Raw genomic sequence first — 262,440 nt, 5'->3', positions numbered from 1 at the left:
ACTTAGCCACTTCAATGCTTACTCTCAACTCCAAATCATTAAAACCCACCGGACCTAGCACCAAGCCCTACAGTACCCCACTGCTTACCGCTTTTCTATTGGGAAAACGTCCTTTTATTTATTTTTAAAAAGGTAAAGATAGTCCCCTGTGCAAGCACCAGTCGTTTCCAACTCTGGGGTGATGTTGCATCAGGACGTTTTCACAGCGGACTTTTTATGGAGTGGTTTGCCACTGCCTTCCCCGGTCATATAGACTTCCCCCCCAGCAAGCTGGGTCCTTCTATGACCAACCTCAGAAGGATGGAAGGCTGAGTCAACCTTGAGCCAGCTGCCTGAACCCGGCTTCCGCAGGGATCGAACTCAGATCGTGAGCAGAGAGCTTGGACTGCAGTACTGCAGCTTTACCACTGTGCCACGGGGCTCTGCCCATTTATACTCATTCTGTCTCCTGAAGAAGAAGATGATATTGGATTTATATCCTGCCCTCCACTCCGAAGAGTCTCAGAGCGGCTCACAATCTCCTTTTCCTTCCTCCCTCACAACAGACACCCTGTGAGGTGGGTGGGACTGGAGAGGGCTCTCACAGCAGCGGCCCTTTCAAGGACAACCTCTGCCAGACCTATGGCTGACCCAAGGCCATGCCAGCAGGTGCAAGTGGAGGAGTGGGGAATCAAACCCGGTTCTCCCAGATAAGAGAGCTATGGCTGACCCAAGGTCATGCTAGCAGGTGCAAGTGGAGGAGTGGAGAATCAAACCCGGTTCTCCCAGAGATGAGAGCTCTGGCTGACGCAAGGCCATTCCAGCAGCTGCAAGTGGAGGAGTGGGGAATCAAACCCGGTTCTCCCAGTTAAGAGAGCTCTGGCTGACCCAAGGCCATGCCAGCAGGTGCAAGTGGAGGAGTGGAGAATCAAACCCGGTTCTCCCAGATAAGAGTCCGCACACTTAACCACTACACCAAACTAGGTTTTAATCCGCAAGAGGACCTGTCCTCTTATCCCATGATTGCTGAGTTTACTTAGCAGCCTTTGAGCTATGACTTTGTTCATTAACTATGCCGGCCTTTTAAGATACCTATTCATACCTTTCCTAACCTGCAGTATACACTGCATCTGAGCTTCCAGTATTGTAGTATTAAATGGCCTCCAAGCTTCCTGAAAGTGTCTGACCCTCTTTCCTTCCCTTCCAGCTTCTTCTTCACACACATACTCCATTCAAGAGAGTGTGGTTGGGTTGGTCTTTGGGGGCAACTCCCTACTCACACAAATGCTAAACTTAGAATCATAGAGTTGGAAGGGACCTCCAGGGTCATCTAGTCCAACCCCCTGCACAATAAAGGAAACTCACAAATACCTCCCCCTAAATTCACAGGACCCTCATTGCTGTCAGACGTCTATCTAGCCTCTGCATAAAAACCTCCAAGGAAAGAGAGCCCACCACTTCCCGAGGAAGTTCTTCCTAATATTGAGTCGGAAACACTTCTGATTTAATTTCAACCTTTTGGTTCTGGTCCAACCTTCCGGGGCCACAGAAAACAATTCCACACCCTCCTCTATAGGAAAACCCTTCAAGTACTTGAAGATGGTGATCCTATCACCTCTCAGCAGCCTCCTCTCCAGGCTAAACATCCTCAGCTCCTTTCCTCATAGGACTTGGTCTCCAGACCCCTCACCATTTTCGTCGCCCTCCTCTGGACCCCATCCAGCTTGTCTATATCCTTCTTAAAATGTGGTGCCCAAAACTGAACACAATACTCCAGGTGAGGTCTTACCAGAGCAGAGTAAAGCGATACCAGCACTTCTTGTATTTATTTATTTATATTATAATTTATATCCCACCCTTCCCAACAAGTGGCTCAGAGCGGCTCACAACACAAAGTTTCACATAAATAGAACTGAAGCATAAAAACAGTTAAATTAATTAATACATTTAAAATTTTAAAACATTTAAAACATTAGGGACAGCAAACCTCTAGTATAACTACACTTAGTTTCTTGTACCAGCTAGTCATAAGCCAGCCGGAACAGGGTTGTCTTACAGGCCCTGCGGAACTGGGCATGTGATCTGGACACTAGACTTCTGTGATACAGCCCAAAATTGCATTTGCCTTTTTAGCCACCACATCACACTATTGACTCATGTTCAGCGTATGATCCACTAAGACCCCTAGATCCTTTTCACACATACTGTTGCTAAGACAAGTCTCCCCAATCCTATAACCATGCATTTGATTTTTCCTACCTAAATGCAGAACTTTACATTTATCCCCGTTAAAATTCATTTTATTGATTTTAGCCCAGTTTTCCAGTCTGTCAAGGTCATCCTGTGTCCTGTTTCTGTCTTCTTCTGTGTTTGCAACCCCTCCCAATTTAGTATCATCTGCAAATTTAATAAGCATTCCCTCTATTCCCTCATCCAAATGACTGATAAAGATGTTGAACAAAACAGGTCCCAGGGACAGATCCTTGAGGCACTCCACTTGTCACTCCTCTCCAAGAGGATGAGGAAACATTCACAAACACTCTTTGGGTGAGATCTGTCAACCAGTTACAGATCCACCTAACGATAACAGGATCCAAACCACATTTTACCAACTTGTCAACAAGGATAGCATGGGGAACTTATCAAAAGCCTTACTGAAATCAAATAAACGATGTCTAGAGCATTCCCCTGATCCAGCAAGGTGGTCACTTTCTCAAAAAAAGAGATCAGGTTAGTCTGACATGAATTGTTCTTGAGAAAACCATACTGGCTCTTAGTAATCACATCCATTCTTTCTAAATGTTCCAGGACCATTTGATGATTTGTTCTAAAACTTTTCCAGGTATTAGACGTCAAGCTGATGGGTCGGTAGTTACCCGGATCGTTTTTTTCCCCCCTTCTTGAAGATGGGGAACAACATTTGCCCACCTCCAATCTTCCGGCACCTCTCCTGTTCTCCAAGAATTCTCAAAAATAATAGCCAGAGGCTTAGAAATTACATCCGCAAGCTCTTTTACAACACTTGGATGGAATTCATCTGGCCCTGAGGACTTTGTTTCATTTAAAGAAACTAGGTGTTTATGCACTACTCCTATGCTGATCCTAGGTTGGAACTTCATACCCTCCTTATATGTTTTGTTTTTGCCATGTTGAGCACCGTTTCCCTCAGAAGAGAAGACTGAGGAAAAGTAGGAATTGAGCAGTTCCGTCCTCTCTTCATTACCATTCTTGCCCTCACAATGGGCCTACCATGTCCTTGCTATTTTTCTTACTCTAAACATAAGAAAAGAATCCTTTTTTTTTTGTAAGGCCGGGCCATGTGTGTCATAAAATGTAATGGCAGGTAACAAAAATATAAACACAATTAAATATTTAAAAAAAAAAAAAAACTTAAACCATGCTTCAAACATTAGCACTGATTGGTCTTAAAGATGCTTTCTTTGTATCTCTCCCAGGAAACTGGGCGAAGGAAGCTCTGGTTCTTTCCTTCCTTCCCCAGGGGAACAGGAGGAGAAGGAGCCTAAGCCAACAGAAGGAAGAGACGCTTGGTTCAGTAGCTCTGTTATGTGACTGAGAGAGTACGGCAAAGCAAGCTCTCCTCCTCCTGCCTTTATTCCCAAGGGAGGAGCCTCAGCCAATGGAGAAAACAGAGGCTTTGCTCTGTAGCTCCTGTGCAATTGAGCAAGTCAAAACAAGCTGTGAAGCAAGAGAAAGGGAGAAGGAAGCAGACAAAAGCCAGTTGCTCAGGGGCCTGATAGGAGCCCTCTGGGGGGCCTGATTCGGCCCCTGGGCTGCATGTTTGACACCCCTGCCCTAAGTGCAGGCAAGTACTGAAAGACTCCTTTCACAGCTCTGCAAATATGTTCAGTTCTTTCAATGAAAGGGTTGGTGCACATAAGTAAAAAGGAGACTAGAAACAGTCCCATTCTTCCACAATGGGGCAGGAATCAGATTTCAAAGGCACACAAGAGACTGAGACACAAAATTAAAACGACGCCCTGCTTTTCTCACTACTGACTGTGCCAGCTTTCTCACTGTCTCCCTTTCCGACACACAAAGCCTCCCTTTCTCGCGTGCCAAAATGCACAATTCTCCCGTAGCCGCTCTCCCTTTCGCTTCTGTTCACATGCTCGTTCCTCTCTGCTGCTCCAGCAGTGGGAAGCTTCAGCAGCTGGGACTGGGGGGGGGGGGGGGCGCGGAGGAAGAGAGAAATCAGTGCTGTAATTGCAAGTCACTGGCGCAACTGCTCTGAGCGGCAACTTCAGGCATCTGATAGGTGGGGGGAAGGAGAGAAGCCAAAGAGAGCAGAGTTGGACAGGGGCAGTAGAAATTTCCCTGCACCGGCAAGCTTTGCCATTTCAGCTCATTAGCTGGCACTTCACACAACTCTGCATTAAGGTTCCAAAAACCGACCCCTTAATCGCTTTTCAGCAAATTAGTCCTGCTACGAGATACCGCTTTGCCTGAGAACATATAAACCAGCAGTTCCAGTTGCATCAAGCCAGAAATGGTGGTCGCTCTGACTTCAAGCTGGATCTCTACAAATAATTATCAGTGTTCTAATTCCTTTATTTTTTTAGTCAACTTCTCTGGCTTTCCATATGAAATTGCTGAGCAGACAGGTTAAAACGGATAAAAGGAAGTCCTTCTTCCCCCAAAGGGTGATTAACATGTGGAATTCACTGCCACAGGAGGTGGTGGCGGCCACAAGTATAGCCAGCTTCAAGAGGGGTTTAGATAAAAATATGGAGCAGAGGTCCATCAGTGGCTATTAGCCACAGTTTATGTGTGTATATAACATTTTTTGCCACTATGTGACACAGAGGGTTGGACTTGATGGGCCGTTGGCCTGATCCAACATGGCTTCTCTTATGTTCTTATATTGCCTGGCCCTGCGTGGAAGGCTGGCTGAGCAACCAATAATGAAAACGCCCGTTTCAAGGAAACAACGTGAGCTGCAGCTAGAATCCCAACGTCCAACTTTTCTGGGTTTTTAAAATCACAGCGCTTTTATTTATTTACAAGATCTGTATCCCTTCCAAGCTCAACCGAGGCAGCTAACAATTTGAAACATACATGATACAATACCATACCATACCAAACCTTTCATGGCATAATAGATTCAGCTAAAAATACGCAGAATATAAAAATTTAAACATTGGAGATAAAATCAAAATAAAACTGAGCTTACAGATGCATTCAAACATGGTCAGAATTAAATTTAAGGATGTCAGCCAGAAATTTTGCCACAGCCTCACTAACCACACACCCCCCCCCCCCAGTATCACTCAATAAATAATAACAGGGTGGCAGAATAGACAAATCTGGAGAAAAAGAAAGCTTGCCAAATAAATCTTTACGGAGGTTATGGTAAAAAGAACAATCAAGCAATATATGCTGGATTTACATGATACAATACATTATAAAAACCAATAAAAAGCAAACTCCCGACACGCATCATTACAACCATTAAAAAAAAAACCAGACTTAAAATAGTAACAATGCATTTTTTAGAAACAGCAATTAAAACACTGGGTAGGAAAGAAGGATCGTCAAGGGAATGCCAAATGTAGAGTCCTCACCGGGTGGCAGAAGATGGCACCAGAAAGGGACAGGTGACGCTCCCTGGGGACGGTGGCTCAGTGGTAGAGAATCTGCTTGGTAAGCAGAAGGTCCCAGGTTCAATCCCCGGCATCTCCAACTATAACGGCCCAGGCAAATAGGCGTGAAAAACCTCAGCTTGAGACACTGGAGAGCCATGAATGGGGCTGTGGGTCAGTGGTAGAGCATCTGCTTGGTAAGCAGAAGGTCTCAGGTTCAATCCCCAGCATCTCCAACTAAAAAGGGTCCAGGAAAGTAGGCGTGAAGAACCTCAGCGTTAGACCCTGGAGAGTCATGAATGGGGCTGTGGCTCAGTGGCAGAGCACCTGCTTGGGAAGCAGAAGGTCCCAGGTTCAATCCCTGTCATATCCAACAAAAAAGGCTCCAGGCAAGTAGGTGTGAAGAACCTCAGCTTGAGACCCTGGAGAGCCATGAATGGGGCTGTGGCTCAGTGGTAGAGCATCAGCTTGGTAAGCAGAAGGTCCCAGGTTCAGTCCCCAGCATCTCCAACTAAAAAGGGTCCAGGCAAATAGGTGTGAAAAACCTCAGCTTGAGACCCTGGAGAGCCACTGCCAGTCTGAGCAGACAAGACTGACTTTGATGGACCCAGGGTCTGATTCAGTAGAAGGCAGCTTCATATGTTCATATGAGAGAGTTCTAGAGTTTGGGAGCCATGGCCAAGAAGGCCCTGCTCCCAGACTGATACCTGCCTAACCTCAGAAGGCAGAGACCCTCCAAGCCCCTCAAGATTGTGGAGTATGCCATGTAAACACATGCACCGCAGAGAGCGCCTTTGGAAACCACCCACTGAATTAGTTGCCTGGATGTTTGCATTTTGGAATCATTTCCCTCACCCTGGATTCTTTTCAAAGGCTGGGGTTTTCTTGCTATCAGATTCCAAGACTGAGGAGCAGCCAGGTTCCATGAAGCCGCAAACAGCCCAATTAGTCCCAACATCCAGCCCACAGCCCTTGCTTCCTAGGCAACTGCAACGTTTCCAAGTTACCTCTAGACTTTTGGCAGCTGCAGTGCTGTCTGGGTCAGGTAATCCTGGAGCACAGCCGCTCACATGCCTGGGGGAGGGGGAGAGGAGGGAAGAGGGAGAGAGAGGGGGGGGAGACAGAGAGCGCGTGTCCAGGTTGGGGAAAGAATCCAAGCGTTATAGTAGGACACTCAACTGGATGTTAATTCATGTATACACCTGATCTGGATATATCTAGGGGTCATTTTGTAGAAAGAGTTGACAAAGCGCATTAGCACAATTCATTTGCATAACTCATTTGCATATGACACACACACACACCCTATCACCGAAAGGTGGACTAAATTCTATCAGCTCAGCATCTACCTTAAAATGCTTCCAGACTTATAACTGTCATAATAAAAACCTCGCTCCCATCACACTTTTCAAATTCCTTTCTCCTATGTGGTCACAGTGGCATGAGGAAGACTTCCATCTGCCTGCTTTCTACGTTTGGGTTATTTCCCCATTTTTTGTGTGTGTGGGGGGAAAATATTAGAAAATTTGTCAAAATTTGTCAAATGCTCACAGGGGGGATGAACAATGGAGTCCAGACGCAAGGGGGAGGTTTGGGGGGCGGGGGGTTAGAAAAAGCACAATAAAACTTAGAATATAAGAGAAGCCATGTTGGATCAGGCCAATGGCCCATCCAGTCCAACACTCTGTGTCACATAAGAACATAAGAGAAGCCATGTTGGATCAGGCCCATGGCCCATCCAGTCCAACACTCTGTGTCACATAAGAACATAAGAGAAGCCATGTTGGATCAGGCCCATGGCCCATCCAGTCCAACACTCTGTGTCACATAAGAACATAAGAGAAGCCATGTTGGATCAGGCCAGTGGCCCATCCAGTCCAACACTCTGTGTCACACAGGGGCCAAAAAACCTAGTGCCATCAGGAGGTCCATCAGTGGGGAGAGGACACTAGAAGCCCTTCCAAGGTTGCCCCCCCCCAAGCATCAAGAATACAGAGCATCACTGCCCCAGATGTAAGAACATAAGAGAAGCCATATTGGATCAGGCCAATGGCCCATCCAGTCCAACACTCTGGGTCACACAGTGGCTAAAAAACCCAAGTGCCATCAGGAGGTCCACCAGTGGAGCCAGGACACTCTAAGCCCTCCCATTGTACCCCTCCACAGGCACCAAGAATACAGAGCATCACTGCCCTAGATATAAGAACAAAAGAGAAGCCATGTGGGATCAGGCCAATGGCCGATTCAGTCCAACACTCTGTATCACACAGTGGCCAAAAAACCCAAGTGCCATCAGGTGGTCTACCAGTGGGGCTAGAAGCCCTCCCACTGTGCCTCCCCCCCAAGCACCAAGAATACAGAGCATCACCTGCCCCAGACAGCAAGTTCCAACAATACGCTTTGGCTAATAGCCACTGATGGACCTCTGCTCCATGTGCTTATCCAATCCCCTCTTGAAGCTGTCTATGCTGGGAATCATTAGGAAGGGAATTGAAAACAAATCAGCCAGTATCATAATGCCCCTGTATAAATCGATGGTGCGGTCTCATTTGGAGTACTGTGTGCAGTTCTGGTCGCCGCACCTCAAAAAGGATATTATAGCATTGGAGAAAGTCCAGAGAAGGGCAACTAGAATGATTAAAGGGCTGGAGCACTTTCCCTATGAAGAAAGGTTGAAACGCTTGGGACTCTTTAGCTTGGAGAAACGTCGACTGCGGGGTGACATGATAGAGGTTTACAAGATAATGCATGGAATGGAGAAAGTAGAGAAAGAAGTACTTTTCTCCCTTTCTCACAATACAAGAACTCATGGGCATTCGATGAAATTGCTGAGCAGACAGGTTAAAACGGATAAAAGGAAGTACTTCTTCACCCAAAGGGTGATTAACATGTGGAATTCACTGCCACAGGAGGTGATGGCGGCCACAAGTATAACCACCTTCAAGAAGGGTTTAGATAAAAATATGGAGCACAGGTCCATCAGTGGCTATTAGCCACAGTGTATGTGTGTATATAAAAATTTTTGCCACTGTGTGACACAGAGTGTTGGACTTGATGGGCCGTTGGCCTGATCCAACATGGCTTCTCTTATGTTCTTATGCTTGCAGCCACCACCATCTCCTGTGGCAGTGAATTCCATGTGTTAATCACCCTTTGGGTGAAGGACTTCCTTTTATCAATTCTAACCTGACTTTCAGCAATTTCATTGAATGCCCACGAGTTCTCGTATTGTGAGAAAGGGAGTAAAGTCCTTCTTTCTCTATTTTCTCCATCCCATGCATAATATTGTAAACCTCGATCATGTCACCCCTCAGTCAACGTTTCTCCAAGCTAAAGAGCCCCAAGCGTTTTAACCTTTCTTCATAGGGAAGGTGTTCCAACCCATCATTCTAGTTGCCCTTTCCTGCACTTTTTCCAATGCTACAATATCTTTCTGGAGGTGCGGTGACCAGAGGTTCCAGACCTCTGCTCCTGTGAGCCCCTACTCAAAATGAGACCTGGATATATCCCTTCCGCCCCACTCATGGACACTTCAGCACGTACCAAGGCTATGCTGCCTTGAGGTCAGGTCCTATATTTGAACTTGCCTAACCGCTCTTTTATACGACACAGCTTCATCTTAAGCACAGAAAAGCATTTTGAAGGATCAGAGGGCTTTCCTTCCATATATCCTTTTATGCTTGCCCCCGCCAGAGTTTGCTAAAGCAGCCCGAGATGCCCATGTGAAAACTGGCAGGTGCTTCCCATGTGTCTCCATACTGGTACATGTGCCCATGTGTCATAAGAACAGAAGAGAAGCCTTGTTGGATCAGGCCCATGGCCCATCCAGTCCAACACTCTGTGTCACATAAGAACATAAGAGAAGTCATGTTGGATCAGGCCCATGGCCCATCCAGTCCAACACTCTGTGTCACATAAGAACATAAGAGAAGCCATGTTGGATCAGGCCCATGGCCCATCCAGTCCAACACTCTGTGTCACATAAGAACATAAGAGAAGTCATGTTGGATCAGGCCAATGGCCCATCCAGTCCAACACTCTGTGTCACAAAGTGGCCAAATATATATATGCACACACACACACACTGTGGCTAATAGCCACTGATTGACCTCTGCTCCATAGTTTTATCCAATCCCCTCTTGAAGCTGGCTATGCATGTAGCCGCCACCACTTCCTGTGGCAGTGAATTCCACATGTTAATCACCCTTTGGGGGAAGAAGGACTTCCTTTTATCCATTCTAACCTGACTTTCAGCAATTTCATTGCATGCCCACGAGTTCTTGTATTGTGAGAAAGGGAGAAAAGGACTTCTTTCTCTACCTTCTCCATCCCATGCATAATCTTGTAAACCTCTATCATGTCACCCCGCAGTCGACGTTCCTCCAAGCTAAAGAGCCCCAAGCGTTTTAACCTTTCTTCATAGGGAAAGTGTTCCAAACCTTTAATCGTTCTAGTTGCCCTTTTCTGCACTTTTTCCAATGCTATAATATCCTTTTTGAGGTGCAGTGACCAGAATTGCGCACAGTATTCCAAATGAGACCGCACCACCGATTTATACAGAGGCATTATGATACTGGCTGATTTGTTTTCAATTCCCTTCCTAATAATTCCCATTAGGAATTATTAGCCACAGTACATATATATGCGTGTGTATGTATATCTGTGTGTGTGTGTGTTTGTGTGTATATACACACACACACATATATTGGCCACTGTGTGACACAGAGTGTTGGACTGGATGGGCCACTGGCCTGATCCAGCATGACTTCTCTTATGTGACACAGAGTGTTGGACTGGAGGGGCCACTGGCCTGATCCAACATGGCTTCTCTTATGTTCTTATGTGACACAGAGTGTTGGACTGGATGGGCCATTGGCCTGATCCAACATGGCTTCTCTTATGTTCTTCTGTGACACGGAGTGTTGGACTGGATGGGTCATTGGCCTGATCCAACATGGCTTCTCTTATGTTCTTATATGACACAGAGTGTTGGACTGGATGGGCCACTGGCCTGATCCAACATGGCTTCTCTTATGATCTTATGTACAGTTTGGCCACCCCTGTCCTAAAGCATTCCTGACAACTATTCGTCTGAAGACTGTCTGTGAGGGTGAGCTCACCGCCTCCAAAGACAGCCATTCTGCTGCTGAACTGCTCTTACTATTTTTTTTTTTAAAAAAACCCTCTAATATCTAGTCGGTACCTTTCTCCCCATCATTTAAACCAACTATTCCAAGCCTCTGCCGCCAGTTGGAGTTAGCTCCCCGCCTTCCTCTAACTGGCTTGCTACATCCTCACCAAAATCTTTGTTCTGTGAGCCCCCGTCTCCCTTCTGACACGTTTTCAAAGTCTAACCCAGACTCCTGAAACAAAGGCAGAGCGTGCCCTCCGCAGAAGCCGTGGCGACGTGCGTCACAGCGGCCCTTAAGTGGAAAGGTTGGGACATGACAAGTCGCAGTCCAGGCGAAACATGAATATTTAAGAGTTCTGGTAGTCCTGTGACTTGCATGTTAAGAAGGGGGTGTGGGAGCTGGGAAGCTCGCGGTATAATTGAATGAGGTGCAACAGAAAAAAAATAAGTCTTTGAAACTCTCTGAAATAATTATTCAGATGCAACAAACGGGTTAATTTTGGGAGTGTCTGGATGACCGCTGGATTTTGAACATATGAACATATGAAGCTGCCTTATACGGAACCAGACCCTTGGCCAGTTTGGTGTAGTGGTTAAGTGTGAGGACTCTTATCTGGGAGAACCGGGTTTGATTCCCCACTCCTCCACTTGTACCTGCTGGAATGGCCTTGGGTTAGCCATAGCTCTGGCAGAGGTTGTCCTTGAAAGGGCAGCTGCTGTGAGAGCCTTCTCCAGCCCCACCCACCTCACAGGGTGTCTGTTGTGGGGGAGGAAGGGAAAGGAGATTGTGAGCCGCTCTGAGACTCTTCGGAGTGGAGGGCGGGATATAAATCCAATATCTTCTTCTTCTTCTTCCATCAAAGTCAGTATTGTCTTCTCAGACTGGCAGCAGCTCTCCAGGGTCTCAAGCTGAGGTTTTTCACACCTATTTGCCTGGCCCCCTTTTTTTTTTGGAGATGCCAGGGATTGAACCTGGGACCTTCTGCTTCCCAAGCAGATGCTCTACCACTGAGCCACTGTCCCTCCCCAAATGCTCATGGAAATTTAGCGGTTCTCTTAAATATGAATTTAGAAAAAAACAAACTGTCTACTGAAACACAAAAGAGTCTTGGAACAAAGAACTGCTTTAAAGATCAGAGAGAAGGAAGCAGAAATGTTGCTGGGAATCTTTCTATTAGAAACTGATCAGATAAATGTTCTCACAAGAGCAAACATATATTTGAGATGTGCTGTTTACATAGTTAGCATGAGTATTTGAGTGACTCGGTTCACACACAGATCCGAATCCTGTAGGAGTCTGATAAATATGCCTTCCTAAAAATGGGACATTTTTCCTGCCATCTATAAAAGTTACTTAAGTGGTTATTCTCTTATTCCTTCATGTGTTTGGGGATTTTGCACTTACTTTAGTGCAATTTTATTTTAGCTCTCAATGGCCCCTGGTGTTTGCAACCATAAAGACAGAGGCTGAAGCGTTAGCTCACTTGGGCAAACTCTGGCCACTGCTACGCTAAGACAATGCCCTCTTTGAAAGGGGGGGGGGCAAAACAGGCTATCGACTGAGCATGCAAGACAGAAAAGATGAAGGAAGCCTGCATGAATATTTATGACTGTCTGGCACAGAAAAGACAGGAAAGGAAGCTACAGAGGAGAGTGAAATGGGAGGACGAAACGGGGAATGACACGCACCAGCCTTCAAAGAGAGAAAATACAAAATAGTTTCCTGTATATGTGTGTGTAGAGGGGTCAACCCCAGCCTGGGCTAAAAAAAGTGCACCAATACCAGAAGAGGTTAAGAACATAAGAGAAGCGATGTTGGATCAGGCCAGTGGCCCATCCAGTCCAACACTCTGTGTCACATAAGAACATAAGAGAGGCCCTGTTGGATCAGGCCAATGGCCCCTCCAGTCCAACACTCTGTATCACATAAGAACATCAGAGAAGCCCTGTTGGATCAGGCCAATGGCCCATCCAGTCCAACACTCTGTGTCACATAAGAACATAAGAGAGGCCCTGTTGGATCAGGCCAATGGCCCCTCCAGTCCAACACTCTGTATCACATAAGAACATCAGAGAAGCCCTGTTGGATCAGGCCAATGGCCCATCCAGTCCAACACTCTGTGTCACATAAGAACACAAGAGAAGCCCTGTTGGATCAGGCCAATGTCCCCTCCAGTCCAACACTGTGGGTCACAAAAGAACATAAGAGAAGCCCTGTTGGATCAGGCCAAGGGCCCCTCCAGTCCAACACTCTGTGTCACACAGTGGCAAAAAATTTTATATATACACACACTCTCTGGCTAATAGCCACTGATGGACCTCTGCTCCATATTTTTATCTAAACCCCTCTTGAAGGTGGCTATGCTTGTGGCCGCCACCACCTCCTGTGGCAGTGAATTCCACATGTTAATCACCCTTTGGGTGAAGAAGGACTTCCTTTTATCCGTTCTAACCTGTCTGCTCAGCAATTTCATCGAATGCCCACGAGTTCTTGTATTGTGAGAAAGGGAGAAAAGTACTTCTTTCTCTACTTTCTCCATCCCATGCATCATCTTGTCAACCTCTATTGGTCCTCATTTTGCAAGCTTTTAAGATGAAGTTACAGCTACGTTGTTCCATGTGAAAAAATTTGGTTAAACCATCAGGGTTTCCAACGCAGAAGTTCCCCCACGGTTTGCCGTTGCCTGCCTCTGCCCAGCAGCAACTGGGGATTTCCACAGCGGTCTCCCTTCCAAGTACCAACCCCAGCTAACCTCCTTAGCTTTGGAGATCTAACAACACTGCATAGACTTGGGTTTCCAGGTCATAGCAGACTCCCAAACGATTTTAGAAAACAGCAAGCGTTTTCTGGGGAAGGCAGCGGCAAACCACCCCGTAAAAAGTCTGCCGTGAAAAAGTCACGTTGCGATGTCACCCCAGAGTCAGAAACGACTGGTGCTTGCACAGGGGACTACCTTGACCTTTTTGTGAGCCCCGTGGTGCAGAGTGGTAAAGCTGCAGTACTGCATCCGGAGCTCTTTGCTCATGACCTGAGTTCGATCCCGGCAAAAGCTGGGTTCAGGTAGCCGGCTCGAGGTAAAGGTAGTCCCCTGTGCAAGCACCAGTCTTTTCCGACTCTGGGGTGACGTCGCATCACGACGTTTTCACGGCAGACTTTTTAATGGGGTGGTTTGCCATTGCCTTCCCCAGTTATCTACACTTTCCCCCCAGCAGAGTCAGTTTGGTGTTGTGGTTAAGTGTACGGACTCTTATCTGGGAGAGCCGGGTTTGATTTCCCACTCCACTTGCACCTGCTAGCATGGCCTTGGGTCAGGCTATAGCTATAGAGGTTGTCCTTGAAAGGGCAGCTGCTGTGAGAGCCCTCTCAGCCCCACCCACCTCACAGGGTGTCTGTTGTGGGGGAGGAAGGGAAAGGAGATCGTGAGCCGCTCTGAGACTCTTCGGAGTGGAGGGCGGGATATAAATCCAATATCTTCATCTACCTCACAGGGTGTCTGTTGTGGGGGAGGAAGGTAAAGGAGATTGTGAGCCGCTCTGAGACTCTTTGGAGTGGAGGGCGGGATATAAATCCAATATCATCGTCTTCTACTGGGAGGGACTGAGTCAACTCTGAGCCAACTACCTGAACCCAGCTTCCACCGGGATCGAGTTCAGGTTGTGAGCAGAGCTTGGACTGCAGTACTGCAGCCTACCACTCTGTGCCGTGGGGCTCTTTTCATCTATCATCTAGTATCCAGAGGCAAAATGAAGGTCCTACCCGCTTTTAAATGCGTTTTGGGATCATAATCCATTTACTTAGCAACACAGCCCTCGATGGAGCAAAAAAAAAAAAACCCTCTGCAATTTTTATTTCTAGTCCCATTGACTGTGATGAACCAAAGTCCTAATCTTAATATGCAGGAATTTTTAGTTCAGTACCTTATTCAAAGTTTTTAAAACCCCTTGACCGATGCTATGAGAATTCCCTTCGTATTTGGAATGGCTGCACACATTTCCAATTCAAATGTGTACAGATGCACCTCGCAGCGGAAGCGAAAGGCTTTGACCCCTGACTTCACATGCGCCAGCAAACTACGTAGTCTCCCATGCAGCTGGGCTTGCTACAAAGCAAACCTGGGATGCCGATAAGCGCACGAAAGCGGCAGATTCGCATTCTCCCATTGCGATCTGCCAGCCATCAGGAACAAGCTGAAGAGGGTTTAGTTCCAGTCGAACATCCGACCGAAAGCCCACCTAAACAACTCAAGAGAGTTCCGCTAGCTTAAAAAGCGCCACAAGGTTATTGCCTTTACATGAGCCGGAAGCCGAACAATTAGTAGTCGGCGCACACTTTATGGAAACGACGACTGGGAGAAAAGATGCTGTGTGAATCTGAAAGATGCTGGCAACTGTGGTGTGGCCCCTGGGAAACTGCATATGTGGCCTCAAGTCAGGGAAACACATTCTATAGCTTTCCTGGGTACTTGCTGGCTAAGCAGGCAGTGGACAAACCAATTAAATAAAATTCTGATTTCCAGACCTTGGATTCAGCGGGAGCTCACAGGAGCAAAGCTCCTGAACTTTTCTGAGAGTTCCACCTTCTCCTTCCCACCTTGCCCAATGAATAATAGGGGCAGCTGCATAACAATCCCTGGATGAGCTCCACCACCTATTTTTCTACAAAATTACCCCTGCTGGTTTCAAAACTAGATACTTAAACATTTTAGAGAGCCAGTTTGGTGTAGTGGTTAAGTGTGCGGACTCATTTGGGAGAACTGGGTTTGATTCTTCACTCACAGAATCATAGAATCATAAAGTTGGAAGGGACCTCCAGGGTCATCTAGTCCAACCCGCTGCACAATGCAGGAAACTCACAAACACCTCCCCCCTAAATTCACAGGATCTTCACTGCTGTCAGATGGCCATCTAGCTTTTGTTTAAGAACCTCCAAGGAAGGAGAGCCCACCACCTCCCGAGGAAGCCTGTTCCACTGAGGAATCGCTCTAACTCCTCCACTTGCAGCTGCTGGAATGGCCTTGGGTCAGCCATAGCTCTCACAGGAGTCCTTGAAAGCTCTCTCAGCCCCACCTACCTCACAGGGTGTCTGTTGTGGGGGAGAACAGTAAAGGAAATTGTAAGCCCCTCTGAGATTCTGAGATTTGGAGTTGAGGGCGGAATATAAATCCAATGTATTATCATCATTATTATTATTATTAGTTGCTCTGTAGAAAAATAGGAGGCTGGACTAGATGGACCACCGATCTGATCCAGCAGGACTCTTCTTATGTTCTGAAAATATGGCTAAGAAAGATTTGACAAGCCTTCTTTCACGCTGCATGAACCTATATGGCCATTTGTTAAAATATATTCCCTCTGTTTTGGTATAATATATCTCACAGCAGCTTACAACACAAAACATGGTTAAAGAAACACAGAAAGAATCAGAAATAGGACATAGCAACCGCGTATCTTTTCCGGAGATTCGTCGCTCTCTTAGGATTATTCTAATAAATTTAGTTAAGTTCCAAAAGTCAGAGGATGAGGAAGGTTAACAGGTATGACAAAGAGACTGATACCAGTTAGGGGCCTGCACTACAACCATTTTTAGTAGCAAAGTGAAAACATTTGATTCAGCATCATGCAATGAAACCACATTCTGTTCATCACGCTCTTTGGTCTAAGGAGCACAGTGACACACAGCAGACAGTCGCAAGGGGAGTGGAAAAAATTCAGAAAAAAAAAACTTTTTAACGTCATGGATAATTTCAAGAAGTATCTCCCCCCACCCCACCCCCTCCACTACCAAGAGCCTAAAGACTGCATATATTAGAGTGTCCCTAAAGACAGGAGGAAGAACTAATCAGCAATAATGGGAAACAAATGCCAGACATGAGGACTCCAAAACACCATGGAGCCGCACCTGCTATTGTATGCTTAAGAAGCCCTCTACTAGCACTTCACACGCCATATGCCGTTCAGAATACCTTTTGTCAATGAAGAGTTTTGAGATGATTCTAATGATTCTAAGACAGCCAGGAAGTGGGGGATGTACCCAGAAAATTAGTCTAGTGTTAACTTCATAAGAATGTAAGAGAACATAAGAGAAGCCATGTTGGATCAGGCCAATGGCCCCTCCAGTCCAACACTCTGTGTCACATAAGGACATAAGAGAAGCCCTGTTGGATCAGGCCAGTGGCCCATCCAGTCCAACACTCTGTGTCACATAAGAGCATAAGAGAAGCCATGTTGAATCAGGCCAATGGCCCATCCAGTCCAACACTCTGTGTCACATAAGAACATAAGAGAAGCCATGTTGGATCAGGCCAATGGCCCATCCAGTCCAATACTTGGTGTCACACAGGGGCCAAAACCCAAGGGCCATCAGGAGGTCCACCAGTGGGGCCCGAACTCCAGAAGCCCTCCCACTCTTGCCCCGCAAGCTCCAAGAAGACAAAGCATCACTGTCCAAGACAGTAAAAGAAGCCATGTCGGATCAGGCCAGCAGCCCATCCAGTCCAACACACTGTGTCAAACAGTGGCCAAACCCCAGGTGCCATCAGCAGGTCCACCAGCAGGGGCAGAACTCCAGAAGCCCTCCCACTGGTGCCCCCTATGCACCAACAATACAGAACATCACTTCTACAGATATAAGAACATAAGAGAAGCCATGTCGGAGCAGGCTAATGGTGCATCCACACCAACACTCTGTGTCGTACAGTGGACAAAATTCAGGTGCCATCAGGAGGTCCACCAGCAGAAACATGACCAAGTATTTACAAAAGCCTTTCAAAAGCAATTCTGTGAATCGAGCAGCAGCCAACCTTCACCTCCTTAAGACCACATAATGTTCAGAAGAATTAGCAGCCAACTGGTTTTCCTTTTAACAAATAAAAAGAGGGTCAAACAAATGGTCATGCCAAGTACGTACTCTCTCAGGAGTTTCCCTCTTTGAAGGCCTCTTAAGGCCGTCACAAGTTTTGGCCACGTCTGCCAACTTGGAAGGCTTTAAGAGCGGAGTGAACAAATTCATGGAGAAGAAGACAACGACGACTGCAGGTTTATACCCCGCCCTTCTCTCTGAATCAGAGACTCAGAGCGGCTTACAATCTCCTATATCTCCCCCCCCCCCCCACAGCAGACAACCTGTGAGGTGGTTGGGGCTGAGAGGGCCCTCCCAGCAGCTGCCCTTTCAAGGACAACTCCTGCTAGAGCTATGGCTGACCCAAGGCCATTCCAGCAGCTGCAAGTGGAGGAGTGGGAGGGGTTGCAAACACAGAAGAAGACAGAAACAGGACACAGGATGACCTTGACAGGCTGGGAAACTGGGCTAAAATCAATAAAATGAATGTTAACAGGGATAAACGTAAAGTTCTGCATTTAGGTAGGAAAAATCCAATGCATAGTTATAGAATGGGAGAGACTTGTCTTAGCAGTCGTTTGTGCAAAAAGGATCTAGGGGTCTTAGCGGATCATATGCTGAATATGAGTCAACAGTGTGATGCGGTGGCTAAAAATGCAAACGCAATTTTGGGCCGTATCAACAGAAGTATAGTGTCCAGATCACGTGACGTGATGGTATCGCCTTACTCTGCTCTGGTAAGACCTCATCTGGAGTACTGTGCTCAGTTTTGGGCACCACATTTTAAGAAGGATATAGACAAGCTGGAACTGGTCCAGAGGAGGGCGACGAAGATGGTAAGGGGTCTGGAGACCAAGTCCTATGAGGAAAGGTTGAAGAAGCTGGGGATGGAGAGGAGGTGGCTGAGAGGTGATATGATCACCATCTTCAAGTACTTGAAGGGTTGTCATCTAGAAGATGGTGTGGAATTGTTTTCTGTGGCCCCGGAAGGTAGGACCAGAACCAATGGGTCGAAATTAAATCAAATGAGTTTCTGGCTCAACATTAGGAAGAACTTCCTGACCGTTAGAGTGATTCCTCAGTGGAACAGGCTTCCTCGGGAGGTGGTGGGCTCTCCTTCCTTGGGAGGTTTTTCAACAGAGGCTAGATGGCCATCTGACAGCAATGAAGATCCTGTGAAATTAGGGGGAGGTGTTTGTGAGTTTCCTGCATTGTGCAGGGGGTTGGACTAGATGACCCTGGAGGTCCCTTCCAACTCTATGATTCTATGAGTGGAGAATCAAATCCGGTTCTCCCAGATAAGAGTCCATGCACTTAACCACTACACCAAACTGATGGGGCTATCAGTGGCTACTAGTCATGATGGATATGCTCTCTCTTGATACCAGAAGTCAGTATGCCTCTTCATATCAGCTGCTGGGGAGGATGGAGGAAAGATGCTGTTGTAGCCATCTTGCTTGTGAACAGCTCGTCGGCCACTGTGTGAATAGGATACTGGACTTGATGAACCTTTGATCCAATCCAGCGGGGCTCGTCTTATGCCTTGCGTTCCTAAATGCTACACTTCCAAGCAAGTATACGTTTACAGTTAAGCTACGTATCTTAATAATGGTTGAGGCTTGCTGTAGGGTAGAACTCCGGGCACAATGGAATCACTTAGACATGGGAATTCACAAGTATTCTGTTCTTCTGCGACGTGACATCCAAATTTAAGAACATAAGAACATAAGAGAAGCCATGTTAGATCAGGCCAATGGCCCATCCAGTCCAACATTCTGTGTCACACAGACACACACACACACACACACTGTGGCTAATAGCCACTGATGGACCTCTGCTCCATATTTTTATCTAACCCCTTCTTGAAGGTGGCTATGCTTGTGGACGCCACCACCTCCTGTGGCAGTGAATTCCACATGTTAATTTCATCTGCAAGGATGCCAGAAACTGGTGTCCCATCTAACAGCTTCCAAAAAATTGACTAATTGCAAACACGTTCTTTTATGCGCACTTCAAAGTGACTGCTTCATCTCTACTGGATGGTTGGCTCATCCATAACAGGACCTACAGCATGCTCGAAAAACCTTAGACTTTAGGGGTGAAAAGAACAGAAATAATTGAACTGAAGTAGAACACTGGAAGCTTGCACTTCAAAAGCCTGAATCCTGCAGATACAACCGAGCATTTCCTACTGTCTGCTACTGAGGGCTATATTAAGGATTTTGCCCCAGATGCTTCAATGTCATCGGCTTCACTGAACAGTTCTGTTCTTGAACTGCTGCAGCATCTTTCCACTGCAGGGTTTCTACCAGTTCCCCAGCAGCCTTTCTTTTTTTAAAAAAAAAAACCCGTTAGCCGTTTTTGATTGACAGGGTCATCCAAATACTTTTTAAAAAGAACACTTCACGCCGCTTCTACTTAGCAAAAGCGCTGCGAGCAGCAGCGTGGCGTTCTGGAAGCCGTCCAACGGGGAAGTGGTGAGAGTAGGATTTTCTCAAAGTGAACCGTCTCCTCGGAGAACCGTCAGAACAGACCCGATCCCGGTCCAAGCTTCCTATCTGCAGTTAAGGTTATGTCCTAAAACAAAAAAGCACATGCAGACGGGTGGACAAGCGCTGGAATGCTAATGCAAGGGGGCATGAAGGGGCTGCGCTTCCCTCTTCTTGCTTCTCACCTCCCAGCGCTAGAGAGCGGGCTGCTATTGTCTGCATTACTGAACGGAACTTTAACACTTGGATAGTCGAATCTGGCAATCCGAATTTCACGCATTTCTGAGAGTTTCTTTTTTTAAACACTGCCTAGAGAGCTGCCGGCGGCCTAGAAAGCCAGATATAAATGCAAACGCTAACGGAGAGGTTTTGTGTTTTTTTTAAACCAATTAAGCCAACCACAATGCAGTAGTTGGGAGTGGAATCATTACACCGCAGGGTGCTGTACTGCACACCCGAGATGCAGCAGAATATTTCACAGGTTTTGAATCACCCTCGCCAGGAACGGCACCCACCTAAGCATTAAAACAATGGAAGGAGGAGGAGGAGAAGACCGCAGATTTATACTCCGCCCTTCTCTCTGAATCAAAGACTCAGAGCGGCTCACAATCTCCTTTATATTCTCCCCCTACAACAGACACCCTGTGAGGTGGGTGGGGCTGAGAGAACTCTCACAGCAGCTGCCCTTTCAAGGACATGATAGAGGTTTACAAGATTATGCATGGGATGGAGAAAGTAGAGAAAGAAGTCCTTTTCTCCCTTTCTCACAATACAAGAACTCGTGGGCATTCAACGAAATTGCTGAGCAGTCAGGTTAAAACAGATAAAAGGAAGTACTTTTTCACCCAAAGGGTGATTAACCAGTTTGGTGTAGTGGTTAAGTGTGCGGACTCTTATCTGGGAGAACCAGGTTTGATTCCCCACTCCTCCACTTGCACCTGCTGGTGTGGCCTTGGGTCAGCCATAGCTCTGGCAGAGGTTGTCCTTGAAAGGGCAGCTGCTGTGAGACTCCTCTCAGCCCCACCCACCTCACAGGGTGTCTGTTGTGGGGGAGGGAGATAAAGGAGATTGTGAGCCGCTCTGAGACTCTTGAGTGGAGGGCGGAATATAAATCCAATGTCTTCTGTCTTCTTCTCTTCTTAACGTGGAATTCACTGCCACAGGAGGTGGTGGCGGCTACAAGCATAGCCAGCTTCAAGAGGGAATTGGATAAAAATATGGAGCAAAATATATACCATATATATCGGCCACTGTGTGACACAGAGTGTTGGACTGGATGGGCCATTGGCCTGATCCAACATAGCTTCTCTTATGTTCTTATGTGACACAGAGTGTTGGACTGGATGGGCCATTGGCCTGATCCAACAGGGCTTCGCTTATGTTCTTATGTGACACAGAGTGTTGGACTGGAGGGGCCATTGGCCTGATCCAACATGGCTTCTCTTATGTTCTTATGTGACACAGAGTGTTGGACTGGATGGGCCATTGGCCTGATCCAACATGGCTTCTCTTATGTTCTTATGTCACACAGAGTGTTGGACTGGATGGGCCATTGGCCTGATCCAACATGGCTTCTCTTATGTTCTTATGTGACCTAGAGTGTTGGACTGGAGGGGCCATTGGCCTGATCCAACAGGTCTTCTCTTATGTTCTTATGTGACACAGAGTGTTGGACTGGAGGGGCCATTGGCCTGATCCAACATGGCTTCTCTTATGTTCCTATGTGACACAGAGTGTTGGACTGGATGGGCCATTGGCCTGATCCAACAGGGCTTCTCTTATGTTCCTATGTGACACAGAGTGTTGGACTGGATGGGCCATTGGCCTGATCCAACAGGGCTTCTCTTATGTTCTTATGTGACACAGAGTGTTGGACTGGAGGGGCCATTGGCCTGATCCAACATGGCTTCTCTTATGTTCTTATGTGACACAGAGTGTTGGACTGGAGGGGCCACTGGCCTGATCCAACAGGGCTTCTCTTATGTTCTTATGTGACACAGAGTGTTGGACTGGAGGGGCCACTGGCCTGATCCAACACGGCTTCTCTGATGTTCTTATGTGACACAGAGTGTTGGACTTGAGGGGCCACTGGCCTGATCCAACAGGGCTTCTCTTATGTTCTTATGTGACACAGAGTGTTGGACTGGAGGGGCCACTGGCCTGATCCAACAGGGCTCCTCTTATGTTCTTATGTGACACAGAGTGCTGGACTGGATGGGCCATTGGCCTGATCCAACATGGCTTCTCTTATGTTCTTATGTGACCTAGAGTGTTGGACTGGAGGGGCCACTGGCCTGATCCAACAGGGCTTCTCTTATGTTCTTATGTGACACAGAGTGTTGGACTGGATGGGCAACTGGCCTGATCCAACAGGGCTTCTCTTATGTTCTTATGTGACACAGAGTGTTGGACTGGAGGGGCCACTGGCCTGATCCAACAGGGCTCCTCTTATGTTCTTATGTGACAGAGTGTTGGACTGGATGGGCCACTGGCCTGATCCAACAGGGCTTCTCTTATGTTCTTATGTCACACAGAGTGCTGGACTGGATGGGCCATTGGCCTGATCCAACATGGCTTCTCTGATGTTCTTATGTGACACAGAGTGTTGGACTGGAGGGGCCACTGGCCTGATCCAACAGGGCTCCTCTTATGTTCTTATGTGACACAGAGTGTTGGACTGGAGGGGCCCTTGGCCTGATCCAACAGGGCTTCTCTTATGTGACGCAGAGTGTTGGACTGGATGGGCCACTGGCCTGATCCAACAGGGCTTCTCTTATGTTCTTATGTGACACAGAGTGTTGGACTGGAGGGGCCACTGGCCTGATCCAACAGGGCTTCTCTTATGTTCTTATGTGACACAGAGTGTTGGACTGGAGGGGCCACTGGCCTGATCCAACAGGGCTTCTCTTTTGTTCTTATGTGACACAGAGTGTTGGACTGGAGGGGCCACTGGCCTGATCCAACAGGGCTCTTCTTATGTTCTTATGTGACAAAGAGTGTTGGACTGTATGGGCCACTGGCCTGATCCAACATGGCTTCTCTGATGTTCTTATGTGACACAGAGTGTTGGACTGGAGGGGCCACTGGCCTGATCCAACATGGCTTCTCTGATGTTCTTATGTAGTACAGAGTGTTGGACTGGAGGGGCCACTGGCCTGATCCAACAGGGCTTCTCTTCTGTTCTTATGTCTTATGTACACAAAGAGGGATGAAAATGCGGAATTCACTGCCAGAAAATGTAGTGATGGCCACAGGAATAAAGAGGTTTATAAGGGGATTAGCTAGATTCATGGAGGATAAGTCTATCAAAAGCAGCTAGTCTTGGTGGCTGAGGGGAACCTCTACATTCAAGGGCACTAATCCTTTGAATCCAAGAGCAAGGGAAGGCCTCGGTCTCTACACCCCACTGGTTGGCCACTTTGGGAGAGAGGATGCGGGACCAGATGGACCACTGGTCTGATCCAGCAGGGCTCTTTGGAAGTTCTTATGGACTAGATGGACTATGGATACTGATCCAGCAGGGCTTTTTGGATGTTCCTAAAGCTTATACTTCAAACCCTTCCGCTGTTATAGCATTTCATTAGGAACTGGCATTATTCCAAAGTAACCACCCTCTGGAAACCAAATGTGGAAAAACTCCATACCAAGTGTAAGAAACACCAAGAGGTGGACGTTCCTACCATACTTGAACACTCAAGAACTTGTCTACCAATTCGCTGAATCACGTAAAATCCCAGGGATACCAAGTAGGAGTCCACTAGAAAATAATGTATAACAGGGGTGGCCAACGGTAGCTCTCCAGATGTTTTTGTGCCTACAACTCCCATCAGCCCCAGCCAGCATGGCCAATGGCTGGGGCTGATGGGAGTTGTAGGCAAAAAACATCTGGAGAGCTACCGTTGGCCACCCCCTGCTGTGTAATCAAGGTTAAAGCCAAGGGGCCAAAGGTAGACCACACTCTGGTTTTACTGAAGGATCATTTATTAGAGATATGAGGACCTAAGAGGGAAAAATTCGGGGGGGGGGGGGGGTTGTCCACAGGCCTCTTCTTCCCTGCCAACTTCTCCTTTGGAGGAGCACCTAAAAAGAACCTCCTATGAAATAGTTTTGTTGTTGTTGTTATTCAGTCCCACAGTCGACTCCAATTCTTTGAGACCTCATGGATCAAGTCACGCCAGGCCCTCCTGCCTTCCACCATCCTCCGAAGTCTGCTCAAATTCGTGTTTGTTACATCAGTGACTCTGCCCAGCCATCTCATCTTTTGCCGTCCCCTTCTTCTTTTGCCTTCTGTCTTTCCCAGCATCAGGGTCTTCTCCAGAGAGCGCTCCCTTCTCATTGCACTTGCACCTGCTGGAATGGCCTTGGGTGGCCAAAGTATTTGAGCTTCACCATCAGCATCTGACCTTCCAGGGAACAGTCTGGGTTGATTTCCCTCAGGACTGACTCATTTGATCTTCTTGCAGTCCAAGGGACTCTCAAGAGTCTTCTCCAGGGAGTGTTCCCTTCTCATTGGGTGGCCAAAGTATTTGAGCTTCAGCTTCAGCATCTGATCTTCCAGGGAACAGTCCGGGTTGATTTCCCTCAGGACTGACTCATTTGATCTTCTTGCAGTCCAAGGGACTCTCAAGAGTCTTCTCCAGGGAGTGCTCCCTTCTCATTGGGTGGCCAAAGTCTTTGAGCTTCAGCTTCAGCCTCTGACCTTCCAGGGAACAGTCCAGGTTGATTTCCCTTAGGACTGACTGATTTGATCTTCTTGCAGTCCAAGGGACTCTCAAGAGTCTTCTCCCGCGCCATAAAAGAGAGTTTCTCTTTTAGAATGAGTGAAATGCTTCTTAAGGCAAAATTCATAAGTGAGTGCGAAAAATGGGTGAATTTTGGAGAGCGCGGAAAAAAACTCACATGGAACGCTTCACGAATCTGACTTTTAAATAAACTTCATTCAGACCACGCAAACATGAAAGCAGAAGTGTTCAGAGGATAATGCAAAACAACGAGTTGCAAAATTGGCTTTGTGTCATACCCGTGTTCTGATATCTGTTAGGTAAACCATTTCACAGTGAAGCAAAGCAAACCAAACACACCTGAAAATCTAAGAGGAGCCTTGTGGCACCTTCAATGCAAACAAAATCTTCAGTTGTAGGCAGAAAAACATCTGGAGAGCTACCGTTGGCCACCCCTGCCCTATTCATTTTTAAACGCTCTTCTTCCTGTTGAAATTGTGTTTATGTTTGTGGATTTCAATGGCTTCCCAGTGTAATCTGACACTGTGTTGTCCAGCATTACAGTTTCTTGAAATGACTGCTGAAGAAGAAGAAGAAGAAGAAGAAGAAGAAGAAGAAGAAGAAGAAGAAGAAGAAGAAGAAGAAGAAGAAGAAGAAGAAGAAGAAGAAGAAGAAGAAGAAGAAGAAGAAGAAGAAGAAGAAGAAGAAGAAGAAGAAGAAGAAGAAGAAGAAGAAGAAGAAGAAGAAGAAGAAGAAGAAGAAGAAGAAGAAGAAGAAGAAGAAGAAGAAGAAGAAGAAGATGATGATGATGATGATGATGATGATGATGATGGATTTATATCCCACCCTATACTCTGAATCTCAGAGCGGCTCACAATCTCCTTTACCTTCCCCCCCTCCTCATAACAGACACCCTGTGAAGAAGGTGGGGCTGAGAGAGCTCTCCCAGAAACTGCCCTTTCAAGGACAACTCCACGACTGCTATGGCTGACCCAAGGCCATTCCAGCAGGTGCAAGTGGAGGAGGGGGGAATCAAACCCGGTTCTCCCAGATAAGAGAGCTCCGGCTGACCCAAGGCCATTCCAGCAGGTGCAAGTGGAGGAGCGGGGAATCAAACCTGGTTCTCCCAGATGAGAGAGCTATGGCTGACCCAAGGCCATTCCAGCAGGTGCAAGTGGAGGAGTGGGGAATCAGACCCGGTTCTCCCAGATGAGAGAGCTATGGCTGACCCAAGGCCATTCCAGCAGGTGCAAGTGGAGGAGTGGGGAATCAGACCCGGTTCTCCCAGATAAGAGAGCTATGGCTGACCCAAGGCCATTACAGCAGCTGCCAGAGGAGGAGTGGGGAATCAAACCCGGTTCTCCCAGATAAGAGAGCTATGGCTGACCCAAGGCCATTCCAGCGGGTGCAAGTGGAGGAGGGGGGAATCAAACCCGGTTCTCCCAGATAAGAGTCCATGCACTTAATCACTACACCAAACTGGCTCTCATCAACATAGCACAAGGCAACCAACACTGTTACATTCACTGTATTGCTTCCCCTTGACGGGAAAGAATACGCATTGTCATACAATTCTAATCTGGCTCCCAGTATTATATGGAGAGAGTTTAGTTTATTTGATTTGTAGTGGTTAAGAGTATTAGACTATTAGAGTATTTAGGGGAGGGACGGTGGCTCACTGGAAAAGCATCTGCTTGGGAAGCAGAAGGTCCCAGGTTCAATCCCCGGCATCTCCAAAAAAGGGTCCAGGCAAATAAGTGTGACTAGTATCGCCAAGACCAGGTTCGAATCCTCGCTCATGCCGTGAATACTGGCTGGGTGATCTTGGGCCAGTCGCACTCTTAGCCTAATCAAATCTTACAGGGTGTTGTCAGGTTAAAACAGAGGAGAGTAGAACAAGAGTTGGACTTGGAGCAATGAGATGTTTTATGGAAACATCCCAGTATTCATTGGGCTTTCTGTGTGTCAGAACTCACTGCTCCCCCTCACCGCTTCAAAGTACCATCTACAATGCAGGCTGGATTCTGCCCCTCTGGTCACAAAACATCAGCCTGATTTCAATGCAACACTGTCTAGCAAGAAGAACATTGTGCTACACAGCTGGAATCTCCAATAACTGGGGTGTCAAACATGCGGCCCAGGGACTGAATCAGACTGTGAGCGACTCAGTCGTCTGCTTCCTTGTCTCTCTCTTGCTTCCTTCTGCATGACAGCTTGCTTTGCTAAGCTTGCTCAATCGCACAGGAGCTACAGAGCAAAGCTCCCCCCTCGAGGAAGAAGTGGGGAAAGGAGAGCTCGCTTTGCCAGGCTTTCTCAATTGCACAGCAGAGCTACTGAACTGAGCCAAGCCTCTTTTCCTTCTGTTGGCTGAGGCTCAACAAGCCAGTGAGGTGGATTAGGCTGAGTGTGTGTTTGTCTGTGTCCTTTATAAAGTTTATATCTCTGCTACCTGGCATTATATTTTATGACACACATGACGTGGCCTGACAAGGTCACTTTTATGTCAGATCAGGCCCTCATAAGAAATGATCTCCGTAATAAATACCTCATAATAAATACCCTTGTCCTAACCATGGTACTCTGCACACTATGCATGTCCCATTTCCCAGAGCCCGGGCTAACATGTGCTCTGAAACTCCAATTTATAGGGAGGCTGCTCTTCCCCTCCGGCATCGTGTTTAAACCAACCTAAAGAACAGAAACTCCCAGTTAAAGCAAGATGCGTAATTACAGATGGTTGGCTTGTCCAATTCTTAAAGCATCATTAGCAGAACGGAGCTGGAAAGCCAGCGTTCCTGACCGCTTTTCTCTCTTTGAAAGCGCTTACAAGAATTCAAACTTTTCAGTCTGCTTCCTGATGTTTAATTAGCTGTGGCATTACGGGAGCAAAACTGCAGACAGCCAACCGTCTCACAAAAGCCAAAAGATTTCCTTCTTTCACGAAAAGTTCCTTTTTGCTGATCTCAAAAGAAGCTTCACAATGCTGGTCTTTCAAGACAGCTGTTATCAAGCCTAGGCAACGCTTTTGCAACACAGCAAAGATTCCGTGTGGTAGCTAGGGAATGCATGCATTAACCGAGGCACGTCATTTCTACGGACGACGAACCACAGCTCTCTGCAAATCACCCAGTGTGACTCTCTATAGTGCAGGTGCAACACGTTCCACCCAATAAGAAGAAGATGAAGATATTGGATTTATATCCCGCCCTCCACTCCGAAAAGTCTCACAGCGGCTCACAATCTCCTTTACCTTCCTCCCCCACAACAGACACCCTGTGAGGTAGATGAAGATATTGGATTTATATCCCGCCCTCCACTCCAAAGAGTCTCAGAGCGGCTCACAATCTCCTTTCCCTTCCTCTCCCACAACAGACACCCTGTGAGGTAGATGAAGATATTGGATTTATATCCCACCCTCCACTCCGAAGAGTCTCAGAGCGGCTCACAATCTCCTTTCCCTTCCTCCCCCACAACAGACACCCTGTGAGGTAGATGAAGGTATTGGATTTATATCCCACCCTCCACTCCGAAGAGTCTCAGAGAGGCTCACAATCTCCTTTACCTTCCTCCCCCACAACAGGCACCCTGTGAGGTAGATGAAGATATTGGATTTATATCCCGCCCTCCACTCCGAAGAGTCTCACAGCGGCTCACAATCTCCTTTCCCTTCCTCCCCCACAACAGACACCCTGTGAGGTGGGTGGGGCTGGAGAGGGCTCTCACAGCAGCTGCCCTTTCAAGGACAACTCCTGCCAGAGCTATGGCTGACCCAAGGCCATGCTAGCAGGTGCAAGTGGAGGAATGGGGAATCAAACCTGGTTCTCCCAGATAAGAGTCTGCACACTTAACCACTACACCAAACTGGCTCTCCAATGTCCAAGAGTCACAAGAGCCCTAGCCATGCTGGGAATTATTAGGAAGGGAATTGAAAACACATCAGCCAGTGTCATAATGCGCCTGTATAAATCGATGGTGCGGTCTCATTTGAAATACTGTGTGCAGTTCTGATCGCCGCACCTCAAAAAAGATATTATAGCATTGGAAGAAGTGCAGAAAAGGGCAACTAGAATGATTCAAGAGTTGGAACACTTTCCCTACGAAGAAAGGTTAAAACGCTTGGGTCTCTTTAGCCTGGAGAAACATCGACTGAGGGGGGGACATGATAGAGGTTTACAACATTATGCATGGGATAGAAAAGGTAGAGAAAGAAGGACTTTTCTCCCTTTCTCACAATACAAGAACTCATGGGCATTCAATGAAGTTGCAGAGCAGTCGGGTTGGAACTAATAAAAGGAAGTACTTCTTCACCCAAACGTGGAATTCACTGCCACAGGAGGTGGTGGCGGCTACAAGCATAGCCAGCTTCAAGAGGGAATTGGATAAACATATGGAACAGAAGTCCATCAGTGGCTATTAGCCACAGCGTATTGTTGGAAATCTCTGTCTAGGGCAGTGATGCTCTCTATTCTTGGTGTTTGTGGGGGCACAGTGGGAGGGCTTCTAGAATCCTGGCCGCACTGGCGGGCCTCCTGATGGCACTTGGTTCTTATGGCTACTGTGCGACCCAAAGTGTAGGACTGGATGGGCCACTGGCCTGATCCAACAGGGCTTCTCTTATGTTCTTATGTAACACAGAGTGTTGGACTGGATGGGCCCTTGGCCTGATCCAACATGGCTTCTCTTATGTAACACAGAGTGTTGGACTGGATGGGCCACTAGCCTGATCCAACATGGCTTCTCTTATGTTCTTATGTGACACAGAGTGTTGGACTGGATGGGCCACTGGCCTGATCCAACAGGGCTTCTCTACGGTTCTTATGTGACACAGAGTGTTGGACTGGATGGGCCATTGGCCTGATCCAACAGGGCTTCTCTAAGGTTCTTATGTGACATAGAGTGTTGGACTGGATGGGCTATTGACCTGATCCAACATGGCTTCTCTTATGTTCTTATATGACACAGAGTGTTGGACTGGAGGGGCCACTGGCCTGATCCAACATGGCTTCTCTTATGTTCTTATGTGACACAGAGTGTTGGACTGGATGGGCCATTGGCCTAATCCAACATGGCTTCTCTTATGTTCTTATGTGACACAGAGTGTTGGACTGGATGGGCCATTGGCCTGATCCAACATGGCTTCTCTTATGTTCTTATGTGACACAGAGTGTTGGACTGGATGGGCCACTGGCCTGATCCAACAGGGCTTCTCTACGGTTCTTATGTGACACAGAGTGTTGGACTGGATGGGCCATTGGCCTGATCCAACAGGGCTTCTCTAAGGTTCTTACGTGACATAGAGTGTTGGACTGGATGGGCTATTGACCTGATCCAACATGGCTTCTCTTATGTTCTTATATGACACAGAGTGTTGGACTGGAGGGGCCACTGGCCTGATCCAACATGGCTTCTCTTATGTTCTTATGTGACACAGAGTGTTGGACTGGAGGGGCCACTGGCCTGATCCAACAGGGCTTCTCTAATGTTCTTATGTGACACAGAGTGTGGGACTGGAGGGGCCACTGGCCTGATCCAACAGGGCTTCTCTAATGTTCTTATGTGACACAGAGTGTGGGACTGGAGGGGCCACTGGCCTGATCCAACATGGCTTCTCTTATGTTCTTATGTGACACAGAGTGTTGGACTGGAGGGGCCATTGGCCTGATCCAACATGGCTACTCTTATGTTCTTATGTGATACAGAGTGTTGGACTGGATGGGCCACTGGCCTGATCCAACAGGGCTTCTCTAATGTTCTTATGTGACACAGAGTGTTGGACTGGAGGGGCCACTGGCCTTATCCAACAGGGCTTCTCTTTTGTTCTTATGTGACACAGAGTGTTGGACTGGAGGGGCCATTGGCCTGATCCAACAGGGCTTCTCTAATGTTCTTATGTGACACAGAGTGTGGGACTGGAGGGGCCACTGGCCTGATCCAACAGGGCTTCTCTAATGTTCTTATGTGACACAGAGTGTGGGACTGGAGGGGCCACTGGCCTGATCCAACATGGCTTCTCTTATGTTCTTATGTGACACAGAGTGTTGGACTGGAGGGGCCACTGGCCTGATCCAACATGGCTTCTCTTATGTTCTTATGTGACACAGAGTGTTGGACTGGATGGGCCATTGGCCTGATCCAACATGGCTTCTCTTATGTTCTTATGTGACACAGAGTGTTGGACTGGATGGGCCACTGGCCTGATCCAACATGGCTTCTCTTATGTTCTTATGTGACACAGAGTGTGGGACTGGAGGGGCCACTGGCCTGATCCAACAGGGCTTCTCTAATGTTCTTATGTGACACAGAGTGTGGGACTGGAGGGGCCACTGGCCTGATCCAACATGGCTTCTCTTATGTTCTTATGTGACACAGAGTGTTGGACTGGATGGGCCACTGGCCTGATCCAACATGGCTTCTCTTATGTTCTTATGTGACACAGAGTGTGGGACTGGAGGGGCCACTGGCCTGATCCAACATGGCTTCTCTTATGTTCTTATGTGACACAGAGTGTTGGACTGGAGGGGCCACTGGCCTGATCCAACATGGCTTCTCTTATGTTCTTATGTGACACAGAGTGTTGGACTGGATGGGCCATTGGCCTGATCCAACATGGCTTCTCTTATGTTCTTATGTGACACAGAGTGTTGGACTGGATGGGCCACTGGCCTGATCCAACATGGCTTCTCTTATGTTCTTATGTGACACAGAGTGTTGGACTGGAGGGGCCACTGGCCTGATCCAACATGGCTTCTCTTATGTTCTTATGTGACACAGAGTGTTGGACTGGAGGGGCCACTGACCTGATCCAACAGGGCTTCTCTTATGTTCTTATGTGACACAGAGTGCTGGACTGGAGGGGCCATTGGCCTGATCCAACATGGCTTCTCTTATGTTCTTATGTGACACAGAGTGTTGGACTGGAGGGGCCACTGGCCTGATCCAACATGGCTTCTCTTATGTTCTTATGTGACACAGAGTGTTGGACTGGATGGGCCACTGGCCTGATCCAACATGGCTTCTCTTATGTTCTTATGTGACACAGAGTGTTGGACTGGAGGGGCCATTGGCCTGATCCAACATGGCTTCTCTTATGTTCTTATGTGACACAGAGTGTTGGACTGGATGGGCCACTGGCCTGATCCAACATGGCTTCTCTTATGTTCTTATGTGACACAGAGTGTTGGACTGGAGGGGCCATTGGCCTGATACAACATGGCTTCTCTTATGTGACACAGAGTGTTGGACTGGAGGGGCCATTGGCCTGATCCAACATGGCTTCTCTTATGTGACACAGAGTGTTGGACTGGAGGGGCCATTGGCCTGATCCAACAGGGCTTCTCTTATGTTCTTATGTGACACAGAGTGTTGGACTGGAGGGGCCATTGGCCTGATCCAACAGGGCTTCTCTTATGTGACACAGAGTGTTGGACTGGACGGGCCATTGGCCTGATCCAACAGGGCTTCTCTTATGTGACACAGAGTGTTGGACTGGAGGGGCCATTGGCCTGATCCAACAGGGCTTCTCTTATGTGACACAGAGTGTTGGACTGGAGGGGCCATTGGCCTGATCCAACAGGGCTTCTCTTATGTGACACAGAGTGTTGGACTGGAGGGGCCACAGGCCTGATTCAACATGGCTTCTCTTATGTTCTTATGTGACACAGAGTGTTGGACTGGAGGGGCCATTGGCCTGATCCAACAGGGCTTCTCTTATGTGACACAGAGTGTTGGACTGGAGGGGCCATTGGCCTGATGCAACAGGGCTTCTCTGATGTTCTTATGTGACACAGAGTGTTGGACTGGAGGGGCCACTGGCCTGATCCAACAGGGCTTCTCTGATGTTCTTATGTGACACAGAGTGTTGGACTGGAGGGGCCACTGGCCTGATCCAACAGGGCTTCTCTTATGTTCTTATGAGACACAGAATGTTGGACTGGATGGGCCACTGGCCTGATCCAACAAGGCTTCTCTTATGTTCTTATGTGACACAGAGTGTTGGACTGGATGGGCCACTGGCCTGATCCAACAGGGCTTCTCTTATGTTCTTATGTTTCTTCTGCAATGACCAGAGCATGTGCCTGAAAATGCAATGCTGCAGGCATCGGGGGTTCCAACTTTTTTAAAGCCCCTCTGCAGTTCTGACACGAATGGTGAGTGCAACCACAAAATGGCCACAGAAGGAAGTCAAGCCCCTCACGCACGTGAGAGAGAAAGAAGAGACACAAGGCGCAGGTGACGAGAGGAGTAATTTCTAAAAATACACTGGGAAAGAAGAATGAGAGAATACATTCATAAATAATAAAACAGTTAAGAACAAGAGCAGCATGAAAAGGTGCCAACGGTCAGGGCTCATGCATATTTATTCGAATACGCTGTGAGCTAGAAATTTCAGGATCGATTTTCTTTCTACCGTACAAACTTGAGCAAGCCGCCACGAGTCAGCCAGAGCCCTCTGCAATCTCAGAATCTTCCAACGGATCTGATGAATTGAGCAGTGGCTCACAAAAGCTCCTACCGGGCCACAAATTTTGTTAAGTCTTTAAGGGGCTCCTGGAATCTTGCTTTCCCCCCCTACTGGAAAGCCAGTTTGATGCAGTGGTAAAGTGCGCTGACTCTTATCTGGAAGAACCAGGTTTGATTCCCCACTCCTCCGCTTGCAGCTGCTGGAATGGCCTTGGGTCAGCCATAGTTTTCACAGAGTTGTCCTCGAAAGGGCAGCTTCTGTCAGAGTTCTCTCAGCCCCACCTGCCTCATAGGGTGTCTGTTGGGGGGGGGGGGGGTAAGGTAGATAGCCACCACTCTGAGACTCTGAAATTCAGATTATAGGGCGAGATATAAATCCAATATCATCATCTTCTACTACTACTTCGACCAGGGGTAGCCAAACTGTGGCTAAGGAGCCACATGTGACTTTTTCATGTATTTTATGTGGCTCTCAAAGCCCTCACTGCCTCATCAGTCAGCTTGGAGAAGGCATTTGTCTCTTGAGAGCCAGTTTGGTGTAGTGGGTAAGTGTGCGGACTCTTATCTGGGAGAACCAGGTTTGATTCCCCACTCCTCCACTTGCACCTGCTGGAATGGCCTTGGGTCAGCCAGAGCTCTCTCATCTGGGAGAACCGGGTTTGATTCCCCCACTCCTCCACTTGCACCTGCTGAGATGACCTTGGGTCAGCCAGAGCTTTCATAGAAGCGCTCTCAGCCCCACCTACCTCACAGGGTGTTTGTTGTGGGGGAGGAAGGGAAAGATCTTAGAGCGACCCATTTGGCACTTATCAGTCATAGAATCATAGAATTGGAAGGGACCTCCAAGGTCATCTAGTCCATCCTCCTGCACAATGCAGGAAATTAACAAACACTTCCCCCTAAATTCACAGGATCTTCATCACTGCCAGATGGCCCTCTAGCCACTGTTGAAAAACCTCCAAGGAAGGAGAGCCCACCACCTCCTGAGGAAGCCTGTTCCACTGAGGAACCGCTCTAAGTTCTTCCCAATGTTGAGCAGGAAACTCTGGATTTAATTTCAACCTGTTGGTTCTGGTCCTACCTTCCGGGGCCACAGAAAACAATTCCACACCATCCTCTATAGGACAGCCCTTCAAGTACTTGAAGATGGTGATCATATCACCTCTCAGCCACCTTCTCTCCAGGTTAAACATCCCCAGCTCCTTCAACCTTTCTTCACAGGACTTGGTCTCCCGACCCCCATCATTTTAATCATCTTCCTCTGGACCCATTCCAGCTTGTCTATATTCTTCTTAAAATGTGGTGCCCAAAACGGAACACAATACTCCAGGTGAGGTCTTACCAAAGCAGAGAAAAGCGATACCATCACTTCATGTGATCTGGACACTATACCTCTGTTGATACAGCCCAAAATTGCATTTGCCTTTTTAGACACCGCATCACACTGTTGACTCATGTTCAGCGTGTGATCCACTAAGACCCCTAGATCCTTTTCACACATACGACTGCTAAGACAAGTCTCCCACATCCTATAGCCATGCATTGGATTTTTCTTACCTAAACGCAGAACTTTACATGTATCCCCGTTAAAATTCATTTTATTGATATTAGCCCAGTTTTCCAGTCTGTCAAGGTCATCCAGTATCCTGTTTCTGTCTCTTTCTGTGTTTGCAACCCCTCCCAATTTAGTATCATCTGCAAATTTAATGAGCATTCCCTCTATTCCCTCATCCAAATCATTGATAAAGATGTTGAACAAAACAGGTCCCAGGTCAGATCCCTGAGGCACTCCACTTGTCACTCCTCTCCAAGGGGATGAGGAACCATTCACAAGCACTCTTTGGGTGCGATCTGTCAACCAGTTGCAGATCCACCTAACAGTAACAGGATCCAAACCACATTTTAGCAACTCGTCAACAACAAGTGCCAGGGCACTTTCTGCCACGGGTCTGCTTCTGTGGGATGGGCCCCTTGAAGAGGTGAGACGGGGCCCCTACTTTGAGATTTTCAGCAGGCACTGAGAGTCCTACCTGTCTGTCAGAGTTTTTAAGCGGGTTTGAACAGCAGGCTTTTTGGGGGGGGGAGGGGAGATGTTAGGCATGGTTTTAAACAACTATTAGCGTAAACTGCCTTGAATCACAAGGAAAGGTGGAGCATAAATATCTTAAATAAACTGGAGCCAGCCTTTAAAGAGAAAAACTTTTTGCCTGGGTGGGAGGGAGGCTGAAGATCCATCCGCTGACATGACAAAAGGAAGCCAGAAAAACATTTGGGGCTTGTAATGTATGGCTGTGAGAGCTGGACCATAAGGAAGGCCGAGCGCAGAAGTATAGATGCTTTTGAGCTGTGGTGCTGGAGAAGACTCTTGAGAGTCCCTTGGACTGCAAGAAGATCCAGTCAGTCTGTCCTAAGGGAAATCAACCCAGACTGTTCCCTGGAAGGTCAGATGCTGATGTTGAAGCTCAAATACTTTGGCCACCCAATGAGAAGAGAACACTCCCTGGAGAAGACTCTTGAGAGTCCCTTGGACTGCAAGAAGATCAAATCAGTCAGTCCTAAGGGAAATCAACCCGGACTGTTCCCTGGAAGGTCAGATGCTGAAGCTGAAACTCAAATACTTTGGCCACCCAAAGAGAAGGGAGCACTACCTGGGGAAGACTCTTGAGAGTCCCTTGGACTGCAAGAAGATCCAGTCAGTCAGTCCTAAGGGAAATCAACCCAGACTGTTCCCTGGAAGGTCAGATGCTGATGTTGAAGCTCAAATACTTTGGCCACCAATGAGAAGGGACCACTCACTGGAGAAGACTCTTGAGGGTCCCTTGGACTGCAAGAAGATCAAATCAGTCACTCCTAAGGGAAATCAACCCTGACTGTTCCCTGGAAGATCAGATGCTGAAGCTGAAGCTCAAATACTTTGGCCACCCAATGAGAAGGGAGCACTCCCTGGAGAAGACCCTGATGCTGGGAAAGACAGAAGGCCAAAGAAGAAGGGGACGGCAAAAGAGGAGATTACCTGGACAGCGTTACTGATGTAACTAACACGAATCTGAGCAGACTTCGGAGGATGGTGGGAGACAGGAGGACCTGGCGTAACTTTGTCCACGGGGTCGCAAAGAGTCAGACTCGACTGTGTGACTGAACAACAAGAACGAAGGGGACTTATGGAGATTGCAACCGGTGCAGGATTTATTAGAGATACGCAGATAAGCAGAGCCCTAGGAAAGGATTGGGAAATGGAAATTATGGAGTAACCGTGCTGAAAGTCAAGGTGTCTAGGAAAGAAACCTTTTCTCATCTCTGTGCAGGCCAACGGGGGAGGGAAGAAAACCAGCCCCCGCAACCCTGGAAAGCATTTGCACACAGAGACAGCCCACACTGCAAATGCAGTCTGCCACATAGGGATGCTTGTTCAACAAGGCCTGATTATGTCTAATCTGAAACAGCCAAACCCAGAGCCCCACAAGCAATAAAATAATCCTTTTCTGATACATATAAGAGCCAGTTTGGTGTAGTGGTTAAGTGTGTGGACTCTTATCTGGGAGAACCGGGTTTGATTCCCCACTCCTCCACTTGCACCTGCTGGAATGGCCTTGGGTCAGCCGTAGCTCTGGTAGAGGTTGTCCTTGAAAGGGCAGCTGCTGTGAGAGCCCTCTCCAGCCCCACCCACCTCACAGGGTGTCTGTTGTGGGGGAGGAAGGTAAAGGAGATTGTGAGCCGCTCTGAGACTCTTCGGAGTGGAGGGCGGGATATAAATCCAATATCTTCTATCTTCTTCTTCTTCTTCATCAGTTTAGCGCTGCAGGATACAACTGAAGATCCCTGGATTATAACGAGCATTACTGGACTATCGCAAGATGCCCCGAGAGTTGCCTGAACAAAGACCTCAAATTGAAAGGACGCAAAAAGAATAGCAATGAAGCGGCTCTTTCGTTGACCTTCCTTTCGAGAGGAGTCATGGATTACAGAAAATAGTCCCTAAGGCTGGAAAGGCAGTGATTCCAGTTCCAAGAGACAGAGCTGTGTGGAGTCAGCTAAAAAAAAAAAAAAAGCTTTTGCGCCAAGGTGACACAAATTTGGTCACCTGGAAGTTACGCAGATACATTCCAGTTTTGCCTAGCTGCAAAGACTATAAATATAAAAGGGAAGCGTTTTGTTCCCCCCATCACCTGCAGCTTCTGCTGCTTCAGCACAGGGTGCTCACATATTTTTCAGGCTCCGTAAACCAAGGATCTCCGAATACCAATCTGCTCCCAGTATCGAATGCCACACTTAAGAACATAAGAGAAGTCATGTTGGATCAGGCCAACGGCCCATCCAGTCCAACACTCTGTGTCACACAGTGGCAAAAAATTTTATATATACACACACACTGTGGCTAATAGCCACTGATGGACCTGTGCTCCATATTTTTATATAAACCCCTCTTGAAGGTGGCTATACTTGTGGCTGCCACCACCTCCTGTGGCAGTGAATTCCACATGTTAATCACCCTTTGGGTGAAGAAGTACTTCCTTTTATCCGTTTTAACCTGTCTGCTCAGCAATTTCATCGAATGCCCACGAGTTCTTGTATTGTGAGAAAGGGAGAAAAGTACTTCTTTCTCTACTTTCTCCATCCCATGCATTATCTTGTAAACCTCTATCATGTCACCCCGCAGTCGACGTTTCTCCAAGCTAAAGAGCCCCAAGCGTTTTAACCTTTCTTCATAGGGAAAGTGCTCCAGCCCTTTAATCATTCTAGTTGCCCTTTTCTGGACTTTCACCAATGTTATAATATCCTTTTTGAGGTGCGGCGACCAGAACTGCACACAGTACTCCAAATGAGACCGCACCATCGATTTATACAGGGGCATTATGATACTGGCTGATTTGTTTTCAATTCCCTTCCTAATAATTCCCAGCATGGCGTTGACCTTTTTTATTGCAAACACACACTGTCTTGACATTTTCAGTGAGTTATCTACCACGACCCCAAGATCTCTCTCTTGGTCAGTCTCTGCCAGTTCATACCCCATCAACTTGTATTTGTAGCTGGGATTCTTGGCCCCAATGTGCATTACTTTGCACTTGGCCACATTGAACCGCATCTGCCACGTTGACGCCCACTCACCCAGCCTCAACGGATCCCTTTGGAGTTCCTCACAATCCTCTCTGGTTCTCACCACCCTGAACAATTTAGTGTCATCCGCAAACTTGGCCACTTCACTGCTCACTCCCAACTCTATATCATTTATGAACAAGTTAAAGAGCATGGGACCCAGTACCGAGCCCTGTGGCACCCCACTGCTTACCGTCCTCCACTGAGAAGACTGCCCATTTATACTCACTCTCTGCTTCCTATTACTTAGCCAGTTTTTGATCCACAAGAGGACCTGTCCTTTTACTCCAAGACTCTCAAGCTTTCTAAGGAGCCTTTGATGAGGAACTTTATCAAAAGCTTTCTGGAAGTCAAGGTAAACAACATCTATCGGGTCTCCTTTGTCCACATGTTTGTTCACCCCCTCAAAGAAATGTAACAGGTTAGTGAGGCAAGATCTTCCCTTGTAGAACCCATGCTGAGTCTTCCTCAATAACCCGTGCTCATCAATGTGCCTACTCATTCTGTCTTTGATAATGGTTTCTACCAACTTTCCCGGTATTGAAGTCAGACTGCACAGTGTTATCGCACAGGTGGGAGCATACAAACCTGAATACCAAAGAGACCTCAATCTTTGCACTTTTAGCAGAATTCAGCTACCTAACACAAACCTTACAAACTAGAGATCCCAAAAGGTCTCTCCTGGTTCCTAGTCCATGACATGTGGGCAGGGGAAACTAACAAACAAATCAGCCAATATCATAATACCCCTGTATAAATCGATGGGGCGGCCTCATTTGGAGTACCGTGTACAATTCTGGTAACGGCAGCTCAAAAAAGATATTATAGCATTGGAAAAAGTCCAGAAAAAAGCAACCAGAATGATTCAAGGGTTGGAACACTTTCCCAATGAAGAGAGGTTAAAACACTTGGGGGTCTTTAGCTTGGAGAAACGTTGACTGCAGTGTGACATGATAGAGGTTTACAAGATTATGCCTGGGATAGAGAAGGCAAAGAAAGAAGTTCTTTTCTCCCTTTCTTACAATACGAGAACTCGTGGGCATTCAAAGAAATTGCTGAGCAGTCGGGTTAGAACGGATAAAAGGAAGGACTTCTTCACTCGAAGAGTGATTAACACATGGAATTTACTGCCATGGGAGATGGTGGCAGCTACAAGCATAGCCAGCTTCAAGAGGGGATTGGATAAACATATGGAGCAGAGGTCCATCAGTGGCTATTAGCCACAAGTATAGATGGAACTCTCTGTCTGGGGCAGTGATGCTCTGCATTCTTGGTGCTTGGGAGGGCAACTGTGTGAGGACTTCTACTGTCCTGGCCCCATTGATGGACCTCCTGATGGCACCTTGGGGTTTTTTGGCCACTGTGTGACACAGAGTGTTGGACTGGATGGGCCACTGGCCTGATCCAACATGGCTTCTCTTATGTGACACAGAGAGTTGGACTGGATGGGCCATTGGCCTGCTCCAACATGGCTTCTCTTATATTCTTATGTGACACAGAGTGCTGGGAATCAAACCCGGTTCTCCCAGATAAGAGAGCTATGGCTGACCCAAGGCCATTCCAGCAGCTGCAAGCGGAGGAATGGGGAAGCAAACCTGGTTCTCCCAGATACGAGAGCTCTGGCTGACCCAAGGCCATTCCAGTAGATGCAAGCGGAGGAGTGGGGAAGCAAACCCGGTTCTCCCAGATAAAAGAGCTCTGGCTGACCCGAGGCCATTCCAGCAGGTGCAAGTGGAGGAGTGGGGAATCAACCCCGGTTCTCCCAGATAAGAAAGCTATGGCTGACCCAAGGCCATTCCAGCAGCTGCAAGTGGAGAGTGGGGAATCAAACCCGGTTCTCCCAGATAAGAGAGCTCTGGCTGACATAAGGCATTCCAGCAGCTGCAAGTGGAGGAGTGGGGAATCAAACCCGGTTCTCCCAGGTAAGTTCTTTTCTCCCTCGTCACACTTAACCACTACACCAAACTGCCTCTACACTACACCAAACACGCGTGACAACCAATTTCTGCAAATTATTTGTTCATTAGCACACCATACTTTGTGTCCATTTTTTATTGCGCAGAACTGGATTTAGGGAGGACTCCAGGAGCACCTGTTTACATGCAGAAGGTCCCAGGCATCTCTCCAAGGAGAAAGACCTCAGGCAGCTGGACGAAAGAAAGAGCCAAACTCAAGAGCTTCAAAAGTCACTGCCAATTACAGGACACAGTGCTGGACATCTAAACAGACAACTCAATAGTCTGACAGAATACAATACAGCCTCATGTGATGTTGGCGGCAATGCCAAGCATACATCACCATGGTCACGGCTGCCTAAATCAGAAATTATTTGCAATTATACAAAAAACAACATTCCTCATTCATCTCTGGCCATGTGTGCTGAATGGGTGAATGGCCAGAAGAGTACATGATCTACACACCCAGACACACACACACCCCAAAAATATCAAAACCTAAAACTGACTGCTCAAAAATCACGCTATAAAAGCTTTCACCGAAACAGAAAGAGAATCATAACTCATACTCGGACGCAGGCACTACCAACTGGAATGACGTCTTCCCGTAGAGCCTCTGAATTGTGTCGAAAACGGAAGCCTTCTGACCTTGACGAGCAAAGTAAGTCTGAAAATGAAGCGGTTCCGTCGCAGCTAAGTCAATATAAAGCAACCAGCCTTCAGAGAGGTTGAAAAAAACCCCATGTGTCAGTGAGATTCTTCTCTTTTCTTCTATATAAAAGAAGGGAACATTGTGTTCCCGTAGCCTAACTGTGGGGACTTTGTGAGTGGCGAGACAAGCTTACAGTTTCTGCAATTATTCCAAAATTCTGGAACTGCCTAAACGGCTTATATTAGACAAGTGAGAAAACAGACTGAGGCTTATAGAGAGGCGGGTGGGGAAGGGAAGAATTCAGCCGCTCTGAATTTTCCCAAAGCATCCAGAGACGAGACCATAAGGAGTCCCTTTACTGAGTACACAGCGATGCACAGAGTTCTTTTATATCGAACCACACTGCTGCTCCATCAAGGGCTGCATTGCCCACTCTGCGAGGCAGCAGGTGGAGGTCTTCACACCACATTCGGGAGGGGTTGCAATTCAGGGAGAGAGCAACTTCCGGGCATGCAGAAGGTCCCGGGTTCAATCCCTGGTATCTGCAGTTAAAGGATGAGGCAGCAAGAGCTGTGAAAGATCTCCCCTTGATACTCTGGACCAGCCACAGCAGACAATACTGACCTCGAAGGACCAAGGGTCTAATTCAGCTTCATGTGTTCATCACCTATCACCTAGGCATTTTTTTTTTAATTGGAGGTACTGGAGGGCTGACCCTGGGTCCTTCTGCATGCCTAGCAGACTTTCTACTATGGCCCCTCCTCACCCACGAAGAGCATGTTTAACAACCAGCCGGTTTCATGATTCTTCTGAAGCTGCTGAGATGCAACTGAGCAAAAGTTTCTAGGTGGACAAGAACATAAGAACCTCAGAAGTGCTGTGTTGGATCAGACCAATGGTCCGTCTAGTCCAGCATCCTGTCTCACACGCAGGCCAATCAGTTCCTCTGAAGGGCCAATCACAGGGCATAGAGGCTGAGGCCCTCATAAGAACATCGGAAGAGCCCTGCTGGATCAGACCAATAATCCATCTAGTCCAGCCTCCTGTCTCACACAGAGGCCAGCCAGTTCCGCTGGAGGGCCAACAACAGGGCAAAGAGGCTGAGGCCTTCCCCAAGTAGAACATCAGAAGAGCCCTACTGGGTCGGACCAGTGAGGGTCCATTTAGTCCAGCCTCCTGACTCACAAAGTGGCCAGCCAGTTCCTCTGGAGCAGGTATGTCCAACAGGTAGATCACGATCTACCAGTAGATCGCGGAGAGGTCAGAGGTAGATCACCAGCCCCACTTGGTCTCATAGTTTGCTGAATGAAATAAGGAGGTTTTTGAAGGAGAGGGGAGATGACAAAGCAGAGTTGGAAGATGAGGAGTGGTTATGTGATCTGGCATTTCTTGCTGACTTTACAGGTGAACTAAGTGATATGAACATTGAACTACAAGGTAAAAACAAATGCACTGGCGAGATGATGAGTACGGTTTCATTCTACAAGAGCAAATTTGAGCTAATGATGACTGACTTTGCAAACAACACTTTTGATCGTTTTTCTAATATGCAGGACCATCTGGGACAATATCCAAATTTTTTCAGAATGAGAAGTATGTGACAAAAATCCGCTCTGTTATCCAGGAATTTGATAAAAGATTCTGTGACTTCCAAAGAATGGAAAAAGTTGCGGCGTACGGTACTTGTCATACCCATTCAAAGCAAATATGGACATTAAGGAAACTGCAGCTGCTATCAATAAACATTACTCACTGAACAAGGCATCCCTTGAAAACAAAATAGTAACCCTTAAAAATGATATTTTTCTCAAGATCCGTGCTGAGCAAGAATCGTTCTGGAAGCTAGCGCCTAGAGACAAATTTCTCAACTTGAGAAGATGCAGCGAAGCTGTACACTTCTGTTTTGGTTCAACTTATTTGTGTGAATCTGCGTTTGCCCATCTGAAAATGACAAAGAGTACACAGCGTTCCAACATGACAGATGAACATCTCCAGGATTCCCTGAGACTGTACCTCATGCAATATTCACCCAACTTCAAAAAGCTGGTGGATGAAATGCAGGCTCAGACGTCTCACTAATTAGCAAGTGCAAAGTTTTAAGGATTGCGCAAGATCAGCCTGGATCAATACTTGACCTACATTTAACACAAATTACTCAATAAAAGTTAAAGAAAGTTATTAAGACAGTTAAGGAAAGTTATAACAATAAAAATTTAAGAAAAACTGTTCGCAGTTCTTTCTGGATCTTCGTCTCTCTGTTTTGTTTTTGCTTATTTTGCTTACCAGTAAATGACAGAAGGTGCGTTGTAAATGGGGGGGGGGGGGCAGTGGAACCCAACTTTGGTGGGTTAAAATCTCATTCGAAACTAATTTGAAACTTAATTTTCATGGTAGTAGATCGCTAGCACTTTTGTCCGGAAAAAAAAAAATCACGACCTCTTTGAAGTTGGACATGCCTGCTCCAGAGGGCCGACAACAGGGCAGAGAGGCTTAGGCCTTCCCCTGAGAAGAACATCAGACGAGCCCTGCTGGATCAGACCAGGGAGGGTCCATCTAGTCCAGCCTCCTGTCTCTTCTCCAGCTAGAGAAGAGCACCAGCCAGGGTGATGCTGCGTGGTTCTTTGACAGGACAAGGGATGGAGAGATACAACACTTGCTGCTACGCTTGGGGTCTTTTCAGCCAGTTCCATTAAGGCGATCCCAAGAGAAGAGGGGGTGTGTGTTTGCTTTGCTTTAAAAGTTACAACTGAGCCGCTTCAAGTTGTGAGAAACCCCTGGATGCGCTGCTTTGGTCTCATCTGTTACAGTTCATTCTCAGGGGGTATGTTTGACAGTAGCTGGCAAGCAGCTTTCCAATTTCACACAGTAGGTATTTCACAAGCTGACATTTCGTCAGCCTCGTGTTGCTCTGCCAACACTTCCACTCCACGAATTCAGCTGACATCTCTCTACAGGACACGCCCGTCGTCAGCTTAGGGTCCAGTCCCTTACTGGACCGTTTCAGAGGGCAATTTGCAAAAGATTTAAAGGCAGCCCTGTTGTCCTTCGGCTACCTTTGGCAGGGGTGGCCAAACTGTGGCTCTTTCACACGTATTGTGTGGCTCTTGAAGCCCCCACCGCCCCATCAGCCAGCTTGGAAAAGGCGCTTCTCTCTTTAAACCGTTTCTCCAAGCCAGCTGGAGGGTTGGAGAATGCATTTAAAGTTAAAGTTGCTTTTCTTTTCCACCTCTCCCTCCCTCCCTCCCCACCTCCCTTCCCTCAGACATCTGACGTTCGTGCCTTGCGGCTCTCAGACATCTGACGTTCGTGCCTTGCGGCTCTCAGACATCTGACATTCGTGCCTTGCGGCTCTCAGACATCTGACGTTCGTGCCTTGCGGCTCTCAGACATCGGACGTTCGTGCCTTGCGGCTCTCAGACATCGGACGTTCGTGCCTTGCGGCTCTCAGACATCTGACGTTCGTGCCTTGGGGCTCTCAGACATCTGACGTTCATAAGAACATAAGAGAAGCCATGTTAGATCAGGCCAATGGCCCATCCAGTCCAACATTCTGTGTCATATATATGTTAATCACCTTTTGGGTGAAGAAGTACTTCCTTTTATTAGTTCTAAACTGACTGCTCAGCAATTTCATTGTGTGTCCGCGAGTTCTTGTATTGTGAGAAAGGGAGAAAAGTACTTCTTTCTCTACTTTCTCCATCCCATGCACAATCTTGTAAACCTCTATCATGTCACCCCGCAGTCGACGTTTCTCCAAGCTAAAGAGCCCCAAGCGTTTCAACCTTTCTTCATAGGGAAAGTGTTCCAAACCGTTAATCATTCTAGTTGCCCTTTTCTGCACTTTTTCCAATGCTATAATATCTTTTTTGAGGTGCGGCAACCAGAACTGCACACAGTACTCCAAATGAGACCGCACCATCGTGCCTTGGGGCTCTCAGACATCTGACGTTCGTGCCTTGGGGCTCTCAGACATCTGACGTTCGTGCCTTGCGGCTCTCAGACATCTGACGTTCGTGCCTTGGGGCTCTCAGACATCTGACGTTCGTGCCTTGCGGCTCTCAGACATCTGACGTTCGTGCCTTGGGGCTCTCAGACATCTGACGTTCGTGTCTTGCGGCTCTCAGACATCTGACTTTCATGTCTTGCGGCTCTCAGACATCTGACGTTCGTGCCTTGCGGCTCTCAGACATCTGACTTTCATGTCTTGCGGCTCTCAGACATCTGACGTTCGTGCTTTGTGGCTCTCAGACATCGGACGTTCGTGCCTCGTCTTGTTCTGCAGTCGATATTGTTTTAGAATAGATCAGGGGTGGCCAAACTGTGGCTCAGAAGCCACACGTGGCTCTTTTGCACATATCGTGTGCCTCTTGAGGCCTCCGTTGCCTTGTCAGCCAGCCTGGAGAAAGCATTTCTCTCTTTAGATCACTTCTCCAAGCCAAGTCAACTGGCAGCTTGGAGAATGTATTTAAAGTTAAAAGTTGCTTTCTTTTCACCTTTCCTCTTTCCGCCCTCTATTTGCCTTCCTTCCTTCCTTTGCAGCTCTGAAATGTCTGACGTTCCTGTCTCGCAACTCTCAAACGTCTCTCATTTATTTCTACGTGGCTCTTAAGTTAAGCAAGTTTGGTCACCCCTGGAATAGATGATCTATGGATGGGAAACAAGTCTACTCCTACTCACAAACTCACCAGTCTGGCCGTTAGGTTACCTGTGAACTCGTGACTCCTTCTTCAACCACGGCTGTACACAAGCCACGCAACCGCAACTTTCTAATCCCGGAAGTCATGTTGGGCAAGAATTATTAGCTGGTAAAAAGCAATTCTGACTACAATTCTAAGAAACAAAGACCCACCCAATGTTGATTAATAGTTCTTACAAGAGACACGCGGTCCTGTTCCAATTCATCCATTAGCTGCTGATGGCAAGACTTGAAGTTCATGGCCCCGGGCATGCCGCACTTTGTGAAATCTAGCTTCCTGGAAAAAACCCCACACTGCTTCTTCAGAAGTCCAACAATGAAAATATTTTGCATTTCCAGCTTGCAAGGTGACTGGACAAAGCCCGAAATCACGGAAGCGGTTTCTGACCCAGGTTCAGAAAGGCCAAGACTTCCAACCATCAGTGAGATGATGTTCACTTAATCAGCTCTGGATAGTGGAGGTCATTCTATGCGGACGGAGCAATAGGTGTCTAGTAGGCATGTGCTAGTGTGAACGTTGCCTCTCTTTCCAATTCAGCCCATTAAAGCAGCCTGAAGAGAAGAAAGAAACCCCGCATGGCTAGCCCAAAGTCATCAGATCATGGCAGCTAAGCAGGATCAGTTTGAATGAGTACCTGAATGGGAGACCACCAGAGAAGTCCAAGGTTGCTACCCAGAGACAGGCAATGGCAAACCCAAACTGTGATTAACATGTGGAATTCACTGCCACAGGAGGTGGTGGCGGCCACAAGCATAGCCAGCTTCAAGAGGGGATTGGATAAAAATATGGAGCAGAGCTCCATCAGTGGCTATTAGCCACTGTGTGTGGGTATGTATAAAATTTTTTGGCCACTGTGTGACATAGAGTGTTGGACTGGCCAATGGCCTGATCCAACAAGGCTCCTCTGATGTTCTTACGTGACACAGAGTGTTGGACTGGATGGACCACTGGCCTGACCCAACATGGCTTCTCTTATGTTCTTATGTGACACAGAGTGTTGGACTGGAGGGGCCACTGGCCTGATCCAACATGGCTTCTCTTATCTTCTTATGTGACACAGAGTGTTGGACTGGAGGGGCCATTGGCCTGATCCAACAGGGCTTCTCTTATGTTCTTATGTGACACAGAGTGTTGGACTGGAGGGGCCATTGGCCTGATCCAACAGGGCTTCTCTTATGTTCTTATGTGACACAGAGTGTTGGACTGGAGGGGCCATTGGCCTGATCCAACATGGCTTCTCTTATGTTCTTATGTGACACAGAGTGTTGGACTGGAGGGGCCATTGGCCTGATCCAACATGGCTTCTCTTATGTTCTTATGTGACACAGAGTGTTGGACTGGAGGGGCCATTGGCCTGATCCAACATGGCTTCTCTTATGTTCTTATGTGACACAGAGTGTTGGACTGGAGGGGCCATTGGCCTGATCCAACAGGGTTTCTCTTATGTTCTTATGTGACACAGAGTGTTGGACTGGAGGGGCCATTGGCCTGATCCAACAGGGCTTCTCTTACGTTCTTATGTGACACAGAGTGTTGGACTGGAGGGGCCATTGGCCTGATCCAACAGGGCTTCTCTTATGTTCTTATGTGACACAGAGTGTTGGACTGGAGGGGCCACTGGCCTGATCCAACAGGGCTTCTCTTACGTTCTTATGTGACACAGAGTGTTGGACTGGAGGGGCCACTGGCCTGATCCAACAGGGCTTCTCTTATGTTCTTATGTGACACAGAGTGTTGGACTGGAGGGGCCATTGGCCTGATCCAACAGGGCTTCTCTTACGTTCTTATGTGACACAGAGTGTTGGACTGGAGGGGCCATTGGCCTGATCCAACAGGGCTTCTCTTACGTTCTTATGTGACACAGAGTGTTGGACTGGAGGGGCCATTGGCCTGATCCAACATGGCTTCTCTTATGTTCTTATGTGAAACAGAGTGTTGGACTGGAGGGGCCATTGGCCTGATCCAACATGGCTTCTCTTATGTTCTTATGTTCTTATCTCTGAACATCTCTTGCCTTGAAAGCCCTCCGGGGTCACCTTAAGGCAGTTCAACTTGATGGCACTTTGCACAACTGCCACCGGTGTCTCTCAGTCAATGCTAAAATGAGATACTAGCTTAATGAGATACTCTACATCTGACTGAAAGAAGAGCACACAATAAGGGACTCGCTGGCAAAGTGAAAAGGCTGCTCTGCAACTTCAAAAGAAACACTTCAGAATCTGAGAAGAGCGCATAAAAATTATGGGGAATAATACAATGATCCAGGCTGGAGAACTGGTAATCAAAATGCGCATTCAGGCAGCAAGTAACTGAGAAATAACCAAGCAAATATAAAAAAATAACCAAGACAAAAGCCAAGACCCATGTGGGGGTTGAGGCTTTAAGCAGCTGCGCTAAGACAGATTGGATGGAGACAGTCAAAAACACATTTGTTTTGGGAAGGGGGGGGGCAGATTCCAGCCCCAATTATGGGACCAAAATGAGGAGATTGAATTTATACCCCACCCTTCGCTCGGCGTCTCAGAAAGGCATACAATCTTCTTTTCAAACCCACTTCTCCCAGATTCCAGCAGCTGCAAGTGGCGGAGTGGGGGAATCAAGCCCGGTTCTCCCAGATAAGAGAGCTCTGGCTCACCCAAGGCCATTCCAGCAGCTGCAAGTGGAGGAGTGGGGAATCAAACCTGCTTCTCCCAGATAAGAGAGCTCTGGCTCACCCAAGGCCATTCCAGCAGCTGCAAGTGGAGGAGTGGGGAATCAAACCTGCTTCTCCCAGATAAGAGAGCTCTGGCTCACCCAAGGCCATTCCAGCAGCTGCAAGTGGAGGAGTGGGGAATCAAACCCTGTTCTCCCAGATAAGAGAGCTCTGGCTGACCCAAGCCCACTCCAGCAGCTGCAAGTGGAGGAGTGGGGAATCAAACCCTGTTCTCCCAGATAAGAGAGCTCTGGCTGACCCAAGGCCTTTCCAGCAGCTGCAAGTGGAGGAGTGGGGAATCAAACCCTGTTCTCCCAGATAAGAGAGCTCTGGCTGACCCAAGGCCATTCCAGCAGGTGCAAGTGGAGGAGTGGGGAATCAAGCCCGGTTCTCCCAGATAAGAGAGCTATGGCTGACCCAAGGCCACTCCAGCAGCTGCAAGTGGAGGAGTGGGGAATCAAACCCTGTTCTCCCAGATAAGAGAGCTCTGGCTGACCCAAGGCCTTTCCAGCAGGTGCAAGTGGAGGAGTGGGGAATCAAACCCTGTTCTCCCAGATAAGAGAGCTCTGGCTGACCGAAGGCCATTCCAGCAGCTGCTAGTGGAGGAGTGGGAGAATCAAACCCGGTTCTCCCAGATAAGAGAGCTCTGGCTGACCCACGGCCATTCCAGCAGCTGCTAGTGGAGGAGTGGGGAATCAAACCCGGTTCTCCCAGATAAGAGAGCTCTGGCTCACCCAAGGCCATTCCAGCAGCTGCAAGTGGCGGAGTGGGGGAATCAAACCCTGTTCTCCCAGATAAGAGAGCTATGGCTGACCTAAGGCCATTCCAGCAGCTGCTAGTGGAGGAGTGGGGAATCAAACCCGGTTCTCCCAGATAAGAGCACTCTGGCTGACCCAAGGTCATTCCAGCAGCTGCAAGTGGAGGAGTGGGGAATCAAACCCTGTTCTCCCAGATAAGAGAGCTCTGGCTGACCCAAGGCCATTCCAGCAGGTGCAAGTGGAGGAGTGGGGAATCAAGCCCGGTTCTCCCAGATAAGAGAGCTATGGCTGACCCAAGGCCACTCCAGCAGCTGCAAGTGAAGGAGTGGGGAATCAAACCCTGTTCTCCCAGAGAAGAGAGCTCTGGCTGACCCAAGGCCTTTCCAGCAGGTGCAAGTGGAGGAGTGGGGAATCAAACCCTGTTCTCCCAGATAAGAGAGCTCTGGCTGACCGAAGGCCATTCCAGCAGCTGCTAGTGGAGGAGTGGGAGAATCAAACCCGGTTCTCCCAGATAAGAGAGCTCTGGCTGACCCACGGCCATTCCAGCAGCTGCTAGTGGAGGAGTGGGGAATCAAACCCGGTTCTCCCAGATAAGAGAGCTCTGGCTCACCCAAGGCCATTCCAGCAGCTGCAAGTGGCGGAGTGGGGAATCAAACCCTGTTCTCCCAGATAAGAGAGCTATGGCTGACCTAAGGCCATTCCAGCAGCTGCTAGTGGAGGAGTGGGAGAATCAAACCCGGTTCTCCCAGATAAGAGCACTCTGGCTGACCCAAGGCCATTCCAGCAGCTGCAAGTGGAGGAGTGGGGAATCAAACCCGGTTCTCCCAGATAAGAGAGCTCTGGCTGACCAAAGGCCATTCCAGCAGCTGCAAGTGGAGGACTGGGGAATCAAACCCGGTTCTCCCAGATAAGAGAGCTCTGGCTGACCCAAGGCCGTTCCAGCAGTTGTAAGTGGAGGAGTGGGGAATCAAACCCGGTTCTCCCAGATAAGAGAGCTCTGGCTGACCCAAGGCCATTCCAGCAGGTGCAAGTGGAGGAGTGGGGAATCAAACCCGGTTGTCCCAGATAAGAGAGCTATGGCTGACCCAAGGCCATTCCAGCAGGTGCAAGTGGAGGAGTGGGGAATCAAACCCGGTTGTCCCAGATAAGAGAGCTCTGGCTGACCCAAGGCCATTCCAGCAGGTGCAAGTGGAGGAGTGGGGAATCAAACCCGGTTCTCCCAGATAAGAGAGCTCTGGCTGACCCAAGGCCATTCCAGCAGCTGCAAGTGGAGGAGTGGGGAATCAAACCCGGTTCTCCCAGATAAGAGAGCTCTGGCTGACCCAAGGCCGTTCCAGCAGTTGTAAGTGGAGGAGTGGGGAATCAAACCCGGTTCTCCCAGATAAGAGAGCTCTGGCTGACCCAAGGCCATTCCAGCAGGTGCAAGTGGAGGAGTGGGGAATCAAACCCGGTTCTCCCAGATAAGAGAGCTCTGGCTGACCCAAGGCCATTCCAGCAGGTGCAAGTGGAGGAGTGGGGAATCAAACCCGGTTCTCCCAGATAAGAGAGCTCTGGCTGACCCAAGGCCGTTCCAGCAGTTGTAAGTGGAGGAGTGGGGAATCAAACCCGGTTCTCCCAGATAAGAGAGCTCTGGCTGACCCAAGGCCATTCCAGCAGGTGCAAGTGGAGGAGTGGAGAATCAAACCCGGTTGTCCCAGATAAGAGAGCTCTGGCTGACCCAAGGCCATTCCAGCAGGTGCAAGTGGTGGAGTGGGGAATCAAACCCGGTTCTCCCAGATAAGAGAGCTCTGGCTGACCCAAGGCCATTCCAGCAGGTGCAAGTGGAGGAGTGGGGAATCAAACCCGGTTGTCCCAGATAAGAGAGCTCTGGCTGAATCAAGGCCATTCCAGCAGGTGCAAGTGGAGGAGTGGGGAATCAAACCCGGTTGTCCCAGATAAGAGAGCTCTGGCTGACCCAAGGCCATTCCAGCAGGTGCAAGTGGAGGAGTGGGGAATCAAACCTAGTTCTCCCAGATAAGAGTCTGCAAACTTAATCACTAAACCAAACTGGCTCTCTAAGCAAATAAAAAAGGAAGAAACTGAAGCATAATAGGAAGAGCACAGAAAACTGCTATTTCTAGTGCAGATGCAGTGAACGCATTTGTTATGAGGGCCAGATCTGACCATAGATGTCATGTCGCGCTGGGCCATGTATGTCATAAAATGTAACGCCAGGTACAGAGATAAAAACCTTATAAAGGACACAGGCAAACCCAATTAATGATATTTTTACTCAAAATGCAAACATGCTTAAAACTAATTCCAGGGGCCTGATTTGGCCCACAGCCTAATAGTCAATTTGGTGTAGTAGCTAAGTGCGCGGACTCTTATCTGGTAGAACCAGGTTTGATTCCCCACTCCTCCATTTGCAGCTGCTGGAGTGGCCTTGGGTCAGTCATAGCTCTTGCAGAGTTGTCCTTGAAAGGGCAGCTGTTGTAAGAGCTCTCTCCAGCCCCACCCACCTCACAGGGTGTCTGTTGTGGGGGAGGAAGGTAAAGGAGATTGTGAGCCGCTCTGAGACTCTTTGGAGTGGAGGGCGGGATATAAATCCAATAGCTGTTGTAAGAGCTCTTTCAGCCCCACCCACCTCACAGGGGATCTGTTGTGGGGGAGGAAGGTAGAGGAGATTGTGAGCCGCTCTGAGACTCTGAAATTCGGAGTGGAGGGCAGGGTATAAATCCAATATCATCATCAACAACTATTTATTTCATAACATCCAGCCTGAAGAAGAGTTCTAGAGAAATGGAGAGCTCACACTACAATGTGGAATGTGGCTGGTCCTGATAAAAAATTATGTGCATTGCATTCTGGTTTTTTGGATTTCAATACGGTAATTCGCTCAATGAAGTCTACGTAGCACATGAGCTTTTAAACAAAACAGTATAACAATAACAGAAATACATGAGAAAAAAGGAACACCCAGCCCTTTAGGAGAAAGTAAATATTGAGTTCAAAATTTAAAATATCAAATTAAAATTGGATTTAAATTTTGACTCAGCGATGGCCATGATATGACTGTAGACTTAGCATTACTTTCATATATCTTAAAGGGACATGGAAATGGCTTTTTGAATTGATTGTTTTGTTGCAATTATCCACCCTGTGATAATGGAATATCTGTTATCTGGAATTAGTCTTATAAACCTTTCACTGAAGGAAAAACTCTGCAAATCACCTTTAATAGCAATAATTTAGACCTGCAATTCAAGGGGGTGTTTTTTCCCCCCTCTCTCTTGCCTTGTGCAAAGTTACTCCCACAGCCAATCCACATGTGGCAATATATATTTGTACTGCATCCAGGGAATGCTGTAAAGGTAACTACAACAGCACACAGTCCCGTTTATATAACCAGACACAGAGAAATTCTTAACTAAGATGATGCAATTGCTCAGCAAGGGGGGGAAAAATTAATTAGGACTGTGCATCAAACCGAAGACAGCACACCTCTAATACCAAGAGCAGTGTGATGAAGGTAACCAAATCTCCAAGATGCACAAATCCCTTAATACCTCAAGAAGCCCAGCACTTGCAGACACCTACAAGCACTGTATCCACAGCTGTACCTCAGGTTCATATGGCTGTCACATTTGGGGATAAACATCTACAGGAAGTAAGTCTCTGGAATAACGTTTTCCTATAAGGGAAGAACCCAGCCCCTGAGGATTGTGCTGTCGGTCTCTCAATTTAACGCACATCGCAGGGTCACTGTGATGAAAAGAAGAAAAAGGAGGAGAAGGAGAATGCAGAATCAGAGTCTCTCGGAATCAGAGACTCAGAGTGGCTTACAATCTCCTATATCTTCTCCCCCCACAACAGACACCCTGTGAAGTGGGTGGGGCTGAGAGGGTTCTCACAGCAGCTGCCCTTTCAAGGAAAACTCCTCTGATAGTTATGGCTGACCCAAGGCCATTCCAGCAGCTGCAAGTGGAGGAGTGGGGGAATCAAACCCGGTTCTCCCAGATAAGAGAGCTCTGGCTGACCCAAGGCCATTCCAGCAGCTGCAACTGGAAGAGTGGGGAATCAAACCCGGTTCTCCCAGATAAGAGAGCTATGGCTGACCCGAGGCCATTCAGCAGCTTCAAGTGGAGGAGTGGGGAATAAAACCCACTTCTCCCAGATAAGAGAGCTATGGCTGACCCAAGGCCATTCCAGCAGGTACAAGTGGAGGAGTGGGGAATCAAACTGGTTCTCTCAGATAAGAGAGCTATGGCTGACCCAAGACCATTCCAGGAGCTGCAAGTGGAGGAGTGGGGAATCAAACCCGGTTCTCCAGATAAGAGAGCTCTGGCTGACCCAAGGCCATTCCAGCAGGTGCAAGTGGAGGAGTGGGGAATCAAACCCTGTTCTCCCAGATAAGAGAGCTCTGGCTGATCCAAGGCCATTCCAGCAGCTGCAAGTGGAGGAGTGGGGAATCAAACCTGGTTCTCCCAGATAAGAGAGCTATGGCTGACCCAAGGCCATTCCAGCAGGTGCAAGTGGAGGAGTGGGGAATCGAACCCGGTTCTCCCAGATAAGAGTCCGCACACAACCACTACACCAAACTGACCCTTTCAAGAACAACTCCTATGAGAGCTCTGGCTGACCCAAGGCCATTCCAGCAGGTACAAGTGGAGGAGTGGGGAATCAAACCCGGTTCTCCCAGATAAGAGAGCTCTGGCTGACCCAAGGCCATTCCAGCAGCTGCAAGTGGAGGAGTGAGGAATCAAGCCCGGTTCTCCCAGATAAGAGAGCTCTGGCTGATCCAAGGCCATTCCAGCAGCTGCAAGTGGAGGCGTGGGGAATCAAACCTGGTTCTCCCAGATAAGAGAGCTCTGGCTGACCCAAGGCCATTCCAGCAGCTGCAAGTAGAAGAGTGGGGAATCAAACCCGGTTCTCCCAGATAAGAGTCCGCACACAACCACTACACCAAACTGGCTCTCACGCAGCCTTCTTTTGCAAAGAGCAATTTCTGCAGATAAGCACTCTTAACTTTCTGATATCCCATTCCAACACAGAAGTTAAAGTCCTCATCTCAGGCTCCGTCCTTCTCCGCTGAGTAGCTTTGCTTAACCCGAGAACAGCTCCTCCGGAGCAAAGCTGCTTACAAAACCTTAGCTCACTCAAGAGCACAGAGGACTTTTTTGCTCACGTTCGAAGAACCTGTAGACAGGCCTAAAACAAGCTTCGCTTGGCCTGCAGCAACGAAGAGTCCATGCATGGCAAGACATCGAGGGTGTCTGACTGCTGCAGTCGCATTCTCAGCTCAATCCAGACCCACCCAACGTCTGACCTCGTCTGCCTTTTGTACCTACTTATTGTAAGGGGTGGGAGAGAAAGAGCTTGCTTCTGACAGCCTCAGCCAAGGGTTGATCGGAGCTCCTGCTACCGAAACTACCAATTACGTTCCACTGACTTCAACTTTTTTCCCCCGAGCATCTATTTTCAAGCATTATGAAATTCTTCAGGTTTCTTTCGCTGCTGCCAGGGCTCACTGCACAGCCATTAGGAAATTACATCCCGCTGTGCTTCTCCCTTTAGTCAAAAAAGCAGGTTACTAATGACAGCAGTGAAGCAGCGAGGTCACCTGATAATGGACTTCCTCCGTCACCCTGAGCCGTTGCAAACGTTGACAGTTCTTGTTTCTTTTGGGCCAAGGAAATCACTGCTAAAGCATTATTCCCTGAAACACTGAAGCAACTGGGCAGTAGCATCAATCTCTCTATATTGGTGTAGTGGTTAAGTCTGCAGACTCTTATCTGGGAGAACCGGGTTTGATTCCCCACTCTTCCACTTGCAGCTGCTGGAATGCCCTTGGGTCAGCCATAGCGCTCTTATCTGGGAGAACCGGGTTTGATTCCCCACTCCTCCACTTGCAGCTGCTGGAATGGCCTTGGGTCAGCCAGAGCTCTCTTATCTGGGAGAACCGGGTTTGATTCCCCACTCCTCCACCTGCAGCTGCTGGAATGGCCTTGGGTCAGCCAGAGCTCTTGCAGAGGTTGTCTTTGAAAGAGCAGCTTCTGGGAGAGCGCTCTCAGTCCCACTTGTGGAGGAGGAAGATAAAAGAGATTGTGAGGCACTCTGAGACTCTGAGCTTCGGAATGTAGGTGGGATATAGATCCAATTTATTTATTATTACTATTATTATTATTATTTCTTCTCCTTCATATACCTTCTATCGGAAAATACCTATGAAAGTTTGCCTAGCTACTCCATGGTTAAGGTTTGCTATTTTTCTTATTTTTTTTTTATATTGTTCCACCACAAATTGCATACCTAAGGTTGATTTCGCACTTCTATTCTATGCTGCTATATGACTTGTAATTTTTTGGCAACGTATGTTTTTGTTTGCATCCGGTGGCCCCTTTTAAGACTAACAAGGTTTTATTCTGGGTATAAGCAGGGCCTGTTTGTTTGTAGCAGGAACTCCTTTCCATATTAGGCCACACCCCGAGATGTAGCCAATCCCCCTGGAGCTTACAGTAGGCCCTGTAAGCTCTTGAGAGGATTAGCCACATCAGTGGGGTGTGGCCTAATATGCAAAGGAGTTCCTGCTACAAACAAAAGCCCTGGGTATAAGCTTCCGTGTGTATGCACGCTTCATCTGAATCTGCACACAAACGTTTACACCCAGAATTAGATTTGGTTGGTCTTCAGGGTGTCCCTGGACTTCTGCCCACGTGGAACCACAAGAGTACCAGGGAGAGTTACCATTCATGCCCCAGGGCCAGGACGCGATCTACCTGTTTTTTGAGAGGGGGCAAAATTAAAAAATGGCGCCCCCTTATGGGCCATTCTATCCTATGGTCCCATAGAATACAATGGACTCCATACCCAATTTGGTGCCCCCCCCTCCATTGGTGCCCGAGATCCGGCCCTGCCCAGGGCTGAGACATCGGCCTGGAACTCCTTAGCTGATTCAGGGCCGGAGTCAGACTGAATCAGGGGTGGCCAAACTTGCTTAATGTAAGAGCCACAAAGACGATATGTCAGATGTTGGAGGGAGGGAGGGAGGGAGGGAGGGAGGGAGGGAAGGAAGGGAAGGAAGGGAAGGGAAGGAAGGAAGGGAGGAAGGGAGGAAGGGAGGAAGGGAGGAAGGGAGGAAGGGAGGAAGGAAGGAAGGAAGGAAGGAAGGAAGGAAGGAAGGAAGGAAGGAAGGAAGGAAGGAAGGAAGGAAGGAAGGAAGGAAGGAAGGAAGATAAGAACATAAGAGAAGCCATGTTAGATCAGGCCAATGGCCCATCCAGTCCAACATTCTGTGTCACACAGTGGCCAAATATATATATATATATATACACACACACACACACACACACACACTGTGGCTAATAGCCACTGATGGACCTCTGCTCCATATTTTTATCTAACCCCCTCTTGAAGGTGGCCATGCTTGTGGCCGCCACCACCTCCTGTGGCAGTGAATTCCACATGTTAATCACCCTTTGGGTGAAGAAGGACTTCCTTTTATCCGTTTTAACCTGTCTCCTCAGCAATTTCATCGAATGCCCACGAGTTCTTGTATTGTGAGAAAGGGAGAAAAGTACTTCTTTCTCTACTTTCTCCATCCCATGCATAATCTTGTAAACCTCTATCATTTCACCCCGCAGTCAACGTTTCAGGGAGGGAGGGAGGGAGGGAGGGAGGGAGGGAGGGAGGGAGGGAAGGAAGGAAGGAAGGAAGGAAGGAAGGAAGGAAGGAAGGAAGGAAGGAAGGAAGGAAGGAAGGAAGGAAGGAAGGAAGGAAGGAAGGAAGGAAGGAAGGAAGGAAGGAAGGAAGGAGAGAACGGGAAGGGAGGGAGGGAAGGAAGGAAAGAAGGGAGGGAGGGAGGGAGGAAGGAAGGAAGGAAGGAAGGAAGGAAGGAAGGAAGGAAGGAAGGAAGGAAGGAAGGAAGGAAGGAAGGAAGGAAGGAAGGAAGGAAGGAAGGAAATAGATGGGCGAGGGGAGGGAGGGAAAGGTGGAAAGAAAGCAATTTTAACTTTCCATGCACTCTCAAAGCTGCCGGCTAGCTTGACTTGGAGAAGTGATTTAAAGAGACAAAAGCTTTCTCCAAGCTGGAGGATGGGGTGGTGGGGGCTCCAAGAGCCACACGATATGTGTGAAAGAGCCGCATGTGGCTCCCGAAGTCGCAGTTTGGCCTCCCCTGGACTGAATCAAGAGCGGCTCCTCACTTGTAGCCTGGGGCCGGGAGGGAGGGAGGGAAGGGAAGCTGCCCTTTGGCAGGAGTCGCTTCCTCACGGGCTTCAGCCTTCTGAGGCACGCAAAAGACTGGTATCTAGTAAGGAAGTCAAGACACTTCCAAGGGAGGCGAGGCTGCCCTTGAAAGTCGCTCATGATCTCAGGGTCCCTCTCCCTCATTGATCCTCAGGGTGCCACGCCACTGGTTTTCTTGCAACAAGCTTTAACACGGTTACACCCTGGAGTTTCACCTTGGTTTTTATTGCAGATGACATAAGAAAAGAGCGAATAGGCCAATTTGCAGGGAGGACTATGACCTTCCAGATTAAGAGCCACACCTTTCCATGCGGGAAGAGCCCAAGTTAAGGGACTGTGCTGTTGGAGCCACCCTTCTAGCTAAAAAGCCGAACTGCTGGACGGAGGCCAAGAGGAGGAGGAGGAGAAGAAGACGACGACGACGACTCTGGATTTATATCCTGCCCCCCACTCCAAATCTCAGAGTGGCTTACAATCTCCTTTACCTTCCTCCCCCAGGTGGGGCTAAGGGAGCTCACCCATTAGCTACCCTTTCAAGAACAACTCTTGCGAGAGCTATGGCTGACCCAAGGCAGCTGCAAGTGGAGGAATGGGGAATCAAACCCGGTTCTCCCAGATAAGAGTCTGCACACTTAACCACCACACCAAACTAAAAGAAATAAAGTGCACAATTGCATCATTCCGAAAACATCGCCGTCCCCCACCCCTCCTCCCGGCCCATGAAAAAAATTGTCTTCCACAAAACCAGTCCCTGGTGCCAAAAAGGTTGGCACCGCTGTGCTAAGGTAACCTCAGGCTGGACTACTGCACTATTCTGCAATGCAGGGCTCAACAATTCCCAGGTACCGGCTCACCCTGGCAGCTAGAAATTACGCAGCGTAGAGCCAAAGGAAAAAAATTGTCAAGAGTTGATGTATCATATCCCTAAAGACGGCTCTGACACTTTAACTGACCCAAAATGCAGCAGCTCAATTGTTACTTAGTGCAGGGATATGATACACACATTGTTGTTGTTGGTATTTTTGTATTTTTATGTGCATGTTTGTGGGTGCAGTGCGCATCTGGAAGGGATGGCGACCTCTGGCGACCGACCCCTACTGGGGGCCTGGAGGATATCCAGAGAGGTGGCTGCATAAAGCCTGCCCCGCCCACCCGACTGCTGGTATTCCAAGGAAGTCTCCCATCTTGCCAGAGTCGACCCCGCTTATCTTCCGAGATTGGGCCTGCTTGGGCTACCTCGGTCAAGGCAGATCCCTACCCTTGCTTGACCCGGGGGCGGGGGGGGGGGAGACCCTAATTGAAATTCAGAGGGCAGGGGGTTCAACCACAAAATGGCTGCCATTTCGGGAGAAGCCGGCCGCAACCACGGAGGAAGCTAAAGCGCAGGGGACAAAAGGAGCAGCTATTCACAAACACACTGGGGAAGAAAAGCCTGAAACAGGACAAAACCGACGGTGCACGGGCAGCTGGCTGAACAGCCAACCAGATTACCGACGGCCAATCAGAAGCCCTGCTGGGCAGAGGACAACGTGGCCCCACCCAAGAAAGGTGTTGGCGGACGCCATGGTGCCCTGGGGCATCCCGTCTCGCCCACTGGCCAAACAGTAACTATGGAGGCCCAGCGACAGGACACAGCAGTCAAGGCCTTCCCTTGACGTTCCCTCCCGGTACTGGGATTCAAAGGTTTTAATTAGATGGTTTTAATGTAATAGCATATATAAGTGAATTGTAATATGTAATAAACAATGCGCTTTTATTATTGTAATGTTTGTATTTTATGTTATGCTATGTGAGCCGCCCTAAGCCTGCTTCGGCGGGGAGGGCGGGATGCAAATTAAATATTATTATTATTATTATTATTGTCTCTGAATGTGGAGGTTCCCTTGAGTCACCATGGCTAGTAGTCACGGGTAGACCCGTCCTCCATGAATCTTTCTATGCCTGTGGCCATCACTACACCCTGCGGCAGCAAATTCCACGTTTTAATCCCTAACTGAGACAAGTGTTTCCTTTTGCTCGTCCAGAATCTTTTGTTGTTGCTCAGTCCCGTGGTCGAGTCCAACTCTTTGCGACCCCATGGACAAAGTCACGCCAAGCCCTCGTGTCTTCCACCATCCTCCGAAGTCTGCTCAAATTCGTGTTTGTTACATCACTAACGCTGACCAGCCATCTCCTCTTTTGCCGTCCCCTTCTTCTTTTGCCTTCTGTCTTTCCCAGCATCAGGGTCTTCTCCAGTGAGTGCTCCCTTCTCATTGGGTGGCCAAAGTCTTTGAGCTTCAGCTTCAGCATCTGACCTTCCAGGGAACAGTCTGGGTTGATTTCCCTTAGGACTGACTGATTGGATCTTCTTGCAGTCCAAGGGACTCTCAAGAGTCTTCTCCAGAGAGTGCTCCCTACTCATTGGGTGGCCAAAGTATCTGAGCTTCAGCTTCAGCATCTGACCTTCCAGGGAACAGTCTGAGTTGATTTCCCTGAGGACTGACGGATTGGATCTTCCTGCAGCCCAAGGGACTCTCAACAGTGTTCTCCAGGGAGTGCTCCCTTCTCATTGGGTGGCAAAGTATTTGAGCTTCAGCTTCAGCATCTACTGCCTGTCTATTCACACTCCCTCCCCCTGGAATTTTAGTAGTTTGGGAGACAGAAAGGTCTGTCCACTCTTTCCTCCCCATGCACAATTTTTGAAAGCTAAAGACAGCTGCCTTATGCCACGATACCCACAGTGGCCTGAAGGAAACTTCTCCAGAGCCCTTCTAAAACACAAACACATGCAAAAAAAAAGGGACCGAGCATGAGATGCTTACAACGGTGCTTGTGGTGCCCAGTTCTCCCTGCCAACTTCAATAAAGAACAGATGACACGTCCTCAGACTGAAAGGAACAGCTCACATTCAAGAAGAGCGGGAGCAAAGGCCACTGAGTATCTGCCACATGGCAGTTTAAGGCAGCTTTCTCCCAAAAGCAACTTGAGCAAAGGTGATACACACCGACCAATTTCGCACTAGAACTTTAACCCTGGTTTATCCCTGACCCCAAGCTGACATTCTACACTAAAATCATAGAATCACAGAGTCACAGAGTTGGTTTCTCTGATTCTCTGATTCTAGTGTAGAATGTCAGTTCGGGGACAGAGTTAAACCAGGATTAAAGATCTAGTGCGAAATTGGTCACCATTTAGTTAAAAGATCTGCAGTGCAATGTAAAAGATGGGTACTACATTTCTAGACACAAGAAACAAAGAAAGAAGGGTTTGCATTGAGACAGATGTATCTATCCAACTATTCATCTATCCATCGCATTCTCTGCGCCAAATTCCTCTGCAGATTTTAAATATACGAAATCGACTGAGGGGGGGCATGATAGGGGTTTACAAGATTATGCATGGGATGGAGAAGGTAGAGAAAGAAGTCCTTTTCTCCCTTTCTCACAACACGAGAACTCGTGGGCATTCGATGAAATTGCTGAGCAGTCAGGTTAGAACGGATAAAAGGAAGTCGTTCTTCACCCAAAGGGTGATTAACAGGTGGAATTCACTGCCACAGGAGGTGGTGGCGGCTACAGGCACAGACAGCTTCAAGAAGGGATTGGATGAGGATCTCGTCCATCAGTGGCTCTTAGCCACAGGGTATTGATGGAACTCTCTGTCTGGGGCAGTGATGCTCTGTATTCTTGGTGCTGGGAATGGCTTTTTTTGAGCAGCAACACACAGGAACGCAGTACCGGCTGGCTTGGTGTCAGGGGTGTGTGGCCTAATATGCAAATGAATTCCTGCTGGGATTTTTCCACCAAAAAAGCCCTGGTGCTGGGGGGGGGGGGCAGGGGGAGGGCTTCTAGTCAGTGCCGGATTAAACCCTGTGGAGGCCCCTAGGCAGCTGAAATCTTGGGGGCCCCGTTGCAAATTATCTCAGAGTCTGAGCACCCGTCCCACAGCATTCGCTGCAGCCTGCAGACCCCTCTTAAAAGCCCCTTTTACTAAGCTGCGGAGGAGAGGCAGAGAGGGGCAAACTTGGCCACAACACCTGCAGTAACTACACAAGGCAAGTCAGGCAAAGAGCAGCTCTGTTGCTGGCTGCTTGTGCAGGCTGGGAGGGCTGCAAGCAGGGGGGAAAGCCAGCCCGGTGCCCCTAAAGGCATGGGGGCCAATAGGCCAATGCCTACTTGGCCTAATTGTTAATCCAGCTCTGCTTCTAGTGTTCTGGCCCCACCGATGGACCTCCTGATGGCACCTGGGGTTTTTTTGGCCATTGCGTGACACAGAATGTTGGATTGGATGGGCCATTGGCCTGCTCCAACATGGCTTCCCCTATGTTCTTATGTGACACAGAGTGTTGGACTGGATGGGCCATTGGCCTGATCCAACATGGCTTCTCTTATGTTCTTATGTGACACAGAGTGTTGGACTGGATGGGCCATTGGCCTGCTCCAACAGGGCTTCTCTTATGTTCTTATGTGACACAGAGTGTTGGACTGGAGGGGCCACTGGCCTAAGAACATAAGAACATAAGAGAAGCCATGTTGGATCAGGCCAACGGCCCATCAAGTCCAACACTCTGTGTCACACAGTGGCAAAAAATGTTATATACACACATACACTGTGGCTAATAGCCACTGATGGACCTGTGCTCCATATTTTTATCTAAACCCCTCTTGAAGGTGGCTATACTTGTGGCCGCCACCACCTCCTGTGGCAGTGAATTCCACATGTTAATCACCCTTTGGGTGAAGAAGTACTTCCTTTTATCCGTCTTAACCTGTCTGCTCAGCAATTTCATCGAATGCCCACGAGTTCTTGTATTGTGAGAAAGGGAGAAAAGTACTTCTTTCTCTACTTTCTCCATTCCATGCATTATCTTGTAAACCTCTATCATGTCACCCCGCAGTCGACGTTTCTCCAAGCTAAAGAGCCCTAAGCGTTTCAACCTTTCTTCATAGGGAAAGTGCTCCAGCCCTTTAATCATTCTAGTTGCCCCTCTCTGCACCTTCTCTAAAGCTATAATATCCTTTTTGAGGTGCGGCGACCAGAACTGCACACAGTACTCCAAATGAGACCGCACCATCGATTTATACAGGGGCATTATGATACTGGCTGATTTGTTTTCAATTCCCTTCCTAATAATTCCCAGCATGGCATTGGCCTTTTTTATTGCAAACGCACACTGTCTTGACACTTTCAGTGAGTTATCTATCATAACCCCAAGATCTCTCTCTTGATCAGTCTCTGCCAGTTCACACCCCATCAACTTGTATTTGTAGCTGGGATTCTTAGCCCCAATGTGCATTACTTTGCACTTGGCCACATTGAACCGCATCTGCCACGTTGACGCCCACTCACCCAGCCTCAACAGATCCCTTTGGAGTTCCTCACAATCCTCTCTGGTTCTCACCACCCTGAACAATTTAGTGTCATCCGCAAACTTGGCCACTTCACTGCTCACTCCCAACTCTAAATCATTTATGAACAAGTTAAAGAGCATGGGACCCAGTACCGAACCCTGCGGCACCCCACTGCTTACCGTCCTCCACTGCGAAGACTGCCCATTTATACTCACTCTCTGCTTCCTATTACTCAGCCAGTTTTTGATCCACAAGAGGACCTGTCCTTTTACTCCATGATTCTCAAGCTGATCTAACATGGCTTCTCTTATGTTCTTATGTGACACAGAGTGTTGGACTGGAGGGGCCACTGGCCTGATCTAACATGGCTTCTCTTATGTTCTTATGTGACACAGAGTGTTGGACTGGATGGGCCATTGGCCTGATCCAACATGGCTTCTCTTATGTTCTTATGTGACACAGAGTGTTGGACTGGATGGGCCATTGGCCTGATCCAACATGGCTTCTCTTATGTTCTTATGTGACACAGAGTGTTGGACTGGAGGGGCCACAGGCCTGATCCAACATGGCTTCTCTTATGTTCTTATGTGACACAGAGTGTTGGACTGGATGGGCCATTGGCCTGCTCCAACATGGCTTCTCTTATGTTCTTATGTGACACAGAGTGTTGGACTGGAGGGGCCACTGGCCTGATCCAACATGGCTTCTCTTATGTTCTTATGTGACACAGAGTGTTGGACTGGAGGGGCCATTGGCCTGCTCCAACATGGCTTCTCTTATGTTCTTATGTGACACAGAGTGTTGGACTGGATGGGCCATTGGCCTGATCCAACATGGCTTCTCTTCTGTTCTTATGTGACACAGAGTGTTGGACTGGAGGGGCCATTGGCCTGATCCAACATGGCTTCTCTTATGTTCTTATGTGACACAGAGTGTTGGACTTGATGGGTTATTGGCCTGATTCAACATTGCTTCCCTTATGTTCTTATGTGACACAGAGTGTTGGACTGGATGGGCCATTGGACTGCTCCAACATGGCTTCTCTTATGTTCTTATGTGACACAGAGTGTTGGACTTGATGGGTTATTGGCCTGATCCAACAGGGCTTCTCTTATGTTCTTATGTGACACAGAGTGTTGGACTGGATGGGCCATTGGCCTGCTCCAACATGGCTTCTCTTATGTTCTTATGTGACACAGAGTGTTGGACTGGATGGGCCATTGGCCTGATCCAACACGGCTTCTCTGATGTATTTATGTGACACAGGGTGTTGGACTGGAGGAGCCATTGGCCTGATCCAACGTGGCTTCTCTTATGTTCTTATGTGACACAAAGTGTTGGACTGGATGGACCTTTGGCCTGATCCAACATGGCTTCTCTTATGTTCTTATGTGACACAGAGTGTTGGACTGGCTGGGCCACTGGCCTGATCCAACGTGGCTTCTCTTATGTTCTTATGTGACACAGTGTTGGACAGGATGGGCCATTGGCCTGATCCAACATGGCTTCTCTTATGTTCATAAAAATGTGTCACCAAAAGCCTATTGAGACTTTTGTTTTAAAAAAAACAGATAAAAACTGGCAGCTGAAGTTGTGGCAAACCCAAAGAAGGGCTGAATTTGCTGCACAGACAGTGCCAAGCTTATATACCATTCAGCCACAGTTGTACCTGCTCTTATCAGCAGCACCTAGACTGAATGTTAGAGACTGCAATTTTACACCTGCCTCCAAGGTAAAGCATTTACTGGGTGTTGCTGTACCAAAAATAAGGAATGCAGAGAATGCAAAGAAAGCAAGACGGCAGCAAAGAATGCTTTTCTATTCTGCCAAAAGCCATAGCATAATGCTACAGTAGAAACTCCTGCAGCTCAGAAACCGCCCCCAATAAGAACCGTCGCAGTCCAAGCGGACAGAAACAGGAAAATGCAACTAACGCATAGCAGATGTATCCTGCATTTCTAAGCACAACTTGCTTCTATTTTTAAAACATATATAAAAACAGAATTCCTGCAGAACCCCCAGTCTCAGGCAGCACCAGACGTCTAGTGTGCAAACATCTGGGGCTTTAACTTTAAGAATCGAAAGAACAGCAGTTGTGCGCTTATATGGGAAGCTTTAACACAGTCAGCGCAAGACGGCAGATCGCTGCCATGGCCTGCTGCTTTAGCACACCTCCCTGTAACACTTCTATCGCTTCAGAATGGCAAATGGAAGGCAACAACGCAAAGAGCAGCCTTCCACTCCCCCGGGGGTGTAGCAGGAGACAATTATAGGGCTCCTTGACACAACAGAATTTAACGTTTAGCTCGAAGAGAAAAGCGAACGAGCATTCCAAGCACATGCCCCAGGTTTGGTTTTTTTCACGCACGCTGCTTTATGAACGGTTCTTCACGTAAATAGTTGTTCAAGGTATTCCGAGGTAACGTCTACAATACTCTCAAAATCGTTTTATTTCTGTAGTGCTTGCACACTGAGTTAGTAACAAAAAAATACACATGAAGCTGCCTTATACTGAATCAGGACATTGGTCCATTAGGGTCTAATCAGAAGATATTAGATTTATATCCCACCCTATACTCTGAATCTCAGAGCAATCACAATCTCCTTTACCTTCCCCCCCCCCACCACCACCACCACAACAGACAACCTGTGAGGTAGGTGAGGCTGAGAGCACTCTTACAGCAGCTGTCCTTTCAAGGACAACACCTATGAGAGCTATGGCTGACCCAAGGCCATTCCAGCAGGAGCAAGTGGAGGAGTGGGGGAATCAAACCCGGTTCTCCCAGATAAGAGAGCTCTGGCTGACTCAAGGCCATTCCAGCAGATGCAAGTGGAGGAGTGGGGAATCAAACCCAGTTCTTCCAGATAAGAGTCTGCACGCTACACCAGACTGGCTCTTCACCAGACTGGCGTCAACTCTCCAGAGTCTCAGGCAGAAGTCTTTCACATCACCTACAGCCTACAGCGATGCCAGTTAAAAGGACCACTGAGCCACAAGCTTAGAGCGACAGGTCTATCAAGAGTTGGAATGGCTAAATGGAACCTCCATGTTCAGAGACAATAAGTACAATCTGGATACCAAACTGCTGGATGCAGGAGACCCCACGAGCATTAGGCTGGCCATTGTTGGCAAAAAAACACAAAAGACTACTCAGGGGTGTCAAACTCATTTGTTATGAGGGCCGGATTGGACATAAATGAGACCCGGTTGGGCCAGGCCATGTCGGGGTGGGCCATGCGTGTACCTATTTAAGATTAGGTAGCACATATATAAGCTTTATAAAGGACACAAACACAATTTATTTATTTTTTTAAAAAAACTTATATCGTGCTTAAAACATTAGCACTTGTTGGTCTGAAAGGTGCTTTCTTTGCATTTCTTCCATGGGATCCAGGGAACTGGGCGAAGGAAGCTCTGGCTCTTTCCTTCCTTCCCCAGAGGATGGGGGGAAAGCGCCTCAGCCAACAGAAGGAAGAGAAGCTTGGCTTAGTAGCTCTGCTGTGGGATCGAGAGAGCCTGGCAAAGCAAGCTCTTCTCCCCTCCCTTCTCCCCAAGGGAGGATCCTCGGTCAATGGAGAAAACAGAGGTTTTGCTCTGTAGTTCCTGTGTGACTGAGCAAGCCTTGCGAAGCAAGCTGTGATGAAGAAGGAAGCAAGAGAGAGGGAGAAGGAAGCAGATGACAGCCAGTTGCTCAGGGGCCTGATAGGAGCCTCCGGGGGCATGATTCAGTCCCCGGGCCGCATGTTTGACACCCCTGGACTAGATGTTTTTGCAAGTCTGATCCAGCAAGGATCCACTGTTATCCACTCACAGGTACATTTAAGTACGGTAGCCATGTTGGGGAGAAGCAGAACAAGGTCTGAGTCCAATGTCATTGGACTCAAACTTTGATCTATTCACAGGCACAGTCCCTGAGGCAGAAAAAACAATCATTTCATACTGCAACTAAGCGTCTTAATTAAGATGCATGCAAGCATACTACCCCTCCCGCAACTGTATCTTAGACAGCACACATTCAACTTCTCATTCAGTAATCAACACAGAAGCCAAACCAGGTTCCTTATAGCTCCATGTAAGGTTTTTGTTTTTTTTAATGAAATGGTAGAAAAGGGAATTGAAAACAAATCAGCCAGTATCATAACGCCCCTGCATAAATCGATGGTGCCATTTCATTTGGAGTACTGTGTGCAATTCTGATTCCCACACCTCAAAAAGGATATTATAGTATTGGAAAAAGTGCAGAAAAAGGCAACTAGAATGATTCAAGGTTTGGAACACTTCCCCTATGAAGAAAGGTTAAAACGCTTGGGGCTCTTTAGCGTGGAGAAACGTCGACTGCGGGGTGACATGAGAGAGGTTTACAAGATCGTGCATGGGATGGAGAAAGTAGAGAAAGAAGTCCTTTTCTCCCTTTCTCACAATACAAGAACTCGTGGGCATTCGATGAAATTGCTGAGCAGTCAGGTTGAAATGGCTAAAAGGAAGTACTTCTTCAACCAAAGGGTGATTAACATGTGGAATTCACTGCCACAGGAGGTGGTGGCGGCTACAAGCATAGCCAGCTTCAAGAGGAGATTGGATAAAAATATGGAGCAGAGGTCCATCAGTGGCTATTAGCCACAGAGTGTGTGTGTGTGTATTTTGGCCACTGTGTGATACAGAGTGTTGGACTGGATGGGCCATCGGCCTGATCCAACATGGCTTCTCTTATGTTCTTATATGACACAGAGTGTTGGACTGGAGGGGCCACTGGCCTGATCCAACATGGCTTCTCTTATGTTCTTATGTGACACAGAGAGTTGGACTGGATGGGCCATTGGCCTGATCTAACATGGCTTCTCTTATGTTCTTATGTGACACAGAGTATTGGACTGGATGGGCCACTGGCCTGATCCAACAGGGCTTCTCTTATGTTCTTATGTGACACAGAGAGTTGGACTGGATGGGCCATTGGCCTGATCCAACATGGCTTCTCTTATGTTCTTATGTGACACAGAGTGCTGGACTGGATAGGCCACTGGCCTGATCCAACATGGCTTCTCTTATGTTCTTATGTGACACAGAGAGTTGGACTGGATGGGCCATTGGCCTGATCCAACAGGGCTTCTCTTATGTTCTTATGTGACACAGAGTATTGGACTGGAGGGGCCACTGGCCTGATCCAACATGGCTTCTCTTATGTTCTTAAAAGGCTACACCACAGTCTATTATAACTGGCAAGCACCAAACAACGTTATACAGAACCTCTGCCATTTACCTACTTATGCTGGGCAAACATCTCTCTACGACTAGAAAGAAGCCGTATAAAACTATACAAAACTAATTTTATGTCATTCAGTGCGGATTCCCGCAAAAGCTCTGTAAATCCTGCCGTTTCAGCCTGCATAAAGGCTGAACGCATGAAGCTGCCTTACAGCAAATCAGAAGCGCAAGCGAGCAACGAGAGGAAGCCGTGGGAAAGACGCATGCAAAGAAACCCAAGGCTCACGGCTGAAAATTACTGGCAAACAATTTTACAAAATTATGAATGTAATTATTCAGAAATTCCAAACATGCAGAATAAACAATAAAAGCAATGTCATATATGTTTTTTTTCTTTTTGTCTTCACTTGGACCCGACAAATTCCCGGTGAACCCAGGCAGTTCAAAACAAAAAGGCAGTTCAAAACAGATTCGACTCCACTGAAATCATTTCAGTGATTCTGACGCCAAACCAATGCTCTTCTTCAGAGATTGTTAGGGGCATCGAGGCTGAACCCCAGTTCTCTACATTAATCACGGGGCTGCAAGCTGGAGCCGGCCGTTTCACACGCAGGCTTTGTCAGACATTCATACTGGGATTGTGCAAATCTTCATATATTTACACTCCACGAAAAAGCACTTCCGAGTCAAAGGTGCTGGCTTCTCGCAGACAAATACATTTAAAGGACACAGACAAATACAATTAAAGATTTTTTAAAAAAACTTAAACCATGCTTAAAAACGTGAGCATTTGAGCGCAGCTGTGGAAACAAGAAAAAATACCAGAGAAATGGGATTGGATTATGAAAGTTTTATCGTGGAGTGAGAGGGACAAACCAACTCGAACTCTAAGAGACTATGATCTAGATATATTCAAAAAGGAGTGGAAGAAATTTAAAGGATATATGGAGAAAGAGTGGAATGTAAAAAGACATTGGACAATTTTTTAGCATTGATGGGGGGAAAAATATATTGAACTTTGATTAGTTACTGGTACCTTTAGTATTGAACTTAAATATATAACTTCGGGGAAGTCAAACAAGGGAGGGAGGGGGGACTGAAATATCATATGGGTTAGTACAGGAAATTTATAATTAAGTTTTGTAACCATATGTTATCAATAAATTGTTAAAACACAAAACATTAGCATTTGCTGGTTTTAAAGGTGCTTTCAGGGGTGGAATACAGGGAAATGAGCAAAGGAAGCTCTGGCTCTTTCCTTCCTTCCCCAGGGGACCAGGAGGAGGAGCCTCAGCCAACAGAAAGAAGAGAGGCTTGGCTCAGTAGCTCTGCTGTGCGACTGAGAGCCTGGGAAAGCAAGCACTCCTCCCCCCCCTTTCTTCCCAAGGGAGGAGCCTCAGCCAATGGAGAAAGAGGCTTTACTCTGTAGCTCCTGTGCGATTGAGCAAGCCTGGCAGAACAAGCTGTGATGGAAACAAGAGAGGGAGAAGGAAGCAGACAACAGCCAGTTGTTCAGGGGCCTGATAGGAGCCCTCTTGGGGCTGAATTCGGCCCCCGAGCCACATGTTTGACACCCCTGGAAGAGCTCCTTGCATGCGCAATTGCGAGGTGAGCCACAAAGGCAACTCAAAGGAATAAAATACAAAAGTATCACAGGGGATTTCTTTCCGACCATCTCGAAAGCTGCCTGCGAGGAAAGCAAAAGTTTAAGATCTATCTCTACATTAAAACAACATTTTCGAGATCAGCACCTCCGCGCAGCCAGCCACAGAAACTGGCGACGCTGCAAATACTCTCCCGCGGTTGGAAACCGGCTGTTCCCAGAGGGACTCCGGAGCACAAGCTGCGCTGATCCATATGACAAGATCTGTCAAGGAACGATGTCGGAATACGCCAACCGTCCGAAGCTGCCTTATGCCCAATCAGGCCACTGTTCCATCTCATCCGGCACGGTTTATTCTGACTGACAGCCGATCTCCAGGGGCCTCGGGCAAAGGCCTCTCCCAGCCTGCTACCCAGCATCCTTTCAACAGGGGTGGGGGGTAAACCCGAAACCTTATGCACGCTAAGCATGTTTCGGAAAGGCTGAAATCAGGGTTCTGTAGTCCGCTGGTGGAGAGACCGAAGCCCCGACTCCTACTGAAGAAATGGGCTTTTAGACGAAGGGAGGACAAGGGAGAGAACTGTTGCAAAGGTGTAGGTGATGCGGGTATAGCTGCGTGCGTCTAAGAAAAACTGCCTGCCCTCTCGGTTCATTTATACGCCCACCAGTAAATAAAACCGCAGAAGCCTAGGAAGAATGATTCAGCAGCGTTTTCTTTTTTTCAAAAAAAACCCCCCAAACGCTTCTGTATTATTTTCCAAATTGTCCTTTACAGGCACAACATACAGTAATACGCAGACAGGTACGTGATGTGAGGAGCTTTGACTCTCGAAAGCTTACACCCAAAATGTCCAGTTGGTCTCTGTCACGCCCCTGTTGCCCCCGGGGGGGGGGGTCCCCTGGTGGCCAGCCCTCTCGGTGGACCCTCGAAGCCAGCTGTGGCAGTCTCAGAATTGCATAGGGGCGCGGTTACGTCACCCTGGTGGTGTTTAAGGCTCCTTCTTCTTTTCTCAGCGAGCAGCCCTCTTGTCACATCCACCCTCCTTCCTCCCTGACCTCCCAGCGTGGTTTCCTTTTATTCCCCTGGGAGCCCCACTCCTTCCCTCCTGCCCTCTCCCCACCCCGCCCCTCTTCATAAGCCCCGACGCTGAGGCCTTCCTCCGGCTCATGTGCCGGCCATCTAGTGGGCTGGGCTGTGGGGCGCCACCGCAGCTCGGGCCAGGCCTTGCAGGCTTGTTGCCGGCCAGCTCCAACTCCTCCCTGGGGGCCAGTCGGTTTCTTCCACGTCGGGCGGCCTTGGGGTCTAGTGCGGCCGCTGCCCAATCGTCCGGGCTCCTCGGGCCGTGGGGAGGTGAGTGGGAGTGTCGCGGGCATCCCCAGTGCCCGCCGTGAGGGCCTTTCGCTGGTGGGGCTTATCTGGGTGGTCGGCCGAAGCAGGTGTGACGGCGGCTGGGGGGGGCGCCCCTCCCCGCCCCCCGGCTGAGTCCCGAGGCGAGACAGTCTCAAAGGTGCTGCTGGGCTTGAATCCAACTGTTCCATACTGCAGACCAACACAGCTACCCTCTGGAGTTAATAACGCAGAGAGAAACCCTAGACACTCAAATTCGTACCCGCCAAAGATGCGGGGATTCCTGCTACCTCTCAAGGCATTAGACAAGGATGCCACAAATCGTGCTCAAGCAAGCCCTCTGTAAACAAATGGGGAGGGGTACCTTGAGGTATCTCTCTTTTTCAAAAGCTGTAAAATGTCTCCTCCTCCTTTTCAGAGGTGGTCGAACCTTTGCAATGAGCCTGGATCTGAAAGTCAGCCCCAAGACCATGACTCAGCCCTTCCAAAGCAGCTTTCTGGTAAGGGCTGGCCTTTAAAGAATCCAGTGGGGAAGACTCAATATGAGTATTCTGCCAAAAGATTAGAGATGGCCCCACCCCAAAAAAAAGGAAGACGTTTTGCTCACAGAACAGGGTCAGAAATCAGGACTAGGGAATCCGAAGAGAGCACATTAAAAGTACAAGAAGTAACTTTGCAAGCCTTGATGGATAGCAGTTGCCGTCCTCCACATTCATTCGCCAGAATCAGAGCCTCCCACTGGGAGCCCCTCACGCAAGGGGGTAGGGAACGTCGGCTCTCCAGATGGGTTTTTTTTTGCCTACAATTCCCATCAGCCCCAGCCAGCATGGCCAATGGCTGGGGCTGATGGGAGTTGTAGGCAAAAAAACATCTGGAGAGCCGACGTCCTGTAAGCAGAGATCACACCGATGGCAATGTTCCAGCTAAGCAGCTCAAAAGTAGATTACTTAGAGAAGGAGATCACCAAAAAATGTGACACATTCTTTACACGGAAGTTATGGGACGAGATGTACAGAGAACATAAGGCGACATCATCAGGCCTGATATTCATTATCCAAGGAAACGGCAAACCAGCAAAAGTGTGAATCTGCCGTTCTCAGGAACGGGACAACAGACCCGAGGAGCGCAGAAGAGGAAAGACACTCCGAATCAACACTGATGATGATATTGGATTCATATCCCACCCTCCACTCCGAAGAGCCTCAGAGCGGCTCACAATCTCCTTTACCTTCCTCCCCCACAACAAACACCTTGTGAGGTAGATGAAGATATTGGATTTATATCCCGCCCTCCACTCTGAAGAGTCTCAGAGCGGCTCACAATCTCCTTTCCCTTCCTCCCCCACAACAGACACCCTGTGAGGTGGGTGGGGCTGGAGAGGGCTCTCACAGCAGCTGCCTTTACAAGGACACAGTCTCAGAGCGGCCTACAATCTCCTTTACCTTCCTCCCCCACAGCAGACACCCCGTGAGGTAGATGAAGATATTGGATTTATATCCCGCCCTCCACTCCGAAGAGTCTCAGAGCGGCTCACAATCTGTTTCACCTTCCTCCCCCACAACAGACACCCTGTGAGGTAGATGAAGATATTGGATTTACAGTATTTTTTGCACCATAAGACTCACTTTTCCCCCCCAAGGTATATCCCGCCCTCCACTCCAAAGAGTCTCAGAGCGGCTCACAATCTCCTTTCCCTTCCTCCCCCACAACAGACACCCTGTGAGGTAGATGAATATATTGGATTTATATCCCGCCCTCCACTCCGAAGAGCCTCAGAGCGGCTCACAATCTCCTTTACCTTCCTCCCCCACAACAGACACGCCGTGAGGTAGATGAAGATATTGAATTTATATCCCGCCCTCCACTCCGAAGAGTCTCAGAGCGGCTCACAATCTCCTTTACCTCCCCCCCCACCCCACAACAGACACCCTGTGAGGTAGATGAAGATATTGGATTTATATCCCGCCCTCCAGTCCAAAGAGTCTCCTTTACCTTCCCCCCCACACAACAGACACCCTGTGAGGTAGATGAATATATTGGATTTATATCCCACCCTCCACTCCAAAGAGTCTCAGAGCAGCTCACAATCTCCTTTACCTTCCTCCCCCACAATAGACACCCTGTGAGGTGCGTGGGGCTGAGAGGGCTCTCACAGCAGCTGCCCTTTCAAGGACAACCTCTGCCAGAGCTATGGCTGACCCAAGGCCATGCTAGCAGGTGCAAGTGGAGGAGCGGGGAATCAAACCCAGTTCTCCCAGATAAGAGTCTGCACACTTAACCGCTACACCAAACTGGCTCTCAGAGGAGGGGGGCAAGGAAAATGTGACACGTTGGTTTTCTTCCCACAGACAGTCTCTGCTCCATAACAGAAATAATCTCAGGGTTGGAAAAAATAATCTTGCGTGGACTATGAGGAAGTCAACGTGCGCTGCTTCCAATGGAATCAATTTTCCCCCCTTTCTCCGCCCCCCGCCCCACAAGAAAAATAATGAGATGCATCAGGCAGGAATTCTGGACTGCTCTCCAGACGGCCTACACCGGAACCGCTCTGCCTTTTACGATTTCAATTAATAATTTAAGATGCCAGAAGCCTCCTGTTTACTTCCTGCTGCAACGCCCCAGCGCTACTGGCCCTGTGGAGCTCCGGAGCGTTACCTCTCTTCACAAGCAAAACCTCTTTTTATTTATAAATCTATTCAAAGCCGTTTATAAACCATTCTGAACAAATAGCTCAACGAACACATCAAGGTGCATGCAGTGCGGCTTTTGCTACATTCCGAGCGAATACGATTTCGTTTCAGAGAGCAGCTATGCCGGCCTGTAGAACGACAGTTTTGTCCAGTGCCACCTATAAGCTTTCACGTGACAACGCTCACCTCATCAAATTCAAGCAGGGATGAACGACCTTCGACTCTCAAAAAATCACGCCCCGAAAAACCCCGTCGGTCTCGAGTCGTGAAAATGCATCGGCAAAGATGGGCTTCGGCCTTTGGAGACGCAACAAAAAAACCTGCGCCGACCTTTCGAAGCGCTACCAGGGTCCTATTTCATTTTTTTGCTTCCAAAGACTCAGCACAGCAGCGTCTCTGGAAAGATTCTGAGGGCGAGAATGCAGAGGAAAGAGACTTCTCCTCTGCCCACCCAACTCCAATTCATTAGCATGGAGTCTTCCGGTAAAAAGGGCAGGAGGCATCTGTATTTCCATCTATTCCTTCCAGATGAGAATTTAGGATGGAAATATACATATCCAGGGCTTTTGGGGTAGAAAAAGTCCAGCAGGGACTCATTTGCATATTAGGGCACACCTCTTGACACCAAGCCAGACAGAACTGCATTCCTATGCATTGCTCTTCAAAAAAAAGCCGTGTACATATCTATCTATATCAGGGGTGGCCAAAGGTCGCTCTCCCCATGTTTTTTTTGCCTACAACTCCCATCAGCCCCAGCCACTGGCCATGCTGGCTGGGGCTGATGGGAGTTGTAGGCAAAAAAACATCGGGAGAGCTACCTTTGGCCACCTCTGATCTATATCTATCTATCATCTATCTATCCATCATCTACTTATCTATCTATCTATCTATCTATCTATCTATCTATCTATCTATCTATCTATCTATCTATCTATCTATCTATCTACACACACACAGTTGGTGCAGGGTTTTTGTTGAAAGCAAGCCTATGAAGGCTAACGCTAATCTTTGGCAATGCATTTTCAGGACTAGAGCGGAGTCCAGGAGTAGAAGAAGATGATGAAGATATTGGATTTATACCCCGCCCTCCACTCCGAAGAGTCTCAGAGCGGCTCACAATCTCCTTTACCTTCCTCCCCCACAACAGACACCCTGTGAGGTGGGTGGGGCTGGAGAGGGCTCTCACAGCAGCTGCCCTTTCAAGGACAACCTCTGCCAGAGCTATGGCTGACCCAAGGCCATGCCAGCAGGTGCAAGTGGAGGAGTGGGGACTCAAACCCGGTTCTCCCAGATAAGAGTCCGCACACTTAACCACTACACCAAACTGGCTCTGTATCTTAGAGTCCAACAAGGTGTGTGCATGTGTTGTGTATAGATAATATATGCAGGACTTTTTTCATAGAAAAAGCTCAGCAGGAACTCATTTGCCTGTTAAGCCACACCCCTGATGTCACCATTGTTTCACATCGGATCTTTCTGTAGGAAAATCCCAGGAGGAACTCACTTGCATATTAGGCCAAGCCAGCCAGAACTGCGTTTCTGCTCAAAAATAAGCCCTGGATATATATACATATGCACATGTGTGTGTAGAGAAAGACAGATAGATAGGTAGACAAGATAGATCAGGGGTGGCCAACGGTAGCTCTCTAGATGTTTTTTGCCTACGGCTCCCATCAGCCCCAGCCAGCATGGCCAATGGCTGGGGTTGATGGGAGCTGTAGGCAAAAAACATCTGGAGAGCTACCGTTGGCCACCTCTGAGATAGATAGATTAGATAGACAGGTGTGTGTGTGTATATATATACATACACGCACATACATGTATATATACATATATGTATGTATGTGTATCATAGAGTTGGAAGGGACCTCCAGGGTCATCGAGTCCAACCCCCTGCACAATGCAGGAAACTCACAAACACCTCCCCCTAAATTCACGGGATCCTCATTGCTGTCAGACGGCCATCTAGCCTCTGATTCAAAACCTCCAAGGAGAGGTTGGAGGAAGGAGAGCCCACCACACACATAGACACACACACACCTTAAAAGACCAACAAGGTACACACACTCATATTTCTAAACACAGCTATTTTTGCCATCTTCTGGGCACGAAGCAGAGATCACCGGGTGTGCAGAGAGGTCTCTGCGAATCTCCTGCACTGTGCCGGGGTGGGGGGTTCGACTAGACGACCCTGGGGGTCCCTTCCAACTCTGATCCCATGCACATCAATATTTCCGAGTGTGCGCGCGCACATCCTTAAATTGAGAGAGAGCCAAAAAAAACCCCTCCCTTTTAGCCCCCACCACACCCCACAACCTCTGACAAAAGGGGTGCAATTCACACTACCCTAACTAATGCATTTTTCATCCGGATTTTTACTGTGCAAGAACAGCAAAAATCCAGATGGGAAACGCATTCGTTCAGGGGTGTCGAACTCATTTGTTATGAGGGCTGGATCTGAAATTAATGAGACCTTGTTGGGCCGGGCCATGCCGGGAGGGGCCGTGTGTGTACCTATTTAAGATTAGGCAGCAGAGAGATAAATTTTATAAAGAACACAGACAAACCGAAATATATATATATATTTTAAAAAAACATGCTCAAAATGTTAGCACTCATTGATCCAAAAGATGATTTCTTTGTATTTCTCCCATGGGATCCAGGGAACTGGGCAAAGGAAGTTCTGGCCCTTTCCTTCCTTCCCCGGGGACTGGGGGGAGCCTCAGCCAACAGAAGAAAGAGAGGCTTGGCTCCATAGCTCTGCACTCATTCATCTTAAAGGTGCTTTCTTTGTATTTCTCGCATGGGATCCAGGGAACTTGGCACAGGAAGCTCTGGCCCTTTCCTTCTTTCCCCAGGGGACCGGGAGGGAGAGGAGCCTCAGCTAATAGAAGGAAGAGAGGCTTGGCTCAGTAGCTTTGCTGTGGGGTTGAGAGAGCCTGGCAAAGCAAGCTCTTCCTTCCCCCTCTTCCTCCCCAAGGGAGGAGCCTCAGCCAATGGAGAAAACAGAGGCTGTAGCTCCTGTGCCACTGAGCGAGCCTGGCAAAGCAAGCTCTCCATTTCCCCCTTCTCCGCATGGGAGGAGCCTCAGCCAATGGAGAAAACAGAGGCTTTGCTCTGTAGCTCCTGTGCCACTGAGTGAGCTGGGCAAAGCAAGCTCTCCACATCCCCCTTCTCCGCATGGGAGGAGCCTCAGCCAACGGAGAAAACAGAGGCTTTGCTCTGTCGCTCCCGTGCCACTGAGCGAGCCGGGCAAAGCAAGCTCTCCACTTCCCCCTTCTCCGCATGGGAGGAGCCTCAGCCAAGGGAGAAAACGGAGGCTTTGCTCTGTAGCTCCCGTGCCACTGAGCGAGCCGGGCAAAGCAAGCTCTCCACTTCCCCCTTCTCCGCATGAGAGGAGCCTCAGCCAGCGGAGAAAACGGAGGCTTTGCTGTGTCGCTCCCGTGCCACTGAGCGAGCCGGGCAAAGCAAGCTCTCCACTTCCCCCTTCTCCGCATGGGAGGAGCCTCAGCCAACGGAGAAAACTGAGGCTTTGCTCTGTCGCTCCCGTGCCACTGAGCGAGCCGGGCAAAGCAAGCTCTCCACTTCCCCCTTCTCCGCATGGGAGGAGCCTCAGCCAACGGAGAAAACAGGGGCTTTGCTCTGTCGCTCCCGTGCCACTGAGCGAGCCGGGCAAAGCAAGCTCTCCACTTCCCCCTTCTCCGCATGGGAGGAGCCTCAGCCAACGGAGAAAACAGGGGCTTTGCTCTGTCGCTCCCGTGCCACTGAGCGAGCCGGGCAAAGCAAGCTCTCCACTTCCCCCTTCTCCGCATGGGAGGAGCCTCAGCCAACGGAGAAAACGGAGGCTTTGCTGTGTCGCTCCTGTGCCATCCAGCGAGCCTGGCAAAGCAAGCCGTGATGCAGAAGGAAGCAAGGGAGAGGGAGAAGGAAGCAGGTGACAGCCAGTTGCTGGGGGGGGGGGGGGGAGAAGGCGGGCTGAGAGGAGCCTTTTGGGGGGGGCTGATTCTGCCCCCCCAACTGCGTGTTCGACACCCCTGCGTCAGCTAGTGCAGTGTGCCTGCCCCCGAGGATGCAAACCCCGAAGCCAGAGCCTGAAAGCAGCTGAGATTTTGGGAGGGGGGGGGGGGGGCAAAACAACCAGAGACCTGGATCTCCCCTCCCCTCCCCGCCTGAGGCCCAGCCCGGCCTCCACTCACCGCTCTGCTCGCCGAGGAAGACCAGCTTGAATTTCCGCAGGGGGTTGCCGAAGTCGCCGCCCGCCGACATGATGAGGAGGGGGAGGAGGGGAGAGGAGAGGAGGCTCGCGCGGGGCGGGGGAGAGGAGAGGAGGAGGGGAGGAGGAGAAAGGAAGGAAGGAAGGACGGAGGGGGGTCGCTCTTCTGCCCCCTCGACGGCCGAGGCGCCCTCACCAAGCGGGCTCCCGAGGGAGGGAGGCAGGGAAGGAAGCGGCGGCTGAGGCGGAGGGAAGACGGCCGGCGGGTCGCTCAGACGAGCCACGACGCAACGCCCGCCTGCGCCGCTGAGGCAATCTCGGCCTCTCCCTCAGACGCGGGGCCGCCCCCTCTGCGCCTGCGCGGCGCCCCGCCCCGCCCCGCCCCTTCCCGGCCGCCAGAGCCAATCGAAGAGGCGACAGGCGGAGGGGCGGCGAGGGCGGCTCTGTCGCTCCAAACGGCGCCCGCGGAAGGCCTGGCAGCGTGCGGCTTCGAGCGAGCTGCTGAGCATGCGTGAGGGTCCGACGCCGGCTGGACAGGCATTCCCACCTTTTGGCATGCGGCTGTTTTGATGGTTGCCCACGCTGACGCAACCCAGATGGAAGGTTTTTCTGATTTTGTCAATTTTACTATTCTGCGATTGGATTTTAACTTTGTACCGCTTGGCATTCCAAACCCCAACAACTATATGTGGCTCTGCTTACTGTAGGGTTGCCAAGTCCAATTCGAGAAATATCTGGGGACTTCGGGGGGGGGGGGGGAGCCAGGAGACTTTGGGGGTGGAGCCAGGAGACTTTGGGGGCGGAGCCAGGAGATTTTGGGGGTGGAGCCAGGAGACTTTGGGGGTGGAGCCAGGAGACTTTGGGGGTGGCGCCAAGATCAAGGTTGTGACAAGCATAATTGAACTCCAAAGAGAGTTCTGGCCATCACATTTAAAAAGAAGGCAGGGCACACCTTTTCAATTCCTTCGTTCCATAGGAAATCATGAAGGATAGGGGCACCTTCTTTTGGGGCTCATACAATTGGACCCCCTGGTCCAATCTTTTTGAAACTTGGGGGATATTTTGGGGAGAGGCACTAGATGCTATACTGAAAGTTTGGTGCCTCTACCCCAAAAAACAGCCCCCCCAGAGCCCCAGATACCCACGGCTCAATTCTCCATTATTTTCTATGGGAATAATTCTCCATAGGGAATAACAGAGTGCCCAGCAGACATTTCCCTCCCCTCCCCACGCTTTCTGATGACCCTGAAGTGGGGGGAGGGCCTCCAAACCAACGGATCCCCTGCCCCCACCTGGGGATTGGCAACCCTAAGAAGAAGATATTGGATTTATATCCCGCCCTCCACTCCGAAGAGTCTCAGAGTGGCTCACAATCTCCTTTACCTTCCTCCCCCCACACACAACAGACACCCTGTGAGGGGGGTGGGGCTGAGAGAGCTCTCCCAGATGCTGCCCTTTCAAGGACAACTCTTGCAAGAGCTCAGGCTGACCCAAGGCCATTCCAGCAGGTGCAAGTAGAGGAGTGGGGAATCAAACCTGGTTCTCCCAGATAAGAGAGCTCTGGCTGACCCAAGGCCATTCCAGCAGGTGCAAGTGAAGGAGTGCGGAATGAAACCCGGTTCTCCCAGAAAAGAGAGCTCTGGCTGACCCAAGGCCATTCCAGTAGCTGCAAGCGGAGGAGTGGGGAATCAAATCTGGTTCTCCCAGATAAGAGAGCTCTGGCTGACCCCAGGCCATTCCAGCAGGTGCAAGTGACGGAGTGGGGAATGAAACCCGGTTCTCCCAGAAAAGAGAGCTCTGGCTGACCCAAGGCCATTCCAGCAGGTGCAAGTGGAGGAGTGGGGAATGAAACCCGGTTCTCCCAGAAAAGAGAGCTCTGGCTGACCCAAGGCCATTCCAGCAGGTGCAAGTGGAGGAGTGGGGAATCAAACCCGGTTCTCCCAGAAAAGAGAGCTCTGGCTGACCCAAGGCCATTCCAGCAGGTGCAAGTGGAGGAGTGGGGAATCAAACCCGGTTCTCCCAGATAAGAGAGCTCTGGCTGACCCAAGGCCATTCCAGCAGGTGCAAGTGGAGGAGTGGGGAATGGAACCCGGTTCTCCCAGATAAGAGTCCGCACACTTAACCACTACACCAAACTGGCACACTTGGCCACTACACCAAACGTGCATGCACACGAAAGCTTACGTTCTGAATAAAACTAAGTTGGTCTTAAAGGTGCAATTGACTCCTATTTTGTTCTACTACTACAGACCAACACAGCTGCCTATTTGGATCTATCTGCATTTTTGTTGTTTCTCTGGGGGTATTTTCCTCTAATCCAGCAGTGGCCAAACTGTGGCTCTTTCACGCATATTGTGTGGCTCTCAAAGCCCCCATCAGCCAGCTTGGAAAAGGCATTGCATTCTTGAAAGCATTTCTCCGAGCCAAGCTGGTGGCTTGGAGAATGCATTTAAAGTTGCTTTCCTTCCACCTCCATCTTCCGCCATCTGTTTGCCTGCCTCCCTTCTGTCTGGCGGCTCACAAACATCAGACGTAGGGTTGCCAAGTCCAATTCAAGAAATATCTGGGGACTTTGGGGGTGGAGCCAGGAGACATTAGGGGTGGAGCCAAGATCAAGGCTGTGACAAGCATAATTGAACTCTAAAGGGAGTTCTGGCCATCACATTTAAAGGGACGGCACATCTTTTTAAATGCCTTCCTTCCATAGGAAATAATGAAGGATAGGGGCTCCTTCTTTTGGAGCTCATAGAATTGGACCCCCTGGTCCAATCTTTTTGATTTGGGGAGAGGCACTAGATGGTATACTGAAAATTTGGTGCCTCTATCTCAAAAAACAGCCCCCCCCCAGAGCCCCCGATACCCGTGGATCAATTCCCCATCATTCCCTATGGGAATAGTTCATGGAGGTGCATAATGGCTCTGGGGGCGGGGCTTTCCCCGCCGGCCAGCTGGCTGGGGGAGGGGGGAAGCCTGTAAAACCGGGGGATCCCCCTCTGGGACATGGGGATTGGGAAGCTTAATCAGACGTCTATTCTATGTGGCTCTTATGTTTAAGCAAGTTTGGCCACCCCTGCCCTAATCTTCAAAGGCTGAGACGTTGTTTCTTTCCACAATCACTCGAGGACAGGGGTGGCCAAGCTTGCTTAACGTAAGAGCCACATAGAATAAACGTCAGATGTTTGAGAGTCGCAGGATGTGAGTGTTCAATGTTTGAGAGCTGCAAGACGGGAAGGAAGGAAGAAGACTGCAGATTTATACCCCGCCCTACTTTCTGAATCAGAGGCTCAGATCAGCTTACAATCCTCTTTACCTTCCCGCCCCCCACAACAAACACCCACCCTGTGAGGTGGGTGGGGCTGAGAGAGCTTTCACAGCAGCTGCCCTTTCAAGGACAACCTCTGCCAGAGTTATGGTAGACCCAAGGCCATTACTGCAGCTGCATGTGGAGAAATGGGGAATCAAACTCAGTTCTCCTGGATAAGAGTCTGCATGCTTAACCACTACACCAAACTGGATGGATGATGGATGGATGGAAGGAAGGAAGGAAGGAAGGAAGAAAGGAAGGAAGGAAGGAAGGAAGGAAGGAAGGCCAATGGATGAGGGAGGGAGAGCTGGAAAGAAAGCAACTTTAATGTTAAATACATTTTCCAAGCCGCCCAATGGCTTGTCTCGAGGAAGTAAATTTAAAGAGGAAATGCCTTCTCCAACCCAGCTGATGGGGCATTGGGGGCTTCAAAAGCCACACAATATGTGTGAAGGAGCCACATGTGGTTCTCGAGCCACGGTTTGGCCACCCCTGCTCCAGGAGCTGGGAAACGAGCCGCAAGAATGCAGAAAGGGCTGAGCTGGAATACAAGGTGGAAGAAGGCAGACGGGCTGAGCGTCAGCCTTGAATCGAAACGGTTAACCACTGCAATGCATCATGGGAAAGGAGGTGGGCTTATGCAGATCAGTAGCCAATGACTGGCTGAGTCTTATTTGGGAGAACGGGGTTTGATTCCCCACTCCTCCACTTGCACCTGCTGGCATGGCCTTGGGTCAGCCATAGCTCTGGCAGAGGTTGTCCTTGAAAGGGCAGCTGCTGTGAGAGCCCTCTCCAGCCCCACCCACCTCACAGGGTGTCTGTTGTAGGGGAGGAAGGTAAAGGAGATTGTGAAACCCTCTGAGACTCTTCAGAGTGGAGGGCGGGATATAAATCCAATATCATCATCAATAACGAAAGCACTTCCTAGAAGCCAGTTTAAAAAATACCCTTTAGTCACAAAGAATTCCCATATCTCCTGTTGCCAATTCAAGCCACTTTGGGAACACTCGCTAAAGGAAAGCTGATCGAATTTGCTTTTTAAGGAACGCCCTATCGCAGCCGCAGCTTTTGGCATGCATGTGTGTGTATGCGTATGTGTGTGCGTGGACAAGTCATGCTTTTTATTGTCTGTTCACATCAGGCGTCAGGAACAGTAATTACTCTGGACGCCGTCCAGATTCTTAATAAATCAATACGCTGAGCTCTTGCAAAGAGCAGCTATTTTAGCAGACGGCTGTAGCTGCGCTGACTGAGCTGTTAATGTTTATCTCCATGCCCCCCAAATGCTTTACCTGCGGATGTTTTCACAAGAGTAGGCTGGGCCAGATCTCCTCGTCCGTTGGTCCCTGTCCATGGTATGTCAAACGACGATGACCAGCTTGTTGCTTCATTTGTTTCATTCATTTGTACCCCACCTTTCTCCGCCAACTCGTGCTCTTCTCCATTTTATCCTCGCCACTAGGGTTGCCAAGTCCAATTCAAGAAATATCTGGGGACTTTGGGGGTGGAGCTAGGAGACTTTGGGGGCGGAGCCAGGAGACATTAGGGATGGCGCCAAGATCAAGGCTGTGACAAGCATAATTGAACTCCAAAGGGAGTTCTGGCCACCTATTTAATTCCTTCCTTCCATAGGAAATAATGGATAGGGGCACCTTCTTTTGGGGCTCATAGAATTGGACCCCCTGGTCCAATCTTTTTGAACCTTGGGAGGTATTTTGGGGAGAGGCACTAGATGCTTTACTGAAAATTTGGTGCCTCTACCCCCCAAAATAGCCCCCCCAGAGCCCCAGATACCCGCTGATCAATTCTCCATGATTTTCTATGTGAATAAATGTCCATAGGGAATAATAGAGTTCCCAGAAGACATTCCCCTCCCTCCCCCCGCTTTCTGACGACCTTGAAGCAGGGGGAGGGCCTCCAAACTGGGGAATCCCTTGCCCCCACCTGGGGATTGGCAACCCCACTCACAACATCCCTGTGAGGTAGGCTAGGTTGGCCCAAGGCAGAAGAAGAAGATATTGGATTTATATCCTGCCCTCCACTCCGAAGAGTCTCAGAGCGGCTCACAATCTCCTTTACCTTCCTCCCCTACAACAGACACCCTGTGAGGTAGATGAAGATATTGGATTTATATCTCGCCCTCCACTCCGAAGTCTCAGAGCGGCTCACAATCTCCTTTCCCTTCCTCCCCCACAACAGACACCCTGTGAGGTAGATGAAGATATTGGATTTATATCCCGCCCTCCATTCCGAAGAGTCTCAGAGCGGCTCACAATCTCCTTTACCTTCTTCCCCCACAACAGACACCCTGTGAGGTAGATGAAGATATTGGATTTATATCTCGCCCTCCACTCCGAACTCTCAGAGCGGCTCACAATCTCCTTTACCTTCCTCCCCCACAATAGACACCCTATGAGGTAGATGAAGATATTGGATTTATATCCCGCCCTCCACTCCGAAGAGTCTCAGATCGGCTCACAATCTCCTTTACCTTCCTCCCCCACAACAAACACCCTGTGAGGTGGGTGGGGCTGGAGAGGGCTCTCACAGCAGCTGCCCTTTCAAGGACGACTTCTGCCAGAGCTATGACTGACCCAAGGCCATGCCAGCAGGTGCAAGTGGAGGAGTGGGGAATTAAACCCGGTTCTCCCAGATAAGAGAGCTCTGGCTGACTCAAGGCCATTCCAGCAGCTGCAAGTGGAGGAGTGGGGAATCAAACCCGGTTCTCCCAGATAAGAGAGCTCTGGCTGACCCAAGGCCATTCCAGCAGCTGCAAGTGGAGGAGTGGGGAATCAAACCCGGTTCTCCCAGAGAAGAGAGCTCTGGCTGACACAAGGCCATTCCAGCAGGTGCAAGTGGAGGAGTGGGGAGTCAAACCCGGTTCTCCCAGATAAGAGTCCGCACATTTAACCACTACACCAAACTGGCAGGGCTTTTTTTGTAGCAGGAACTCCTTTGTATATTAAGCCACACGCCCATGATGTAGCCAGTCCTCCAAGAGTTTACAGACCTCTTCTTACAGGGAGGATTGGCCATACCAGAGGGGTGTGGCCTAATATGCAAAGGAGTTCCTGCTACAAAAAAGGCCTGGCCCAAGGTCACCCGGTGAGCGTCCATGAGATGAGTGGGAATTTGAACTTGGGTCTCCCAGATGCTGTGAAAACGTCGTGAAAGCAACGTCACCCCAGAGTCGGAAACGACTGGTGCTTGCACCGCGGACGTTTCCTTTTTCTTTTCTGCATTGTGCAGGGGGTTGGACTATATGACCCTGGAAGTCCCTTCCGACTCTATGATTCTATGTATCAATTCTCAATTACACCTTATGGAAATCGGTCTCCATAGGAAATAATAGAGTGCCCAGCAGACATTTCACTCCCCTACCGTGCCTTCTGAAGGCCCTGAATAGGCTTGCCAATCCCCAGGTCCCAGCGGGGGTTATTCCACTTTCCCAGGCTCCTTCCCGCCCCCAGTCAGCTGGCCGGAGGGGGGAAGCCCCGCCCCCACAGCCCCCATGTGACTTTCCACCTCCGGAGGCTTCAATCTCCGATTGGAAAGGCTTCCTTTTGGGATGGGGTGTCCGTGTTACTTTGAAGAAGCTGGCAGCAACTCGTGAGTAGAGAGGCCAATCCCTCGCTTCAGAGACACCAGAAACGGCGGGGGGGGGGGGCGGTGAGGGAAATGTCTGCTGGGCACTTCAATATTCCCTAGGTGGAGATCGATTCTCATAGGGTATAATGGGGAATTGATCTGGAGTTATCGGGAGCTCTGGGGGGGGGGGTGCTGTTTTTTGCGATAGAGGCACCACATTTTCAGTATAGCATCCAGTGCCTTTCCCCCAAAAAAACCCACCATGTTTCAAAACGATTGGATCAGGGGGTCCAATTCTACGAGCCCCAAAAGAAGGCGCCCCTATCCTTCATTATTTCCTATGGAAGGAAGACATTTTAAAAAGTGTGCGGTCCCTTTAAATGTGATGGCCAGAACTCCCTTGGAGTTCAATGATGCTTGCAACACCCTTGCTCCTGGCTCCGCCCCCAATGTCTCCTGGCTCCACCCCCAAAGTCCCCAGATCTTTCTTGAATTGGACTTGGCAACCCTAATTCCTGAAGCAGGGGGAGGACCTCCAAACCGGGGGATCCCCTGCCCCCACCTGGGGATTGGCAACCCTAATCGAAACTGCTGTGTGCATCCGGTGAAGGGATACAAAAGGCCTGCCAGCAGGGGGAGGGGGGGAAGACCGAGTAGCTCAAGACAGCAGCTGACTCACTGGCTGTGATTTCAACACTGCTTGCATTGGCTGTGAATCACTCATGCATCACCGCATCACCGCTTCAATAGATCGATGGACATCAAAGGTGGTGCCCGGCAGTTTCAGGAAGTCTGAGCCACCGGGGAGGTTTGCATTTCCCATTAGGAGCTTGCTAAAGAGTGCGCCTCTAATAAGACAGGGCTTTTAAAAGAATCCAGAGGGCTGGCAGATTTCTGGTCTGGTTTTCCTGCCCAAAGGGAGAACGATACCCACCCACCCCCACCCCTCCGTAGGCCAGCCAACCTGCTCCGTACCTCCTCGTGCCACCCAGAGAGATGTGACTCATTCAGAGTCAGGCATTGCTCAGATCTATAGCCCACCTAAAGAGATCCGGATTGCATGTGTGCACGAGGCGATGCTGTTATTCCCCCTCACGCATCCATCAGAAGCGGAACGCTGAAGTACGAAGAGGCAGCGCAGAGGAAGAGAAATGCGGGTCAATCCCACGAAGTTGCCATGGCCCCATTCCATTCGACCGCAGAAGAAGAAGAAGAAGATATTGGATTTATATCCCGCCCTCCATTCCAAAGAGTCTCAGAGCGGCTCACAATCTCCTTTCCCTTCCTCCCCCACAACAGACACCCTGTGAGGTAGATGAAGATATTGGATTTATATCCCGCCCTCCACTCCGGAGAGTCTCAGAGCGGCTCACAATCTCCTTTACCTCCCCCCCCCCCCCACAACAGACACCCTGTGAGGTAGATGAAGATAGTGGATTTATATCCCGCCCTCCACTCCGGAGAGTCTCAGAGCGGCTCACAATCTCCTTTACCTCCCCCCCCCCCACAACAGACACCCTGTGAGGTAGATGAAGATAGTGGATTTATATCCCGCCCTCCACTCCGAAGAGTCTCAGAGCGACTCACAATCTCCTTTCCCTTCCCCCCCACAACAGGCACCCTGTGAGGTAGATGAATATATTGGATTTATATCCCGCCCTCCACTCCGAAGAGTCTCAGAGCGGCTCACAATCTCCTTTCCCTTCCTCCCCCACAACAGGCACCCTGTGAGGTGGGTGGGGCTGGAGAGGGCTCTCCCAGCAGCTGCCCTTTCAAGGACAACCTCTGCCAGAGCTATGGCTGACCCAAGGCCATGCTAGCAGGTGCAAGTGGAGGAGTGGGGAATCAAACCCGGTTCTCCCAGATAAGAGAGCTCTGGCTGACCCAAGGCCATTCCAGCAGGTGCAAGTGGAGGAGTGGGGAATCAAACTCGGTTCTCCCAGATAAGAGAGCTATGGCTGACCCAAGGCCATTCCAGCAGGTGCAAGTGGAGTAGTGGGGAATCAAACCCGGTCCTCCCAGATAAGAGTCCGCACACTTAACCGCTACACCAAACTGGCTCTCCTTGAAGAAATCCATTCCCTCAGATTTTATGATCGTGCGTCAGGAAGAGGCAGATTAATGGGTTGCCAGCCTCCAGGGGATGGAGGGAGATCTCCTGGGATTACAACTGATCTTCAGACAACAGAGCTCAGTTCCCCTGGAGAAAATGGCCGCTTTGGAAGGCAGGTTTTATCCCACGATGCCCCACTGAAGTCCCTCCCCAAACTGAAACCCTACTTTATTCAGACTCCACCCCCAAAATCTTCAGGCGTTTCCAAATCGAGATGGCAGCCCCTAGATTTGTTGCCCACTGTGCTATGAACATTTTTAACAGTTACCATCATAAGAACATCAGAAGAGACCCGCGGGATCAGACCAGTGGTCCACCTGGTCCAGCATCCTGTCTCATACAATAGCCAACCAGTTCCTCTGGAAGGCCAACAACAGCGCAGAGAGGCCGAGGCCTTCATAAGAAGGGCCCTGCTGGATCAGACCAATTGTTCATCTAGTCCAGCATCCTGCCTCACACAGTGGCCAACCAGTTCCCCTGGAAGCCAACAACAGGGCACAGAGGCTGAGGCCTTCATAAGAACATCAGAAGAGACATAAGAACATAAGAGAAGCCATGTTAGATCAGGCCAATCGGCCATCCAGTCCAACACTCCAGTCCAATCCAGAAGCCATGTTAGATCAGGCCAATGGGCCATCCAGCCCAACACTGGATGGCCAATGGGCCATCCAGTCACACAGTGGCCAATTTTTTTTTATTTATATAAATATATACACACACACACACACACATAACCCCCTCTTGAAGGTGGCTATGCTTGTGGCTGACGCCACCTCCTGTGGCAGTGAATTCCACATGTTAATCACCCTTTGGGTGAAGAAGGACTTCCTTTTATCCGTTTTAACCTGTCTGCTCAGCAATTTCATCAAATGCCTGCGAGTTCTAGTATTGTGAGAAAGGGAGAAAAGTACTTCTTTCTCTACTTTCTCCATCCCATGCATTATCTCGTAAACCTCTATCATGTCACCCCGCAGTCGACGTTTCTCTAAGCTAAAGAGCCCCAAGCGTTTCAACCTTTCTTCATAGGGAAAGTGTTCCAGCCCTTTAATCATTCTAGTTGCCCTTTTCTGGACTTTCTCCAATGTTATAATATCCTTTTCGAGGTGCGGCGACCAGAACTGCACACAGTACTCCAAATGAGACCGCACCATCGATTTATACAGGGGCACTGGTTGATTTGTTTTCAATTCCCTTCCTAATAATTCCCAGCATGGCGTTGGCCTTTTTTTTATTGCAAACGCACACTGTCTTGACATTTTCAGTGAGTTATCTACCATGACCCCAAGATCTCTCTCTTGGTCAGTCTCTGCCAGTTCACACCCCATCAACTTGTATTTGTAGCTGGGATTCTTGGCCTCAATGTGCATTACTTTGCACTTGGCCACTTTGAACCGCATCTGCCACTTTGACGCCCACTCACCCAGCCTCAATAGATTCCTTTGGAGTGCCTCACAATCGTCTCTGGTTCTCACCACCCTGAACAATTTAGTGTCATCCGCAAACTTGGCCACTTCACTGCTCACTCCCAACTCTTATTATAATCACGTTGTGTCAAGAAGTATTTCCTTTTGTTTGTCCTGAATCTGTTGCTCACCAGCTTCATTGGATGCTGTTGAGGTCTTATTTGACGGCCTTCTCAGAGAGCCTCCACTCTCTGTGACTAGGCAGATGGCTGTTTTTTCACATGTGCCGGACACCTTTCCCCAAGAAGCTTAGGTACACAGCTCCCTTTCTCATTTTATCTTCTTCAAATTATCGTTACATATATATGCTGCCTCTTACCACCAAGTAGTCTCAAGGCAGCTAACAAACATCAGTTAAAAACATAATGCATATAAAACTAGCAGGCAGCCAGCTGGGTGGCCTTGGATCAGTCGCAAGCTCTTTCAGAGCTGTTCTTTCAAGAGCAGTCCTCGAAAGAGCTCTCTCAGCCCCACCTACCTCACGGGTTGTCTGTTGTGGGGAGAGGAAGGAAAGGAGATTGTAAGCCACTGAGCCTCCAGATGAAGAACGTGGTATAAATCCAAGCTCTTCTTTTTCTCCTCCTCCTCCTCCTTAGAAGAGCTCTGTTTTGCAGGCCCTGCAGAACTTAGCTAAGTTTCATAGGGCCTGCATACCAACTGACAGCTGGTTCCACCAGGATCGGGCCACCTCAAAGAGACCCCCAAGGTTAAAAATGATTGAGCCCCCAAATAGAAGGTGCCTCCATCCTCCGTTATTTCCAAAGAAGGGAAGGCATTGAAAAAGAACATGGTCCCTTTAACTGCGATAGCCAGAACTCCGGACTTCAATCGTGCTTGTCACACCCTTGCTCCTGGCTCCACCCCCAAAGTCTCCTGGCTTCACCCCCAAAGTCCCCAGCCTTAGGAAATTTTGCTGCAAATAAATGAATGATTTGGAAGGGACCAAAGAATCTACCCCGCTCACCTCCAGTTCTCCATCCTTAACCAACCGCAGCAGTAGCTGGAAGAGTAAAGCCCCTGATTGGCTGCGGGTGTGCCTCACCCCACAACAGGAACCCTGTAGGGTGCCAAACTCCAGACGCTGCCTGGAGATCTCCCGCTGTTACCATTGATCTCCAAATTGCAGAGCTCAGTTCCGCTGGAGGAAATGGCTGCTTTGGACTACGCTATTATACCCTGCTGAGGTCTCCTCCCTCTAGGGTTGCCAAGTCCAATTCAAGAAATATCTGGGGACTTTGGGGGTGGAGCCAAGATCAAGCCTGTGACAAGCATAATTGAACTCCAAAGGGAGTTCTGGCCCTCACATTGAAAGGGACAGCACACCTTTTCAATTCCTTCCTTCCTTAGGAAATAATGAAGGATAGGGGCACCTTCTTTTGAGGCTCATAGAATTGGACCCCCTGGTCCAATCTTTTTGAAACTTGGGGGGGTATTTTGGGGAGAGAAACTAGACGCTATACTGAAAATTTGGTGCCTCTACCCGAAAAAACAGCCCCCCCCCCCAGAGCCCCAGATACCCGTGGATCAATTATCAATTATAATTTTCTATGGGTATAAATCTCCATAGGGAATAATAGAGTTCCCAGCAGACATTTCCCTCCCCGCCCCCGCTTTCTGATGACCCTGATGTGGGGGGAGGGCCTCCAAACAGGGGGATGCCCTGCCCCCACCTGGGGATTGGCAACCCTACCCCCTCCCGAAACCCCACCCTCGACCCCCGAAATCTCCCGAGTGGAAAGGTTGTAATCCCCCCGGAACTGTATTCGAAAGAGTCGCGGAGCAAGGGGGACACCGTTTCTCGTCGGACCTCTGTGTTAAGGGGGGCGCGTGAGGCCGGCGTACCCATTCGCCTTCGTGTTTCTCCGCCTGCGTCGCCGTAGTTACCACCAGGAGGGTTGCTGGAACCCGCAGAGGAACATGACTTCGGTGCTGGGCAGAGTACGTACCTCTCGGGAGGGAACAGGGGTGCCAGGGAAGGAGGAGTTGGTGGGAAATCTCAAGCCCTCTCCCCATCCCAATTACTTCCTCCGCCCTTTTTGTTGTTCTTTGACCTTCCCGGTGTTCTTTTCTCCTGTATAGGCTGAGTGGTGTGGCTGCTCCCAGAATCCTTTGCGGTTCCCTGGGGATTGAGAGCAATCTGTCTATACCAGGGGTGGCCAAACTGCGGCTCAGGAGCCACATGTGGCTCTTTCACACCTATTGTGTGGCTCTTGAAGCCCCCACTACCCCATCAGCCAGCTTGGAGAAGGCATTGCTCTCTATAAATCACTTCTCCAAGCCAAGCCAGCCAATGACTTGGAGAATGCATTTAAAGTTGCTTTCTTTCCACTTTCCCCTCCCTCCTTTATCGATTTTCCTCCCTGTCTTGCAGCTTTCAGAGAGAGGCTTGATAGCCATCTGACAGCAAGGGAGGTGCTGTGAATTTAGAGGGGAGGTGTTTGTGAGTTTGCTGCATTGTGCAGGGGGTTGGACTAGATGACCTTGGAGGTCCCTTCCAACTCTATGATTCTATGATTGTCCTTCCTTGGAGGTTTTTCAACAGAGGCTAGATGGCCATTAGGGGGAGGTGTTTGTGAGTTTGCTGCATTGTGCAAGGGGTTGGACTAGATGACCATGGAAGTCCCTTCCAACTCATAAGAACATAAGAGAAGCCATGTTAGATCAGGCCAATGGCCCATCCAGTCCAACACTCTGTGTCACACAGTGGCAAAAAAATTTATATAAAAAAAATTATATATAAAAAAATTTATATACACACACACACACACACACTGTAGCTAATAGCCACTGATGGACCTCTGCTCCATATTTTTATCTAAACCCCTCTTGAAGGTGGCTATGTTTGTGGCTGCCACCACCTCCTGTGGCAGTAACTCTATGATTCTATGATTGTCCTTCCTTGGAGGTTTTTAAGCAGAGGCTAGATGGCCGTCTGACAGCAAGGAAGATCCTGTGAATTTAGGGGGAGGTGTTTGTGAGTTTGCTGCATTGTGCAGGGGGTTGGACTAGATGACCCTGGAGATCTCTTCCAACTCTATGATTCTCCTTTGGAGGTTTTTAAGCAGAGGCTAGATGTCCATCTGACAGCAAGGAAGATCCTGTGAATGTAGGGGGAGGTGTTTGCGAGTTTCCTGCAGTGTGCAGGGGGTTGGACTAGATGACCCTGGAGATCCCTTCCAACTCTATGATTCTCCTTTGGAGGTTTTTAAGCAGAGGCTAGATGTCCATCTGACAGCAAGGAAGATCCTGTGAATTTAGGGGGAGGTGTTTGTGAGTTTGCTGCATTGTGCAGGGGTTGGACTAGATGACCCTGGAGGTCCCTTCCAAATCTATGATTCTGAAACATCTGACGTTTATTTTTTTTCCCCTGTTGGAATATCATCTCTGCTTTAAAGTGCATACTTCTTATGTCGATGCAGTCCTGGAATCTCGAGTTAATGCTCCCTCGGTGATAGGTCCTAGGTTTGGGGAGAGCTGATCCTGGTCAGAATAGGTAAAGCAAAATTTGATTGCTGTCTGGTTCCGCAGAGAGCAGTTTCATGTGGGGTTTGCACCTCTAAAAAGTTCACTCCGTGGGGGGGAATGGGGAGAGGTTGGTTTTTACAATTTGTGTTTATCTCAGAAAATGTTTGCTGCTTTCCATAAGAACAAAAGAGGAGCCATGTTGGATCAGGCCAGTGGTCCATCCAGTCCAACACTCTGTGTCACACTCTGTGTTGCCCCCTCTCCAAGCACCAAGAATACAGAGCATCACTGCCCCAGACATAAGAACATAAGAGAAGCCATGTTGGATTAGGCCAGTGGCCCATCCAGTCCAACACTCTGCGTCACACAGTGGCCAAAAAAACCCAGGTGCCATCAGGAGGTCCATCGTTGGGGCGAAGACACTAGAAGCCCTCCCACTGTTGCCCCCCCAAGCACCAAGAATACAGAGCATCATTGCCCCAGACAGAGAGTTCCAACAATACGTTGTGGCTAATAGCCACTGATGGACCTCTGCTCCGTATCTTGATCCAATCCCCTCTTGAAGCTGGCTATGCTTGCAGCTGCCACCACCTCCTGTGGCAGTGAATTCCACATGATAATCACCCTTTGGGCGAAGAAGGACTTCCTTTTATCTGTTCTAACCCAACTGCTCAGCAATTTCATGGGGTGCCCATAAGTTCTTGTATTGTGAGAATGGGAGAAAAGGACTTCTTTCTCCACCTTCTCCATCCCATGCATAATCTTGTAAACCTCTATCATGTCACCCCGCAGTCGACGTTTCTCCAAGCTAAAGAGCCCCAGGCTCTTTAGCCTTTCTTCATAGGGAAAGTGTTCCAACCCTTGAATCATTCTAGTTGCCCTTTTCTGCACTTTTCCCAATGCTAGAATATCCTTTTTGAGGTGCGGCAACCAGAACTGCACACAGTACTCCAAATGAGACCGCACCATCGATTTATACAGGGGCATTATGATACTGGCTGATTTGTTTTCAATTCCCTTCCTAATAATTCCCAGCATGGCGTCGGCCTTTTTTATTGCAATCGCACGCTGTCTTGGCATTTTCAGTGAGTTTTCTATTAATTAGCCAGTTTTCGATCCACAAGAGGACCTGTCCTTTTACTCCATGACTCTCAAGCTTACTAAGGAGCCTTTGATGAGGAACTTTATCAAAAGCTTTCTGGAAGTCAAGGTAAACAACATAGGGTCTGCTTGTTTGTACAAACTGGCCCTGAGGAACGGAACGCGTTCAAATCTCCACAGTGGCGTTACGCAGGCAAACGTTGTGCTTAGACTGCTGTCTGCCAATCAGTGTTCCAACCCTTGAATCATTCTAGTTGCCCTTTTCTGCGCTCTTCCCAATGCTATAGTATCTTTTTTGAGGTGCGGCGACCAGAATTGCACACAGTATTCCAAATGAGACCGCACCATCGATTTATACAGGGGCATTATGACACTGGCTGATTTGTTTCCAATTCCTGGTTATTTTTTGCATCCTGATTATCTCTCCACATTGCGTTCCTTTCCAGGTATATTTGTATACTCTTTGAGTCTCCAAAGCAAGAGGGGTGGGGTTTCTGCTTGATTTGAGGGTGTTCTTTTGTACATTCGCCTAAGCTGAAGTGTGAGGCATCCAGAACAAACTTAGCTGAATGTACATTTTTCTCTCCCCACGTATTACGCTGTTGGGGTGCACATGGGTGAGTGACGGAGTGCACAAGAGAGAAATTGCAGTCATCTGTCTTCCTGCCTTTCTCCTGAGAAAGCCAGGCTGCAAGGCTTCTGATGCTGGTGGCCCGGAGACGTACAGCTCTTGGTGTGGACGATGTCAGCGAAAATGAATTGCCGGAGAGCAGCCCGTTGCCTTGAAAACGCTAGGCAATTTTCAAAATGTTTTCTCTCCCCCCCCATATTAGGTGTTCTGCCTGGGAAGGGAACCGTTTCTGAAAGAGATGCTGGCCAGACAGCTTATCAGGTAAAATGACTGAAGTTTAAACCACATCCATCTGGCATCCTTTGTCTGTTTTCTTTCTTTCTTTCCTTTCTTTCTTTCTTTCTTTCTTTCTTCTTCTTTCTTTCTTCTTTCTTTCTTTCTTTCTTTCTTTCTTTCTTTCTTTCTTTCTCTCTCTCTCTCTCTCTTTCTCTCTCTCTCTCTCTCCTTTTTTCTTTCTTTTGGGGGGGGGTTCAAATATATTTGTTAAGTATAGGTATAAGGAGGGGGAACAAAAGGGGAAATTGGGGGTCATATATCACCATCGTAGCTCTACAAATTCAATTATACCGTCATTTGAACATATGAAGCTACCTTATACTGAATCAAACCCTCGGTCCATCAAAGTCAGTCTTCTCTACTCAGACTGGCAGCGGCTCTCCAGGGTCTCAAGCTGAGGTTTTTCACACCTATTTGCCTGGATCCTTTTTAGTTGGAGATGCCGGGGATTGAACCTGTGACTTTCTGCTTACCAAGCAGATGCTCTACCACTGAACCACAGCCCCATTCATGGCTCTCCAGGGTCTCCAGCTAAGGTTTTTTTTACACCTATTTGCCCTGGACCCTTTTAGTTGGAAATGCCGAGGATTGAACCTGGGGCCTTCTGCTTACCAAGCAGATGCTCTACCACTGAGGCACAGCCCCATTCATGGCTCTCCAGGGTCTCCAGCTGAGGTTTTTAACGCCTTTTTGCCTGGGCGCTTTTTAGTTGGAGATGCCGGAGATTGAACCTGGGACCTTCTGCTTACCAAGCGGATGCTCTACCACTGAGCCGCCATCCCGCCCCTTATTTCATCAAGTAATCACAGTCATTTCTGTAAGTCTATTAACAATTTTTCGAGCGTTAGTTTGCTTAAAGTTCAGAATCTCATTTATACTGAAAAAAAGTTAAATTCAGTCATGTGTATTGATCTGGTTATATAACGGTTGCCAAAGTTCCTTGATCTCTTTGTTGGTTTTGCTCGCTAAATTCGCCAGTATGTCCATTTCAGCCATTTCCAGAACTTTTGCTAGGAGTTCCTCTCTTGTGGGAGTTTCAGCCTTCTTCCAGTACTTAGCATATGTTATCCTGGCTGCAATTATAATATGCAAAATCAAATGTTCAGTATTTTTATCTATAGTTTCAGGCAACATATTCAGCAAGAACAACTCAGCCTTTTCTGTTATCCTAATGGGGTTGGTTTGCACAGCACTAGGGGCACTGTTAGGAATCCAAACACATGTGGGTCAGAGCCCAGTTATCAGCAAGAAGGACTTTCCAGCGCCCCCCCCCCCTTTTTTTGGGTTGTTTTATTATATGACACCCTACAGAAACAGTGGTCTCTTTTTTTTGTTTTCTTAGCCATATGTCCACTTAGTGAGATGGCAAGTAAAAAAAGTTGATCTTAAGAACATAAGAAGAGCTCTAATGGATCAGACCACTAGTCCAGCATCCTGTCTCACACACTGGCCAAACAGATCTTCTGGGAAGTGAACAACAGGGCAGAGAGGCCGAGGCCTTCCCCTGATCAGAACATCAGAACCCTGCTGGATCACACCAGGGAGGGTCGATCTAGTCCAGCCTCCTGTCTCACACAGGGGCTGACGAGTTCCTCTGGAGGGCCAACAACAGGGCAGAGAGGCTGAGGCCTTTCCCTGAGAAGAACATCAGAAGAGCCCTGCTGGGTCAGACCTGGGAGGGTCCATCTAGTCCAGCCTCCTGTCTCACACAGTGGCCAACCAGTTTCTCTGGAGGGCCAACAACAGGGCAGAGAAGCCGAGGCCTTCCCCTGAGAAGAACATCAGAAGAGCCCTGATGGGTCAGGACACTGATGGTCCATCTAGTCCAGCCTCCTGTCTCACACAGAGTTCCTCTGGAGGGCCAACAAAAAAGCAGGGAGGCCGAGGCCTTCCCCTGAGAAGAACATCAGAAGAGCCCTGCTGGGTCAGACCAGGGAGGGTCCATCCAGTCCAGCCTCCTGTCTCACACAGAGGCCAGCCAGTTCCTCTGGAGGGCCAACAACAGGGCAGAGAGGCTGAGGCCTTCCCCTGAGAAGAACCTCAGAAGAGCCCTGTTGGGTCAAACCAGGGAGGGTCCATCTAGTCCAGCCTCCTTTCTCACACAGTGGCCAACCAATTTCTCTGGAGGGCCAACAACAGGGCAGAGAGGCTGAGGCCTTCCCCTGAGGAGAACATCAGAAGAGCCCTGCTGGATCAGACCAGGGAGGGTCCATCTAGTCCAGCCTCCTGTCTCACACAGTGGCCAACCAGTTCCTCTGGAGGGCCAACAACAGAGCAGAGAGACCAAGGCCTTCCCCTGAGAAGAACATCAGAAGAACCCTGCTGGGTGAGATCAGGGAGGGTTCATCCAGTCCAGCCTCTTGTCTCACACAGGGGCCAACCAGTTCCTCTGAAGGGCCAACAACAGGGCACAGAGGCCGAGGCCTTCCCCTGAGAAGAACCTCAGAAGAGCCCTGCTGGGTGAGACCAGGGAGGGTCCATCCAGTCCAGCCTCCTGTCTCACACAGAGGCCAGCCAGTTCCTCTGGAGGGCCCACAACAGGGCAGAGAGGCTGAGGCCTTCCCCTGAGGAGAACATCAGAAGAGCCCTGCTGGATCAGACCAGGGAGGGTCCATCTAGTCCAGCCTCCTGTCTCACACAGTGGCCAACCAGTTCCTCTGGAGGGCCAACAACAGGGCAGAGAGACCAAGGCCTTCCCCTGAGAAGAACATCAGAAGAACCCTGCTGGGTGAGACCAGGGAGGGTCCATCCAGTCCAGCCTCCTGTCTCACACAGAGGCCAGCCAGTTCCTCTGGAGGGCCAACAACGTGATGTTGCCTCCTGCCTCTGGGATTAAGAGGTTTACTTCCTCTGAATGTGGAGGTTCCCCTCAGTCACCATGGCAAGTAGCCACAGATAGACCTTTCCTCCATGAGTCTAATCCTCTTTTAAATCCCCTGATAAGAACATAATGTAAGCTTAGTGTAAGTTGCTTTCAACATCATATGTGGGAAGGGGCTAATAAAATATGGGGAAAGGACAGGGCTTTTTTGGTAGAAAAAGCCCATCAGGGACTCATTTGCATATTAGGCCACACCCCCCTGGTGCCAAGCCAGCTGGAACTGCGTTCTTCTGTGTTCCTGCTCAAAAAAAGCCCTGACTACAGCCATATCTAAGTCTCTCAGTGGCTACTTGCCATGGTGACTAAAGGGAACCTCCACATTCAGAGGCCCCAAACCACTGAATCCCAGAGTTGAGGCCTCTATGCCCCATTATTGGCTGTCCAGAGGAAGTGGTTGGCCACTGTGTGAGACAGGATGCTGGACTAGAGGGACCCTCCCTGGTCTGATCCAGCAAGGCTCTTCTGATGTTCTTCGCAGGGGAAGGCCTCAGCCTCTCTGCCCTGTTGTTGGCCCTCCAGAGGAAGTGGCTGGCCACTGGGTGAGACAGGAGGCTGGACTAGATGGACCCTCCCTGGTCTGATCCAGCAGGGCTCTTCTGAGGTTCTCCTCAGGGGTAGGCCTCGGTCTTTCTGCCCTGTTGTTGGCCCTCCAGAGGAACTGGTTGGCCACTGTGTGAAACAGGAGGCTGGACTAGATGGACCCTCACTGGTGTGATCCAGCAGGGCTCTTCTGATGTTCTTCGCAGGGGAAGGCCTCAGCCTCTGTGCCCTGTTGCTGGCCCTCCAGAGGAACTGGTTGGCCCCTGTGTGAAACAGGAGGCTGGACTAGATGGACCCTCACTGGTCTGATCCAGCAGGGCTCTTCTGATGTTCTGATCAGGGGAAGGCCTCAGCCTCTCTGCCCTGTTGCTGGCCCTGCAGAGGAACTGGCTGGCCCCTGTGTGAGACAAGATGCTGGACTAGATGGACCTTCAGTGGCCTGACCCAGCAGGGCTCTTCTGATGTTCTTCTCGGGGGAAGTCCTCAGCCTCTCTGCCCTGTTATAGGCCCTCCAGAGGAACTGGCTGGCCACTGTGTGAGACAGGAGGCTGGACTAGATGGACCCTCACTGGTCTTATCCAGCAGGGCTCTTCTGATGTTCTTCTCAGGGGAAGACCTCGGCTTCTCTGCCCTGTTGATGGCCCTCCGCAGGGACTGGTTGACCATTGTGTAAGACAGGAGGTTGGATTTGGTAGACCACTGGTCTGATCTGACAGGGCTCTTCTGATGTTTTTATATCTGCAACGGTGTTTGGTTGCGCAGAGGTTATATTGTAATATGGAACTTTCTTTTTCTTCCCCCTTAGTCTTGCCTTTGAAACATCCAGAAAGAATCCTGTCTGCTCTGTTGGTAAGGATATTTTGTATTCTACTTAGTTTGCACGTTCCAGTGACCAAAATATAGAGAAAATGTTCCGCACATCAAGTTATGTATATGCAGTTGAATTTTAAAATCAGGAAAAAAAATCCACACTCCCACAGTCTTCTTACATTTAACACTCCTAAATACATAGTTTTCAATTTATGTCACTGCTCTTCAGTATCCATCAACTGTCTGATGGTCTTTTTGTTCAGATGTATCTCAAGATATCTTTCTTCTACCCACTCCATAGGTTTTTTCCTATTACAGTATACCACATACAAAGACATTTTAGAAAAACAAGATCCCCTATGTTGTCAGTTCAGTGCCAGTGGAGGAGTGGGGGATACAAGGCCATTCCATCAGCTGCCAGTGGAGGAGTGGGGAATCAAACCCGGTTCTCCCAGCTAAGAGAGCTCTGGCTGACCCAAGGCCATTCCAGCAGCTGCAAGTGGAGGAGTGGGGAATCAAACCCGGTTCTCCCAGATAAAAGAGCTCTGTGTGACCCAAGGCCATTCCAGCAGCTGCAAGTGGAGAAGTGGGGAATCAAGCCCGGTTCTCCCAGATAAGAGAGCTATGGCTGACCCAAGGCCATTCCAGCAGCTGCAAGTGGAGGAGTGGGGAATCAAACCCGGTTCTCCCAGATAAGAGAGCTATGGCTGACCCAAGACCATTCCAGCAGGTGCAAGTGGAGGAGTGGGGAATCAAACCCGGTTCTCCCAGATAAGAGAGCTCTGGCTGACCCAAGGCCATTCCAGCAGCTGCAAGTGGATGAGTGGGGAATCAAACCCGGTTCTCCCAGATAAGAGAGCTCTGGCTGACCCAAGGCCATTCCAGCAGCTGCAAGTGGAGGAGTGGGGAATCAAACCCGGTTCTCCCAGATAAGCATCCGCTCACATAACCACTACACCAAACTGATGGGAAAGACCTCTGCCTGAGGTCTGTGTTCTCTCTAAGCTGAGTTAGCATGAGCTAGCTCATAGATTTTTAGCCTCCAGCTCGCACATTTTCGTCTTAGCTCAGAGAGGATGACCCCAGAGTCAGGTTTGGTGTAGCTCAGAGCCGGTTTGGTGTAGTGGTTAAGTGTGCGGACTCTTATCTGGGAGAACCGGGTTTGATTCCCCACTCCTCCACTTGCAGCTGCTGGAATGGCCTTGGGTCAGCCAGAGCTCTCTTATCTGGGAGAACCGGGTTTGATTCCCCACTCCTCCACTCGCACCTGCTGTTATGGCCTTGGGTCATCCATAGCTCTGGCAGAGGTTGTCCTTGAAAGGGCAGCTGCTGTGAGAGCCCTCTCCAGCCCCACCCACCTCACAGGGTGTCTGTTGTGGGGGAGGAAGGTAAAGGAGATTGTGAGCCGCTCTGAGACTCTTCGGAGTGGAGGGCGGGATATAAATCCAATATCTTCTTCTTCTTCTTCTCATTGATGCAGGACCTCACAACTTTAATCCAAAGAGTTCTGAGTTTTGCTATCTGGAAGGGGATTGTTTTTCCCCTCTGTGATTGGACAGAAGGGGCCTTACCCCGCCAACGTCCACATGAACGGACAACTCAGCAGTAAGGATACATGAGTGTATGCGGGACTTCTTCTTTTTTTGTAGGAGGAACTCCTTTGCATATTAGGCTACACCCAGGCCTCAAATTCAGCAGGTGCTCACAGGAGCACAGCTCCTGAACCTTTCTGAGGTTTTCCCCTCCTCCTCCCCACCTCCCTTGTCTATTGAATAGGAGGTGCAGCTGCATAACAATCCCTGGATGAGGAGAGTGGGCAGCCAGCCAGCCACCAGGGGCTTTGCCACGCCCCCAACAGCCCTCATTAACCCCTGGAGAAGCCCGCGCCACCCTTTCTCCACTTCTTATGTGATTTTGGGTATATTCCTCTGTCCCGTTTCCTGCAGGTAATCCTCTGATGAGCTGCGTCAGGCAATACAAGGCTAATCCTACCCACGGCATCGGCCGGTACAAACATCTCTTACCAGAGGTAAGTGTTTCTAATGTTTATTGATTTCTCAGCTTCTTAGAGCAGGGGTGTCAAACATGCATTTTGGGGGCCAAATCAGGCCCCCGATGGGCTCCTACCAGGCCCCCGAACAACTGACTGTCATCTGCTTTCTTCTCAATAACAGCTTACTTTGAAAAGCTTGCTCAATTGCATAGGAGCTAAAGAGCAGAACCTCTTTTTGGTGTCATTTGATGTAACGGTTAAGTGTGCGGACTCTTATCTGGGAGAACCAGGTTTGATTCCCCCACTTCTCCATTTACACCTGCTGGAATGGCCTTGGGTCAGCCATAGCTCTCTTCTCTGGGAGAACTGGGTTTGATTCCCCACTCCTCCACTTGCAGCTGCTGAAACGGCCTTGGGTCAGCCATAGTTCTCTTATCTGGGAGAACCAGGTTTGATTCCTCCACTTCTCCACTTGCACCTGCTGGAATGGCCTTGGGTCAGCCATAGCTCTGGCAGAGTTGTCCTTGAAAGGGCAGCTGCTGTAAGAGCCCTCTCAGCCCCACCCACCTCACAGGGTGTCTGTTGTGAGGGAGGGAGATAAAGGAGATTGTGAGCCACTCTGACACTCTTGAGTGGAGGGCGAAATATAAATCCAGTGTCTTCTATTTTCTCCATTGGCTTAGGCTCCTCCCTTGGGGAGAAAGGGGGAGGGGAAGAGTAGCTTGCTTTGCCAGGCTCTCAATCGTACAGCAGAGCTATTGAGCCAAGCCTCTCTTCCTTCTATTGGCTGAGGCTCCTCCCCCCAGTCCCATGGGGAAGGAAGGAAAGAGCCATAGCTTCCTTTGCCTAGTTCCCTGGATCCCATGGGAGAAATACAAAGAACGCATCTGTCGGGTCTTCGGTACCCCTCCCGGTCTCCCGGCGTCGCCGTTGCCCCTCCCGGGCCCTCTGGGGCGTTCCCCGGAGGTCTCAGAAACAGGGGAGTGGGCACTGGGTTACTTCACCGCAGGCCCCCGTTCCCTCCTGGCTGTGCTGTGGCTCCTGTCCCTCTCTCGCGCGAGGCAGCCTCTTTGCGCATCAGCCAGCTTCTTCAGCGACCTCCTCCCTCCCTCCTTTTATGCTTCCCGACCCAACCTTCCCCCTCCCCGGGTCCTGCCCCTCTCTGGCTCCTCCCCCCTTCAAAGCCCCAGACGCCCGGGAGAGGCGAGCCAGGGCTGGGCTGACTGGGCGTGCCTCGGGCGTCCTAGCCCTCGGCTGCGTGCTGCGATGGGGCGTCTCACGCTGCGACGAGACGAACGGCTCTCCTCCTCCTGGCTCGGTGCTGGGCTCAGCTTCTCCCTCTTGCTCCCCGGCGTCTTGCCCTGGCCAGACTTCTCGGAGTCGGGCTCGGAGAGGTGGGGAAGGCTCTTGGGGTGACGACGAGGGCTTGGAACGGCTGGCAGGTGACGGGGGGTCTCCTCCGCGCAGTCCCCGCCCGGGCTTTAAGGCCAATGAGTGCTAACGCTTTAACCATGTTTTAAGTGTTTTAAAAATATATATATTTGTGTTTGTCTGTGTTCTTTATAAAAATTTATTTCTCTGCTACCTGATCTTAAATAGGCACGCACATGGGCCAGCCCGACGTGGCCCGGCCCAACAAGGTCTCATTTATGTCAGATCCGGCCCTCATAACAAATGAGTTTGACACACCTGTCTTAGAGTATATTTTCAGAGAGTGAAGGAAAAGCAGCACACCACACTTCACTCATCAAAAGCAGAGAACCTCTCCGCTGGAAAGCGCCCGTCAGGATTATTTCAGTGGCCCGCCTTGGGCCAGGAGTTCTGGAGGTCTGCGTTGCCACCACCAAGAAGGCCTTAGTGCAGATGTGATCTGAAGTTTCATTTGCTTTCTGGCAGGGGTCGTTTTGTAGACCAGGAGGCGCTGGAGCTCATTAGCACAGCTCCTTTGCATATGCGCCACCCCTCTGACATCGCTGCAAGTGTACTAAATTATATCAGATAGATCCAAGCGGGCAGCCGTGTTGGTCTGAAGCGGTAGAACAAAGCAGGAGTTAAGTGGCACCTTTAAGACCAACAAAGTTTTATTCCGAACATAAGCTTTCGTGTGCTAAAAGCACACTCCTTCAGACGAGGGGATAAGGTAACGACCTTAAAATGCTTCTTGAAGTATGACTGTCGTCTTCAACCTGACTCCCACCGTACTTTTTCAATTACTTTCTCCTATGTGGCCGCAGTGGCATGAGGACGATTTCCCCTTCTTTATACGTTTTGGTTATTTCCCCACTTTTTTTGTGGGGGAAAAACATTACAAAGTTTGTCAGATCTTAGAGTTTGGCAAAATTCTCACAGAGGGTTTGAACAATGGAGCCCAGAAGCAAGTATTTTTTTGAGGGGGGGGGGGCGGGTTGAGATAGAGCGCAATAAAATTTAGAGGTTCCGGAGCTCTTCTCCTGTGAGCTCCTGCCCAAAATGAGGCGTTGCTTTCTGGAATGGTCTCTCAGCAGGGGTGCCTCACTGACCTGTGAGGGGAATGGGGGACGGCTTTCTAGTACCTTCCTCAGTATGGACAACGTAGGCCAGTGGCCGGACGGGGTTTCCCAGTGCGGTGCCCATGGGCACTTTTCCAGGGCCTCCAAAGTGTTTCTAGAAAGCGAGTGAGGGCAGATGGGGCTGTTGCCCAGCAAGGTTTCTGATTGGTCAATAGAGGTTTCATTGGTTGTGCAGCTTTCTAAAAATGTTGCTTTGGCAGCAGCTGCAACCACAGCACAAGGATCTTCACTGTGTGACTGAAGGTAAAGCAGCCGCTTTGTGGCTAGCTCCACCTCTTGCGGCAGCCGTTTTGTGGCTGGCTCAAATTCTTACAGCAGCCATCTTGTGGCCGGCTTCGCCTCTTGCGGCAGCTGTTTTGTGACTGGCTTCACTTCCTGTGGCAGCCGTTTTGTAACTGGCTCTGCCTCTTGCGGCGGCCATTTTGTGGCTGGCTCAAATTATTACAGCAGCCATCTTGTGGCCGGCTCTGCCTCTTGCGGCGGCCATTTTGTGACTGGCTCCACTTCCTGTGGCAGCCGTTTTGTGACTGGCTCTGCCTCTTGCGGCGGCCATTTTGTGGCTGGCTTCACTTCCTGTGGCAGCCGTTTTGTGACTGGCTCTGCCTCTTGCGGCAGCTGTTTTGTGGCTGGCTTCACTTCCTGTGGCAGCCGTTTTGTGACTGGCTCTGCCTCTTGCGGCAGCCGTTTTGTGACTGGCTTCACTTCCTGTGGCAGCCGTTTTGTGACTGGCTCTGCCTCTTGCGGAAGCCATTTTGTAGCTGCCCTTACCACGCTGTGTCAAAATTCCAATGACGTTTGCAGGCTCAGAAAGTTTGGGGACCCCCGAGTTAAGGGTACTGCCTGAAGAACAGATAGGCTCGAGCTCAAGTCCTGCCCCACTAGCTTTCTGCTCTTTCTCCCCCCCCACCACCTTCTCCGTTCCCCAGCCTCTCCATTTTGCTGTATGGACAACCCTGTGGTTCTTTCAGCTGTGGTCCAAATGGGTAATGACATTCCAGCTGAACCCCAAGCAGCTGAGTTGAGGCTGGGAAAGAGCAGCTTTGAAACTTCGCAGGGATGTGGGATCACGAAAAAGGGGGCCTCTTGCAATTTGGGAAGATAATGAACCGATAATTCATCCGGGCAGGGTTGCCTGGAAGGCAGAAGTTAAAATAGAAGCCATTTGTCCTAGCTTGTCAGGGTCTTCTCGGCAGAAAGGCCTTTTAATTGTGGCGAGGCCTTCTATTTCCTCCCCGATTTCAAACATCCCCTGAAGTTAGGGTTGCCAATCCCCAGGTGGGGGCAGGGGATCCCCTGGTTTGGAGGCCCTCCCCCCGCTTCAGGGTCGTCAGAAAGCGGGGGGAGGGGAGGGAAATGTCTGCTGGGAACTCTGTTATTCCCTATGGAGATTTATTCCCATAGAAAATCATGGAGAATTGATCCGGGGGTATCTGGGGCTCTGGGGGGGGCTGTTTTTTGGGGTAGAGGCACCAAATTTTCAGTATAGCATCTAGTGCCTCTCCCCAAAATACCCCCCAAGTTTCAAAAATATTGGACTAAGGGGTCCAATTCTATGAGCCCCAAAAGAAGGTGCCCCTATCCATTATTTCCTAGGGAAGGAAGGAATTGAAAAGGTGTGCCGTCCCTTTAAATGTGACGGCCAGAACTCCCTTTGGAGTTCAGTTATGCTTGTCACAGCCTTGATCTTGGCTCCACCCCTAATGTCTCCTGGCTCCACCCCCAAAGTCTCCTGGCTCCACCCCCAAAGTCCCCAGATATTTCTTGAATTGGACTTGGCAACCCTACCTGAAGTACAAATCCTGTTAGAGCCCGGGTCTCACAGCAGGCTGAACTGAGATAGAGTCCGGAGGTGGTACGGCAACCCCACCAGGAAGTGGTTAAGTTACTCAGGAGACAAGTCTTTTTCGTTTTAAACAGTTTTATTGATAGCATATGGTGACAATATCCATTGATATCGTCTCTATCCCTAACCCATATGATATTTTCTAATCCCCCCTCCCTCCGTTACTAGACTCCCGCCGAAGTTATATACTTAAAGTTCACTTATAAAGGTACCTTTAACTATAACAATCTAAATTCATATTCTGCCTTTTTCTAATACATATTATTAAAAAATTGTCCAATGTCTTTTTACATTCCATTCTTTCTCTACATATCCTCTAAATTTCTTCCACTCCCTTTTAAACACTTCCAAATCATAGTCTCTTAGAATTCTTGTTAGTTTATCCATCTCACTCCACGATAAAACTTTCACAATCCAATCCTGTTTCTCTGGTATTTTTTCTTGCTTCCACAACTGCGCATACAATGTCCTAGCAGATGAGAACAAGTACCAAATTAAAGTTCTGTCTTCTTTTGGAAATTTTTCCATTTGTAATCCCAGCAGAAAAGTCTCTGCTACTTTCTTGAAGTCATATCCCAGAATCTTAGATATTTCTTGTTGTATCATCTGCCAGAACTTTTTCGCTCTTCCACATGTCCACCACATATGATAAAAAGAACCTTCATGCTTTTTACATTTCCAACATCTATCCGACATCTTTTTACTCATCTTTGCCAGTTTTTTAGGAGTCATAGACCACCTATACATCATCTTGAAACAGTTCTCTTTAATACTCTGACATGTTGATATTCTCATAGAGTTCTTCCAAAAGATATTAGGAGACGTCTTTTTGTGTTGTGGGAACAAAGCAGGACATTTCACAGGTGGGCGTGCCAGGAAAGCAGGGCTGACCCGCCCATTAGACAAATTAGGCATTTGCCGAGGGCGCTGACAGGGCAAGGAAGCCGAACTCGGCCTCCCCCCCCCCCAATGCCCTAGACCAAGGGTGGCCAAACTGTGGCTCGGGAGCTACATGTGGCTCTTTCGCACATGTCGTGTGGCTCTCCAAGCTCTCTCTGCGAATACTCCCTCTAAGATGAGGAATCTTAAGAACATAAGAACATAAGAGAAGCCATGTTGGATCAGGCCAACGGCCCATCAAGTCCAACACTCTGTGTCACACGGTGGCAAAAAATGTTATATACACACATACACTGTGGCTAATAGCCACTGATGGACCTGTGCTCCATATTTTTATCTAAACCCCTCTTGAAGGTGGCTATACTTGTGGCCGCCACCACCTCCTGTGGCAGTGAATTCCACATGTTAATCACCCTTTGGGTGAAGAAGTACTTCCTTTTATCCGTTTTAACCTGTCTGCTCAGCAATTTCATCGAATGCCCACGAGTTCTTGTATTGTGAGAAAGAGAGAAAAGTACTTCTTTCTCTACTTTCTCCATTCCATGCATTATCTTGTAAACCTCTATCATGTCACCCCGCAGTCGACGTTTCTCCAAGCTAAAGAGTCCCAAGCGTTTCAACCTTTCTTCATAGGGAAAGTGCTCCAGCCCTTTAATCATTCTAGTTGCCCTTCTCTGCACCTTCTCTAAAGCTATAATATCCTTTTTGAGGTGCGGCGACCAGAACTGCACACAGTACTCCAAATGAGACCGCACCATCGATTTATACAGGGGCATTATGATACTGGCTGATTTGTTTTCAATCTTGTGAGCAGAAATTCTACTTTAAGAGCTACTGGCCTGAAAGTTATGAGCTACTACGTAAATTAGTTTGTTCTAGGGCCATTTTTCCTGAGCGAAGAGAAAAATGTTTGAGCAGGAGGCTAAAAATCTGTGCGTGAGCTCACACTCACAGCTCCGAGGGAACGTTGCTCGCTGGTATAATATCTGCTGTCATAGATTTCAGTTCAGAAATGGGTGGCGGAAGAGCGCCGCTTCGCAGGCCGCGTGGAACTGCGTGAGCTCTCGCAGGGCCCTAACCTCTTCTGGAAGCTCGTTCCACCAGGAAGGAGCCGCAACAGAAAAGACCCTGGCTCTGGTCGCCTTGAGCCTGGCCTCTTCGATGCTGGGGATCGAGAGCAGATTTTGTGACCCTGATCAAAGGGCCCTCTGGGGTACATGCTGGGAAAGGCAGTCCCTGAGGTATGCAGGCCCCTGGCCATATAGGCCTTTAGAAGTGATAACCAGCACCTTGCAGAACATAAGAGAAGCCATGTTGGATCAGACCAATGGCCCATCCAGTCCAACACTCTTTGTCACATAAGAGAAGCCCTGTTGGATCAGGCCAGTGGCCCATCCAGTCCAACACTCTGTGTCACATAAGAACATAAGAGAAGCCATGTTGGATCAGGCCAGTGGCCCCTCCAGTCCAACACTCTGTGTCACATAAGAACATAAGAGAAGCCCTGTTGGATCAGGCCAGTGGCTCCTCCAGTCCAACACTCTGTGTCACATAAGAACATAAGAGAAGCCCTGTTGGATCAGGCCAGTGGCCCATCCAGTCCAACACTCTGTGTCACATAAGAACTTAAGAGAAGCCCTGTTGGATCAGGCCAGTGGCCTCTCCAGTCCAACACTGTGTCACATAAGAACATAAGAGAAGCCCTGTTGGATCAGGCCAGTGGCCCATCCAGTCCAACACTCTAGGTCACATAAGAACATAAGAGAAGCCATGTTGGATCAGGCCAGTGGCCCATCCAGTCCAACACTCTGTGTCACATAAGAACATAAGAGAAGCCCTGTTGGATCAGGCCAATGGCCCCTCCAGTCCAACACACTGTGTCACATAAGAACATAAGAGAAGCCCTGTTGGATCAGGCCAATGGCCCATCCAGTGCAACGCTCTGTGTCACACAGTGGTAAAAATATATATATACACTGTGGCTAATAGCCACTGATGGACCTCTGCTCCATATTTTTATCCAATCCCCTCTTGAAGCTGGCTATGCTTGTAGCTGCCACCACCTCCTGTGGCAGTGAATTCCGCATGTTAATCACCTTTTGGGTGAACAAGTGCTTCCTTTTATCCATTTTAACCTGACTGCTCAGCAATTTCATTGAATCCCCATGGGTTCTTGTGAGAAAGCGAGAAAAGGACTTCTTTCTCTACTTTCTCCATCCCATGCATTATCTTGTAAACCTCTCTCATGTCACCCCGCAGTCGACGTTTCTCCAAGCTAAAGAGCCCCGAGCATTTTAACCTTTCTTTATAGGGAAAGTGTTCCAAACCTTTAATCATTCTAGTTGCCTTTTTTGGCACTTTTTCTAATGCTATAATATCATTTTTGAGGTGCGGTGACCAGAACTGCACACAGTGCTCCAAATGAGACCGCACCATCGATTTATACAGGAGCATTATGATACTGGCTGATTTGTTTTCAATTCCCTTCCTAATAATTCCCAGCATGGCGTTGGCCTTTTTTATTGCAATCGCACACTGCCTTGACATTTTCAGTGAGTTATCTACCACGACCCCAAGATCTCTCTCTTGGTCAGTCTCTGCCAGTTCACGCCCCATCAACTTGTATTTGTAGCTGGGATTCTTGGCCCCGATGTGTATTACTTTGCGCTTGGCCACATTGAACCGCATCTGCCATGTTGACGCCCACTCACCCAGCCTCAACAGATCCCTTTGGAGTTCCTCACAATCCTCTCTGGTTCTCACCACCCTGAACACTAGTGTCATATGAACATATATGAACATATGAAGCTGCCTTATACTGAATCAGACCTTTGGTCCATCAAAGTCAGTCTTGTCTTCTCAGACTGGCAGTGGCTCTCCAGGGTCTCAAGCTGAGGTTTTTCACACCTATTTGCCTGGACATTTTTTTGGAGATGCCGGGGATTGAACCTGGGACTTTCTGCTTCCCAAGCAGATGCTCTATCACTGAGCCACCGTCCCTCCCCCTATCTGCAAGCAAATGCGGTAAGCAGTAGGTAATCAGTGCAGCGCTTTCAGTACAGGTTGGATGTGTTCCCGTGAATGAAGCCCCGTTAACAGCCTTGCACTAGTTGAAGCTAGAGGCACCACACTGGGTGGTTTGCTACGTGGCAGGAAAATCCCCTGCTGCGGTCAATTGATGGTTAGTTCAGTGACAGATGAGGCCCGAGGCAGGATCAGGAAAACAGCTTTTCCTTTATTGAAATAACATGCGCATGGATCAGGCCCATGTGGCTCATGCCAAAGGGTATGGGTCTGACCTGATTACAGAAAGAGCACAAGGTTTTGTACTGCTTAAAGTGATACATCAGCAGAATCAAGCAAACTGGAAATGAAGCCGCGCGCCCACACACATAGGTCTCTCTCTCTCTCTCTCTCTCGGCTTGGCTTCGCGAACGAAGATTTAAGAAGGGTGCAGTAGTCCACGTCTGCTGCACGCTCGCTGGTGGCTGACAAGACCAATGCGGGACAGGCAGATCCGGCCACAGTAGCTGCAGGGAAAAGTCTGATTTGGGGTTGGTGCTGTAGCAGTGCGATTCTTCCTCAATCTCCTTTTGTCCTCAAGACCAGCTATGCGTGCGTTCTCAAAGGAAGAGACAGCCTGGTGGATGGTGTGCCTCCATGCTTTGCGATCTGAGGCTAGGTCAGACCACTGGTGATGGTTGATGCGACAGGTGCCAAGGGATTTCTTCAAGGAGTCCTTGTACCTCTTCTTTGGTGCCCCTCTATTTCGATGGCCGGTGGAGAGTTCGCCATAGGTACACAACAAAATAATGCAAGCTAGTGACCAATCTACTAAGAAGTATATAGAAACCAATCCAAATGTCCAAAACATGTAAATTAACAGCCAACAGCGTGTCAGTTTTATTTTGGCTTGACGCCTCTGCCGTAGCGGCTGTCTTTTCCGTGATGCTGCTGTTCAAACTTTGGGGGCCCTGCCCGCGTCCCACCTGTGTCGACTGGATCACCTTCTCCCGGCAGGTTTCCAAGAAGAAGAAGGGCAGGCTGCAGATGAAGGAGATCGACCCCGGGACGGAGCACACGTACGGCTTCTTGAACATCGCGATGACCTCGCACGACATGGCCGCGGTGGAGCACTACGCCCGCTACGTCCACAAGCTCTGCAACCGACTGTCCATCAGGGTGGAGGAAAGGTAGGCGGAGACTTCTGGATGTGTGTTTCTTTGCGTCCCGCCTCAAGGGACCTTTCCCATAGTCGGGGGTGGGGAACAGTGGCTCTCCAGATGTTTTTTTTGGCCTGCAACTCCCATCAGCTCCAGCCGTTGGCCATGCTGGCTGGGGCTGATGGGAGTTGTAGGCAAAAAAAACCATCTGGAGAGCCACTGTTCCCCACTCCTGCCATAGACAGAGATATGCTGTAAGAGATGCCTGTTAGGGGGACTGCCCGTTAGTGGGAGGCTCTCAGATGCTAGTGTTGTTATGTGCTCTTGCACTTGGGCGCTCTAGAGAAGTCGTGGGGGTTCTTGAAGCCCATTTTTACTCTGCTTGGAGTCTAATAAACTGTTTTGCTTTCCCAAACTGGGAGTCTAATAAAGTTTATCTACGAGTAAGCCTTCTGATAGTAGCCTTCTGATAACTGCAGGTTGTTTTGGTAACTGCAGGTTTATAGTTTTGGATTTGTACTGTTGGAGGCGCAAAAGAAATCCCCAACAATTTTGGTGATCCATCGATGTGATTTCAGTACAATCTTGGTTGTTTGGGTAATTGGAGGTACAGGAGCAGTGCATAAACAGAATTTGCTAACACTTTGTAATAGTATTAATGACCCCTGAGGAAGGCTCTTGTGACCGAAATGCATACAGTCCTCTCGGCCATCTGATATTTTCATCAATTGTCTATGTCAGGGGTGGCCAAACTTGCTTAGCATAAGAACCACATAGAATAAATGGCAGATGTCTGAGAGCCGCAAGACAAGAACATCAAATGTCTGAGAGCCGGAAGACATGAACGTCAGATGTTTGAGGGAGGAAGGAAGGAATAGATGGGAGGGAGGGAGAGGTGGAAAGAAAGCAACTTTAACTTTAAATGCATTCTCCACGCTGCCGGCCAACAGGGCAGTGGGGGCTTCAAGAGCCGCACAATATGTGTGAAAGAGCCACATGTGGCTCCCGAGCCACAGTTTGGCCACCCCTGGTCTATGTGAAACCATTAATTCAATATGTAAAATGCTTGCAGCTTGTTCAAAGCTCATGTTGATGTTCTGTGTAGTCTGATCTTCAGACTATTTTTCATCTTTGCCATTGTGTACACTGTAATATATATGCAGGAAACTCACAAATACCTCCCCCAGTGCAGACATCCCCAGTGAGCTGTGCTCCATCCAGGTTTTTCAACAGAGGCTAGATCACTTATTGGAAACAACCTAATTGCCCCCCACTCCAGAATTGGTGTAACAAGGTGTGGGATGTACTAATCCATGACAAGATGACAACAACTATAATATTGCTAGACAATGTAAGGGCGGGTGACTGGTTCTTACAAAAATGGTTTGACTTCCTTGAGTATGTGAATAGTGCTGATACCATATTTGGGAAACTACCGGCTAAATATTTGAACTTTATGATTTATTAACCTTTGACTGTCTGTAACCCTTGGCCTAATGACTTACTGGCATTTATACAGCATTTGTTGTATTTGTATCCAAATGCTAACTAGAAATATCTGATGTGACGGTTCATACAAAGTTTTTGTTGTGATTCCCTATGATAGGGAATGTTATTTGTAAAAAATTGCTTTTTTTTTCAATAAAATTTAAATTATAAAAAAACAGGCTAGATGATCATCTGATAGCAATGAGGATCCTGTGAATTTAGGGGGAGGTGTTTGTGAGTTTCCTACATTATGCAGGGGGTTGGACTAGATGATTCTGGGGGGTCCCTTCCAATTCAGGAGGTGGTGGGCTCTCCTTCCTTGGAGACTTTTCAACAGAGGCTAGATGGCCATCTGACAGCAATGAGGATCCTGTGAATTTAGGGGAGGTGTTTGTGAGTTTCCTGCATTATGCAGGGGGTTGGACTAGATGATTCTGGGGGGTCCCTTCCAATTCAGGAGGTGGTGGGCTCTCCTTCCTTGGAGTTTTTTAAACAGAGGCTGGATGGCCATCTGACAGCAATGAAGATCCTGTGAACTTAGGTGGTGTTTGTGAGTTTCCTGCATTGTGCAGGGGATGGGACTAGATGAACCTGGAGGTCCATTCCAACTCTATGATTGTATTATCTGTCTGTCTGTCTATCTTCCCATCTAGCTGTCTATCTTCCGTCTATCTATCCATCTAGCTATCATCTTCTGTCTAAAGATATATAAAGTAATAATTGCTTTTAGGTGCATTTGACCCTTTTAACGCTGTTGTTTCCATAGCTACGCCATGCCCACCAAAAACATGGAGGTGATGCTGATGCAAGAGCAGGGGTCCAAGATGTACCTGATGCTGTCCTGACATCCCACCAGCGTATTGTTCAGGTAGGAGACAGCTTGTTGTTTCTGAAATAGGACGGAGACGTCTCATAAGAACATAAGAGAAGCCTTGTTGGATCAGGCCAATAGCTCATCCAGTCCAACACTGTTATCGCACAGTGGCCAAAATACACACACACACAGTGGCTAATAGCCACTGATGGACCTCTGCTCCATATTTTTATCCAATCCCCTCTTGAAGCTGGCTATGCTTGTAGCCGCCGCCACCTCCTGTGGCAGTGAGTTCCACATGTTAATCACCCTTTGGGTGAAGAAGTCCTTCCTTTTATCCATTCTAACCTGACTGCTCAGCAATTTCATTGAATGCCCATTAATTCTTGTATTGTGAGAAAGGGAGAAAAGGATTTCTTTCTCTACCTTCTCCGTCCCATGCATAATCTTGTAAACCTCTATCATGTCACCCCGCAGTCGACGTTTCTCCAAGCTAAAGAGCCCCAAGCGTTTTAACCTTTCTTCATAGGGAAAGTGTACCAACCCTTGAATCATTCTAGTTGCCCTTTTCTGCACTTTTTCCAATGCTAGAATATCCTTTTTGAGGTGCGGTGACTAGAATTGCACACAGTATTCCAAATGAGACCGCACCATCGATTTATACAGTACATGATACTGGCTCATTTGTTTTCAGTTCCCTTCCTAATAATTCCCAGCATGGTGTTGGCCTTTTTTATTGCAATTGCACACTGTCTTGACATTTTCAGTGAGTTATCTACCACGACCCCAAGATCTCTCTCTTGGTCAGTCTCTGCCAGTTCACACCCCATCAACTTGTATTTGTAGCTGGGATTCTTGGCCCCAATGTGCATTACTTTGCACTTGGCCACACTGAGCCTCATTTGCCACGTTGACACCACTCACCCAGCCTCAACAGATCCCTTTGGAGTGCCTCACAATCCTCTCTGGTTCTCACCACCCTGAATAATTTAGTGTCATCTGCAAACTTGGAAACTTCACTACTCACTCCCAACTCTAAATCATTTATGAACAAGTTAAAGAGCATGGGACCCAGTACCGAGCCCTGCGGCACCCCACTGCTTACCGTCCTCCACTGCGAAGACTACCCATTTATACTCACTCTCTGCTTCCTATTACTCAGCCAGTTTTTGATCCACAAGAGGACCTGTCCTTTTACTCCATGACTCTCAAGCTTTCTAAGGAGCCTTTGATGAGGAACTTTATCAAAAGCTTTCTGGAAGTCAAGGTGAACAACATCTATTGGGTCTCCTTTGTCCACATGTTTGTTCACCCCCTCAAAGAAATGCAACAGGTTAGTGAGGCAAGATCTTCCCTTGCAGAACCCATGCTGAGACTTCCTCAATAACCCGTGTTCATCAATGTGCCTACTCATTCTGTCCTTGATAATGGTTTCTACCAACTTTCCCGGTATTGAAGTCAGACTGACAGGCCTGTAATTTCCCGGATCTCCTCTGGAACCCTTTTTAAAGATGGGGGTGACATTTACTACCTTCCAGTCCTCAGGAATGGAGGCAGATTTCAATTAAAGATTACATATTTTTGTCAGGAGATCCACAAGTTCAACTTTGAGTTCTTTCAGAACTCTCGGATGTATGCCATCCGGACCCAGTGACTTATTTGTTTTTAATTCGTCCATCAGTTGTAGGACCTCCTCTTTTTTCACCTCAATCTAACTCAGGTCCTTCAACACCCCTTCCAACACCCCTCTGGAGCGGGCAAACACTTCTCGTTTTCCACAGTGAAGATGGAGGGAAAAAATGCATTCAGCTTCTCAGCCATTTCCCTATCCTCCTTCAGTAATCCTTTGACCCCTTGGTCATCCAAGGGCCCCACTGCTTCCCTGTCTGGTTTCCTGCTTCTAATATATTTGAAGAAATTTTTATTGTTGGTCTTTATGTTTTTTGCAGTATGCTCCTCATAGTCCCTTTTTGCCTGCATGATCACAGTCTTGCATTTGATTTGCCACAGCCTGTGTTCCCTTTTATTAATTTCACTTGGACTAGCTTTCCACCGCTTAAAGGAGTCCTTCTTACCTTTTACAGCTTCCATTACTTTGTTTGTTAACCATGCAGGCCTTCTCTTATAGCTGTTTGTACCTTTCCTAACTTGTGGTATATATTTTATCTGAGCTTCTAGGATTGTAGTTTTAAATAGCCTCCAAGCTTCCCCAAGGGTTTTGACTGTATTTACCTTTCCTTTCAGTTTCCTCTTCACATGCCTCCTCATCTCAGAGAATTTACCCCTTTTAAAGTTAAACGTGGTTGTGCTGGTCTTTTAGGGCAACTCCCTATTTATACAAATGGTGAAATCAATAACATTATGGTCACTGCTCCCAAGCTGCGCAATCACTTTTACATCTCTCACCAAGTCTTGGGCATTACTTAGGACCAAATCCAGGATCGCCCCACCCCTGGTAGGTTCTGTGACCATCTGCTCCACAGCAGTCATTGAGAGCGTCTAGAAACTCAATCTCTTTCTCTCGACCAGAACACATATTGACCCAATCAATCTGCAGGTAGTTAAAATCACCTATTACGACACAGTTTTTATGTTTAGCCGCTATCTTTAATCCTTCCATCATATTATAATCGTCCTCTCTCTTTTGATTTGGTGTGCGATAACAAACTCCCATAGTTAAATTACCTTTTGGGCCCTCTATTTCGACCCAAAGCATTTCTAGAAGGGAATCTAATTCTCTGACCTCAGTCTTCCTGGACTGTATACCCTCTCTGACATACAGAGCCACCTCACCTCCAACCCTTCCCTCCCTATCCTTCCGATATAACTTATATCCAGAAATCACCGTGTCCCACTGATTCTCCTCATTCCACCGAGTTTCTGAAATTCCCACAATGTCTATGTTTTCTCCCAACACTGAACATTCCAACTCCCCAATTTTACTTCGAACACTTCTAGCATTTGTATACAAACATCTATAATTTCCCAGGCGAGTTAGGCCCGCAACCTTCCTCCTGCTGCCTCGAGATTTTGGGAGGCAGCCCATACTATTGTCACCATCTCAGTGGACAACTCTGATCCATTACCCGGTAGAAAAGTAACAGCTAAGCCTTCATCTCTTTGAGATGAGTCCTCCTGAACCAGAGACATTTCATCTCCTGTCGGCTTTCCCCCAAGATTTAGTTTAAAAACTGCTCTGCCACCTTTTTGATTTTAAGCGCCAGCAGCCTGGTTCCATCTTGGTTCCATCTCGAAAGATGCACTGTGAATAAAAGACATCCGATATCTAATACCTAACTGCATCAGTCTTCCAGAAATCTAAATAGAGATTATAATATTTTATGGAAAATGTAAGTGTAAGTTTATGTTATAAATTAGTGAAATAACACAGCACACATACCAAAGGTGGCCAAACTTTCTTACTGTAAGAGCCACATAGAATAAACGTCAGAGATCTGAGAGCCGCAAGACATAAATGTCAGAGGTATGAGAGCTGCAAGGAAGGAAGGCCGGCAGGTCAGCAAATAGATGGGAGGAGGAAGAGAGAGGTGGAAAGAAAGCAACTTTAATTTTAAATGCCTTTTCCAAGCTGCTGACTGGCTTGGCTTGGAGAAGTGATTTAAAGAGTCGGCCAATGGGACAGTGGGAGCTTTAATACGTGTGAAGGAGCCACAGTTTGGCCACCCCTGACCTATACTATGGAATCTCTCATGGGTGACATAAGGGGAAAAATCCCAAACAAGCGATACTTTAAGCAGTCTATTTCAGTCACAAAAAAATCCACAAGGTCCAAAGTCTGTGATCTATCAAGGAAGTACTCCAGTACACTTCTCCAAGCCAAGCCAGGCGGTGGCTTAGAGAACACATATAAAATAATAGTTGCTTTCTTTCTACCTCTACCTCCTCCTCCCTCCCTTCCTTCCTTCCTTCCTTCCTTCCTTCCTTCCTTCCTTCCTTCCTTCCTTCCTTCCTTCCTTCCTTCCTTCCTTCCTTCCTTCCTTCCTTCCTTCCTTCCTTCCTCCCTCCCTCCCTCCCTCCCTCCCTCCCTTGCTTCCTTCCAGTTTGGTGTAGTGATTATGTGTGTGGACTGTTATCTGGGAGAACCAGATGTGATTCCCCACTCCTCCGCTTGCAGCTGCTGGAATGGCCTTGGGTCAGCCTTAGCTCTCGCAGGGGTTGTCCTTGAAAGGGCAGCTGCTGTGAGAGCCCTCTCATCCCCACCCACCTCACAGGGTGTCTGTTGTGGGGGGAGAAGATATAGGAGATTGTAAGCCGCTCTGAGTCTGATTCAGAGAGAAGGGCAGGGTATAAATCTGCAGTCTTCTTCTTCCCCCCTTCCTTCCTCCCTTCCTCCCTTCCTTCTTTCTTTCCTCCCTTCCTTCCTTCCTTCCTCCCTTCCTTCCTTCCTTCCTCCCTTCCTTCCTTCCTTCCTTCCTTCCTTCCTTCCTTCCTTCCTTCCTTCCTTCTTTCCTTTTTCCTTCCTTCCTACCTTCCTTTCTCCTTTTCTCCCTCCCTCCTTCCCTCCCTCCCTCCCTTCCTTCTTTTTTCCCTTCCTCCCTCCCTCCCTCCCTTCCTTCCTCCCTCCCTCCCCTTCCTTCCTCCTCACCCTCCCTCCCTTCTTTCCTTCCTTCCTCCCTCCCTCCCTTCTTTCCTCCCTCCCTCCCTTCCTTCCTCCCTCCCTCCCTCCTTCCTTCTTTCCTTCCTCCCTTCCTTCCTTCCTTCCTTCCTCCCTTCCTTCCTTCCTCCCTCCCTCCCTCCCTCCCTTCTTTCCTTCCTTCCTCCCTCCCTCCCTTCTTCCTCCCTCCCTCCCTTCCTTCCTCCCTCCCTCCCTCCTTCCTTCTTTCCTTCCTTCCTTCCTTCCTTCCTTCCTTCCTCCCTCCTTCCCTTCCTTCCTTCCTTCCTTCCTTCCTTCCTTCCTTCCTTCCTTCCTTCCTTCCTTCCTTCCTTCCTTCCTCCCTCCTCCCTCCCTCCCTCCCCTTCCTTCTCCTCCCTCCCTCCTTGCTTCCTTCCAGTTTGGTGTAGTGATTATGTGTGTGGACTGTTATCTGGGAGAACCAGATGTGATTCCCCACTCCTCCGCTTGCAGCTGCTGGAATGGCCTTGGGTCAGCCTTAGCTCTCGCAGGGTGTTGTCCTTGAAAGGGCAGCTGCTGTGAGAGCCCCTCTCAGCCCCACCCACCTCACAGGGTGTCTGTTGTGGGGGGAGAAGATATAGGAGATTGTAAGCCGCTCTGAGTCTGATTCAGAGAGAAGGGCAGGGTATAAATCTGCAGTCTTCTTCTCCTTCCCCCCTTCCTTCCTCCCTTCCTTCCTCCCTCCCTCCTTCTTTCTTTCCTCCCTTCCTTTCTCCCTTCCTTCCTCCCTCCCTTCCTTTTTCCCTTCCTTCCTCCATCCCTTCTTTCTTCTTTCTTTCTTCTTTCTTTCTTTCTTTCTTTCTTTCTTTCTTTCTTTCTTTCTTTCTTTCTTTCTTTCTTTCTTTCTTTCTTTCTTTCTTTCCTCCCTCCCTCCCTTTCTTCCTTCCTCCCTCCCTCCTTTCCTTCTTTCCTTCCTTCCTACCTTCCTTTCTCCTTTTCTCCCTTCCTCCCTCCCTCCCTCCCTCCCTCCCTCCCTTCCTTCCTTCCTACCTTCCTTTCTCCTTTTCTCCCTCCCTCCCTCCCTTCCTTCTTTTTTCCCTTCCTTCCCTCCTCTCCCTCCCTTCCTTCCTCCCCTCCCTTCTTTCCTTCCTTCCTCCTCTCGTTCCTGACTCTGGCAAATTCTTGGATGGGAGACCTTGAAATACAGCAGTCGGGAGGTGGGGGCAGGCTTTATTCAGCCCCCTCTCTGAATATTCTCCAGCCCCCCTGCAGGGGTCAGTCACCACAGGTCGCCAGGACTTCCAGGTACACATACACTCATACACGCTTATACACACAAACACATATATACATTTTATAAAGAAATATAAGGGTGTTTGTAATCAGGGGTGGAATTCTAGCAGGAGCTCCTTTGCATATTAGGCCACCACCACCACCCCCCGATATAGCCAATCCTCCAAGAGCTTCTAAAAGAGAGCCTTGTAAACTCTTGGGGGATTGGCTACATCGGGGTGGGGGGTGGCCTAATATGCAAAGGAGCTCCTGCTAGAATTCCACCCCTGTTTGTAATTATTTCCCTCCTCAAACCTAGAAGGAAGATTTATTTATTTTTTAGAAATAGCCCCCACTTCAGAGGGGAACTATGGAGGGGGCACAGTAAAAATATTGTTTGGATATTCCGGTTTTTAAGATTTGTACCCCTCTGAGCCCTAGCAGGAAGTCTGTTGAAAATCCTTTGTGCCGCAAGGCTCATCTCTTTGGCGTGTTTTTCCCTGCCACGAATTTCACTTGGTTTTCTCCACCCCCAACCCCAGATCAGTGGCGTGAGGGCCACCTTCGCACCGGTCCTCTTGGAAATCCTTCAGAGCCACCAACCCGAAGGCCTCCATCTGTTAGTGAAAGAGGTATGTCGCTTCTCAAAGAAACACGTGTGCTTGGGCACCGCAGTTTGATTCTGTTCCAGGGTGACAGGAAGTCCTACTTCTTCACCCAAAGGTGTGTTCCAACGACTGTGGAATTTACCACCATAGGAGGTGGCGGTGGCTGCAAGCATAGACAGCTTCAAGAGGGGATTGGATCAGCATCTGGAGCAGAGGTCTATCAGTGGCTACTAGCCACAGTGTATTGTTAGAACTCTGTCTGGGGCAGTGATGCTGTGTCGTTTTAGTGTTTGGGGGGAGGGGCACAGTGGGAGGGCTGCTAGTCTCCTAGCCTCACTGATGGACCTCTTGATGGCATCAGGCGGTTTTTTTGCCACTGTGTGACACAGAGTGTTGGACTGGATGGGCCATTAGCCTGATCCAACATGGCTTCTCTGATGTTCTTATGTCTGTGACAGTGATGCTCTGTATTCATGGAGCTTTGGTGGGGGGCAACAGTGGGAGGTCTTCTAGTGTCCTGGTCCCACTGGTGGACCTCCTGATGTCCCCTGGATTTTTTAGCCACTGTGTGACACAGTGTTGGACTGGAGGGGCATTGGCCTGATCCAACAGGGCTTCTCTTATGTTCCTATGTGACACAGAGTGTTGCACTGGAGGGGCCATTGGCCTCATCAACATGGCTTCTCTTATGTTCTTATGTGACACAGAGTTCTGGACTGGAGGGGGCATTGGCCTGATCCAACAGGGCTTCTCTTATGTGACACAGAGTGTTGGAATGGAGGGGCCATTGGCCTCATCCAACATGGCTTCTCTTATGTTCTTATGTGACACAGAGTGCTGGACTGGAGGGGCCATTGGCCTGATCCAACATGGCTTCTCTTATGTGAGTGTTGGACTGGAGGGGCCATTGGCCTGATCCAACGTGGCTTCTCTTGTGTCCTTAACAGAGCTGGAAGCACCTGCCCACACTTTTTTGGGATCACATCTGGCTGGCACGGCAGGGTTCTCCAACACGGCGCTCCCCGGGCGCTGTGGCACCCCGCTGACACCTTCCCGACTGCCTGTCCAGTGTTTTTAGAAAGTTGGTGCAGCTTTTGCCCAGCAACGCTTCTGATTGATCTGTTGGAGATTGATTGGCAGGGCAGCCTCACTCCAAGGCTGCCTCCCCTGCAAGGGGAGGAAGCTTCAGAGCGAGGCCACGCTGCCTCTTTTGTCTGCCCGGGTCCCAAACGGGCAGAAGCGGAGGCAGGGCTGACCAGCCTCGCTCCAAGGCCGCCTCATAAGAACATAACAACATAACATAAGAGAAGCCATGTTGGATCAGGCCAATGGCCCATCTAGTCCAACATTCTGTGTCACACAGGGGCCAATATATGTGTGTGTGTACACACACACACTTATATATACACACTGTGGCTAATAGCCACTGATAGACCTCTGCTCCATATTTTTATCCAATCCCCACTTGAAGCTGTCTATGCTTGTAGCCGCCACCAACCTCCTGTGGCAGTGAATTCCACATGTTATTCACACTTTGGGTGAAGAAATACCTCCTTTTATCCATTCTTATCCGACTGCTCAGCAATTTCATTGAATGCCCACGAGTTCTTGTATTGTGAGAAAGGGAGAAAAGGACTTCTCTCTCTACTTTCTCCATCCCATGCATAATCTTGTAAACCTCTATGATGTCTCCCCGCAGTCGACGTTTCTCCAAGCTAAACAGCCCCAAGCGTTTCAACCTTTCTTCATAGGGAAAGTGCTCCAAACCTTGAATCATTCTAGTTGCCCTTTTCTGCACCTTTTCCAATGCTATGATATCCTTTTTGAGGTGTGGTGACCAGAATTGCACACAGTATTCCAAATGAGACCGCACCATCGATTTATACAGGGGCATTATGATACTGGTTGATTTGTTTTCAATTCCCTTCCTAATAATTCCCAGCATGGCGTTGGCCTTTTTATTGCAAACGCACACTGTCTCGACATTTTCAGTGAGTTATCTACCATGACCCCAAGATCTCTCTCTTGGTCAATCTCTGCCAGTTCACACCCCATCAACTTGTATTTGTAGCTGGGATTCTTGGCCCCAATGTGCATTACTTTGCACTTGGCCACATTGAACCTCATCTGCCATGTTGACGCCCACTCACCCAGCCTCAACAGATCCCTTTGGAGTTCCTCACAATCCTCTCTGGTTCTCCTGCTAGAATTCCAAGCTCCAGGAGAACTGGCTACATCAGAGGGGTGTGGCCTAATATGCAAAGGAGCTCCTGCTAGATTTCCGAGCTCCAGGAGAACTGGCTACATCAGTGGGGTGTGGCCTAATATGCAAAGGAGCTCCTGCTAGAATTCCAAGCTTTAGGAGAACTGGCTACATCAGAGGGGCGTAGCCTAATATGCAAAGGAGCTCCTGCTAGAATTCCAAGCTCCAGGAGAACTGGCTACAACAGAGGGGGTGTGGCCTAATATGCAAAGGAGCTCCTGCTAGAATTCCAAGCTCCGGGAGAACTAGCTACATCAGAGGGGTGTGGCCTAATATGCAAAGGAGCTCCTGCTAGAATTCCACCCCTGCCGATACTAATGTGTTGCTATTCTTACCGCAATCCCGTTTTCTTTGTACTCCCTTTAGCATACCGAGGCAGACTTCCAGGTTCGGCTGAAAGCTCGTCCGGAGCTCGAGGGGCTCCTCTCTCAAATGAGATGAGTCCCCCACACTTTCTTGCTGCAAATATCCACCGCGAAGTCTCCTTCCAGCTCCTGGAGGCACCTTCTGCAGGGAATTCGGGGAAAACGAACCTGCGTGCAAACTGTGGTTGCCAGAAAAGTCTCCTGTGCTGGGAGGAGTCTTGTTTCAACACTGCATCCAGACTTCAGAATTCTGCTTCCAATACACTGTAACATGAGCCCGTACCCGAGAGCGAGGATGCTGCTTGCGTCGATGGGCATTGCCAGCTAATGTGTCTCTTAAATATAGGCCTCTTTCAATAAAGCGATTTTAAAGAAAAGGAAATGGCGTCGTTAAAGTATGTGAAAACCTTGTAAGCGAGAGGCATGCAAACGCCACGCGTTACCAGCGCTCTCCAGAGAGCCATTTTGGCGTAGTGGTTAAGTGTGCGGACTATTCTCTGGGAGAACCGGGTTTGATACCCCACTCCTCCATTGCAGCTGCTGGAATGGCCTTGGGTCAGCCAGAGCTCTCTTTTCTGGGAGAACCGGGTTTGATTCCCCACTCCTCCACTTGCACCTGCTGGAATGGCCTTGGGTCAGCCAGAGCTCTCTTCTCTGGGAGAACCAGGTTTGATTCCCCACTCCTCTACTGCCAGCTGCTGGAATGGCCTTGGGTCAGCCATAGCTCTCTTATCTGGAAGAACCGGGTTTGATTCCCCCCTCCTCCACTTGAACCTGCTGGAATGGCCTTGGGTCAGCCAGAGCTCTCTTATCTGGGAGAAGCGGGTTTGATTCCCCCCCTCCTCTGCTCGCACCTGCTGGAATGGCCTTGGTCAGCCATAGCTGTCTTATCTGGAAGAACCGGGTTTGATTCCCCACTCCTCCGCTTGCACCTGCTGGAATGGGCTTGGGTCAGCCAGAGCTCTCTTATCTGGGAGAACCGGGTTTGATTCCCCCCTCCTCCGCTCGCACCTGCTGGAATGGCCTTGGGTCAGCCAGAGCTCTCTTATCTAGAAGAACCGAGTTTGATTCCCCCCCTCCTCCGCTCGCACCTGCTGGAATGGCATTGGGTCAGCCATAGCTCTCTTATCTGGGAGAACCGGGTTTGATTCCCCACTCCTCCACTCACACCTGCTGGAATGGCATTGGGTCAGCTAAAGCTCTCTTATCTGGGAGAACCGGGTTTGATTCCCCACTTCCTCCACTCGCACCTGCTGGAATGGCCTGGGGTCAGCCAGAGCTCTCTTATCTGGGAGAACCGGGTTGGATTCCCCACTCCTCCAACTCCCACCTGCTGGAATGGCCTTGGGTCAGCCATAGCTCTCTTATCTGGGAGAACCCGGGTTTTATTCCCCACTCTTTCACACGCACCTGCTGGAATGGCCTGGGGTCAGCCAGAGCTCTCTTATCTGGGAGAACCGGGTTTGATTCCCCACTCCTCCACTTGCACCTGCTAGCATGGCCTTGGGTCAGCCATAGCTCTTGTAGGAGTTGTCCTTGAAAGGGCAGCTGCTGTGAGAGCTCTCTCAGCCCCACATGCCTCACAGGGTGTCTCTTGTGGGGGAGGAAGGGAAAGAGATCGTGAGCCGCTCTGAGACTCTTCGGAGTGGAGGGCGGGATATAAATCCAATATCTTCATCTACCTCACAGGGTGTCTGTTGTGGGGGAGGAAGGTAAAGGAGATTGTGAGCCACTCTGAGTCTCTTCGGAGTGGAGGGCGGGATATAAATCCAATATCTTCATCTACCTCACAGGGTGTCTGTTGTGGGGGAGGAAGGGAAAGGAGATCGTGAGCCGCTCTGAGACTCTTTGGAGTGGAGGGCGGGATATAAATCCAATATCTTCATCATCCTCTTCCTTCTTCCCTCCATTGCAAATGGCTTTGCTCTAAAGCTGTGCAGTGGAAAGGGCAGGTCTTTGCCCCACTAAGACAACAGTATAAATTGAGCTTACCTAGGGCTGCCAATCCCTAGGTGGGGGCAGGGGATCCCCCAGTTTGGAGGGGCCCCCCCACTTAAGGGTCATCAGAAAGCAGGGTGGGGGGGAGGGCCTTGTCTGTTGAGCACTCCATTATTCCCTATGGAGACCGATTCGCATAGGTGATAATGGAGAACCGATCTGTGGGTACCTGGGGATCTAAGGGGGCAGTTAGGGGAATCTAAGGGGGTGAGGCAGAGGCACCAAATTTGCAGCATAGCATCCAATGCGTTTCTTCAAAACACCCTCCAGGTTTCAAAAAGATTGGCCCAGGGAGCCCAATTCTATGAACCCCAAAAGAAGGTATGCAAAAGTAATGCTTTACCAGCACTCTCCAGAGAGCCAGTTTGGTGTTTTGCAGGGGTGGCCAACGGTAGCTCTCCAGATGTTTTTTTTGCCTACAACTCCCATCAGCCCCAGCCATTGGCCATGCTGGCTGGGGCTGATGGGAGTTGTAGGCCGAAAACATCTGGAGAGCTACCGTTGGCCACCCCTGGCGGAGTGGTTAATCCTTTATTATTTCCAATAGTGGGAAGGCATTTAAAAGGTGTGCGGTCCCTTGAAATGTGCTGGCCAGGACTCCCTTGGGAGTTCAGTTTTGCTTGTCACAACCTTGCTCCTGGATCCGTCCCCAATGTCTCCTGGCTCCACCCCCAAAGTCTTCTAGCTCCACCCCCAAAGTCCCCAGATATTTCTTGGATTGGCAACACTAAGCTTACCTCACACCTGTTTGGCCAAATGCTGTGGGTGGGAGAATGTAAGAACACAAGAAGAGCCCTGCTGGATCAGATCAGTGGTTCATCTAGTTCAGCATCCTGTCTCACATGATGGCAGACCAGTTCCTCTGGACAGCCAGCAACAGGGCAGACAGGCTGAGGCCTTCCCCTGAGAGGAACATTAGAAGAGCCCTGCTGGGTCAGACCAGTGAGGGTCCATCTAGTCCAGCCTCCTGTCTCACACAGTGGCCAACCAGCTCCTCTGGAGGGCCAGCAACAGGGCAGAGAGGCCGAGGTCTTCCCCTGAGAAGAACATCAGAAGAGCCCTGCTGGGTCAGACCAGTGAGGGTCCATCTAGTCCAGCCTCCTGTCTCATTCAGTGGCCAACCAGTTCCTCTGGAGGGCCAACAACAGGGCAGAGAGGCCGAGGCCTTCCCCTGAGAAGAACACCAGAAGAGCTCTGCTGGATCAGACCAGTGAGGGTCCATCTAGTCCAGCCTCCTCTCTCACACAGTGGCCAACCAGTTCCTCTGGAGGGCCAGCATCAGGGCAGAGAGGCCGAGGCCTTCCCCTGAGAAGAACATCAGAAGAGCCCTGCTGGGTCAGACCAGGAAGGGTCCATCTAGTCCAGCCTCCTCTCTCACACAGTGGCCAACCAGTTCCTCTGGAGGGCCAGAAACAGGGCAGAGAGGCCGAGGACTTCGCCTGAGGTTGCCTCCTGGCTCTGAGATTGTTGCTAAGACAGCTCCCCTGCAGGTTAGCCTTTATGAGCACAGCTCTCTAATCATATAGCTATATAATTTGGTTCTTGAGGGCCATCTTGTGGCTAACAACATGTACAGCCTGCCATAGCAGGTGGTATCAGATTCTGGCTAGGAGGGTTGAATTCCTTTAAATCCTGTCACCTGGAGACTAAAGGTTGTTACTTAACGAGGAGCAGAAACACACCAAAAGACACCCCTGCTTTCAGCTCTCAAACATCTCACATTGACCTGTTGAGGCTGAGTGAGTGGGCGTCAACGTGGCAGATGAGGTTCAATGTGGCCAAGTGCAAAGTAATGCACATTGGGGCCAAGAATCCCAGCTACAAATACAAGTTGATGGGGTGTGAACTGGCAGAGACTGACCAAGAGAGAGATCTTGGGGTCGTGGTAGATAACTCACTGAAAATGTCAAGGCAGTGTGCGACTGCAATAAAAAAGGCCAACGCCATGCTGGGAATTATTAGGAAGGGAATTGAGAACAAATCAGCCAGTATCATAATGCCCCTGTATACATCGATGGTGCGGTCTCATTTGGAATACTTTGTGCAATTCTGGTCACCGCACCTCAAAAAGGATATTATAGCATTGGAAAAAGTGCAGAAAAGGGCAACTAGAATGATTAAAGGTTAGGAACACTTTCCTTTTGAAGAAAGGTTAAAATGCTTGGGGCTCTTTAGCTTGGAGAAACGTCGACTGCGGGGTGACATGATAAAGGTTTACAAGATTATGCATGGGATGGAGAAAGTAGAGAAAGGAGTACTTTTCTCCCTTTCTCACAATACAAAAACTCGTGGGCATGCAATGAAATTGCTGAGCAGTCAGGTTAGAACGGATAAAAGGAGGTACTTCTTCACCCAAAGGGTGATTAACATGTGGAATTCACTGCCACAGGAGGTGGTGGCGGCTACAAGCATAGCCAGCTTCAAGAGGGGGTTAGACAAAAATATGGAGCAGAGGTCCATCAGTGGCTATTAGTCACAGTGTGTGTGTGTGTGTGTATAAATTTTGGCCACTGTGTGACACAGAGTGTTGGACTGGATGGGCCCTTGGCCTGATCTAACATGGTTTCTCTTATGTTCTTATGTGACACAGAATGTTGGACTGGATGGGCCATTGGCCTGATCCAACATGGCTTCTCTTATGTTCTTCTGTGACACAGAGTGCTGGACTGGATGGGCCCTTGGCCTGATCCAACATGGTTTCTCTTATGTTCTTATGTGACACAGAGTGTTGGACTGGAGGGGCCATTGGCCTGATCCATCATGGCTTCTCTTATGTTCTTATGTGACACAGAGTGTTGGACTGGATGGGCCATTGGCCTGATCTAGCATGGCTTCTCTTATGTTCTTAGGTGACACAGATTGTTGGACTGGATGGGCCACTGGCCTCATCCAACATGGCTTCTCATGTTCTTTGGTGACACAGAGTGTTGGACTGGAGGGGCCATTGACCTGATCCAACATGGCTTCTCTTATGTTCTTAGGTGACACATAGTGTTGGACTGGATGGGCAACTGGCCTCATCCAACATGGCTTCTCATGTTCTTATGTGACTCAGAGTGTTGGACTGGAGGGGCCATTGGCCTGATCCAACATGGCTTCTCTGATGTTCTTATGATCCTACGTGGCTCTCACATTAAGCAAGTTTGGCAACTCTGCTCTAGACTATGCAAGAGCCTTTAAAGAAAACGGACAAGAGAATAACAGTGGCCCGTTTATTTTGAGGAGAAAATATAATTCACGCTTCTGATCTGAGAAAGAATAACTCCTGAGCGTCCAGCCGCTGCAACGTGCCCTCCACTGTCCACAGGAGAGAGCAGGCTCTTCCTTGGATACAGGAAGCAGGGCCCCTAGAAGGCAGCGTCTGCCTCCTTTGGATTTATTCCATCTTGAGCCGCAGAAGAGGGCAGCCGGCCTCGCTCTCCCGTCAGCTTGTGGCCTGGCGCAGCTTTTGCAGCTCTTCGGCCCGCCGCTGCTGGTATTTGCTCATGCAGTCTTTGAAGCGCTGCACCTCCTGCTGGCACTGGCGCCAGTCTTGGTGCTCGGCCATGCACTCCTGCACGGCGTAATGGAAAGCCGAGCAGCCGGTGCGGGAGATCATCCGGTCGAGGGGGTCCTCCTCCTCCTCCTTCGTGCTGGGTTTCCGGGTCCAGTCGTGACTGGGGGGACGGGCGCTGGACGTCATTCCGGATCTGAAAGAAGGGAGGAAAACCGAGCGTGTTGAAGGAGTGTGTGGGTGGGGAGGGGAGTTGCGAAATCTCAGAAAAGTTTGTTGCTCCGTGTCAGAGGGTTTCATGCCCTCGAGGGCTGGATAAAAGGAAGTTCTGGAGAGCCAGTTTGGTGTAGTGGTTAAGTGTGCGGACTCTTATCTGGGAGAACCGGGTTTGATTCCCCCACTCCTCCACTTGCACCTGCTGGAATGGCCTTAGTCAGCCATAGCTCTCTTCTCTGGGAGAACCGGGTTTGATTCCCCACTCCTCCACTTGCAGCTGCTGGAATGGCCTTGGGTCAGCCAGAGCTCTCTTCTCTGGGAGAACCAGGTTTGATTCCCGTCTCTTCCACTTGCACCTGCTGGAATGGCCTTGAGTCAGTCAGAGCTCTTGCAAGAGAGTTGTCCTTGAAAGGGCAGCTACTGGGAGAGCCCTCTCCAGCCCTACCCACCTCACAGGGTGTCTGTTGTGGGGGAGGAAGGTAAAGGAGATTGTGAACCACTCTGAGACTCTTCGGAGTGGAGGGCGGGATATAAATCCAATATCTTCATCTACCTCACAGGGTGTCTGTTGTGGAAGGGGCGGAAGGTAAAGGAGACTGTGAGCCGCTCTGAGACTCTTCGGAGTGGAGAGCGGGATATAAATCCAATATCTTCATCCACCTCACAGGGTGTCTGTTGTGGGGGAGGAAGGTAAAGGAGATTGTGAGCTGCTCTGAGACTCTTCGGAGTGGAGGGCGGGATATAAATCCAATATCTTCATCTACCTCACAGGGTGTCTGTTGTGGGGGGGGGGGAGGCAAAGGAGATTGTGAGCCGCTTTGAGACTCCTCGGAGTGGAGGGCGGGATATAAATCCAATATCTTCATCTACCTCACAGGGTGTCTGTTGGGGGGGGTGGGAGGAAGGTAAAGGAGATTGTGATGGAGAGCCAGTTTGGTGTAGCGCTTAAGTGTGCAGAGTCTTATCTGGGAGAACCAGGTTTGATTCCCCACTCCTCCACTTGCACCTGCTAGCATGGCCTTGAGTCAGCCATAGCTCTGGCAGAGGTTGTCCTTGAATGGGCAGCTGCTGGGAGAGCCCTCTCCAGCCTCACCCACCTCACAGGGTGTCTGTTGTGGGGGCAGAAGGTAAAGGAGATTGTGAGCCGCTCTGAGATTCTTCGGAGTGGAGGGCGGGCTATAAATCCAATATCTTCATCTACCTCACAGGGTGTCTGTTGTGTGGGGGGGGGAGGTAAAGGAGATTGTGAGTCGTTCTGAGAATCTTTGGAGTGGAGGGCGGGATATAAATCCAATATCTTCATCTACCTCACAGGGTGTCTTTTGTGGGGGGGAGGAAGGGAAAGGAGACTGTGAGCTGCTCTGAGACTCTTCAGAGTGGAGGGCGGGATATAAATCCAATATCTTCTTCTTCTACTTCTTCACCCAAGGGGAGGTGGTGGCAGGTACAAGCATAGACAGTTTCAAGAGGGTATTGAATCAACATATGGAGCAGATAGGGTTGCCAAGCCCGACTCAAGAAATATCTGAAGATTTTGGGTCTGGAGCCAGGAGCAAGTGCTGACCATCACATTTAAAGGGACCATGCTCTTTTTAAATGTCTTCCTTCCATTTGGAATAATGAAGGATAGGGGCACCTTCTTCTGCGGCTCATAGAACAGGACCCCCTAGTCCAATCGTTTTGAAACTTGGAGGGTATTTTGGGGAGAGGCACTGGATGCTATGCTGAAGATTTCGTGCCTCTACCTCAAAAAAAAAGCTGCTCCAGAGCCACAGATACCCACAGATCAATTCTCCATTATACCCTATAGGAATTGGTCTCCATAGGGAAAAATGGAATGCCCAGCAGACATTTCCCCCCCTTGCAAAGGGGGGAGAACCTCCAAACCAGGGGATCCCCTGCCTCCATCTGGGGATTGGCAGCCCTAGGAGCAGAGGTCCATCAGTGTCTATTAGCCACAGCATATTGATGGAACTCTCTATCTGGGGCAGTGATGCTCTTGGAGGTGGGGGGGGGGGAACAGTGGGAGGGCTTTTAGTGTCCTGGCCCCACTGATGGACCTCCTGATGGCACCTGGGTTTTTTGGCCACTGTGTGACACAGAGTGTTGGACTGGGTGGGCCACTGGCGTGATCCAACATGACTTGTCTTACGTTCTTATGTCTGGGGCAGTGATGCTCTGTCTTCTTGGTGCTTGGGAGGGGCAACAGTGAGAGGACTTCTAGTGTCCTGGCACCACTGATGGACCTCCTGATGGCACCGGGATTTTTTGGCCACTGTGTGAAACAGCGTGTTGGACTGGATGGGCCATTGGCTTGATCCAACGTGGCTTCTCTTATGTGACACAGAGTGTTGGACTGCATGGGCCACTGGCCTGATCCAGCATGGCTTCTCTTATGTTCTTATGTCTGGGGCAGTGATGCTCTGAATTCTGGGTGCTTGGGGGGCACAGTGGGAGGGCTTCTAGTGCCCTGGCCCCACTGGCGGACCTCCTGACGGCGCCTGGTTTTTTGGCCAATGTGTGACACAAATCAGGCAGTTTGGAGGGGGGGGGGGGGAAGCAGCCTCGCGCATGCGCACTCCCGCCGCGGTCGCCCATCCCGAGCGCGACCGCCGCCGCCCCTGCTTAGCTTCCCAGCCGCGGCCGACGCCGCACCGCGCTTCCGCCGGCCATCTTGGCCTCAGCTCCTCCCCGGAAGCCGGCCTCGCCCGCGGTCCCGAGGCCTGGCTCCGAGACTGAGGGCTCCGGCTGCCGTCTCGGAGCGGCCGGGGAAGCGGGAGGCGGCTTCCGGGGAGGAGCCGAGGCCAAGATGGCGGCGGAGGCGGTGGTGCGGCTGCAGAGCGACTGGGACCAGGTGCTGAGGTGGGCACGCCCCTCCGGGGCCCCAGCCACGCCCACTCGGGCCTCAGGCAACGCCCCCTCCCTCAGTTTCCCCATGGGGGGAATCTCTCCCTCCATTTCTGGGAGGGGGCTGAAGCCTAGGGTTGCCAATCCCCAGGTGAGGGCAGGGGATCCTCCTCCCCCCCTTACCTGCTCCAGCTGCCCCCTTGCTTCAGGGTCATCTGAAAATGGGGAGGGAGGGAGGGAAATAGGGTTGCCAAGTCCAATTCAAGAAATATCTGGGGACTTTGGGGCTGGAGCCAGGAGACTTTGGGGGGTGGAGCCAATAGACATTGGGGGTGGAGCCAGGAGCAAGGTTGTGACAAGCACCATTGAACTCCAAAGGGAGTTCTGGCCATCGCATTTCAAGGGACCGCACACCTTTTAAATGCCTTCCTTCCATAGGAAATCATATGAACATATGAAGCTGCCGTATACTGAATCAGACCCTCAGTCCATCAAAGTCAGTATTGTCTACTCAGACTGGCAGTTTCAAGCTGAGGTTTTTCATGCCTACTTGCCTGGACCCTTTTTAGTTGGAGATGCCGGGGATTGAACCTGGGACCTTCTGCTTCCCAAGCAGATGCTCTGCCACTGAGCCACAGCCCCATTCATGGCTCTCCAGGATCTCAAGCTGAGGTTATTCACACCTGCTTGCCTGGACCCTTTTTAGTTGGAGATGCCGGGGATTGAACCTGGGACCTTCTGCTTACCAAGCAGATGCTCTGCCACTGAGCCACCGTCCCTCCCGGCTAAATCATGAAGGATAGGGGCACCTTCTTTTGGGGCTCATAGAATTGGACCCCCTGGTCCAATCTTTTTGAAACTTGGAAGGTATTTTTGGGGAGAGGCATTAGATGCTATACTGAAAATTTGGTGCCTCTATCTCAAAAAACAGGCCCCCCCCCCAGAGCCCCCGATACGCACGGATCAATTCCTCATCATTCCCTATGGGAATCGTTCATGGAGGTGCATCGTGGCTCTGGGGGCGGGGCTTCCCTCGCTGGCCAGCTTGCTGGGGGAGGGGGGGAGCTTGTAAAACCGGGGGATCCCCCTCTGGGACCCGGGGATTAGGAAGCCTAGAGGGAAATGTCCATTATTCCCTAGGGAGATCGATTCCCATAGAGCAGGGGTGGCCAAACTGTGGCTGGGGAGCCACATGTGACTTGTTCACACATATTGTGTGGCTCTCAAAGCCCCCAGTGCCCTATGGGCCAGCTTGGAAAAGGTGTTTGTCCCTTTAAATCACTTCTCTAAGCCAAGCCAGCCAGCAGCTCGGAGAATGCATCTAAAGTTGGGGAGAGACGGTGGCTCAGTGGTAGAGCATCCGCTTGGGAAGCAGAAGGTCCCAGTTTCAACCCCCGGCATCTCCAACTAAAAAGGGTCCAGGCAAGTAGGCGTGAAGAACCTCAGCTGGAGACCCTGGAGAGCCATGAATGAGGCTGTGGCTCAGTGTTAGAGCATCTGCTTGGTAAGCAGAAGGTCCCAGGTTCAACCCCCGGCATCTCCAACTAAAAAGGGTCCAGGCAAATAGGCGTGAAGAACCTCAGCTTGAGACTCTGGGGAGCCGCTGCCAGTCTGAGTAGACAATACTGACTTTGATGGACCAAGGGTCTGATTCAGTAGAAGGCAGCTTCATATGTCCAAAGTTAAAGTTGGTTTCTTTCCACCTCTCTTCCCATCTATTTTCCTTCCTTTCTCCTGAAGGGGGACCCCTGAATAATTAACGAATACCCCTGTAATAATGAATGACAGCATGCTTTTGCCTTTAAAAAGAGGGTGTTTGGTACAATGTTTGTTTGAAGCAACTGTCCGTTAGAGGCCAGATAGTTTCAGTGGGTGTGAATTCAATGTTGTAAATTAGATTAGACAAGACCAATGCAGCGAGCCTGCAACAGACGTGGACTATTGCACCCTTCTTAAATCTTCGTTCGCGAAGCCAAGCCGAGAGAGAGAGAAAATTAGATTAGAGACAGGGATCTCATTGAAGCCTCTGGATGTGTATTAGATAACCAAACGGCCTCCCTTTAATACTAATTAGGGCTTTTTTGTAGCAAGAACTCCTTTGCTTATTGGCCACACCCCTCTGATGTAGTCAGTCCTCCCAAGAGCTTGCCGTAGGCCGTGCACGAAGAGGCCTGCAAGCTCTTGGAGGATTGGCTACATCAGGGGCGTGTGGCCTAATATCAGGGCTTTTTTTTACAGCAGGAACTCCTTTACCTATTAGGCCACCGAACCCTGGTGCAGCCAGTCCTCCTGGAGCTTACAGCAGGCCCTGCGCAAAGAACCCTGCAAACTTTTGGAGGTTTGCCTACATCAGGGGTGTGTGGCCTAATAGGCAAAAGGAGCTCCTGCCACGATACTAATATTTTTTTCATGTTTGCAGAAAGAACGAGGGAGAGGCCTGGCTGAGCTGCAGGAGCCCAGGTGAGCAAAGTCGACAGTGCCCCCCCCCCACACGCTCAGAGGAGTGACACCAGCTTCCCCCTTACCTGCTCCAGCTTCCCCCTTACCTGCTTCGAGGTGGGGATCTTAGTAAAGCGAGAGCACATCATAACAAGGCGTCGCTTCCCCCCTCCCTTTTAAACTGAACACCCCACCTGCATCATGATTACAGCTGAGAACCAGTTTGGTGTGGTGGTGAAGTGTGTGAACTCTTATCTGGGAGAGCCGGGTTTGATTCCCCACTCCTCCACTTACGGCTACTGGAATGGCCTTGGGACAGCCAGAGCTCTCTTCTCTGGGAGAACCGGGTTTGATTCCCCAAGTCCTCCGCTTGCAGCTGCTGGAATGGCCTTGGGTCAGCCAGAGCTCTCTTATCTGGGAGAACCGGGTTTGATTCCCCAAGTCCTCCGCTTGCAGCTGCTGGAATGGCCTTGGGTCATACAGAGCTCTCTTATCTGGGAGAACCGGGTTTGATTCCCCCACTCCTCCACTTGCAGCTGCTGGAATGGCCTTAGGTCAGCCAGAGCTCTCTTATCTGGGAGAACCGGGTTTGATTCCCCACTCCTCCACTTGCAGCTGCTGGAATGGCCTTGGGTCAGCCAGAGCTCTCTTATCTGGGAGAACCGGGTTTGATTCCCCCACTCCTCCACTTGCAGCTGCTGGAATGGCCTTGGGTCAGCCAGAGCTCTCTTATCTGGGAGAACCGGGTAGAATTCCCCACTCCTCCACTTGCAGCTGCTGGAATGGCCTTGGGTCAGCCAGAGCTCTCTCATCTGGGAGAACCGGGTTTGATTCCCCAAGTCCTCCGCTTGCAGCTGCTGGAATGGCCTTGGGTCAGCCAGAGCTCTCTTATCTGGGAGAACCGGGTTTGATTCCCCAAGTCCTCCGCTTGCAGCTGCTGGAATGGCCTTGGGTCATACAGAGCTCTCTTATCTGGGAGAACCGGGTTTGATTCCCCCACTCCTCCACTTGCAGCTGCTGGAATGGCCTTAGGTCAGCCAGAGCTCTCTTATCTGGGAGAACCGGGTTTGATTCCCCACTCCTCCACTTGCAGCTGCTGGAATGGCCTTGGGTCAGCCAGAGCTCTCTTATCTGGGAGAACCGGGTTTGATTCCCCCACTCCTCCACTTGCAGCTGCTGGAATGGCCTTGGGTCAGCCAGAGCTCTCTTATCTGGGAGAACCGGGTTTGATTCCCCACTCCTCCACTGGCAGCTGCTGGAATGGCCTTGGGTCAGCCAGAGCTCTCTTATCTGGGAGAACCGGGTTTGATTCCCCCACTCCTCCACTTGCAGCTGCTGGAATGGCCTTAGGTCAGCCAGAGCTCTCTTATCTGGGAGAACCGGGTTTGATTCCCCACTCCTCCACTTGCAGCTGCTGGAATGGCCTTAGGTCAGCCAGAGCTCTCTTATCTGGGAGAACCGGGTTTGATTCCCCACTCCTCCACTTGCAGCTGCTGGAATGGCCTTAGGTCAGCCAGAGCTCTCTTCTCTGGGAGGACCAGGTTTGATTCCCCACTCCTCCACTTACAGCTGCTGGAATGGCCTTGGGTCATACAGAGCTCTCTTATCTGGGAGAGCCGGGTTTGATTCCCCACTCCTCCACTTGCAGCTGCTGGAATGGCCTTAGGTCAGCCAGAGCTCTCTTATCTGGGAGAACCGGGTTTGATTCCCCACTCCTCCACTTGCAGCTGCTGGAATGGCCTTAGGTCAGCCAGAGCTCTCTTATCTGGGAGAACCGGGTTTGATTCCCCACTCCTCCACTTGCAGCTGCTGGAATGGCCTTGGGTCATACAGAGCTCTCTTATCTGGGAGAGCCGGGTTTGATTCCCCACTCCTCCACTTACAGCTGCTGGAATGGCCTTGGGTCATACAGAGCTCTCTTATCTGGGAGAGCCGGGTTTGATTCCCCACTCCTCCACTTACAGCTGCTGGAATGGCCTTGGGTCATACAGAGCTCTCTTATCTGGGAGAACCGGGTTTGATTCCCCACTCCTCCACTTACAGCTGCTGGAATGGCCTTGGGTCATACAGAGCTCTCTTATCTGGGAGAGCCGGGTTTGATTCCCCACTCCTCCACTTACAGCTGCTGGAATGGCCTTCTTGGGTCAGCCAGAGCTCTCTTATCTGGGAGAACCAGGTTTGATTCCCCACTCCTCCACTTGCAGCTGCTGGAATGACCTTGGGTCAGCCAGAGATCTCTTATCTGGGAGAACCAGGTTTGATTCCCCACTCCTCCACTTACAGCTGCTGGAATGGCCTTCTTGGGTCAGCCAGAGCTCTCTTATCTGGGAGAGCCGGGTTTGATTCCCCACTCCTCCACTTACAGCTGCTGGAATGGCCTTCCTGGGTCAGCCATAGCTCTCTTATCTGGGAGAACCGGGTTTGATTCCCCACTCCTCCACTTACAGCTGCTGGCATGGCCTTGGGTCAGCCTTAGCTCTCTTATCTGGGAGAACTGGGTTTGATTCCCAACTCCTCCACTTGCAGCTGCTGGAATGGCCTTGGGTCAGCCAGAGCTCTCTCATCTGGGAGAACCGGGTTTGATACCCCACTCCTCCACTTGCAGCTGCTGGAATGGTCTTGGGTCAGCCATAGCTCTGGCAGAGGTTGTCCTTGAAAGGGCAGCTTCTGGGAGAGCTCTCTCAACCCTACCTGCCTCAAAGGGTGCCTGTTGTGGCCGGGGGGTGGGGGAGGTAAAGGAGATTGTGACCACTCTGAGACTCTGAGATTCAGCGTATAGGGCGGGATATAAATCCAATATCATCTTCAGCATCATCTTCATCTTGATTTCCATCTTTTTTTGTTTGCGCTGCAGGAAAATCTACTCTGTACGGCACTCTGACTTGTCAGGGGGTGGGCTCGGATGGAATTCCCGAAATCACAGCCTCCGAAGGATTTATCGTCAAGGAAGTAACAAAGGTATCGTCTTCCCAGCCTTTGTGGCTGAAGGGCGGAGCAGCGGAGGGAGCTAGCCAGGTGGCAATAGAATATGGTAGAACACCGTAAGAGTCCAATGCCTCCTTTAAGACCAATGGAGCTTTATTTAAGGTCTAAGCTTCTGTGTGCATACACACTTCTTCAGATACCATGCAGTGGAAGTTACCAGTCCGTAAATATAGGTAGAGGGTGAGCAGTAAATTAGCATACAGCGTAATGGCTTTGCCCGCCGCTATGTGTCTGGATTTCGAAGGTGCTTGCAGGCTGGACTTCTGAGCTAATGATCCTTGTTGTTGTTGGGGTTCTTTAAATGGAAATTTGAAGAGAGAATTGTGCTGTGGGCTACTTTACTGCTCACCCTCTATCTACAGGTATAGACTGGTAATTTCCAGTTCATTGTATCTGAGGAAGTGTCCATGCACACAAAAGCTTATAACTTGAATAAAAACTTTCTTGGTCTTAAAGGTGCCATGAGACTCTAACGTTGTCCTTCTGCTTCTGACCAACACGGCTACCTACCTGAATAGAGTGGTATCATTTGTATACTTCTTACTACATTTCCTTTCGTATCCTTGCCTTTTGGAAGTCCAGGGGCTGTTCCATTCAGTGACGTGGTTTTAAATCCTGCCGTTTTGACCATTTGAGGAAAGCTCTAATACGGTCTCTGGTACCTCCCCCCTCCCCCATCTCAGCTTCTTTTGGGTCTGGCCCTGATCCAGACACAAAAAATATTTAAGGATTACAGCATGAAAGACCAAATAGAACCAACACACTGTTAGCTGTAATAGCGCACAACTAAAGAACAATTTTCATTGTTCTTAAGATTTTGTCATCGTTGACATTAATGAAAATTGTTCTTTATTTGTGCGCTGTTATAGCTAACAGTGTGTTGGTTCTATTTGCCTGATCCATGCATAGGCAGAGAGTTTGTTTTCCTCCTTGTCCCTTTCCCCCCATGTAAACTACACCACTTTGGTGTAGTGGTTAAGTGTGCAGACTCTTATCTGGGAGAACCGGGTTTGATTCCCCACTCCTCCACTTGCACCTGCTGGAATGGCCTCGGGTCAGCCATAGCTCTGGCAGAGGTGGTCCTTGAAAGGGCAGCTGCTGGGAGAGCCCTCTCCAGCCTCACCCACCTCACAGGGTGTCTGTTGTGTGGGGGGAGCGAAGTTAAAGGACGTTGTGAGCAGCTCTGAGACTCTTCGGAGTGGAGGGTGGGATATAAATCCAATATCTTCATTTACCTCACAGGGTGTCTGTTGTGGGGGGGAAGGTAAAGAAGGTTGTGAGTCGCTCTGAGACTCTTCGGAGTGGAGGGTGGGATATAAATCCAATATCCTCATCTACCTCACAGGGTGTCTGTTGTGGGGGGAAAGGTAAAGGAGATTGTGAGCCGCTGTGAGACTCTTCGGAGTGGAGGGCGCGATATAACTCCAGCATCTTCTTCTTCTCCCTCCCCCACTATAGACACCCTATGAGGTGGGTAGGGCTGGAGAGGGCTCTGCAGAAGCTGCCCTTTCAAGGACAACCTCTGCCAGAGCTGTGGCTGACCCAAGACCATGCCAGCAGCTGCAAGTGGAGGAGTGGGGGAATCAAACCCGGTTCTCCCAGATAAGAGAGCTCTGGCTGACCCAAGGCCATTCCAGCAGGTGCAAGTGGAGGAGTAGGGAATCAAACCCAGTTCTCCCAGAGCTATGGCTGACCCCAGGCCATTTCAGCAGGTGCAAGTGGAGGAGTGGGGAATCAAACCCGGTTCTCCCAGATAAGAGTTCACACACTTCACCACTACACCAAACATAAAACATGGCATAAAACAGTTCTCCCAGGTAAGTGAACTATGGCTGACCCAAGTCCATTTCAGCAGCTGCAAGTGGAGGAGTGGGGAATCAAACCTGGTTCTCCCACATAAGAGAGCTGCGGCTGACCCAGGGCCATTCCAGCAGCTGCCAGTGGAGGAGTGGGGAATCAAACCGGTTCTCCCAGATAAGAGTCCACACACTTAACCACTACACCAAAGTGGCTCAATTAACCCCTGGAGAAACCCCCACCACCACCCTTTCTCCACTTCTTATGTGATTTTGGGTGGCGGGCGGCTTGCTGGCTTTTTGACTGTGAGGGGGACAGCTTAGGAGAGCCCCAGGCAAGTGAGGCCTGCTTGGGCTGACTGGATCTCTAGCCAGCCCAAGCAGGTCTCGCTCACCTGGGGCTCTCCTTTCTCACGTCAGGTTGTTTTTGGCTGGGGGGGGCATATGCTATTGAGCTCCGCCACCTATTTTTCTACAAAATGACCCCTGCGGACAGATAATAACGGAAGGGCCTAGACATGTGTCCTCTAGCAGTTATCAAAGCTCACGCTGTGGCAGAAAATAGGCAAAGACAAAAGGTATAGACGGAAAGGAGGCAGTCACCCGCCTGCTCTTGTATTCGGCGTTTACGGTCCGATCGATCTCCGTGTTTTCAGCAGTCCAGGAGAAGCGAAAGCAAGTGGACAATTCCAACCTTGATAGGTTTTAATCTTCTCTTTTCTTTCCCCCTCTGCCCCAGAAAAGCCTGCTCGTCACTTGCCCTCGCGAAAACGCCTCCACCCGGTTTCTGGCCCCCTATACGGCCTTTTGTCGAATCCATCAAAAGAGCGTAAGTCATTTCGGAAGAGCCGGTTTTAATGAAAGGGGCTCTGGTGGCGGGAGTTCTTTGACAGGTCCCTAACAGCTTGCCTCAAATCTGGGTTAAAAGAAGACCCGGCTGCCCAGCCGTTCTTATTCTGTCAGCCTCTAGACTGTGGGCGGGTGTTGGTGGAGGGTGGCCCAGATTCCGTGAAGGCAGTCGGTCTTCATTCTATCGAGAGCAGGGGTGGCCAACCTTGCTTAAGGCTGGAAATAAAGAATAATAGAATAAAGAAATACGACAGGGGTGGCCAAACGGTGGCTCAGGAGTCACATGTGGCTCTTTCGCACACATTGTGCGGCTCTTGAAGCCCCTACTGCCCTGTCGGCTGGCTTGGAGAAGGCATTTCAGATAACTCACTGAAAATGTCAAGACAGTGTGCGTTTGCAATAAAAAAGGCCAACGCCGTGCTGGGAATTATTAGGAAGGGAACTGAGAACAAATCAGCCAGTATCATAATGCCCCTGCATAAATTGATGATGTGGTCTCATTTGGAGTACTGTGTGCAGTTCTGGTCGTCGCACCTCAAAAAGGATATTATAGCATTGGAAAAAAGTCCAGAAAAGGGCAACTAGAATGATTCAAGGGTTGGAACACTTTCCCTATGAAGAAAGGTTAAAAAGCTTGGGGCTCTTTAGCTTGGAGAAACGTCGACTGCGGGGTGACATGATAGAGATTTACAAGATAATGCCTGGGGTGGAGAAAGTAGAGAAAGAAGTCCTTTTCTCCCTTTCTCACAATACAAGAACTCGTGGGCATTTAAGGAAATTGCTGAGCAGTCAGGTTAAAATGGATAAAAGGAAGTACTTCTTCACCCAAAGGGTGTTTAACATGTGGAATTCACTGCCACAGGAGGTGGTGGCGACTACAAGCATAGCCAGCTTCAAGAGGGGATTGGATAACCTGCTAGCATGGCCTTGGGTCAGCCATAGCTCTGGCAGAAGTTGTCCTTGAAAGGGCAGCTGCTGTGAGATCCCTCTCCAGCCCCACCCACCTCACAGGGCGTCTGTTGTGGGGGAGGAAGGGAAAGGAGATTGTGAGCCGCTCTGAGACTCTTCGGAGTGGAGGGCGGGATATAAATCCAGTATCTTCATCTACCTCACAGGGTGTCTGTTGTGGGGGAGGAAGGGAAAGGAGATTGTGAGCCTCTCTGAGACTCTTTGGAGTGGAGGGCGGGATATAAATCCAATATCTTCTTCTTCTTCTTCAAAATACTGACGCAAGGGGAGAGACAGTGGCTCAGTGGTAGAGCATCTGCGTGGGAAGCAGAAGGTCCCAGGTTCAATCCCTGGCATCTCCAAAAAAAGGGTCCAGGCAAATAGGTGTGAAAAACCTCAGCTTGAGACCCTGGAGAGCCACTGCCAGTCTGAGTAGACAATACTGACTTTGATGGACCGAGGGTCTGATTCAGTATAAGGCAGCTTCATATGCTGAATGTATAAACATCACATGCAAAATAAAGGGTCCGGTTTACTTAACTTAATTTTTAATTTAATTTTTAGATTTATATCTTTCTTTGGATCTTGCTAAGTTTCTATATGTTACCGACCTCGACAGGAAGAAATTTAATGCTGTCTGTTTTTGAAAGAAGATGCTTTTAGTTAAGTGTTGCCTACGTCAGCTAATTTTATTACCACTTTGATGGATGTACAAGTTTTATATTGTTACGTTATATTTCAACTTGGTGTTGTGTTGTACTGTTATTGATGAGTTGTGTTGTTGCTGTCGATTGGCCTAGAGCCGCAATAAACTGACTGACTGACTGACTGATTTATATCCCGCCCTATCCCACAAGTGGGATAGTTTTGTTTGGAATACATCTTGAAAAGCCTGTATTTTGTCGACTTGGCAGTTTGCTTCTACATCTCTGGGCTGCACGACGAGGCTTGGGCCATGCCGTCTACATTGCACTCTCATGGAACTTTGTGCGTTTCCTTTCCTCTCTCGCTTTCAGGTCACCTGCCTCGACCTTTCCAGCGGGGGTGGGCTCGGCGTGTCGACCAGTGCTGACGGGACGATGAAGATCTGGCAGGCTGCAAACGGAGAGATCCGAGTAAGAGCCAGAAACATCCGAGCGGCTGACGTTTTGGGCAAGCTGCTGCTCAGTGGCATGTCCCAGAGGCTGCCCGTTTCTGCCGTCGTACTTGGCAGAATGCCTCCTTCGCAATTGGACTAGGCCAGGGTTCCTCAGCATGATGACACCGTGCCCACAGACTCAGATAAGAGCGCGCAGACTGTTATCTGGGAGAACCCGGTTTACTTCCCCACTCCTCCACTTGCACCTGCTTGAATGGCCTTGGGTCAGCCAGAGCTCTCTTATCTGGGAGAACTGGGTTTGATTCCCCCTCCTCCACTTGCAGCTGCTGGAATGGCCTTGGGTCAGCTAGAGCTCTCTTATCTGGTAGAACCGGGTTTAATTCCCTACTCCTCCCCTGGCAGCTGCTGGAATGGCCTTGGTCATTCTGGTCAGTTCTGGTCAGCCAGAACTCTCTTATCTGGGAGAACCGGGCTTGATTCCCCACTCGTCCACTTGTACCTGCTGGAATGGCCTTGGTTCAGCTAGAGCTCTCTTATCTGGAAGACCTGGGTTTGATTCCCTACTCCTCCACTTGCAGTTGCTGGAATGGCCTTGGGTCAGCCATAGCTCTCTTATCCGGGAGAACCGGGTTTGATTCCCCACTCCTCCACTTGCAGTTGCTGGAATGGCCTTGGGTCAGCCATAGCTCTCTTATCCGGGAGAACCGGGTTTGATTCCCCGCTCCTCCACTTGCAGCTGCTGGAATGACTTGGGGTCAGCCATAGCTCTCTTATCTGGAAGAGCTGGGTTTGATTCCCCACTCCTCCACTTGCAGTTGCTGGAGTGGCCTTGGGTCAGCCAGAGCTCTCTTATCTGGGAGCAGGGACCATAACGTTATTGATTTCACCGTTTGTATAAATAGAGAGTTGCTCCAAAAGACCAGCACAACCACGTTTAACTTTAAAAGGGGTAAATTCTCTGAGATGAGGAGGCATGTGAAGAGGAAACTGAAAGAAAAGGTAAACACAGTCAAAACCCTTGGGGAAGCTTGGAAGCTATTTAAAACTACAATTCTAGAAGCTCATATAAAATATATACCACAAGTTAGGAAAGGTACAAACAGCTATAAGAGAAGGCCTGCATGGTTAACAAAGTAATGGAAGCTGTAAAAGGTAAGAAGGACTCCTTTAAGCGGTGGAAAGCTAGTCCAAGTGAAATTAATAAAAGGGAACACAGGCTGTGGCAAATCAAATGCAAGACTGTGATCATGCAGGCAAAAAGGGACTATGAGGAGCATATTGCAAAAAACATAAAAGCCAACAATAAAAATTTCTTCAAATATATTAGAAGCAGGAAACCAGCCAGGGAGGCAGTGGGGCCCTTGGATGACCAAGGGGTCAAAGGAAGGAGGATAGGGAAATGGCTGAGAAGCTGAATGCATTTTTTGCCTCCGTCATCACTGTGGAACATGAAGTGTTTGCCTGCTCCAGAACCACTTATATTGGAAGGGGTGTTGAAAGACCTGATTGAGGTGACAAGAGAGGAGGTCCTACAACTGATAGACAAATTAAAAACTAATAAGTCACCAGGTCCGGATGGCATACATCCCAGAGTTCTGAAAGAACTCAAAGTTGAACTTGTGGATCTCCTGACAACAATCTGTAATCTTTCATTGAAATCTGCCTCCGTTCCTGAGGACTGGAAGGTAGCAAATGTCACCCCCATCTTTAAAAAGGGTTCCAGAGGAGATCCGGGAAAATACAGGCCTGTCAGTCTGACATCAATACCGGGAAAGTTGGTACAAACCATTATCAAGGACAGAATGAGTAGGCACATTGATGAACACGAGTTATTGAGGAAGTCTCAGCATGGGTTCTGTACGGGAAGATCTTGCCTCACTAACCTGTTACATTTCTTTGAGGGGGTGAACAAACATGTGGACAAAGGAGACCCGATAGATGTTGTTTACCTTGACTTCCAGAAAACTTTTGATAAAGTTCCTCATCAAAGGCTCCTTAGTAAGCTCGAGAGTCATGGAGTAAAAGGACAGGTTCTCTTGTGGATCAAAAAATGGCTAATTAATAGGAAGGAGAGTGAGTATAAATGGGCAGTCTTCACAGTGGAGGACGGTAAGCAGTGGGGTGCAACAGAGCTCAGTACTGGGTCCCATGCTCTTTAACTTGTTCATAAATGATTTGGAGTTGAGAGTAAGCAGTGAAGTGGCCAAGTTTGCAGATGACACTAAATTGTTCAGGGTGGTGAGAAGCAGAGAGGATTGTAAGGAACTCCAAAGGGAACTGTTGAGGCTGGGTGAGTGGGCGTCAACGTGGCAGATGAGGTTCATTGTGGCCAAGTGCAAAGTAATGCACATTGGGGCCAAGAATCCCAGCTATAAATACAAGTTGATGGGGTGTGAACTGGCAGAGACTGACCAAGAGAGAGATCTTGGGGTCGTGGTAGATAACTCACTGAAAATGTCAAGACAGTGTGCGATTGCAATAAAAAAAGGCCAACACCATGCTGGGAATTATTAGGAAGGGAATTGAAAACAAATCAGCCAGTATCATAATGCCCCTGTATAAATCGATGGTGCGGTCTCATTTGGAATACTGTGTGAAATTCTGGTCACCACACCTCAAAAAGGATATAGCATTGGAAAAAGTGCAGAAAAGGGCAACTAGAATGATTCAAGGTTTGGAACACTTTATTTATTTATTTATTTATTTATCTGGGATTTATATCCCGCCCTTCCCATCGAGTGGCTCAGGGCGGCTTACAACATATGTAAAACTAACATAAAAATAAATTACACTATAAAATTAACATTTCATTAAATAATTAAAATCCAACGTTTGTTATAAATGTACATGTCGTTAAAATCAGACAGCGGTCGTAAAGCTACACTCTATTCAAATTCAAATACTGATTCGGTATACCGTCTTCAACATTTCAATGTTCCATATTCCATATTCAGTAGTCGGTATACAGGTATACAAGAATACAAGGATACAAGGCCGGTTAGTTGTGGGCCAGCCGGAAGAGGGCTGTCTTACAGGCCCTGCGGAATTGAGTAAGATCCCGCAGGGCCCTTACCTCCTCCGGCAGCTGGTTCCACCAAAATGGAGCCATTACAGAGAAGGCCCGGTCCCTTGTGATCTTCAAGCGGGCCTCCTTTGGCCCGGGGACGACCAAAAGATTTTGAGATCCCGATCGCAGTGCGCTCTGGGGAACATGCGGGGAGAGACGGTCCCTTAGGTAGGCAGGTCCTAGACCATATAGGGCTTTAAAGGTAATAACCAGCACCTTGTACCGAACTCGGTAGGATATTGGCAGCCAGTGCAGAGCCCGAAGTCCCGGCTGAATGTGCTCCCATCTTGGGAGCCCCAATAACAGCCGGGCGGCAGCGTTCTGCACCAGCTGCAATTTCCGGGTTCGACACAGGGGCAGCCCCATGTAGAGGGCATTGCAGTAGTCCAATCTCGAGGTGACCGTAGCATGGATCACCGTTGCTAGATCGTCGCGTTCCAGGAAGGGAGCCAGCTGCCTTGCCCGCCTAAGGTGGAAGAATGCGGACTTTCCCTATGAAGAAAGGTTAAAACGCTTGGGGCTCTTTAGCTTGGAGAAACGTCGACTGCGGGGTGACATGATAGAGGTTTACAAGATTATGCATAGGATGGAGGAGGTAGAGAAAGAAGTACTTTTCTCCCTTTCTCACAATACAAGAACTCGTGGGCATTCAATGAAATTGCTGAGCAGTCGGGTTAGAATGGATAAAAGGAGGTACTTCTTCACGCAAAGGTTCTCCCAGATAAGAGTCCGTGCACTTAACCACTATACCAAACTGACTCTCAGACGAAAACAACTGTGTCAGGATTCGAAAGAGGCCTACAGGTTCAGAAAGGCAAGGGACTGTGGCTGATAGGCCTTTTCAATGTAACTTTGGTGCTGGAAGCTCCTTGATCGTTTCTGTGGCGATGTTAAAAACGCAGTGCTCTGTGCAGACAGCCACTCTCTGTTGCCATGGAGATAGTTGATCCATTGGGTTTGGACGTGCCAAATAGGTAGATGTACCTGTTTGGGTCCAGAGGAGGGCGACGAAGATGGTGAGGGGTCTGGAGACCAAGTCCTATGAGGAAAGGTTGAAGGAGCTAGGGATGTTTAGCCTGGAGAGGAGGTGGCTGAGAGGTGATAGGATCACCATCTTCAAGTTCTTGAAGGGCTGTCCTATAGAGGATGGTGTGGAATTTTTTTCTGTGGCCCCAGAAAGGTAGGACCAGAACCAACGGATTGAAATTAGATCAGAAAAGTTTCCAGCTCAACATGAGGAAGAATTTCCTGACTGTTAGAGCAGTTCCTCAGTGGAACAGGCTTCCTCGGGAAGTGGTGGGCTCTCCTTCCTGGGAGGTTTTTCAGCAGAGGCTAGATGGCCCTCTGACAGCAATGAAGATCCTGTGAATTTTGGGGGAGGTGTTTGTGAGTTTCCTACTTTGTGCAGGGGGTGGGACTAGATGGACTAGGGGGTCCCTTCCAGCTCTGTGATTCTAGGATTCTATGTAGGTCACCATTTACAGATGACATGGGGATCAGCGAAGTCTTTTTTCTTTCCAGAGACGCTTGGAAGGCCACGTTTATGATGTGAACTGCTGCAGGTTTTTCCCATCGGGCATCGTGGTCTTGAGCGGGGGGATGGACGCGCAGCTGAAGATCTGGTCGGCAGAAGATGGCCGCTGCGTTGCCACTTTTCAGGGGCACAAAGCAGGTACAGAGAAGGGAACGTTTACCTGCCATCACCTGTAAGGCCTGAGGGCTTAGAACAGGGGTGGCCAAACCTGCTTGCCATAAGTGAGCCAGTTTGGTGTAGTGGTTAAGTGCATGGACTCTTACCTGGGAGAACCGGGTTTGATTCCCCACTCCTCCACTTGCAGCTGCTGGAATGGCCTTGGGTCAGCCAGAGCTCTCTTATCTGGGAGAACCGGGTTTGATTCCCCACTCCTTCACTTGCAGCTGCTGGAATGGCCTTGGGAAAGCCAGAGCTCTCTTATCTGGGAGAACCGGGTTTGATTCCCCACTCCTTCACTTGCAGCTGCTGGAATGGCCTTGGGTCAGCCAGAGCTCTCTTATCTGGGAGAACCGGGTTTGATTCCCCCCCTCCTCCACTTGCAGCTGCTGGAATGGCCTTGGGTCAGCCAGAGCTCTCTCATCTGGGAGAACCGGGTTTGATTCCCCACTCCTCCACTTGCACCTGCTGGAATGGCCTCGGGTCAGCCAGAGCTCTCTTATCTGGGAGAATCAGGTTTGATTCCCCACTTCTCCACTTGCACCTGCTGGAATGGCCTTGGTTTAGCCATAGCTCTTGGAGGAGTTGTCCTTGAAAGGGCAGCTTCTGGGAGAGCTCTCTCAGCCCCACCCACCTGAGGGCTTAGAACAGGGGTGGCCAAACCTGCTTACTGTAAGTGAGCTAGTTTGGTGTAGTGGTTAAGTGCGTGGACTCTTATCCGGGAGAACCGGGTTTGGTTCCCCACTCCTCCACTTGCACCTCCTGGAATGGCCTTGGGTCAGCCATAGCTCTGGCAGAGGTTGTCCTTGAAAGGGCAGCTGCTGGGAGCACCCTCTCAGCCCCACCCACCTCACAGGGTGTCCGTTGTGGGGAGTGAAGATAAAGGCGATTGTAAGCTGCTCTGAGTCTCTGATTCAGAGAGACGGGAGGGGTACAAATCAGCAATTCTTTTTCTTTATAAGAGCTACATAGAATAAATGTCAAATGTTTGAGAGCCTGAAGATGGATGGAAGGAAGGAAGGAAGGAAGGAAGGAAGGAAGGAAGGAATTGATGGGGAGTGGGGAGAGAGGGAGCGGTATATAGAAAGCAACTTTAAATGCATTTCCAAGCCACTTGGCTGACTTGGCATGGAGAAATGATTGGAGAATTTCTTCAGGCCGGCTGATGGGGCGGTAGTGGCTTCAAAAGCTACACAATATGTGTGAAAGAGCCACGTGTGGCTTTCTAAGCCACAGTTTGGCCCCACTGGCTTGCAGAAGGCTCCCGACTTCTCCAGTTAAAAGATCCAGCAGCAGGTGATGGGAAGGACCTCTGTTGAGACCCTGGAGAGCCATTGAAGAGGGGCTGTGGCTCAGTGATCAAGCATCTGCTTGGCATGCAGAAGGTCCCAGGTTCAATCCCGGCATCTCCAGTTCAAAGGATCAGAAAGCAGCTGAAGTGAAAAATACAGTAGTAGGGGGAAGAGAGGCAAAAAAGCAAAGACATAATTATATGATTTGTTTTACACTTTAACAAAACGTTAGGGGAGGGATGGTGGCTCAGTGGTAGAGCATCTGCATGGCAAGCAGAAGGTCCCAGGTTCAATCCCGGGCATCTCCAACTAAAAAGGGTCCAGGCAAGTAGGCGTGAAAAACCTCAGCTGGAGACCCTGGAGAGCCGCTGCTAGTCTGAGTAGACAATGCTGACTTTGATGGACCAAGGGTCTGATTCAGTAGAAGGCAGTTTCATAAGTTCTAGGGAGGGACAGTGGCTCAGTGCTAGAGGATCTGCTTGGTAAGGAGAAGGTCCCAGGTTCAATCCCCGGCATCTCCAACCAAAAAGGGTCCAGGCAAGTAGGCGTGAAGAACCTCAGCTGGAGACCCTGGAGAGCCATGAATGGGGCTGTGGCTCAGTGGTAGAGCACCTGCTTGGGAAGCAGAAGGTCCCAAGTTCAATCCCCGGCATCTCCAACTAAAAGGGGTCCAGGCAAGTAGGCGTGAAGAACCTCAGTTTGAGACTCTGGAGAGCCATGAATGGGGCTTTGGCTCAGTGGTAGAGCATCTGCTTGGTAAGCAGAAGGTCCCAGGTTCCATCCCCAGCATCTCCAACCAAAAAGGGTCCAGGCAAGTAGGCATGAAGAACCTCAGCTTGAGACCCTGGAGAGCCACTGCCAGTCTGAGTAGACAAGACTGACTTTGATGGACTCAGGGTCTGATTCAGTAGAAGGCAGCTTCTTATGTTCATACATACTATAGTTCTGTTAATACCAACAGGCTTGTTTCACACCATTACAAAGTAGAATTTTTGCTCCCAAGACTCTGCAGCTTAGAGGGAACATTGTTTACCACCTAATCCTTTTATGTTAGGTTAGGTTATGTTAGGATGACTTCTCCAGCTTTTGCAAGGTAAAAGCTAAAGGTAGTCCCCTGTGCAAACACCATTCGTTTCCGACTCTGGGGCGACGTTGCTTTCACAAGGTTTTCACGGCAGATTTTTTACGGAGTGGTTTGCCCTTGCCTTCCCCAGTCCTCTACGCTTTCACCCCAGCAAGCTGGGTCCTCATTTCACCTTCACATTTTCACGGCAGACTTTTTACGGGGTGGTTTGCCCTTGCCTTCCCCAGTCCTCTACGCTTTCACCCCAGCAAGCTGGGTCCTCATTTCACCTTCACATTTTCACGGCAGACTTTTTACGGGGTGGTTTGCCCTTGCCTTCCCCAGTCCTCTACGCTTTCACCCCAGCAAGCTGGGGACTCGTTTGATCGGCCTCGGAAGGATGGAAGACTGAGTCGACCTGGAGCCGGCTGCCTGAACCAGCTTCCGCTGGGATCGAACTCAGGTCATGAGCAGAGGGCTCCGACTGCAGTACTACATTTGCGGTTGCCCGTGGCACCGGCGACTAAGGTGGCATCCAGACTCTCCCGACGAGATCCACTTTTTCTCACGAACGGCTCCTTTCCTCCGCTGCAGGCATCCTGGACACGGCTGTCGTGGACCGAGGAAGGAATGTGGTATCCAGCAGCCGGGACGGCACCGCCCGCCTCTGGGATTGTGGGAGATCCGCTTGCCTGGGGACAGTGGCGGACTGCGGCTCCCCCATCAACGGGATCGCCGTGGGAGATGCAGACAACACCTTGAATCTGGGATCTCCTGAAACAGTCCCGAGTACGTGACATAAGAGCAACATTTCTGATCTTGTGGGCACTCCATGAAATTGCTGAGCAGTCAGGTTAGGACGGATAAAAGGACGTCCTTCTTCACCCAAAGGGTGATGAGCACGTGGAATTCACTGCCACAGGAGGTGGCGGCGGCTACAAGCATAGCCAGCTTCAAGAGGGGATTGGATAAGAATATGGAGCAGAGGTCCATCAGTGGCTATTAGCCACAAGAGATAGATGGAACTCTCTGTCTGGGGCAGTGATGCTCTGCATTCTTGGTGCTTGGGGGTGGGGGGACAACAGCGGAAGGGCTTCTAGTGTCTTGGCCCCACTGGTGGACCTCCTGATAGCTCCTGGGTTTTGGCCACTGTGTGACATAGAGTGTTGGACTGGATGGGCCATTGGCCTGATCCAACAGGGCTTCTCTCATGTTCTTACGTCTGCAGCAGAGATGCTCTGTCTTCTTGGTGCTTGGGGGGGAGGGGCACAGTGGGAGGGCTTCTAGTGTCTTGGCCCCACTGGTGGACCTCCTGATGGCACCTGAGTTTTTTTGGCCACTGTGTGACACAGAGTGTTGGACTGGATGGGCCATTGGCCTAATCCAGCATGGCTTCTCTTATGTTCTTATATGGCTACTAGCTGTAGTGACTTAGGGGAATCGTCCCATTCAGAGGCACTGGGTTTTTTGGCCACTGTGTGACACAGAGTGTTGTACTGGATGGGCCACTGACCTGACCCAACATGGCTTCTCTTATGTTCTTATGTCTGGGGCAGTGATGCTCTGTATTCTTGTTGCTTGGGCAGGGGGCATAGTGGGAAGGGCTTCTAGTGTCTTGGCCCCACTGGTGGACCTCCTGATGGCACCTGGTTTTTTGGCCACTGTGTGACACAGATTGTTGGACTGGATGGGCCATTGGCCTGATCCAACATGGCTTCTCTTATGTTCTTATGTCTGGGGCAGTAACACTCTGTGTTCTAGGTACTTGGGGGCCACAGGGGGGGGGGGGCTTCTGGAGTTCTAACCCCGCTGGTGGACCTCCTGATGGCCCCTGGGTTTTGGCCACTGTGTGACACAGAGTGTTGGACCGGATGGGCCACTTGCCTGATCCAACATGGATGGCGTGGAGTTGTTTTTATAGCCCCAGAAGGTCAGACCAGAGCCAGCGGATTGAAATTCAAAAGAGTTTCCGGCTCGACATTAGGAAGAGCTTCCTGACGGTTAGAGCCGTTTTCCTCAATGGAACAGACTTCTCTCGGGAGGTGGTGAGCTCTCTTTTTTGGGGAGGTTTTCAAACAGAGGCTGGACGGCCGTCTGACAGCCATGCCGAGTCTGTGAACTTCGGCAGATCATGAGAAGGAGGGCCGGAAGGATTGCATCAGGGCTTCCTTCTTGCAGCCCCTCCTTTTAAACCCCGGGGCGAATGCTGATCACTGCTTTGTGGTCAAGAAGCAATTTATCTTCAGGCCACTTCGGCCAGGGACCCTGGAGGGCTTTTGCCATCTTCTGGGCTTGAAGCAGGGGTCACTGGGTGTGTGTATGTGGGGTGTGGGGGAGGGAAGTATTTGTGAATTTCCTGCATTGAGTGTCAAGCATGCGGGTTCCATGACGAGTCAAAGTTTGATACAAAGACTACGTTTATTGATAGACCGATAACTGTTGGCATAGCCATGGTTTGAGAGTCATGAAACTGATACATTGATACAATACTTTTAAGGCTTACTTCAAAAGGATGCCAAGGGATGGGGCCGCGGGGTCGCGTTCACACATAAACTATCAAAACTGTCTACATTCCCATGGCGTTATCAGGACCTAGTCCTTGCTTTTTGCCAGATGTCTCGTCCTCCCTTAGGAGAATATATGGGAAGGTGCTGATTACTTGCTTCCCTTCTCGCTACTCTTAATTACCAGCCATAAAGCGGGACGGGGGAAGGGAAAGAACAACAAACTAACAGCAATGGGTCCTCCATGACAATTCACAAACCAGGTTTAGGCAGGACCCTAAAGCAATCAATTATCAATAATATTCAACCATGCTTGACATTGAGCAGTGGTTGGACTAGATCAGTGGGCCCCAACCTTTTTGGCCCCAAGGCCGGCCTGCCCACCGTGGCCCCAGGGCTGGCGGGGGGGTGGTGGTGGCATCGAATTCAGCCTCCTGCCCCCCCCCCGCATGGCAGATGCCAAATTACATACGATTAGGATGTTATACACGTACAGCTTGAGGCTACTGCTACGGAGTTTGTTTTTTTAATAAGCAGGAAAATAGCAGAAGAATTATCAAAGATTTCAGGTTTTCACGGCTGGTAACATCATTAGGGTTTGTAGAATCTTTCAGGCTCAAGTGCCGTGTTCTACTGGAGAAAGTTTTCCTTCCAGACGTTTCGTTCTCAGCTGCGGAGAACATCCTCAGTGGCATTGCAGCCGGAGCAGGCGCTCAGACCTTCTTGGCTGCTGTGCATTGAGTGAGTGCATTTATAGACTATAAATTGCAGAAATTCACAGAACAACCAGTACATTCCACAGAACAATCAGCACAGTCAACAACCATCTTCCTTTTCTTCACACCCCTTCCAACCCTCCCAGCAATTAACACGGAACAATGGTCACACTCCACAGCCAGTTTCCTTATCACTACCCTTCCAGGAAGCCCCACCAAACAATGGGCACACCCACAAACCTATTGCCCTTTCACCACACCCCCTCCAGCCTAGAAATAGCAGCTCTCCAGCAGCCCTGGCCTCATTCAATGCACAGCAGCCAAGAAGGTCAGAGCGCCTGCTCCGGCTGCAACGCCACTGAGGATGTTCTCCGCAGCCGAGAACGAAACGTCTGGAAGAAAAACTTTCTCAAGTAGAACACGGCACTTGAGCCCGAAAGATTCAACAAACCCTAATGAGCAGAAGAATTGTTGCTCTGACGAAAGAGCTTAAATTTACTACATCTGCGTCGCGAAATACTGCTAGAACCGTGCGCACGTGAGCACCGGTGTACCTTAGCATTCTTACAGATGTCACAAATTCCATTTTCCCGCGTGGGTTATGCCTCTTAAGAGATGAGCCCAAATGCTACGTTTCTCTCAGTCTCTAAAGGAACAGGACAGCATATAAGGCCAATCTGGGTGACCCTGAAATTCATGACTGGTTCTGAAAAGCAAGCTGTGTGGTGGAAGCTATGTCCCCTCCCGTTTTCACCGCTTTAAGGCCCGGCAAGGGGGGGGGGGGCAAGGTGTAGCAGTTCCCAGGCCGACCCCCACCCCGGCAGATCAGCTGATCCGCGGGGAAAACAGTGGCGGGAGCGAGCGACCCGCTGAAAAAGCGAGGCTTTGCCCTTGCCTCCTCCCCTTCCCGGGCATGTGAAGGAAGCGGGGAGGAGACAAGGGCAGTGCTGCTCTTGCAGTCCTGTTTTCCCCGCCAATCGGCTGATCGGCGGGGCAGTGGAGTCGACCGGGGAGGAGCTTCACCGCCCCTCCCCAGGCCTTAAAATGGTGAAAACGGGGGCGGGGGGAGGAGGGGCCACGGTGACGCTGCGCGGGGTGGGGCAGTGAGGCTGAGTGGCCCGGTTGCAAACAGGCTAGACTAGATGACGGGGGGTGAGTTGGGACTCCTGGACTAGATGACCCTGGAGGTCCCTTCCAGTGCTTTTATGGCTCTGTTACTACTCATGAGCTGTGGTCGCTTTTGGAAGCCCTGCTGTGCCTGCCACCAGCTTCTGAGATTAGGCAAGCAGCAGCAGAGGCCTTCTCTTCTGCCTGCTCAGAGCCTTTATTTGTACCAGGAGCTCCTTTGCATATTAGGCCACACCTCCCTGTTGTAGCCAATCCCCCAAGAGCTTACAGGGCTCTTCTTACAGGGCCTCCAGTAAGAGAGCCAGTTTGGTGTAGTGGTTAAGTGTGCGGACTCTTATCTGGGAGAACCGGGTTTGATTCCCCACTCCTCCACTTGCACCTGCTAGCATGGCCTTAGGTCAGCCATGGCTCTGGCAGAGGTTGTCCTTGAAAGGGCAGCTGCTGTGAGAGCCCTCTCCAGCCCCACCCACCTCACAGGGTGTCTGTTATGGGGGGGGGGGAAGGTAAAGGAGATTGTAAGCCGCTTTGAGACACTTCTGAGTGGAGGGCAGGATATAAATCCACTATCTTCATCTACCTCACAGGGTGTCTGTTGTGGGGTGAGGGAAGGTAAAGGAGATTGTGAGCCGCTCTGAGACTCTTCGGAGTGGAGGGCGGGATATAAATCCAATATCTTCATCTACCTCACAGGGTGTCTGTTGCAGGAGAGGAAGGTAAAGTAGATTGTGAGCCGCTCTGAGACTCTTTGGAGTGGAGGGCGGGATATAAATCCAATATCTTCATCTACCTCACAGGGTGTCTGTTGTGGGGGGGGGGGAGGTAAAGGAGATTGTGAGCCGCTCTGAGACTCTTTGGAGTGGAGGGCGGGATGTAAATCCAATATCTTCATCTACCTCACAGGGTGTCTGTTGTGGGCGAGGAAGGGAAAGGAGATTGTGAGCCGCTCTGAGACTCTTCAGAGTGGAGGGCGGGATATAAATCCAATATCTTCATCTACCTCACAGGGTGTCTGTGGGGGAGGAAGGGAAAGGAGACTGTGAGCCGCTCTGAGACTCTTCGGAGTGGAGGGCGGGATATAAATCCAATATCTTCATCTACCTCACAGGGTGTCTGTTGTGTGGGGGGGAAGGGAAAGGAGATTGTGAGCCGCTCTGAGACTCTTCGGAGTGGAGGGTGGGATATAAATCCTATATCATCTTCTTCTTCTTCCTGGAAGCTCTTGGAGGATTGGCTACATCAGGGAGGTGTGGCCTAATATGCAAAGGAGTTCCTGCTAAAAAACAAAGCCCTGTGCCTGCTTATCCCGTTTTACCCAATTTTCCTTCCAAGGCTTTCAGAGCAGCAGATGTGAATCTCTCCGCTCTCATTTTATCGTCACGACAACCTTTGTGGGGCAGATCAGGACGAGAAGAAGCGACTGGCTCACGTCCATCCAGCGAGCGTGCTGGCTGTGCGGGGATTCGAACTTGGGTCTCCCAGATCTCGGCCTGACAGTATGAACTCCAAGGGGGAAGAGCGGCTGACAGTAACCTTGTTTCTCTCGAAAAACAGGCGAGCGTGAAGTTGGAACGGAGGGGAAGCTCCTGCTGCTGGCTCGAGAGGACAAGAAATTTCAGGGAGTGGGACTGCAAAGTCGGCAGCCGGTGAGCCATCTTCCTTCCCCACCTTTAACACCATTTGATTTTTGCCTGTTGGATTGCCAAGAGGTTTGTACGAAAGGGGGTAAGGCAAAGGGGTCAGTCTTTATTTGGCTTCCTGGGAGACTCCATCGATTCAGTTTAAGCCACTATTTCAGGGGTGGCCAACAGTAGCTCTCCAGATGTTTTTTTGCCTACAACTCCCATCAGCCCCAGCCATTGGCCATGCTGGCTGGGGCTGATGGGAGTTGTAGGCAAAAAACATCTGGAGAGCTAGCATTGGCCACCCCTGCTTACTGTGTGTGGTTTCTTCATTTATGCCTTGCTTTTCCCCCTCACTGGGGGACCTGGTGGAGCTTACAGCATTCTCCTTTCCTCCGTTTTTATCTTCACAACAGCCATGTGAAGTAGGTTAGGCAGAGAACATAATGTAAGAGAAGCCCTGTTGGATCAGGTCAGTGACCCATCCAGTCCAACACTGTGTGTCACAAAGTGGCCAAAAAATCCAGGTGCCATTAGGAGGTCCATCAGTGGTGCCAGGACACTAGAAGTCCTCTCACTGTTGCCCCTCCCAAGCACCAAGAAGACAGAGCATCCCTGCCCCAGACAGAAGAACATAAGAGAAGCTATGTTGGATCAGGCCAATGGCCCATCCAATCCAACACTCTGTGTCACGAAGTGGCAAAAAATCCCAGGTGCCATCAGGAGGTCCATCAGTGGTGCCAGGACACTAGAAGTCCTCTCACTGTTGCCCCTCCCAAGTACCAAGAAGACAGAGCATCACTGCCCCAGACAGAAGAACATAAGAGAAGCCATGTTGGATCAGGCCAATGGCCCATCCAGTCCAACACTCTGTGTCACACAGTAGCCAAAAAACCCCAGGTGCCATCAGGAGGTCCCCCAGTGGGGCCAGGAAACTTGAAGCCCTCCCACTGTTGCCCCCTCCCCGAGCACCAAGAATACAGAGCATCACTGCCCCAGACAGAGAGTTCCAACAATACGCTGTGGCTAAGAGCCACTGATGGATCTCTGCTCCGGATGCTTATTCAATCCCCTCTTGAAGCTGTTTATGCTTGTAGCCGCCATGTCCTGTGGCAGTGAGTTCCACATGTTAATCACCCTTTGGGTGAAGAAGAACTTCCTTTTATCCGTTCTAACCCAACTACTCCGCAATTTCATGGAGTGCCCACGAGTTCTCATATTGTGAGAAAGGCAGAAAAGTCCTTCTTTCTCTACCTCCTCTATCCCATGCATAATCTTGTAAACCTCTATCATGTCACTCCGTAGTCAACGTTTCTCCAAGCTAAAGAGCCCCAAGCGTTTTAACCTTTCTTCATAGGGAAAGCGTTCCAAACCTTTCATCATTGACGTTGCCCTTTTCTGCACTTTTCCCAATGTGGGAGAGTGTGTGACTGGCCCAAGGTCATCTAACGAGCTTCTGTGGAAGTCCAGGGATTTGAATCTGGATCTCGCAGACCCTAGTCTAACATTGAAACCTCCGCACCATATTGACCGTCTAGTGTGGTGTTGGCAAATTGGAACAAGTTCGTAGGAGGACAACAGAGATGTCCAGGAGTCTGGAAAACTTAAATCCTGCAAAAGCAGGTTGACTGAGATCATACAGAGGTCCCATACGTGTTCTCTAAATAATGAATCTTTTCCAAGGAATCACAGCCCTCTTTCTGTCTGTGGCAGAATTTTGGGTTGGGTCTCTTATGAAATGGGCACTAAGCTGCCAAATGAGAAGAGAGCACTCCCTGGAGAAGACTCTTGAGAGTCCCTTGGACTGCAAGAAGATCCAATCAGTCAGTCCTAAGGGAAATCAACCCAGACTGGAAGGACAGATGCTGAAGCTGAAGCTCAAAAACTTTGGCCGCCAAATGAGAAGGGAGCACTCCCTGGAGAATAAAGTTGACTTGCATTGTTTGTCGGTGGCAGTTTGGGTTATTGGGTACTGGGGAGTGTACTTAACACACTCCCGCTTCGCTGTCCTTCCCAGGTTTTCCTCTTCGTTGGCTCCGATGCCTTCAATTGCTGTACTTTCCTCTCGACCGTCTATCTCCTGGCAGGGGCGCAAGATGGGAACATCTACCAGCTGGACGTCAGAAACACAAAGTGAGTGGGCTCCAAGACCTTGTTTTGCTGAGTCTCCAAAGCAGCCCTGTTGCCACCTTTTCTGGCCTGTGTGAATAAAAAAAAGTGTAAATTTCAAATGACAAAATGGTGTAATGTGAAAGTCAGTGGTGTTCTGACCAGGCTTGCACACAGAACTTCAAAGGAGCAAGAACAGGCTTCAAAAGGATATTCCCACAAAAAGGTTCAACAAAACTTTCCAATCGTAAAGGAGTATCCATGTTCCAGTTCCGGTCTTTAGTTCATGGAGTTAAGGGAAGCCCTTCCAAAGACCTCTGTTCTAGGTATCGAGACGTTTCATCAAAGTAACGGATGGAACTCTCTGCCTGGAACGGGGGATGGAATTCGCTGCCAGAGGATGTGGTGCTGGCCGCAGGAATTAACAGCTTTAAAAGGGGATTAGATAGATTCATGGAGGATAAGCCTATCGATAGCTGCTAGCCAGGGTGACAGAGGGGAACCTCCGCACGTTCTGTATTTTGTGACTTGTACGGGCGTGGCTCTGCAGCTAGAACTGGATTTCTCTCGCTCTTCTCTGCAGGGCTCCGGTTCGGGTCATCCGAAGATCTGGCGCGCCAGTGCTTTCCCTGCTTCCGTACAAAGATGGGTTTATTGCCAGCCAAGGTAGCACTCCTATTTATAGCTTCACGTCGTTTGTACCCCGCCTTGGGGAATCAAGGCGGCTTCCTTCGTTCTCCTCTCCTCCATTTTAACCCTCACTCCAACCCTGCGAGGTAGGCCGAGACAGCGTGACTGGCCCATGGTTGCCCAGCAAGCTTTCATGGCACGAATAGAAATTCAAATATGCGTCTATCTGTTACTCGCGCGACATTCTTAGCCGCTATACCAGATGGGCTTATCTTCACTCCCTTTAACCGCAGCTTTTTTTGTAGCAGGAACTCTCCTTGTGAGAGCCAGTTTGGTGTAGTGGTTAAGTGCGCGGACTCTTCCCTGGTTTGATTCCCCACTCCGCCACTTGCACCTGCTGGAATGGCCTTGGGTCAGTCACAGCTCTGGCAGAGGTTGTCCTTGAAAGGGCAGCTGCTGTGAGAGCTCTCTCAGCCCCACCAACTTCACAGGGTGTCTGTGATGAGGGGGAAAATATAGGCGATTGTAAGCCGCTCTAAGTCTCTGATTCAGAGAGAAGGGCGGGGTATAAATCTGCAAGTCATTGTCTTCTTCTGCTGCATATTAGGCCACATCCCCTGATGCAGCCAATCCTCAAAGCACTTACAGGCTCTTCATACAGGGCCTGCTGTAAGTTCCAGGAAGATTGGCTACATGAGGGGTGTGTGGCCTAATATGCAAAGGAGCTCCTGCTGGATAAGAGCCCTGCCTTTAACCATGGATTTTCAGTTACAGACATTGGATTTATATTCCGCCCTCCACTCAAGAGTCTCAGAGTAGCTCACAAACTCCTTTAACTTCCTCCCCCACAACAGACACCCTGTGAGGTGGGTGGGGCTGAGAGGACTCTCACTGCCCTTTCAAGGACAACTCCTACGAGAGCTATGGCTGACCCAAGGCCAATCTAGCAGGTGCAAGTGGAGGAGTGGGGAATCAAACCCAGTTTTCCCAGAGAAGAGAGCTGTGGCTGACCCAAGGCCATTCCAGCAGCTGCAAGTGGAGGAGTGGGGAATCAAACCCGGTTCTCCCAGATAAGAGAACTCTGGCTGACCCAAGGCCATTCCAGCAGCTGCAAGTGGAGGAGGGGGGAATCAAACCCAGTTTTCCCAGAGAAGAGAGCTGTGGCTGACCCAAGGCCATTCCAGCAGCTGCAAGTGGAGGAGTGGGGAATCAAACCCGGTTCTCCCAGATAAGAGAACTCTGGCTGACCCAAGGCCATTCCAGCAGCTGCAAGTGGAGGAGTGGGGAATCAAACCCAGTTCTCCCAGAGAAGAGAGCTATGGCTGACCCCAGGCCAATCTAGCAAGTGCAAGTGGAGGAGTGGGAGAATCAAGCCCGCTTCTCCCAGATAAGAGAGCTCTAGCTGACCCAAGGCCATTCCAGCGGCTGCAAGTGGAGGAGTGGGGAATTAAACCCAATTCTCCCAGATAAGAGTCCGCACGCTTAACCACTACACCAAACTGGCTCTTTAAGTAGGCTTCCTTTAAGGATGTGATGACTTAAAAAGAAAAAAAAATTGTGGGGGCGGGGTTGTGTGTGCACGTGTGTGTACACACTTGCATGCTTGGAAGTCATGGCAACTTCTGGTGACCTCCTGGGGGCCTGGAGGATATTCAGAGAGGTGGCTGAATAAAGCCTGCCCCTGCCCCCAGCTCTGGTATTCCCAGGAGGTCTCCCATCCAAGTACTTGCCAAAGTCAGCCCTGCTTAGCTTTTGAGAACGGCCTTACCTGGGTTATCCAGGGCAGGATATGGCAGCTTTAGTGCATTTGACTTCTGTGGATCTTGTGATGTTCAAGGGAAGGGCGGTGGCTCAGTGGTAGAGCATCTGCTTGGGAAGCAGAAGGTCCCAGTTTCAATCCCCGGCATCTCCAACTAAAAAGGGTCCAGACAAGTAGACGTGAAGAACCTCATCTTGAGACCCTGGAGAGCCATGAATGGGACTGTGGCTCAGTGGTAGAGCATCTGCTTGGGAAGCAGAAGGTCCCAGGTTCAGTCCCCGGCATCTCCAAAAAAGGGTCCAGGCAAATAGGTGTGAATAACCTCAGGTGGAGACCCAGGAGAGCCATGAATGGGACTGTGGCTCAGTAGTAGAGCATCTGCTTGGGAAGCAGAAGGTCCCAGGTTCAATCCCCGGCATCTCCAAAAAAGGGTCCAGGCAAATAGGTGTGAAAAACTTGAGCTTGAAACCCTGGAGAACCGCGCCAGTCTGAGTAGACAATACTGACTTTGATGGACCCAAGGTCTGATTCAGTAGAAGGCAGCTTCAGATGTTCAGGCAACATATAAGGCTTCAGATTCTAGAGACTGAATTTCAGGCTGTATTTTAATTTTTTTTTTAGTGCCTGGGCAGTAAATTGATTTATTGTCTTTAATTCATTTTTAACATTGTTCCTGCTGCACCATTGTGATACCATCCGCGGTGGAATTCTAGCAGGAGCTCCTTTTCCTATGAGGCCACCCCCCCCCCCCGATGTAGCCAATCCTCCGAGAGCTTGCAAAAAAAGGGCCTTGTCAGCTCTCGGAGAATTGGCTACATCAGGGGGGTGTGGCCTCATAGGAAAAGGAGCTCCTGCTAGAATTCCACCCCTGTGGTGTCTAATTCTGATGCAAAACGTCAGGCTCCTGATGCAAACCACAGAAGAGTCTAACATTTTCCAAACGACGTCTGTTTCCAGGTGACGGAACCTGTTTCATTCTGCAGCAAGACCTCGATCACATCATTGAGCTCACCGGAGCGGACTGTGACCCTGTGTACAAGGTCGTGTGTCCTTTTTTTTCTTTTCTTTTTTAAAAAAGCAGTTTTCGTAGTCTGAGAAAAGTACTTTCGAACCAGAGCCATTCAATTTGAGTCCAGTACCGACTCAGAGACAAGAAAAAGCTTCGGGGGATAAGCTTTTGACGGTCAAAGCCACGGGTGGCCAAACTTGCTTAACATAAGAGCCACGTAGAATAAACTTCAGAAGCTGGAGAGCCACAAGACCTGAACATCAGATGTTTAAGAGTTGCCAGAGATGAATATCAGATGTTGGAGGGAGGGAGGGAGGGAAGGAAGGAAGGAAGGAAGGAAGGAAGGAAGGAAGGAAGGAAGGAAGGAAGGAAGGAAGGAAGGAAGGAGGGAAGGAAGGAAGGAAGGAAGGAAGGAAGGAAGGAAGGAAGGAAGGAAGGAAGGAAGGAAGGAAATATATGAGGGTTGGGGAGAAGGTAGAAAGAAAGCAACTTTAACTTTAAATGCATTCTCCAAGCCACCAGCTGGCTTGGCTTGGAGAAGTTATTTAAGAACATAAGAGAAGCCATGTTGGATCAGGCCAATGGCCCATCCAGTCCAGTACTCTGTGTCACACAGTGGCCAAAAAACCCCAGGTGCCATAAAGAGGTCCATCAGTGGGGCCAGGACACTAGAAGCCTTCCTGCTGTTGCCCCCAATCCCAAGCACCAACAGCATCACTTTCCCTAGAAAGAGAGTTCCATCTATCCAGGGCTTTCTTTGTAGCAGGAACTCCTTTGCATATTAGGCCACACCCCCTGATGTAGCCAATCCTCCTGGAGCTTACATAGACCCTGTACTAAGAGCCCTCTAAGCTCTTGGAGGATGGGCTACATCAAGGGGTGTGTGGCCTAATATGCAAAGGAGCTCCTGTTAAAATAAGCCCTGGTATTAGGCCACACAGCCCTGATGTAGCCAATAAGAATATAAGAACATAAGAGAAGCCATGTTGGATCAGGCCAATGGCCCATCAAGTTCAACACTTTGTCATACAGTGGCCAAAAAAAACAAACCCAAGTGCCATCAAAAGGTTCACAAGTGGGTCTAGAAGCCTTCCACTTTGCCCCTCCTCCAAGCACCAAGAATACAGAGCATCACTGCCCCAGACAGTTCCAATAATATACTGTGGCTAATAGCCACTGATGGACCTCTGCTCCATGTTTTTATCCAATCCCCTCTTAAAGCTGGCTATGCTTGTAGCCGCCGCCACCTCCTGTGGCAGTGAATTCCACATGTTAATCACCCTTTGGGTGAAGAAGTACTTCCTTTTATCTGTTCTAACCTGACTCCCCAGCAATTTCATGGAGTGCCCATGAGTTCTTGTTTTGTGAGAAAGGGAGAAAAGGACTTCTTTCTCTACTTTCTCCATCCCATGCATAATCTTGTAAACTTCTATCATGTCACCCCACAGTTGACGTTTCTCCACACTGTCCTGGAGTCGACATTTCTCCACTCCTCCTGGAGTTTACAGTAGGCCCTGTACGAAGAGCCCTGTAAGCTCTTGGAGGATGGGCTACATCAGGAGGGTGTGGCCTAATATGCAAAGGAGGTCCTGCTACAAAATGAGCCCTGCATCTATCCATATCCTGACATAATTTCCCACCCCAAAGCTGCCAGGGTTACAGAGATCCCTAACTTGACATCCCTAGGTGATAAGAAAAGGGGCTTTCCTCCTTCTCTCCCCTTGGAGGTGAGGGTAGCTTGGCTCTCTTCAGAAACCTCTTTTGGTACAACCTGTCTAGGTGGCGACCTGGGAGAAGCAGATCTATACATGTTGCAGAGATGGGCTGGTGAGGAGATACCATCTTTCAGACCTCTGACTAGATCGAAGCTGCAAGCGCCGGACCACAGGCGACGAACACCGGACACGTTTCAAGGACAGCATGAAAACCCCCGTTTTCACGAAAAGCCATACTGGTGCGACGTTTCCAGGACTTTGTACGATGATGCGAATGGAACATTCACACGTGTGAATCCTGGCGGCCACGCTAAGAGAAGCATCCTTGCTCAAGCTATAGGCAGACTTCCCCTTAGGGAAACTGAAAAGCAAAAATGTTTTTGAAAGTTCACATCACTCTGTTGCACTGCACGGCTCAACAAGACTGTTGGTTTTTAAGGCCTCTTGTGTGTGTCGGCAGAAGTTTGTTTGCTGGTCCATTTGTGACCTCCTCGGTTCCTAGAGGTGGAGAATTGAGGCCATGAGACTTCAATAAAGGGTTGTTTTAGTACAGCCTGTCTCGACTAATTTTTCATTTCCGGCCTTCCTCCAAAATTGCATTTCTAAGCCACTTCTCCAACAAACAGCGGGCCTATTTTAAGTTTATGATAGCTTTGAGCTCAAGCTGTTCTTTAAAAAAATTACATCCATTTGTCCTGGCAGGCCGTGTATTGATTTTTCTTCCTCTGTTCTGGCAGTTCTCTGCCGCTCCTTGTTTCCGGCAGCAATTACAAAGGATTGATGGGTATGTGACCGTTTTCGCACACAGCTTACCTCGCAGTCACAATCCTGTTCCCTCCGCAGCGCCTGTCGGATTTTCCACCATCTGCGTCGGAGTTACAGGAAGTGCCACGGCTTTTGCGTAGCAAACGTAAACTGGGTTTTAGAGGTTTACGTTTGCTACGCAAAAGCCGCGGCACTTCCTGTAACTTCGGCGCAGATGGTGGGAAATCCGACCGGATGCTGCGGAGGGAACAGGATTGTGACTGCGAGGTAAGCTGTGTGCGAAAACGGTATGTGTTTTATCTAGCTGAGTCTTCCTTAGTCTTTCAACAATAAGAAATTGAAGTTCAGCCTTCAGAACTGGTTACCTAACACCGGCATAAAAATTGCTTCAATTTTTAGGGGAGTCAATAAATGAAGAGCTTGCAGGATCTACAGCCCGCCTCTGGCAGGGCCGAAGCGTAATCTCTTGGCCAATAAATATTTTTACTAATCCAAATGTGTAGATTGTAGTAGCCACAAAAGAAAAAATAGTTGTGCAAGTATCCCACTAAAATGTGATTGGAATCCAGTGCAGTAGTTTCTACTACCAAAGTCAGATCATTTCACCAGAATATCTCTTGGAAGGTTTTTAATTCTAAGGAAAGGAAAGGTCCCCTGTGCAAGCACCAGTTGTTTCCGACTCTGGGGTGACGTTGCTCTCACAATGTTTTCACGGCAGACTTTTTATGGGGTGGTTTGCCTTTGCCTTCCCCGGTCATCTACATTTCCCCCCCAGCAAGGTGGGTCCTCATTTGACCGACCTCAGAAGGATGGAAGGCTGAGTCAACCTCAAGCCAGCTACCTGAACACCCAGCTTCCGCCGGGGATCGAACTCAGGTCGTGAGCAGAGCTTAGGACTGCAGTACTGCAGCTTTAACACTCTGCGCCACGGGGCTCTTGATTAATTAATTCTAAAAGCGGTATCAATTTTAATCTAGCCTCAAAATCAGATCCTAGACAAGCTATAAATGGGCCACTATTTTTTTGTTTAGTACTTGCTATGTCCTCCTTAAGCCTGTGTAATCTCAGATTTGACTTCACCTGCTTTTCAACGCCTTCTACTTTTTCTTTTTTTTCTTTTCTGGGAGAGCCAGTTTGGTGTAGTGGTTAAGTGTACGGACTTTTATCTGGGAGAACCGGGTTTGATTCCCCACTCCTCCACTTGAACCTGCTAGCATGGCCTTGGGTCAGTCATAGCTCTGGCAGAGGTTGTCCTTGAAAGGGCAGCTGCTGTGAGAGCCCTCTCAGCCCCACCCACCTCACAGGGTGTTTGTTGTGGGGGAGGAAGGTAAAGGAGATTGTGAGCCGCTCTGAGACTCTTTGGAGTGGAGGGCGGGATATAAATCCAATATCTTCATCTACCTCACAGGGTGTCTATTGTGGGGGAGGAAGGTAAAGGAGATTGTGAGCCACTCTGAGACTCTTTGGAGTGGAGGGCGGGATATAAATCCAATATCTTCATCTACCTCACAGGGTGTCTATTGTGGGGGAGGAAGGGAAAGGAGATTGTGAGCCGCTCTGAGACTCTTCGGAGTGGAGGGCGGGATATAAATCCAATATCTTCATCTACCTCACAGGGTGTCTGTTGTGGGGGAGGAAGATAAAGGAGATTGTGAGCCGCTCTGAGACTCTTCGGCGTGGAGGGCAGGATATAAATCCAATATCTTCATCTACCTCACAGGGTGTCTGTTGTGGGGGAGGAAGGGAAAGGAGATTGTGAGCCGCTCTGAGACTCTTCGGAGTGGAGGGCGGGATATAAATCCAATATCTTCATCTACCTCACAGGGTGTCTGTTGTGGGGGAGGAAGGGAAAGGAGATGGTGAGCCGCTCTGAGACTCTTTGGAGTGGAGGGTGGGATATAAATCCAATATCTTCATCTACCTCACAGGGTGTCTGTTGTGGGGGAGGAAGGGAAAGGAGATTGTGAGCCGCTCTGAGACTCTTCGGAGTGGAGGGTGGGATATAAATCCAATATCTTCATCTACCTCACAGGGTGTCTGTTGTGGGGGAGGAAGGGAAAGGAGATTGTGAGCCGCTCTGAGACTCTTCGGAATGGAGGGCAGGATATAAATCCAATATCTTCTTCTATCTTCTTTTCTTCCATCACCCCAAAATCTTTTTTCTAACAACCCGAAAGTGCTTTCTAAACACAGATTTTTTTTCATTAACTTCTTTGTTTTGTTCAGTCAGCTCCTCAACTTTATAATGTATAGGCAACCTACATTTATCAAAATACATGCATAGCAGTAGTTATCATTAGTGAATTATTAACCACTTACTAACGATGATTACTGCTATGCGTGTATTTTGATAAATGTAGGTTGCCTATACACTATATTGTGTAAAAGTGTTATTGTTATTCCAGTGTTTTTTTCACTTATTATTATTCACTTTCATCGGAACATGTTGATATTTACCTCAACTTTATAAAGCTAACTGATTTATTAGTTGGTTTTCAAATTTTCGAACTCCTGGAATGTATCCCCCCCCCCCCCCCCGTTTCCCCACCCTTTGCGAAATGTCTTGTTTTCTAAATCTTTGATTTATCGGATTTCCCAGGTTCATTCTGAAACAATTTCTATACATCGTCAAGTGTTATTGTTTCCCCCTCCTCTTCTGTTGTCTCTCTCAGCCCCACCCTCCTCACAGGGTGTCTGTTGGGGGGGGGGGAGGTAAAGGAGATTGTGACCACTCTGAGATTCAGAGTATAGGGCGGGATATAAATCCAATTTCTTCTTCTTCCTCCTCTTCCTCTTCCCCCTTCTCAAACACCTGAGAGCCAGTTTGGTGTAGTGGTTAAGTGTGTGGACATTTGTCTGGGAGAACCGGGTTTGATTCCCCACTCCTCCACTTGCAGCTGCTGGAATGGCCTTGGGTCAGCCAGAGCTCTCTTCTCTGGGAGAACCGGGTTTGATTCCCCCCTCCTCCACTTGCAGCTGCTGGAATGGCCTTGGGTCAGCCATAGCTCTCTTATCTGGGAGAATTGGGTTTGATTCCCCACTCCTCCACTTGCAGCTGCTGGAATGGCCTTGGGTCAGCCAGAGCTCTCTTATCTGGGAGAACCGGGTTTGATTCCCCACTCCTCCACTGGCACCTGCTGGAATGGCCTTGGGTCAGCCATAGCTCTTGCAGAGGTTGTCCTTGAAAGGGCAGCTGCTGGGGGAGCCCTCTCAGCCCCACCCACCTCACAGGGTGTTTGTTGTGGGGGGAGAAGATAAAGGAGATTGTGAGCCATACTGAGACTGAGATTCGGAGTAGAGGGCGGGATATAAATCCAATATCATCATCTTCTTCTTCCTTCTTTTTCCTCCTTCCTTCTTCCTCCTCCTCCTCCTTCTTCTCTTTCCTCCCACAAGGTTAGTTCAGTTAAAGAAACTATCTTGTTTCCCTAGCTTCTTGGGGTTAGAGATGTGATAGACGGGGGAGGAGGAAGAACCCCTTTCCGTAAAATATTTCCAGTTGTTTTCTATGGCCTCAGAAGGTAGAACCAGAACCAATGGGTTGAAATTAAATCAAAGGAGTTTCCAGCTCAACATTAGGAACAGGCTTCCTCAGGAGGTGGTGGGCTCTCCTTCCTTGGAGGTTTTAAATAGAGGCTAGATGGCCCTCTGACAGCAATGAAGATCCTGTGAATTTAGGGGGGAGGTGTTTGTGAGTTTGCTGCCTTGTGCAGGGGGTTGGATTAGATGACCCTGGAGGTCCCTTCCAACTCTATAATTCTATATCAGGGGTGTCAAACTCCTTTGTTATGAGGGCCAGATCTGACATAAATGAGACCTTGTTGGGCCAGGCCATGTGTGTACCTATTTAAGATTAGGTAGCAGAGAGATAAACTTTATAAAGAACACAAACACAATTAAATATATATATATATTTTAAAAAACCTTAAAACATGCTTAAAATGTTAGCACTTGTTTGTTTTTCTGCCATGGGATCCAGGGAACTGGGCGAAGGAAGCTCTGGCTCTTTCCTTCCTTCCCTCCCCAGGGGACTGGGGGGAGGAGCCTCAGCCAATAGAAGGAAGAGAGGCTTGGCTGAGTAGCTGTGCTGTGCAATTGAACAAGCCGAATGCAAAGCAAGCTGTGATGCAGAAGGAAGCAAGATACAAGGAGAAAGAAGCAGATGACAACCAGTTGCTCGGGGGGCTGATTCGGCCCTTGGATCGCACGTTTGACACCCCTGTGTGATTGGGAATTGAAAGTGTACTGGGGAGGATCTGTCTTTGTACATTTTCATCCAGACGTGGATTGCACATGAAAGCTTATTCCCAGAATTATACTTCGTTGGTCTTAAAAGTGCCACCTGGACTCATACTTAGTAATAGGGTTGCCGATCCCTAGTTGGGGGCAGGGGCTCCCCCGGTTTGGAGGCTCCCCCTCTGCCTCAGCGTTATCAGAAAGTGGGGAGGAGATGATTGCTGGCCTAGGCACTCCATTATACTCTATGGCAGGGGTGGCCAAACGTACTTAAGGTAAAAGCCACATAGAATAAATGTCAGGTGTTTGAAAGCTGCAAGACATGAATGTCAGGTGTTTGAGAGCTGCAAGAAGGAAGGAAGGAAGGAAGGAAGGAAGGAAGGAAGGAAGGAAACGAAGGAAGATAGAAAAGAAAGAAGGAGAGAGAAAGGAAGGAAGAAAGAAAGGGAGGGAGAGGAAGGAAGGGAAGGAGGGAGGAAGGGAGAGAGGGAGGAAGGAAGGAAGGAAATGAAGGAAGATAGAAAGGAAAGAAGGAGAGAGAAAGGAAGGAAGGAAGAGGGAGGGAGAGGAAGGGAGGGAGGGAGGAAGGGAGGAAGGGAAAGAGGAAGGAAGGAAGGAAGGAAGGAAGGAAGGAAGGAAGGAAGGAAGGAAGGAAGGAGAGGGAGGGGGGAGGGAGGAAGGAAGGAAGGAAGGCAGGCAAATGGATGGAAGGAGGGAGGGAAAGGTGGAAAGAAAGAAGAAGAAGATAGAAGAAGATATTGGATTTATATCCCGCCCTCCACTCCGAAGAGTCTCAGAGCGGCTCACAATCTCCTTTACCTTCCTCCCCCACAACAAACACCCTGTGAGGTGGGTGGGGCTGGAGAGGGCTCTCACAGCAGCTGCCCTTTCAAGGACAACCTCTGCCAGAGCTATGGCTGACCCAAGGCCATTCCAGCAGGTGCAAGTGGAGGAGTGGGGAATCAAACCGGGTTCTCCCAGATAAGAGTCCAGACACTTAACCACTACACCAAACTGGCTCTCTTAAAGCAACTTTAAATGCATTCTCCAAACGGCTGGCTGGCTTGGATAAGCGATTTAAAGAGACAAGTGCTTTTTCAGACCCAGCTGACTGAATGGCTCAGAGGGCCACGCAATATGTGTAAAAGAGCCACACGTGGCTCCAGAGCCACAGTTTGGCCTCCCCTGCTCCATGGAGACTGGTCCCATAATGGAGAATTGATCTGGGACTCTGGGGAGGCTGTTTTTGAGATAGAGGCATCGCATTTTCAGCAAAGCATCTGCTGCCTCTCCTCAGCAAACCCTCCAAATTTCGCAAAGATTGGGCCAGGGGGTCCAATTCTATGAGCCCCCAAAGAAGGTGCCCCCACCCCCTCTTATTTCCAATTGAAGGAAGGCGTTCAAAAGGTGCAAAGACCCTTTAAATGTGATGGCCAGAGCTCTCTTCAGAACTCAGTTGTACTTGTCACATCCTGGCTCCACCCCGAAAGTCTCCAGGCTCCACCCTCAAAGTCCCCAGGTATTTCCTGACCTGGTGACCCTGCTTTTCATTATAAACCAAGTAAAGTGTGTCCCCATTGTCAAGTCGGGTTGCCAAGTCCCAATTTAAGAAATATCTGGGGGTGGAGCCGAGAGCAAGGGTGTGACTAGGGTTGCCAATCCCCAGGTGGGGGCAGGGGATCCCCCGGATTGGAGGCCCTCCCCCTGCTTCAGGGTCATCAGAAAGCGGGGGGAGGGGAGGTAATTGTCTGCTGGGAACTCTTTATTCCCTATGGAGATTTATTCCCATAGAAAATCATGGAGAATTGATCCGCGGGTAACTGGGGCTCTGGGGGGGCTGTTTTTTGGGGTAGAGGCACCAAATTTTCAGTGTAGCATCTAGTGCCTCTCCCCAAAATATCCCCCAAGTTTCAAAAAGATTGGACCAGGGAGTCCAATTCTATGAGCCCCCAAAGAAGGTGCCCCTAGCCTTCATTATTTCCTATGGAAGGAAGGCATTGAAAAGGTGCGCCGTCCCTTTAAATGTGATGGCCAGAACACCCTTTGGAGTTCAATGATGCTTGTCACAGCCTTGATCCTGGCTCCACCCCTAATGTCTCCTGGCTCCACCCCCAAAGTCTCCTGGCTCCACCCCCAAAGTCCCCAGATATTTCTTGAATTGGACTTGGCATTGGCAACCCTAGGTGTGACCAGCATAACTGAACTCCAAAGGGAGTTCTGGCCATCCCATTTAAAGGGACCGCACACCTTTTCAATGCCTCCCCTCCACTGGAAATAATGAAGGACAGGGGCACCTTCTTTGGGGGCTCATAGAATCGGACCCCTTTTTGTAGGCAAAAAACATCTGGAGAGCTACCGTTGGCCACCCCTGCTCTAAGACACTTTGGAGGCTGATATATACACGGAACCTGTTGGGTTCCCCCCCCCCCCTGCATCTCACCTGGGTATTGGTCACAACGCCCTCGGGGGGGGGTCAGGACTACAACTCCCAGGATGCCTCTGGGCCGGCAGTGGCGGAAGACTCCGGCGTTCCTAGCAACGGGAGTGCTTAGCAACGCAGCAGGCGGCCGCAGCCATGGGGCAGGATTACTACGCGATCCTGGAGCTGACCCCGCAGCGCCAAGGATGCCGACATCAAGAAGGCGTGAGCCCCCCCGGGAGGGGTGGGGAGGGGAGGGGTTGGCGTCCATTACAGCAGGGGAGCTCTCCAGATGTGCTTTTGCCTACAACTCCCATCAACCCCTGGGTGGCTGGGGCTGATGGGAGTTGTAGGCAAGACGCATCTGGAGAGCTCCCCTTGGCACTTCATGGTCTAAGTCACACAGGGGTGGGGAACAGCGGCTCTCCAGATGTTTTGCCTACAACTCCCATCAGCCCCAGCCAGCATGGCCAATGTCTGGGGCTGATGGGAGTTGTAGGCAAGACAAATCTGGAGAGCTCCCGTTGGCACTTCATGGTCTAAGTCACACAGGGGTGGAGAACAGTGGCTCTCCAGATGTTTCTTGCCTACAATTCCATCAGCCCCAGCCAGCATGGCCAATGGCTGGGGCTGATGGGAGTTGTAGGCAAGAAACATCTGGAGAGCTCCCGTTGGCACTTCATGGTCTAAGTCACACAGGGGTGGGGAACAGCGGCTCTCCAGATGTTTTGCCTACAACTCCCATCAGCCCCAGCCAGCATGGCCAATGTTTGGGGCTGATGGGAGTTGTAGGCAAGACAAATCTGGAGAGCTCCCCGTTGGCACTTCATGGTCTAAGTCACACAGGGGTGGAGAACAGTGGCTCTCCAGATGTTTCTTGCCTACAATTCCCATCAGCCCCAGCCAGCATGGCCAATGGCTGGGGCTGATGGGAGTTGTAGGCAAGAAACATCTGGAGAGCTCCCGTTGGCACTTCATGGTCTAAGTCACACAGGGGTGGGGAACAGCGGCTCTCCAGATGTTTTGCCTACAACTCCCATCAGCCCCAGCCAGCATGGCCAATGTTTGGGGCTGATGGGAGTTGTAGGCAAGACAAATCTGGAGAGCTCCCGTTGGCACTTCATGGTCTAAGTCACACAGGGGTGGAGAACAGTGGCTCTCCAGATGTTTCTTGCCTACAATTCCCATCAGCCCCAGCCAGCATGGCCAATGGCTGGGGCTGATGGGAGTTGTAGGCAAGAAACATCTGGAGAGCTCCCGTTGGCACTTCATGGTCTAAGTCACACAGGGGTGGAGAACAGTGGCTCTCCAGATGTTTCTTGCCTACAATTCCCATCAGCCCCAGCCAGCATGGCCAATGGCTGGGGCTGATGGGAGTTGTAGGCAAGAAACATCTGGAGAGCTCCCGTTGGCACTTCATGGTCTAAGTCACACAGGGGTGGGGAACAGCGGCTCTCCAGATGTGTCTTGCCTACAACTCCCATCAGCCCCAGCCAGCATGGCCAATGTCTGGGGCTGATGGGAGTTGTAGGCAAGACACATCTGGAGAGCTCCCGTTGGCACTTCATGGTCTAAGTCACACAGGGGTGGAGAACAGTGGCTCTCCAGATGTTTCTTGCCTACAATTCCCATCAGCCCCAGCCAGCATGGCCAATGGCTGGGGCTGATGGGAGTTGTAGGCAAGAAACATCTGGAGAGCTCCCGTTGGCACTTCATGGTCTAAGTCACACAGGGGTGGAGAACAGTGGCTCTCCAGATGTTTCTTGCCTACAATTCCCATCAGCCCCAGCCAGCATGGCCAATGGCTGGGGCTGATGGGAGTTGTAGGCAAGACACATCTGGAGAGCTCCCGTTGGCACTTCATGGTCTAAGTCACACAGGGGTGGGGAACAGCGGCTCTCCAGATGTGTCTTGCCTACAACTCCCATCAGCCCCAGCCAGCATGGCCAATGTCTGGGGCTGATGGGAGTTGTAGGCAAGACACATCTGGAGAGCTCCCGTTGGCACTTCATGGTCTGTCACACAGGGGTGGGGAACAGCGGCTCTCCAGATGTTTTGCCTACAACTCCCATCAGCCCCAGACATTGGCCATGCTGGCTGGGGCTGATGGGAGTTGTAGGCAAGACAAATCTGGAGAGCTCCCGTTGGCACTTCATGGTCTAAGTCACACAGGGGTGGGGAACAGCGGCTCTCCAGATGTTTTGCCTACAACTCCCATCAGCCCCAGCCAGCATGGCCAATGTTTGGGGCTGATGGGAGTTGTAGGCAAGACAAATCTGGAGAGCTCCCGTTGGCACTTCATGGTCTAAGTCACACAGGGGTGGAGAACAGTGGCTCTCCAGATGTTTCTTGCCTACAATTCCCATCAGCCCCAGCCAGCATGGCCAATGGCTGGGGCTGATGGGAGTTGTAGGCAAGAAACATCTGGAGAGCTCCCGTTGGCACTTCATGGTCTAAGTCACACAGGGGTGGAGAACAGTGGCTCTCCAGATGTTTCTTGCCTACAATTCCCATCAGCCCCAGCCAGCATGGCCAATGGCTGGGGCTGATGGGAGTTGTAGGCAAGAAACATCTGGAGAGCTCCCGTTGGCACTTCATGGTCTAAGTCACACAGGGGTGGGGAACAGCGGCTCTCCAGATGTGTCTTGCCTACAACTCCCATCAGCCCCAGCCAGCATGGCCAATGTCTGGGGCTGATGGGAGTTGTAGGCAAGACACATCTGGAGAGCTCCCGTTGGCACTTCATGGTCTAAGTCACACAGGGGTGGAGAACAGTGGCTCTCCAGATGTTTCTTGCCTACAATTCCCATCAGCCCCAGCCAGCATGGCCAATGGCTGGGGCTGATGGGAGTTGTAGGCAAGAAACATCTGGAGAGCTCCCGTTGGCACTTCATGGTCTAAGTCACACAGGGGTGGAGAACAGTGGCTCTCCAGATGTTTCTTGCCTACAATTCCCATCAGCCCCAGCCAGCATGGCCAATGGCTGGGGCTGATGGGAGTTGTAGGCAAGACACATCTGGAGAGCTCCCGTTGGCACTTCATGGTCTAAGTCACACAGGGGTGGGGAACAGCGGCTCTCCAGATGTGTCTTGCCTACAACTCCCATCAGCCCCAGCCAGCATGGCCAATGTCTGGGGCTGATGGGAGTTGTAGGCAAGACACATCTGGAGAGCTCCCGTTGGCACTTCATGGTCTGTCACACAGGGGTGGGGAACAGCGGCTCTCCAGATGTTTTGCCTACAACTCCCATCAGCCCCAGACATTGGCCATGCTGGCTGGGGCTGATGGGAGTTGTAGGCAAGACACATCTGGAGAGCTCCCGTTGGCACTTCATGGTCTAAGTCACACAGGGGTGGGGAACAGCGGCTCTCCAGATGTTTTGCCTACAACTTCCATCAGCCCCAGCCAGCATGGCCAATGTCTGGGGCTGATGGGAGTTGTAGGCAAGAAACATCTGGAGAGCTCCCGTTGGCACTTCATGGTCTAAGTCACACAGGGGTGGAGAACAGCGGCTCTCCAGATGTTTTGCCTACAACTCCCACCAGCCCCAGCCAGCATGGCCAATGTCTGGGGCTGATGGGAGTTGTAGGCAAGAAACATCTGGAGAGCTCCCATTGGCACTTCATGGTCTAAGTCACACAGGGGTGGAGAACAGCGGCTCTCCAGATGTTTCTTGCCTACAATTCCCATCAGCCCCAGCCAGCATGACCAATGGCTGATGGGAGTTGTAGGCAAAAAAACCACATCTGGAGAGCTACCGTTAGCCACCCCTGCATTACAGCATAAAACCCCAAAAGATGAAAGAGACCGTCAAATACTAGTGTTGCCAACCTCCAGGACTAAAAGTGATGGTTGTTTTGTAATTTATGATGGTGGAATTTGTGCTTATTTTTGTTGACCTTGTATAATTTAATAATAGAAGCCGATTTTCACGGTGGGTTATGTACCTTTGATTTTTTTTTTGTCCTTTTGCCGTGTTACTCTGCGTGTTGTAGAACATTCCAGGGGGGGCCTGGAGATCTGGAATGAGAGATGGTCTCCAGGTTTCCTTCTGGAAAGGGTCGTTTTCTCCTGGGGGAGCTCTACAACGTTACAACCTGCTGATGTCTGTCCCCTTGTCAAATGCCATCTCCCCCAAGGTCCACCCCAAATCTCCAGGAATTTCCCAACCTGGAGTTGGCAATGCTAATAAATGCATGTAGAACAAAGTTCAGGTCCAGTGACACTTTTAAGACCAACAAGGTATAAGCTTTTGGGTGCATGCACACGTCCTCAGATACGCTGAAATGGAAATAACCAATCCATACCAATCCAGCACTACCTGTAGAAGAGCATGCGTTAATCCATGTGTAAAGAACATTTTGTTAAGGCTCCACATAACGTTGGGAAAAGGAGGCTGATGAAGTATATTCTATCGAAATCGCGAGGAGTTCTGCGCTAAGCGGTTCCTCCTTCGTTTCTCCGTGCCATTTGGAGTTGAACGCTGGGTTCAAAGGATTTTGCCCACCCCTGTGTCTATTAAAAGAAGCCGACTTTCAGGCTGTGGAAAGACTTTGTGGGGATGTTATTCATAGTGTATACTCAGTGTTCTGCTCTTTTTGTTCAATTCAGTTTGCACTACATATATTTGTACACTGTTTTGTGAAAGCTACATTGTTTCTGGTGATTCCCTTTTATTATCCATCGAGAGAACTTGTGGCCGACCCAAGGTCACACCACCAGGTGCATGTGCTGAAGTGGGGAATCAAACCCCCATTCTCCCAGATAAGAGTCCGTGCACTTCGCCACTACACCAAACTGGATCTCAGTATATAGCAGTTCCCGTGAGCTTTAAAGGTTTAGAACTGCCAGGGAGAAGGAGAAGATGATGATATTGGGTTTATATCCCACCCTATACTCTGAATCTCAGAGTCTCAGAGCGGCTCACAATCTCCTTTGCCTTCCCCCCTTCCACAACAGACACCCAGTGAGGTGGGTGGGGCTGAGAGGGCTCTCCCAGAAGCTGCCCTTTCAAGGACAACCTCTGCCAGAGCTATGGCTGACCCAAGGCCATGCTAGCAGGTGCAAGTGGAGGAGTGGGGAATCAAACCCCTGTTCTCCCAGATAAGAGAGCTATGGCTGACCCAAGGCCAGTCCAGCAGCTGCAGGTGGAGGAGTGGGGAATCAAACCCAGTTCTCCCAGATAAGAGAACTCTGGCTGACCCAAGGCCATTCCAGCAGCTGCAGGTGGAGGAGTGGGCAATCAAACCCGGTTCTCCCAGATAAGAGAGCTATGGCTGACCCAAGGCCATTCCAGCAGCTGCAAGTGGAGGAGCGGGGAATCAAACCCCCGTTCTCCCAGATAAGAGTCGGTGCACTTCACCACTACACCAAAGTGGCTCTCTCAGCCCCAGCTACCTCACAGGGTGCCTGTTGTGGGGAGGGGAAGGAGATTGTGAGCTGCTCTGAGACTCCTTCATGAACGGCGGGGTAGAAACCCAGTCTCCTCTTTCTAAGTAAGGTCGGCCCCTGTTAGTTTTTAGACGTGAGAAGAGCATGGAAGATCAGGGTCCCCATTCAGGGAACCACAATGGCAAACCACCTCTCTGTATCATTGCTCTGACCTGGATGGCCTTGGCTAGCTCATTCTCAAAAGATCTTGCACGGATGGCCCTGCCTAGTACTTGGAGGCAATGGCAAGGAAAGAAAAGGTCCCCTGTGCAAGCTCCAGTCGTTTCCGACTCTGGGGTGACGTTGCTTTCACGACGTTTTCACGGCAGACTTTTTCACGGGGTGGTTTGCCGTTGCCTTCCCCAGTCATCTACGCTTCCCCCACACCAGCCGGGGACTCATTTGACCGACCTCGGAAGGATGGAAGGCTGAATCGGCCTCGAGCCAGCGACCTGCAAACCCAGCTTCCGCCGGGGATCGAACTCAGGTCGTGAGCAGAGGGCTTCGACTGCAGTACTGCGGCTTTACCGCTCTGCGCCACGGGGCTCTTCAAACTGTGGCAAACCACCCCGGTAAAAAGGTGAAAACGTTATGAAAGCCACGTCACCCCAGAGTCGGAAACGACTGGTGCTTGCACAGGGGACTGCCTTTACCTTTTTAGTACTTGGAGGGGGACACCAGTTTGGAGAGCCAGTTTGGTGTAGTGGTTAAGTGTGCGGACTCTTATCTGGGAGAACCGGGTTTGATTCCCCACTCCTCCACTTGCACCTGCTAGCATGGCCTTGGGTCAGCCATAGCTCTGGCAGAGGTTGTCCTTGAAAGGGCAGCTGCTGTGAGAGTCCTCTCCAGCCCCACCCACCTCACAGGGTGTTTGTTGTGGGGGAGGAAGGTAAAGGAGATTGTGAGCCGCTCTGAGACTCTTCGGAGTGGAGGGCGGGATATAAATCCAATATCATCTTCATCTTCTATCTTCTTAAACATCTCTTGCCTTGAAAATCCTACAGAAGATATTGAAAATACTGGATTTATATCCCACCCTATACTCTAAATCTAATATCTGCCCTATACTCTAAATCTCAGAGTGGCTCACAATCTCCTTTATCTTCCTCTCCCACTGGGAGGTAAGTGTGGCTGAGAGAGCTCTGACAGCAGCTGCCCTTTCAAGGACAACTCCTTCCAGAGCTACGGCTGACCCAAGGCCATGCCAGCAGCTGCAAGTGGAGAAGAAAAGAAGATATTGGATTGATATCCCGCCCTCCACTCTGAATCTCAGAGTGGCTCACAATCGCCTTTATCTTGCTCCCAGACAAGACACCCTGTGAGGTGGATGGGGCTGAGAGACCTCCGACAGAAGCTGCCCTTTCAAGGACAGCTCTGTGAGAGTGATGACTGACCCAAGGCCATTCCACAAGTGCAAGTAGAGGAGTGGGGAATCAAACCTGGTTCTCCCAGATAAGAGTCCGCACACATAACCACTACACCAAACTGGCTGTCAAGAAGAAGAAGAAGACCGTAGATTTATACCATGCCCTTCTCTCTGAATCAGAGTTTCAGAGTGCCTTACAATCTCTTTTATCTCCTTCCCCCACAACAGACACCCTGTGAGGTGGGTGGGGCTGAGAGCTATGACTGACCCAAGACCATTTCACAGGTGCAAGTGGAGGAGTGGGGAATCAAACCTTGTTCTCCCAGATAAGAGTCGGCGTACTTAACCACTACACCAGGGATGGCCAACGGTAGCTCTCCAGATGTTTTTTCCTACAACTCCCATCAGCCTCAGCCATTGGCCATGCTGGCTGGCGCTGATGGGAGTTGTAGACAAAAAACATCTGGAGAGCTACCGTTGACCACCCCTGCACTACACCAAACTGGCTCTCATAGCAGCTGCCCTTTCAAGGACAACCTCTGCCAGAGCTATGGCTGACCCAAGGCCATTCCAGCAGGTTCAAGTGGAGGAGTGGGGAATCAAACCCAGTTCTCCCAGATAAGAGAGCTCTGGCTGACCCAAGGCCATTCCAGCAGCTGCAAGTGGAGGAGTGGGGAATCAAACCCGGTTCTCCCAGATCAGTGAGCTATGGCTGACCCAAGGCCATTCCAGCAGGTTCAAGTGGAGGAGTGGGGAATCAAACCCGGTTCTCCCAGATAAGAGTCTGTGCACGTCACCACTGCACCAAACTGGCTCTCTGCAGGGTTGCCTTAAGTCAGCTGTGACTTGATGTAAAAGAAAAAAAAATTAAAAGCGAACATCTGATATTCATCTAACACAGGGGTGTCAAACATGCAGTTCGGGGGCCGAATTAGGCCCCTGGAGGGGTCCTATCAGGCCCTCGAGCAACTGGTTGCCATCTGTTTCATTCCCTATATTTTGCTTCCTTTTGTGGTACGGTTTGCTTTGCAAGGCTTGCTCAATTGCACAGGAGTTACAGAGAAAAACCTATTTTCTCCATTGGCTGAGGCTCCTCCCTTGGAGAACAAGAGGGGGAGGCAGAGCTTGTTTTTCCAGGCTCCCTCAATTGCACAGCAGAGCTACTGAGCCAAGACTCTTTCCCTTCTCTCTCCCCAAGGGAAGGAAGAAAAGAGCCAGAGCTTCCTTTGCCCAGTTTCCTGGTTCCCATGGAAGAAATACAAAGAAAGCACCTTTAGGTCCAATGAATGCTAACGTTTTAAGCATGTTTTTTTTAAAAATATATATTTAATTGTGTTTGTCTGTTTACCTTATAAAGTTTATGTCTCTGCTACCTAAGAGCCAGTTTGGTCTAGATTAAGTGCGTGGACTCTTATCTGGGAGAACGGGGTGTGATTCCCCACTCCTTCACTTGCACCTGCTGAGATGGCCTTGGGTCAGCCAGAGCTCTCTTATCTGGGAGAACCAGGTTTGATTCCCCACTCCTCCACTTGCACCTGCTGGAGTGGCCTTGGGTCAGCCGTAGCTCTGGCAGAGGTTGTCCTTGAAAGGGCAGCTGCTGGGAGAGCCAGTTTGGTGTAGTGGTTAAGTGTGCGGACTCTTATCTGGGAGAACCAGGTTTGATTCCCCACTCCTCCGCTTGCAGCTGCTGGAATGGCCTTGGGTCAGCCATAGCTCTGGCAGAGGTTGTCCTTGAAAGGGCAGCTGCTGTAAAAGCACTCTCATTGCCACCCACCTCACAGGGTGTTTGTTGTGGGGGTGGGGGGAGGTAGAGGAGATTGTGAGCCACTCTGAGATTCAGAGTATAGGGCGGGATATAAATCCAAAATCTTCTTTTCCCAAATAAGTAGACAGATGGCCTGGCTCGACATGGCCCGGCCGAACCTGACATGACCCGGTCTAGCAGGGTCTCATTTATGTCATATGTGGCCCCCATAACAAATGAGTCCATAACAAATGAGTTCTAACATATTCACGCCTGTAACATAATGTAGTTAAGATACGGGGTTTGATCTTACGATTCCGTTTTACAAACGAGGGGAGCTTCCTCTGCTTTTAGTGGGGGAAAGTCTTGAAAGGGTGGGTTCATGGAGATCCGACCATAAAATTTACCCGTTTGAGTAAAGAGAAAAACAGAGAGGAAACGCGCCCCCCCCCCCCCCGGTTATGTTTTCCAGCTATCGCAAACTTGCTTTGAAAAACCACCCTTACAAGAACTTGGAGCCGTGGGCACCGGAGAGATTCAAGCAGCTCGCTGAAGCCTACGACGTCCTGAGCGACCGTAAGTGGACAACTCCTCCTTTCTGTTCCTTCTTGGACTCTGTCCCGTTTCGTCACACTCAGCATTGTCAAAATCCCAAAGGGACTGGCAGGTTCAAATCAACCTGTGATCAACATGTGTGTCACCCCTCCTTTCTTCTCCTCGCCCCTAGCATTAAAGAAAGGCGTTTATGACAAATTTGGAGAAGAAGGCCTAAAAGGCGGCATCCCGCTGGAATATGGGAAAGACACGCCCTGGTCGGAAGGCTACGTTGTTCCATGGGAATCCTGACAAAGTTTTCCGGGAGTTCTTTGGAGGAGACAACCCCTTTAACGGTAGGGACTAGCAATGCATTTGATTATATTTGATATAGGCAAGCTGGAGCGGGTCCAGAGGAGGGGCTACGAAGATGGTGGGGGGTCTGGAGACCAAGTCCTATGAGGAAAGGTTGAAGGAGCTGGCATGTTTAGCCTGGAGAGGAGGCGGCTGAGAGGTGATAGGATCACCATCTTCAAGTCCTTGAAGGGCTGTCCTATAGAGGAGAGTGTGGGATTGTTTTCTGTGGTCCCGGAAGGTAGGACCGGAACCAATGGGTTGAAATTAAATTAAAAGAGTTTCCGGCTCAACATTAGGAAGAACTTCCTGACCGTTAGAGCGATTCCTCAGTGGAACAGGCTTCCTCCTTGGGAGGTGGTGGGCTCTCGTTCCTTGGAGGTTTTTTCAACAGAGGCTAGAGGGCCATCTGACAGCAATGAAGATCCTGTGAATGTAGGGGGCGGTGGTGTTTGTGAGTTTCCTGCATTGTGCCAGGGGTTGGACTAGATGACCCTAGAGGTCCCTTCCAACTCTATGTTTCTATTCCTCCCTTCCTTCCTTGGGCTCTCCTTCCTTGGAGGTTTTTCAACAGAGGCTAGAGGGCCATTTGACAGCAATGAAGATCCTGTGAATTTAGGGGGCGGTGTTTGTGAGTTTCCTGTGTTGTGCAGGGGGTTGGACTAGATGACCCTGGAGGTCCCTTCCAACTCTATGATTCTATTCCTCCGTTCCTTTCTTGGGCTCTCCTTCCTTGGAGGTTTTTCAACAGAGGCTAGAGGGCCATCTGACAGCACTGAAGATCCTGTGAATTTAGGGGGAGGTGTTTGTGAGTTTCCTGTGTTGTGCAGGGAGTGGGACTAGATGACTCAGGAGGTCCCTTCCAACTCTATGATGGGAATACCGCTTATTCATGTCAAGCCTGACGATTTAAAGGGAAGGGAAGGAGGGTCGTGAAGATGCAGCAGGAGCCTGCAAATAAATTGAGAATCGCTTGCGATCCCAGATGGCCGCGGCAAGAGACACCCTCAGCTCTACCTCTGCTTTCGAATATTCAGTAATTCCAAATCCACCCTGATCCTAATTGGACTCCAACGCGGCTGCAGATTCAGTTTCAACGTGAAACTGCCCCACGTGTAAACAGGGCCATAGCCAGGATTTCATGTTGGGGGGGGGTGGCCCTCGGCAGAATTTTTTGTTTGGCGGGGCCAGGGGGCCACCTGGTTTGGCCCTAAACATTTTCTCTGTGTCTCAAGTAAAACTACAGCCCCCCCTCCAATTTATCTAACTCAGTAAACCTTCCAGCTGGCTGCAGGTAGGCTTCTTCCCCCACTCCCCGCCCCGCCCTGCCACCACCAATCTTAAGCCCCTACAGTAGCAACGCTGCACTTGCTCAGAGCGGTGGTGAGTAGCAGTGAGCAAAGGGGGCAGATTGGAGGCCCCCCCAGTGGAGAACATAAGAGAAGCCATGTTGGATCGGGCCAATGGCCCATCCAGTCCAACGCTCTGTGTTACCCAGGGGCCAAAAAATCCTGGTGTCATCAGGAGGTCCACCAGTGGGGCCAGGACACTAGAAGCCCTCACTGTGCCCCCCCCCCCCCCCAGCACCAAGAATACAGAGCATCCCTGCCCAAGACATAAGAACATAAGAGAAGCCATGTTGGATCGGGCCAATGACCCATCCAGTCCAAAACTCTGTATCACTCAGTGGCCAAAAAACCCCCAGGTGCCATCAGTGGGGCCACTAGAAGCCCTCCCGCTGCGCCCCCCCCCCAAGCACTAAGAATACAGAGCATCTCTGCCCCAGACATAAGAACAGAAGAGAAGCCATGTTGGATCAGGCCAGTGGCCTATACAGTCCAACACTCTGTGTCACACAGTGGCCAAAAAAACCAGGGGCCATCAGGAGGTCCACCAGTGGGGCCAGGTCACTAGAAGCCCTCCCACTGTTGCCCCCCCCCCCAAAGCACCAAGAATATAAAGCATCACTGCCCCAGACATAAGAACATAAGAGAAGCCATGTTGGATTGGGCCAATGGCCCATCCAGTCCAACGCTCTGTCACTCAGTGGCCAAAAAACCCCCCAGGTGCCATCAGGAGATCCACCAGTGTGGCTAGAAGCCCTCCCACTGTGCCCCCCCACCCAAGCACCAAGAACACAGAGCATCAGAGAGTTCCAACAATACGCTGTGGCTAATAGCCACTGATGGACCTCTGCTCCATATGCTTATCTTGAAGCTGTCTATGCTTGTAGCTGCCACCACCTCCTGTGGCAGTGAATTCCACGTGTTAATCACCCTTTGGGTGAAGAAGGACTTCCTTTTATCTGTTCTAACCTGACCGCTCAGCAATTTCATTGAATGTCCACGAGTTCTCATATTGTGAGAAAGAGTGAAAAGTACTTCTTTCTCTACCTTCTCTGTCCCATGCATAATCTTGCAAACCTCTCTCATGTCACCCCGCAGCTGACGTTTCTCCAAGCTCAAGAGCCCTAAGCGCTTTAACCTTTAGGGTTTGTAGAATCTTTCGGGATCAAGTGCCGTGTTCTACTGGAGAAAGTTTTCCTTCCAGATGTTTCGTTCTCGGCTGCGGAGAACATCCTCAGTGGCGTTGCAGCCGGAGCAGGCGCTCAGACCTTCTTGGCTGCTGTGCATTGAGTGGGGCCAGGGCTGCTGGAGAGCTGCTATTTGTAGGCTGGAGGGGGTGTGATGAAAGGGCAATTGGTTTGTGGATGTGCCCATTGTTTGGTGGGGCTTCCTGGAAGGGTAGTGATAAGGAAACTGGCTGTTGAATGTGACCATTGTTCTGTGTTAATTGCTGGGAAGGTTGGAAGGGGTTTGAAATACAAATAGCAGCTCTCCAGCAGCCCTGGCCCCACTCAATGCACAGCAGCCAAGAAGGTCTGAGCGCCTGCTCCGGCTGCAACGCCACTGAGGATGTTCTCCGCAGCTGAGAACGAAACGTCTGGAAGGAAAACTTTCTCCAGTAGAACATGGCACTTGAGCCCGAAAGATTCTACAAACCCTAATGATGTTACCAGCCGTGAAAACCTGAAATCTTTGATAACAAGCTTTAACCTTTCTTCATAGGGAAGGTGTTCCAACTCTTGAATCATTCCAGCTGCCCTTTTCTAATAATAATAATAAATAATAAATGTTATTTATATCCCGCCCTCCCCGCCTAGGCAGGCTCAGGGCGGCTAACAACACTTTTTCCAATGCTGTAATATATTTTTTGAGGTGTGGATATTGGATATGGTATTTATTTATAACGGTCATAGACCAGCAAACAATTCATAAAAGTCCAATTCAGAACCAATAAAAGGTTCTATAAATATACAATAATTATTATACACTGAAATATGATACCACCTTAAATATACGTAGAATACAAATACAGACTTTAAGGCACTGAAGATGTAAAATTAGTATTAAAACTAAGGATAAACTAAAAAGCCTGTCTGGACCTCTTTGTTTCTTCCCTTAATAAATACATTATTTCTTCACTGCCTAAGCCAGCATTTAACGCAGTAAAATCACAGAATTAAAACTGATGGTCCATAAAATCATACGTAAAAGGCATAAAATACTGTTATAAAACTACACATATAACAAAACATGGCCGTTGCAGCCAACAGATCGGCAAAGGTGTTTAGCCGTTTCCTGACTGAATCGTTAAGCATTTTCCTTATGCTTGCGGCAAGCCAGCCAAATGTTGCTCATGTGTATGGAACCTCAGAGTTCCTATCGCTAAGATGATTCTTAAGGAGTCGCAATTTTTTGACTACTGGTAAAAGGTACGGTCGTGGAAAACGGAAGTGTGGTGGCCAGAATTGTACATCTGTTTGGAGGGGCCGTAGAGGTGGAACGGGAGGTTTGAATGGAGTGACTTGGCTCCTCCCCCCACGGGCTCCACTGTAGCTGCAAGCCCCGTGATGGACACAGGGCAGACACCTGTTAATAATGTAACGTGTAGCTGGACCCTAGAATTAACTACACCATCTTTTTGTAAGTCTTCAAAGAAAAAGCCCCACTGGGAACGACCTTCTGCTGCTTATCAGGGAAACATTAAGGAGCGGTTCCTCAGTGGAACAGGCTTCCTCCTCGGGAGGCGGTGGGCTCACCTTCTCTGGAGGTGCTTAAGCAGAGGCTAGATCAGGGGTAGGGGACAGTGGCTCTCCGGATGGTGTTTTTTTTTTTGCCTACAACTCCCATCAGCCCCAGCCAGCATGGCCAATGGCTGGGGCTGACGGGAGTTGTAGGCAAAAAACATCTGGAGAGCTACCCTTGGCCACTTCATGGTATAAGTCACACAGGGGTGGGGGACAGTGGCTCTCCGGATGGTGTTTTTTTGTTTTTTTGCCTACAACTCCCATCAGCCCCAGCCAGCATGGCCAATGAGAGAGCCACTCCTGTGAATGTAGGCGGATCATGAGAAGGAAGGTGGGAAGGGTTGCATCAGGGCTCGGTTCTCCTGGACTCTCCTTACACGGCCAGGGAAATGCCGATGGCCACTTTGGAGTCAGGAAGGAATTTTCCCCCAAGCCAGATTGGCCCAGGGGTCCTGGAGGGTTTTTGCCTTCTTCTGTGCATTGTGTTCAGGGGTCACCGGGGGTGTGGTGGGGGGGACGTAGCTGTGAATTTCCTGCACTCTGCAGGGGGTTGGCCTAGAGAACCCCTGGGTGACCTTCCAGCTGTGAGTTTCTGTGTTATTTTCCTCACTTAGAGTTCTATACCGGTGAAGGGGCTGAAGTCAACATGGCGTTCGGGGGCCTTCGAGGAAGGGGAGTGAAGAAACAGGACCCTCCGATAGAGCGGGACCTCTACCTTTCCCTGGAAGACTTGTTCTATGGATGTACCAAAAAAATAAAGATTTCCCGCAGGGTAAGCCTGGGGTCCCTCTTCCTCTCAGGAGGAAATTACTTGCGAACGGCAATTCCTTTATTCTTTAGGATTCCTTTTAAGGCTGAGCGGACGTCGGAGGCCATAATTGAGAGAAAAGAACTGGGGGGAGGGGCTGCTTTATTTATTTATTTCGATCAGGGCTAGGCTTCCCAATCCCCAGGTCCCAACGGGGGATACCCTGGTTTTACAGGCTTCCCCCTGCCCCCATCTATTATTCCCTATGGAGAATGATTCCCATAGGGAATAATAGGGAATTGATCTGCGGATATCGGGGGCTCTGGGGGGGGCTGTTTTTTGAGGTAGAGACACCAAATTTTCAGTATAGCATCTAGTGCCTCTCCCCAAAAGTTTCAAAACGATTGGACCTGGGGGTCCAATTTTATGAGCCCCAAAAGAAGGTACCTGTATCCTTCATTATTTCCTATGGAAGGAAGACATTTTAAAAGGTGTGCCGTCCCTTTAAATGTGATGGCCAGAACTCCCTTTGGAGTTCAATTATGCTTGTCACACCCTTGCTCCTGGCTCCGCCCCAATGTCTCCTGGCTCCACCCCCAAAATCCCCAGATATTTCTTGAATTGGACTTGGCAACCCTACTCAGGGCGGCTTATATATTCGTGTTGGCGGGACCTCTGTAATCAGATAAGCCTATGGGCCGGCCTGCTTGTTTCCTGTGTGAATAAAACTGTCTGTATGTAGAATGATTGTAGCTCAGTCGTTTTGGGGGGGCCCATGCCCGACAGGGTTTTGCTTACGGGACCTTAAAGGAAACCTCGCTTCAAACCAGTAAGTCTGTGCGGACCTCGTTATTTCTCTGCTTCAATATGAATACGCAGGATATAAAATCATATTAAAATTTCGTCATTCAGTCGCCCAGTCGAGCCCGACAGTATACAAACATAAAAAAGTCAAAACCATTCCAAGCGCTATGATGATCTTCGGATTTTTCTGTTCTGTGGTTCCAGCTGCGTGCTCTAGGACAGGGGCGGCCAACGATAGCTCCCCAGATGTTTTTTGCCTACAACTCCCATTAGCCCCGGCCATTGGCCATGCTGTCTGGGTGTTAAGCACACATGTTTCTAAGCGCCATGATGGTTTCTTAGACAGAGAGCAGGCCGCTAGTATCCACCGCCCCTCTCCTTTTTTACAACAAGCAGTTTGGGCAAGCAGGAAATCTATCTAGCCCAAGGATGTTTACGCTACAGCCTGGCTGTGAGGTGCCTCTCCCCCAGCTTCACACAGACAGTTCTTATCAGGTCTACAAGAAGTGTGAGAAAGGGAGATGTTTTTAATAGCTTAAATTCCTTAGCAATAAGAGAGATACTACATAGTAACGTCTGAACCCGTGACTCAAATCGCATCTGTATACTATCCTTTGAAGTAATCCTGTATAGTAACTATGTAACCATGTATACCTCATTACTTCCAAGGATTCTGTCCTTGGTAAAGCTTATGAGTTTCTACCATAAAGCAGCTTTTGATTTAACAACAGAAGACTAATGATTGAGAAATATCGATGCTCGACACTGGGGCTGATGGGAGTTGTAGGCAAAAAAAACATCTGGAGAGCTACCGTTGGCCACCCCTGTTCTGTAAGAAAGACTGACTTTAGGTTCACGCTTCAGGTGGTCCAGTTGTTTTGGAATCTGCTTAAAAGCCTTCCCCCGTTTTCCAATTCGAAATCTTGCCCCACCCCCCAAAAAGCTGAGAGCTCACCCACGGAGAGGGAGGGGAGATACAGGAGCTGTGTTTCTCAGGAGAAAAGAAGCTTGGAGGGGTGTGGTTTGGAGCAGTCAAGTCACAGGAAAGAACCGTTAGAGTTAGACCTTCCGGTCCAGGCTTTTGGGTTTTTCCATAATGATTTCCCAGGAGTCTTCTTCCACCAAAGAGTCATGAACACGTGGAATTCACTGCCGCAGGAAGTGGCAGCGGTTACAAGCACAGACGGCTTCAAGAGGGGATTGGATAAACATCTGGAACAGAAGTCCATCAGGGGCTATTAGCCACAAGGTGTAGACGGATAATTGTCTGGAGCAGTGATGCTCTGTATTCTTCGTGCTTTTTGGGGGGGGGGGGGTGGGGGACAGTGGGAGGACTTCTAGTGTCCTGGCCCCACTGGTGGACCTCCTGGTGGCACCTGGGTTTTTTTGACCACTGTGTGACACAGAGCGTTGGACTGGATGGGCCACTGGCCTGATCCAGCATGGCTTCTCTTATGTTCTTATGTCTGGGGCAGTGATGCTCTGTATCCTTGGTGCTTGGGGGGAGCAACAGTGGGAGAGTTTCTGGAGTTCTGGCCCTGCTGGTGGACCTCCTGATGTCCCCTGGATTTTTGGCCACTGTGCGACACAGAGTGTTGGACTGGATGGGCCACTGGCCTGATCCAACATGAGTTCTCTTATGTTCTTGTGTCTGGGGCAGTGATGCTCTGTATCCTTGGTGCTTGAGGGGAGCAACAGTGGGAGAGTTTCTGGAGTTCTGGCCCTGCTGGTGGACCTCCTGATGTCCCCTGGATTTTTGGCCACTGTGCGACACAGAGTGTTGGACTGGATGGGCCACTGGCCTGCTCCAACATGAGTTCTCTTATGTTCTTGTGTCTGGGGCAGAGATGTCTGCCTTCTTGGTGCTTGGGGGGCAACAGTGGGAGGGCTTCTGGAATTCTGACCCTGCTGGTGGGACCACCTGGTTTTTTGGCCACTCTGTGGACCGGATGAGCCATTGGCCTGGTCCAACATGGCCTCCCTTATGGTTTTATGAAGCATTCTGGTTAGCTGTCTTGGGCTGAGGCCGCATTGACCTTTTCCACAACCCCCCTCAGGTGATGAACGAAGACGGCCATGCGTCCACCATTAAAGATAAGATCCTGACCATTAACGTTCAGCCCGGGTGGAAACAGGGGACCAGGATTACCTTTAAGCAGGAAGGAGACCAGGTGAGGCAGGGCGGGGCTTCTGAGATTTTCCGCCATCCCTTGAAGGGGTTAACTCTGAAGAACCAGGTTCTTGGCTGTAGGATGAAACCGGCACAAGGGGAACAAAAATTAGCCTGACCCAGCCCTCTCTGTCACATGTTAGGAACAGTATCCTGAGCCAGTTTGGTGTGGTGGTTAAGGGCATGGACTCTTATCTGGGAGAACCGGATTAATTCCCCACTCCTCCACTTGCAGCTTCTGGAATGGCCTTGGGTCAGCCAGAGCTCTTATCTGGGAGAACCAGGTTTGATTTCCCCCCGCCTTCACTTGCAGCTGCTGGAATAGCCTTGGGTCAGCCATAATTCTCTTCTCTGGGAGAACCGGGTTTGATTCCTCCCTTCTCCACTTGCAGCTGCTGGAATGGCCTTGGGTCAGCCAGAGCTCTTATCTGGGAGAACCAGGTTTCATTCCCCCACTCCTCCTCTGCAGCTGCTGGAATGGCCTTGGGTCAGACAGAGCTCTCTTCTCTGGGAGAACCGGGTTTGATTCCCCCACTCCTCCACTTGCACCTGCTGGAATGGCCTTGGGTCAGCCAGAGCTCTCTTCTCTGGGAGAACCGGGTTTGATTCCTCCCTTCTCCACTTGCAGCTGCTGGAATGGCCTTGGGTCAGCCAGAGCTCTTATCTGGGAGAACCAGGTTTGATTCCCCACTCCTCCACTTGCAGCTGCTGGAATGGCCTTGGGTCAGCCAGAGCTCTTATCTGGGAGAACCAGGTTTGATTCCCCCACTCCTCCTCTGCAGCTGCTGGAATGGCCTTGGGTCAGCCAGAGCTCTCCCTTTCAAGGACAGCTCTGCTAGAGCTATGGCTGACTCAAGACCAGGCCTTGAATTCAGCAGGAGCTCACAGGAGCACAGCTCCTGAACCTTTCTGAGAGTTCCCCCTTTTCCTCCCCTCCTACCTTGTCGATTGAATAGGAGGTGCAGCTGCATAACAATCCCTGGATGAGGAGAGCGGGCAGCCAGCCAGCCACCAGGGGCTTTGCCACACCCCCAGCAGCCCTCATTAACCCCTGGAGAAGCCCACCCTTTCTCCATTTCTGATGCAATTTTGGGCGGCGGGTGGCTTGCTGGCCTTTTGACTGAGGAGTGTGACCAAGGAGAGCCCCAGGTGAGCGAGGTCTGCTTGGGTTGGCTGGATCTCTAGCCAGCCCAAGCAGGCCTCGCTCACCCAGGGCTCTCTTTTCTTGCATCGGGTTGCTTTTGGCTGGTGGGGTGGGGGGCGGCTTATGCTAATGAGTTATGGTAATGATCTCCGCCACCTATTCTTCTACAAAAGGACCCCTGCCCATTCCAGCAGCTGCCAGTGGAGGAGTAGGAAATCATACCTGATTGTCCCAGAGAAGAGTCCGCGCACTTCACCACTACACCAGACAGCCAGAGGTCAGCTGCTTTCCCGCCCCTACCCAGCTCACCTGGTGCGATTCTTATGGCCCTTTCCTTGCAGGGCCCGAACATTATTCCCGCCGACATCATCTTCATCGTGAGGGAGAAGGTCCACCCCAGATTCAAGAGGGAGGACGACAACCTGATCTACGTCGCCAGCATCCCCCTTGGCAAGGTAACTGTTCAGAGCCTGGCAGGTGACTCAGGCACCCGGGTGTGGGTCTTGTGGCGTCAGTTTGCGTCTGGTTTATAGGAACCTGATGAATTAGCAGCCTTCAAAACCTCCTTTTGTTAACAGCCTTGCTGAGGTCTTAGAATCATAGAATCCTAGAGTTGGAAGGGACCTTCACAGAGAGCCAGTTTGGTGTAGTGGTTAAGTGTGTGGACTCTTATCTGGGAGAACTGGGTTTGATTCCCCCCTCCTCCACTTGCACCTGCTGGAATGGCCTTGGGTCAGCCGTAGCTCTCTTATCTGGGAGAACTGGGTTTGATCCCCCACTCCTCCACCTGCACCTGCTAGAATGGCTTTGGGGTCAGCCAGAGCTCTCTTATCTGGGAGAACCAGGTTTGATTCCCCCACTCCTCCACTTGCAGCTGCTGGAATGGCCTTGGGTCAGCCAGAGCTCTCACAGTTGTCCTTGAAACGGCAGCTTCTGGGAGAGCTCTCTCAGCCCCACCCACCTCACAGGGTGTCTGTTGTGGAAGGAGACGATATAGGAGATTGTAAGCCGCTCTGAGTCTGTGATTCAGAGAGACGGGCGAGGTATAAATCTGCAATTGTTTGGGAGAGCGAGCCAGTTTGGTGCAGTGGTTAAGTGTGTGGACTCTTATCTGGGAGAACCAGGTTTGATTCCCCACTCCACTTGCACCTGCTGGAATGGCCTTGGGTCAGCCATAGGTCTGGCAGAGGTTAACCTTGAAAGGGCAGCTTCTGGGAGAGCTCTCTCAGCCCCACCCACCTCACAGGGTGTCTGTCATGGGGGAGAAGATATAGGAGATTGTAAGCCGCTCTGAGTCTCCGATTCAGAGAGAAGGGCAGGGTATAAATCTGCAGTCCTCTTCTCCGACAGGCAGTGCTGGACACGGGGACTCACGCAGAAGCACAGCAGCAGGCTCCTTCCAGGGCTAGAACTCTTTTTAAGGCTCTGAGGAAATCCCTCCCGCCCGGCCTCCCGCTCTGACCTTTCTCTCTCCCTGCAGGCTCTGGTCGGCTGCACGGTGGACGTGAGGACGCTGGATGAGAGGCTGCTGAATATCCCCATCAATGACATTGTCCAGTGAGTTCAGGGCCAGTGGGGCAGAGTGGCCAGAGCAGCGGCTTTAGGACCCCAGGGTCAGGCTGCAAGCCTGCAATCTTCCTCCAGGCCAGTTTGCCCAGGGACCCTGGAGAGTTTGTGTGCCATTTTCTGAGCATGGAGCCTGCAGGGGGCATTTGGGGTGTGTGGGAGGAAGGGGGAGTTTCCTGCACGGTGCAGGGGGTTGGGCTAGATGTCCCTGGAGGTCCCTTCAGCAACCTGGGCTTAAATCCCCCACTTCTGCTGTTTTCACTGGGCGACTGCGGGCCCCCTCCGCCTGCCTACATTACAGGGTTGTTGTGAGAAATCAGAGGAGGGGGAGAAGAGCGTTCTGAAAGCCTCTTTGAATCCCAGCGGGGGAGGACAGAAACATACTGACCCTCGGGATAGCCGCTGCTGGAAAAGGCTGTCTTGCTCAACTTAAGAGCCACAGAGAATAAGCGTCAGATGTCTGAGAGCCACAAGACGTGAATGTCAGAGGAGGGAGGTGGGGGGGAGGAAGGAAGGGATAGATAGAAGAGAGATGGATAGATAGAAGAGAAACAGAGACAGAGAGATGGCTAGATAGAAGAGAGACAGAGAGATGGATGGATAGAAGAGAGACAGAGATTGAGAGACGGATAGATAGAGAGATGGATAGATAGAAAAGAGACAGAGAGATGGATAGATAGAAGAGAGACAGATAGAGAGATGGATAGATAGGAGAGAGACAGAGAGATGGATAGATAGAAGAGAGATGGATAGATAGAAGAGAGACAGATAGAGAGACAGATAGATAGAAGTCAGAGAGATGGATAGATAGAAGAGAGACAGAGATGGATGGATAGAAGAGAGACAGAGATAGAGAGACGGATAGATAGAAGAGAGAGATGGATAGATAGAAGAGAGACAGATAGAGAGACGGATAGATAGAAGAGAGATAGAGAGACGGATAGATAGAAGAGAGACGGATAGATAGAAGAGAGACAGAGATAGAGAGATGGATAGATAGAAGAGAGATAGAGAGACGGATAGACAGAAGAGAGACAGATGGATAGATAGAAGAGACAGATGGATAGACAGAGCTAGAGAGACGGATAGATAGAAGAGAGACAGAGATACAGATGGATAGAAGAGAGACAGAGAGATGGATAGAAGAGACAGATAGATAGAAGAGAGACAGAGAGATGGATAGATAGAAGAGAGACAGATAGAGAGACGGATAGATAGGAGTCAGAGAGATGGATAGATAGAAGAGAGACAGACAGACAAACAGGGAGAGAGGGATGAAAGGAAAGCAACTTTAAGTTCAAATGTATTCTCCAAGCTGCTGGCTGTGTGGGCTTGGAGAAACGATTTAAAGAGGCTAATGCCTTCTCCAAGTTGGCAAAAATAACAGAATTCGGGTAGCACAAACAAACACCGTCTATTCAGTTGCTCATAAATCGTTCATTCCATTTTCAAAAACCATACAAACATTTTCTTAAAAGTCCCAGTCCACAAAAGTCCACTGTATTCCAAAACATGCTATGAGATGCAATCTTCAATTTCTTGTAAGAAATGTTGGAGAAGAAAATAGAGACCGGTTTCGGCCATACCTTTCTCAGTCGTCACTCGCAACGCAAATTGCTGCGTCCACCTTCTCCAATTCTTGGGAACGATCGTTCGCTAAATGGGACCCAGTCCTGCTAGGTTAATGGGCTTCGCCTCACACAAATTCTGGTTGCACAGTACGTGTGAAAAAGCCACACGGGTCCCATTAAGCGAACGATCGTTCCAAAAAATTGGAGAAGGTGGACGCAGCAATTTGCATTGCGAGTGACAATTTAGAACGGCGTGGTCGAAACCGGTCTCTATTTCCTTCTTACAAGAAGTTGACGATTGCATCTCATAGCGTGTTTTGGAATACAGCGGACTTTTGTGGACTGGGACTTTTAAGAACATGTTTGTACGGTTTGCGTATATGGAACGAGCGATTTATGAGCAACTGAATATACGGCGTTTGTTTGTGCGACCCGAACGCTGTCATTTTTGACACATCTATATCTGTAACCGTCTCTCCCCCCCCCCCCCCCTCCATTTGCTCACGTGAGTCCACCTCTCCTCTCGACAGCCCCAAGTACTACAAAATCGTGCCTGGAGAAGGAATGCCACTCCCCCACGACCCCACCCGCAAGGGGGACCTCATCATGTATTTCGACATCCTCTTCCCACCTCGGCTCACCCCGGCGAAGAAGCGTCTCTTGCAGGAAGCCCTCTCCACCTGAGGCAGGCCCAGCCGGCCTTCCTACGCCTGTTGCCAAGGAGCTTGACCCAGAAGCAAAGCTCCCCACGTGCCCTTCTCTCTCGTTTTCATTTCCCAAAGCGACAGCGGAGTCACTGTCCTTAGGAACGCCACGCCGGGAAGCCCGGTGCCCCCTGGTGAGCGTCCAGAGGGAGGCATGATCTTGGAAGCCTGCTCCCTTAATGGCTGCAGCGGTGTGTGTCTCGGGTCTCTCATGGGGCAAAAGGCCAAGGGACAAAGAGCTACCATTTTGAGTGCTTTAGGGAGTTAAACTGGAAATAAGAACCGGCACAGACTCCTGCTGTTAAAAAAAAAAAGAGGACCAGCCAGAACACAATAAATGAAATTCTTAGAACCACAGCCCCCCCATAAGTGACTTTTTTTCCAGGTTGGGATCTTGGCTAATTTGGCTCTGAAGAAGGTTGGAACCCCCCCCCCCCCGGCAATGGAATGCGATGGCCTTAAGAGAGCCAGTTTGGTGTAGTGGTTAAGTGCGCAGACTCTTATCAGGGAGAACCGGGTATGATTCCCCACTTCTCCGCTTGCAGCTGCTGGAATGGCCTTGGGCCAGCCAGAGCTCTCTTATCAGGGAGAACCGGGTTTGATTCCCCACTTCTCCGCTTGCAGCTGCTGGAATGGCCTTGGGTCAGCCAGAGCTCTCTTATCAGGAAGAACCTGGTTTGATTCCCCACTCCTCCACTTGCAGCTGCTGGAATGGCCTTGGGCCAGCCAGAGCTCTCTTATCAGGGAGAACCGGGTTTGATTCCCCACTCCTCCACTTACAGCTGCTGGAATGGCCTTGGGTCAGCCAGACCTCTCTTATCTGGAAGAACCGGGTTTGATTCCCCACTCCTCCACTTACAGCTGCTGGAACGGCCTTGGGTCAGCCAGAGCTCTCTTTGGGAGAACCAGGTTTGATTCCCCACTCCGCCACTTGCAGCTGCTGGGATGGCCTTGGGTCAGCCATAGCTTTCGCAGGAGTTGTCCTTGAAAGGGCACCTTCTGTGAGAGCTCTCTCAGCCCCACCCGCCTCACAGAGGGTCTTGTTTTGGGGGGAGAAGATATAGCAGATTGTAAGCCGCTCTGAGACTCTGATTCAGAGAAGAAGAAAATATTGGATTTATATCCCGCCCTCCACTCCAAATCTCAGAGTCTCAGAGAGAAAGGCAGGGTATAAATCTGCTGTCGTCTTCTTTAAAAAAAAACATTTATTTCTAGTTCACGTGCTTGGTTTATTATCAAACCTCTTCTTAAAATTCTACTCAGTCTGACGAACCAAAACAATCACACCAAGCCCTCTAGGATCAGGGTTGCTTCCTGTTGTAGCTTTATTTTAAAAGTCATGCAGAAAACACAAGACGTTTAACGTTTTAAAACATGATCCGTTACAACCTGGCATCATCGGAAGTGGCTTCACACAACATGCACTTAACAGGCCCAGAGATACGCAAGGTTTCCTCCAAAGTTAACAACGAGCAGCCAGGATCTAGTATTTCGGCAAGCCCCGCAAAAACGGCATTTATTGAAATTTCCACAAAAAGAATGAATAAGGTCGTATTTCCTGAAAAAAAAATAATTAGTAAAAGTCGTCTTCCTCCCAAAAACATCCCGACTGCAACTCAAAAAAAGCCTTTTATCGACCTGCAGCGAGGCAAATGTGTCACGCAGCTTCTACCAAAGCCAAAGGGGAATTTATGCTTTTTTTATTGAGAGGCGGGAGGGGAAGAACAGCTCAAGTGCAAGCACTCCTTTCCTGCATTCTAGCAAATCTAATTCTGAGGCTCACAAAGGACACTTTCGCTTTTGGGGAGGGGGAAGGATTTAAGAAGTTATCTTCCATGCGGGACCTAGGGAAAACCATGCCTGACGGACGTCGCTTACGGCAACACCATTATTCTTGCATGCAGCTTGCTTGCAAGACTTTGTTCCCAAAACCCACCTCCCTTTGCCAAAGGGCCTATGGTAAGATTCCAGCTTGATTCGGCACATCCTAGACACCCCCCTGCTCCAGACCCAACAAGCTCTTCCTGCTACCTGTGCACCTTTTCATGCTGAGTACTTCCGTTCTTGAAGATGCAGAGAGATTACGGGAGTATCTAGTAACCATTTGACAGAAAGCCAAAGTTCTCCAGTTGTTTTAAAAGGGGTAACTTGTTCGCCAGCCCAGCCCAAAGCAAGCGGGGGGTCCTAATAGGGCCAGTAAGTGAGGAGTCAACCGAAGACCACTGCTCTTACTGTGCTAAAGGTTTTGTGCATTCTTGTTTTCTTTGTTTATTGAGGGGGGTTCCCACCCCCCTGTTCTGTGCGTTTTGCTCCCTCTACTGGTCAATTTGATATTACACCTGCTTACATCCGGCATTATCTCCCTGCAGATTTAAACTGCACATTTCATGCCGGACGTAAACCGGTGTAATATCAGATCGACCACTAGAGGGAGCAAAACATGTACAAAACAGGAGGGGAACACCCCCCCCAGAAACAGGACGAGCGCAGAAAATGAGAAAGCAGAAAAGCCCACAGATAATAGCTTAGGCGTCGAAGGTCATTTCGTATCACTCCCCATGGTATACCCACACAGAACTATCCCACTGGATTGCTCCTGAAACAAGCTTGTTTAACGAGAAAAGAGAAAGGGGGGCGGGAGAAGAAAATCTACATTTTGCAAAACTTTTCACATCCTCCTAACTCTTATAACGAAAGAAGTCTTCAGCCAGAGATAGTATGCTTACAGTGCAATCCTACGCAAAGCTGCAATCTAGACCCCATGGAAATTGACGGGTTAGACCGAAACCCCTCAGCGCAGGGTTGCACCATTAATCCTCTGACATAACAACGCCGACTGAATTTCTCCACACGAGATTGGCTAAAGTCCCTAGATCAGGCCGACACCCAAGGGCATCTCCACTCTTCCTTAACGTTAAGATTTATTTTAAGGAGAGTTTTGATACGAGGGTTCCCACAGACCACTGCCACAGGGCAATTTTTATACGGGAACGTTCTAACGAGATGTTAATAACGTCCGCTACGTGTAGCCCCTCAGAGAAACTGTGCTTTTTAAAGAGAGGCAAGAAGGAAAGACCCAAATGGCAGAAAGACCCAAAGACAGAACGGGATGTTTTGGGGAGTCCGTGACCCGTGGGGCTGAGTCAGTCACACAACACCTCTGTGACCCATTGAAAGTGGGGGGTGATGCTAGACGACTGAGGGACGGGGGGACCCTCAGCCACGATTGTCCCAACTTCAAATTGGGAGTCATTGTGGTCCTTAGACTGTGGACCGCTTCTTAAAATGAAATCTTAAGGGCTAACCCTGGGCCCACACACCATCCTGGATCAGCCATCAAAACCTTTACAACAGCATGATTGGGGGGGGGGGCAGGGAAGAAACACAATGTGGACCAGGTCGGGGAGGCAACCATAACGATTCAGATTTCACAACATCTCCTTAAAAGAAAAAAAGAACATTTCTTATATTGTTGACCTCTCACCTGGCCTCCGTTAAACAAACACAACGGGGACGCCACACGTAGCCTCCGAAACCTAAAATTCTTCAAAACTTAAGATGGCAACGTTTTGTCGTGGGGGGGGGGGAGTGCGGGAAGAACGGGCGACAGTTATATTTTTAAAAATTACCTTTTTAAAAAAGGCAGCACGATGCGCTTGAAGCTACGGTCCCCTTCCCCACCAGCACCCAAGCAAGCAGAGAGAAAGAGTCCCAGGTCAACTTGGAAACTCCAGACTTAACGAGCAAGAGAAGCCACAAAACATTCAAGACAAAGAAGTAATAATTTAAAAAGACGCGAGGACGGAAAAGGCGACGATTCTGCCGAGGGGCGGGACAAACGCTCCCGAGCGGTTGATTTTTCTGTTGCGCACGAGGTTATCTGTGAACTGCACACGTCCGCTGGCTCAGAAGGGGGCTTCCCGCGATCCGCGGGCTGCCATCATGGCGCGCTTCAGCTGCTCGTAGGTCACGAACATCACCACGTTCCAGGATCCCAGCCGCAGAAACGAGGGAGTAAAGCTGAAGAGGGAAGGGCAGGGAGACGAGACATTAAAGACACCCTGCGCAGGAGAAGACGCATTGCAGGAACAGCGTTCACAAGGCCCAGGGGTCGTTTTGTAGAAATATAGGTGGTGGAACTCATTAGCATATGCCACCACCACCCCCAGCCAAAAGCAACCCCCGTGCAAGAAAGCAGAGCCCCAGGCGAGCGAGGCCTGCTTGGACTGGCTAGAGATCCAGCCAGCCCAAGCCGGCCTCGCTCGCCTGGGGTTCTTTTGCCCACCACCCAAGTCAAAAGGCCAGCAAGCCACTCTCTGCCCAAAATCACATGAGTGGAGAAAGGGTGGTGTGGGCTTCTCCAGGGGTTAATGAGGGCTGCTGGGGGCGTGGCAAAGCCCCTGGTGGCTGGCTTCTTGCCTGCTCTATAATCCAGGGATTGTTATGCAGCTGCACCTCCTATTCAATGGACGAGGGAGGTCAGAAAGGCTCAGGAGCTGTGCTCCTGTGAGCTCCTGCTGAATCCCTGAGGCCTGAGAAGGGACATCCAACGAGGAGAAAGCCAAATCAGAACCAGGAGAGTAGTGTTTTGGGGAGGAGTCCCCAGCACGGGGCACCCATGCCAACTTTTTTTCCAGAACCCGCCAGGTGCTTTTAGAAAACAGCAGAGCTTCCGCCCAGCAAGGCCTCTGATTGGCCACTGGAGATTTGATTGACTTGGCAGATTTTCTCGAAAAGACATTATTGGGCAGCAGCTGCCACCCCATCGACATCCACTGTGCGGTGTCAGAATTCCAGTAGTGGTACTCTTATCTGGGAGCACTGGGTTTGATTCCCCCCTCCTCCACTTGCAGCTGCTGGAATGGCCTTGGGTCAGAGGTTGTCCTTGAAAGGGTAGCTGCTGTGAGAGCCCTCTCAGCCCCACCTGCCTCACAGCGTGTCTGTTGTGCAGGGAGAAGATATAGGAGATGGTGAGCCGCTTTGAGTCTCTGATTCAGAGAGAAGGACAGGGTATAAATCTGCAATTCTTCTTCTTCTTCAAGAGAGAGAGAGCCAGTTTGGTGTAATGGTTAATTGTGCAGACTCTTATCTGGGAGAACCGGGTTTGATTTCCCCAATCCTTCACATGCACCTGCTGGAATGGCCTTGGGTCAACCACAGCTCTCACAGAGCTGTCCTTGAAAGGGCAGTTTCTGTCAGAGCTCTCTGGGCCCCACCTACCTCACAGGGTGTCTATTGTGGGGGAGGAAGAGAAAGGAGATTGTCACTGGCCTGATCCAACATGACTTCTCTTATGTTCTTATTTCTGGGGCAGTGATACTCTGTATTCTTGGTGCTTGTGGGGGACACAGTGGGAGGGCTTCTAGTGTCCTGGTCCTCCTGATGACACCTGGGGTTTTGGTCACTGTGTGACACAGAGTGTTGGACTGGAAGGGCTGCTGGCCTGATCCAACATGGCTTCTCTTGTGTTCCTATTTCTGGGGCAGTGGCCCCACTGGTGGACCTCCTAATGGCACTTGGTTTTTTTGGCCACTGTGTGACAGAGTGTTGGACTGGGTGGGCCTTTGGCCTGATCCATCACGGCTTCTCTTCTGTTCTTAACCGCCCACCGCAACAAAGCCCCTCTTCTCCTTATCCAGAAGGGCTGGAGACTCACCCTTTGTAGAAGGCCAAGGGTCCCTCCTTCTGGAGCATAGCCAGGGCACAGTTCACGGCACTTCTGTATTGGCCAGGGGCAGAGTTCATGTATCTCGTCTTCACTACGTCAACGGGGGAAGCGATGACGGTCGTGCAAAACCCAGCACCAAATGCCGAGGTAAAGTGGCAGGGGAGGTTATCTGGAGGAGGGAGACAGAGAGGAGTGAACAGGCTTGGGAACAGATTCGTAGCCCCTGTGGGCATTTTCGGCACCCTGGTAAGGCAGCCACGGCCAGGTATAAACAGGGCTGTGCCCCCTGGTGTGCCCCAAAGTGCCCCATCTGAAATATCTTATTTGAGACAGCCAGTGTGGTGTGGTGGTTAAGTGTGCGGACTGTTTTCTGGAAGAACCGGGTTTGATTCCCCACTCCTCCACTTGCAGCTGCTGGAATGGCCTTGGGTCAGCCAGAGCTCTCACAGAGTTGTCCTTGAAAGGGCAGCTTCTGGGGGAGCTCTCTCAGCCCCACCTGCCTCACAGGGTGTCTGTTGTGGGGGAGGAAGGGAAAGGAGATTGTAGGCCGCTCTGAGACTCTGTCCTTAAAAGAGCAGCTTAAAAGAGCAGCTCTCTCAGCCCCACCCGTCTCACAGGGTGTCTGTTGTGGGGGAGGAAGATAAAGGAGATTGTTCACTTGTCAGTTCTCCAGGAATAGAGTCTGTTGCTCTTAACCACTACACTAAATTGGCTCTTTTTATTTATACCCCTTCCCTTTACTCAGTCTCAGAGCGGCTTACAATCTCCTTTCCCTCCCCACAACAGTCCCTGTAAGGTGGGTGGGGCTGAGAGGGCTATGAGAGAACTGGGGCTGACCCAAGGTCACCCATGGAGGAGGAGGGGGAGGAATCCAACCCGGTTCTCCAGATTAGAGGCCGCCGCTTTTAACAACTGCATGTCAAGCCCTGAGATTCCAAATAATGAAGTCCTTTGTTATGTTTCAAATAGACTGGTTTATTTAGGAATTCAAAGGTGCTACAAGGAACATGGTCCTTGGAAATACTGAGATAGCAGAGGTTACATGCTTACTATATAGGGCAGGGGTGGCCAACGGTAGCTCTCCAGATGCAATTTTGCCTACAACTTCCATCAGCCCCAGTCATTGGCCATCCTGGCTGGGAGGTGGTGGCGGCTACAAGCATAGCCAGCTTTAAGAGGGAATTGGATAAAAATATGGAGCAGAGGTCCATCAGTGGCTATTAGCCACAGTATATATACGTGTGTGTATATGTGCGTATATTGGCCACTGTGTGACAGAGAGTGTTGGACTGGATGGGCCTTTGGCCTGATCCAACAGGGCTTCTCTTACATTCTTATGTGACACAGAGTGTTGGACTGGAGGGGCCATTGGCCTGATCCAACATGGCTTCTCTTATGTTCTTATGTGACACAGAGTGTTGGACTGGAGGGGCCCTTGGCCTGATCCAACAGGGCTTCTCTGATGTTCTTATGTGACACAGAGTGTTGGACTGGATGGGCCACTGGCCTGATCTAACATGGCTTCTCTTATGTTCTTATGTGACACAGAATGTTGGACTGAAGGGGCCACTGGCCTGATCCAACAGGGCTTCTCTTATGTTCTTATGTGACACAGAGTGTTGGACTGAAGGGGCCACTGGCCTGATCCAACAGGGCTTCTCTTATGTTCTTATGTGACACAGAGTGTTGGACTGGAGGGGCCCTTGGCCTGATCCAACAGGGCTTCTCTGATGTTCTTATGTGACACAGAGTGTTGGACTGGATGGGCCACTGGCCTGATCTAACAGGGCTTCTCTTATGTTCTTATGTGACACAGAATGTTGGACTGAAGGGGCCACTGGCCTGATCCAACAGGGCTTCTCTTATGTTCTTATGTGACACAGAGTGTTGGACTGAAGGGGCCACTGGCCTGATCCAACAGGGCTTCTCTTATGTTCTTATGTGACACAGAGTGTTGGACTGAAGGGGGCACTGGCCTGATCCAACAGGGCTTCTCTTATGTTCTTATGTGACACAGAATGTTGGACTGAAGGGGCCACTGGCCTGATCCAACAGGGCTTCTCTTATGTTCTTATGTGACACAGAGTGTTGGACTGGATCAGCCATTGGCCTGATCCCACATGGCTTCTCTTATGCTCTTATGTGACACAGAGTGTTGGACTGGATGGGCCATTGGCCTGATCCAACATGGCTTCTCTTATGTTCTTATGTGACACAGAGTGTTGGACTGGATGGGCCACTGGCCTGATCCAACATGGCTTCTCTGATGTTCTTATGTGACACAGAGTGTTGGACTGGATGGGCCATTGGCCTGATACAACATGGCTTCTCTGATGTTCTTATGTGACACAGAGTGTTGGACTGGATGGGCCACTGGCCTGATCCAACATGGCTTCTCTTATGTTCTTATGTGACACAGAGTGTTGGACTGGATGGGCCATTGGCCTGATCCAACATGGCTTCTCTTATGTTCTTATGTGACACAGAGTGCTGGACTGGATGGGCCATTGGCCTGATCCAACATGGCTTCTCTTATGTTCTTATGTGACACAGGGTGTTGGACTGGATGGGCCATTGACCTTATCCAACAGGGCTTCTCATATGTTCTTATGTGACACAGAGTGTTGGACTGGATGGGCCACTGGCCTGATCCAACAGGGCTTCTCTTATGTTCTTATGTGACACAAAGTGTTGGACTGGATGGGCCACTGGCCTGATCCAACATGGCTTCTCTGATGTTCTTATGTGACACAGAGTGTTGGACTGGATGGGCCACTGGCCTGATCCAACATGGCTTCTCTTATGTTCTTATGTGACACAGAGTGTTGGACTGGATGGGCCATTGGCCTGATCCAACATGGCTTCTCTTATGTTCTTATGTGACACAGAGTGCTGGACTGGATGGGCCATTGGCCTGATCCAACAGGGCTTCTCTTATGTTCTTATGTGACACAGAGTGTTGGACTGGATGGGTCATTGACCTTATCCAACAGGGCTTCTCTTATGTTCTTATGTGACACAGAGTGTTGGACTGGATGGGCCATTGGCCTGATCCAACATGGCTTCTCTTATTTTCTTATGTGACACAGAGTGTTGGACTGGATGGGCCATTGACCTTATCCAACGTGGTTTCTCTTATGTTCTTATGTGACACAGAGTGTTAGACTGGATGGGCCACTGGCCTGATCCAACATGGCTTCTCTTATGTTCTTAAAATACTCGGGCTTGACACTATACTACACCTGCTCCATACAAGGGATCTGTCCATTCAGGAACCTCTTCCCCCCCAGGAACCCGCTGTAGACCCCACAGATGTCTCTGGCGTCCGTACCTGTCATAAGGTTGTATTTCAGGAGAGTATCTTTGATCAGATCGTAGGTCACCAATTCCGCACAATTCACAAGGGCGTTGCGGGTGATGTTAGGGGACGTTCCTAAATGGAAAGGGGGGGGGGGAATCACACATACAGAGAATGTTTAGTTTATTGATATTACAGTCTTTAGACCAGATGTACATATACACAGAGAGATGCTGTTGGAAGAGTTCCCTGGCAGGTCAAATAAACTCAAATTAGACTATCTTCTGTCAATCAGGAACCACCAGACAACAAGACAGGTGGCTAGGTTCTGCTCCCAGGTTTATAAAGAACGCAAAAAGCAAGACAAATAGGCCAAACTGTAAATCTTTTAACAAATTTTAAAGTGACCTTTTTAAAGGTTTAAAGGGTTAAATAATAATCTTTTATATATATTTTTTTTACTGCTATAACCCTCAAGTCATCAAATCTTAACATGTAGACCAGTTTGGGGGCCAAGTCAGGCCCCCAGAGGATTCCTGTCAGGCCCCCGAGCAACTGGCTGTCGTCTCCTTCCTTCTCCCTCTCTCTTGCTTCCTTCTACATCGCAGCTTGCTTTCCAAGGCTTGCTCAACTGCACATGTGCTACAGAGCAAAACCTCCATTTTCTCCATTGGCTGAGGCTCCTCTCTTGGGGAGGAAGGTGGGGAGGAACAGCTTGCTTTGCCAGGCTCTCAACCGCACAGCAGAGCTACTGAGCCAAGCCTCTCTCTTCCTTCTATTGGCTGAGGCTCCCTCCCCTCCTGGCCGCCCTGGGGAAGGAAGGAAAGAACCAGAGCTTCCTTTGTCCAGCCCCTGGATCCCATGGGCTTGACACGCATGGCCCTGATGTAGACTCTTTGTGGGACTTTTTAGAAGGCACTTTTAAGATTGTTCTAAATGACTTGCATGTTTTGGTCCATGACTGTAATAATAAACCGACTGACTTCATGGTTGCATCGACACAGAGAGAGAAGACTGGGAATGTGGCACCAGTAGCGAGCGCTTAGAAAGAGAAAGGAGGAATTCCTACACAGATTGTAGCTACCGCTGCCACAACAGTACTGGAATCAGATCAGGGAAGATCCTAGTTTCATCTGTGCTTTGTTCTGAAATACTTTGACAAATCAATTCAAGCTGGGCGTCAGACAACCTGGGAGGGGCCGTGGCTCAGTGGCAGAGCCTCTGCTTGGCATGCAGAAGGTCCCAGGTTCAATCCCAAGCATCTCCAGTTAAAAGGACCAGGCAGGAGGAGATGGGAAAGAACCTCAGTGGCTCAGGAGCAGAGCCTCTGCTTGGCATGCAGAAGGTCCCAGGTTCAATCCCCAGCATCTCCAGTTAAAGGGACCAGGCAGGAGGGGATGGGAAAGAACCTCAGTGGCTCAGTGATAGAGCATCTGCTTGGCCTGCAGAAGGTCCCAGGTTCAATCCCTGGCATCTCCAGTTAAAGGGACCAGGCAGGAGGGGATGGGAAAGAACCTCAGTGGCTCAGTGATAGAGCATCTGCTTGGCCTGCAGAAGGTCCCAGGTTCAATCCCTGGCATCTCCAGTTAAAGGGACCAGGCAGGAGGGGATGGGAAAGAACCTCAGTGGCTCAGTGATAGAGCATCTGCTTGGCCTGCAGAAGGTCCCAGGTTCAATCCCCGGCATCTCCAGTTAAAAGGACCAGGCAGGAGGGGATGGGAAAGAACCTCAGTGGCTCGGGGCAGAGCATCTGCTTGGCCTGCAGAAGGTCCCAGGTTCAATCCCCGGCATCTCCAGTTAAAAGGACCAGGCAGGAGGGGATGGGAAAGAACCTCAGTGGCTCAGTGGCAGACCCTCTGCTTGGCATGCAGAAGGCCCCAGGTTCAATCCCCGGCATCTCCAGTTAAAAGGACCAGGCAGGAGGGGATGGGAAAGAACCTCAGTGGCTCAGGGGCAGAGCATCTGCTTGGCCTGCAGAAGGTCCCAGGTTCAATCCCCGGCATCTCCAGTTAAAAGGACCAGGCAGGAGGGGATGGGAAAGAACCTCAGTGGCTCAGTGGCAGACCCTCTGCTTGGCATGCAGAAGGCCCCAGGTTCAATCCCCGGCATCTCCAGTTAAAAGGACCAGGCAGGAGGGGATGGGAAAGAACCTCAGTGGCTCAGGGGCAGAGCATCTGCTTGGCCTGCAGAAGGTCCCAGGTTCAATCCCCGGCATCTCCAGTTAAAAGGACCAGGCAGGAGGGGACGGGAAAGAACCTCAGTGGCTCAGGGGCAGAGCATCTGCTTGGCATGCAGAAGGTCCCAGCTATCCTCACCATCCCCAGCTAAAAGGACCAGGCAGGAGGTGGTGGGGGAAAACATCTGCCCGAGACCCTGGAGAGCAGCTGCCAGTCTGAGGAGATGATACTGACTTGCATAGACCAAGGGTCTGATCGATAGAATCATATCGGAAGGGACTTCCAAGGTTATCTAGTCAATCCTCCTACATAATACAGGAGATTCACACCTACCTCTCTCCTCCCCACAGCCCCAGTGACCCCTGTCCATGCCCAGAGCCAGCGTTCCCTCTAAGCTGAGTTAGTGCGAGCTAGCTCACAGATCTTTAGCCTCCCGCTCACACATTTTTGTCTTAGCTCAGGAAGGATGACCCCAGAGCACACTCATTTATGCAATAGATCTCCATTTTAATGCCAGTAGCTCACAAAGTAGAATTTTTGCTCGCAAGACTCTGCAGCTTAGAGAAGCATTACCCAGAAAATAGCAAAAAACCCAAAAAACCCTCCAGGATCCCTACTGACTGACCCTAAAGTGGCCATCAGCATCTCCCTGGGCTTGTAAGAAAGGGCCATGAGAGCTGAGCACTGATGCTACTCTTCCTGCCCTCCTTCTCATGATCGGCCCAAATTCACAGGATCCTCATTGCTGTCAGATGGCCATCTAGCCTCTGCTTAAAGACCTCCAAGGAAGGAGAGCCCACCACCTCCCAAGGAAGCCTGTTCCACTGAGGAACCACTCTAAACTCACGGATACCTCCCCCCAAATTCACAGGATCCTCATTGCTGTCAGATAGCCATCTAGCCTCTGCTTAAAGACCTCCAAGGAAGGAGAGCCCACCACCTCCCAAGGAAGCCTGTTCCACTGAGGAACTGCTCTAAACTCACAGATACCTCCCCCTAAATTCACAGGATCCTCATTGCTGTCAGATGGCCATCTAGCCTCTGCTTAAAGACCTCCAAGGAAGGAGAGCCCACCACCTCCCAAGGAAGCCTGTTCCACTGAGGAACCACTCTAAACTCACAGATACCTCCCCCCAAATTCACAGGATCCTCACTGCTGTCAGATGGCCATCTAGCATCTGTTTAAAAAAACCTCCAAAGAAGGAGAGCCCACCACCTCCCGAGGAAGCCTGTACTGACAATTCAGATATTCAATTTATTTCTTACGGTCTACGACCAACACGGATCGTTTTACATACCGCCCATCAGTGGCCCGTCGGTTAAATGGGATATAAAAACAAATCGAAATAAGACAGTTCCAAGGTAGATGAGTAATTTTAAGAAGCTAAAGTATTACATGAAACATCCTCACAAACTTTTACAGGCGACAGCAAAAAACCTTGCGCAAGAAGCCGTAGTCCACACGTTAATGCACATAAGAAGCTTCCTTAAAAGCTAGGGTTGCCAAGTTCAATTCAAGAAATACCTGAGGACTTTGAGGGTGGAGGCAGGAGACATTGGGGGTGGAGCCAGAAGCAGGGTTGGGAGTTCTGGCCATATCATTTAAAGGGACCACACACTTTTTAAATGCCTTCCCTCCATTGGAAATCATGAAGGATAGGGGCACCTTCCTTTGGGCCTCAAAGAATTGGACCCCCTGGTCCAATCTTTTTGAAACCTGGAGGGTACTTCGGGGAGAGGCACCAGATGCTATGCTGAAAATGTGGTACCTCTATCTCAAATAACAGCACCCCCAGAGCCCCAGATACCCACAGATCAATTCTCCATAATACCCTATGAGAATTGGTCTCGATAGGGAATAACAGAGTGCCCAGCAGACATTTCCCCACTCCCATCCCGCTTTCTGACGACCCTGAAGCAGGAGGAGGGCCTCCAAACCGGAGGATCCCCTGCCCCCCACCTAGGGATTACACATTAATTAAAGCTGTAAGTTGCTATTCGCAATTTTTACTCAAGTGTGAAACTTATGCACACTAAAGTACAGCCCCAATACTTCCTCGTTGCGCAGAACAGTTGGCTTCATAGTCACAACATATTTGCAGCAACATGATCCTAGGTTTATTCATGTTTCCGTCACTGCATATACATTGGGAAGTTTCCCAGTGCATGGACACGTGAAGCCAATTGTTCCGCGCAATGAGGAAGTATTTATTTCCCATCAGAAGTCTGCATTGGTTGAGCTTACAAACACATGTGAACATTATCTCCAAGAGAAGAGAGCTCTGGCTGACCCAAGGCCATTCCAGCAGCTGCAAGTGAAGGACTGGGGAATCAAACCCGGTTCTCTCAGATAAGAGAGCTCTGGCTGACCCAAGGCCATTCCAGCAGCTGCAAGTGGAGAAGTGGGGGAATCCAACCCGGTTCTCCCAGATAAGAGAGCTCTGGCTGACCCAAGGCCATTCCAGCAGCTGCAAGTGGAGGAGTGGGGAATCAAACCCGGTTCTCCCAGAGAAGAGAGCTCTGGCTGACCCAAGGCCATTCCAGCAGCTGCAAGTGGAGGAGTGGGGAATCAAACCCGGTTCTCCCAGATAAGAGAGCTCTGGCTGACCCAAGGCCATTCCAGCAGCTGCAAGGGGAGGAGTGGGGAATCAAACCCGGTTCTCCCAGATAAGAGAGCTCTGGCTGACCCGAGGCCATTCCAGCAGGTGCAAGTGGAGGAGTGGGGAATCAAACCCGGTTCTCCCAGATAAGAGAGCTCTGGCTGACCCAAGGCCATTCCAGCAGCTGCAAGGGGAAGAGTGGGGAATCAAACCCGGTTCTCCCAGAGAAGAGAGCTCTGGCTGACCCAAGGCCATTCCAACAGGTGCAAGTGGAAGAGTGGGGAATCAAACCCGGTTCTTCCAGATAAGAGAGCTCTGGCTGACCCAAGGCCATTCCAGCAGCTGCAAGTGGAAGAGTGGGGAATCAAACCCGGTTCTCCCAGATAACAGAGCTATGGCTGACCCAAGGCCATTCCAGTAGCAGCCAGTGGAGGAGTGGGGAATCAAACCCGGTTCTCCTAGAGAAGAAAGCTATGGCTGACCCGGGGCCATTCCAGCAGCTGCAAGTGGAAGAGTGGGGAATCAAACCTGGTTCTCCCAGATAAGAGAGCTCTGGCTGACCCAAGGCCATTCCAGCAGCTGCAAGTGGAAGAGTGGGGAATCAAACCCGGTTCTCCCAGATAAGAGAGCTCTGGCTGACCCAAGGCCATTCCAGCAGCTGCAAGTGGAAGAGTGGGGAATCAAACCCGGTTCTCCCAGATAAGAGAGCTATGGCTGACCCAAGGCCATTCCAGTAGCAGCCAGTGGAGGAGTGGGGAATCAAACCCGGTTCTCCTAGAGAAGAGAGCTCTGGCTGACCCAAGGCCATTCCAGCAGCTGCAAATGGAGGAGTGGGGAATCAAACCCGGTTCTCCCAGATAAGAAGATATTGGATTTATATCCCACCCTCCACTTCGAAGAGTCTCAGAGCGGTTCACAATCTCCTTTCCCTTCCTCCCCCACAACAGACACCCTGTGAGGTGGGTGGGGCTGGAGAGGGCTCTCACAGCAGCTGCCTTTTTAAGGACAACCTCTGCTAGAGCTCTGGCTGACCCAAGGCCATTCCAGCAGGTGCAAGTGGAGGAGTGGGGAATCAAACCCGGTTCTCCCAGATAAGAGTCCGCACACTTAACCACTACACCAAACTGGCTCTCAGAATAGTTCGGAAACTTCCTGTACTGACGATTCAGCATAAGGCCGTTTCATGTGTTCAACTTAAAAAAATCAAGTTCCTAGTCAAGAACTGGAGAACCCGGTAGCCCAAGCAGCAAAAGGAACTGGAGCTCTCTGCAGGCTGCTACTGCGTAATCCCTTGCCACAGTCCAAACAATTGCTCCCGACGCCACAATCCCTTGGTCTCCTCCTTTTACTCACCTTTCCAGAGGCCTCGGATCCCCTCCTCTTTTGCAATGGTCTTGTAGGCATCCAGCGTCCCCTGGTACCGCTTGCCCCCTTCCGTCCGGGCTTGCGCCTGGAACCTCACCTTCACCACATCCGTGGGCTGGGCCACAGCCACTGCCATAGCCCCCGTGGTGCAGCCCGCGAGGAGCCGGCTGCCGATGCCAGCATCTGCAAAAATTGAGGAGAGGAAGAGAGGCTGCTCAGAGACAAAGCAAGACACCCGCAAGCTTCCCACAGAAATAAGAACCCAAGTTCAGCCACTCCCTCACAGCAACACAGGGCTGCTCATCCCCGCCTTAAAGCTGCATATGAACATATGAAGCTGCCTTCTACTGAATCAGACCCTGGGTCCACCAAAGTCAGCATTGTCTACTCAGACTGGCAGCGGCTCTCCAGGGTCCCAAGCTGAGGTTTTTCACGCCTACTTGCCTGAACCCTTCTTAGTTGGAGATGCCGGGGATTGAACCTGGGATCTTCTGCTTACCAAGCAGATGCTCTAACCCTGAGCCACCATCCCTCCCCAAAATAGACCCTGGGTCCATCAAAGACAGTATTGTCTACTCAGACTGGCAGCGGCTCTCCAGGGTCTCAAGCTGAGGTTTTTCACACCTATTTGCTTGGACCCTTTTTAGTTGGAGATGCTGGGGATTGAACCTGGGACCTTCTGCTTCCCAAGCAGAAACTTTACTGCTCTCAGCGGTTTTTCTTCAGCCTTTCCTCATATGGAAGGTCCTCTGGAAGGCTTCAAAAGCCTTTCCAATTATGGGTCTCAGACCCCCCCCCCCCAGATCCAGTCCCCTAACAGTGACACCGGCCTCAGTAGCACAAGGAACAAAAGGCTCTGTCATCAGCTGGCTCCTTCCATCGGCAGAAGAAGACGACGACTGCAGATTTATACCCCACCTTTCTCTCTGAATCAGAGTCTCAGAGTGGCTCACAATCTCCTGTATCTTCTCCCCCCACAACGGACACCCTGTGAGGGGGGTGGGGCTGAGAGAGCTCTCCCAGAAGCTGCCCTTTCAAGGACAGCTCTGCGAGAGCTCTGGCTGACCCAAGGCCATGCCAGCAGCTGCAAGTGGAGAAGAAGAAATCCATAGATTTATACCCCACCCTTCTCTCTGAAACAGAGACTCAGAGCGGCTTACAATCTCCTGCATCTCCTCCCCCCACAACAGACACCCTGTGAGGGGGGTGGGGCTGAGAGAGCTCTCCCAGAAGCTGCCCTTTCAAGGACAGCTCTGCGAGAGCTCTGGCTGACCCAAGGCCATTCCAGCAGCTGCAAGTGCAGAAGGAGTGGGGAATCCAACCCGATTCTTCCAGATAAAAGAGTCCACACGTTTCACCGCTACACCAAACCGGCTCTCTGTTAGGGGTCGGAGGCCCCAAGCCAAGCACCAACTTACGCTCCGAGCCCTTGGTGTAGAACTGCTTCACGGAGTCGTAGAGGCCGATGCGGACAGAGGCGAAACTCATCTGGCGCTGGAGGCCGGCCACCAGCCCGTTGTAGAGGCTCTTGGGCCCTTCCAGTCTCACCATGGTTGCCATGGTGCCGAAAACACCCTTGTACTGGGCTGCCTTTGCCGTGACGGCCAGCTTGCTCTCCCCTTGGATCTGCAAGGGAAAAGGAGGTTAGAGTGGATCGGAGGCCTGCTGTCTGCCCCAGTTCACTAAACCAGCTAAACTTTGTTATGAGGGCCGGATCCAACATAAATGAGACCTTGTCGGGCCGGGTAGCAGAGATAAAAACTTTATAAAGGGCACAGACACACACAATTAAAGATTTTTGTATCTCCTGTGTGATCAAGGGAACAGGGCAAAGGAAGCTCTGGCTCTTTCCTCTCCCACCCTAGGGGATGGAGCCTCAGCCAGTAGAAGAAGAAGGGGCTTGGCTCAGTAGCTCTGCGGCACGACTGAGAGCGCCTGGCAAGACAAGCTCTCCCTCTCCCCCTTCCTCCCCAAGGGAGGAGCCTCAGCCAATGGAGAAAACAGAGGCTTTGCTCTGTAGCTTCTGTGTGATTGAGCAAGCCTGGCAAAGCAAGCTGCGATACAGAAGGAAGCAAGAGAGGGAGAAGGAAGCAGATGGCAACCAGTTGCTTGGGGGTTTGATAAGAGCCCTCCGGGGGGGGGGGGCGTGATTTGGCCCCTGGGCCACATGTTGGACACCCTTGCACTATGACATACTAACGCCACTTAAGTGCCTGTTTTGGAAAGCACTGCAAGGGTTGGAAAGGGCCAACGTTTATGTGAAAAGCCACCTTTGGGCCTTTTTCTCCGGACGCTCACCTGCAACCGGACTTTAGCCGTGTCCAGCGGGAAAGTGACCAGATCTGCAATGCAGGCCGCCGTCCCGGCCCCGATGAACTTCACCGTGGCAGTGGGAGGGACATCCGTGGGCTTGAATCCAACCATTTTATTAACCTGGCACTGGTTTGATCAAGGAGATGGGTGAGCAGCCAGGAAAGATGCTCGGGCAGGCTGCTGCAGCGAGAAGGTCGAGACAAATGAACTCTGCTCCCCTGTCTGGAAGAAAGACAAAATCGGTAGAGAGCCATCCCAATACGTGGCTTCACAATCAATACTGTTCCCACCCACCCCTCCACACACACACACAACGCACAAGGAAAAGTGAAGACATTGATTTATAAATGCAAAATGCTCCACTTTGTTCGGGTCACCACGGGATGCAATTAGGGATAAGAAGTCTTATTCTAATACCCCACAAATCAGAACCAATGGGTTGAAATTAAATCAGAAGAGCGTCTGGCTCGACATTAGGAAGAACTTCCTGACAGAGCGATTCCTCAGTGGAACAGGCTTCCTCGGGAGGCGGTGGGCTCTCCTTCCTTGGAGGTTTTTCAACAGAGGCTAGATGGCCATCTGACAGCGATGAAGATCCTGTGAATTTAGGGGGAGGTGTTTGTGAGTCTCCTGCATTATGCATGGGGTTGGACTAGATGACCTTGGAGGTCCCTTCCAACTCTAGGATTCTGGATTCACCTGGGTCATCAAGGCAGGTTCACACGTTACACCTCAGGAAACCTGAGTGGTACCACAACCCTGTCCACACAACCACAGAGGTACCACAACTAAGAGGCTCTTCTCTGGACAGTCATAGTCCCCCATATCTGGACATTCCCCTCTAAGGAGAGTCATAAGAACATCAGAGAAGCCCTGTTGGCTCAGGCCAGTGGCCCCTCCAGTCCAACACTCTGTGTCACATAAGAACGTAAGAGAAGCCATGTTGGATCAGGCCAATGGCCCATCCAGTCCAGCACTCTGTGTCACATAAGAACATAAGAGAAGCCCTGTTGGATCAGGCCAGTGGCCCATCCAGTCCAGCACTCTGTGTCACATAAGAACATAAGAGAAGCCCTGTTGGATCAGGCCAATGGCCCCTCCAGTCCAACACTCTGTGTCACATAAGAACATAAGAGAAGCCATGTTGGATCAGGCCAGTGGCCCATCCAGTCCAGCACTCTGTGTCACATAAGAACATAAGAGAAGCCATGTTGGATCAGGCCAGTGGCCCATCCAGTCCAACACTCTGTGTCACATAAGAGAAGCCCTGTTGGATCAGGCCAATGGCCCATCCAGTGCAACAGTGTGTGTCACACAGTGGCCAAAACCCCCAGGTGCCATCAGGAGGTCCATCAGTGAGGCCGGGACACTAGAAGCCCTCCCATTGTTGCCCCCCAAGCACCAAGGATACAGAGCATCACTGCCCCAGACAGAGAGTTCCAACAATACGCTGTGGCTAATAGCCAGTGACGGACCTCTGCTCCATATGTTGATCCAATCCCCTCTTGAAGCTGTCTATGCTTGCAGCCGCCACCACCTCCTGTCTTCAGGAATCTAGATTACATAGGGTTCAAAGGAGCAAAGACCACCCGGATTGACAGATGGCCACAAAGGGAAGGGAGAGAAGTCTATTCTTTAACCAGGGGGTTGGTCTAGGTGGCCTCTAGGGCTCCCTCCAACTCTTTTAAGATCTAATCCCAGCTGTGACCAACAAACCTGCACAGTGCTCATTTCAGGGCTAACAAATGCATTATGAAGTCCACATGGTCACCATGTTTATAGTTGATTTTCGATTTATATCCCGCCCTTCCCACCGAAGTGGCTCAGGGCGGCTCACAGCACATAAAATCTAACATAAAAATATAAAATTTAAACATTTTACACAGTTAAAACATTAAAAAACATAACAGCAGTCTATTAAAACGACACTCAGTTTCCAATGCCGGTTAGTTATAAGCCAGCCGGAAGAGGGCGGTCTTACAGGCCCTGCGGAACTGGGCAAGGTCCCGCAGGGCCCTCACCTCTTCCGGCAGCTGGTTCCACCAGAAAGGGGCCATTACAGAGAAAGCCCTGTTGCTGGTAGATTTCAGGCGGGCTTCCTTTGGCCCGGGGACAATGAGCAGATTTTGAGTTCCTGATCTCAGTACTCTCTGGGGAACATGTGGGATTTGGGGTCAGGGGGACGGAAGCCTCTTCGCATTTGTCAGATCTCAAATCCGGCCTACACACGTGGGAATTAAAAGTCCACCACTGAGAGTTCCCCAAATACATCTGTACAAGCATCGACATGGAGACACATGGATTTCTCATGCAGCGACTCCATCCCTCCTTCACCTGGTTTATCAAGCACACCTCAGTGTACGTCTACAGGACACATCTAGACCAGGGGTGGCCAAATTGCGGCTTGGGAGCCTCGTGTGGCTCTTTCACACATATTGTGTGGCTCACAAAGCCCTCATCGGCTGGCTTGGAGAAGGCATTTAAAGTTGCTTCCTTTCCACCTCTCTCCCTCCCCCATCTATTGGCTTTCCTGCCTTCCCTCCATCCTTCCTTCCTTCTCTCCTTCCTTGCCGCTCTCAAACATCTGATATTCAGGTCTTGCAGCTCTCAAACGCCTGACATTTATGCTACGTGGCTCTCACGCTGAGCGAGTTTGGCCACCCTTGATACACAACCTTTGCATACGAAGTAGAAAAAAAAAGAGAAAAAGCCCAGGCACAAATTAGAGACTAACACAATTTGTAGCAGGGTAGGCGTTTTCGGGGACCATCTCTGGCCACAGCCCTGTTGCCCTGGCAATGGACATTATTGGTGCTCAGGTGGCCACAGCTCACATTTGATTGGCTGTTGCTAAGCAACAGCCAGCAGCGCTGCAAAATCCCCAGTTCCCAAGACCACAGATTTAAGGTGATGTTCGGGCTTTGCGGGATAAGAGCAACACTGAAGGAGAGGCCGTTGGCTTGGCCCACCTCAGGTATTTCTGAGTAAAGCAGGTTGTTTGGATTTTTTAGGCCTGGCCACAAGACCTGTCAGCATGCTCAGTAACGAGGGATTCTGTTTTGCTTTAAGCCACCCAAATAATTCAATTTTTAATGTGCAATGAGAACAATTGTTTCGAGACCTCCTGACTGGAAGGAAACGTGGAAGCTACAATTGCAGCATGAAAGGATAAAAGGATGCTGAAAACCAGATGACAGGCTAAAAAAAAATAGCAATATTTGGTTTTTTTGGGGGGGGGGGAGCACTGCATTTTAATTATTTGACGATGGTTAGTTTTAGAGAAGTACTACTGAGTACCCCACATAAGAGAACACAAGCAATGTTGGATCAGGTCAAGGGCCCAACCAGTCCAACACTTTGTATCATACAGTGGCCAAAGCCCAGGGGCCATCAGGAGGTCCAGTAGCAGGGCCAGAACTCCAGAAGCCCGCCCCCCACTGTTGCCCCCAAGCACCAAGAATACAGAGCATCACTGCCCTAGACATAAGAACATAAGAGAAGCCATGCTGGATCAGGCCAATGGCCCATCCAGTCCAGCACTCTGTGACACAGAGTAGCCAAAAACACCAGGTGACATCAGGAGGTTCACCAGTGGGGCCAGGACACTAGAACCCCTCCCATTGTGCCCCCGCCCCAAGCACCAAGAATACAGAACACCACTGCCCTAAACATAACATAAGAGAAGCCACGTTGGATCAGGCCAATGGCCCATCCAGTCCAGCACTCTGTGACACACAGTGGCCAAAAACACCAGGTGCCATCAGGAGGTCCAGCAGTAGGGCCAGGACACTAGAAGACCTCCCATTGTGCCCCCCACAAGCACCAAGAATACAGAGCATCACTGCCCTAGACATAAGAACATCAGAGAAGCCATGTTGGATCAGACCAATGGCCCATCCAGTCCAACATTCTGTGACACACAGTGGCCAAAAACACCAGATGCCATCAGGAGGTCCACCAGTGGGGCCAGCACACTAGAAGCCCTCCAACTGTGCCCCCCTCCCAAGCACAAAGAATACAGAGCATCACTGCCCCAGACATAAGAACATAAGAGAAGCCATGTTGGATCAGGCCAATGACCCATCCAGTACAACACATTGTGTCACACAGCGGCCAAAACCCAAGGGCCATCAGGAGGTCCACTGGTGGGGCCAGAACTCCAGAAGCCCTCCTAACTGTTGCCCCCAAGCACCAATACGACAGAATCACTGCCGCATATATAAGAACGAAGTTGTGTTAGATCAGGCCAGTGGCCCCTCCAGTCCAACACTCTGTCACACAGTGGCCAAAACTCAAGGACCACATGTTGAAGCTGACTATGCTTGCAGCTGCCACCACTTCCTGCAGCAGTGAATTCCACATGTTAATTACAACAGATGCTACAGGGAACACAGGAAATGTGCAGGAAATGACCGCATCACTGTTTTAATCAATCCCAACCCCCACAGACCTAATTAGAATCTTTTCTGTAGGTCAGTCTTAGCTGAGAACAGGAAACAACAAAAAGGTACAGACAGGTATCGGTATGCCACTGAAAGGACTGACCAAAGGAAAAGTTCAACAATGCCAATGTATCCCTATGGCTGCTATCTAGGAGATATGAGTCAACAGTGTGACGCGGTGGCTAAAAAGGCAAATGCAATATTGGGCTGTATCAACAGAAGTACAGTGTCCAGAGGGGGTGATGTGATGGTATCGCTTTACTCTGCTCTGGTGAGGCCTCACCTGGAGTCTTGTGTTCAGTTTTGGGCACCACATTTTAAGAAGGATCTAGACAAGCTGGAACGGGTCCAGAGGAGGGCGACAAAGATGGTGAGGGGTCTGGAGACCAAGACCTATGAGGGAAGGTTGAAGGAGCTGGGGATGTTTAGCCTGGAGAGGAGGCGGCTGAGAGGTGATAGGATCACCATCTTCAAGTACTTGAAGGGTTGTCCTATAGAGGATGAGGGGTCTGGAGACCAAGTCCTATGAGGAAAGGCTGAAGGAGCTGGGGATGTTTAGCCTGGAGAGGAGGCGGCTGAGAGGTGATAGGATCACCATCTTCAAGTTCTTGAAGGACTGTCCTATAGAGGATGGCGTGGAATTGTTTTCTGTGGCCCCAGAAGGTAGGACCAGAACCAACGGGTTGAAATTAAATCAAAAGAGTTTCCGGCTCAACATTAGGAAGAACTTCCTGACCGTTAGAGCGGTTCCTCAGTGGAACAGGCTTCCTCGGGAGGTGGTGGGCTCTCCTTCCTTGGAGGTTTTTAAGCAGAGGCTGGATGGCCATCTGACAGCAATGAGGATCCTGTGAAGTTAGGGGGAGGTGTCTGTGAGTTTAGAGCGGTTCCTCAGTGGAACAGGCTTCCTCGGGAGGTGGTGGGCTCTCCTTCCTTGGAGGTTTTTAAGCAGAGGCTGGATGGCCATCTGACAGCAATGAGGATCCTGTGAATTTAGGGGGAGGTGTCTGTGAGTTTAGAGCGGTTCCTCAGTGGAACAGGCTTCCTCGGGAGGTGGTGGGCTCTCCTTCCTTGGAGGTTTTTAAACAGAAGCTAGATGGCCATAGACAGTGATGAAGATCCTGTGAATTTAGGGGGAGGTGAGTTTCCTGCATTGTGCAAGGGGTTGGACTAGATGACCCTGGAGGTCCCTTCCAACTCTATGATTCTATGATTACTCAGGAGGCGGTGGGCTCTCCTTCCTTGGAGGTTTTTAAGCAGAGGCTGGATGGCCATCTGACAGCAATGAAGATCCTGTGAATTTAGGGGGAGGTGTCTGTGAGTTTCCTGCATTGTGCAGGGGGTTGGACTAGATGACCCTGAAGGTCCCTTTCAACTCTATGATTCTAGAAGTGCTCAGCATCCAGAAACCAATACTGGGAATCAGCCATACTACCAAGGCTGGTCTGAATGCAATGGAGTTAGACCAAGCAGATGTGGGTTCAAATCCTTAGTCCTGAACACCACCAGCTGATTGAAGATCTGTCACTCTCTCAGCCTGGTCTACCAGGCAGGGTTCTCATGAAATGGCCATGGAGACTGCAATATATTCTATGTTGGGCTGCCCTTGAAAACAGCTCGGAAGCTTCAGTTGGTGCAGAACGCAGCAGCCAAGATGTTGAGTGGAGTGGGCCACAGGGACGGCCATCACTCCAGTCTTCATCTGGTCTGACCCAGCAGGGCTCTTCTGATGTTCTTCTGAGGGGAAGGCCTCAGCCTCTCTGCTCTGCTGTTGGTCCTCCAAAGGAATTGGCCGGCCACTGTGTGAGACAGGAGGCTGGACTAGATAGACCCTCACTGGTCTGATCCAGCAGGGCTCTTCTGAGGTTCTTCTCAGGGGAAGGCCTCGGCCTCTCTACCCTGTTGTTGGCCCTCCAGAGGAACTGATTGGCCACTGTGTGAGACAGGAGGCTGGACTAGATGGACCCTCACTGGTCTGATCCAGCAGGGCTCTTCTGAGGTTCTTCTCAGGGGAAGGCCTCGGCCTCTCTACCCTGTTGTTGGCCCTCCAGAGGAACTGATTGGCCACTGTGTGAGACAGGAGGCTGGACTAGATGGACCCTCCCTGGTCTGATCCAGCAGGGCTCTTCTGAGGTTCTTCTCAGGGGAAGGCCTCGGCCTCTCTACCCTGTTGTTGGCCCTCCAGAGGATCTGGCTGGCCACTGTGTGAGACAGGAGGCTGGACTAGATGGACCCTCACTGGTCTGACCCAGCAGGGCTCTTCTGATGTTCTCCTCAGGGGAAGGCCTCAGCCTCTCTGCCCTGTTGTCGGCCCTCCAGAGGAACTGGCTGGCCACTGTGAGAGATGGGATGTTGGACTAGATGGACCACTGAAGGGCTTTCACTTAGAGGAGGGCAGGGAGCTGTTCCTATTGGCAGCAGAGAACAGGAGTTGCTATAACGGGTTTAAATTAAGGGCAGGAAGGTACCAGCTGGATATTAGAAAAAACTTTTTGATTGTCAGAGTTGTTCAACAGTGACAGACATGCTTATATAACTTCATCCATTTAGTTAATCTTTGGTACTGCTGTGTAGGACCTTTTATGGAAGCAGGGACTCCTTTGCCTATTAGGGCACACCCCCCCTGATGTAGCCAATCCTCCAAGCGTTTACGGAGGCCCTGTAAGCTCCTGGAGGACTGGCGACATCAGAGGGGTGTGGCCTAATATGCAAAGGAGTTCCTGCTACAAAAAAATCCCAGGTTGTGCGCATCAAGAAATCTACAGTCTGAGACCAAATGAGCCCGTTAGGGGAGGGCGGGATATAAATCTGACAAAATAAATAAATGTTACAACACTTCAGCATATGCAGCACGAACCTTGTACTGGGGGAGTCAGGGGCTGAGAAGTCATCAGTATTCTGTGGGCTGCCAAGAAAACCCAACCTTCTTTCCGCAAGACTAATGAAGAGACCCCCACCCACCCCCGAATGATCTTCCTCTTTCAGTTTGCACTACCTTTTTTTGGTTGTCACGTTTGCTGACTTATGGCAACCCCGTGGAGTTCTTAAGGCATGAGATGAGCAAAGGTGGTTAGCCGTTACCTGCCTCTGCGTGACAACTCTGGACTTCCTCGGTCGTCTCCCACCCAAGGACTAACCGGGTCGACCCTGCGTAACTTCCTTTCTCTCTTTCAATCCTCTCTCCCCATCTTTTTTCTGTCTCCCCATTCCTTTATTTCTCTTTCTCTCATTTTTCTCTCTCTGCCTCTCTTTCTTCATCTCTTTCTGCGTTTGTTTGTCTCTGTGTCTCTCTCTCTTTCTCTCTCACTGTCTTTCTGTCTGCTGTTCTTCCTTTCTCAGTCCCTCTCTCTTTCTGTCTTAGTCTCTCTCTTTTTCTCTCTCTCTGTCCATGTCTTTCTGTCTCTTTTCTTTTTTCTGTCTCTTTTTCTTTCTTTCTTTCTCTTTCTTTCTTTCTCTCTCTCTCTCCCTGTGTGTCTGTCTTTTCTTTATTTCTTTTCTTTCCGACTCTCTTCTTGTCTTTCTTAGTCTCTTTCTGTGTCTTTCTCTCACTGTCTTTCTGTCTGCTGTTCTTTCTTCCTTTCTCAGTTCCTTTTTCTCGCTCTCTGTCCATGTCTTTCTGTCTCTTTTCTTTTCTTTTCTGTCTCTTTTTCTTTCTTTCTCTCTCTCTCTCCCTGTGTGTCTGCCTGTCTTTTCTTTATTTCTTTTCTTTCCGACTCTCTTCTTGTCTTTCTTAGTCTCCTTCTGTGTCTTTCCCTCTTTCTGTCTTTGTTTCTCTCTCTCTTTCCATATTTTCCCCCTTTGGCGCCTAACACCTTCCGCTCACCCACAGAATACCACTTCTGTCTTCCAAATTATTCCCAGTTAAAGTCTAGCCTGGGCCACCCAGATCAGGGCAAGAGATGAACGGTTTGCCCTTGCCCGCCTCTCCGTAGCGACCCTGAATTTCCCTGGCATTCTCCCAGGTAACCCTACTTAGTTCTGAGATTTGCTGATCTTTCGCCCGACCTCAATTTCGCCTTGCCTGGAAGCTTCACCTGCAGATGTCCCACCCACGGCCTTCCCCGCTGTGATTCCCTGGCTCTCCCAAACCACACCCGCAATTAAAACCTTCTTCTCACCCCTTCTGTTGCCAGTTATATCTCAGCAACACAAACATCTGTTAACAGACCACAGCCCCGCCTGGGAGAACGTGTGACTCAGCTGGATTCCTGTTCACTGCTGACCTGATTTCAGATTTCAAAAGCGCCAGTGGGAAGAACTAACCGCATGCACTGTTTTGCATCCACACAAGCCTAAAGAAGAACAACAGCATCGAGGATACTCCTCAGCGTGGAAATGAACATCCCAGTGTACTGTTTCCATTCAGGAAATTGCAATCACTGAGGGAAGCGGTTTGTGGAAAATAAAAGCTTCATATCACTGCGTCAGCGGCAACTGTTCTCAGGTGGCAAAGAAACAAGCCGACATGAAAACCAAGCCTACCTCACAGGGGTGTTGTGTGGCTGAAACGCCATCCCGAACTCCTGTGAAAGGGTGGAGTATTATACATGTACAGACCAATGTATCTTGAATGCACCTGAAGTTCTTATGCTGAATCAGACCGTACTATCACAGTCCGTACGGCCTACCAATATTCCCTCTAAGCTGCAGAGTCTTGTGAGCAAAAATTTCAACTTTGTGAGCTACTGGCATTGAAGTTGCGACCTACTGCATAAATTATTGTGCTCTGGGGCCAATTTTCCTGAACTATGACAAAAATGTGTGAGTTGGAGGCTAAAAACCTGTGAGCTAGCTCACGCTAACTCAGCTTAGTGGGAACACTGCTTGTGAGCAAAAATTCTACTTTGATTGTGACCAACTGGCATTAAAGAAGACAAAGAAGATAGAAGATATTGGATTTACATCCCGCCCTCCACTCTGAAGAGTCTCAGAGCAGCTCACAATCTCCTTTATCTCCCTCCCCCACAACAGACACCCTGTGAGGTGGGTGGAGCTGAGAGAGCTCTCACAGCAGCTGCCCTTTCAAGGACAACCTCTGCCAGAGCTATGGCTGACCCAAGGCCATTCCAGCAGCTGCAAGTGGAGGAGTGGGGGAATCAAACCCGGTTCTCCCAGATAAGAGAGCTATGGCTGACCTGAGGCCATTCCAGCAGGTGCAAGTGGAGGAGTGGGGCATCAAACCCGGTTCTCCCAGATAAGAGAGCTATGGCTGACCTGAGGCCATTCCAGCAGGTGCAAGTGGAGGAGTGGGGAATCCAACCCGGTTCTCCCAGATAAGAGAGCTCTGGCTGACCCAAGGCCATTCCAGCAGCTGCAAGTGGAGGAGTGGGGAATCAAACCCGGTTCTCTCAGATAAGAATCCACACACTTAACCACTACACCAAGCTGTGAGCTAGTGCATAAATTAGTTTGTTCTGGGGCCATTTTTCCGGAGCGGAGACCAAAATGTGTGAGCCAGAGGCTAAAAAACTATGAGCTAGCTCATACTAACGCAGCTTAGAGGGAACACTGCTGTCTAATCTATTCAGACTGGCAACACCTCTCCAGGGTCTCAGGCAGAGGGTCAGCCAGAGCTCTCTTTTCTGGGAGAACCAGGTTGGATTCCCACTCCTCCACTGGCAGCTGCTGGAATGGCCTTGGGTCAGCCAGAGCTCTCTTATCTGGGAGAACTGGGTTTGATTCCCCCCTCCTTCACTTGCAGCTGCTGGAATGGTCTTGGGTCAGCCAGAGCTCTCTTATCTGGGAGAACTGGGTTTGATTCCCCACTCCTCCACTTGCAGCTGCTGGAATGGCCTTGGGTCAGCCAGAGCTCTCTTATCTGGGAGAACTGGGTTTGATTCCCCACTCCTTCACTTGCAGCTGCTGGAATGGCCTTGGGTCAGCCATAGCTCTGGCAGAGCTGTCCTTGAAAGCGCAGTTTCTGGGTGAGCTCTCTAGGTGTTTGTTGCGGGGAAGGAAGACAAGATTCTGAGCTACTCTGAGATTCAGAGTGGAGGGTGGAATATAAATCCAACATTGTCTTCTTCAGTTCTGTCGAGTCTCTAGATGCCCAGGAAAAATCCACCCACGGGTCAAGGGCCACGTCAGAATTTCTGCTTTCTGCCGCCACATTCGACACAAGCCAAGCTTGCAGCACGCACAGCTATTCCACTGCAGCCGCTTGTGTTCAAAGATAATGTGTCATGGAAGAGCTCCTCAGAGTTCCCATTCCGTTTCTAGAACGGAGTCAGCAATTTTAACGGGAATCCAGCTGAGTCACACGTTGCTCACGCAAGCACTGCAGTTTTCCACAGAGGCAATCGGCAGGTTTACCGTCAACTGTGCGCTAGTAAGACAAAAGCACGTGGGATGACTTCCAACCGATCGATCCCTTCTATACCAAGACTCCCACAAATTGTAGCAGCAACCTCCGCCTGGGCTGTTACGTAGACTGAAGCCATGGAGCGGCCTTAGCAGCAAGACGTTCACATTACCTCATTTGCCTCACCAAATCCACCCTCACTTCTTTCTACAACGCCTTGTGCTATCGGTGGGTGAAGAAGAAGACGACGACAACATTGGATTTATATCCCGCTTTCCACTCAGAGTGGCTCACAATCTCCTTTCCCTTCCTCCCCCACAACAGACACCTGTGAGGTAGATGAAGATATTGGATTTATATCCCGCCCTCCACTCCGAAGAGTCTCAGAGCGGCTCACAATCTCCTTTCCCTTCCTCCCCCACAACAGACACCCTGTGAGGTAGATGAAGATATTGGATTTATATCCCGCCCTCCACTCCGAAGAGTCTCAGAGCGGCTCACAATCTCCTTTCCCTTCCTCCCCCACAACAGACACCCTGTGAGGTAGATGAAGATATTGGATTTATATCCCGCCCTCCACTCCGAAGAGTCTCAGAGCAGCTCACAATCTCCTTTCCCTTCCTCCCCCACAACAGACACCCTGTGAGGTAGATGAAGACATTGGATTTATATCCCGCCCTCCACTCCGAAGAGTCTCAGAGCGGCTCACAATCTCCTTTCCCTTCCTCCCCCCCACAACAGACACCCAGTGAAGTAGATGAAGATATTGGATTTATATCCCACCCTGCACTCTGAAGAGTCTCAGAGCGGCTCACAATCTCCTTTCCCTTCCTCCCCCACAACAGACACCCTGCGAGGTGGGTGGGGCTGAGAGGGCTCTCACAGCAGCTGCCCTTTCAAGGACAACCTCTGCCAGACCTATGGCTGACCCAAGGCCATTCCAGCAGCTGCAAGTGGCGGAGTGAGGAATCAAACCCAATTCTCCCAGATAAGAGTCCGCACACTTAACCACTACACCAAACTGGGTCTCATCAGTCTCACTGCTCTGAGTGGAGAGAGGAATATAAATCCAATGTCATTTCTTCTTCATTCATCACAGCAGCCATTTTGTGGTGCAGAGTACAGGGTTTGTTTTTTGGGGGGTGGGTGGGGGGGGGAAGGAATTCACATGCATACAATGGAATCACTCCACGTGTATGTCCGTGGTGGAAAATCACATTTTAACCAAGCCTCCCTCTCTCAATATCTATCGGGGCTCCCCCATATAGTGCCCATGAGCACTGATAACACCGCTTTCCTGGTGCCAGCCAAGGGCTCTTACAAAGTGAGTGGTGCCTAGGGTTGCCAATCCCCAGGTGGGGGCAGGGGACCCCCTGGTTTGGAGGCCCTCCCCCCACTTCAGGGTCATCAGAAAGTGAGGTAAGGGAATGGAAATGCCTGCTGGGCACTCCATTATTCCCCATGGAGACTGATTCCCATAAGGTATAATGGATAATTTATTTATTTATTTATTTATTTTCTTTCTCTCCCGCCCTCCCCACCAAAGCAGGCTCAGGGGGGCTTACACTTGGAGGCAACAAGGCCAACAAGATAAAACAAGATAAAACCTAAGTGCATCATAACTAAAACATATAAAACAGTTAAAACATTTGCGGGTATCTGGGGCTTTTTTTGGGGGGGGGGGCTGTTTTTTGAGGTAAAGTCACAATTTTGAGGTAAAATTTCAGCATCCAGTGACTCTCCTCAAAATACCCTCCAAGTTTCAAAAAGATTGGACCAGGGGGTCTAATTCTCTGAGCCCCCAAAGAAGGTGCCCCTGTCCTTCATTGTTTCCAATGGAGGGAAGGCGTTTAAAAGGTGAGCGGTCCCTTTAAATGGGAGGGCCAGAACTCCCTTTGGAGTTCAATCATGCTTGTCACAACCTTGCTTCTGGCTCCGCCCCCAAAGTCTCCTGGCTCCACCCTCAAAGCCCCCAGATACTTCTTGAATTGGACTTGGCAACCCTGGGCCAGAGAGGCCCGGCGGGCCTTTTGATTGCCCACTGGAGAGCTGATTTATTTAAAAACTCTGCTTTGCCAACAGCTGCCTCCACAGCGCACACAGTTTCACTCGGCGACTGAGGGTAAGCTGCGGCAGCCATTTTGTGGCTGGCTCCGCCTCCCACGGCAGCCATTTTGTGGCTGTGCTCACTGCCCTATTTAATGGTTTATTCAATTTATATCCTGCCCTCCCCGCCAAAGCCAGAATGCCAAAAGTTGGGGACTTCTAACACATAAATATTTAACAACTATCCAGGGCTTTTTTTGTAGCAGGAACTCCTTTGCCTATTAGGCCACACCCTCTGATGTAGCCAATCCTCCTGGAGCTTACATAGACCCTATACTAAGAGCCCTGTAAGCTCTTGGAGGATTGGCTACATCAGGGGGACGTGGCCTAATATTAGGGCTTTTTTGGTAGAAGGAACTCCTTTGCGTATTAGGCCATGCCCCCTGATGTAGCCAATCCTCCTGGAGCTTACAGTAGGCCCTGAACAGAAGGCTCTGTAAGCTCTTGGAGGATTGGCTACATCAGGGGGTGTGTGGCCTAATATGCAAAGGAGTTCCTGCTACCAAAAAAGCCCTATACCTTTGGGAATCTTTCTGTAGTCTAGAGAACATTTCTAAGCTCAGACTTCCAGCATAATACAGTGGTCTACAGGCCAGCAGCTGATGGCACCACCTTTACTTATTCATGAACACCCATGAAGCTGTCAAAGATTTCAGGTTTTCACGGCTGGTAACATCATTAGGGTTTGTAGAATCTTTCGGGCTCAAGTGCCGTGTTCTACTGGAGAAAGTTTTTCTTCGCAGCCGAGAACGAAACATCTGGAAGAAAAACTTTCTCCAGTAAAACACGGCACTTGAGCCCGAAAGATTCTACAAACCCTAACCCATGAAGCTGCTTTCTACTGAACCAGACCCTTGGTCTATCAAGGGCAACATTTAGGCTTGCCAATCCCCAGGTCCCAGCGGGGGTTCTTCCGCTTTCCCAGGCTCCTTCCCGCCCCCAGTCAGCTGGCCGGCAGGGGAAGCCCCGCCCCCACAGCCACCATGTGACTTTCCCCCTCCGGAGGCTTCAGTCTCCGATTGAAAGGCTTCCTCTTGGGATGGGTGTCTGTGTTACTTTGAAGAAGTCGGCAGCAACTCGTGAGTAGAGAAGCCAATCCCTCGCTTCAGAGTGGCCAGAAACAGGGGGGGGGGGATGTCTGCTGGGCACTTCATTATTCCCTATGTGGAGATCGAGTCTCATAGGGTATAATGGGGATTTGATCTGGAGGTATCGGGGGCTCTGGGGGGACTGCTTTTTGAGGCAGAGGCACCAAATTTTCAGTATAGCATCTAGTGCCTCTCCCCAAAATATCCCCCCAAGTTTCAAAACGATTGGACCAGGGGATCCAATTCTATGAGTCTCAAAAGAAGGTGCCCTTATCCTTCATTATTTCCTATGGAAGGAAAGCATTTTAAAAGGTGTGCTGTCCCTTTAAATGTGATGGCCACTCCCTTGGAGTTCAATTATGCTTATCACACCCTTGCTCCTGGCTCCGCCCCCAATGTCTCCTGGCTCCACCCCCAAAGTCCCCAGATATTTCTTGAATTGGACTTGGCAACCCTAGCAACATTGTCTACTCAGACCGGCAGCTTTCCCATCACCTTCTGCCTGGCCCTACGTATACTTTCAAGGGTATCTTCAGGACTAGAAACTTGCTCGGTTTAAGAAAAGAGCAAGCCTTAAATTCTGGGAGCTAACTTGGCACCCAATATGGCATTTTCCTCTGGACCGGTACAGAATTCCATCGTGCCAGCTATACTCCAGGAACCTTACTCAATCTACACCAAAAAGCTGTCGTTACCTTATTCAAGTACGTGAGGGTGGCAGCGGTGTAATCAGGATTCTCTAAAGGCGTCCCGTTCGTCGAAGTTGTTCAACACCACCGCGGCACGACTCCCCCTGCTGGCCATAGAAAGAGCGGCTGAAAGACGACACCGAATAATCATAATACTTATCCTGCAGAGACAAAAAGGGGGAAAGAGAGTTTGTTTGAATACAGGGCAGCAATTCAGCTTTTTAATATAGTCAGTTTGGTGCGGTGGTTTAAGTGTGAGGACTCTTATCTGGGAGAACCAGGTTTGATTCCCCACTCCTCCACTTGCACCTGATGGAATGGCCTTGGGTCAGTCACAGCTATTGCAGGAGTTGTCCTTGAAAGGGCAGCTGCTGTGAGAGCCCTCTCAGCCCCGCCCACTTCACAGGGTGTCTGTTGTGGGGGGAAAAGATATAGGCGATTGTAAGCCGCTCTGAGTCTCTGATTCAGAGAGAATCACAGAATAGAATCATAGAGTTGGAAGGGACCTCTAGGGTGATCTAGTCCAACCCCCTGCACAATGCAGGAAACTCACAAACACTTCCCCCTAAATTCACAGGATCTTTACTGGAGCCCTAAATATTTGGAATAGCTATGAGGTGCAGGGTTAATTGCTCAGGCTATGGACTCTGTGTTAGTGTTAGGTTACAGCATGGAGTCAGTTTGGTCAACGCAGACAGAAAGAAAGTTACAAGTTCTGACATAGTCTTCTGTTGATACAGCCCAAAATTGCATTTGCCTTTTTAGCCACCGCATCACACTGTTAACTCATGTTCAGCGTATGATCCACTAAGACCCCTAGATCCTCTTCGCACATACGACTGCTAAGAAGGGCGGGGTATAAATACGCAGTCTTTTTCTTCTGTTCTTCAATTCCAAGATTACAAAAGAATGCAGCGTCAGACTTCTGTGATATCGGCTAATGCCGAGAAAGTCTTATCTCACCATCCCACGGAGCGATTTGCATGAGAAACCTCCATGGTTTAATGCACTCCGCTCCCGTACGCTTCGAAAGAAACCAGTTCAGACTAGCAGGGAAGAGGGAAAGGCTTTCAAAATAGCCAGAGCAAGCAAAGTACATCAGGAAACACCTAATCTTTCCATCAATTCCTAGATAAGGATAGCTGAACTTCACAACTAGATCACATTTGGAGGACAAGCCCAGAGAGAGCCCTTCGTGGGCGGATAATCCTCTGTTGTCTTGTGCAAGTCAGAGAGCTGCTCTTGAAACCTGTTATGCTGTCCTCTGAAGCCACGGACAGTAAATTAGGACAAGGGTGGCCCAACTGCGGCTCGGTTGCCACATGTGGCTCTTTCACACACATTGCGTAGCTCTCAAAGCCCCCAACCCCCAGTCGGCCAGCTTGGAAAAGGCATTTAAAATTAAAGCTGCTTTCTTTCCACTTCTCCCTCCGTCACCTGCCTTCCTTCGTGGCTCTCAAACATCTGAGGTTCACGTCTTGCGGCTCTCAAACATTTATTCTACGTGGCTCTTGCATTAAGCAAGTTTGGCCACCCCTGAATTAGAAGATTACAAACAAAAGATCCCTCTTCCAAGGATGTCACAGAAGGTAAAACAAAGTTTGAGTCCAGTGGCAAGAACAAAATCTGAATCTAAGTCCAACAAAGACTTATACCAAAACCAAGGAAGTTTTATTCTTTCTCTTCCTCCCCCGCAACAGACACCCTGTGAGGTAGGTGGGGCTGAGAGGGCTCTCACAGCAGCTGCCCTTTCAAGGACAACTCCTACGAGAGCTATGGCTGACCCAAGGCCATTCCAGCGTCTGCAAGTGGAGAAGATGATGATATTGGATTGATATCCCACCCTACACTCTGAATCTCAGAGTGGCTCACAATCTTCTTCATCTTGCTCCCCAACAACAGACGCCCTGTGAGATGGGTGGGGTTGAGAGAGCTCTCCCAGCAGCTGCCCTTTCAAGGACAACCTCTGCCAGAGCTATGGCTGACCTAAGACCATTCCAGCAGGTGCAAGTGGAGGAGTGGGGAATCAAACCCGGTTCTCCCAGATAAGAGCGCTCTGGCTGACCCAAGAGGGCTCACAGCAGCTGCCCTTTCAAGGACAACCTCTGCTATAGCTATGGCTAACCCAAGGCCATTCCAGCAGCTGCAAGTGGAGGAGTGGGGAATCAAACCCGGTTCTCCCAGAGAAGAGAGCTACGGCTGACCCAAGGCCATTCCAGCAGCTACAAGTGGAGGAGTGGGGAATCAAACCCGGTTCTCCCAGATAAGAGAGCTATGGCTGACCCAAGGCCATTCCAGCAGCTGCAAGTGGAGGAGTGGGGAATCAAACCCGGTTCTCCCAGATAAGAGAGCTCTGGCTGACCCAAGGCCATCCCAGCAGGTGCAAGTGGAGGAGTGGGGAATCAAACCCAGTTCTCCCGGATAAGAGTCTGTACACGTAACGGCTACACCAAACTGAGAGCCACAAGATATGAGCATCGGATGTTGGAGGGAGAGAGGGAAGGAAGGCAAACAGGTGAGGGAGAGAAGGGGGAGGAGTGGAAAGAAAGCCACTTTAAATTCACTCTCCAAGCTGCCAGCTGGCTTGGCTTGGAGAAGTGATTTAAAGAGAGAAATGTCTTCTCCAAGCCAACGGACAGAGTGGTGGGGGTTTCAAGAGCCACACGATATGTGAAAAAGCCACATGTGGTTCCTGAGCCACAGTTTGGCCACTACTGCCCTAGAGTCCCCCCTCCAAAGCAGCCCTTTTCTCCAGGGGAACTGACCTCTGTAGTCTGGAGATGAGCTGGAATTCCAGGGGATCCCCAGGCCTCACCTACCTCCCGAGGAAAAGGGCAATTGGAAGAATCCACAGCCTCTTTGTAGGTGCTCTTTGATAAGTTTGCTAAGCACCTTCCTTTCCCTGGGCTCTCAAATCTACCTGTCTGAGATGCACCCAGGTGGAGAGCCAGTTTGGTGTAGTGGCTAAGTGCGCGGACTCTTATCTGGGAGAACTGGGTTTGATTCCCCACTCCTCCACTTGCACCTGCTGGAATGGCCTTGGGTCAGCCATAGCCCTCTTATCTGGGAGAACCGGGTTTGATTCCCCACTCCTCCGCTTGCAGCTGCTGGAATGGCCTTGGGTCAGCCATAGCCCTCTTATCTGGGAGAACCGGGTTTGATTCCCCACTCCTCCGCTTGCACCTGCTGGAATGGCCTTGGGTCAGCCATAGCTCTCTTATCTGGGAGAACCGGGTTTGATTCCCCACTCCTCCGCTTGCAGCTGCTGGAATGGCCTTGGGTCAGCCAGAGCTCTCTTCTCTGGGAGAACCGGGTTTGATTCCCCACTCCTCCGCTTGCAGCTGCTGGAATGGCCTTGGGTCAGCCAGAGCTCTCTTCTCTGGGAGAACCGGGTTTGATTCCCCACTCCTCCGCTTGCAGCTGCTGGAATGGCCTTGGGTCAGCCATAGCTCTCTTATCTGGGAGAACTGGGTTTGATTCCCCACTCCTCCACTTGCACCTCCTGGAATGGCCTTGGGTCAGCCAGAGCTCTCTTATCTGGGAGAACCGGGTTTGATTCCCCACTCCTCCGCTTGCAGCTGCTGGAATGGCCTTGGGTCAGCCATAGCTCTCTTATCTGGGAGGACTGGGTTTGATTCCCCACTCCTCCGCTTGCAGCTGCTGGAATGGCCTTGGGTCAGCTAGAGCTCTCTTATCTGGGAGAACCGGGTTGGATTCCCCACTCCTCCACTTTCAGCTGCTGGAATGGCCTTGGGTCAGCCATAGCTCTCTTATCTGTGGGAACCGGGTTTGATTCCCCACTCCTCCACTTGCAGCTGCTGGAATGGCCTTGGGTTAGCCATAGCTATAGCAGAGGTTGTCCTTGAAAGGGCAGCTGCTGTGAGCCCTCTCAGCCCCACCCACCTCACAGGGTGCCTGTTGTGGAGGGAGAAGACATAGGAGATTGTAAGCCGCTCTGAGTCTCTGATTCAGGTATAAATCTGCAATTCTTAAGAACATAAGAGAAGCCATGTTAGATCAAGCCAGTGGCCCATCCAGTCCAACACTCTGTGTCACACAGTGGCCCAAAAAAAAATTATATATATATATATGACATCTGACATTTATTCTGTGGGGCTCTTACATTATGTAAGTTTGCCCACCGCTGCTCAAGGGCATTGTGCCCCACTGGAGTCCCTGCTCTTCCCACATTTCACCCTCATATCTCCAGGAGTTTCCCAACCTGATCTGGCCACGCTAGAAGGTGCTGCTCAGCACACAGAATTGGGGAGAAGATAGATGAGAAGGAATAAATAGCAAGAGATAAGGTAGGGCTATGCAATGGCGGGGGAGGAGGAAGGGAACGCAGGATTGGGACCTCAGCACAAAAGCGCTCTCAGGGGAGCCCTGAAGACCTCTCAGTTAAAGGCGGGAGCTGCCCCACAGATCGGAGGGCAAGAAACGAAGAGGTTGTGTCTTTCCCCCCCATTTGATCCACGAGAAATAAATTTTAATAAGTGAACTGCATAAAACAGGACAGAAGAGGGGTAGAAAGGTGCAGGGTTGGGGACCAACTCCTAAAATAAAGGAGAGCTCAAGAAGAGACAGACCTCGTGAGAAGTTCTACAGGGAGCTCAGCGAGACGACAGAAAGCAACTTAGATGGGAGTCATACACACAACTTCGACGGGAGTCACACTGCTACCTGGCAAACTAGGTACCGTAATTGCCTAGGCCAGGGGTGACCAACGGTAGCTCTCCAGATGTTTTTTGCCTACAACTCCCATCAGCCCCAGCCAGCATGGCCAGTGGCTGGGGCTGATGGGAGCTGTAGGCAAAAAACATCTGGAAAGCTTCTGTTGGCCACCCCTGGCCTAGAGCGTCGGCCTTCTGGAGGTACCAAGTTGGGTGCCCCAACGTGACTTTCCATTTTCCCCACAATTCATCTGTTTTTGAATACTGGTTTTCAGTGTGGGGAGTGGTGCCAGCAGTTAGCCTTATTTAAGGTGCCAGAGAGTCTAGAACCGGCCCTGGCAAGATTGGGGGGGGGGGCACTGGAAACCACAAAAATAGGTCTTGAACAGCATTTCCTGCATTGTGCAGGGGGTTGGACTAGATGACCCTGGAGGTCCCTCCCAACGCTATGAGTTGGGACAGTAAGGACCTGGGTTCAAATCTTTGTTCGCCGCACCAGGTGAACTTCAGCCACTCCTTCCTTCTTCTGCTTCACCCGCTTTCGCAATGTTGCCCTGAGAATAAAATTCGGCACCCGTCAGGGTAGCGCCCGAGCTCCTTAGGAAACGGGCAGGGCAAAACTGACACCCAAAGAATTGAGGAGGAGGGAAAGGCCGGTCCTTACATAAGGGAAACCGAGGCACACACCAAGAACGCAGCTATAAGTGGAGGTAAAATTGGGGGGGGGGAGAGGAGAGCCCCCCAAGGGAAGCAGGAGACAAAGAGAAGCCCCCCATGAAGGCACTGAGGGAGCTGAGAATCCCCCCTGAAGTACAAGCCCCCCCACGGAAGCCCCCCCCCCCAGTCTGGGGGTGCCTAGAGGAAGAGGAGAGCCGCCTCTGACAGCACAAAGCCCCCCACCCCATGGAAACAGGGGGGAAAAAAGCTCCTAAGGACTTGGGGAGGGGCAAGAGTGAGAAAGGAGAGACACCCCCCCCATACAAAGCACCAGACCTCCCAAAGAAAAGAGGGCGGCAGCAGGACTAGGCGATCTCCTAGGGTGCCAGCATAAGAACATAAGAGAAGCCATGTTGGGAGGGACGGTGGCTCAGTGGTAGAGCATCTGCTTGGGAAGCACAAGGTCCCAGGTTCAATCCCTGGCATCTCCAAAAAAGGGTCCAGGCAAGTAGGTGTGAAAAACTTCAGCTTGAGACCCTGGAGAGCCGCTGCCAGTCTGAGAAGACAGTACTGACTTTGATGGACCAAAGGTCTGATTCAGTATAAGGCAGCTTCATATGTTCATATCAGGCCAATGCCCCATCCAGTCCAACACTCTGTGTCACACTGTGGCCCACACAGCCTTCTGGGGGCGCCAAATTGGGTGCTAGGGTTGCCAAGTCCAATTCAAGAAATATCTGGGGTCTTTGGGGGTGGAGCCAGGAGACATTAGGGGTGGAGCCAAGATCAAGGCTGTGACAAGCATAACTGAACTCCAAAGGGCGTTCTGGCCATCACATTTAAAGGGACGGTACACCTTTTCAATTCCTTCCTTCCACAGGAAATAATGAAGGATAGGGGCACCTTCTTTTGGGGCTCATAGAATTGGACCCCCTGGTCCAATCTTTCTGAAACTTGGGGGATATTTTGGGAAGAGGCACTAGATGCTATACTGAAAATTTGGTGCCTCTACCCCAAAAGACAGCCCCTCCCCCAGAGCCCCAGATACCCGCGGATCAATTCTGTATGGGAATAAATCTCCCTAGGGAATAATAGAGTTCCCAGCAGACCTTTCCCTCCCCCCCCCCCGCTTTCTGACGACCCCGAAGCGGGGGGAGGGCCTCCAAACCGGGGGAATCCCCTGCCCCCACCTGGGCATTGGCAACCCTATTGGGTGCCCCCCCCATGTGACTCGGTGATGTTACCAGTGCAGGGGGGACACCAGGAGTTAGATAGTCTGGGGCAGGAGAGAAAGCAAAGCCCACCGAGGGAAAGAAGAGACCCCCCCCCCCACAGACCAAAGCCCCCCAGTCCCCCCCCCCTTCCACTTACCTAAACCCGAAGAAAAGGAGCCAAAGGCGGCGCGGGAGGGCAGCGGCGGGGCCAGGAGACCAGAGGCGGCGGCGAGGGGCGCGCAGGCAGGCGAGCGGCAGAGGAGGAAGCCCGGCGAAGAAAGCGGCCGGAGGAGCGGCCGCCCGAGCTTATAGAGCCGCCTCCGCCCGCCCACAGAGAGGCGGAGCGGCCGGCCCCGCCTTGCAACGCGGCTGGAAACCGGCGCCCCGAGCTGCGCCGCGGGGCATGTGCAGAGTGCGTCTCCTGAAGTGAGCTCGCGTTGGATTCCCGGGGAGGTGGGGGGGGGAGAGGTGGGGGATATGGGATAATGTAGCCGGTCCGGGACGGGGTTGGTGGTCAGGTTGCCAACCTCCCGGCGGGGACTGAACATTTGGGGGAGGGATGGTGGCTCAGTGGTAGAGCATCTGCTTGGGAAGCAGAAGGTCCCAGGTTCAATCCCCGGCATCTCCAAAAAAGGGTCCAGGCAAATAGGTGTTTATAAACCTCAGCTTGAGACCCTGGAGAGCCGCTGCCAGTCTGAGAAGACAATACTGACTTTGATGGACCCAGGGTCTGATTCAGTAGAAGGCAGCTTCATATGTTCATATTTCCCAGGACTGGGGTTGCCAAGTCCAATTCAAGAACTATCTGGGGACTTGGGGGGGGGGTGCCGGGAGACTTTGGGGGAGGAGCTAGGAGACTTTGGGGGCGGGGCCAGGAGAAAGGTTGCGACATGCATCATTGAACTCCAAAGGGAGTTCTGGCCATCACATTTAAAGGGACCGCACACCGTTTAAAGGCCTTCCCTCCATTGGAAATAATGGATAGGGGCACCTTCTTTGGGGGCTCAAAGAACTGGATCCCCTGGTGCTATCTTTTTGAAACTGGGAGGGGACTTTGGGGAGAGGCACTGAATGCTATGCTGAAAATTTGGTGCCTCTGCCTCAAAAAAACAGCCCCACCCCCTAAGCCCCAGATACCTGCAGATCAATTCGACATTATTCCCTACGGGAATCGGTCTCCATAGGGAATAATGGAGTGCCCAGCAGACATCTCTCCCCTCTGCCTTCTGATGCCCCTGAAGCAGGGAGAGGGCCTCCAAACCGTGGGATCCCCTGCCCCCACCTGGGGATTGGCAACCCTATTCAAAGTTCTGTCATGGAGAAGGAAAACACATGAAACTGCCTTCTAATTGAATCAGGCCCTCGGTTCACCAAGGTCAGTCTGGTCTACTCGGACTGGCAGCCGCTCTCCAGGGTCTCAGGTGATGATATCACATTTCTTGGTCCTTTTTAACTGGTAAAAAGGTAAAGGTCGTCCCCTGTGCAAGCACCAGTCGTTTCCAACTCTGGGGTGACCATGCTTTCATGACGTTTTCACGGCAGACTTTTTGCAGGGTGGTTTTGCCATTGCCTTCCCCAGTCCTCTACGCTTTCCCCCCAGCAAGCTGGGGACTCATTTGACCGACCTCGGAAGGAGGGAAGGCCTGGCGTCAACCTGGAACCGGCTACTCAAACCAGCTTCCGCCGGGATCGAACTCAGGTCGTGAGCAGAGGGCTCCGACTGCAGTACTGCAGCTTTACCACGCTGCGCCACGGGGCTCCTGGGAAATTTTAACTGGAGATACCCCCAAAGTCCCCTGGGACATTCTGCCTGCCAAGCAGAGGCTCTTTGGCATTGAAGTCTTTCCATCACTCACTGCCTGGTCCCTTTTAACTGGAGGTGCCGGGGACTGAACCTGGGACCTTCGGGACCTTCTGCTTACCAAGCAGATGCTCTGCCACTGAGGTTCTTTCCCATCCCCTCCTGCCTGGTCCTTTTAACTGGAGATGCCGGGGACTGAACCTGGGACCTTCTGCTTACCAAGCAGATGCTCTGCCACTGAGCCACTGAGGTTCTTTCCCATCACTCACTGCCTGGTCCCTTTTAACTGGAGATGCCGGGGACTGAACCTGGGACTTTCTGCGTGCCAAGCAGAGGCTCTGCTGGTGAGCCATTGCCCCTCCCCCCAAACAGCATGTGTGTGCTCAAAAACTGCTTTGTTCCTAATGCATCCTAAGCCTGACCGTTCTCAGTCTACTTACCACCATGCAAACAGCAGCTGGTCCCTCTCCAAAGGCTCTTGCAATCCTCCTGCCCTCGTTTCAAGAAAACAGTTTCCAAAAAAACTCCCCCTTTTTTGTCCACAACCCGGAGCTGGCTCACTCTCTTCCAAAATCAAGATGGCCAATAGCTTGTGGGAGATGTCCTTTAATGGAGGCTTAATGGGCGGTTGTTTATCAGGTGATGTTACTTCCCTCCAGAGTGTGAAAAGTTCCACCTGCAGCAGATTAATTCTGTATTAAAGAAACCACATTCCCGCCCCCCCCCCACCGGGCTGTTGACAAGTCTAGCTACAGTGCTGTTGGGAGAAATCCTTAGCACCTGTGCCCATTTGTGGCCCCTGGGGATACAACATGGATGCTTCAGATCAAATTTCTGCTCTTCCCATAGAATCAAAACTTATATATGTAATAGGGAAAACCCATTTGGCCTCTGTTTGTGAGTGGACTCTGCTCCTAAATAATCTAAAGGGCAACTAGAATGATTAAAGGGCTGGAATACTTTCCCTATGAAGAAAGGCTGAAACGCTTGGGGCTCTTTAGCTTGGAGAAACGTCGACTGCGGGGTGACATGATAGAGGTTTACAAGATAATGCATGGGATAGAGAAAGTAGAGAAAGAGGTACTTTTCTCCCTTTCTCACAGTACAAGAACTCGTGGGCATTCGATGAAATTGCTGAGCAGACAGGTTAAAACGGATAAAAGGAAGTACTTCTTCACCCAAAGGGTGATTAACATGTGGAATTCACTGCCACAGGAGGTGGTGGCGGCCACAAGCATGGCCACCTTCAAGAGGGGTTTAGATAAAAATATGGAGCAGAGGTCCATCAGTGGCTATTAGCCACAGTGTCTGTCTGTCTGTCTGTCTGTCTGTCTGTCTATCTATCTATCTATCTATCTATCTATCTATCTATCTATCTATCTATCTATCATCTATAAAAAAATTTTGGCCACTGTGTGACGCAGAGTGTTGGACTAGATGGGCCATTGGCCTGATCCAACATGGCTTCTCTTATGTTCTTAATCTAAGATGAACAATAGAAATGTGCCCAAAAGGCACTTTAATATTCCAAAGCTTCTACCTTAAACAAACTGCAATATGAAACGCTAGAGTGCACGCAGGTTTTAGGCTGTAACCTCTATTCCCAAACAGTCTGCACTAAAAGGAATGCAGGAAAAAAACATTCCTCCCCTTTAATGGGGCAGAATGTGTGGGATAGCTTCCGTTAAAGAGAGACCTAAAGAACCTCTTGTTGAGGGTGAAAGAGGAGAGCACAAAAGTAGGCTTGAAACTCAACATCAAAAAAACGAAGATCGTGGCATCTGGCCCCATCACACCTTGGTAGATCGAAGGGGAAGACATCGAAGAAGTAACAGACTTCATATTTCTGGGATCCAAGATCACTGCAGATGGTGTCTGTAGCCATGAAATTAAAAGACTTTTGCTCCTTGGGAGGACACCTATGGCAAACTTGGGCAGTATAATAAAAAGTAGAGACATCAGCCTGCTAACAAAAGTTCGTATAGTCAAAGTGATGGTATTCCCAGTAGAAATGTATGGCTGTGAGAGCTGGACTATAAGGAAGGCCGAGTGCAGAAGAATAGATGCTTTTGAGATGTGGTGCTGGAGAAGACTCTTGAGAGTCCCTTGGACTGCAAGAAGATCCAATCAGTCAGTCCTAAGGGAAATCAACCCAGACTGTTCCCTGGAAGGTCAGATGCTGAAGCTGAAGCTCAAATACTTTGGCCACCCAATGAGAAGGGAGCATTCCCTGGAGAAGACTCTGATGCTGGGAAAGACAGAAGGCCAAAGAAGAAGGGGACGGCAAAAGAGGAGATGGCTGGACAGTGTTACTAATGTAACAAACACGAATTTGAGCAGACTTCAGAGGATGGTGGAAGACAGGAGGGCCTGGCGTGTCTTTGTCCACGGGGTCGCAAAGAGTCAGACTCGACTGTGCGGCTGAACAACAACAACAAAGAGAGACCATAATTTTTCTCCAGGCTTCTGACGACCCTCGTAAGGCCCTTTGTTACCAACAGGGTGGACTTCTGGGTGTCCCAAAGCAACGGAATTGCCCCCAATGTCATTTCGGCTCTCCTTATCTCATCCAAGTTTGGCTCATTGCCAAAACGGGAAAACCATCAGACCAAAGAGAATTAAATGTACCAACCTGCTCATGGGCATTACAAGCTAGGGGGCTTGCATTGAAACTGGCAAACGGGAATATTTGGGGTTAGGGGTGCCAGGTCTGACTCAAGAAACAGGGGTGTCAAACATGGAGCCCCGGGGCAGAATCAGGCCCCCAGAGGGCTCCCCTGAGCAACTGGTTGTCATCTGCTTGCTTCTCCCTCTTCTGCTTCTTTCGGCATCACAGTTTGCTTCGCCAGGCTTGCTCAATCGTACAGGAGCTACAGAACAAAGCCTCTCTTTTTTCCTTCTGCTGAGAGCTTGCTTTGCCAGGCATGCTCAATCGCACAGGAGCTACAGAGCAAAGCCTCTCTTTTCTCCTTCTGCTGAGAGCTTGCTTTGCCAGGCTTGCTCAATCGCACAGGAGCTACAGAACAAAGCCTCTCTTTTTTCCTTCTGCTGAGAGCTTGCTTTGCCAGGCATGCTCAATCGCACAGGAGCTACAGAGCAAAGCCTCTCTTTTCTCCTTCTGCTGAGAGCTTGCTTTGCCAGGCTTGCTCAATCGCACAGGAGCTACAGAGCAAAGCCTCTCTTTTCTCCTTCTGCTGAGAGCTTGCTTTGCCAGGCTTGCTCAATCGCACAGGAGCTACAGAGCAAAGCCTCTCTTTTCTCCTTCTGCTGATAGCTTGCTTTGCTAGGCTTGCTCAATCGCACAGGAGCTACAGAGCAAAGCCTCTCTTTTCTCCTTCTGCTGATAGCTTGTTTTGCCAAGCTTGCTCAATCGCACAGGAGCTACATAGCAAAGCCTCTCTTCTCTCCTTGTGCTGATAGCTTGCTTTGCCAAGCTTGCTCAGTCGCATGGGAAGTACAGAGCATTCTCCACTGGCTGAGGCTCCTCCCCATCGTGGTCCCGTGGGGAGAGAGGGAAAGAGCCAAAGCTTTCTTTGCCCAGTTCCCTCGATCCCTTGGGAGAGATACAAAGAAAGCACCTTTAAGACCAATGAGTGCTGATGCTTTAAACACGTTTTTAAGTGTGTTTTTTTAAATCTTTCATTGTGTTTGTCTGTGTCCTTTATAAAGTTTATATCTCAGCTACCTAATCTTAAATAGGTACACACGCAGCCCGGCCCGACAAGGTCTCGTTTATATCTGATCTGGCCCTCATAACAAATGAGTTTGAAACCCCTGGGGGCTTGGATTGAAACTGGCAAACGGGAATATTTGGTGTGGGGGCAGAGGTCAGCTTCTGGTGAAAGGACCTTGGTGAAGTTGAGTTGGGAAGAAACTCTGCTTGGAAACCTGGGAGAGACAATACCATCTCCTATTTATCAATACAAGTTGATGGGGTGTGAACTGGCGGGGGCTGACCAAGAGAGAGATCTTGGGGTCGTGGTAGATAACTCACTGAAAATGTCGAGACAGTGTGCGATTGCAATAAAAAAGGCCAACGCCATGCTGGGAATTATTAGGAAGGGAACTGAAAACAAATCAGCCAGTATCATAATGCCCCTGTATAAATTGATGGTGCGGTCTCATTTGGAGTACTGTGTGCAGTTCTGGTCGCTGCACCTCAAACAGGATATTAAAGCATTGGAGAAAGTCCAGAAAAGGGCAACTAGAATGATTAAAGGGTTGGAACACTTTCCCTATGAAGAAAGGTTGAAATACTTGGGGCTCTTTAGCTTGGAGAAACGTCGACTGTGGGGTGACATGATAGAGGTTTACAAGTTTATGCATGGGATAGAGAAGGCAGAGAAAGAAGGAATTTTCTCCCTTTCTCGCAATACGAGAACTTGTGGACACTCCATGAAACCGCTGAGCAGTCAGTTTAGAACGGATAAAAGGAAGTCCTTCTTCACCCAAAGGGTGATTAACACGTGGAATTCACTGCAACAGGAGGTGGCGGTGGCTACAAGCATAGACAGCTTCAAGAGGGGATTGGAGAAACATCTGGAACAGAGGTTCATCAGTGGCTGTTAGCCAGAAGGTATTGTTGGAACTCTGTCTGGGGCAAGTGATGCTCTGTATTCTTGGTGTTGGGGGTGGGGGACAACAGTAGTGTCCTGGTCCCACTGGTGGACCTCCTGATGGCACGTGGGTTTTTTTGGCCCCTGTGTGACACAGAGTGTTGGACTGGATGGGCCACTGGCCTGATCCAACATGGGTTCTCTTATGTTCTTATGTCTGGGCTAGTGATGCTCTGCATTCTTGGTGTGGGAGGTGGGGCAGCAGTGGGAGGGCTTCTGGTGTCCTGGCCCAACTGGTGGACCTCCTGATGATGCTTGGGTTTTTAGGTCACTATGTGACACAGAGTGTTGGACTGGATGGGCCATTGGCCTGATCCAACATGGCTTCTCTTATGTTCTTATGTCTAGGGCAGTGATGCTCTGTCTTCTTGGTGCTTGGGGGTGCACAGTAGGAGGGCTTCTACTGTCCTGGCCCCACTTGTGGACCTCCTGATGGCACCTGGGTTGTTTGACCACTGTGTGACACAGAGTGTTGGACTGGATGGGCCATTGGCCTGATCCAACAGGGCTTCTCTTATGTTCTTATGTAACACAGAGTGTTGGACTGGAGGGGCCACTGGCCTGATCCAGCAGGGCTTCTCTGATGTTCTTATGTAACACAGAGCGTTGGACTGGAGGGCCGTTGGCCTGATCCAACAGGGCTTCTCTTATGTTCTTATGTGACACAGAGTGTTGGACTAGATGGGCCATCTGCCTGATCCAACATGGCTTCTCTTATGTTCTTATGAGTCATACTTTGGGACTGCGGCTATATTAAGGGAACTTGATATAGAACTCAAAGAGACCTTCTGCAAAATAGAAAACTTTATTTTTTTTAAAAAGCTACAAAAACGGGAACGTGCTAGAACATTAGCTGAAATCGCCCCACCCCCAACCCTCCCCATGGGAACAGCAGGACCTTCTTCCTCTTTCAGAAGCCAGTGGGATATCTGTAGGTTGGTCTGAGAACAGGCACAGAGTTCAGGGGAAGGCCACTCTGGGGAAAAGGAGAAAGAAAAAAGGGTTAGGCCTCAGAAGGGGGGATCCCAGCAAACAGAGCCACCTAGCCTCCCCCCTTGGAGACTCAGAAACCACCAAAATATTGGGTTGCCAATCCTAGGGTTGCCAAGTCCAATTCAAGAAATATCCGGGGACTTTGGGGGTGAAGCCAGGAGACATTGGGGGCGGAGCCAGGAACAAAGCTGTGACAAGCATAATTGAACTCCAAGGGAGTTCTGGCCTTCACACTTAAAGGGACAGCACACCTTTTAAAATGTCTTCCTTCCCTAGGAAATAATGAAGGATAGGGGCACCTTCTTTTGGGGCTCATAGCATTGGACCCCCTGGTCCAATCGTTTTGAAACTTGGGGGGGGGGTACTTTGGGGAGAGGCACTAGATACTATACTGAAAATTTGGTGCCTCTACCTCAAAAAACAGCTCCCCCAGAGTCCCCGAAACCTCCAGATCAATTCCCTATTATACCCTATGAGAATCGATCTCCACATAGGGAATAATGACATGCCCAGCAGACGTTTCTGGGGACTCTGAAGCGAGGGATTGGCCTCTCTACTCATGAGTTGCTGCCAACTTCTCCAAAGTAACACAGACACACCATCCCAAGAGGAAGCCTTTCAATCGGAGCCTGAAGCCTCCGGAGGTAGAAAGGCACATGGTCCTCTGGGGGCGGGGCTTCCCCCCGCCGGCCAGCTGACTGGGGGCGGGAAGGAGCCTGGGAGAGCGAAAGAACCCCCGCTGGGACCTGGGGATTGGCAAGCCTAGCCAATCCCCAGGTGGGACAAAGACAGCGCAACCGAAGTTATAATGACCGAATAACTAAGAATGTATTAAATGAATGTATATCATACAGAAAAGAATGTATATCATACAAATATGTTCCATAGAAGACTAAATAGCAATAACGATTCCCCCAAAGCTTCACAGTTCCATCCAAGGCGTCCCAACGAACAGGAGGTCGACTGGGTTATTCCTGCTTCAAATCCTTTTCTAGCATTGGGTGATCCAACCACAGATCTCAACCAAAGGCAAAAGCGCAGAAAAAATATCAAAGTGTTTCGGATGCATCGGAAAGTTGCAAAAAGCTGCGAAACCTACACAATTCTTTTTCCGTGCGCCCAAAGGCTGCCCGTAGAATTCCCAGTGGACAAACGAGACAGAAAGTATCCAGGAAGGTTTCAAAATGGCACCAAACTCCAAAAGGCTTAAGCCTTTGGAACTCCTTTGATGGAGCTGTGAAGCTTTTGGGGGGATCGTTATTGCTATTTAGTCTTCTATGGAACCTATTTGTATGATTTTGTTTCAAGACATTCTGAGCTATTCGGTCACTACAACTTCGGTTGTGCTGTCGTCATCCTGCAAGTGAGCTCTCTCCCTTTACCAACCTCCAGGTGGAGCCTGGAGATCTCCTGGAATTATAATTAGTCTTCAGATGACTGCAATCAGTTTATCTGGCGGGAATGGCCGCTTGAGAGGGTGGACTTTCTGGCATTATACTCCTCTGAAGTCCCTCTCCACCGCTCTCTAAACTCGGCCCCCCTTCCCAGGCTGCACCCCCCCCCCAAATCTCCAGGAATTGGAGATTTGAGGGCATCCCATGAAACTGATGGTCATCAGGAAATTCTGCCTGTAATCACACGCACTAAATAGGTACACACTGCAACATACTTTCAATCCACTTTCAATGCACTGGAGAGCCAGTCTGGTGTAGTGGTTAAGTGTGAGGACTCTTATCTGGGAGAACCGGGTTTGATTCCCCACTCCTCCACTTGCAGCTGCTGGAATGGCCTTGGGTCAGCCATAGCTCACTTCTCTGGGAGAACCGGGTTTGATTCCCCACTCCTCCACTTGCACCTGCTGGAATTGCCTTGGGTCAGCCAGAGCTCCTTTATCTGGGAGAACCGGGTTTGATTCCCCACTCCTCCACTTGCAGCTGCTGGAATGGCCTTGGGTCAGCCATAGCTCTCTTATCTGGGAGAACCGGGTTTGATTCCCCACTCCTCCACTTGCAGCTGCTGGAATGGCCTTGGGTCAGCCATAGCTCCTTTATCTGGGAGAACCGGGTTTGATTCCCCACTCTTCCACTTGCAGCTGCTGGAATGGCCTTGGGTCAGCCATAGCTCTCTTATCTGGGAGAACCGGGTTTGATTCCCCACTCCTCCACTTGCAGCTGCTGGAATGGCCTTGGGTCAGCCATAGCTCTCTTATCTGGGAGAACGGGGTTTGATTCCCCACTCCTCCACTTGCAGCTGCTGGAATGGCCTTGGGTCAGCCAGAGCTCTCTTACTTGGGAGAACCGGGTTTGATTCCCCACTCCTCCACTTGCAGCTGCTGGAATGGCATTAGGTCAGCCAGAGCTCTCTTATCTGGGAGAACCGGGTTTGATTCCCCACTCCTCCAGTTGCAGCTGCTGGAATGGCCTTGGGTCAGCCAGAGCTCTCTTATCTGGGAGAACCGGGTTTGATTCCCCACTCCTCCACTTGCAGCTGCTGGAATGGCCTTGGGTCAGCCATCGCTCTCGCAGGAATTGTCCTTGAAAGGGCAGCTGCTGTGAGAGCCCTCTCCAGCCTCACCCACCTCACAGGGTGTCTGTTGTGGGGGGAGGAAGGGAAAGGAGATTGTGAGCCGCTGTGAGACTCTTCGGAGTGGAGGGCGGGATATAAATCCAATATCTTCTTCATCTTCTTCTTTCAAACTGGATTTTACTGTGTGGACTGGCAAAATCCAGTGGGAAAGTGCATTGAAAGTGGACTGAAAGTGCATTGTTTAGTGTGTGTGATCACAGCCAGAGAGTGACGAAAATGTGGAATTCACTGCCAGAGGAATGAAAAGTTTGAAGAGGGGATTAGATAGATTGATGGAAGATAAGTCTATCAATGGCTGGCTACTAGCCAGGGTGACTAAACGGAACCTCCACATTCAGAAGCAGTCAACCTCTGAATCCCACAGCCAGGAAGCAACACCAGGGGAAGGCCTTGGCCTCTAACCTCTGTTGTTGGCCCTCCAGAGGAACTGATTGGCCACTGTGAGAGACAGGAGGCTGGACAAGGTCGACTATTGGTCTGATCCAGCAAGATTCTTCCTATATTCTTATCTGGGGGAAGGTCTCGGCCTCTATGCTCTGTTGTTGGCCGCTGTCTGAGACTGGATGCTGGACTAGATGGACCCTCCCTGGTCTGATCCAGCAGGGCTCTTCTGATGTTCTTATCAGGGGAAAGCCTCGGCCTCTCTGCCCTGTTGTTGGCCCTCCAGAGGAACTGGCTGGCCACTGTGTGAGACAGGAGGCTGGACTAGATGGACCCTCACTGGTCTGATCCAGCAGGGCTCTTCTGATGTTCTCAGGGGAAGGCCTCTCTGCCGTGTTGTTGGCCCTCCAGAGGAACTGGCTGGCCACTGTGTGAGACTGGATGCTGGACTAGATAGACCCTCACTGGTCTGATCTAGCAGGGCTCTTCTGATGTTCTCAGGGGAAGGCTGTGAGAGACAGGAGGCTGGACTAGATGGACCCTCCCTGGTCTGACCCAGCAGGGCTCTTCTGTTGTTCTTCTCAGGGGAAGGCCTCGGCCTCTCTGCCCTGTTGTTGGTTCCTCCAGAGGAACTGGTTGGCCACTGTGTGAGGCAGAATGCTGTAAAGATGGACTATTGATCTGATCCAGCAGGACTCTTCTTATCAGTGGGAAGGTCTTGGGCGCTATACTCTGTTGTTGGCCCTTGGCCACTGTGTGGGAGTGGATGCTGGACTAGATGGACCCCCACTGGTCTGATTCAGCAGGGCTCTTCTGATGCTCTCATGAAATCACACCATGCATCACGAGGACGACATAAGAGTGGTGATACTGTCACCCTCTAACGTGTTTCCTGATACTTACTGGTCTGCAATATGGCATCCAGATCAGCTAGGCGGAATCTTCCAAGTGAAAGGGCCCTGGAAGCCATGCTCACAGTTGCTTTTAAAAGTCTTCTTTCGTTGGCTTAAATATTAAGCCTTCTGGGTGCTGCGAAGCAATTGTTATAATTGAGGTTTGCCTCTTGCCACCCTTGACAAGAACGTCTCAAGAAAGCTCACGCCAGCGGACGGTTCCCATCCGAAGCCGCAACTGGCGTTTTCCTGGCAGCATTACTCTTGGGGAGCGTGTGGCACGATCCACAGCCGCCGGTGGTCTCAGAACGGGGACTCCCAAGCCTCTTGCGCCAGAACCATCAACCTCTTCAGCTGCTCAAAGGACACGAACATCACCACGTTCCAAGAGCCCAGACGAAGGAATGAAGGCATGAAGCTAGAAGAGAAACCAGGGAACCGGTGAAGCCTTCCTCAGAGGCCCAGAATGCTCCAAAAGTTCTCTCCGCCCTCACCATCTCTTGTATAACAATAATCCAAAATCACACTGGTCTACAGAATGGCGGGTAGAAGTTCTGCTCAGCATTACTTTCCCAAAATGAGAATTTCACACACACACCCAACATATCTAGTGTTATTTTGTCCAGTTTTGTACCTCCCTCACGGGAGGGACGGTGGCTCAGTGGTAGAACATCTGCTTGGGAAGCAGAAGGTCCCAGGTTCAATCCCCGGCATCTCCAACTAAAAAGGGTCCAGAACCTCAGCTTGAGAAGGGTGAAGAACCTCAGCTTGAGACCCTGGAGAGCCATGAATGGGGCTGTGGCTCAGTGGTAGAGCATCTGCTTGGTAAGCAGAAGGTCCCAGGTTTAATCCCCGGCATCTCCAACTAAAAAGGGTCCAGAACCTCAGCTTGAGAAGGGTGAAGAACCTCAGCTTGAGATCCTGGAGAGCCATGAATGGGGCTGTGGCTCAGTGGTGGAGCATCTGCTTGATAAGCAGAAGGTCCCAGGTTCAAGCCCTGGCATCTCCAGCTAAAAAGGATCCAGAACCGCAACTTGAGAAGGGTGAAGAACCTCAGCTTGAGACCCTGGAGAGCCATGAATGGGGCTGTGGCTCAGTGGTAGAGCATCTGCTTGGTAAGCAGAAGGTCCCAGGTTCAATCCCCGGCATCTCCAACTAAAAAGGGTCCAGGCAAGTAGGCGTGAAAAACCTCAGCTTGAGATCCTGGAGAGCCATGAATGGGGCTGTGGCTCAGTGGTGGAGCATCTGCTTGATAAGCAGAAGGTCCCAGGTTCAAGCCCCGGCATCTCCAACTAAAAAGGGTCCAGAACCTCAGCTTGAGAAGGGTGAAGAACCTCAGCTTGAGACCATGGAGAGCCATGAATGGGACTGTGGCTCAGTGGTAGAGCATCTGCTTGGGAAGCAGAAGGTCCCAGGTTCAATCCCCAGCATCTCCAACTCAAAAGGGTCCAGGCAAATAGGTGTGAAAAACCTCAGCTTGAGACCCTGGAGAGCCGCGGCCAGTCTGAGCAGACAATACTGACTATGATGGACCAAGTGTCTGATTCAGTATAAGGCAGCTTCATATGTTCATATGTACCAGACTCCTAACCAAGCCCACATTCAATCTAACACCTAGGGTCGCCAATCCCCAGGTGGGGGCAGGGGATCCCCTAGTTTGGAGGCCCTCCCCACACTTCAGGGCTATCAGAAAGCAGGGGAGGGAAAATGTTCTCTGGGCACTCTGTTATACCCTATGGAGACCAGTTCCCATTGGGTGATAATGAGAGAATTGATCTGTGGGGATCTGGGGCACTAGGGGGCATAGCATCTGGTGCTTCTTCTCAAACCCTCCACCCCACCCCCCAGTTTCAAAAAGATTGGGCCATCTTCCATTATTTCCAATGGAAGGTATAGGGTTGCCAATCCCCAGGTGGGGGCAGGGGATCTCCCCGTATGGAGGCCCTCCTTCCAAGGTCTTCAGAAAGCAGAGGGGAGGGGGATATCTGCTGGGCACTCCATTATTCCCTATGGAGACCAATTCCCATAGGTTATAATAGAGAATTGATCTGTGAGTTTCTGGGGCGGGGGGGGGGGCTGCTTTTTTTGAGGTAGAGGCAACAAAATTTTCAACATGGCATCCAGCGCCTCTCCTCAAAACACCCTCCGAGTTTCAAAAGGATTGGACCAGGGGGTCCAATTCTATGAGCCCCCAAAGAAGGTGCCCCTGCCCTTCATTATTTCCAATGGAGGGAAGGCATTTGAAAAGGTGTGCTGTCCCTTTAAATGTGATGGCCAGAACTCCCATTGGAATTCAGTCGTGCTTGTCACACCTTTGCTCCTGGCTCCACCCACAATGTCTCCTGGCTCCACCCCCAAAATCACCAGATATTTCCTGAGTCAGACCTGCCAATAACACTCTCTCAAGTTCCTTTACTATTCACGTGTGTTGTCATAGAGAAGTATAGTGCAAATGTAATAAATATAATGTAGGGGTCCTTCCTCAGTGTGTCACATGTTCGCACTGTGGCACCTGTTGGGACCTTTTCTTGTGCCCACAGAGTGTTTTAGAAAGTGGGCAGAATAAGGTTGGGCTTCTGCCCAGCAAGTATTCTGATTGGCTACCAGAGATTTAAGAAGGATATAGACAAGCTGGAACGGGTCCAGAGGAGGGCGACGAAGATGGTGAGGGGTCTGGAGACCGAGTCCTACGAGGAAAGGTTGAAGGAGCTGGGGATGTTTAGCCTGGAGAGGAGGCGGCTGAGAGGTGATAGGATCACCATCTTCAAGTCCTTGAAGGGCTGTCATCTAAAGGATGAGGGGTCTGGAGACCAAGTCCTATGAGGAAAGGTTGAAGGAGCTGGGCATGTTAAGCCTGGAGAGGAGGCAGCTGAGAGGTGATAGGATCACCATCTTCAAGGACTTGAAGGGCTGTCCTATAGAGGAGGGTGTGGAATTGTTTTCTGTGGCCCCGGAAGGCAGGACCAGAACCTATGAAGAAAGGTTGAAGGAGCTGGGGATGTTTAGCCTGGAGAGGAGGTGGCTGAGAGGTGATAGGATCACCATCTTCAAGTCCTTGAAGGGCTGTCATCTAGAGGATGAGGGGTCTGGAGACCAAGTCCTATGAGGAAAGGCTGAAGGATCTGGGGATGTTTAGCCAGGAGAGGAGGCGGCAGAATGGTGATAGGATCACCATCTTCAAGTACTTGAAGGGCTGTCCTATAGAGGATGGTGTGGAATTGTTTTCTGTGGCCCCGGAAGGTAGGACCAGAACTAATGAGTTGAAATTAAACCAAAAGAGTTTCCGGCTCAACATTAGAAAGAACTTCCTGACCGTTAGAGCGGTTCCTCAGTGGAACAGGCTTCCTCCTTGGGAGGTGGTGGGCTCTGCTTCCTTGGAGGTTTTTAAGGAGAGGCTAGATGGCCATCTGACAGCAATGAGGATCCTGTGAATTGAGGGGGAGGTGTTTGTGAGTTTCCTGCATTGTGCAGGGGGTTGGACTAGATGACCTAGAGGTCCCTTCCAACTTTATGATTCTGTGATTTGATTGGCTTTGCCGATTTGAGTCACTGTGTGACTGAAGTTAAGCTGCAGCAGCCATTTTGAGGGCCGACTCCACCTCCTGTAGCAGACATTTTGTGACAACCATTTTGTGTGAGACGTATTGCTTACCCTTTGTAAAACGCAGTGGGGCCCTCCTTCACCACCATGGTCAGCGTACAGTTAAGGGCATTTTTATACTGCCCAGGGTTAGAGTTCATGTATCTTGTCTTGACAACGTCCACTGGAGACGCCACCACTGTAGCGCAGAAACCGGCTCCGAAGGCGGCAACAAAATGGCACGGGAAATTATCTGTGGGTGGCAGAGAAGGACACCAGATGCTCAGGGCTTGAGGGAACCCAAATAGCGCGATTTCCTTTACTTAACTGCATTTCATGGCCACACAACCCTGAGTATATTTATTTCTTTCTCACCATAACCTCAGTATGGGTATATACACAGCACACACACGTCTGCTATACACATCTGAATATGCATTCTCTAGTCCACAAAAACATGTCGGTGGAAAAGTGCCAGCAAGTCACAGACAATTTCAGGTGACCTCTTGGGGTTTGTAAACCCAAAGATGTTCAAAGAAGGTTTGCCATTGCTTGGCTTTGTGCAGCTACCCTGGGTTTCCTTGGTGGTCTCATAAGAACATAAGAGAAGTCATGTTGGATCAGGCCAGTGGCCCCTCCAGTCCAACACTCTGTGTCACATAAGAACATAAGAGAAGCCCTGTTGGATCAGGCCAGTGGCCCATCCAGTCCAACACTGTGTCACATAAGAACATCAGAGAAGCCATGTTGGATCAGGCCAATGGCCCATCCGGTCCAACACTCTGTGTCACATAAGAACATCAGAGAAGCCATGTTGGATCAGGCCAATGGCCCATCCGGTCCAACACTCTGTATCACATAAGAACATCAGAGAAGCCATGTTGGATCAGGCCAGTGGCCCATCCGGTCCAACACTCTGTGTCACATAAGAACATCAGAGAAGCCATGTTGGATCAGGCCAATGGCCCATCCGGTCCAACACTCTGTGTCACATAAGAACATCAGAGAAGCCATGTTGGATCAGGCCAGTGGCCCATACAGTCCAACACTCTGTGTCACATAAGAACTTCAGAGAAGCCATGTTGGATCAGGCCAATGGCCCCTCCAGTCCAACACTCTGTGTCACACAGTGGCCAAAACCCCCTTGATGCCATCAGGAGGTCCAAGCACCAAGAATACAGAGCATCACTTGCCTCAAGTATCAACCTGTCTCCCATCCAAGTACCAACCTGCGCCAGTTTTGCTTAGCTTTCGTGATCTGATGACACTGTACTAGGCTGGGCCATCAAGGTTAGGACTTAAGCAAAGATTGTGCAGGGGGTTGGACTAGATGACCCTTGAGGTCCCTTCCAACCCTATGATTCTATGATTTAAGATTCTTACAATGATTTCGATTAGTGAGCCTCAGTTGACCTGCTATATTTTAGGATGTTTCTGCCCTTGCTCCTACCCTTACCCAAAATCTGTTCTTTAACCTGCTGTTGCTAAGCAACCTTATCTCACTCAAGGGTCTGTTCCATCCTTATCTCCCATGAAAAAGGTGTAAACTTGGGCTTCTTTCCCTTTTCTCCCTAAAAGGAATGCAAGATGTCCTTTGAAAGCGGGGTCAAAGTGGATTATGTCTGAGAACGGAATTGGTCACTTTCTTTAGGAATTCCAGACCCTGACCTCTTGCCTGTTTTATCCTGTAAAAGAAGAACTCTGAATTTTGTTCAGAATGCTAGCATGATCTGTGCTGTATCCTCCATGAATCTATCTCATCTCTCTTTTGAAATCTCTTTATTCCTGTGGCCATTACATCCTCCGGCAGCAAATTCCACACTTGAATCACTCTCTTTGGAAAGCAGAATTTCATTTTGTCCATCCTGAGCCTACTGCCCATCAGTTTCATGGGATGCCCTCGAGATCTGGTGGGGAAGGACTTGAATTTCTCCTAGACTCTGAGGTGAACCAAAGATTTCACACTCAAAAGCTGCCCTTTTTCCCTCAGGGGAACTGATCTATGTAGTCCGAAGAGCGACGGTAATTCCAGGAGAACTCCAGCCCTTCCCGAGATTAGTAACCCTACTTTCCCCCAGTGTGCGGGATCCAGTGAATGGTCTCCTCTCCTCACCAGTCATGAGGTGATATTTCAGCAGCGTTTCCTTTATGAGGTCATAGGTAACCAGCTCCCCGCAGTTCACGATGGCGTTTCGGGTGATGTTGGGAAGAGTTCCTACAAAGGGACGACGGAAGAGGAAAAGCCTTAGGTTCCCAATTCCCGGACTGGATTCCAGAGACTGGCAAAGAGGGCCGGCACGTGAAACCGGTCCCACCTTCAGAGGAACGGGTGGCCCAACGTACCTTTCCACAGGCCTTTGACCCCTTCCTCCCGCGCGATGGTTCGGTAGGCGTCCACGGTTCCGTTGTACTTCTTCGGTCCACCGACCATAGTGATGTGTGCTTGGAAGCGCACCTTCACCACATCGGTGGGCTGGGCACATGTGACCGCCATGGCTCCAGTGGTACAACCGGCAAGCAGCCGGGTGAAGATGCTCGTATCTGAGAGAGACGGGAAGAGGGAGAGACTTCTTGGAGGCCAGAGTTCACAGCTTTTGTACTCTTTCACCTCTCTGGAGACTGAGGGCCAATGTGGTGAAGTGTATAAGACAGCGTTGCCAGCTTTGGGTTGGGGAATTTCTGGAGATTTGGGGGGGAGTGGAGACTGCGGGGGGTGGGGTTTAGAGAAGGAGGGACCTCGGTTGGGTACGGTGCCGTAAAGCCCACCCTTCAAAGAAGCCATCTTCTCCAGGGGAACTGATTTCTGTAGCGTAGAGGTCACCTGAAATTCTGGAAGCACTCCAGGGCTTGCCTAGAGGTTGGGAACCCTAAAAGATAGGGTTGCCAATCCCCAGGTGGGGGCAGGGGGGTCTCCCGGTTTGGAGGCCCTCCCCCCGCTTCAGGGTCATCAGAAAGCTGGCGGGGGGGGGGGAGGGAAATGTCTGCTGGGCACTCCATTATTCTCTGTGGAGACCGATTGCCATAGGGTATAATGGAGAATTGATCCGTGGATATCTGAGGCTCGGGGGGGGGGCTCCTGTTTTTTGAGGTAGAGACACCAGATTTGTAGCATAGCATCTGGTATCTTTCCTCTAAATACCCTCCACGTTTCAAAATGATTGGACCAAGGGGTTCAATTCTATGAGCCCCCAAAGAAGTGGCCCCTATCCTTCATAGTTTCCAGTGGAGGGAAGCCATTTAAAAGGGGTGCAGTCTCTTTAAATGTGATGGCCAGAACTCCCTTTGGAGTTCAGTAACGCTTGTCCCAACCTTGCACCTGGCTCCACCCCCAATGTCTCCTGGCTCCACCCCCCAGTTTCCTGGCTCCACCCCAAAGTCTCCTGGCTCCACCCCAATGTCTCCTGGCTCCACCCCCCAAGTCCCCAGAATCTTTCTTGAATTGGACCCAGCAGCCCTACTAAAAGACTCCATTTCAAATTTCACCTGAAGCAAAGTTTGTTGGGTAATCCCTGCTCTCTCAGCATCTGGAGCAGATGTGAGTAGGGTTACCAGCTCCATTTTTGGGGAAATTGCTGGAGATTTGGGGGTGGAGATGAGGGAAAGGGGTTTAGGGAGGGGGGAGCTCCTCAGGGTATAGGGCCATAGAGTCCACTTCCCAGAGCAGCCGTTTTCTCCAGGCAAACTGATCTCTATAGCCTGCAGATCAATTCGAATTCCAGGAGGTCTCCAGGAGGTTGGCAACTCTACGCGACAGTGCTCAGACCTGAAGCGGTGGCTGGGGTGGGATCTAATTTAACCTTTAAAGGAGGCATATTTGTGAATGACCCCCCCTCGGGTCTGGCCCCTTAAGTTAGCGAGAGGGCAACTGGCCCAAGGTCACCTTGTCTGAGCAGGGATTCGAACTCAGGTCTCCTCAGTCCCATTCCACCCTCCACACCACACTGGCTGAATATGGAGTGATGCAATGGCTGCATAGGTAACCCATAGAGGAGGAAGAGAATAATTTATACCCTGCCCTTCATTTGGAGCCTCAGAGTGGCTTACCAATCACCTTCCCTTCCTCTCCCCACAACAGACACCCCGTGAGGCAAGGTGGGGCTGAGAGAGCTCTCAGAGAACTGCTCTTGAGAGAACAGCTCTGAGGGAATTGTGACGGGCCCAAGGTCTCCCAGCTGGCTGCACGTGGAGGAGAAGTGGGAAATCAAACTGACTTCTCCAGGTTAGAATCCATCGCTCTTCACCACCAAACCCTATCGGCTAACTAGTGGGTGTATCGTCGCCTCCAGATCTGCTCTGAGCCAGGGGTCCTTTTGTAGAAAAATAGGTGGCGGAGCTCATTAGCATAACTCATTAGCATATGCTGCCCCCCCTCCCGTCAGCCAGAAGCAATCTGATGCAAGAAAGGAGAGCCCCAGGCGAGCGAGGCCTGCTTGGGCTAGCTAGAGATCCTACTAGCTCAAGCAGGCCTCGCTCACCTAGGGGTCTCCTGAGCTGCCCCCCAACGCAGTCAAAAGGCCAGCAAGCCACTCACCACCCAAAATCACATAAGAAGGAGAGAAAGGATGGCGCGGGCTTCTCCAGGGGTTAATGAGGGCTGCTTGGGCTGGCTAGAGATCCAACTAGCCCAAGCAGGCCTCGCTCACCTGGTGTCAAGCAATGTTTTATCTTTCCATGACTGTCTATGTTTATCTGAATGTAACTGCCATGCTTTAAAATATTACTAACCCTGAACTAAGCTGAGGCACATCAAAGTAGGGAACTAGCTGGTGCCTCTTTCGCACCTCTTTCACTTTTACTAACAAATGCAGGAATTTGTTCTTTGAAGATAAAGCCTCCAGGGACATGTTCCCAGGCTAGGCCTGGGCCAAAGGAAGAATAACCACAGGGAGATAAAGGAAGTACTGTGTGAATTTTCACACGTGAATACAGGATTGTTTAGCAATTGTAGCAATGTTTAGAGAACCTTTGATGTGCCACCTTTAAGTATGCATTCTACTGCTACTCTGTATCAGTTCCAATACTTGGCTCAATAGAAGCACTGGATTATCAATAAACCATACTTTGTTTCAACTCAAGGACTGGTTACTTTGAAATCTGCTTGCTTGACACCTGGGGCTCTCCTGGGCTGCCCCCCAACCCAGTCAAAAGGCCAGCGAGCCACTCACCACCCCAAATCACATAAGAAGTGGAGAAAGGGTGGTGTGGGCTTCTCCAGGGGTTAATGAGGGCTGCTTGGGCTGGCTAGAGATCCAACTAGCCCAAGCAGGCCTCGCTCACTTGGGGCTCTCCTGGGCTGCCCCCCGACCCAGTCAAAAGGCCAGCGAGCCACTCACCACCCAAAATCACATCGGAAGGGCTGCTTGGGCTGGCTAGAGATCCAACTAGCCCAAGCAGGCCTCGCTCACCTGGGGCTCTCCTGGGCTGCCTCCCGACCCAGTCAAAAGGCCAGCAAGCCACTCACCACCCAAAATCACATCAGAAGTGGAGAAAGGGTGTTGGGGGCTTCTCCAGGGGTTAATGAGGGCTGCTGGGGGCGTGGCAAAGCCCCTGGTGGCTGGCTGGCTGCCCGCTCTCCTACTCCAGGGATTGTTATGCAGCTTCACCTCCTATCCAATGGACAAGGGAGGTAAGTGGGGAGGAGGAGGGGGAACCCTCAGAAAGGTTCAGGGACTGCACTCCCGTAAGCTCCTGCTGAATCAAGGCTTGCTCTGAGCTATCTGCTGGTGGCCATGGTGGACTCACTGTCCGATCCCTTGGGGGTGTAGAGCTGCTTCACGGAGTCGTAGAGGCCGATGCGGATGGAGGCGAAACTCATCTGGCGCTGGAGGCCGGCCACCAGCCCGTTGTAGAGGCTCTTGGGCCCTTCCAGTCTCACCATGGTGGCCATCGTGCCGAAAACACCCTTGTACTTGACATTCTTCGCAGTTCTGGAAGCCTTTGATTCTCCTTGGATCTTTAAAAGGAAATGGTGCTCAGTCAAAATGCCGGTGCGCACTGCAAATGCGTAAGGGGGGGGGGGGAGGAAGGAGTCTGTTGACAAAAATCCTGCTAATGGCAGGTTGGTGAAGGGGCGGAGAATTCCTTCCCGTTTCCCATGAACACAGGAAGTTGTAGGGATGCAGGTGGGATCTGCAGTAGGGTTGCCAAGTCCAATTTAAGAAATATCTGGGGACTTTGGGGGTGGAGCCAGGAGACTTTGGGGGGTGGAGCCAGGAGACATTAGGGGTGGAGCCAAGATCAAGGCTGTGACAAGCATCATTTAACTCCAAAGGGAGTTCTGGCCCTCACATTTAAAGGGACGGCACACCTTTTCAATGCCTTCCTTCCATAGGAAAAAAAGGATAGGGGCACCTTCTTTTGGGGCTCATAGAATTGCACCCCCTAGTCCAATCTTTTTGAAACTTGGGGGGCATTTTGGGGAGAGGCGCTAGATGCTATACTGAAAATTTGGTGCCTCTACCCCCAAAACACAGCCCCCCCAGAGCCCCAGATACTCGCAGATGAATTCTCCATCATTTTCTATGGGAATAAATCTCCATAGGGAATAACAGAGTTCCCAGCAGACATTTCCCCCCCTCCCCCCGCTTTCTGACGACCCTGTAGCGGGGGGAGGGTCTCCAAACCGGGGAATCCCCTGCCCCCACCTGGGGATTGGCAACCCTAATCTGGAGAGCCCCTGGAATCAAAGTTCTTCTCTACAATATACAGCTAAGGTTGCTAGGGCCAATTCAAGAAATATCTGGGGATTTGGGGGGTGGAGCCAGGAGACTTTGGGGTGGGGCCAGGAGACGGGGGGGTGGAGCCAGGACCAAGGGTGTGACAAGCATAACTGAACTCCAAATGGAGTTCTGGCCATTCCATTTCAAGGGACTGCACACCTTTTATTTAAATGCCTTTCCTCCTTTGGAAATAATGACGGATCGGGGCATCTTCTTTTGGGGCTCATAGAATTGGAACCCCCGGTCCAATCTTTTCAAAACGTGGAGGGTCGTTTGAGGGGAGGTACTGGATGCTATGCTGAAAATTTGGTGCCTCTACCTTAAAAAGCATCTCCCCCCCACCCCGCCGGAGCCCCAGATATCCATGGATCAATTATCCATTATACCCTATGGGAATCGATCTCCATAGGGAATAATGGCGTGCCCAGCAGACATTTAAAGTTGCTTTCTTTACACCTCTCCTCCTCCCCATCTTCCTTTATTCCTCCCCCCCCCTCCAATATCTGTCATCCATGTCTTGTGGCTCTCAAACATCTGATGTTTACCCCATGTGGCTCTCACATTAAGCAAGTTTGGCCATCCCTGAATTTTAGTCCATTAGCCCAAACTGCATTTTTATCTTCACTTTTTACCAGTTAAGATTGCCAACTGAGGGAGAGAGGAATTCCTGGAGATTTGGGGCGGTGGGGCCTAGATAGGAGAGGGACTTCAGCAGGGTATAACGCCACAGAGCCCACCCTCTAGGGTTGCCAGCTCCAGGTAGGGAAATACCTGGAGATTTTGAGGGCGAGGCCTGAAGAGGAGAGATTTGGAGAGAGACGAGACTTTGATGGGTATCTTGCCAAAGAGGCTGCCTTGCAAAGAATCTCCAGCCACCACCTGGAGGTTGGTAATCACACCACCCTGCAAAGCAGCCATGTTCTTCAAAGAAGAAGAAGATATTGGATTTATATCCCGCCCTCCACTCCGAAGAGTCTCAGAGCGGCTCACAATCTCCTTTACCTTCCCCCCCACAACAGACACCCTGTGAGGTAGATGAAGATATTGGATTTATATCCCGCCCTCCACTCCGAAGAGTCTCAGAGCGGCTCACAATCTCCTTTACCTTCCTCCCTCCACAACAGACACCCTGTGAGATAGATGAAGATATTGGATTTATATCCCGCCCTCCACTCCAAAGAGTCTCAGAGCGGCTCACAATCTCCTTTCCCTTCCTCCCCCACAACAGACACCCTGTGAGGTAGATGAAGATATTGGATTTATATCCCGCCCTCCACTCCGAAGAGTCTCAGAGCGGCTCACAATCTCCTTTCCCTTCCTCCCCCACAACAGACACCCTGTGAGGTAGATGAAGATATTGGAATGAAATCCCGCCCCCCACTCCGAAGAGTCTCAGAGAAGCTCACACTCTCCTTTACCTTCCTCCCCCACAACAGACACCCTGTGAGGTAGATGAAGACATTGGATTTATATCCCGCCCTCCACTCCGAAGAGTCTCAGAGCGGCTCACAATCTCCTTTACCTTCCCCCCCACAACAGACACCCTGTGAGGTAGATTAAGATATTGGATTTATATCCCGCCCTCCACTCCGAAGAGTCTCAGAGCGGCTCACAATCTCCTTTACCTTCCTCCCCCACAACAGACACCCTGTGAGGTAGATGAAGACATTGGATTTATATCCCGCCCTCCACTCCGAAGAGTCTCAGAGCGGCTCACAATCTCCTTTACCTTCCCCCCCACAACAGACACCCTGTGAGGTAGATTAAGATATTGGATTTATATCCCGCCCTCCACTCCGAAGAGTCTCAGAGCGGCTCACAATCTCCTTTACCTTCCCCCCCACAACAGACACCCTGTGAGGTAGATTAAGATATTGGATTTATATCCCGCCCTCCACTCCGAAGAGTCTCAGAGCGGCTCACAATCTCCTTTCCCTTCCTCCCCCACAACAAACACCCTTATGAGGTGGGTGGGGCTGGAGAGGGCTCTCACAGCAGCTGTCCTTTCAAGGACAACTCCTGCCAGAGCTATGGCTGACCCAAGGCCATTCCTGTAGCTGCAAGTGGAGGAGTGGGGAATCAAACCCGGTTCTCCCAGATAAGAGAGCTCTGGCTGACCCAAGGCCATTCCAGCAGGTGCAAGTGGAGGAGTGGGGAATCAAACCCATTCTCCCAGATAAGAGTCCGCACACTTAAACCACTACACCAAACTGGCTCTCCACAACACCAAACTGGCTCTCCACAGGAGAACTTGAGTCAGGAATTCTAGATCTCCAGGTCCCACCTGGAGGCTGGCAACCCTTTTGTTGTTGTTCAGTCGCACAGTCGAGTCTGACTCTTTGCGACCCCCATGGACCCTCCTGTCTTCCACCATCCTCCGAAGTCTGCTCAAATTCCTGTTTGTTACATCAGTAACGCTGCCCAGCCATCTCATCTTTTGCCGTCCCCTTCTTCATTTGCCTTCTGTCTTTCCCAGCATCAGGGTCTTCCCCAGTCATCTACAATTTCCCCCCAGCAAAGTGGGTACTCATTTACCGACCTTGGAAGGATGGAAGGCTGAGTCAACCTCAAGCCAGCTACCTGAAAACCCAGCTTCCATCGGGGATCGAACTCAGGTGATGAGCAGAGCTTAGGACTGCGGTACTGCAGCTTTAACACTCTGCGCCACGGGGCTCTTAAGATCCAATGACAGTATAGTAAAATTATCTGGTAGGGAATGGTTTAGAATGCAAAATGACACAAATTTAAGATTCAATGACAGAATAGTAAAATTTACAAATTGAGCAAACCTGTGATCTGAGTAGCATGAGCATGCAAAAGCAATAAAACAGTAATATGTCAAAATGTGAGAATGTCTGTTAATGATTATATTGTATTAAGTCTTTCTTGGGTCAAAAGGAAGGCTTAATACAAGCCTTCCATCCTTCCGAGGTCGGTCAAATGAGTCCCCAGCTTGCTGGGGGGGAAAGTGTAGATGACTGGGGAAGGCAATGGCAAAACACCCCGTAAAAAAGTCTGCCATAATAATAATAATAATAAAATTTTATTTATACCCCGCCCTCCCCGCCGGGGCAGGCTCAGGGCGGCTTACAGGGTGTGGCAAAGCCATGTTAAACAATAAAACAACTATACATTTCTATACCATTTAAAATTTACCATTAAGTTTACATAATATAAAAGTCTAAAATCAATCTAAAATAATCTCATCTCATTGCTATCTCAGTTATATTGATGTTAGTGATGGCATGGTGTTCATTTCAGGTTCCATCTTGGAAGGCTAGCCGGAAGAGGGCAGTTTTGCACGCCCTACGGAATTGGCTAATGTCCCGTAGGGCCCGCACCTCTTCCGGCAGCTGGTTCTACCATTGGGGTGCTTTTATAGAGAAGGCCTGTTCTCTAGTTATTTTTAGTTTGGCCTCCTTTGGCGCAGGTACTTCCAGAAGGTTTTGTGAGCTGGATCGCAGTGCTCTCTGGGGAACATATGGAGAGAGGCGGTCTCTAAGGTAAACAGGTCCTCGGCCATATAGGGCTTTAAAGGTAATAACCAGCACCTTGTAACAAACTCGGGTAAGTAACTGGCCATGAAAATGTTGTGAAAGCAATGGCATCCCACAGTCGGAAACGACTGGTGCTTGCACAGAAGACCTTTCCTTTTGTACCCGTTTGCATTCTGAGCCACTGCCTCCCAGCTATGCGTGGCTTTGCTCCCTGTACCGGATTCCTCGTCTGATGAAGTGTGCTTAGAAAGCACACGAAAGCTTCACGAAAGCTGAATAAAACTAAGTTGGTCTTAAAGGTGCACTGCAACTTGACTTCTATTTTGTTCTACTACTTCAGACCAACACGGCTGACTACTTGGATCTTTCTCCAGCGAGGGCTCCCTTCTCATTGGGTGGCCAAAGTATTTGAGCTTCAGCTTCAGCATCCGACCACCTCCCTATTTCTCATCCCGCCCCCCCCCCCCCATGAAGTCCCACTGCTGTTCCAGGCCAACTCACCTGCAGCCTGACTTTCGCCGTGTCCAAGGGGAAGGTGCAGAGGTCAGCGATGCAAGCCGCTGTCCCGGCGCTGAGAAATTTGACTGTGGCGGACGGAGGGATGTCCGTGGGCTTCAGGCCCACCATTCTGCTCCGAGGAACTGAAGCGTTGGGGCTCCCAAGGAAAAAGAGACGCTTCTGGCGAAGCTACATTCAGGCAGTGGCTGCTGAGTGAGTCGTCAGTTGTGGGGTAAAGACAAGCCTAAAAGGGGATGGTGGGGGTGGGGAGAAGAAGACAAACTGAGTCACGTCTCCCTGGATCTTGACCTAATCAATTACAATCGCAAAATGGGAGAAATTTACTTATTTGCTTCGTTTATATCTCACCCCTTCTCCCATCCAAAGCGGCTTACATCATTCTTCTCTCTGCCTCACAACAACCCTGTGAGATACTAAGATCTTGGGATATGAATTTAAGAAAGTTGCAGAGACTTTTCTGTTGGGATTACAAATGGAAAAATTTCCAAAAGAAGATAGAACTGTAATTTGGTACTTGCTTTCAGCTGCTAGGACATTGTATGCGCAGTTGTGGAAGCAAGAAAAAATACCAGGGAAATGGGATTGGATTATAAAAGTTATGACATGGAGTGAAATGGACAAATTAACAAGAATATTAAGAGACTATGATTTAGAAGTTTTTAAGACGGAGTGGAAAAAGTTGAGAAGATATGTAGAAAAAGAGTGGAAGATAAAAGGACATTGGACAATTTTTGATAATTATTAAGTTTTAGAAAGAAGAAGAATATAAATTTTTGTTTTAATAGTTAAGGGTACCTTTAAATATTAGCATTTTAAGTAAATAACACTGGCGGAGGTCAAATAACGGGGGGAGGGGTGGGTAGAAAGTAATATATGGGATAGATAAAAGAAGTTATTAAGATGTAAGAAATACGTTACCAATAAAATTGTTTTAAATCTTCAACAGCCCTGTGAGACAGGCTAGCCTGAGAGCGATTGACTCTCCTGAAGTCACCTGGCATACTTCCATCATGGTGGGAGTGTGAATTCGAACCCAGAGCTCCCAGGTGCTAGTCTAACATTCTAACCACTAACAGCGGACTGCCTTTCAAACAAATTCAAAGACGTATTAAACTCATTACTGGTTACTATTTCCCTTTCGAACCAGGCATCGTCCTTTTACACAACTGGAAAGATCATACCCTTAGTAAAAGCAACTTTGCATGAATTAATATTCTGATAGCAGCTGCCAGACTTATAATAGCCTCAAAATGGGTTGACAAAACCCTTTCATCCACTTAGCAATGGCTACTCAAACTTTGGGACCTATTCCTTCTTCACAAACTAGCTGACAATACTTATAAATACTCAATAGATTGCTATGAACAAAGAAGAAGAAGAAGAAGAAGATATTGGATTTATATCCCGCCCTCCACTCCGAAGAGTCTCAGAGCGGCTCACAATCTCCTTTACCTTCCTCCCCCACAACAGACACCCTGTGAGGTGGGTGGGGCTGGAGAGGGCTCTCACAGCAGCTGCCCTTTCAAGGACAACCTCTGCCAGAGCTATGGCTGACCCAAGGCCATGCTAGCAGGTGCAAGTGGAGGAGTAGGGAATCAAACCCGGTTCTCCCAGATAAGAGTCCGCACACTTAACCACTACACCAAACCGGCTCTGGTCCCTCTTAGTCTCATGCCTGATGGAACATGAAATTTTACGTAATAATCATCTTACTGGAGTCTGATCTATTTTTGACCTGTTAATTAACACCTTCCTTTCTTTTCTTTTTTTCTTTTTTGAGGGGGAGAGGGAAGGGCTGAATTGTGCATACATAATGTATACCTTAAATCTCCAGTTTGTCTGTGTACTGATTTTATACTGCTCTAAATGGCGGCATTTCTTGCAATGCCTTATTTTTTCCTCAATACACTTGTTATTTAAAAAACAAAACAAAAACAACCACCAAAGCTGACGATGGGGCCTTGAGCCGATCACACTCAAATTATCCTGCTTCGCAGGGTCGTTGTGACGATAAAATTGGAGGAAACGATGTACGCTACTTGCAGCTCTTTAGAGGAAAAACGGGATAAACATGGACTAGACAGACAGACAAAAATACACCCCTTACTTAGGAGATTTTGGCTCCGAAAGCTGTCTTCTCAAATCCCTCCTGACCAGCTTGGAGAATATTCCTCTCAAAAGGTGGATCCAAAAATGTTGGCAATGTAGAAATTATCAGCATGGGAGTGAAACAGGTTCTCCATCCATTTCAGGTATCCGCTGGTACTCCAAATTCACTTCTTCCATGCTGTTGCTTGGCCCATATTTATAGAAACCTTCCCCTGGGGTGGATGGAATTAGAGCTGGATGCAGATAGCTGAAAACAGGATCAGGAGGTGTAAGAGCACAAACATGACCCCCCCCCATCCCGCCAGTAGGTTTAAATAGAACTGTCCTTTTAAAAGTTGGTGATATTCTCAGAGTGTATTACCTTCTCTTTCCACTGTATGTTACTTTGGTGTGTTTACTACTCATCTGCCAGAGTGTAGGGGCAATATGTTCTCAGACCTTTCTGCGTAGAGGAGAGAATCCGTTACCAGTTTTCTTTCGCAAAGTGATTTATGGTCTCGCTGAATTCAGCCTGACAAGTTTGTGAAAGAGACCTCTACCGATTCCTGTTTTACAGACAGGATGGCGGAGGCTGGGAATTATTCCGTAGCAGAGAGAGGGCATGAATCCAGATTACACAGAGCAAAAGCCTACTTTTTGTCTGGGCTGCAATCTCGGGATTTGATTGTACGAAGTGGCAAAATCCCGTTTGAAAGTGCATTGAAAGTGATTGAAAGTGCATTATTCACACACTAAATAATGCACTTTCAATCCACTTTCAATGGTTTACAAGATAATGCATGGAATGGAGAAAGTAGAGAAAGAAGTACTTTTCTCCCTTTCTCACAATACAAGAACTCGTGGGCATTTGATGAATATGCTGAGCAGTCAGGTTAAAACGGATAAAAGGAAGTCCTTCTTCACCCAAAGGGTGATTAACATGTGGAATTCACTGCCACTGGAGGTGGTGGCGGCCACAAGTATAGCCACCTTCAAGAGGGGTTTAGATAAAAATATGGAGCACAGGTCCATCAGTGGCTATTAGCCACAGTGTATGTGTGTATATAACATTTTTTGCCACTGTGTGACACAGAGTGTTGGACTTGATGGGCCGTTGGCCTGATCCAACATGGCTTCTCTTATGTTCTTATGTTCTAATGCACTTTCTAACTGGATTTTATTGTAGGGAACTGGCGAAATCCCCTTTGAAAGGGCACTGAAAGTGGACTGAAAGTGCATTATTCACGCACTAAATAATGCACTTTCAATCCACTTTCAATGCACTTCCCAACTGGATTTTATTGTATGAACTGGCAAAATCCCATTTGAAAGTGCATTGAAAGTGGAATGAAAGTACATGATTTGCAAACTAAATAATGCACTTTCAATCCACCTTCAATGCACTTTCAGTGCAAAGATTTCAGGTTTTCACGGCTGGTAACATCATTAGGGTTTGTAGAATCTTTCGGGCTCAAGTGCCGTGTTCTACTGGAGAAAGTTTTCCTTCCAGACGTTTCGTTCTCAGCTGTGGAGAACATCCTGCGTTGGGTAGTGCACTACCCAACGCAGTATCAACACCCGTCTCACCGAAAACAAGAGACACTGTCGCTTGTTTCAGCCAGAAAAATCAGCTGTAGCTGAACATGCACTTCAAGAAGGAGACCACGTCATCCACTTTGAAAGAACTGAAGTCCTTTCTATGGTCTCACATTATCACACCCGCCTGAACAGAGAAGCTATTGAGATTTACAAACACCAGCACAATTTTAACAGAAAGGAAGAAGGCATTTTCATCCACCAATCTTGGTACCCAGCTCTGCAAAACACCCCACAGACTATAAATTGCGGAAAGTCTCAGAAAAACCAGCAAACTCCACAGAACAATCAGCACAGTCAACAACCATCTTCCTTATCTTCAAACCCCTTCCAACCCTCCCAGCAATTAACACGGAACAATGGTCACATTCAACAGCCAGTTTCCTTATCACTACCCTTCCAGGAAGCCCCACCAAACAATGGGCACATCCACAAACCAATTGCCCTTTCATCACACCCCCTCCAGCCTAGAAATAGCAGCTCTCCAGCAGCCCCGGCCCCACTCAATGCACAGCAGCCAAGAAGGTCTGAGCGCCTGCTCCGGCTGCAACACCACTGAGGATGTTCTCCGCAGCTGAGAACGAAACGTCTGGAAGGAAAACTTTCTCCAGTAGAACACGGCACTTGAGCCCGAAAGATTCTACAAACCCTAATCACTTTCAGTGCACTTTCCAACTGGGATTTTATTGTAGGAACTGGCAAAATCATGTTGGAAAGTGCATCGAAAGTGGATTGAAAGTGCATTATTTAGTGTGTGTGTGTGATCACAGCCTAAGAGTCCAGGACCACCTTCAAGACTAACACAATTTCTGGCAGGGTCCAGTCGAAATGTGCGCAGATTCTGCCCTGGATGTCCTTTTCACACACCCAAAACATGTGACCTAATTGCAGTGACAAATGCCATCTCGGGCTGCTTGGTGATGCTGCTCTGCACCAAGGGGAAAAGAGGTCACGCTCCATGGGGACAAAGTCCTCCTTTGACTCCGGGGACTTTTTACATCCTAGCAAAGACCGGCCCCTCCATATAACTTGCTGACTCCGAAGGGTACATCCTCCTTATAAGTTGCCTTTTGCTGTAAGCCTCGGAGGTGCTGCTGGTCTGGTCTGATTGCCACCAGTTGGTCTATTAAAAATAGACTTTGTTGTGTTGAAGAGACCTGGGGGCTCAGGAAGGCCTCTCTCTTTCTGCACCTGCTCCAGCTATTTACAGAAAGCCACTTCGGTGAAGTGGGCCGAGAAGATGGGCACTGACCCACAACTCTCCAGGAGAGACTGCGTTCATGCGCCCTTTGCTCTTTTTCCGGCTCACCCCTGCCATGTGCTTTCGTGGCACATGTCAGTCAATGGACCAGTAGTCTCGGTCTGGGGCAGTGATGCTCTGTATTCTTAGTGCTTGGGGGGGGCAACAGTAGGAGGGATTCTAGGGTTCTGGCCCTGCTGGTGGACCTCCTGAGTGTTGGACAGGATGGGCCACTGGCCTGATCCAACACGACTTTTTGGTGTAGTGGTTAAGTGTGTGGACTCTTATCTGAGAGAACTGGGTTTGATTCCCCACTCCTCCACTTACAGCTGCTGGCATGGCCTTCGGTTAGCTATCACAGGAGTTGTCCTTAAAAGGGCAGCTTCTGGGAGAGTTCTCTCAGCCCCACCCACCTCACAGGGTGTCTGTTATGTGGGAAGAAGATATATATATTTATATTATATTATATATTTATATTTATTATATATAATTATAATTATTTAATATATATATTATTATTATATATTTATATATATTTAATTATTATATTATATATTTATTAATATATTATTTTTAATTATATTTAATAATATTAGTTATATTATTATTATTATTATTATTATAGTTATTAATTATATATTATTTATTATATTATTATATTATTTAATTATTATTTAATATATAATTTATATTATTTTAAGTATTTATATTTTATATATATATATATATTTATTATATATATATTATATATATATTATTTTATATTATATATATTATATAGATATAATATTATATATATTTATATTTATAATTTATATTATTTTATATTAATATTTAAATATAGAATTATATAATTAATTATATTATAATTTTTAATATTTATAATATATTATTTATAATTTTATTATAATTTAATAATATTATTTTATATATTTATATTTATATTAATTTATATTATAGTATAATATATTATTTATATATTAATTTATTATTTTATTTATTATATTAAAATTATAATTATTATTATATATAATATAATTATATATTATATTATATATGATAGATTGTAAGCTGCTCTGAGTCTCTGATTCAGAGAGAAGAGCGGGGCATAAATCTGCAATCTTCTCCTTCTTTTTACGTTCTTTAAGGATGAAAAAAGCGCAATTGTCCCTACTGAGCACTACGGGAACAGTTTGTTCTGCCGATGGGGCGTTGGCCTGATCCAACATGGCTTCTCTTAACGTTCTTAATGATGAAAACGGACAATTGTCCCCACTGAGCAACACGGGAACAGTTTGTCCCGCCGATTTACAGCAACAGGAGGATGGCACGTTGTCTGTAACGACACCATTGTGCAAAGTTCTCCCTGCAAAGAACGTCTGTGCTCCTTTCCCCAGAACGGCGAGTGTTGCAAGCTTGCTCTGAGGTCACGGCCTCTTCTCCGAAGGGCAGGAAAGAGTAACTCCAAGGCTAGACCCGGCAGCTCCTACTTGGGTTTCCGGGACAGGGAGTTCAGCAGAGCAGTGTAACTTGTTTACCGAATTTGGAGATACCTGATAGCATCACGCTTCCCCCCCGCTCCAGGAGGCGGGAAAATCTAGCCATTATGTTGACTAGGTGGAAGAGAGACCTAAGAAGGATTTGGACAGTGTGAGGACGAAGGGAAGAGATCCATGGATCATACAGCTGGATTTCTGGGTGCAGAGATGGGACACTGGCGGTTTTCAGGGGCTTGGAACATCAGCACGAGAGCCAGTTTGGTGTAGTCGTTAAGTGCGCGGGCTCTTCTCTGGGGAACCAGGTTTGATTCTCCACTCTTCCACTTGCAGCTGCTGGAATGGCCTTGGGTCAGCCATAACTCTCTTCTTTGGGAGAACCGGGTTTGATCCCCACTCCTCCACTTGCAGCTGCTGGAGTGGCCTTGGGTCAGCCATAGCTCTCTTATCTGGGAGAACCGGGTTTGATTCTCCACTTGCAACTGCTGGAATGGCCCTGGGTCAGCCATAGCTCTCTGATCTGGGAGATCTGGGTTTGATTCCCCACTCCTCCACTTGCAGCTGCTGTAATGGCCTTGGGTCAGCCACAGCTCTCTTATCTGGGAGAACTGGGTTTGATTCCCCACTCCTCCACTTGCAGCTGCTGGAATGGCCCTGGGTCAGCCATAGCTCTCTTATCTGGGAGAACCAGGTTTGATTCCCCACTCCTCCACTTGCAGCTGCTGGAATGGCCCTGGGTCAGCCAGAGCTCTCTTATCTGGGAGAACCGGGTTTGATTCCCCACTCCTCCACTTGCAGCTGCTGGAATGGCCCTGGGTCAGCCATAGCTCTCTTATCTGGGAGAACCGGGTTTGATTCCCCACTCCTCCACTTGCAGCTGCTGGAATGGCCCTGGGTCAGCCATAGCTCTCTTATCTGGGAGAACCAGGTTTGATTCTCCACTTGCAGCTGCTGGAATGGCCCTGGGTCAGCCATAGCTCTCTTATCTGGGAGAACCGGGTTTGATTCCCCACTCCTCCTCTTGCAGCTGCTGGAATGGCCTTGGGTCAGCCATAGCTCTCTTATCTGGGAGAACCGGGTTTTTCCCCACTCGCAGCTGCTGGAATGGCCCTGGGTCAGCCATAGCTCTCTTATCTGGAGAACCGGGTTTGATTCCCCACTCGCAGCTGCTGGAATGGCCCTGGGTCAGCCATAGCTCTCTTATCTGGGAGAACCGGGTTTGATTCTCCACTCTTCCACATGCAGCTGCTGGAATGGCCCTGGGTCAGCCATAGCTCTCTTATCTGGGAGAACCGGGTTTGATTCCCCACTCCTCCACTTGCACCTGCTGGAATGGCCTTGGGTCAGCCAGAGCTCTTTTATCTGGGAGAACCGGGTTTGATTCCCCACTCCTCCACTTGCACCTGCTGGAATGGCCTCGGTCAGCCAGAGCTCTCTTATCTGGGAGAACCGGGTTTGATTCCCACTCCTCCACTTGCACCTGCTGGAACGGCCTTGGGTCAGCTATAGCTCTCGCAGAATTGTCCTTGAAAGGGCAGCTTCTGGCAGAGCTCTCTCAGCCTCGCCCACCTCACAGGGTGTCTATTGTCGGGGGAGATGATATAGGAGATGGTGAGCCACTCTGAGTTCCTGATTCAGAGAGAAGGGCGGGGTATAAATCAGTCTTCCTCAAAGGTCTGTCAGCCCTACCTACCTCACAGGGTGTCTATTGTGTGGAGAGGAAGGGAAGGCGATTGTGAGCCCCTATGAGACTCTGAGTGAAGGGCCGGGTACAAATCCAATCTTCTCCTCCTCCTCCTTCCCCGCTCTCCCCCCAGGGAACCTGCACCAGGCTGATGCTATTTCCTTGGACCTGTGGCTTTCTAAGCTATTTCCACCAGTTAGGTGTAGTGGTTAAGTGTGCGGACTTTTATCTGGGAGAACCGGGTTTGATTCCCCACTCCTCCACTTGCAGCTGCTGGAATGGCCTTGGTCAGCCATGGCTCTCTTATCTGGGAGAACCGGGTTTGATTCCCCACTCCTCCACTTGCAGCTGCTGGAATGGCCTTGGGTCAGCCATGGCTCTCTTATCTGGGAGAACCGGGTTTGATTCCCACTCCTCCACTTGCAGCTGCTGGAATTGCCTTGGGTCAGCCAGAGCTCTCTTATCTGGGAGAACCGGGTTTGATTCCCCACTCCTCCACTTGCAGCTGCTGGAATGGCCTTGGGTCAGCCATAGCTCTCTTATCTGGGAGAACCGGGTTTGATTCCCCACTCCTCCACTTGCAGCTGCTGGAATGGCCTTGGGTCTGCCATAGCTCTCTTATCTGGGAGAACCGGGTTTGATTCCCCACTCCTCCACTTGCAGCTGCTGGAATGGCCTTGGGTCAGCCAGAGCTCTCTTATCTGGGAGAACCGGGTTTGATTCCCCACTCCTCCACTTGCAGCTGCTGGAATGGCCTTGGGTCAGCCAGAGCTCTCTTATCTGGGAGAACCGGGTTGGATTCCCCACTCCTCCACTTGCAGCTGCTGGAATGGCCTTGGGTCAGCAGAGCTCTCTTATCTGG

The 262,440-nt window shown here is 49.8% G+C and overlaps 6 protein-coding genes and 1 non-coding gene across 7 annotated transcripts; 4 read left to right on the top strand and 3 right to left on the bottom strand.

Moving 5' to 3' along the window:
- The first annotated feature begins 89,980 nt into the window (after nucleotides 1-89,980).
- MRPL48 (mitochondrial ribosomal protein L48) lies at nucleotides 89,981-121,062 on the top strand. The gene is given in 9 exon segments (XM_060263964.1): nucleotides 89,981-90,088; nucleotides 93,550-93,608; nucleotides 97,850-97,893; nucleotides 99,801-99,883; nucleotides 109,160-109,332; nucleotides 111,557-111,618; nucleotides 111,621-111,658; nucleotides 117,992-118,081; nucleotides 120,687-121,062. Coding segments are annotated over 9 exon segments (645 nt in total). The 5' UTR covers nucleotides 89,981-90,067; the 3' UTR covers nucleotides 120,762-121,062.
- Nucleotides 121,063-125,881: 4,819 nt separating this feature from the next.
- On the bottom strand, nucleotides 125,882-129,242 carry LOC132591076 (cytochrome c oxidase assembly factor 4 homolog, mitochondrial). Its single transcript, XM_060263963.1, has 2 exons — nucleotides 129,092-129,242; nucleotides 125,882-126,372 (listed from the first exon to the last, which is right to left on the bottom strand). The coding sequence occupies exon 2, from the start codon at nucleotides 126,363-126,365 to the stop codon at nucleotides 126,108-126,110; it is 258 nt and encodes an 85-aa protein (XP_060119946.1). The 5' UTR covers nucleotides 126,366-126,372; nucleotides 129,092-129,242; the 3' UTR covers nucleotides 125,882-126,107.
- PAAF1 (proteasomal ATPase associated factor 1) lies at nucleotides 129,144-160,208 on the top strand. The gene is made up of 12 exons (XM_060263962.1): nucleotides 129,144-129,254; nucleotides 131,659-131,699; nucleotides 134,533-134,636; nucleotides 137,199-137,288; nucleotides 139,273-139,371; nucleotides 143,944-144,094; nucleotides 147,062-147,256; nucleotides 152,367-152,458; nucleotides 154,452-154,567; nucleotides 155,127-155,209; nucleotides 157,890-157,972; nucleotides 159,721-160,208. The coding sequence occupies exons 1-12, from the start codon at nucleotides 129,202-129,204 to the stop codon at nucleotides 159,796-159,798; spliced, it is 1,185 nt and encodes a 394-aa protein (XP_060119945.1). The 5' UTR covers nucleotides 129,144-129,201; the 3' UTR covers nucleotides 159,799-160,208.
- A 7,024-nt stretch (nucleotides 160,209-167,232) lies between these two features.
- On the top strand, nucleotides 167,233-189,303 carry DNAJB13 (DnaJ heat shock protein family (Hsp40) member B13). Its single transcript, XM_060263961.1, is given in 10 exon segments — nucleotides 167,233-167,268; nucleotides 167,270-167,301; nucleotides 176,089-176,192; nucleotides 176,344-176,444; nucleotides 176,446-176,506; nucleotides 181,209-181,366; nucleotides 184,204-184,317; nucleotides 185,802-185,915; nucleotides 186,941-187,017; nucleotides 189,128-189,303. Coding segments are annotated over 10 exon segments (951 nt in total). The 3' UTR covers nucleotides 189,282-189,303.
- Nucleotides 189,304-190,602: 1,299 nt separating this feature from the next.
- On the bottom strand, nucleotides 190,603-221,505 carry LOC132591072 (dicarboxylate carrier SLC25A8). The gene is made up of 7 exons (XM_060263959.1): nucleotides 221,352-221,505; nucleotides 206,708-206,944; nucleotides 205,828-206,035; nucleotides 204,398-204,592; nucleotides 198,301-198,402; nucleotides 194,958-195,138; nucleotides 190,603-193,321 (listed from the first exon to the last, which is right to left on the bottom strand). The coding sequence occupies exons 2-7, from the start codon at nucleotides 206,831-206,833 to the stop codon at nucleotides 193,207-193,209; spliced, it is 927 nt and encodes a 308-aa protein (XP_060119942.1). The 5' UTR covers nucleotides 206,834-206,944; nucleotides 221,352-221,505; the 3' UTR covers nucleotides 190,603-193,206.
- A 13,591-nt stretch (nucleotides 221,506-235,096) lies between these two features.
- UCP3 (uncoupling protein 3) lies at nucleotides 235,097-253,609 on the bottom strand. Its single transcript, XM_060263960.1, has 7 exons — nucleotides 253,457-253,609; nucleotides 248,482-248,692; nucleotides 245,083-245,280; nucleotides 244,853-244,954; nucleotides 242,812-242,992; nucleotides 239,170-239,577; nucleotides 235,097-235,282 (listed from the first exon to the last, which is right to left on the bottom strand). Exons 1-6 carry the CDS (start codon nucleotides 253,580-253,582, stop codon nucleotides 239,463-239,465), a joined length of 933 nt encoding a protein of 310 aa, XP_060119943.1. The 5' UTR covers nucleotides 253,583-253,609; the 3' UTR covers nucleotides 235,097-235,282; nucleotides 239,170-239,462.
- Nucleotides 240,097-240,168, top strand: TRNAI-GAU (transfer RNA isoleucine (anticodon GAU)). Its single transcript has one exon. It is a non-coding gene; the product is annotated as a tRNA-Ile (tRNA).
- Nucleotides 253,610-262,440: the final 8,831 nt, after the last annotated feature.

This window comes from Heteronotia binoei, unplaced genomic scaffold, assembly GCF_032191835.1.
Source record: "Heteronotia binoei isolate CCM8104 ecotype False Entrance Well unplaced genomic scaffold, APGP_CSIRO_Hbin_v1 ptg001496l, whole genome shotgun sequence".
In the NCBI taxonomy this organism is placed as follows: domain Eukaryota; kingdom Metazoa; phylum Chordata; class Lepidosauria; order Squamata; family Gekkonidae; genus Heteronotia; species Heteronotia binoei.
This window is presented reverse-complemented; position numbering and strand designations above follow the sequence as displayed.

Excerpts from the sequence above, each read along its gene's own strand:
- LOC132591076 (XM_060263963.1), bottom strand. The coding sequence starts at position 126,365 with ATGACGTCCAGCGCCCGTCCCCCCAGTCACGACTGGACCCGGAAACCC.
- PAAF1 (XM_060263962.1), top strand. The coding sequence starts at position 129,202 with ATGGCGGCGGAGGCGGTGGTGCGGCTGCAGAGCGACTGGGACCAGGTG. Across the intron at positions 147,257-152,366 it reads ATCTCCTGAAACAGTCCCGA|GCGAGCGTGAAGTTGGAACG; the intron begins GTACGTGACATA and ends CTCGAAAAACAG. Across the intron at positions 152,459-154,451 it reads GACTGCAAAGTCGGCAGCCG|GTTTTCCTCTTCGTTGGCTC; the intron begins GTGAGCCATCTT and ends TGTCCTTCCCAG.
- LOC132591072 (XM_060263959.1), bottom strand. The coding sequence starts at position 206,833 with ATGGTTGGATTCAAGCCCACGGATGTCCCTCCCACTGCCACGGTGAAG. Across the intron at positions 206,036-206,707 it reads CGGCTAAAGTCCGGTTGCAG|ATCCAAGGGGAGAGCAAGCT; the intron begins GTGAGCGTCCGG and ends TTTCCCTTGCAG. Across the intron at positions 198,403-204,397 it reads GATCCGAGGCCTCTGGAAAG|GAACGTCCCCTAACATCACC; the intron begins GTGAGTAAAAGG and ends CTTTCCATTTAG.
- UCP3 (XM_060263960.1), bottom strand. The coding sequence starts at position 253,582 with ATGGTGGGCCTGAAGCCCACGGACATCCCTCCGTCCGCCACAGTCAAA. Across the intron at positions 248,693-253,456 it reads CGGCGAAAGTCAGGCTGCAG|ATCCAAGGAGAATCAAAGGC; the intron begins GTGAGTTGGCCT and ends TTCCTTTTAAAG. Across the intron at positions 245,281-248,481 it reads CACCCCCAAGGGATCGGACA|ATACGAGCATCTTCACCCGG; the intron begins GTGAGTCCACCA and ends CGTCTCTCTCAG.